This window comes from Rhamphochromis sp. 'chilingali' (assembly GCF_963969265.1).
Source record: "Rhamphochromis sp. 'chilingali' genome assembly, chromosome: 16".
In the NCBI taxonomy this organism is placed as follows: Eukaryota; Metazoa; Chordata; class Actinopteri; order Cichliformes; family Cichlidae; genus Rhamphochromis; species Rhamphochromis sp. 'chilingali'.
Window position 1 is genome coordinate 24,180,445 of NC_137943.1, and position 236,655 is coordinate 24,417,099.

General features: G+C 40.0%; 10 protein-coding genes across 20 annotated transcripts; 5 read left to right on the plus strand and 5 right to left on the minus strand.

Moving 5' to 3' along the window:
• The first annotated feature begins 27,006 nt into the window (after nucleotides 1-27,006).
• On the plus strand, nucleotides 27,007-36,218 carry LOC308383761 (uncharacterized protein). Of its 2 annotated transcripts, none has more exons than XM_080861870.1 (3): nucleotides 27,007-28,915; nucleotides 31,092-31,733; nucleotides 35,609-36,218. In XM_080861870.1, the coding sequence occupies exons 1-2, from the start codon at nucleotides 27,926-27,928 to the stop codon at nucleotides 31,629-31,631; spliced, it is 1,530 nt and encodes a 509-aa protein (XP_080717996.1). In that variant the 5' UTR covers nucleotides 27,007-27,925; the 3' UTR covers nucleotides 31,632-31,733; nucleotides 35,609-36,218. The 2 variants fall into 2 exon arrangements, with proteins under 2 accessions (XP_080717996.1, XP_080717995.1); XM_080861869.1 differs by having other exon boundaries at nucleotides 27,011-28,915; nucleotides 35,606-36,217.
• A 7,065-nt stretch (nucleotides 36,219-43,283) lies between these two features.
• On the minus strand, nucleotides 43,284-56,292 carry loxl5b (lysyl oxidase-like 5b). Of its 2 annotated transcripts, XR_013974566.1 has the most exons (8): nucleotides 55,181-56,292; nucleotides 54,196-54,304; nucleotides 53,629-53,766; nucleotides 53,272-53,428; nucleotides 50,509-50,604; nucleotides 50,286-50,401; nucleotides 48,245-49,448; nucleotides 43,284-43,513 (listed from the first exon to the last, which is right to left on the minus strand). XR_013974566.1 is itself a non-coding variant. In XM_080906670.1 (7 exons), exons 1-7 carry the CDS (start codon nucleotides 56,103-56,105, stop codon nucleotides 49,442-49,444), a joined length of 1,548 nt encoding a protein of 515 aa, XP_080762796.1. In that variant the 5' UTR covers nucleotides 56,106-56,292; the 3' UTR covers nucleotides 45,546-49,441. The 2 variants fall into 2 exon arrangements, 1 of the variants encoding a protein (XP_080762796.1); XM_080906670.1 differs by lacking the exon at nucleotides 43,284-43,513 and having other exon boundaries at nucleotides 45,546-49,448.
• Nucleotides 56,293-63,497: 7,205 nt separating this feature from the next.
• nmrk2 (nicotinamide riboside kinase 2) lies at nucleotides 63,498-68,196 on the minus strand. 5 transcript variants are annotated; one of them, XM_080906865.1, is made up of 9 exons: nucleotides 68,118-68,196; nucleotides 65,926-67,387; nucleotides 65,721-65,811; nucleotides 64,947-64,995; nucleotides 64,532-64,709; nucleotides 64,360-64,431; nucleotides 64,146-64,252; nucleotides 63,910-63,995; nucleotides 63,498-63,806 (listed from the first exon to the last, which is right to left on the minus strand). In XM_080906865.1, exons 2-8 carry the CDS (start codon nucleotides 65,949-65,951, stop codon nucleotides 63,910-63,912), a joined length of 609 nt encoding a protein of 202 aa, XP_080762991.1. In that variant the 5' UTR covers nucleotides 65,952-67,387; nucleotides 68,118-68,196; the 3' UTR covers nucleotides 63,498-63,806. The 5 variants fall into 5 exon arrangements, with proteins under 5 accessions (XP_080762991.1, XP_080762990.1, XP_080762993.1 ...); XM_080906864.1 differs by having other exon boundaries at nucleotides 63,498-63,809; nucleotides 68,118-68,192; XM_080906867.1 differs by lacking the exon at nucleotides 64,947-64,995 and having other exon boundaries at nucleotides 63,498-63,809; nucleotides 68,118-68,192.
• A 9,151-nt stretch (nucleotides 68,197-77,347) lies between these two features.
• On the minus strand, nucleotides 77,348-94,220 carry LOC308383326 (caytaxin-like). 3 transcript variants are annotated; one of them, XR_013969119.1, is made up of 14 exons: nucleotides 91,022-94,220; nucleotides 90,572-90,757; nucleotides 87,289-87,395; nucleotides 86,054-86,103; nucleotides 85,728-85,955; nucleotides 84,048-84,206; nucleotides 83,752-83,854; nucleotides 81,930-82,061; nucleotides 81,675-81,761; nucleotides 81,332-81,430; nucleotides 79,541-79,576; nucleotides 79,396-79,443; nucleotides 78,954-79,044; nucleotides 77,348-77,990 (listed from the first exon to the last, which is right to left on the minus strand). XR_013969119.1 is itself a non-coding variant. In XM_080861217.1 (14 exons), the coding sequence occupies exons 3-13, from the start codon at nucleotides 87,363-87,365 to the stop codon at nucleotides 79,005-79,007; spliced, it is 1,059 nt and encodes a 352-aa protein (XP_080717343.1). In that variant the 5' UTR covers nucleotides 87,366-87,395; nucleotides 90,572-90,757; nucleotides 91,022-94,220; the 3' UTR covers nucleotides 77,348-77,990; nucleotides 78,998-79,004. The 3 variants fall into 3 exon arrangements, 2 of the variants coding, with proteins under 2 accessions (XP_080717343.1, XP_080717344.1); XM_080861217.1 differs by having other exon boundaries at nucleotides 78,998-79,044; XM_080861218.1 differs by lacking the exon at nucleotides 91,022-94,220 and having other exon boundaries at nucleotides 78,998-79,044; nucleotides 90,576-90,607.
• A 3,931-nt stretch (nucleotides 94,221-98,151) lies between these two features.
• cplx4c (complexin 4c) lies at nucleotides 98,152-102,764 on the plus strand (the record flags this gene model as incomplete). Its single annotated transcript, XM_080907875.1, has 3 exons — nucleotides 98,152-98,318; nucleotides 101,225-101,312; nucleotides 102,209-102,764. 3 exons carry the CDS (start codon nucleotides 98,152-98,154, stop codon nucleotides 102,425-102,427), a joined length of 474 nt encoding a protein of 157 aa, XP_080764001.1. The 3' UTR covers nucleotides 102,428-102,764.
• A 3,124-nt stretch (nucleotides 102,765-105,888) lies between these two features.
• Nucleotides 105,889-113,463, plus strand: rx2 (retinal homeobox gene 2). Its single transcript, XM_080907890.1, has 4 exons — nucleotides 105,889-106,117; nucleotides 106,626-107,077; nucleotides 110,120-110,376; nucleotides 111,213-113,463. Exons 2-4 carry the CDS (start codon nucleotides 106,795-106,797, stop codon nucleotides 111,651-111,653), a joined length of 981 nt encoding a protein of 326 aa, XP_080764016.1. The 5' UTR covers nucleotides 105,889-106,117; nucleotides 106,626-106,794; the 3' UTR covers nucleotides 111,654-113,463.
• Nucleotides 113,464-114,916: 1,453 nt separating this feature from the next.
• LOC308413071 (dynein axonemal heavy chain 8-like) lies at nucleotides 114,917-159,441 on the minus strand. The gene is given in 94 exon segments (XM_080907858.1): nucleotides 114,917-115,381; nucleotides 115,507-115,628; nucleotides 115,846-116,035; nucleotides 116,433-116,585; nucleotides 116,665-116,821; nucleotides 116,925-117,085; nucleotides 117,184-117,288; nucleotides 117,382-117,498; nucleotides 118,578-118,733; nucleotides 118,846-118,998; nucleotides 119,267-119,340; nucleotides 119,442-119,644; nucleotides 119,743-119,858; nucleotides 119,940-120,061; nucleotides 120,151-120,341; nucleotides 120,515-120,767; nucleotides 120,859-120,964; nucleotides 121,139-121,321; nucleotides 121,404-121,559; nucleotides 121,646-121,801; nucleotides 121,898-122,069; nucleotides 122,218-122,345; nucleotides 122,438-122,575; nucleotides 122,821-123,036; nucleotides 123,720-123,887; nucleotides 123,979-124,155; nucleotides 124,279-124,382; nucleotides 124,482-124,600; nucleotides 124,733-124,959; nucleotides 125,125-125,289; nucleotides 125,445-125,598; nucleotides 125,888-126,018; nucleotides 126,103-126,225; nucleotides 126,328-126,520; nucleotides 126,597-126,760; nucleotides 126,845-126,954; nucleotides 127,033-127,246; nucleotides 127,523-127,645; nucleotides 127,744-127,878; nucleotides 127,969-128,111; nucleotides 128,203-128,434; nucleotides 128,522-128,662; nucleotides 128,769-129,010; nucleotides 129,102-129,291; nucleotides 129,294-129,350; nucleotides 129,432-129,593; nucleotides 129,862-129,996; nucleotides 130,074-130,181; nucleotides 130,265-130,351; nucleotides 130,434-130,621; nucleotides 130,957-131,135; nucleotides 131,223-131,395; nucleotides 131,523-131,747; nucleotides 132,174-132,335; nucleotides 132,618-132,722; nucleotides 133,052-133,154; nucleotides 133,474-133,637; nucleotides 133,731-133,884; nucleotides 134,142-134,341; nucleotides 134,455-134,695; nucleotides 134,804-134,941; nucleotides 135,077-135,177; nucleotides 135,338-135,400; nucleotides 135,492-135,605; nucleotides 135,731-135,835; nucleotides 136,105-136,340; nucleotides 136,489-136,615; nucleotides 136,712-136,878; nucleotides 137,283-137,406; nucleotides 137,541-137,619; nucleotides 137,712-137,818; nucleotides 137,898-138,004; nucleotides 138,102-138,234; nucleotides 138,388-138,504; nucleotides 138,585-138,701; nucleotides 140,046-140,126; nucleotides 140,589-140,776; nucleotides 140,868-141,003; nucleotides 141,090-141,209; nucleotides 141,293-141,392; nucleotides 141,511-141,587; nucleotides 141,815-142,012; nucleotides 142,099-142,245; nucleotides 142,346-142,447; nucleotides 142,546-142,653; nucleotides 143,264-143,377; nucleotides 144,298-144,474; nucleotides 144,714-144,877; nucleotides 144,973-145,156; nucleotides 148,450-148,601; nucleotides 148,900-148,984; nucleotides 157,703-157,837; nucleotides 157,938-158,049; nucleotides 159,346-159,441. Coding segments are annotated over 93 exon segments (13,659 nt in total). The 5' UTR covers nucleotides 157,980-158,049; nucleotides 159,346-159,441; the 3' UTR covers nucleotides 114,917-115,093.
• A 473-nt stretch (nucleotides 159,442-159,914) lies between these two features.
• Nucleotides 159,915-163,187, plus strand: calr3b (calreticulin 3b). Its single transcript, XM_080906869.1, has 9 exons — nucleotides 159,915-160,074; nucleotides 160,457-160,558; nucleotides 160,878-161,081; nucleotides 161,172-161,266; nucleotides 161,375-161,584; nucleotides 161,680-161,793; nucleotides 161,901-162,044; nucleotides 162,131-162,223; nucleotides 162,358-163,187. Exons 1-9 carry the CDS (start codon nucleotides 159,978-159,980, stop codon nucleotides 162,577-162,579), a joined length of 1,281 nt encoding a protein of 426 aa, XP_080762995.1. The 5' UTR covers nucleotides 159,915-159,977; the 3' UTR covers nucleotides 162,580-163,187.
• Nucleotides 163,188-164,414: 1,227 nt separating this feature from the next.
• eps15l1b (epidermal growth factor receptor pathway substrate 15-like 1b) lies at nucleotides 164,415-184,365 on the plus strand. 3 transcript variants are annotated; one of them, XM_080907132.1, is made up of 23 exons: nucleotides 164,416-164,674; nucleotides 165,121-165,162; nucleotides 165,313-165,402; nucleotides 165,503-165,550; nucleotides 165,662-165,757; nucleotides 165,935-166,000; nucleotides 166,112-166,237; nucleotides 166,348-166,407; nucleotides 166,489-166,773; nucleotides 167,941-168,098; nucleotides 170,575-170,740; nucleotides 172,058-172,143; nucleotides 173,588-173,660; nucleotides 173,909-174,070; nucleotides 174,562-174,759; nucleotides 175,622-175,786; nucleotides 176,054-176,165; nucleotides 176,313-176,452; nucleotides 176,713-176,773; nucleotides 178,160-178,245; nucleotides 178,524-178,590; nucleotides 180,909-180,925; nucleotides 181,359-184,365. In XM_080907132.1, exons 1-23 carry the CDS (start codon nucleotides 164,648-164,650, stop codon nucleotides 181,503-181,505), a joined length of 2,478 nt encoding a protein of 825 aa, XP_080763258.1. In that variant the 5' UTR covers nucleotides 164,416-164,647; the 3' UTR covers nucleotides 181,506-184,365. The 3 variants fall into 3 exon arrangements, with proteins under 3 accessions (XP_080763259.1, XP_080763258.1, XP_080763260.1); XM_080907133.1 differs by lacking the exons at nucleotides 180,909-180,925; nucleotides 181,359-184,365 and adding an exon at nucleotides 180,037-180,902 and having other exon boundaries at nucleotides 164,415-164,674; XM_080907134.1 differs by lacking the exon at nucleotides 180,909-180,925 and having other exon boundaries at nucleotides 164,417-164,674; nucleotides 181,359-181,501.
• Nucleotides 184,366-184,503: 138 nt separating this feature from the next.
• klf2b (Kruppel like factor 2b) lies at nucleotides 184,504-186,450 on the minus strand. The gene is made up of 3 exons (XM_080907135.1): nucleotides 186,097-186,450; nucleotides 184,977-185,889; nucleotides 184,504-184,846 (listed from the first exon to the last, which is right to left on the minus strand). Exons 1-3 carry the CDS (start codon nucleotides 186,166-186,168, stop codon nucleotides 184,671-184,673), a joined length of 1,161 nt encoding a protein of 386 aa, XP_080763261.1. The 5' UTR covers nucleotides 186,169-186,450; the 3' UTR covers nucleotides 184,504-184,670.
• Nucleotides 186,451-236,655: the final 50,205 nt, after the last annotated feature.

Genomic DNA, 236,655 nt, shown 5'->3' on the forward strand with positions numbered 1-236,655 from the left:
TCAAAGGAATAATGTCACAATATTTCATTAGAAGTAGTAACCTGTTAGAAAAAGCTAAACTTTATATGATACTTTATTTCATTTTACTGACTGAGCAGTGAGTAAGGAGTGTTTTATTGTTTGTATATATAGTACTGTGAAAAAGTCTTGAGTGACCTCTCATTTCTTCATATTTTCCTGTGAAAATGAGAAATAGGTGCGCTGATTTATTGTAACATGAGCAAACATACATGGAAACACAGTGTATATAAGGCAAAAACAGCTTTAGCTGCCACCAACAGGGTTTAGGCCACCCCAGAAATTGTTTTCTCTCCTCAAATGTGTCCATTTATTCAACCCGTATTACAAAATACTGATGATTGCATCTGTGTGGGTCTTAAAGATATTTGAACAATTTCAGAAGTACTGTCTGAGAGCTTTCAGGCGAGTTTTCTTTCATCAACTCACCACAAAACACTGCATTATGTCACAAAAATGTAAAATTATGAATTAAGAAGTAGCAAGACTATATTTTTAAATCACCTTCTTTGTTTTTTGTTCTTTTATACCGTATATAAAGTTGCTGTTTAGGATGGCAAAGATGTTGAAATCCATACATTAAAAAATGCTTGGTGGGTGCAAAAGGAGTTTCATATAAGATGATTTAAATTTACATGTCTTTTTTAAGGTCTGCTGAAGCCGTTTGTGTGCTTGTAAATAACCCTACAGTGCTTATAGTTCTCAATATGGAGACTCAACGTGTAACAAGCAATAAAAAGCAACACGTGCATTATCATGCAAATCAATACAAACCTGAAGCAGCCTTTGTTTAATCATGAAGCCCACTGTGGAGGTTTGTACCTTTGTACGAACAGTGTAATAATAAAGGGTGTGACATCCAAATGCATGCATAATAATGTCTGCACAAAGTTCTTGGGGGAAACATAAGATCTGACTTTTTACAGTTAAACAGAAGTTAATGAATCACTACTTCAAATAAACTGGAGTACGTTTTCTGTCACCTGCTCAAACAGGCTCCAGTGTATTTGACTCCCCTGCTGTTATAACCACAGTTTCATTGAAAGAGAAAGCAAAGGGCGCGCCCCCACCTTTTAAAAAAAAATTGAAAAAATGCACCGTACACCCTCTTTAATGCTCTCTTGTTGTTCACAGTAGCACTGTGCTCACCTACAGTGAATTAATGAAAATCTATATGAAATTCCATTGCATTTTTGAGTAGGCTCTTCTCATTTTTGCACATCTCTGCAGATTTTTTTAATGCATGAGTCCACAGGCTGATGGCCCAAGGTGAAAAGCAATTGTTCACACGGCACCTCAACAACTGAGGACGTCCAGAATCGATAGCATGTCTTATGATGATCAGTTTTGCTTATGCTAACGCAGGGCCTGTCCATTCAGGTATATAATGACTGCAGAGGTGTTGGAGCCGGTGTATCCCAATTTGGTGAAGACGCTTGGAGACACCCTGACAGCTTATTATCGTGTGAGGAATGAAGAGAGGCGACGCAAAGTGTTACTCAGCACAAATCAGCTGCTGTTGGTAGCGACTCCCTGCAGAGGCAGCCAGATTTACCCACACAGGGAGACAAATTAGGACACACACACACACACACACACACACACACACACACACACACACACACACACACACACACACACACACACACACACACACAACCCCATTCAGCTATCTTAGTGAGGACCCTCATTGACATAATGCCTTCCCTGGCCCTTTACCCTAACCATTACAAATGAACAGTGTTGGTCAAGTTACTTGAAAAAAGTAATCAGTAACTAATTACTGATTACTTCCCCCCAAAAGTAATCCCGTTACTTTACTGATTACTTATTTTCAAAAGTAATTAATTACTTAGTTACTTAGTTACTTTTTAAAAACACGATTTACAACCTGAATAGGTGATAAAGCGATAGATCTCTCAGCCCAATTCTACTTTTTCTACATAATCCATCATACAAAATGTAATCAAATGGAAAAGTCCCTTTTTAAAACTTGTTTTATTAGTTTTAATCTTTTAACTTTATGCATCAAGCAAAAACCTAATTATATGCAACATTCACTGACTGGAAGAAATTTGTTTAATATTTAAACCTATTTTCTGCACATTCCAGCACATAATTATTATTATTTTTTTGTGTTTACACCCACTCTTTCAAATAGATGCAAGTAAAACACAGCAGAAAATAAATAAAATCAAAGACTAGCGGTCCTTTTGCTCTATTTTCACCTGTAAAGCAGGAGTAGGGTAGGCGGAGGTTTACCCTGGTGCAGGTGTGCCGCAGCGGTCAGTGGAAGGATACGGCAGTTTCTCTGTGAATTTCCCAATTACGTGGTAGCGCACTCGGAGCTTGCTTGGGAATTTAGGGGGTTTTTTTCGCTGTAAAAAGAAGTTTTCTTCCCACGCACAATGCTAATGGACGCTAATGTTTTTGTCACTTTTTATGGAATCAAACTCAAAGTAAGGTCAGTACTTCCACACTTTAAACGCTGCACGCTCATACTCTCTCCCGTACTCGATATATGATCCACTGTTGATCTGCACACAGCTGTTGTCATGAATGTCACACTTGCTTATGCAAAAAAATCACGGTTTTAGTAACGCAGTAACGCAGCGTTCCTACGGGAAAGTAAAGGTAATCTAATTACCGTTTTTGCAATAGTAATCCCTTATGCAGTAACGCGTCATAAGTAACGCAGTAACGCGTTACTGCCCATCTCTGCAAATGAATGCCTAACCCTAACCCTTACCATAAACCTAACCATAACCTAATTGTAACCCTGACACTAAAACCCAATTTTGAGCCTCAAAAATGCCTTTAAACGCCTTCAAAAATGTGAGGATCGGGTTGTGTGTCCTCACAAGTGACTGCTGGTTCTCACAAGTATAGTAGAATGCAGATTTCGGTCCTCACAAAGATAGCTAGACAGGAACACACACACACACACACACACACACACACACACACACACACACACTGGATGGATGAATGAGGACACATAATCTCTCTATGTCATCATTTCTCCTGAAATCATGCTGCCGAGTGTGGTGATAAACATGTTTGTGGTCATTTTTTGCCACGTTGTGATCGTTTCGAGGGGATATTGATGGCATCCTTGGTTATGCTGATGGTCATTAGGTGTCACTCTTGTTCCTGCTGGACTGAGCCAGTTCTGCAAAGACACACTGAATCCAGTTCAGTAGGCACATGAGTACACACCCCGGAAAATGATTCATTATTTCACTCCCCAAAGCACCAACTTTGACAAGATGTGGTTCTATTTTTAAGCTCTGCAAAAATAATAAAAAGAAAAGCGCAAATTTGACACACCAGTATTCTTGTGACTCAAATCATGAATAATAACCCCATCAGAAAGTGAGATGTAGTGCTGAAAATCCTCTGAGAATTAGGGCTGTGCAAATTCACACTGATTCAACATGCTGTTATCTATCGTTGCCCCTTTTCTTCTTCTTCAAACCCCCCCTTAAATCAGAAGAACCTAAACTACCTTCCAATTTGTCTGGAAATGCAAAGTCTTTTACAGCATTCCTCTTTGTTTTACGGTGCAGCCGCTTTTTGTTCATCCCATGCGTCCGTTCTCTCCACTCAGCTCTCAGTTTGAGGAAAGCTTAGACTCTCAGGTATGCAGGAGTTCATTCTTTCATGTTGGACACTGAACTTAGCCACTGTGAACAATTTCCTTTTTTGTGTAATGCTCACTAATGAGCTAAGTTCTGCATCTTCAGAAAACTCTGCCCGGTGCGTGCCGCTTGCAGCAGGAAATCTGAGCTCGGTGAGGCTCATTCTGCAAGAAAAAGAACCTTTATACAACTTATTATAGTGTGGAGATTTTTTTTCTTTAATGGAGCTCACAGATTAATAGTGTCTGCTGCAGAAAACAATCAGCTGCTTTCATGCGGTGATTCATTCCAAATGAGAACTCTGGGCTTGCTATAAAAAAAACACATAATTCACTCATCAAAACAGGCTGTATCAGTCTAATCGGCCACAAACATGACATAAGATGAGGGGGTGGCCAAAGAGTTAGAGCACATTTTCACTTTCAAATACAATAAATGAGTAGCTCTTTTCATGACCTGCGTTTTTAATAACGCTTTCAATCCCTGAAGCGATGTAACAAAATACTCTTCTACACATAAAGGTATTTAGGCCTCGCTAAAGTAAGTGACAGATGACTAAAAGTAAATTGTGTTCATGATATGAAAAGTGCAAGTTATTTAATCGCTGTGCTCTGATAAGCTACAGTTTAACGTCACAGATTAAAAGCTTCATATAGTGAGTTATAGTGTCTAACACTTTCATACATACATATTTTTCGTGTGAAACACAGAAAATGTTAAAACCCAAAGCACTGAACTAAAGACTGCCTCAGTACTTGAGCATACTACTACTAATCAAATATCACCACAAAAGAAGAAAAGCTGGCCTCTCACATTCATGATCCAGCTTTGTGCAGGAAAAACTAAAAAGATTTACTGAAGAACATGTGAACATTCACGATGCCTTTGTGCCCCAGAATCTTCAAACCCAAATATCAGCTTTCTCTTATTTCTTACCTTATTCTTTCCCCTGGCGAGCGTGCTCTGTTTTCGTCGTGTGGACGCATATAGTTTGTCTGAGCCTCGGGACACGGGCTCAGTTTTCAGAATAAACTGTTAGTCCGCTCGAACGGCGGTGTCATGACATCACCGCTCAGTGGAAAACAACTTACTCTCAGGTTTGTGTGGCCTCGCTCAGGAGCCTGCACACATCAGCTCTGATGCTCTACACTTTGCTCTTTTCTGCCAGTTAAAAAGTCCGAATGTGTTGCCTCTTAACTCCTCTCAGATTTACGAGTTCAGTCCTAGTAAATGCACAGAAAAAGTACAAAACCCCTCCCAAGCTAAGCTTTTCAAATTTATAAATTATTCCTATAATAACTTGTAGACTCGGCTCTCGAAATGAGTTGGATTTCACTCTCTCACAATGGCACAAATCTCATAAACACATCCCAATAGATGGTTTAGTTTCAAGGGTATCGGTGTCCAAGTGAAGTTACCTGAGCTCGATGGCCATTATGTCATTTTCACCCAGCTTTCGGAGAAGAAAAGGCAGCTGCAGCCTTTGTCATCCCACCACATCCTCCTCCTCCTCCTCCTCCACCTCTCCTGTGGAGAAAAAGTGTGATGATCCCTCTCAGAATCAAATAAGCAGGATAAAAATAAGTCTCCGCTATCAACTTCACACATAATCGTAATCAGGTTCTCTGGATTTCTTCTACTCAGGGTAATGTTATCTCCAACAAAGGTTAGCCGAGCAATGCATTTAAAACTTGTTATTGTAGAAATGAGCAAAAGAGAAGGATACAGTGGCACAGGCAAAAGAAAAGAAAATAGTTGCAGCACCAAATTCTGCTAAAATACTCCCAGAATAAGAAAAAATGCACTTAGGATGATCATTCCATTGCACCTTGCATGCAAAGCAAAGCACCAACTGATCTCAAAAAAGCACCTGTTAAAGATGTGAATCCAAACTTACCTGTGTGCAGGGGGGGTGGAAAGCAGAATGATGAGACAGAGCGAGGCCCTCTGTGTGTTCAAACCCTTCTCTGCTTTGTTGTTGCATGTTCTTAGCAAGACAGCGCTGCTATCTGCTCCTCAAGCTGTTCGGTGTGAGGTGTGGAGTGAATGAGGGGGGGGGGGAGCATGTGTGAAAAGAGAGAAGGCACAAAAGAGGAAGGGGAGGGAAGGGGAGAGGGCCGAGGGGAGGGAGGGGGAGAGGATGATGGGACAGGTGTGGAATTTACACACCCCGCCGGTAGCGCATACTATTGGCATACGTGCTTTAGTGTGATGAGTCACCCTTGTTATGGTGAAAGTGAGGGAAAATGTGGCTTTTTGAGTGAGTAGTCTGCAGGCCAATCTGCTGAGTTTTACGCTGTCACGTTTTTTACATTTCAAGTGGCCCCGAAAACAACTCTGCAGCTTCTTTAATGAGCATTTTGCAACAGGCAGATTGTAGGAAAAGCACAGAAGACTGCTAGTTTTCATTTTGACATCGGTGGAGCACTTTGCACTGTGATTTTTGTTTTTTTGCCCCAAAAAGCATCGTTTATATAACCTCTACCTACTTGCTTACTTACTTATAAACATAACACCCTGAACATATAGTCAAGGTACTCAAACATTTAATATCAACTGCTAGGGTAACACTTAAAACAATGTAAAGGTGATTCTGATTTCTGGCTGTTTTGTTACGGCTCCATGTAAAACTTGTTAGCTACAATGACATAAAAATGTAAAGTAAAATAGTGAAAAATCATTTACAGAAGTACCATATCTCAGGGTTTGGCGGAGGATTGTGAGGACTGGGGTTGAAGCAGGGATCAGAAATCATAAGTAGAGCCCTTGTTGTTTTTAACTTTAAAGTTCAGTATTTTAACATTTATTAAAGAGTGCAACGCTGATGTGAATTATAAAACTGATTAAGGTCGAATTGCAATAGGTAGTTATGTAGGCAGTGAATAAATTACCCAAATAGCTTATTCATTCTGTTTGTTTAACTGACACACATTATAATAAGGACTTACAGTAAATGTCTATATTTTTATTATATATATTTTATTATAAAATGTGAGCCCCAAAATTAGAAACTTTCAGTCTCTTTTATGCAGAATGTTATGTAATTAAAATAAATATGTATAAAAGACGAGTTAGCAAAGCACATTTAAACCACAGCTATAACCAATGTCCCCAACACAGATACCTATTTTACTCCTCATATGATAACCTTTACCCAAATGTACCTGAACAAAGGCATTGTTTGGCCTTGTACATCCCAGCAGAATATTAGTCCCACCTTCATTAGAAACACATATGCGTGGGACTGAGCTCCAGGTAGGAAAGTTAGAAAACACCGAGATATGGATTAACAAATGGCTGATTTTGGTTTGTTGACTAAAAATGGGAGAAATTATTGATTTTGCAACATGTGATTTTTCTTCCTTTTGCATCTGAATATGAATATCTTGCATCAGCATATCGATATTAAAACACGGAGGCACTCTAAACAGTTTGATTTACCAGAGTCGCCACTCCACGAGTGTTTGTGGGTGTTTATGAGACTGAAAGTTAACTAACTTGCAGCAAAGGAGAAGAAAGACACCAGGAGACACATTTACAGTATTTACACTGAATAATGACATCACAGTGCAGTGAGACAATGCATGCCTTCTCCAATGAGATGAATAAGTAACAAAATGAAAGTTTTGTTACTTATTCATCTGGAATTGTAAAACTCTAATCCTGTGTCACACGAGGACCCTCAGTCATCAAACCTTCCTTGTACATTCCTGCCGTCACTCCATCAGGATCATTGTTTTGATTGGACAGCTGCAACCTGATATGTGGCGCTCCTCTACATGGCTGCTACATGTCACTGTCCCTCCGCAGCGAGGCTGAAAAAGCAGGGAGGCTGCTTTAAGTTGTTTTTCTCTGCTCGCCTTTTAAGAGCACTCTGCAGAGAGCTCCTCCCTGGCCCCTAATGCACCCGGTCCATTTAGCAAGGCAGAGCTGTGAAACCCAAGATCACAGGCATGGTCAAAAACAATTTCACCCTCTGATTGAGCCAATATCCACTTTACATTTTGAGGAGAAACAGGAATTTGATATGTGCTACTGTATGACTTCTTCATCTCACAATTTGCTGTGGCGAACATTTCAGAGTGCATGTTAAACTTGTGAAGCCCTTTTCGCCTGTAACAACCCTGAAAATGTGTAAATGTACCAGTTCTTAACAGCCTTGTAAGACCTTTTTATCTTCTAAAGACAGAAACTGTATTTGTATGAGGGAGAGAAAAAAGGGCATCATTCTCTGTGCCGCATCCAGCAGCAACTCTTCCATGATCTGCTCTGTCCGGTTTCTCAGAGGTCATTGTTTTGGAGCGAGAGTTGCCCCGAGCACAAAGAGATGAGGCGGCTCCTGTGTGAAACCAGATCCAGTCTGGAGTGATGGGCAGCGCATGGCGGGGAGTCCTGGACGCATTAGCCCAGGCTAATGGGCTAGCTGGCTCCGAGAGGCCTGACTGTCCATTATGTGCTGCTACGGCTAGAGGAGTTTAAAGGTAAATGGCTCTCTGACTGCTTTGATAGCCAGCAAGTCCCTGAAGTCTCATACCATTATGTGATGCTGATTTTTAAAAACCTGTCTAAAATTGTGCTGGACAACCAGTTTGTTTATTGGCATTTTACTGCACGGCAGATTTTTGCTTTTAAAAAAACATAAACTGATGATTTCTGTCTGGCTTTTCTCTCTTTCAATCACAGTAATGGATGTAGAGATGGCAATGTTGCCTGAAATATCTCAGCAATAAATACTGTGCAGTCATCCATGCTGCACCTATTGCACGTTTTTGATCCCCTCCACTATTCATCTAGCACCACCAGCAGGTCATTGTTTTCACTTCACCAGGTAAGGACATTTTAAAGGCCTGCTCAGTGGATTCATTCAGTCCTGCTGAAGTGGTCGATCCTGTGTCATTTCTGTGATTTCAGCCTCTGTTTTGATAACTATTAGATGAAATTCTGTACTGCTATCAGCTGAAATTAATGACAACGTTTCTGCAAACAAGATGATATTACCACCAGCCACAGCAGCACTGGTATTTAGTGCAAAATACCACTAAATACCAGATGATCCGATTACTTTATTTGAACCTGTGAGTAGATGTGGTTTGCAGTAGGTGAGTCATCAGTCCTCACATCCACATTTTCGAAACATAAGCATATTGAAACACAATGAAGAAGAATAACGAGTTCACACAGCAGGACATCAACAGCTACACTTTATTCATTTGAGTGATGGCTGCTTGAACAAAGCTGTTTTGCTGCTGATGTGTTCTGCACCTTTGGACTACAAGCATCTGCCCAGAAGGACGAAACTGAAACTCACTATGCAAAGAAAAGAGCAAGTCATCGGGTAAAATCTGACCGGCCAATCGCTGTAATGGGAAGACTGGGTTCAGCTGTGACTTGCAGGTGTCAGCATGGTAACGATGTTAAACATGGTAAACATACCAACGGTCGAGCTGTCCTTTTATAGTTTTGTGGTAATGTAGGCAAGAAATCTGAACGTTTGAGTCCCATAATGACAGGATCAGGTGGTTCTGATGCATCAAAGGTCATTTTGCAGACATATTTGGGGGTCCATCCATTTCAGGTTAACTGGTGATTTTAAATTGTTCGTAGGTATGAAACTGAGCATGAACTGTTGTCTGTCTCTTTGACAGACTGACGTCCTCTATGCTGTACCCCGCAATATGAGCTGGGATGGGCCTGAGCCCCCCTTGTGATACTAAAATGGTTAAGAAAATGATTTTAGCAGTACCTTTGGAAAAACAAAAAAAGGCTTACAAAAAAGGTGTTTATTTTTCTCCTTTGTTTCATTTCTATAATTTCATAAATGCACAATTGTTATTGTGATGAAAATACAAAGTTGAAGCATTGAATTATCTTAAACAGCCAAGAACAGATGGGTCACAGTGGTAAAAATTCTAAATATTTATACAGATCACTAATGTTGACAGGCTTATCTGTACTTAACAGGCTGTGTCACCTTGATCAGATTGTTTGTGGCTCCATCAATATTGGTTTGGTTTAAAGAAAAGTCTCGTTAGATTGTAAAGGTTACTGTTACAGTCCCTACATTTATGGCTCAAGGGAACCTGACATATAAAATATATAAGTCATGTTATTTTCAGTAAGATTTTAATAATAAATTTATAGTTACTTACAAAGGAGAACCAGGCAAAACAATCAGAGGAAGAAGGCCTTGAGCTAAGTCCTGGAAAATGTAACTATCAGAAACAAAACTGGAGGAAAAAAAGGCCTGCTGGTAACTCCCAACTCAATTCATACCTAATAATCTAATCTGTGAAACCAAAAGGAATATAAAGCTAGTGCTGATGGAGGTGAAGGAGGAGAAAAGAAGTGGCTGACTACCGCTCTCTGGGTTTATACTCGAGCAGTGAGCAGCTAAGAATAAATCAGAGCAGTGAGAAAGCAGGCCAACAAGGGCGACAGTAAGAACACAACAAGTTGACTGGACCAACACGCTCTGCCTCTTCCATCTTTAGGACATACTGGGTCACAGACCATAGTTTTCTATACCTAAGCACTTTGTCAAACATTCACACACACACACACACACACACACACACACACACACACACACACACACACACACACACACACACACACACACACACACACATTTTCATTTGACCTGACATTAACAAAAATGTCTGGATAAATGAGAAAAGAACTTGAGATTGTTGATGTTATTTCACTAAAGTCAAGTGGAGGACTCTGCTTTTGTCCTTGAGGTGACTTCGGGATTTTGGCACAGCCCTGAAGGAATGCGTGTGGTAGTTAAAAAGGCCACAGGGGCTGAACAGCTCTTTATGCAGAGAGAAGTAGATTGATCTGCATGCTTTGCTGCATGTGTAGCCAACGGGAAATGTGGAGGGAGTGAGTAATGTAATAGAGCAGGAGAGAGAGACGGAGAGAGAGAGCGCACTTAGGCAGCAGCCAGGTTGTTGGATGCACTGCAGGTCTTTAGAGGATGTGCCATAGAGGGTGCTGTTGCATTAATCAGCTCTGGAGGTGATAAATGCCTGAATAAGAGCTTCAGCTGCCAAGAATGAGCATTAAAATGAAAGACAGAGACAGTCTGTGTTTTGTTGGCAGAAAAGGTTGTTTCACTCGGTGGGTGTATTCAGAAAAACATAAAGCAGATGAACATAATTTTACTGCGATCAAACCTATACTGTTTGGGGATGTAACAGGCATATAAAAGACATTTTTCTTCATCAAACAGGACTAAAAATGTTAAATCTTCAGGGGAAGAAATGGATTTGTTGCCGACTCACAGTCTGAAGGAAATTTATTCCCGAAAACAGATGACCTTGCAAAACTGTCAAGGATCATGAGTGCCACCTATTGATCATGATGAGAATGTATTTCAGAGGCATAAGAGATCATTTCAATCAATTTCATGCTTGCCTGGTTAAAACTTGGATGAAAATGTGACAAATTTCACATTATACAAGTGGGATCATTTACTTAGAAGCAGCTTAGGTGATATCCTTGACTTACTGCAGGATCAGCAGAGACTCAGTTGCCTTTAAGAGCAAAAGAACACCTGTGAAAACAATTTGACAGCTGACCTTTGACCCTCTCTGTGGTTACTGGGACTTAGTAACACTTGTGCATACCGAGCTGTCAGCTCAGCTGCAGAGCTGCTCTCTGTGGTCCACGTGGTATCACATGTGGTAATTATAGTGAGTAAATTTTAAGTTGAGCTCCTAAATAAGTGTTTCAGTTTTAAGCTAAAAAACAGAGTAATGGCCCAGAAATAGCGGCGTGAACTAACAGTGCATATTTCATTGGTTGAAGGAAAGTTGGAGCTGATATGAACTCTGAATTCAGCTTCCTGTGAGTTTCACTGGATTCTCTGTAAGAGATATAAATATCTTCAGTCTGTTTTATAAACCTTTTTTGTTGCCTTGACATAAAGAGACAGTGAATTTTCATATCTGAGAAACTGGAACTTCTGCTGCTTCAAAAAAATATTAAAATTGTTAACAACATTCAATTTTCTGTCAATCAGCTTGCCATTGCCTCGTCACTTACAGTTATTGTCAAATACTTGACCTCGGTTTAGCTCAAAGGCAGTTGACTAGTATGTGAAACTCTTCATGTTACTATTTCTCAGTCTTGCAGATGTTTGAGCACATTTAGGGAAATGACTAAGCACAGTTATCTACAGTCATGCTGAGCAGTCCCTACAGGCCTCAGTGAGTTGTTAAATGTTAAAGTTCATGACCGTACAATAAAAAAAAAAAAAAGACTGAACAAGTATGGCTTGTTTGAAAGGTGTGTCTGGAAAAAGCCTCTTCTCTCTGAAAAGACCATGGCTGCACAACTAAGGTTTGGAAATTTACACCTAAACAAAACTACAACTTTTGGAACAATATCCTTTGGACACCACAACATCAAAGTGGAGATCTTTAACCATATTGCACAGCACCATGTCTGGAGAAACCCAAACACAGCAAATGGGCAAAAACATCTCATACCAACTGCCAAGCATGGTGGTTTGGTTCTACAACCACAACCTGGGCATCCTGTAGTCTCTGAGTTGACCATGAGCATCCCTTATCTACAACAGAATGAGTGAAAGGTGTTTCAAGTCAAAGTGCAGAACTCTTAATAAGCCGAATCAATCTTGTATAGAAGGGGGGGCCAAAATTTATCCACAAAGCGAGAGACTGATGACATCATACAGAAAACAATTTATAAAAGAGTTAGTGCTACCTGGGCACCGGTTTAGCTCAGTGCTTTGAGCAGGTGACTACTTGCCACATGGCTGAGAACGGCTGGCTCGGGTTCAAGCCTGACCCGCTGCCCTTTACCGCATGTCTTCTGTCCCCGCTTTCCTGTCCTTTCTTCACTGTATCTATCAAAGTTGAAAAAGGCCTCCCTCCAAAAAAGTTAATGCTACTTAAGGTGGCTCTACAGGCTATTGAAAAGGGCGTACTTAGTTCTTACAATCTGAACAGTTCCTTGATGCATGTACAGTATATTTATGATCAAAATAGACACAGACAGCTGGAGACATGAAAGCCAAGTTGTCATTCCTATTACACTTTGAAGTCCACTTGCATGTGCAGTTGCTGCATTGTAATGTAAATTCTCTGTGGACGATTCCAAGCGGTCACAAAAGCAGGCATACATGCAGACATTCACACGGACCCTCGTGCTCATCGTGTAATGATGACATTTTCATCACTCGGACTCAAAATAGGATCAAGGCTTTACTCTGTCCAACAAGTTAGAGTTTTAGTCATTAAACACACAATAGTCCATCTATACTGATCAAAAATATAAAACAAATTTTACATTTTTTTTCCTGTTCACTATATTGTACTGGGTTGCGTGACCACTGCAGGAAAAATAAAATTGCTTTTTTTAATGGAAAGAAAACAGAGACATGAGAAATGCCCTTTGAGCCCAGATCAAAACACTTTATCCACACAGAGCTACAGTGTCAAAGCAACTTGTTGTTTTGATAGCAGTAACCAATTTACAACTTTTTTAACACATGGATTAAAGGTTTTGTGCGAGTTACAACTTCTTGCAGGTTGAGAGCTAGTTTAGGAGCTTGAAAAATGTTTGGAGAAATGTGCCAAAGTAGTGAAAAAACTATGAGAGAGAGCCAGGGGCCGTGTCCTGTACACCAGTCAGCTTAGCAAACAATTCAGGCAGGAAGAGGGTGGGGAGGAAAAATCAGCTGAAAAATTATACATGATAAAAAACAAAAACACAGACGGAAATATAAAAAAAGCTAGAAATGTTTACCTTTAAGGAATCTGCCAACTGTTCAAGATAAGTGGAATGCACAAAAACAGAGGTTTTAGAAAATCAAAGTCATAAACGACAGAAACAAAATCCATGAATACTGTGTATTTGCATGCTAATCTTGATGGATTTAGCCAGTTTGTGTATAAAATACCAACAGGAACTGAACTGGAAATTCATAATTGCAGAATTCTTGTTTTCGGAGATCCTTCAGCAGCTGCCTCGACACTACTTTATTTAAATTCTTCGCAGGTGTGACCACCACTCCAGTACCCACAGTGCATAAATGGCATTCAGTGCTCTCACGCATCAAGCATTTTTAGTGTGCAGCCCCATGTTTTAAAGCACACTTAATTTTGTTGTCTTTTTCTGCAAGAGCACACTATGTGTTAGACTAGCTGTGACCTAAATGTCCACACCCAGAGTCCTCTTTTCGAAGAGGCGAACATCTGAGGAAGAAATAATTAGAAAGTGTCTCTAAAACGTTTCTGTAAATCATGCAGAAAATGCTTGCATGACTGCAAGCTGCTGTCTACCACTCAATCTGATGCCCGCCGTCCAAAAGCTCTTTCAGGGAAAACATTGTTGTGACTGAGGCCAGCTGCTGAGGGACATTTCATTTATCTGAAGTGGCGCGCTCAGACAGCTCATGAGCTCACGCTGTTGCTTTCAGCATTTCGCTTCCTTTTCTTCTGCATGAAAGCAGAAGGAGTTTCAAAGTTCTATTTTTGAAAGTTTGTGAACAGCTGCTTTACTGTCTCACTATATCCAGTGATATAATGAAGATCAAAAGAATAACACCATAAATTAAAACACATGCCTGCGTGTTCATACATGAGCGAAGCGAACAAGCGCCGCAGGCTAGTACATTTAAATAATCATGAGTATAAACTGGAATAATTCACATTTTAAATGACTGATCTTTAGTTTTAGCCAATAACTTAATCCTTCTTTAAACCTTTTAAGACTAAACTTCAAAATATGGGCCTGAATTGGACTGAACATTTCCTCATATGATCTTCCCCACAGTTCAGACAGTGAGTTACAGGACAAAGAAGCCTCGGCTCCTGTGGACAATGCTAGATGAGCGCTGCAGCACTACTGCCACTTAAGAAAATAAAAGAGGTTGCGAAGCCAAGATTGAAGATTGAACAGCACAGCGTGTTAAACCACGTTCCCAAACCTGGCTCTTCCTGGAACCGGTTCAGCCGCGGTCTTTCAGGACTGCCCGTCTCTCTTTAATGGGTGTTTATGAAGCTTAAAAGCCCTCTCAACACCTCCACTGACCATCAGTAGCTCTTCTAACTCAGACCATAGATGAAGTAATCTTTGCAAACTTTCTGTAAATGAGGTCAGCAGCCGTTTTAATGAGGCTCGATCTATGTTGGCACGCTTCTCCTCAGATTAGACATGAACCAAGTAATAGACTCACCACCAAGAGGCTATTACTCTCAAGTGGCTCAACAGTACATCAGACAGCGATTTTTATTCGCCCACCTCCTCATAATAAAAGCCCCGGACATCCATATAAAGATGTATATAAAGTTTTTTTTATATATTTTGTCACTGCAGCTTAATATGTCTCTTTTCTTCTGTGTGTTTAAAGTCATTGTTTGAAGATTATGTGAAATGGTGAGAAGCAAAGGATGTTCTGACATTACCTTGTTATCTTGGTGGATCTCATTGCATTATCGTAGCTGATGTGAATTTTAACACAATAGAAAGTGAGGGCCTGTCAAGTTGAGTACAGCTTTGATTTCTCCCTCGGTGCTCTACTTTAAGTGCATCATTTCAAAAGGGAAAATTATGAAGGCCGGCTGCTTCACCATTTGTGTTAAAAGTCTTCTCTTTCCACACTTACCTCTTTTTCGCGTCCCTCAGTTTGCTGAAATTCCTGAAAGTTTTCAGATGCAAATCTTTAAATGGCATTGAATGAAATATTCAACTTGTTTATGTGGGTAAACATGAGAGATAAGTCTGAATAAAGCGATGATGACCCAAAATTTCCCTTGGCTGTAGTGCAAAATGTCTTAAGGTGGTGGTTCTAATATGTTTGCTTGCCACTGGCGGTTGGATTTTTGCAATAAGGTTTTAAAAGCTTAGAAAATGACAGAAAACTAATTTTGGCAAAAAAATATACACGCGTTTTATGTATAGTCAGCATAATGTCAAGTGGTCAGACCATTATTTTACTTCAAAAGGAAGTATCTCAACAGTTATTGGGTCGATTTTCATAGGATGAAGAGCTTCCACTTAACTTCACCCGCATGATCGGCACAGTTGCCTCTGTTCTCAAATGTCAAAGTGTTATCCTCCCATCTTCCTAAGATCAAAACCTCTTAAAGGCTTAAAACCTAAATAGTCATGAAAACATGAAAGTGTTCAAGGCAAATTTATGATCAGAATTTCATAAATAAAGGATGCTGAAAAGCATCCAAGCTGACAAATTTAGAATTAAAATATTATTTCTCTTATAGCGAGGAAACACCTTAGGGGAGAATTGATTTCTATACTCTTTCTGCATTTATTGGATTACAGTGATCTGCTCTATATGGTTGCACATGTCTGATATTTAAGGGAGTAGGATACTTTATTCTACTATGCTTTACGTTATATTACCGGCTGCTAAGTGACCATATAAATCCCTCTTTTCTCTGTAGATACATGTGTAAAAACCAGAATGGTCTTTGCCAACACAATATTTGGAAAGTGTTTGCTTCCAGAGCTACAACAGAACTTGGCAAGAAAGCTTTTAAATAGAGTGCTCCTTTTTTATGGAACAATTGACTGCTTCAACCTGATAGGAAGGCAACAGTAACCCCATGGGGTACCACTCTGGTCAGCTAAGAACAGGAAACTGAGGCTGCAATTCACCAAAGTTGCCTGCTCTCATGACTCTATGTTCCTGCTGTGACGTTTGGATGGTAGAGCCAAAATTAGGCATGAATGCACAAAGCCATCCTGCCTTTTATTAGCAGTTCAGGCTGTTGGTGTTGTAACGATGTAGGAGATATTTTCTGGGCACACTTTGGAGCCCTTAGTACCGAGAGTTGTTTAAACACCACAGGCTACCTTACCCTAACCTCTGAAGAATGTTCACAGCATGTTTTTGTATTCATATCATGAAGAATCAGCACTCAAGGTGACCCAATTGTCAAAAAAATTATATCAGCTCTAGCAGCAATTGGTATCTAACGTCACATAAAATTTGAAGATAATATCTTGAAATCTGTGCTAACAAACAGACAAACAAACTGAACCGATTAGATACTCCCTCTCTTTGGAGCAGTTATAAAGGTAAAAAAGGGTCCAAGCCGGTACCATCAAGGTGTACCGAACAAAGTGTTCAGTCTGTGTTTATATTTCACATATATATCATAAAGTCCATTGCTCTGATATGCTAACATGCTATAAGAAAAGAACCCTTAGCATGTTAGCATGCTCGTTAGCCTTTAGCGGCTTTGTTCCAAGTTTCAGTGTGATGGCACAGAGAAATTGTTAAGACTGCTCTAAATAGATTTCAGTTTTCCTGAAACACAAAATGATAAACCACTTTGGCTGATAGCTGACAGCACTCTATGCTGCAGGTAAAGACAGACTGGGTGAGTAGATGAATTTCTTTCTTTCTTTGCTATTTCCAAGAGCCTGCTGTCAACGCAACACGGAACAAACTTCTTCCACTTACTGTACATGCAAACAAAATGTAGCATCTTCACAGAACATTTGTGCTTTGTTCCCTATTCATGATTTTTCTCTTCAGCAGTTGGATCGTTGAAAGCCAGTCTGTAACACGCTGAGCTTCTGTTGCCTCAAATATGCCTCCTCCTGCCAGTCCTACAAAATGTTTAGAGATGCACCAAATGTTTCATTCAGATTAAATTTATCCATGGGACACTGACACTAATTATTGCTTTGTCTAATTCTTAACTTCAGCTTTCACCAGTGCATTTTTCATCATGATGAATACTTTAAACACATACTTTTACCTTCCAGGACTTGTAATTAAGTATGTAAAAGCTCTGAGTACTTCTTATTCTATTGAAAAATACATACAGTGCATGTAGTCGGTAGAGTTTGGCAGTGGTCATTTCAAATTTTCAGCGCCGGCCTAATGACCAAAGGCACTTGCACTGCTTAATGAAGATAGCTGTGTGGACTTATCTGGGTCAGTATATGTTATTGCTGCAGGTCAGATCTGAGTGAAAAGCAGTCTGACTTTTTGCTCCTCTTTCAGGCGCAGAGTCAAAGCTGAGAGACGTCGAGGGGCCAGGCTTTCATGTCCGTGACTCACGTGTCACACTGTTTACTTCGCAGATGAAATACTGTACGGGTAGGAGCCAGACTCTTCAGTGAGATGTTTTTATGTTGTGCTTTAGCTTGTAGCAATGCTGTAGTTTTTGAGTCAGAAGTAACGCCTTCTTGACATACTGAACTTCTGTCTGCCAGAGACGGTCGTGACCGTTGGAGTCTTGAAATGACTTTTTTAGCATACAGCAGCTCTCTTTATGACTAGACTGAATAGATTGCAGCAAAGTCTTGATTGTGGATGTTCTTCAGGGGATAAATACATTTAATTCTTCGTCTTTAGAAGTAAAATACATGGACTGTATATACAATATGGGCATAACCTCTGTGACATTACCCATTGCTTGTTGAAGTCTCATTGTGAAACCTCTAGCTGAGCATTATTACTGTCATTATTTTGGTGTTTTGAAATGTGAAATGTTCTCAAAGTTTTAAAGTGACTGAAGAAGCCTTGGACACTGCAAATGAGTCTGTAAATTCATAAGGAGAGTGTTTGTTAAGGCCAAAATATAAAGGCACTCAGTATAGACAGAAGCAAAGACCTCCCATTGTTTTTTGAATCCACAATTTGGAGCTTTAGTCTTTGTGTTCTGGCTACACTATGTTATGAGCTTAGCCTTGAGAGACTTTGTTCTTGGGAAGTTTTATTTTCTCAAGTTATTTTTTCATTTTTAAATTATTTTCTCTGAAGTTTTGCAGTGATGGAAACAAACTTCCAGTTTTTTTCCACACATTTTCTTGTTGCAACCTGGGGGTTCGGCCCCCTGCTGACAGTTTGAAAGAATGCACGTTTGAATAAATTTTGGAGATGGGAGAAAAATTCATGTCCCTCTCAAGATAAATTTGTTCAGTTCTGTGCCCATGTTTCTTTTCCCCGAGCCTCACAATAAGATCAGCATTTTAAATTGTAAAAAAAACCTTCAGATAACAGATATTTAATGCTGATTGGCTAATACTAACGCTGATACATTAAACTGAGCAGGTAAACATGGCAAACATAAACACTCACTACACTAAAATGCAACTTCAACAATATCCTAACATTGCTTTAACAAAGCTTTAAACACTAATGACTGATCTGTATCCCACCAGATACAGATATTCACATCAGAAACAATACAAATAGAGGGTTTAATCTTGAAGAAGAAGACATAAATTGCACTCCTTTCTGTCTTGGCGTGGGCTCATGAAAAGAAAGTTCTCTTCAATATTTCACACATAGATGGCAAGTGCAATCCTATGCTAACAGGGCAAAATGAATCATTTCATTCCCATTTTCTTACTGTTAGCCATGGCAACAGCTTTCTGTGAGCCATCTCAGCTGTGCTTCTCAAGGCAACACTCTCACTCCTGTCATTATGCTGTCCATTAGTGCTTTTTGCCATTGTCATTTGGATTTCAGGCCTTTTCTTAACAGCTGGCTGCCACGTGGTGTCCTTGGTGCTGGTCATATAAAGACAAATTAACAACAGCGCCCTGAGGTCATTGGAGGTCTTTGCAGATTCACTCTCTGCATGTATTGTGAAAGGAGTCGCATGTGATGATTCACCACGTTAACTCATGTCAAGGACTTAATGCAATAAATTTGATTTGAATTCATGTAAAGTACATTTAAATGCATGAATGTTTTCTGTCTTCTGAAGAATGGTTTTTAAAAGCCTTGCACAAAGAGTTATAAAATAAACCTTAAAAAAAAAGTGCTTTTGAGACCTTTAAAACAAAAGCACAGCGTCTCTGAGCTCCCAACCAAGAATAACTTGTGAATGAAATACATGACGCAGCATTTTCTGTGGCACTATGATGCAATTGAGTTTCCTGGCTTGGAAATGGGAATTGTTTTGTAAATCCTCTTTGGAACAACCTAACCATTGTGCTCCCTTAAAGCAGGACATGCACAAGCACATTGAACCCTGATAGAAGATAAGACCTCCCTGTGCGTTTGATCTAACGCGGTCCTTTATCAGTGAGGCTTGACACAAGTCACTATCCCACACTGGAGATATTGCTTCTGTCTGCAGTTTTTTCTTTCTTTTTTTTTTTTTTTTAGCCCATCTCTCTTGTCGGAGTAAGTTAAATCCTGCTTCAAAGCCTTTCAAGCACCTTTAGTAAGCAGAAATCTGCATGATTAAGTATGAATCTTGTCAGTTTTTGATGTTTCACACACAGAGTTGTTCACGTATTATTAAAGAAATGTAATCTCATTTCAAGACTAGATGAAATTTTTTTTGCTTGCTTTTTTACCGTGATGGGGGCTTCTCATGAAATCCAATAATCTCCTCTCAACGGGAGATCAGTTTGGAGTGAAATTACATTGACCTCATCTACAGATACAGGAGCTCTTCATCCTCATTAAAGCACTCAGAGGGCTCACCCTGTTGTGTACTCGACAAATAACATGAAAACAGGTAAAGTCCTTTTTTTTGTCCCAGATTTATTAACACTGTGATGTCTGAATACCTTTAAGCCCTGTTGTATCAGAATATGTGATATTTAGGTTTTGAAAAATTGTTCTCCCATGTCAATACAATCATAGGAAATATAATAAAATAAAAATTATTTTGCCTTACGTAGGTTTAGGGCTATTTCTCGGTCATGTCAGAGTTAGAAAGCTTCTCTCTGTAAAAGGTGTAAAGAGAAGTTTGACAGAAAAAAAACAACAAACTGTGAAAATTCCCCAGAGAGATCTATATCCACATAACATCACAAAGCCAATCCTCCTGTTACGCCACATCCAAAAAATACTCACCTAGATTGAGCCCCTGTGACTGTAGAGGCCGTTTGAGTAAAGAGAACTCAGTGTTGTGAGTTTGAGAAAGCAGTTTGCAATGATGTGAACTTTATAACATGGTCCCTTCTTCTGCTGGAAGCAGCCATTAGCCAGTAGTGTTGGACATAGTCAGCAACAACAGCCCATTCTCACTCCTGAGGCGTAACGTGACAATTTGTCACGTCCCGCGGCGTTCCTGAGGGACTCGAAAGGTGCCATAACCATAACCTTACCCCTAACCTTAACCAGCACCTTAATGACGTTAAATAGTGTTTTCCAAAGCGATTTAAGTATCATGAATGAACATGTGTAGATTGATTCCACACAGTTCTCATGTTTCTCAATTTTTCCGATCTCTTCATTTAGGGACGTGTTGGGTGCCCGGTTGACGATTTGTCACCTAGCGTAAAATATTACGCTTTGGGAGTGAGAACGTGTTGGCAACAATGTTCAGGTAGGCTGTGGTGTTTAAATGATGTTCAACTGGTACTAAAGAGCCCAAAGTGTGCCAAGAAAAGACACCGTTACACCTCCACCACTACCCTGAACCAAGGCAGGATGAGCTCATACTTTCTTGTTGTTTACACCAAATTAGACCGTAACATCTGAATGTTGCAACAGAAATTGAGATTCATCAAACCAGACAGTGTTTTTCTTCTGTTGTCCAACTTTGGTGATTTGTTTGAATTGTAGCCTTGGTTTTTACTGCTCTTAGCTGACAAGAGTGGCAACAGGTGTGGATTCTTGGAGCCCATCTTCTTCAAGGTTTGACATGTTGTAACTTCAGAGTTGCTCTCCTGAATATGTTTGTTGTAATGCTGGTTATTTGAGTTACTGTTGCCATCCTACCAACTTGAAGCAGTGTGGTCATTCTCATTTGACCTTTGAACTGATAAGACTTTTTCATCCAGAGAACTCACTGGATATTTCCTCTTTGTCAGAGCATTTTCTGCAAAGCCCAGAGAGTTAAGTAGTTTTGCAAATACCCAGATCAACCTGTCTAGCTCCAACAATCATGCCACATTCATATTATTGTATTATTGTAGGGTCCTTACTTTACAATACAAAGCACCTTGAGGCAAGTGTTGTTGTGATTTGGCACAATGTAAAATAAAATTCTCCTTTCTGTTTTGATAGTCTGTTTGATTTTTAGGAGGCCATCTTCAGCATGTCTACATGCCTAAATGCACTGAGTTACTGCCACATGAATGGCTGTTTCAATATTAGTGCTAATAACCTGTTGAACAGGTGTACCTAATAAGGTTATATTATAGAAGACAAATTCTTGTGAATAACTAATCAAAATACTAGTCAGCTGTTGCTGTAGCCACTTTCACACCGTGTATGATCCATACTGTTCGGAGATCGTGTGCTCTGATCTGTGTGCCGTCAAGATACCAGCACAGTACGATGTGGGAGTCATGTTTTTACATTTTGTTGTCAAAGTCTCACAACTCTCTTCTTTTTTGAAGAGTTTTACTATTACTTTATTTTTCTTGAATTATGACAACTGCTGAACATCAGAAGCTTTAACTGAAGCTTTTTCTTACATGTAGTTTGATCACATTTCTGCTTGAAGACATAGTTTGCCCATCTTATAGTGTTTTGTTTACTATAATGCTTGCCCGACAGCATGTGTTTTGAAAACAGTTGAGAACTATGGCTTTTCTTTGCTGTATAGTAGAAAAATATTTGTTTTATCGGAGTATGAAGTGGAAAGAAGATGGTTCATTCGTGACTGTGGAACCTGGAGCCGAGAAGACAATATCACCACATGGCCCGTCGACTTGCATCTGAAGCTTGAGCAGATGGAGTTTGCCCACTTCTCGTGGAATTGAGGATGTTCGCATTTCCATTTCCCTCTGTAATCTACATTTTTGTGATAACAACAACTGGGGAAACTGCATCTGCTTGTGATGACCATGTGATGTGACCCAGAAATTCTCCTAAATAGATCTTGTGTGGTCATCATGAACAGTGAGCAATTTCAAAAAATGCCTTGACACATTGAGGATATGCATTTTTTGGTCGCTCAGTCATGCAGTCTGACATTTTCTTTGTTTTTATCCAAGTCTGGACTAATAGTATACTACATTCATGTTGTGTACTTGATTTTATATTATGTTACAGTTACAGTAGGGATAAACAGGAAATATCAGCAGAAAGCACATGGGTTGAGTTGTGAAGAAGGAATTAAACTGTGGATTTTGAATAATAAGTGACTTTTAAGGCAGAAATGCTGAATACTTACAATGAATGGCACATTTCAAAGATTGTGCAAAGGTGCAGAAACCTTAAGGACCACTGCAGATTAAAATCAGTACTTTAACTTTTGGAAAAATTTGTTTTTTTTATATGCTGGATTACAAATCACAAGGATAATCATCAGTCAGATGTTTCTTGTTGTGTTTGCATGGAGCGGTGAAACGGATACACATGCACACGGTGAAACAGGAGAGGACAACAGAAGGTCTACCAGCAATATAAATGACAGGAAAAACAATGGGACTCACACTACGCTGAAATGAAACGAGTGCACTTAAAGTATGAGAGAAGCCCTGTGATACTAATTAGACAGCATAATAAAAGGACGCAGCTACCCTGACATCCATTTGTTTCTGAAGGCTCAACATTAGCATTTTCTGAGGGTTGGGACAGACTGTGAAACCACTTGCACACCAAGGATAATCTGCAATATTTAAACATGGTATGACCAAGATAAAAAAAAAAAAGGCTTAAATGAGTGACTGAACCCATAAACTCTGCAATGGAGGTAAAGTCAAAAAAGTTGTTTCTTCAAGGACCACAAGTCTTTTAGCAACTACAGCTATCGCCGTCTTGTGGACTTCAGAGGAATGTTTTTAGGCATTTCCACATTGGCTAATTTTGTTCGACCTGAAGGCAGTGCCCATGTTTTATAGTTTCTGAGTTAGCTGACAAAAATTTATGTTACTGTAATTTAATTTACGAGGCCCAGCAAGCATTAATCTGGGTAAATGTGTTGTTTTTGATGACAGTTTTGTTTAATAGATGCAGTCACTGAATATTTTGAGCCGACCCCCCTGACATGCTAGAATAATGACCTTTCCCCCTTGGACGCCTGCTAGGGGTGACCCTTGTTTCTCTTTTCTGGACTGAGCGGGTTTTGTCATGTTTCAGGTCTGCTTCCAGATCACTGCCTTTTCTAGAGCTACTCATGGAAAAATCCAGAAGCTATTGTAATTGTCGTCAAACCACATCTTCATTGATAAACACTGAGGTGTCAAAACTCATCATTAATGATACAGGAAAGGCTGTTAAACATTGTCTTTATGGGGGAAACAGCGAAGGAATGTGTTTTCCTCCTTTTGCTGAACTAAACGCACAAGTGGGAACCTAGCAAGAGAAGCTGTGAGCAGCTGGGGCCAAGCTTGCCCACAATTGCACACTAAGAGTGGAAGACTGAAATGGAGGGAGTGCATACCAGTCTGCAGATACACACATTTGAAATATGCTGTGAAGCAGACTTACATTCACTCTATTTCAATCCATAAAGAGATTATTTCTAATGGAAACAACTTTGGTATATTTAATTGTGATGAAAAGGGATGAGTGTTTAGGGGATAAATCAATAAACATGGAGTAACAAGAACAAAGGAGGATATAGGTATTCTACAGAAGATTTCAAAATAAAAGGGCAAAACTCAGGGCCCATAAACTCAGGAATGGATTTAGAGGTCAAGTCAGAAAGCTTTTTTCTTTTTATTATAAGGCTCATGATAAAAGGACTAAGCTCTCTTCTCTTCTTTCTTTCTTTCTTTCTTTCTTTCTTTCTTTCTTTCTTTCTTTCTTTCTTTCTTTCTTTCTTTCTTTCTTTCTTTCTTTCTTTCTTTCTTTCTTTCTTAGCATGAGAACAGTTTGTAAATTTACATTCAGCAACAGAAAAGGGTCAAGCTGATTCTAATTTGTTGGACCAGATTTACAAAAGCCCTTTCTGTTTCACATTTAGGTTCAGTCACTGGGTTAGTTGGAGTATTTGATCATATTCTGATGCTTGCAGACTTATTGAGGGACAACATGGCTTGAAATATTCAGCAGTGTATTCTGAGGTAATAAAAATAAACCTATATATTTATACAAGTTAGTAGCTAGTTCAGAGAGGCTAAAACTAGCCTATATATTATGACAATAAACAGTATAATACAGACAAAACATACTCAAACACTACACATTGAATTATCCACAGTAAGTCTGTACATCTGCAGGTGGGTAAATAGGCCACATGCCATCCAGGACATTCCAGACACCATATTGAGCTCTTGTTAAGGGCTCAGTTCGAAATATCCATATGTGCTAATTAGGTCATCTTGACCATGGCGAGGACAAAAGAGTTCAGAGTGGTGAAGTGTGGCTCCTATTTTCTACTCGGTGCTTCCCCTCCAGTCGTGCAGTGAAGCGGGCCGGCTGACAAAAAACAGTGTGATGTAAGAGCTGCACAAGCTGGGAACTTTCTGAGGCAACATGCACACATATACTGCACCCATCTATATGTATGGGCACAGACAGTGTGATAATGACAACCTTTGATATTCCTTTTACCTCACAGACAAGGATCTGGCTGAGAAAACCCTCCTGAGAAGCACTGAGAACCCGATGACAGGCTGAGGTGTTGCTCTGTCTTCTCTTATCGACTTTCTCGTCTGTCTGTCTGTCTGGATTGAATGAATTTATATGTATGAGAGCGAGATGGCTGGAGCGCAGGACTTATATTCATGGGTTTAAAATGGCACCGAGAAAGTGTTCAAATGTGACTGATGACTGCTTTTTTCCCTCGCTCTCAGCTAACTGACTCTTTAGTATCGGCAGGATTGTGCTAATAAAAGCAGTCAAAATGTACTCAGTCTGGTTTGTTGTTCTCTATAGACAGATAACAATGGGGCATTTTGTCATAACATTTAAATAAGGCATCTATCCCTTTAATATCTCTGGCTGGAAATGGGGATCAATCACTCCTGTCAGGATTGCTAACAGTCATGTGACTAGAAGCAAGCCCAAAATGGCTGCTCATAGAGATTAACCCAAACAAAATTCAAACCACTTGTTGGTTCCCTTTAGGGATATAAAGTCTTATGGCTTCCTTCAGATCTTTGTTTAGCTTTCAGTGCAGCAGCTCTACCTTTTAGGTCCACCCTCACTGCTTTAAAAAAACCCAGCTGTAGCTGCTTGCATACTAAATAATGTACACAGTTATCTGCTACTGTAGCCGACAAATACCCTGACAGAAATTATTCTTTAAAGCAGCTGTAATTAATATTTTTACTTTATCAGGGTCCTATGACTCCTAGCTTGTGTAAATGGCGTTTCATGGTGATTAACCCACAGAAATTTTAAACCGTCAGTTCCCTTCAGCACTATAGAGTCTTTGACATTCTTCAGATCTTTGTTTAGCTGTCTGTTTTGCAGCTTTGCTGTCTGAGTTTAACCTCACTGCTTTCAAAAAGCTTTAAATGCCGACTGTAGCCACCTGCATACCAAATAAAAAAAGTTATCAACTAGTGAAGCTGCTAAAGCATTCAGCATCTACAGTGGCAGATATTTCCCCCCGAGATGGTGGAGACTAAAACACGGCTAGAAGGAGAGGAATTATTATTGGACTTGCAGTCATCTAGTGGCCAGACACATGTTGCTCTGTAACATCTGGATGTGTCAACAGGTCGTGTTGGTGCATGTTCAGCATTGGAGGTTTCTACTTAATTTATATACCGATGACCGATCACAGCTTGTTCCCACAGAAATCAAGTGGATGAACATTGAGTTATTGCAGATTTTAAGAATCACTACACACTCAATCTGAACAACTTTACCTTTGTATATTTAAATATGCATATCTGTGCCCACATAAATAAACTGCACACAGATATATAAATTCCTCCGGCTGTGTTACACCAGTCTTTTCCAGCGGCTGCAGCTGCACTGCTCATCCTCCTGCTGCGATGGATGAATCCCCTTCATCTTCCTCTGCTGTTATTCTCAGTAGTTCTTTTTTACAACCCATTGTTTTCAAAGCTCCAGTTATTTTCTTTGAAAATAAACGCCTTGCCGTCCTCAGCCGCTGTGGACAAAGAGCTGCAATACTGACGCACTGTGCTATTTTGGAGGGAGAGAAAGAGAGAGAGACAGAGAGAGAGAGCGATCTTGATTACTCATCATGCTTATCTAATTCTGTTTTTTCTTTTTTGCTCCATTCATCTGGAGATTATCTTATCTGAAGAGAGAAGAAACTCAATCAAACAGATGATGAAATTAACATGGCTTGCAAACATTTAACAGTGTGCTGTTTAAGTGGCATTCAAATCCCAATGTATGGATTTGAGGGAGCAAAGATATCCTGCCTGTGCTTGCCTCAGCAGAAGGAAGTTTTGCACAACTGTTGAGGTGAAGTCACTTTAACTGAGACAGTGACAGAGTGCGGATGATAGGAGAGGCAAAGGACGAGGAGGAAAAGAAATTGGTGTGGAGAGAGGTAGAGAAAAGTGAAAAATGCTCCCCTTGTACAAAGGCAGTGGCTCTGTCTCCTTGACTCAGAGAGCTGTCTACTCCCTTGTGTGTATATGTTAGAAACCCCACCTCCCCCAAGTGCTTCTCTCCACCCCTCCCCTTCTCTCTCAGTCTCTGGCCGAGGAATCCCAGGCAGCGTTTAATTGCAGAGTGCAAAGGCTTTAGTTGGTCTAATGAGCTCAGCACCGGAGCTGGGACTCTTTCACGCGCTTCTCTCAGAGACAGAGATCCATGGAGTCCTTTAACGGAGGAGCCTCACAAAGCTGCAGGATTTCAGGTGGTGGGTGAAGAAGAAATTCTCAAATTCAGGTACAGCCGACGAAGTGAGAGAATATACCAGAGGCAAGAGAAGGAGTAAGAGGTGGAGAAAGAGAAGAGAGCGGGAGAGGGGAGGGGAGGAAACGGGAAATACACTGCCAGAGTGAGAGAGAGAGAGAGAGAGAGAGAGAGAGAGAGAGAGGGACTGAAAGCCTGCAGCAGCAAATGAGACAGAACAACGAGGCGGGAGAGGTAGAACGAGAGACAGAGAGAGAGGGAGGGAGGTGGAGAGGGGCCCCGTGCAGGAGAGAGGGCTACAGGGTGAGGAAGAAGGAGTAAGAAAAAGTTACGAGAAGTAGGAGAAAGAGGGTATAGGGAAAGTACCTACGCAAAGATTACTAACTACAGAAGTGAAGACGAAAGGAAACAACAGGCAGGAAGGAAGGGGAGGGAGTCTTGGGTAGAGAGTTAAAAAAAAAGAGCTGGTGAAAAGTTTTCTTGTGGGAAGACGCAGATGAGGAAAACAGAGCGAGTGAATGACTGGGCTGGAGAGAGCTGGGAGGGGAGGAAACCAGTTGTTTTCTAAGTCGTTTTCGACGCAAGTCTTTGGACTTCTTCGGACATGTACACAGAAGGCGCACAAGCAACAGGACACCAACGATTTCTTCAGCACAGCAACAATCCTGCCCCATGCCCCTGCCAGCACTGCATCCACTATGAGCCGTACGGCCATCACGGTGGACTGGGATATCAACCAGCATCACCCAGACAGACAGACCACCCATCGCTGGACTTCAGGAGAGACACCCGGGCTCCTCGGGTTAAAGATGTAGGAGGTAGAGCTTTCGTGGTGGACAGAGTTGAGAAAAGTGGTCATCACAGCCCACAGAGGAGGTCTGTGTTTGCAGGGCAGGGCCCTTATAGCCAGTCAGATGACTTGAGCCAAGTCTTCCCCTGGGAGTTGAACGCTGCCCAGTGGAACTACCCACTGGAGCCTGGGGTGAGACACTATTCATCTGTCAGAGAACAGTGTGGCTGTGTGGTGCGCAGCAACAGCAGGGCACACCCCTTTAACGCTGGGATACCACATCCTCTCCCTCATCTTCAGGTCAAAGGTCAGGGGTACAGACACAGGAGGACTGTCAGGTACGTCTCTGTGGATGAGGAGGAAAGCGATGGATGCAACTTTGAGAACCATCATTTGGACCTATACAATCCCCAACTGGGCCATTTGCACATGCCAAATGGCCACTGTAGACCGAGGCCTGTGTTCACCGAGGGAGGGGAGGAAGGAGATAGCCATCAGGACCCAGGGAGACTGAAGGGTGGATCAGAGGAGGGTTTGAATGGATGTGGTGGCTTTTTCCCCACTGAGGTCCCACAAAAGAATTTGAACCAAAGCAGACGGAAGGGGTCCTACATCCCTCCTTCCGACATCCCCAGTCCAGAAACCTCAAAATCACCATCCGGAAACAACCACCAGCTCCAGGGTTTGGAGGTGACAAAGCAAAAGAGACGGCAGGATTTGGTGAGGGATCAAATTCGACAAGTGGTGACAGATCTGGAGGATGTGTTGGGGGGTTTGAAGCAAGTTCACGTCGAGATGAAAGAGGTAGGAGGGTCTATTATTATAACTGTATAATCCTTACGTATACATCAGGTGTCTAATATAGAAAAACCTGCATCTGGTGCAGATGACCCAGTCTTTCATCAATTCTCTCCTGGAAACTGTGACATTTAAAAGGATTAACACAAAGCTCAGATGCTGACATAACAATCCACTGTGCAGAACAGATTGACACAGGTCGTGTATCTCTGAGTGCACGTTCATGAAGAGCATGTCATTATATGTGTCCTTGTGTATACGTGTGTATGTGTATGTGTGTGTGTGTGCATGCTGACTGCATTGTTTGCAACTCAGTCATCATCTCCTACCGAAGCAGTGATTGAGAACGATTTGCTCTGACCTTTTGAAAAACGCTGCCGAAATTGGCAGCGTTCCGGGCAGCACATTAAAAAGCCTGGCTTGAGACTGTTACTAAATTATGCCCTGCTCTTACAGTATCCATTTTGCATGCAGCTGTAAAATGGCATTGATTCACAGCTGACTGCGTTGGTGCAAGGTCTGGCATTTTGCTGTTACAAATAAAAACCGCCATAATAGTGAACTGAGACAGTTGTAAACAAAAGAGATCCAGAGACAAAAAAGAGCTTTAATTTGACTAATTGGTTAAATTGTCTCAATCTGTTGTAGTTAGAAATAGAGTTTGGCAGCGGAGGAAGAAGCTTTCAGATCCATTACTTCAGTACAAATACCAAAACGTAAAAACAAATTCCTGCATTCAAAAGCCCACAAAAGTCTCCAAACTAAAGTGTTATGGCCTCGAAGAGCTACAGCTATCAACAGCATGTGCTAATACTGATGTATGTAGCATGTGACTGGTATTAAGGTGGAGCAATAGGTTAGGAAGAAATAAAAAAATGTAGATTTTTTTACATTTTTAAAGTTTTCACACGAAACATGAAGTGTAAACCATTATTCAGTCCCTTGTAGAAGCACTTTTAGCGGCAGTAACTTGAAGTGATTGTGTTCTGTGTGACTTTTCAGTCTCACTTGTTGTTGTGGAGGAATTTTGGCAAAATCTACAATGTTGCTTCAAGTCATTGAGGTTTGCGGGCATTTGTTTATGCACAGCTCTCTTAAAATACCACTTCAGCATTTTGACACAGCAGGTTGAGGTCTGGACTCTGGGCCATTGCAACACCTTGATTCTTTACTTTTTTAGCCATCCTGCTGTAGATTTGCAGCTGTGCAGTGGGGATCATCGTCATGTTGTATGACCCAGTTTCGGTCAAGCTTTATCTGTCTGACAGATGTCCTCATATTTGGCTCTAAAGTACTTTGGGATACAGAGGAGTTCGTGGTTGACTTGATGGTAAAAGGTGCCCAGGTCCTGTGGCTGTAAAACAAGTCCAACTCATCACCTCCCCACCATCGTGCTTGACGTGAGGTTGTGTTGATATGCTGTGTTTGGTTTTCTCCAACTGTGGTGCTGTGAATTATGACGTCTCAACTTTTGTGTCATCTGCCCAGAGGTGTGGAGTCTTGAACTTAAACCATGCTGAAAAGCGAAGTCTTTCTCCTAAACTCTTCCACAGAAGCCATATTGGTTCAGTCTTAGAGCAATTGTACCTTCATGAAGTTTAATAATAATAATAATGGATTGGATTTATATAGTGCTTTTCAAGGCACCCAAAGCGCTTTACAATGCCACTATTCATTCACTCTCACATTCATACACTGGTGGAGGCAGCTACAGTTGTAGCCACAGCTGCCCTGGGGCAGACTGACAGAAGCGAGGCTGCCATATCGCGCCATCGGCCCCTCTGGCCAACACCAGTAGGCGATAGGGTAAAGTGTCTTGCCCAAGGACACAACGACCAGGACAGAGAGCCTGGGGATCGAACCGGCAACCTTCCGGTTACAGATGCGCTTCCCAACCCCCCTGAGCCACGGTCGCCCCAATATTAATATTATATTCAACATGCTAACTGAGATCTGTAGGTGTAGAGATTGGGTTGTTTTAAACTTCTCTGAGCATTACACAGTTTGACCTTGTTCAGATGTCCACTCCTGGGATGATTGTGGCATTTCGTTGACACATGAATGCTACAGACCAGCAAACTGCAGCAGAAAGTCGAATAAAAATGCAAGTACACAAACAAAGTACTGTAACTGAAACTCCACTGCAGTTTGTTCATATGTATTTCTCTCTATTTTCATTCAGGTGGTTGAGCAGATTGATCGTCTCACAGCGAATATCGACCTCAGTGAGGAGCCGCCCGGCATCGCTCAGGGGTCATCCAATAACTTTCACGACTCAACGCATTCAGGAGACCTCAGGGTCACCATGCTGCCCAATCACAAGCCAGCTTCAGTTCAGGCATCACAGCACGTCGATGAAGACCGCGTCATCCTCAGATCTAACTCTCCTTCTCCTGTCCACATGGCGTCGGTAGTGAAGACCAGCCACTTCACCCCGCCCAATCTAATTAAGGACCACGAAAAGCCAGGTTTGAACGGCCACCCGCCTCACCTGTACCCCTCGAAAGACTCCAACCACACAGGCCAAGCTCGTCCCGAACCCCACCCGCAGACCCTAGACCCTAAGGTCATCATAGGGAACAGCACCTCCAATCTAAGAACTCAAAAGCCTCCGCCTTACCCCCAAAACGGCCGCTGTGGGAAGGGCCCATACCCACCTCCCAAGCCTGTGAGGACCCCTGCCTACCCTAGTAGAGGTCGCCAGAGCACCAGCATGGTGTGAAGGAGGGGGGTGGTGTCCTCCAGTGCCATGGGGGCCTGAAACATGAGACCCTGCTGTAGTGACTGGAGGTCAAAGAGGGACCAGGCAGGGGAACAATTAATGGTACGTTTAGAGGAACTTTTTTTTCCTCCCTGTCTCTCTCTCGCTCTTCTTTTACAATGTTGATGTTTCTGTCCGGGCTCACTGCTGATTACGTTGGCTCTGTTTACTGGCAGCGCAGGGTTTAAAGGCAGTAAATGAATTGCAGCGTTCCTCCCTTTTTACAAAAAAGGATGTATGTGTTTGATATATGTGTTTTTGTGTGCGCGCGCAAGTGCGCGGTGTCTGTGTGTGGGCGGCAGCGAAGGGATTGTTATGCGTCTGCTTTTGTTGATGTCACATGATTTCCCAGTCTTCACTACACTGCAAAACGTGTCTGTCTTGGCAAGTGAAATGAGAAATTAGAGTTCATTCTTGAGTCTGGTTACACATGTGGTTGCAATTAGTCAACAGGGTGAGAAAATTTCATTCGCTGAAGTAAAATTCTTCTTTTACGAGTAGATTTGAGAAATTTCTGATCTTGCGAAATGCAATTAGCTGTTGATTATTACTCATTGCTGTTATTTTGGCTTAAAAAAGCACTTTAATATATTGAATGTGACGGCCTTAAATCTTGAGACTTTTTTTTGCAGTGTACCTTAGTCATAACTTCAAGGGAACTTGGCAGGAGCTCAGCCGTTACTGGCAAAAGAAGACCCCACAGCCGCCTGACTGCAACCATGTGACAAAAAAAAAAGTCGTCATTAGATTTACAGGAAGATCATAGCTCTGCCTCAGAGCTGGCATAATTTACTGTTATGGGCTGATGAGGTGGGACTGAGCCTTTCTTCTCATGCCACAGACAGATGTATCATCACAGAGCCAGACTTAATAACAAGATGACTCTGTGAAAAAGTCCCTGTAGCAGAGGCAGAAAATTAGACAGCAGATATAGAGTTAAGCACTGGTTTTAAGAGTCCACCTTTGCAGATGCTGAAGACACGTGCGTGTTTCTGTACTTCCCTCTTGTGCAGAGTATGCGTAACTACAATCTATTTTTCTGGCTTCGAGTCGGGCAAGCACAGTCTGGTTTTAATCATAAACCCCCACCACCCCACCCCCCGGCCATGTGCCAAAACAAAATGAGGCAAACTTTGGGTTTATTTGTGATGTCCATATAAACAGAAGCACTCCACATCCACTGCTGCAGGAAGAGGCGCACATCCAAGGCTGCAGCTTCAGGTCGAATCTGACAGGCAGATGAAAAGGGTCGGCAAGGCGTGCGCCTTTGAACATTCTTTCAGTTGAATGAGATGAGGGTGTAAGTGTAACATAGCTCGTCCGCTCAACACTGTCCTTTCACAGTTTTTCAAAGCATCGTTGCTGTTGACATTTTAAAGGTCTGAGTCATTTGAATTAGTCATCTAGAGCAGGTTCAGTGTCAAAATGACAAGCACAAGACATTCTGTGCCTCCATAAGTTTTTCCTTGACTCCTTTTATTTATCGCTAAAAGATTTTCAATTAGCTTCCTTTAACGTGATCAGTTCCTATGACGTGCATGACTAACACTAAATACCTCATTTACTGCGCAAAAATTAAAGGTAAGACATTTACAGGAGGAATGTTTAAGGCTCAAAGTTGATCACTGGATTTTTTTGTAAAAGTGCCGGCAAGAAAAAATTACATCCTGGCCAGTGGGGACAGTTGCCTGGTTGTATCTTTGCGAGGACTCATAGGTGAATGTGTTATATACAGCATTATGTCTAACTTCAATTAGGGTTTACGCTTTGTTTTTTTTATTATTAATGATGTTTATTTATTAATATTTAACAAGAATGATACGTATTGATGTATTTTATTGATATCACTATTAGCTAGTTTGTCATTTATGAGAAAACCGGTTGAACTGGCTTTAAACAAACCAGAGGTCATTCAAACAGATAATGAGTGATACAGTTGTACATTTACAAATAGTGGTTTCAACTGTGGTAATTCATTATGAATAAGCTGCTCCCTTACTTGTAAGAGGTCACTACAGCAGGTTGAGCTGCATATTTGATCACTGCCTTTAAAGCAACTTCATGGCACAATTGTGTCATAAATTATTTTGTTATAGTCCAACTACTGCTGTATTTTATAGTCTCAGGTTTAAGAGTGCTCATGTTTTATATTTAGCAACACTTTTAAATTCATAACATGGAGAAAGTTGACAAGTTATTAAACCTTTTTTTTAATCTCACAGAGAAGAGTGAAGGGCAGAAAGTTTGATCATCTTAAACTTAAACAAACTGAATGAAAAAGATGAGTTGTATAAAAAGTCCCTCTCCTATCATCGGTTTGTAGGTGCTTTTTGCCAGTACTTTTCCATTTTTAAATATATTTATTTATTTATTATTAATTATCTATTTATTTATTTTTGTCTTTAATTTTATTTTTAAGCACTTTGATCAGCACATGCTTTTTTCTTTTAAAAGTACCATATAAATAAAGTTGGCTTGGCTTAGCTTGGCTATGATGCATTTTAGGAATTGAGACATCCTTCAGCACGGCGCACTGAGATTGATTGTCATAGGCGGGAATATGGAGGAGAGGAGGAGGCACAAATTAGTGAAATGAGAAAAGCCCAAAGGCTAAGCACACACCAGGGAGAAGGGCAAAAAAGCACAGGTGAACTCAATCAGCGGGAAGAAAACAAAGGCCCAAATTTATCACAGGCGTTTCTTTTCTTACTCATCATTGCATCTTGTATTAAAAAGTGAGGTGGGCCCACTGGAGAATCAAAGAGAGCAGCATTATCATGAAATATGATGTTTATTTACAAGGCCCTGCTGCAAAGACGGATTGCTTCCCTCTGCTCTTTGATTGAACTGAAACACAGTACTTACAGTGTCTGGTCATTAGCCGTACCTCTGATTCACCCTGAATTTTTAAAAACTGCTGCCTATAAGTGGGAGAAGGTTAAAAAAATTGCATAATGGGTTGTTTTTTGGTGTGTCTGTCTCAAGTTTTGTGTGTGCTTTTTGTCCACGGTTGAAAGAGAGCTCTTGATCTCAGTGAGACTTCCTTCCTTCCTAAAGGATTTAACCATTAAGAACTTGTAGAGCCACATTAGGTAACTTTCAAAATAAAACTGGGAGGAACAGAAAGGAATAAAGTCATGCAGACCAACAAGAAGGCAAAGGGAAAGTTTGGCATAAAAACCAAACAGAAATAAAAGGGTAAAGCTAGTAAAACAAAGCATCCGTGGCTGGCTTCTTTGACAATGAGATTGTGCCTATTTGTTGTTACAGTTTACTGAGGTTGGACTGTAGATTTTCTTTCCCAGTTTACATTTAAAAAAGGATGGAAATTTAAAAATGAGTATAGTCTGTGCAGGAAGTAAATAGATCTGATTAAGTCCTGAAACACTTTTTCTATTAAAAGTTTAACTTTAAAAATGTGCACCTCATGTTCTGTGTGTTTAGTGTATGCTGTTTGTATTTTATCCTTTCACTGCTGCCTTGGTTACAAATAAAAAAAGGGAGTCAGATCAGGAGCATCCTTTATAAACTCGACCGTGACCACTTCCAAAAAAAACCCCACTCCATGGCAGAAATATCGTTCCTCTGAAAGCCAGAAACCTACCGCGGCTTTCTCTGAAACAGACACAAAACTCTTCTCACAAGTTTGATAAAAGCCATGTTTGAGGTGCTTCTTTACAAGTCAGCAACATGACTCACACACACACGACACTACACGCACTGCCTCACTGTCAGTACAGCACAGACTTACGCTCTGTTTCCATGGCTCCACCAATGAGTAATGCGGCACAAAAAGCCTTGAGAAGAAGCATAGTTAATATGAATGTACTGTGTTTCACCGGGAAGGGCAGGCGGCACCAAGCCTGAGCTCACTGAGGTGCTGAGTTCTGCATTTAAATAATTTTTTCCCCTCTTCTCTGATGTGATGTTTCCAGCAGGAGCTGATGCCACTGAGACGAGCTGTCAGCTGGTGGAAACAGAGCACGGCCTGAAGGTGGGGTTATTTCCAAAGGGAAAGCTCCCCCGAGAGTCGACCTGTGACTGCACGTCACGTGAGCGCACAAGTGTGGAGGAGAGGCAGTCGAACTGTTTGAGAATTTAAATGTGTGAGAAAGTAATGAGAAGGATAAACTGCAAACTTATTCTCAACAACCATCAACCTGAAACATAAAGGTAGCTTTTCATGACAGTATTTATTTCTACTATTTTTATATTGAAAAAGATTATCTATTTTCAGGCAGCTTATACTAGTCTGGATACTACCTGTACTATATTAAGATTTATATCATATAAACTATGGTGAAGATATTTTCCATATCAACTATTTCTCTCTGTAACATGGCTTTTAAAGTACAAGAGGAAAGAAAGTGAGGATAGAGGAAGCTAAAATTAAATGGCAATACTTTTGATTTTCCTGCACCTTCCTCATGCAAATAAATCCAACATCTTAATCATCTGATTCTTGATAAGTTTCACTGACTGCTGAATGTCCCACTAAATATTAAATATGAAATAAAAGAAATGACACCAGCATTTTATTACCCCTGCCTCTGAGAAATGATTTATACACTCGCTGAGCCTGACTGAAGTGAGAGGAGCTGTTGTAGGAATACTTCTGGGCCTGATCTGGAGATGGCAGTGTGTGATCTCTCATGGCCTTATTCTGTCAGCGCGCTTGAGGCTGTATCCATGGCCAGCAATGCCAGCGTCTGTGTCTCTGTTTGTTTAAATCTTGTCTGAGAATTTCACCACTCTCCTCTCGCAAGCGCCTGCTGCTATCCAAGCGCTTGTTGCTTCCTCTGAGAGCCACTACAATCCAGCTCCCTTACAAAATATCCCAGTTTCTTGGCCTCTTTCCGTGCCCGTATCGCTGATGGAAAGCTACAGTGACAGATGGAGCATGCAAACTGTTAACTGTCCTGGGTGTTTTGTCACTCACTGTCTGCAGCCTGAAGCGGTGTAAGTAATTGTGCTGTGTGACTGGGAGGCAAGGTTGTAAAGAGTTGATAAGCTGCTGTGGATAGATGGGGAAGGTCATGTGCCAGAGGCTGTTATTAACTTGTCAACATTAAAAATTAAAAATATTTTTTGGCCCCTCAAGCAGGGCCTTGTATTGCACCATTGTCTGGTAACAATATACAATAACGCTGTAGCCAAAGATTTTTTTTAAATTATGGGTTTTATAATCTGATCTGACCTGAAGTGTTTCTCAAGTTTGCAAATAAACAAAGAAAATAATGATAAATTCCTAGCACACCTCAACAGCTCAGTGTTAAGCCAAAAGTCATTACAGTTGAATATACTAACCCAACTCTAGCTGTCTGTCAAGCTCTCCAGCTCAGCACTTTAGGCAGTGGATTTAACACTCAAACGCCACGGTAATTTTTAAACAACTGGTTCTGAATGTTGATTTACACACAGAGGAAAATGCACTCCTCAGTTCTGGCCATGTTGATTAGCTGAACGAGATCATTTTTTAAGTTCATGAGATTGATTTAAAGCACCATCTCCAGGTTTAAAGCTAATGCCTCTGAGGATATCAGCCATTAGCACTGAGAGTTAAACAGATTACTTCAGAACTTCATCAAGGTGTTACGATAAAGTTCAAAATCCAGCCATGCATGTAAATAAGGATTTACAAGGTTTAGCAGAGGAGTGAGCAGACCAGTTTACATCTAAAAATGAAAAACCACGTTCTGACTTAAGAATTTCTAAAACACAGCACCGCTATAACTTTGGATATAAACATGGAAAGCTAATTAGCAGGAATCTTTTCAGGGATAGTGAAGTTAGGCTAGCTAGAATAACTGAACCAATGACTGTAGAAAACATTTACTTACATACATGTTTCCAAAAGGCATTTTTTATTCAACAGACCCCCATTTTGGATGTGTGACAATCAGAGATGGGCAGTAACGAGTTACTGTCATCCGATTACTTTTTTCGAGTAACGAGTAAAGGGAGTACATTACTATTGCAAAAAAGGTAATTAGATTACTGTTACTTTCCCGTAAGCACACTGCGTTACTAAAACCCGGATTTTTTCTGCAAGTGTCTCATGACAATGACATAAGCGAGTGCAACGTTTGTGGCAACAGCTGTGTGCAGATCAAAAATGGATAATATATCGAGTGCAGCGTTTAAAGTGTGGAAGTACTGACCTTACTTTGAGTTTGATTCTGTAAAAAGTGACAAAAACATTAGCGTCCACTGCTCACTGAGTGGGAAGAAAACTTTTTACAGCGAAAAATCCCCTAAACGTCGAGCAAGCACCAAATACGCTGCTGCTGGAATGTGAAATTCACAGAGAAACTGCCGTATCCTTCCACTGACCGCTGCGGCACACCTGCACCAGGGCAAACCTCCGCCTGCCCCACCCCTGCTATACAGGTGAAAATAGAGCAACAGGACTGCTGGGTCTTTGATTTTATTTATTTTCTGCTGTGTTTTACGTGCATCTATTTGAAAGAGTGAGTGTAAACACAAAGAAATATTTTATGTGCTGCAATGTGCAGAAAATGGGTTTAAATGTTAAACAAATTTCTTCCAGTCAGAGAATATTGCATATAATCTAATGTTTGCTTCATGCGTAGAGTTAAAAGATTAAAACTAATAAAACAAGTTTTAAAAAGAGACTTTTTCATTTGATTACATTTTATATGATGGATTATGCAGAAAAAGTAGAATTGGGCTGAAGCTAAAGCTATTCCGCTTTATGGTTGATCTGATATCCTCGTGTTGGTGTTGTTCCCAGATCATCATACTAAATGTTGTTCCAGGATCAACATTGCAAGTGACCAATCAGAATGTTGTGACCTCATACTTTTGCGACTTCGGGAAAAACTGTAAAACAAAAAACTGTACTTAAGCTGCGTGAAACCGCCTCTGTCCGCCGATCAACGGACCCTGACCCTAACCCTAACCCTAACCCTTTAATAAACAGTAAGCAGAATTGATATTGTCCTTGCAACATTGGAATTTCATAAATGCACGAATGGCTTGGCGCGCAAAGAAATAACGTCACAACAATGTGATTGGTCACTTGCAATGTTGAACCTGGAACAACATTTTCATGATGGTCTGGGAACAACACCAACACGAGGATATCAGATCATCCTTGCTTTATCACCCATTTAGGGGATAAATCATGTCTTAAAAAGTAAACTAAGTAACTAAGTAACGAACTACTTTTGAAAATAAGTAATCAGTAAAGTAATGGGATTACTTTTTGGGGGAAGTAATCAGTAATTAGTTACTGATTACTTTTTTCAAGTAAGTTGACCAACACTGGTGACAATCGTGACGATAATTTATAATCAAGTGACACAGGCCAACAACCATCTGACAACCACCTGTTGCTAGGGACTGGTTGGCAAAAGCCTCTGAGTGATTGTTTCGGTTACTGGCAGATTGCCATGGTTGTCTGTAAAAATCCTGTTACGACCCAGACTCATGAAAGCCATGACCTGCTGTTGATTGCCTGGCATGGGAGGATTGTCAGCTAATGCAGGTAAGTGTCTTACAGCCTATAAAGCGGGCCCAGATGAAATGTTCAGTTCCTCTCTTGTACTCATCCTGACATCAACCCATTAGTGATCTTTGTGCCTTAGATTGTGTTTTCTAAATTATTTTATATTTAAGTAACCAATTTGTGTGGACTCTTTCCTTGTTACATAATTTGAGCCAGTTCGTGATAATTCTTGCTAACTACCAACACCCTTTGAAACATGTTCACTGCAGTGCTGAGGAACAACTTTAACTTTTATTTTCTTTGGTTTGCGTCACACTTTTTCAAGTAGTGTTACCACTCAGCTCGTTTTTAGTGAGCATTTGCAGACAAACTGCAGGCAAATACAGCAACATGTTAAAAAGTGTGCAGCTAGTCTGCATTTCTAATTTCCATCGCACTTCTTCAAATGTACACAGTACAGGAAGTTAGCGAATATTTACAGAGAAACATGAAGAACTCTAAGCTTTTTGGTGTAGCACCTTCTTCACAAATAACCACTGTTGCTGAGTACACGTTTCTCAAGCAACCAGTGGTTGGACAGCTCTGAGCAATGTGTGCATGATGTTGTGTTAAAAACCTGGTGGCTAGCTACAGAGCTACGGTTAGGCTAATATAAAAAATGAGCACAGTGAAGATCTAGTATGAGGGTTAAATTGTTCGTAACCAAAGTTTATGTTCAGTGCCTGAACTGCCTGAGACAAACATCATGTGGAAGGAAGAAGATGCTGAAAAGAGACCAAACTTCAGACAGGAGAGCGTCTGAGATGATCCATGCTCAGGTCTAGGTTAGTTATTAATATGTTGCTGCATGGTTTGGATTACTTGCTATGAAAAAAATCCGATCCTAATCCTATTGCCAAGTGATTCTTTCCTGAAGAGTTTAAATATATTTGGTGTGAGCCCATGGGCTGTAGTGTACACTGGGAGTTTTGAAAAACTTAGCTCGAAGATATTCTGCACATGAATTGAGAAACCAAAAATGGCTGCTGATTATTTCTGGGGGGGGGGGGGCTATTTATCTTAAATAGCACATGACAGACTTTAAAAAGACACAGCTTCAATCAAAGCAGCAAATGCCTGGTACTGGAAACAGGGTTTTTTTACACCATCGCTTCCATGCGAAAATTCAGAGACGGCATAAATATGTTTGTAGCTACTGTGAGATCACCCAATGGTTTTGGATTTCTGCATTTTGAAGCTTAGCTTTAGCTTCAAAATGCAGCTTAGAGAAAATGTAAATCATATCAAGGAGTCGAAGTGCATTAAAGGCTAAAAGGTTCTGTATCTAAATGATTTTCTCTGGAGCATGGAGCTGAACTGCCATGTCTCAAAAAAAGGTTGGGACATTTTATTACCACCAGTGTATCCAAAAAAGTGGCCAAAGTTATACTTAATAAAATGGCCAAAGTGCACTTCACAGAGTGGCCACAGGAGTACCTAATAAGTCAATCAACGTGAAAGCATGTTGGTAATCTGGTCACAGTTTGTTTCTCAGTGATGGCTATGTTTACTTCTCTCCATCAAATAGAGTGGGACACAGAAATGCACAGAAAATCCTGCTGAAGGATCCTAGAATAGCTCCTTGCTAGACAAAGACAGCAGCTCTTAGTGAAAACATTTTTTGCCATTATGAGCACAAGGATGTGTTACTGAGGTAGTCCATACACTTTCTTTTTTAGTGTTAATAACACTAAAAATGGCACAGAAATTGCTGTTTTAAAAGTGCCTCCACTTCTGTTTTTTCTAAAGAGAGAGGAAACAAGTTAACTTTGGAGTGAATTTGAGTGAATATGGAGGAAACATTATAAGTCAGTCTATCTTTTAAAGGACATTTTGTGAAAGACCACAAAGAGAGCACCAAAATGTCTACTATTTGAAGGGCAAATGTGTAGGTGGATTAAAAATGTAGGAGTAAAAAGAGCTGAAGTAGAAAAAGGTTGTAAAATGAAAGAGCTGAAAATGTTCATTGGGCAATATCATTGCTGATGTCACCCACTCTAACTGGAAATACATTAAAAACTCATACTGAAATTGACATGAAACTTAAGCTATCATCATTTAAAACCCCCCAAAGATTTGAACTTAATACAGCTTTAAGAGTTCAAGGTATTGAGGCCATATGAATGGTGTCTTTAGCTCAAAACAGGACGAACTACTTAACTACTAAAGTCAGCTGGGTTTGAAGAAGATTTAAGGTTTGTTCAATTATTTCCATTATTTAAAAAATGCTTTAAACCCAAAATAATTAAAAAGTTGCAGAAAAAGAAAAGCAATAGCACAATTCTCTCCCTAAAATTGTCTGTCCTTACATGGGGGACATCACATTTAAACTTTTCTGTGCCTTATACTTCTCTATGAGATGCTTCATACTTTGTTAAACAATAGCTCGGGTCTCTTGAGGTTAAGAGATTAACCTTAATTAACCTTAATTTTAAAATGTAATCTAACATTGTAAAGGCTGATCCATGAAATAATTCAGCGTTTTTGAACACTGAGTTTTTACTGAACCTTATGTCAAATAAAAAAAGAAGAAATTAAATATTCACAAGTTATGATTTGCATCATATTTGTTATGTCCAGATATTTTCATTGATTGCTTAAAAATAATTTGTGCAATTTATTTCGTTTTTTGGGGAGAAAAAGTACACTGAAGGCTCAAAAACTCATGTATCAAACATGATACACGTGGCGTTGCAGGGTTAACAGGAAAAAGCAGCACCTCCTTCCTGTTCAGAAACATGAAGACATTTGTTTTTCTTTAGAAAAGTTATTAGTTTCTATCTCTTGACACATTCACGGTCCACTAACTGAGTCAGCACTTTGAACTGTAAGCCATTTATTCATCATTGCATGATTTAGTCCTCTAGATTCAATAATATGCTGAAGGAGTGAATACTAACTCTTTCCAGACTGTAACTGTCGGAATATTTTCTTAATGAAGATACAGGATCACCCTGCTTTCTCAAAGGGCTGGGCAAGAAAGTAAAAGCTTATTTTGTTTTCAGCTGTTATTCTTGACTGAAATATAACTTGTAAGCCAAATATGTTAGGACAAGGAAACTACCATCAATCCTCTGGGCACTCATTTTAGTCTGTAAGGCTGGATGTTAGTTAATGTCTGCAGAACCTGAAGCCCAGTGGACTTTGACAAAGGCCACGTCTCAGCCTGCTGTCCAAGTCTTGGCCTTTCTGCACATCCTGTCTATGAATCTTGTCAGACCAAAAGTGCACTGGCTGAGCTGTTGGCTGTGCCGCTGTTGTAAATACTGGAGTGAGTTTGGAATGTCAGACACAGATTCAAACCAAGAACAACACCGTCTGCAAGTATTGCCACCTCCAGTTTGTCTAGTCCTACCAAAAATAATACATGAGTAGGATGCAGTTAATGCCAGAGGTGCTCAGTGCTTGGCTGATGGAGTATTGTTTCCTGGTCTGTTTAGGTTCTGGATGGAAAAATACAGCATGATGAACAACTGCAGTGTTTATCTCAGAGGCAGCTACAACAGCTAGGTGCTAATGGGTCTAACCAGCCCCCCGAAACACAGAGCCAAAGGGGGAAAGAGCAGAGCAGGGCTCAAATAAAGACAAGAAATGCAAGAAAACAAGAAATATAGTGAGATGAAAATGCACACAGATCAGATTTGGGCTAACAAGATACATTATCAGTGTATCAGAGTTTTTTTTAATTCAATTTAATTCAGAATCAGAATCAGAATCAATCAAGCTTTATTTGTCACAAGCAGGTTGCCCTGCAGTGAAAATGGGACCCCCCCGACCTTACACACATAACACAGACATCACATGGGGTTAATTCATTTTTCATTTTTATTTTGTTTTTTTTTTTTTAAATGAGACGAGGCTAAATAATTTACATTCACAACATAATGGCAAATATTAGCATTAAACATAGTATTTTATTTTAATTTTGCCTTCTTGTCAATATATATATCAGTGTATGCACATTCAAAAAGCACTTTTTAGGCACTGCTAAAAATCATCATCTTAAATTCTTTCTATAGCTTGATGACCATAATCACAAGTTCAGCAGTTACAGCAAAGGTCAGTAAAAGTATACAAATGACAAATGTAAGTCTGATGAATTAAAAATTAAGGTCTTTATAATCTTTTTACTGCTGTACAGCTACTCCTTTTCCAGTGATTGTGCTTTTTTGGGTGGCGTGTATCACGTTAGGACATTAGGAATTACTCGGGCTGTGCATGTCTGTCTTCCATTGGACACAAAATCTCCTGCAAAAATGAAGAGTGAGTTTCTGATGATTCTGCTTTGTGTGGTAGCTCTTGGTATGTTTCCCAGAAAGTTGAAATGGTAGACCTAGCAAAAAAAAGAAAAGAAAAGAAAAGAAGCTTTAAAAAGTATTTGAACTAGGCCAAGAAGGAGACAAAGGGAAAAAAAAGATAAACCTGAAAGTTGGTGGCTCACTGTTGCCACCTCCTACTGATGAAATCATAGGAAAGATTTGAAAACATTTATGGAAATAAATTTTTGCAAAGCTTTAATTCTGATGTCTACAAAGTCTGCAGGTGTCATACGTTGTTAGGTAATGTTGAAAACACTGACTGTATATGAAAGATGGATATAGTTTCTGGATCTGAAAAGTTTTTAATGACCAGCAGGGGGCTACTTCTCTGGTTGTATAGAAGTCTTTGGAATAGAAACCTTTCAAATCATTTATGACCTTACTAATACTTTCCTGGCAGCTTTATGATCTTAGTCACTAATTTCAATCTCACTGATTGGTTTATTGACTGACAGCATGATGTTAGTTTTCTAAATTATGGCCTATATCGAAGTCCAAAGGGAGAAAAATGCAGGGTTTGGTTTAGCATGGGTCTACCTTGAATCAAAGCTGCACTGCAACCATCATGTTCAGTTTCAAAACTCCAAGACCCCGATGGACTCAGCTTGAGGCTTTTTATTAGAGCACCTAAGCAAGGACTGGGTGAAGTCTGTGGCTACGTCCATCTTTTATATACAGTCCATTGTTCAAACAGGGTTATTTATGAATGATACGTTGTCATTATACGTGAGCTTATATACGTTAATTTCCATCGTATACCCTTTCTTGTTTCTCATACTAGAAACCAGAACTAAAAAAACATTTTCAGAGTTTAGCAGAGCAGCATGAAAGCAGGGTGTTTTTTTCCGTCAGAAGCCAAACATACCAGGAATTCATTTTCTAAAAATCCCTCTCAGCTCAAAATCAAAACACTGTTTTGTCATTTCATTCATCATTGGGAGATTCCTTTTGGTAAATGAATTTGCACTAAACAGATTGCTTCAGAGAAAAATTAATACAAGTGTTTGAAGTAAGAGATGAAGAGCTTATAGACGGTGCAGTGGATCAACAATCAGAGAACAGCAAATCCTTTGAGCCATCCCACCAAATACCACCCAAGTCAAAGTACCACCCAGCTTGAAAGAGAAACAGAATTCATCATCAGTTTGACTCCGCTGTGTTTTGTCTCCGAGCTCTGTGTAGTTTTCATTGGCCAAATTTACTACAGTGTGTCTGCTGGTTGTGTAACCGTCCCACCCCCAAGGAAGTAAGAGGAAGTAGCCCAGTGCGTCTACCCTGCACACCCTTGCTGGTCTTCAGCTGACCTCAGCTCTGTTCTCGATCTCGGCAGGATGACAGAGCTGCTGAGGAATTTCTCTGCCCTGTGCCTAAACCAACCTGCCAGGATGCTCTCTTTAGGCTCAGCACGTTCCTCAGTTACGTCCCTGCCGACTCTCACATGGCCCCGCTTTGTTGAAATATGACCTTCAAATACCAAACCCTGCCCTTAGTAACGTCTCCAAACACTGTCCACCTACGTGCAGATGCATCCGGAAAATGTCTCTCCTTGCCACAGCAGGCTGCAGGCACATGGCAGACCGGTCCCTTCCACACCTAACCTACCTGTACGCTTGATTATATTTGCTGAGCCTGAATGAAAAGTAGTGCCAAACTCCTTTTTTTTCTTTTCTTTTTTTCCTTTGGCTTCGTCAGGCTTGTGTAAGCCTAACTCAAGACTCTGTCCAGATGTTGGTGTGAAGCTACACAGCTGAGCAAACAGCCACTGTCTTCTCTGCAGCATGACATGATTAAAATGACATGCTGGGCCAAAAAGACCAGCTGAAATCTGACAGAGTTAAAGGTTAACATCTTAACTTCAGAGATGGTAAAGTTAGCCTGACCTACAAATGGGCAAAACTCAAATGTTAACTTCAGTGGTGAAATATGAAGATAAATACATACATTTGTTTACTTTAATGATAGTGTAGACTTTAACCTCATAAATCTTCCATGCTGATTATACGTCAGTTAATGTATAACAGTGTCACATATTAAACAGTGTAGACAGTTTTTTGATATCACAGGTTAACCTTTTATCATAAACCCTTAAAACAAAAATGACCCTTTCAAACATTAGTGTATTCATTAGTCAATTTTAAATATAATAAAATACTACTAGTGAAATAATTTAGTAATAATAGTAGAAAATGTGTTCAAAGGCAGAGATACTTTCATCTTGTTTGTGGATTTTTGCTTTTCCCCACCTCAGATTTCACAGTGATTTTGACATTATGTTTTTAGCAAAATACCTTGTGAAATATTAAGAAGATGAAATCTGGGTTAAGATGATTCTAATGTGTTTTTTATCCAACACCTCTAGCAACTCAGTTTCATGTCAGTTATCAGTTCAAGTGTTATCATCTATCATCCTTGACATTTCCAGTTGTAGCACAAGTTAGATGGCCTTTTTGTTATAAAAATACAGACATTACTTTAAAAAATACAATTTAAAATACATTCACTTTTAATGCAGTGCTATCACCAACACTAAAATTATGCTGTGGTAAAGAATATGCCTGAATAAATGAACAATGTAAATCAGATTGTGAGACTTTGAACCCCTGCACTTAATACAACCATGGCCACGGACTCTTAGTCTTCATTTATTTTTGTCTGTGAGCATGCTGAGACTTTTAAATCTCTGCTGCAGATATCCTCTGCTGAAATAGTCACAGTCTGTAAATATTGTCTCCAAAATGCCTGGACAGACTGAAATGGAGTCGACTTAATAGGAGCAGGGGGGATTTTTTCCAGACAGTTTCAATAACATAGACAATCTATTCTGGCAGGGAAGCACCTTGGCAACTTCCAAACCATTTCAATTGTGTCTAATCTCCCCGGTTCGCTTCTTTTTTAAGCCGAGGCTGAGCTCTGTTCCGTTGCAAATACCCAACATCTGTGCATTTAACGGCGCATACATTGTCTGGGGCCTGTTTTCCAGTGCATCACTCAAAACCACTTCATAATGTACAAAACCTGCACGAGTAAGTAAAAACATCTTTGAATCAGACAAACCATCATCCACTCAAAGCGAACGTGATTGGAGCAGGTTTGCTTTTTTTTTTCTTCCGTCACTCATTGCTGTTTGAAACCGTCTACTGCTTGCTGCAAAAACACGGTTGCCTTTAGAAAAAAAAAAATTTTCAGCAACACGCTGGACATCCTCCCTGGCGTGATGTGTCAATCCTCCCACTCAGACAAAATATCCCAGAGCTATTAAAAACACCTCATCCCGGACAAGCCCCCGCGCATGTGAGTCAAACCAAAATGTGGTGAATTCTGAGCCAAGAAGGATTTTACAACCCTTTTTTAAAATATGCATCGAAGAAGAGAATTGGAAAAGGCCTCCATTCATCATGCTCTGACTGTGTTTTAGTAGATATGGCAAGGATGCAGAAGATCTTGTGTCTTCACAGAGCGTCTGCCTGCAGGCCTGTTTGTCTCTGAGGCCGCACACTGAGGATAGAAACTGCTTTAATCCTGCAGTGTGCTTATGAGTTATCTCAGATCTTACATCACAGCTGTTGTCCAACTGTGATGTAAGATCTGAAACTGTCAAAAGTATAATTTATACTACTTTTCATATAGTAAATCAACAGACAATCTTGAAAAAAATCCAAACATATTTTGGCATTTTCTAACATGAAACTTTGATTTGTAATGTAATGCATCAACACATCAGACTATATTTTCAACACTGTTTTATCATGTGAACATTTCCATTCACTCAGTTATACACTAACACACACTTGTAGAAACATACTCATAACATACATCCTTGACAATTTAACATAAAACGAGTATTTGCAGTTTTCTAATATGTCCAAGTTAAAGGATGAGCTGGATGTGGTTGTTTGTTTCCTGTTGTCAACAGATCCCCTGAAAAGATTAAAATGAAGGATTTCTACTAGGCCTTGTCTGTGTTTATTCAAAACCTGATGCATGTTATTCATCTGCTCCCAAGAGCTCCACTGAAAAATATTCTGAGTCACACTCTTTAACCGGCTGACTTATTTCTTCTTTTATCATCAACATGGATGCTGTGGTTTATTTTTACTGGAGTCTTCATTCACTATCCGGCTGCCATAAATACTGCTGTTTGAGTAGTGTTCGCTTACTTAGTGTGCTGCAGTTTTAGAAAATTATGTTTTTTTTAAAGCCACATATATTATACATATGCAGTGTGATCCTATAGAAGGCCAGGATCACACTACACAATAGTCACCCAGTAAGAGCTCAGTCCTGGGACTAAAAATGGGCTGCTTTGACCCATGGGGTGTTTTGTAGTGACCTATTGGAGAATACAACTTCTCTTTGTCTTTGTAAAACCTTCCACCGTGTGTTGTGGATCTTCTTCTCAGTTTTGGTTTAGATGTTTTTCCATGAGAATTGTTGACAGTAGCGACGATCTAGAATATCTTTTATGTAAAAACCTCTTAACATCCACCAGATTGGATGGTGATCTGTTTGGGGTTATGTTTAGGATGTCTCTGAGCCACAGGCTAATAAGCAGGTTTCAGATTCTATCAGTAACCTTTAAGATGTGGTTTCATACATGTGTTCGGACCTTCTATTATAACTAATGTAGCTCCTGTATTATAAGAGGAGCTAACCTTTTTCTTATTTTTTCTTATATACAAGGTATGGTCAAAAAGCTCCAGGAACACTATCATAAAATAACAAAACAAACAAACACAAAAACATACCTGATTTAATTTCAAATTGAAGACCGACTTCCTTGGTGGTACTTGCTGGTAATTAGAATTGGACCTCCAGCTATGACCCAGCAGTTTTCAGTTGAAGCGTCCTAAGTTTCCAAGCCCGATGGCGACACTTCAGGTCAGGAGTGTGACGAGGAGTTTTTGGAGGGGGTTTGGAGGGTGTTCCATGAATTCACCCGTCATGACCAGACTATCAACATGGAGTTCTACAGTAACATCCTAAGTTGTCTACAGGACAACGACAGACGTTATAAAACATCACTACTTTGCCTGTTGGCTCTGAAGCGTCAACCTTAGTGTTTTGGTTGCCATGGTTTTTCAAGCCTGATTTGTAGAGCATTTGATGATATCTGATGTACAGTTTTACAGTGGTTGATATTCATATGATCAAAGTTTCAAATAATAATGTCACTGTATGTGGAAGTACTGTACTCCCTGTGATCCACAAGATCAGGCATCAGACTGCTCTAAATGCGTGGTCAGCTTTTTTCCCCTAATATGGTCACGCCTAATATATCAGGCTCTGGGTGTGAGCAGACCAACCCGATCCAACGTGATGTTTAAGGAAGGGCAGCCAATCACTGCTGAAATCCAGGGGACCTTGTTTTGAACTGGTAATCACACAAAACTCCTCTAGTAGAGAGGAAGAACAAATTATGGAGCTGACAATGAGCAACATTAAACCTTATCCCTAAAAGAGTTTCCCCAAAAGAGTGGATGTTATAAGGTTAAATAAAACTCTAGATGTTAATAATGTGCACATAATAGTAACAAAAATCAGAAAAAAACATTAACAACGACATCAAATGACAAACAATACACACATTTCAAGCGAGTAAGTAGCACTTAAAGGAAGAAACGTGTCTACGAACAGTACTTGTATTTGTTAAGAAAAACAAACCAAAACATAATTTGTAACCAATCGTAGCACATTTCTAGAAATACACAATCAAGTAATTCTGATGACATCACTAGTTCCATATACAAAGTTTGTGTAAACTAATTTTGCATTTATTCTGAATAAATGCAACCCCAAGACTTCATAGCAGGAATGCAGCTCACCATTACAATACAACATTTTACCAACTGCATAAACCTTTTTTCACTGATGTCGTTGAGCCTGTGCAGTACAGACGGGGTCTTACTGCCAAACTTCTGCATGTTTCCAGAAAAATTAATATTTCAACCCCTGAAAACAGATAAAGAGAAAATCATTAAGCATTAGGAATTAGAATAAAATATATTTGATACAGCTTTGATGCAACAACCTGATAGTTTTCACTAAAACATTTCTGGGAAATGTCCCAGATTTTTGGAACCACTAATTTAAACTAATTTGGATAACATCTATAAAGAGACATCTCGTGTTGACTAAATCTGAAATATTTACCAAATGAATCATTCATTCCAGTTCAATAAAGGGAATGTGGTGTTTAAAATGTCCAGAGTACAAAAACACAGCCTACAGTCACATGAAAAGGAAAGTGTTTGCAGTACGAGTGCAGTCCTGTGAAAACCTAAGATACAAACCTAAGATGTGCTTTCATCTTTTTTTCTTTTTGGTTTCTTCTTCTTCTTCTTTGTTTAAGAAAGAAGAGACTTTCTCCTGTTAGCCCTTCCAAATAAACCATGTTCAATCTTTTTTCAAAGTGGTGTTGTGAACTTTAATCTTTTAAATGCTGTGTGGCCTGTAGAGTCGGAGATGCAGCCGTCTGTTTTTTTGCTGTTTCTCTGAGAATTGCAGTCTGACCTTGAATTTGCTGAGATGTCAACTCCTAGGAAGATTGTGGCACTGGGTTAACACAGACCAACAAACTGACAAAGCTTCTGCTTGCTCACACTTGCTGTTGATCAGTTAATCAAATCTATTCGATTAGCAGCACTTTAGCTGCTACTTACCTTCCTAATTCTTATGAAAACAGGGTGGACTTGGTTTTTCACAGGACTGCACTGAGCCCTCTAAAAAGCATTGTTTTTCACTCGAATCTATGCTACGATCATGCTCAGAGAAACCCTCTTATAATACCTCGTTATTCGACAGTTGCGTGTCTGAACATAAACGCCTGTGTAAGTAATATCACATCTCACTACGTTGTTGTTGAAGTCTGACTCCAGGATGTGGAAATTGGGATTGACTGTAACCTGACAAAAAAAATACATAAATCATGAATAAATTCTGTAGCAGGAGGTTATAAACATTTATTTCTGTGTTGTGAAATACACATACAGAGAACGAACATGTGACACACCTTCAAGATGTAGTTTCCTGGAGGCACATCAGTGATGTCAATCCACTGACAGTCGATGTTGGCAGCGTAGATGTCATGGCAACCTGGGCTCAGACCCTACAAAACACAGTCACCTCAGTGAGGTTTTATACCTTGAACAGGCGCACGCATATCTGTCATAAGAAAGCATTAACCTTAAACATTATATAGAGTCAGAATCACAGAGCTCACACAAAAGATACGATAAATATTCCTGTGGCAACAGGATGTTTAGTTTTATTGGAATAAATGTTCTAGTTAGAAAAACATTTCTCTGAAGTGGATTTGGAGGATTTGCAAAAGACAAAAAACACAAAAGCATCTTTATTTCTAATGTGATAAACTAAACAGAAGGATCAGAAGTCTGCTGAATAGCTTATGAACTTTTTTCCATTGTTACATATTTTTCTTTTTTTCTGTGTGTGTTATTTTATTACTCAGCCTCTCATTTCAAATACCTCCTCCCGTTTCTCCTGTTTGATTGCGTGCTCCGCCCTAATGCGTCCCACTGCCTCTAACTGTCTTCCCTGTGTATTTAAGCTGCATGTCTTCCCTTTTTTCCCTTCCAGACTGTCTTAGTGTGCAATTTGCTTTCCAACATGCTCTTAATGAGCGCTGCCTTGTGTTTTCTACCCAGTTCTGTTTCCTGGTATCTGGTTTAGTCTACTCCTCGTGCTTTTGTCTGTCTGGATTCATCACCTGCACATCAGACTCACTTTTACCTCAATAAAGACTCGTATTTTCTCCTAAAGCTCTTCATAAAAGTATCTGGGCCTTCAGAATAATGCAAATGAACACTTGCAGTTGTTTTCCTATTGAACTACTTTAAAAAGTCCTACCCATTCTTACTTTTCTTGTTTAGCTCTTATTTGCTATTTAAAGTGGGTCTCCAGTGATTTTACAGCTCAAGTATATTTACTCATCATGGTGAGTGGCTGTGAACACAGCTGTTTAATGTCGTCTGTGGCTGTGAAGGAGCTTTGTGAAATAAATGGCGAGAAGCCTGCGAGCCAGTTCAGTCAACTCAAGCAGCATTGCTTCAGACACACGTGACATGTCTCACTTTCCTCACATCACCCTCCCAATTTGGTGGTTTGTTTAAGCTTCATAATTTGCAATCTCTGTCCTGCACTGCTGCTCCTTCCACTTCCTTAAAATCTGCCTGTGCATATTTAAGTATCAGTAGTGTCCCGGAAGTGTGTAAGTGCTGTGCACAGCTTTACAGATCCACATTGTCAGGGGGCAGGGTCAAAACTCTGTAGAGGAACCGGTGAGCTACTTTACATGTTTTTGCTGTTGGGCCTGATGCAGTCATAGACGGGTATACTGTAGTTTTTTAATTTGTTTTTTATTTTTATTTCGATTTGATATGGGTTTTTTTTTCAGTTTCTTTACAGAGTGAGTTTTCATATTTCATTTTAGTTAGTAAAATTTTAGTTTTAGTTTAGTTTTTATTAATTTCAGTCATAGTTCTAGTTTTGTTTTTTAATTTTCATTGCATGGAGAGAGGCAATATTTAGGAAAATCAATGCAATACAAATACTGACTCATAGTCTTGTAGACATTCAGAGCTTCAGTAAATGCCCATCAATGCCTCTTCAGGCATTAATCAAAGTAACAGATACTAAAACTAATGATGTTTTCTCTACATTTACATATTTTATTGCAGTTAGTTTTCCAAGTTCGCAAAATCATTTCAGTCTGCTATTTTTTTTTCCAAAAGTCTAGTTTTTATCTATTATTTTATTTTATTTATTTATATTTATCCATGATGGGTTTTTTTCTTGTTTCTCCTTCAGTTTATTTAGCCAGTCAGCTTTCTACGGTTAGCGACATCATCTTCGGGCTGCAAGCCGTTGGTTTTCTGGAGGACTTCGCATAAATGTGTCTGTGTAGTCTCTGTGCTGGCTGAATTGTGTGAAGTTAGAGCTTTGGATGGATGTTTCACAGATACGTGAAGCCATAATTCCTGCATTACTCATCACTTTCAGGCTTTTACATGTAACAGATTTGCAGGGAGAGTATATTTTTCTGCTGCTGTAATAAATCATTTTACACCCGGCTTGTCTGATTGAGCTGATCTCACCATGAACTTGAAGACCTCAAATATACCAGAATCCTGGAGAGTCCAATGCAAAAAATACTGCTTGAGTTTGGCACAAAGGTGGTGATAGTTGATATATAGCAAGTCTCTACTGCTGTTTTAGTCTTTACTTTACAGGGTAGTTCAGAGAGCAGAGAGTGGGGGAACAACACCCAGGAAATAGCCTGAAGCAAATTAGACTTCAGCCTCCATGCTTCACCTGAGGTGCATAGGTCAGCGATAGCAGTAGCTTTACATTTAAATTTAAGTGCATGTAAAAGTATCTCCGTCACAAATCTCTTTTTACCAGATCGGGAATGATGCATCTCATCTCAACTTTAAACCTTCACTTCACAAAGATCTTAAGACTTTGCATGTCTACTGTTGACCTATCCCACAAAGTTATGGAGGGTTCTTCCTGTTAAAAAAGACTTTATCTCCACACTGCCCTCAAATGAAGTTGGGCTATGAAATCTTGCGAGAACTGTTGTAAATCCGCAAGCATTCCGACTCAGAAAACAAATAGGTGGATGAATGTTTTAAATAAAATTAAACCTAACTGAACTGAGCGTCTTCTTTCTTTATCTTTTTCCTCAGCTCTCGTGTAAAACAGATATCAATCCGTGCGGCGTTATATCACATAACATATGATGGTGTGCTACCTGCGTATGAGCTGTACAGGCGTAGCGTCGCCTGAATCCAGGATCACAGTTCGTGTCCTCCAGACAGAAACTGGCCTTGTGTCCCTCTGCCACTTTACGTCCTGTGATAACATCCAGCAGATCGTAGTTGCTGAAGGCGTCCATGCTGTGGTAGTGTCTGTGGGTGCAAAACAGATGGAAAAGAATCAATAGCGGATATTTTGTTATGGCTCAGGAATGTCTAAAAAACCCGCAATTTTATTGTCTTAAGTGAATTTTGAGGGTTTGGTGTTCTTCCTAGTTTGTCATATCTGAATGGCTAATCCCTTTTTAAAAAATTTTTTTTAAGAAAAAGGATTTAGGAGTCATCAAACTCACTGGTGACAGCTGTGCCAGTCCCACTGATATCTGGGCTTGAAAGGGAGGAAGTCAGCGGTGCCTTGGTTCTTCACTTTCTGTGGAAACCGCAGGAGGACTCTGAAGTTGATGTCTCGCACAGTGGGTCCATAAGCCGATCTTGGATGAATCACAGGAGAAAAAAGCGTAAGCTGCATTGGAAAAGTGCTACTGGCTGAGCTCCCAGGTCTAGTTTTCTTAAAAGTAACAGAGCGCAAAGGGTTTGTTCCATTGTGCTTAATGCTTTTGGGAAAACCAAACCAGAACATTTATGTCTTGGCAGGACATGATGTTGGACAGTCATGTTGGACAATCATTGCTACGTAATAAGATCAAATGCTTTTGTAACTCGCTTAACAAAACAGTTATCCCAGCATGCTTAACAGCTTACACTGGCATAATTGAATGCAACCCTAAAACAACTAAAAGTTGTTCTTAAGCACTGAGAAAAAACAAAACAAAGGACATAAGTATGCGTGTCTGCCTCAGTGTCTACGTGCTGCTCTGTTCATACTGAAGAAGTGAATCACTTCTGGCACCTCAGATTACCTGGCCAGACAGTTCTCCTCAGCTGCACAGCGAAGCGCGTACATCTGCATGCGCTGGACATAGGTACCTGCTTGGATGGCATATGGGTCTGGCACAAGGTCTGGCAGTCCTGTTGGGAGGAGATTAAATGGACAGTCCAAGTTTTTTTTTTTCCTCCTGACATCTTAATGTTCCCAACTTATTCAGGCTGAGAATAATCCACAGAAATAGACACCCTGGAAATGTAAGCTGCTTTGTGTTTGTTGGCATAATTTAACATGTTTCACATTCCTTACAGCTCCAAAAGCCAAATAAGACTTTTTTTTCTCTCGCTCCTTGGCTTTTTGTTTAAGGTGAGACATAAAGTTATGAAAATTGTCCTTAAATAATCAAACAAGCAGATGATTTTAAATATAACAGTGTTTTTGTGTGTCCATAGAACCGTTACATGAATGTAAAGCCAGTAATATTCATGCCAAATAATGGATAACAAGCTGTTTTAAAGTAGTGGCCAAATTAACACTAAAACAGGTTTTGCTTGCTGGAATTATATTATTTTAAAATATTGATCACAGACACAGTTTCTTAATCCACTCTTAATTTTAATAATTTACATTGCAAATCTATCCATTTGGCTAACTATATGAAATATAAAATTTGAAGAACAGCTAACAAATATCAGGGATGTCAAACTCGTTTTACATCGTGGACGTTCATGTGAAGTGGGCCTGATCAGTGAAACGAAATGATTAAGGTGCAAAGGCTCTGTCTTGTTATCATAAATTTAGAATATAAAGTTTTCATTAATTCACAGAAAATGTACTTTTATGTAGTATGAATGGATCAATAGCAAAAACTGTAAAACTTAATAAATTACTTTTAAAAGTTCAAAATCTGAACTATCCTTTACACCGTCCCGTGGGCCAGACAGAGGCCTTATGTCTGACACCCCTGATCTACATAATCTGACTTCTCTAATATTATATAAATGGAACACTTGACCTACCGTTTTGGAAATATCCTGTGCCGTACCCTGTGCCAGGCGGACGGAGGGTGCGGGCCGCTGACCTCCCTCTGGTCGGATACATGTTGTAGAAAACAGAATTCCTGTGGTTTTTAAGCGGGTTTCGAGGGTCGTCATTGACCATGTCCTCTCCATTGCTGTTTTCCTCAGTAAGTGCAGGAAATACAGCCGGTGCCTCAGACTCATTTTCCAGACCTGACGGGTTTGCTGAGATGGAGCGATCAGTCTGAGCAGGTTGCCTGGAGACGGGCGTCACCTCCGGCCCCGCGCGTAACTGTTGGTTTTGCGCACCAGGTCCGGATTCACCTATTCTAGTATGTAGTGCGGTATTATCCACAGTGACAGAACCTCCATTACCGCCAGAAAAATCTGTTGAACTCCCCGGTGAAGAGGCGTTCGTGGTTCTGGTGAATTCACCATTAAAATGGCGTGCGCCTGGATGTCTTACAACTGCTGCTGTAGGGCGTTCAAGTCGCTGTCTGAACCCTGACGCATGACGATTCACGGGCGCATACGGTCTAACATCGTGTCCAGGTGTGAGAAGTCCCGACTGTGCACTGTTATCAGTCCTGAACTGTCTGGATTCATTTGGTCCGGTTCTCACAAGCGTCATTCTTCTGCGCGCTCCAGACATCTGGGTCCCGGTACCATCCCTCCGACTGCTCACGTAAACCCTCGACTGGCTGGTGGACCGATACGGAGCCTGGTACTCCAGCCCAGTGCTCATTAAACTGTAAACCTGCCCGTTGTTCTCCCATTGAATCCGGTGCCGCCAGGGGCCAACCGTGCGCTGCTGCCCAAAGCTGAGGGGGAGTAGTCCTTGGAAAATATATAAAAATAAAAGTGATCGTTTAGCCATGGCAATTAAACTTAATAAATTAAAGCCTACGTGTAAGTTAGCAAACATCACGTAAGTTTGCGGGCACAGACGTTGAAGCTTCGTGGAGAATGGATTAAAATCGGCAGTGCGCTTCCAGTTTCAGCTCTGACACAAAACAACATAGCACTTCTCAGGAGGACTGAGAGATGGAGAGGAGAGGAGGGCTGAATCCTTTTTCCCCGGCTCGTTTGTCGAATTCAGTCCAGTTACTTTCACTAAGTCAAGCTTCTAAAGAATTTAACCCATTCCTTGCTGTGGTTACGTGCGGTTAGACAAGTACGTTTGCTGAGTAAATTTCACGCAAGGGTGTAAACTTAACTCAGCCAAATGCATCACCTCGAGCTGGTAAAGCTCAGGGAACACTAAAGAACACAAAAGGATATGAGTTGTTGTGTTTAAGTAATATTTTTTGTTGAGCAGAACTTTTTTATTTCAATATCACTCCTTGTTATTTGACACGTTGATCACGGCTAAAATGCGAAAAAGCTAAAGATATCTTTATATGGAGTTAAAAAATCACGCACGACCAGTTTATCAAGCTAAAAACCCCACAAACGAACAAAAAAAACAACAACAAAACAACGATAACAGTTGACCGTTTCAAATGAAACATGAAGGCATGCAACAATCTGGAAAAACTTTACATTGCGTAAATAGTCTTATTGACCACAAGGTGGCACTTTGCATCTGTATCAGACCATCCCAGTTTGCAGTGCCCTAACAGCTATCACGGAGGGAGCCCGTTCCCATAAAATATGTCCATCTTTTCTTTTGTCATTTATGACTATAACTCTTTTTTAAGGCTAGCTGCACAGGTTTTAAACACGCTTCTGTTTGTTATGCTCAAAGGTGTTTCTTTGGGGATTTCTTTTCAAAGCCTATGGTCAGTGCCTTCATTGTTCAGCTATACCTTTTTAAAAAAAATCAATATATTACCAAATAAATAATACAAGCAAGCTATTATGTTTAATCTGATTCCAGATTTAAATCCTACATAATATAAATATATTTTGCATCTTTTCTGTTTTATTACAGATAAGACTATGATCTGTCTTTACAAATTTTTAACCCACTCTTTAAAAACAAAATACAGTTCATTTGCCCTTATCTGGAGCAGAACAGTATCATGTATATTTAGCTGTAACTGCACCACATGGTATTTGAAAGTGAGGTGGAGATTTTATCGCAAGGGGTTAAAGTTAGGTTTAAGATGGAGCGGAGTGTTGTGTAACAGTGTGAAGTTGGCTCAATGGGTCTGCAAGGCTGCAGTTGGACCTGATAGTAGCTGTGTTCGACACACAAGCTGCTTGGGTTCAAGCTTAAACACATGTTTGGTGTATACTATTATACCTTGTTTTTAAATTAAGTGTGCCAGAAATGCTGGCGTCTCCCACTGCTGCTCTGGACTTTCTGCCCCACGATGCTCTCTGCCAGCTACACAACAGCAGAGCCTGAAGGTAAGCAGGTCAAAGCTCAAGGCACAATGTTAAGATTGTTACGATGAGCTAGTATGTCCCAATCACATTGTATGAACTGCTATAACAGTATGAACCTTGTGAGAGGATCTGTAGTAAGTACTGAAAGAAAAACATCAGTCTGCTATTAGGAGCTCAACAGCTGTCTTAAACATCAGCAATTACAAGACGCAGTGACTATGCACAATAACGAAACACTGTCTTGTTCCAGACAAGTCCAATATATTAAAATGATTATATAAGTCCCGTTTCATGCTCCCTATTTTTTAAACCACAGTAAGAAAAACCACTCAGCAACACAGAAAGTGGGAAGAAATTAGAGAACCAAAAACAAGAAAAGCACAACAAAAGCAACAGACATACAAATCTTATAATGGACGTTTGTGCTGCTGTGTTAGTTCCCTTTAAGCCAGACGTTTTCTGATTGGCTGTCCCATGCAAACAGAAGGTGTGAAGTTTTTGGCTCACAAGAAGTTCCTTTATGTCTACCCAATATTAGAACTTTATTGTTTTTTGTAATATTGTGACAGAAAAAGGGAGAGCACAGTACTTTCACTCATTAAAGAAAAAACATTTTTTTTAAAAAGAACAGGGACATAAATACAGATAATATTTCATTGTGACAAACAAATATACTTTGATACTTTCTTTTACTGCGTGTCTTAAGTTTTAAATCTGAAAATTAGCTGAGAGTTTGATTAACATCAGCAGGATCTTTTTTTCAGGTAAGGTATGAGTTAGATATGGGTCACGAACAGGTTAAAAGACACTGACATATGGAGAAGTGCTGCTGAAGTGTCGCAGTATCTTTCCTCTGCCAAAAAGGGCATCGAGATGGTGAGCCTTCATGCTTTTCTATTCTTAGCTGGAGAAACCTTCTCTCTTCCAAAGTCTGGCACCGCCCCTGCATCTAGATTTATAACAGACGCAGATCCTCGGCACTGGTTTGGCACAAGACTTCCCGAGCAGGACAAGTAACCCACAAAATGTAGCCAGTAAGTATTAATGTTGAATTAAGTCTTTCTTGTGTGTCTGAACTGAAAGTAAACAAATCACGACAAATGCTGCCACAAAAACTAATCTGTGACTGTGAATTGGGAGTGCTTGGAAATAAAAATAAACAGTTTCTGGTTGTTTTCATGGTACACCTACAGCAGCAGCAGCAGATCCTTCCCCGGGTGACTAATTCTTTTACACTGAATATATCTTATCCCGTGAATCTAGGTATCCAGGGCTGCTCACAGCTTTGCTTCTTGTTAAGGAAGATGATGGTCTTAAAATGGTTTTACCACAAGAAACTTCCCCTACATGGAATATACCTGTTGCTTTCCCCTGAGGCCTCACACTGCCACTCTGAGGAGTATAATGATAGATCCAGAGGGTTTACCACAGATCATGGGGAGACAATACAGGTGAGATACTGAAAAAAAATGCTTGAAAAATGACATTTGTTAGTAAACTGTTTTGGGTTCTGCGCTCATGTGGATGTTTAATGCCTGTTAAAGCAAAAAGCTTTAAATAAAACAAGTTCCTTTTTTAGTGTAACCTGAAATAAAATGCTTCAATGTCTAGTGGAAGATTAATTATAGGCTGTCGGAGCGGCAGAGCGGCAGAGCGGCAGAGCGTCAGCTTTCTTGTGAAACGCTTCTTGCTTATCTTTGATTAACCCTTGGCACAAATCAGCCCGTCAGCGCTCCTCACATTTCATCAGTGAGACACATGCTGCTGCGTCCATCGTCACGTTTTCATTCATTCATTCACACGTGGCGATTTGTCTGGTGAACTTTTGATATGTAACCTATTAAAAACTGCCTTAATGTGACCCCGGGCCAAAAACTTTGTGTTTTCAAGGTTAAGCTTGTCAGAGTCCTTTTACTTTACTGAGTGGTTCCATTTTTACAGTTTTATTCAACTTTGTTTCATTTAAAACTTAAGATGTGAATAATTTTCCACATTTGGATCATTTGTTAAAATATTCAGTGTGATGTGTTGTAATAAATTAAACAAAACTCTATAAAAGCAGCAAAAACAAGCTGCAACATTACAGCCAATAAATAATATACATGCCTTATATCTAATACATATATATTATATATTGATTTATTATGGGCTAATCTATATGATGAGCATGTTTTTTAACTTGGTGCTGAAACTTCTGTAAGTTTAAGAAACGTTTCTGAAACCACACTGTAGTATACCAAAGTACTTAAAGGTTGAGCGCTGTTATACATTTTTATGTTCGATGATGAAATCACATTTTTAAAAAACATATTAATAAACGAATCTTGTGTTTACTTGTAAAAATAAACGATCAGCCATGTGGTGTATTGTTTCAAATAATTAACAATGAGCAAGTCAATGAAAATCCAAAACTACATTAAATCACTCTTGCGTGGTACATGTTAAGTATTAAAGACTAAACTACTGAATTTTAGCCTGTTTATGTTAACTAAACAATGTGTCTGCTCCTGAGTAGGTGGAGTGCTCTTCTGCTGGGAGGGTCAATTTGCACTAATTGTGCAGTTTCTAATAGCAACTGTCAGTCATTAATTCATGGAGTGTACAATCATGTGAAAAAAAATGTTTTCACGGGACTCAGTGCAGTCGTGTCAAAAAAAAAAAAAAAAACTAAGTACACCCTTACTTCTTCCATAGGAATTAAGAGGGTAATTAGCAGCCAGGTGCTGGTAATCAAATGCACTTGATTAATATTCCTCAGGAACTCTGAGCACCTCTATGAAAGCAAAGGTTTGGCAGTGGACATTTTTCTCAGGAGTGGACATCCCAACAAATTCATTACAAGCCAAAAAACCCCAAAGAACAAGAACCCAGACTCTACAGGCTTCAGTTAGCATGTCAAATGTTAAAGTTCACAATGGAAAAATTAGAAAAAGAGTGAACAGCTGTTGTTTGTTTGGAGGATTTTCTAGGTGAAAGCGTCTTCTCTCTAAAATGAATATGGCACAACAGTTTAGATTTCAAAGTTGCATCTGAACAAACCACAAGAATTCTGGGACGATGTCCTTTGGGCAGATGAGACAACATCGGAGATACTTGGGCAAAATGCAAAGCACCATGTTTGGCAAAAACCAAGCAGAGCAGGGGTTGATGATTTCAGCTTGTATTGCAGTCACATGACCGGGGCATCTTGCAGTAATTGAGTCGACCATGAAGTCTTCTGTATACCAAAGTATTCTAGAGTCAATGTGCAGGTGTCTGTCTCACAGCTAAAGACTGACTGAAACTCCCAAGCACAGCATAAAATCTGCAACAGGATGGATGAAAAAGAGAGGAAATAAGGGGTTACAATGGCCTGGTTAAAATCCAGACCTCAACCTGACTGACATGCTGTGATGGGACCTGTGCATAAACAAATACCTGCAAACCTCAATGAACTGAAGCAAAGAACAGTGAACCAAAATTCAGATAAACAGAAAGTCACTACTTCAAGTTAATGAAGTTTTACTTCAAGTTATTGTTGTTAAAGTTGGTTCTACGAGTGACTGAATAACAGGGTATGGTTCGTTTTTCACACAACTGCATAAAGTCCTGCGAAGCTTTCTTTTACACAACTGTTTTTCCTCCTCACTTGAGTTAATTATCTTCTGCTGCCAGGATCATTTGTTGGTATCAGGTGGGTCGAGTTTCTAATAGTTGCTGTCAATAACACACATACTGCTGGAGGACAGGACCAGAATACAGTCATGTGTGTATTTTGGCCTAAGACCAAAATACACATATGACTCTATTATGGTCAGTCATGTGTTTGACTGGCAGAAGAAGTCATGCAGATTAAGCTAACATGCACTTTCAGCACAAAAGCCTAAATCTTTATTAATTTATCATCTTTTCTTAGAGATATTTAACATTACCCTTTAATACTTGCTGTGTCTGCAGTTCTTTATGTTATCGGCTATTACAAAAATGACAAATCAGTTGAAGATCTCCAATTAAACATTTAATATTTTATAGTAACTCACAAAAATTTGTTTGTTTATCACCTACAATTCAACCTTGTGGGATCCATAAGTAAGTATGGAGGTGGGTTTATTAATTTAAAGGAGCTTAAAAGTTATTTGAAAATATTTGAAATGTTTTAATCCCCGCTTATTGTTACACGTGTAAGTCATATGATAGACCACAACTGATTCAGTTGTTCATACATGTTTGTCTCAGTGAGCCACCATAAATTTTCCTGTCATTCATTCACTGGTGAAACCACAACTGTTCACATACCTCAGGGGTCCTCGTTCTCTCATACAGAGGCTCTGCTGAGCTTGTGACAGCCAGTCATCTCCTGTGTCACTGCCTCTCCACCCTAATATGGACACCCCGGCTCTTTATTTGGGGGTTTCCATGGCGTTGGGGTGATGTGGGAGCACATGCCACGTATCGAGGTTCTCACCTTACTGGGCGGTTGCATGAAGGCAGATAGCCCCTGAGTCAGACTGGGCTGCGGAGCCTCGAGTGGGTGTGTGGCAATAAGTGATTTCTGTAGGCATGCTAAATCTATTCCCCTGACACCTCAGGCACTTAGCCTAAATATAAACTAACAGAGCAGCTACCCCCTGCTGCAGGCCAACGCTGGCATGTGAAGACTCCAAGAAACGAATCACAAGACCCTGAACTCTCCCCGACACACCCTCTGTGGATCTGCCAAGTCCAGGGACAGAGCTGGCTGGACTTTTCTCACAGTAATGTACAGTATGAGTAAACTTTTATGACCAAAACCTTTATCCAACACTGAGCTATTGAACTGAGTATTGCTATTGTTGTCACTGGCCCCTTACAGCAGAAATTGTCCATTTAATGGTTTAAAAATGATTCTGTGTCATCAGCTGGAGTAATTAAAACCCCTTATTGTAACCATATAATTCATTTTGGTGCTTGATATTAAAATATCAATAAAAGTGAAAATGCATTGCTCAGTGTCTCCCCTTGTTTCTGTCGGCTGAGGCCGGGGATTGTGCTATGTGGGTGACTCTAAAGGACTTTGAAGAAGTGCAGACATGGTTCACACTGCTGCTTGTTGAAGCTGATGCCAAAAATGAAAGATTTGCTCCTTTATTTCTGTAGGAGTGTTACAGAATAGGTGATAGAGAGGTCGTGTAATGTTGCTGGATGGGGTGTTGAACACCTCTGGGAAGCATATTGAAGTTTTCAACCAGCCTACCTCCCAGTGCTAAAGCTTTAGCATGACCTCCTGGTGGGCTGTGACCTCTAAGAGTAGATGTAAGCAAGAAAATCATTTCCCCATCAGAGCTTACAGAAATATCACGCTGTTAATTTCACAAGAGCCTTAGAGGGAGACACTGTGTCTTGTTAAGTGCTCACTGGTTGAAGCTGCCGCTTCTTCTCTCCAAGACTACATAAAGCGTTTGTTGTTATAAGCAGTAGAAGAAGATGGTGTGCAGGTTTCTCTGAATGAGGATCAGAATGACTCTGAATAAACCTGAGAATGTCTGAAGGACTTCTCTGTGTTAATTATTATTTTCTACATTAATCACCAAAATTATACACACTATGAAAAATGAGCAACGTGTGTGGGACAAATCATTCAGCTTAGTTACACAAATAGATGATTAAAAGTAAAAGACCTTTAATGAGTATGACTGAGTTTTTTATATTATATATGTTTGTTCACCATGTTCTTAAATGCATGAATGCTCCAAGTACATTTAATATATTGCTTTATCAGAAGTTTTGAGAAAAAAAGGAGGCAGGTCTAATAAATAACTTTTCCCTGAAACATTTCAATTCCTGTCTTTCAAAGGGGAATCAGCCACTCCTACTATTGTGGAGCACTAAATCTTATCTATATGATAAGAAGGCTCATTCAAGTGCAGCCAGATGTTAGGTTTGTGCCTCAAAAGAGGAACTACGCGGATGTGTGTTTGTTTCATGAGATACAGAAGGAAGAAAAACAGGAAACATGAAGTGGTTTCAGTGGGGTTTTAAATCAGGAGACAAAAATCCTTCCAAACAGTGAGACTTTATTTTTATTTTTTTTAAATACAGCAAGACCAAAGTTACTGGTGTTTAAACACTGGGCGGTCCAGAGGTGGCTTATCTTTGTTAGAAAAACAACAGTTACAGAGGATTATACAAAACGCAGCACTTCTGCCATTAGTTCTTCATATCTTACATGATTATCTATTTACAAATCAGGCTTAGAGCTACTGAATGGATGTTATACATTTACTCAGATTTCTATATTTACAAGTTTATACACAAATCCGCTGTTAGACCCGTTCTGCTGTAAAGAGAGAGAGAGAAAAGCAAAGTTAGTCACACTGAATCAAATGATTTTACTGATCTGTCAGTGAAAATGTCCAAGATTTGATTTTTTTATTTACCTATAAGCTGTTTAGAAGGGAGTTGTTAATGGTTTCATACACTTTGTTGTAAATCTCTTCCTTTGAAGTCATCCCATCAAGGTACTCTGCACAGAAATGAAAGGAGTATGAGAGCATTTCTGCTCACTGGTTGGTGGTTAAATAGGTTTTTTAGATCTGTGGCTAGGCTTATGGACGAATGCGGGGATGCAGAGTCTCATTTATATTTCAAGAGGAAAAGCACTTGCTTTACAAACCTATTCTGTCGCAGTTGTCCTCCATCTCTTTCCTGTGTTTCAAGTACATGGGCCAGACGTGGCCATCGAACAGGCCGGCTGGGTCAGGGACCGTGTATGTCCTTGTACTGCAGAGAAAAAGAGATCAGTGTGGGGTTGTTGTGTTATTAAAAGCTGTGCTGTGGTGTCCAGCTCTTAAGGGGATTCTGGTAAAGTCACTGCAGGAGCTTGTTACCTTCTCCTCCTTTTGCACTCCTCATAAGGAATGGAAATGTAGAAACATTTGTCATAGACATCAATAAGAGGCCTGCGGAGAAAGCAGAGGTCAGATTACTCAAAAGGTTTAGAGGTCAGAAGGTTTGTAGGTCACAGTTTAGAAAAAATGAGTAAGGTCCTGGGAAGCCCACTTGTAGTTGTAGATGAGGAACCCCTCCACGATGAGAATGTGGATCCCCTTCTCCTCAGAGCCGGCTTCTTCGGCTTCAGGTGACAGGCTCACGCCGTGTGAGCGGGCAAACTTGATGGGGTTCTCCTGCCAGCCTTTGACAGTGTTGATCATAGCCTCCATGTCCAGAGCGGTGATCACTGATACAGAACAAGTAGAGAAAAGAGAAGAGCACGTTTTACCACACACGAAACCAACACTCCTCACCAATGTGCTTTAACACACATTAGTCATGGTTAGTGAATGTCTCTAGCATCCACAGAATATTTGATTGAATATCACAAAGTTTAGGATTGATTGGTTACCAAACTACAGAAATGTGCAGGAAAGAAAGAGTACATTACTGCATGGTTTTCTTACGCGAAATCCATTCTTACCATCCCACTGTCTAAAGCCGTCCTCCCCGACTTCTATTTGATCGGGTTTCTGAAATAACAGTCACCAATAAAACATTGCTGCAACCTAGTAACCAGTCGGAACTGATCACACCTGGACAGGACAAGTCAAGGACTCGTCTCCACCAAAAGTGAACACACGGTGACGGCTTTCAATGCGGCTGAATTCGCTTCCCAACGTTAGGCTTAGAAAATCTGACAATTTTTTCATCAAATCTTAAAACTATTCTAAAAGGTACTAACGCTTGTTGTCGCCTCATCTTGATAGTGAAACATGCTTTGAGATGGAATATCTTGAGTCTGCGAAATAGAGATTCTGATTTGTCTTCAAAAGGCTTAAAAACATTTAAGGGGAAAGTTTAAGAAAAAGGCTTTCGACGTCAGTCATCCTTTACTGACTGTGAGTGGATCATGTAAAGATGGGTGTGGTAGATGTAAGACCTTCTGGCTTCTTTTACTCGAAGTGAGGTTTAAGTCTGACTTTAAGTGGGGACGCTCAGCCCTTTCATTAGCTGTCCAGGAGACAATCAGCCAAATGCATTACTAGACTACTGCCATGACAGGACATCTGCAGGTCAGACTGAGGGTTTATTTCTGAGCACAAAATGTCTTCAAGGACAAATTTTAAAGCAGCGAATGACATATGAAAAATAAAAATGCCTTGCACTAACTCAACTTTAATGCCATTAAATTATTACTTTAGCTTTCAAGTTTACTTCAAATGAGAAAAAAATAAAATACTTTCATGCATCTTACCTTGAAAAAGTCATCCTGATGCACCACACAACAGTTGGGTAATGTCTTTAGTAGTCTATTTGTCAGAGTGGTCTTCCCACCGTTGGTCACTCTGAAATGGGTGCCACTTAGTTTTATTTTCTCTCAATTTCCATAAATAAACATCTATACATGAATATATATATATATATATATATATATATATATATATATATAAAAGACTTACCCTCCTATGCCAATGATGAACTTCATTTTTTCTTATTTCTTTTCTGTATTGGTCACCTCTGGAATTCAGTAAATAAAAGCAGGGAACCCAGCCAAAGCAAACACTCTCTCAAAGGCTTCTACTGAAAACCTTTCCCTTCTCCTCCTCCACAAATGTCCCCTCCTTTTACTACTTCATTGATAGACAAAGTCTTTGCCGTGCATTTAAAGGATTTGGCTTCAGTGTCACAGCCTCCCAAACCAATCAGCGTGCTTTGTCTCGTAGCCAATAAGGTGCCACTTCACAGTCCACGGCACCAATGATGGGGCAGGACTCGGGAGCCTCACAGCTTCGTGAAAGCAAAGCCCATAATTTGCACCTGCTCTGAGGAGTCAGTGAACACCAGCCAATCTAATGCACGAATAATCCCACACCCAATACACGTCTTAAAAAGATAAAGAAAATAATATGAGACTAAGGTGTGTGCCACGGTCGTATGTAGTGCCTCAAACAGGAAGCTGTTTGTTTTGTTCTAAAATTTGGGATGTATTTTTGCAAAAACTGAAAAGCTTTCCCATTTAAAAGTAGACTGTGATTTACATGCAGAGGACATTTCTCATAAAGGAAGAAACTATATAGCAAGGGTGTAGACTGTAAAAATCATTAAAAATGTAATATTGTGTGCATATATGTATATATATATATATGTATATGTATATACACACATATATATATATATTCCAAACAATCTGCATCACAGCATAGTGTGGAACCTGTGATTTTAAGGGGGAATTTTCCATGCATAGACAGCTCTGGGTAAATGAAAACCAGGAGCACTATATTTAACTGGCTGTGTCTGACTGCTGCGTCACGAATATTTCCGATGCAACTAGTTGGAGTAAATGGCAGCCAGCCATGTGACCACAGTGTCTCGAGCTACAGGTGTGATAAACCACGGCTATTTCTTTGAAGTTAAGCGCCCGCTGCTTATCAACTCAGATTGCCGCACATTCCCAGATGTGTGCGGAATAAACTCGCGTTCATTTTGTTTGCACAGTATTTGAGCAATCTATGTTACTACTGCGCTTTTCTTTGTTGGTGTAGGAAGGAGTTGAACTCTGACCTGGAGATACAGGAGCACGTGGTCTTTTTGCCAGGAAAGTCTCAGTGGAAAAGGGATGCCTCACACTAAGTTACTGACAGGTCTTATGTTGTGTAGTAGTTTGGCGTTAGTAAACAGAAAATGTTACGTACACGTAAGAACCTGGAGAGTACAAATCTGTTCCATATAGGGGATCAAACCATCTGGTCTAGCACAGGGAAGCATGTGGTGCACATACGTTTTCCACCCTGGAATCAAAAGACAGACTTACCTTTGCTCTCAGTCTAAATTTGGCTTTTTAAATATATGTCCATACGCTCGTTACCAGGGCTTATACACCGGAAGACAAAAAGGCAGATTCTTGTCTGCATGTCTGTAGATCTGTAATAAATATTTTAGTTTAACTCAGCAGAGACAAGCAGCTAGTCTGGTTGCACAACATTAGTAAATAACCAGATCTGCAATGCCTGTGTAGTTTCAAGATGTACAAAAAAAAAATAAAAAATGCTATTTGGTGGTTTCAGAGGATGTTGCATAACTCCTTCTGTTATGATGATTTCTGATATGCGGTTCAGTTCTACGGTGGTGATCGCAGGGTGTGCACAGGTCAAGTGCCACTATGACCCTCCAGAAATTAACGAGGACAGGGGATGATCGTTCAGCTCTTTAATGGCAGATTTAGCGTGGGTGTGGGTATGTGTGTGTGTGTGGTTCTACAAACAGAATGGAAAATAGAACACAAATTACAATCAAATTATAGACAACAATAATCACCATATAACATATTACAGCCACATACTTGTCTTATAGGCCCTAATACTAAGCTGGCGGCTTTTACTTATAGTCTGAACCATATTTGACAACAAAGAAAATAAACATCTTCCCATCACTTAACTCTTGTGCCCCACTCACTTATGATGCCAACTAAAGAAGGCAAATACACATAACAAATCCCCAACTCAAACTGAACTCAGTTTGGCCTAGGCGAACTTAGCTTAGCTTAGCCCGCTTAGCGATAACTTAGCTTATAGAAAATGTACAAACAGAGGACGTCCAGAGCAAGAAAACATACAGGCTATCCTTCTTACACAAGAAATATCCTGTAACTCACCAGTCTTATGGACGCACACTCTCATTGAACCCACATAAACTGCTCCCGAGCATAACTTGTGATTCACACTGCCTTCATGAACACCATTTTCCATCCCAGTCAAACATTACTCACAAAACGGCCGCGCCCTCTAGTGGCGAGGCAGAAAACGGCATCACAGTCCTGCCTTCAGAACAGCCGCCCCCAAACTTGCCCTCGCAAGTTTGCAGAATGTCATTTACTGTCCATTTTGTTCTGGTACTGCAGGTAGTCGAATAAGGCGGCTCACTGGGCGTACGTAGGTACGGTCCTTTACGTCCACTTCTGCAGATCGGATCAAACCATCAGCTCCGGGGAATACCCTGTTGATCTTCCCAACAGGCCATGATGCTCTGGGAAGATGGGGATCCACTATCATCACCACAGTGCCCAGCTGGATCGGAGCAGTGTCTTTCTGCCACTTTGACCGTGTCTGCAGTGTAGGCAGGTAGTGGCGTATGAACTGTGTCCAGAAGCGATCGGATAACACCTGACAGGTCCTCCATGATCGTCGTCCAATGAGCTCTGAGTCGTGGTATATCACTTGGGGTAGGGAAGGGTCTAGCCGCCCCATCAGCAACAAATTTGGGGTAATGGGGTCTGGGTCAGCCACGTCTGATGACACGTACCCCAAAGGTTTCGAGTTGAGTATTCCCTCGATCTCGATCAACACTGTTTGGAGTATTTCCTCTTTTACAACCTGTGAGCCCAATGTGGAGGCCAGAGCTGCCTTTATGGACCTGATCTCTCGCTCCCAGGATCCTCCAAAGTGGGGAGAACTGGGAGGGTTAAATCGAAACTTGATCTGCTGCTCTGCTAACTTGCCTTGTAAAGAGGGATGCAGGGCTTTGAAAGTTTCCTGGAGCTCCCGATCCCCACCTCGGAAATTTGTTCCCTGGTCACACAGTATCTCAGCTGGTTTCCCACGACGAGAGACAAATCTTCTTAATGCCATTAGAAATGAGTCGGTGTTGATACTAGACAACACCTCAATATGAATGGCACGAGTCGTCAAGCATTTGAAGAGCAGGCCCCAGCGTTTTTCATTTCTCCGACCAACTTTCACCTGCATTGGCCCAAAGCAGTCGATGCCTGTTGAGAAGAAGGCTGGCTGATGTAATCGTAGGCGTGCAAGGGGAAGGTCAGCCATCTTTGGGTTGGCAGGTTGGGCTCTCCATTTTTGGCACTCAGGGCAGGAGCGCTGTTCGCTTCTTACGGCTTCACGGCCGCGAAGAATCCAGTATTTCCTTCTCAACTCTGCAAACAATCTCTCTGCTCCTGGGTGTTTCAAATCACTGTCAGCCTGTCGGATGAGTAGTCTGGTGACTGGATGTTTAGGGTCCAATACTACTGGATGTATCACAGCAGCTTCCAAATCATGGCATCGTCTGAGACGACCACCTACTCTTATGAGTTGAAGCGACTTATCAAATTCCGGGTCTAGGCAAAACAGACGGCTGGATGAGAGAACTGGTTTCCCAGTGGTCAGGCACTGGATCTCATCAGGGAAACTGTCTTTCTGAGCAGCTCTCAGCAGAATAAGCTCAGCCTCCTTGTAGTTCTCTGATGTGAGATTGTCACCAGCCGCCCCGTGAAGGCACCTGGCTGTTTCTTCCAAAAGCTTGCTAAAACTGGTAAACTGCTGTGCATCAGGCAGGGAGATAGAGTCAGTAGACACAGCTAAGCAAGTTATTGGTTTACGCTGCTCCTCAGCAAAGTCTGTACATGGTGTGGCTGGGTGCTCTGGCCACTGGTCTCGATGTAGCTGCAGAAACGGGGGCCCACATGCCCACCGGGACTGGACTGTGAGGTCTTGTAGCCTTTTACCCCTAGTTAGATCATCTGCCGGATTGTCATATGTTGTCACATAACGCCAAGACTGGCTGTCTGTCAGTTCCTGGATTTCAGCTATCCGAGTTCCCACGAACACCTTGAAATGACAGGACTCTGACTGGATCCATGTTAGGACAGTGGTGGAGTCTGTCCATAACACCACTCTGCATAGTGGTAGGATGAGCTCTTTCGTCAGCAGGCTAGCAAGTTGAGCTCCAGTCAAGGCTGCACATAGTTCCAGACGTGGCATGGACATCTGCCGTTTAGGGGCCACCCTAGAGCGGGCAGTCAGGAAAGCAACTTCCACCTTTCCAGCAGCATCTTCCGTCCGTAGGTAGGCAACGCTTCCATATGCTTGTTGAGATGCATCGCAGAAGATGTGCAACTCACGCCTACTGTCAGATTTGTCCAGCTCTGGGCTTACATAACAACGTTGTAGACTAATGTCGTCCAGATGTTGCAGCGCACCCTCCCATTCGTTCCATGCCGAGAGCAGGTCACTTGGTAACAGGGGGTCATCCCACTCACGCTTTTTGTCCCACAGCTGCCGGACTAGTACCTTCGCCCTCGTTGTGAAGGGGACGAGAAACCCTAGTGGGTCATACTGACTCGCCAGAACCCGGTAGATGTTTCTCATGGTAGGAGGATTCCTCTCCAACTGCATGGACTTGTAGTGCAGAGTGTCAGAGCAGCACATCCAGCGCAAACCTAGAGCAGGTTCTTGAGGGTCCATATCAGTTTGATTCAGCCACTGTACGCTGCTCTCCGATCTTATTTCCTTTGGTAGATGGCTGATGAGATCTGGGGTGCTGCTGGCCCACTGTCTGAGCTCAAATCCTCCCTCCGATAATAGTGACCGTAGTTTGTCCACAACCTCTGTGGCCACATCTGGAGAAGAGAAGCTCTGTAACCAGTTGTCAACATAAAAATACTTCTCAATGGAGTCACGCACGTCATCTCCCTGGTCACTGTGGTCATGGACGTGTCGCTGGAGTGCATAAATTGCACAGCACGGTGAGCATGTTGTCCCAAAGGGGAGCACCTGCCATTCATACACCTTGGGATGGGCGTCTCTTTGCAGATTGCGCCAGAGGAAACGTAGTAGTGGCCGGTCCTCAGGCAGTAGTCTCACCTGGTGGAACATCCCCTTGATATCACTGCTAACTGCGATGGAGCGTTCTCTGAAGCGTAGCAGCACACCAAGAAGAGAGGCCCCCAGGTTCGGGCCTGGTAAAAGCAGCTCGTTGAGGTTCTGATCCCTATAGGTGAATGAGCAATTAAACACCACACGGTTCTTTCCGTTGTGTGTCACCATGTGGTGGGGGATGAACCATGATTCTGTGGAGGCCCTCATTTCCTCCTCACTGATTTCTCTGACATAGCCTGCTGCTATCAACTTTGCCATCTCCGCTTGATAAGCTTTAGCCTTCTCTGGGTCTCGACTGAGGCGCTTCTCCGTGCCACGTAGATTGGGGAGTACTGCTTCAGGTGGCACCCGGAGTGTAGGCATATCACTGACACGCAGAAGGGGAGTTGAACATCTGTTTACTCCCTCGACATTCAGTCTTGTCGTCTTTGCCTCCAAAAGCCTCATAGCTTGCTCTTCCCTCCGAGACCGTGTCACTAGTTTCTCACTTCGATATGGGAGAGTGTCAAGTTGCCAAAGCCTCTCTACTTGACTATGAAGCTCTGATTGAGGAGAGGCAGTTGAGAGGAAGAGGCACTGTTGTGGTTGAGCAGAGTGCTTAAGGGAGGGGATTGGTCCCTGTAGTACCCAACCAAGTCTAGTCTTGACTGCAGCTGGTCCTCCAGGTAAGCCTAGGCGCACAGGTTTGATGGGCGTTACTAGGTGAGGACAGTCAGAGCCGATCAGAAGGAGTGGCTGGGCATTTGTGAAGGGCTGCAAGGGAAGCCTTCTCAAGTGTCTATATTTCTGTTGAAGTGCCTTCACAGGGTAGGAATGTTCAGCCAAGCCTAGGTCATCTGCTGTGAAGGCTCTCTCAATGGTGAATGTTCTGGATGGTTGGCTGGCAGGGGAGACTTTGACTGTCACTGATGCGCCATGCAAGGTTCTCAATCCTTGTCTCACCGTACGTAGAGTAAGACTCTCTGCCGTGCCCTGTAACTGCAGTTTTTGAGTGGCCTCAGGGAGAAGGATCGTCCTCTCAGATCCATCATCCAATATGGCGAATGTCTCCAGGGTGTGCTCACCGTTCTGCAGCAGCACTTTGGTTATCTTCAGAAGTACTTGGCTACAGCCAGCACGCCGGTCTAGATAAAGTACCTCAGTAGATGGTTTACTCCCCAGCTCAGCGACGTGTTCCATTGGTGGATTGGGTGCAGCAGGTCTGAGATTCACTTCATGCAGGGCCTCTAGGTGTTTTCCCCTGCATGTCTTACACTGCACTTTAAGTCGACACTGAGCGGCCTGGTGGTGCCGCCCACAACGCCAGCAGCGATTGTTGGACTTAATCCAAGTTGATTTCTGCTCCTTAGTCAGCATCTTGAAGTTGACACATTGATCTAGGAAGTGCAGAGTGTTATTACAATATGGACAATAAGCTGTGTGCTTGTCTTGGACCTCAGAAGTGGAAGGGGTTGTGGCTGAGGACCTTTGGGGGGCAGTGTTGTGTGTTGCACCATGCAGCACGGTGGTAGTCCTTTTGGTGGCTCGTTTATCTCTTTTCATGCTGCTCCTGTCTCTCGAGCTCTCCTCTACCTTCTCTGTGTGATCTCCGCCCTCTTGAATGACCAGCTCATACTCCAGCCACTCTGCAAAGTCTCTCAATGATGGTATTCCATCTTTCTGTGGGTAAAGGTAGCGGCGGAAAGCAGCACGTAGGTCTTGGGGTAGCTTTCGTGTCAGTCTAGCAACATGAGACCCGCATTGCAGCTCTATGTGTCCATCTTCCCCAAGTTGCTCTAACATGCCGACCAGAGCACGGACTCTCAGTGCAAACCTTCTGAATCCAGTTGTGTCACCTGGGCGGATGCTGGGCTCATCCATAAGCTCTGCTATCCTCTGCAGTGACAGCTGGTGCGGCTGACCGTCATGTTTAATGAGCGAGGCCATCGTGTCAGAGTAGGGGTGAGGTGAGTTACTGTAGGAGTCAGCAATTAAAAGAGCTTCCTCAAATTTAAGGTGGTCACATAAGACCTGATATTTGAACCTCTCCGTTGCATCAAAGGGGAGAATATTGTCTAGGGCAAGCCTTAATCTAGCAAACTGCCTGGGATCACCCTGCGTGAACTCTGGGATGGAGGGCGATGGTCCTCTGTAGGTCTTCTCCTTTACACCTATGGCTGTAGTGGGAGCCAGCACTTGTTCTGGGGGGAGCATGTTCGCGTCGAAACTAGGTCCAGCTAGTGATTGAGATAAGGGGGTGGACTGTGGCGCACGAGGCTGAAACTCAGGAGCTTCAGTGGCTGAGGGTTGCTGTAACTGTAGCTCTTGTAAGCGTTGGCTAAGCTCTTGTGCAATGGCTGGTAGCGGTGGAGGTGGAACAGACTGTACCTCTGGTAGATCAGGATGATCTCTCGGGAGAAAAACTGGAGGTGGTGGTACTGGCCATTCTTCAGCTGCATCCTGTGTGTAGGATATATTGTGCTGCTCTGGTCTCAGGGGAAAAGGCTGTGTAGTTAGAGGTGTGGAGACCCAAGTGTTATCAGCTGAAATGTAGCCCCCTGGTTGCTGGGCAGAACGTAAGCGGGTGGATTCCAACGTGCTGACATTACGATCCATCTGCCTCCTCATGTCTCCTACCATCATCTGAAGTTGCCTGTTGTCCTCCTGCAGTTGCTGCACAATGTTCATGAACTCCTGAGGGATGCTGGATGACACTGGAGTCTGTCCTGCAGCTCCAATAGAACCAGGAGTCTGGGTGAGGGGCGTCATCTTGGCGTATCCCTCTCTAGTCTGCTGTTGCTCCAATGTAGCAGTGGGTGGCAGTGTGTAGCCTTCATACTGAGTCATCCATCCTGGTGGTCGCACAGCCCTCCGTGGACGTGCACCTGCTCTCTGGGGGTCATAATCCATCTTCACTCTGTAATCACCTATCCGGCTCGAAGGACCAATTTTGTTATGATGATTTCTGATATGAGGTTCAGTTCTACGGTGGTGATCGCAGGGTGTGCACAGGTCAAGTGCCACTATGACCCTCCAGAAATTAACGAGGACAGGGGATGATTGTTCAGCTCTTTAATGGCAGATTTAGCGTGGGTGTGGGTATGTGTGTGTGTGTGTGGTTCTACAAACAGAATGGAAAATAGAACACAAATTACAATCAAATTATAGACAACAATAATCACCATATAACATATTACAGCCACATACTTGTCTTATAGGCCCTAATACTAAGCTGGCGGCTTTTACTTATAGTCTGAACCATATTTGACAACAAAGAAAATAAACATCTTCCCATCACTTAACTCTTGTGCCCCACTCACTTATGATGCCAACTAAAGAAGGCAAATACACATAACAAATCCCCAACTCAAACTGAACTCAGTTTGGCCTAGGCGAACTTAGCTTAGCTTAGCCCGCTTAGCTTAGCGATAACTTAGCTTATAGAAAATGTACAAACAGAGGACGTCCAGAGCAAGAAAACATACAGGCTATCCTTCTTACACAAGAAATATCCTGTAACTCACCAGTCTTATGGACGCACACTCTCATTGAACCCACATAAACTGCTCCCGAGCATAACTTGTGATTCACACTGCCTTCATGAACACCATTTTCCATCCCAGTCAAACATTACTCACAAAACGGCCGCGCCCTCTAGTGGCGAGGCAGAAAACTGCATCACAGTCCTGCCTTCAGAACAGCCGCCCCCAAACTTGCCCTCGCAAGTTTGCAGAATGTCATTTACTGTCCATTTTGTTCTGGTACTGCAGGTAGTCGAATAAGGCGGCTCACTGGGCGTACGTAGGTACGGTCCTTTACGTCCACTTCTGCAGATCGGATCAAACCATCAGCTCCGGGGAATACCCTGTTGATCTTCCCAACAGGCCATGATGCTCTGGGAAGATGGGGATCCACTATCATCACCACAGTGCCCAGCTGGATCGGAGCAGTGTCTTTCTGCCACTTTGACCGTGTCTGCAGTGTAGGCAGGTAGTGGCGTATGAACTGTGTCCAGAAGCGATCGGATAACACCTGACAGGTCCTCCATGATCGTCGTCCAATGAGCTCTGAGTCGTGGTATATCACTTGGGGTAGGGAAGGGTCTAGCCGCCCCATCAGCAACAAATTTGGGGTAATGGGGTCTGGGTCAGCCACGTCTGATGACACGTACCCCAAAGGTTTCGAGTTGAGTATTCCCTCGATCTCGATCAACACTGTTTGGAGTATTTCCTCTTTTACAACCTGTGAGCCCAATGTGGAGGCCAGAGCTGCCTTTATGGACCTGATCTCTCGCTCCCAGGATCCTCCAAAGTGGGGAGAACTGGGAGGGTTAAATCGAAACTTGATCTGCTGCTCTGCTAACTTGCCTTGTAAAGAGGGATGCAGGGCTTTGAAAGTTTCCTGGAGCTCCCGATCCCCACCTCGGAAATTTGTTCCCTGGTCACACAGTATCTCAGCTGGTTTCCCACGACGAGAGACAAATCTTCTTAATGCCATTAGAAATGAGTCGGTGTTGATACTAGACAACACCTCAATATGAATGGCACGAGTCGTCAAGCATTTGAAGAGCAGGCCCCAGCGTTTTTCATTTCTCCGACCAACTTTCACCTGCATTGGCCCAAAGCAGTCGATGCCTGTTGAGAAGAAGGCTGGCTGATGTAATCGTAGGCGTGCAAGGGGAAGGTCAGCCATCTTTGGGTTGGCAGGTTGGGCTCTCCATTTTTGGCACTCAGGGCAGGAGCGCTGTTCGCTTCTTACGGCTTCACGGCCGCGAAGAATCCAGTATTTCCTTCTCAACTCTGCAAACAATCTCTCTGCTCCTGGGTGTTTCAAATCACTGTCAGCCTGTCGGATGAGTAGTCTGGTGACTGGATGTTTAGGGTCCAATACTACTGGATGTATCACAGCAGCTTCCAAATCATGGCATCGTCTGAGACGACCACCTACTCTTATGAGTTGAAGCGACTTATCAAATTCCGGGTCTAGGCAAAACAGACGGCTGGATGAGAGAACTGGTTTCCCAGTGGTCAGGCACTGGATCTCATCAGGGAAACTAAGCTGGCGGCTTTTACTTATAGTCTGAACCATATTTGACAACAAAGAAAATAAACATCTTCCCATCACTTAACTCTTGTGCCCCACTCACTTATGATGCCAACTAAAGAAGGCAAATACACATAACAAATCCCCAACTCAAACTGAACTCAGTTTGGCCTAGGCGAACTTAGCTTAGCTTAGCCCGCTTAGCTTAGCGATAACTTAGCTTATAGAAAATGTACAAACAGAGGACGTCCAGAGCAAGAAAACATACAGGCTATCCTTCTTACACAAGAAATATCCTGTAACTCACCAGTCTTATGGACGCACACTCTCATTGAACCCACATAAACTGCTCCCGAGCATAACTTGTGATTCACACTGCCTTCATGAACACCATTTTCCATCCCAGTCAAACATTACTCACAAAACGGCCGCGCCCTCTAGTGGCGAGGCAGAAAACTGCATCACAGTCCTGCCTTCAGAACACCTTCTGGACAACATGGATCTGGAAAATCGTTTCATCCCAAAATCAGTGGTCAAAAACTCTTTCCAAATATAGATTTGTTTGCATACAGCAGTGTTATTCAGTCAGCTTTAGAGGTGATGGTGAACTTTGGACAGAGGCAGGCTGTTTCCTGGTGCTTCAAGTATTAATACAAAATCTAAATGTGTTATGGCTCCATGCCTTTGTGTGTCAGGCGTCTCTTTATTCCAATCTCATGGAATGAAATCCATATTTCAAAAGGCAAGATTATTCTTATAAAACTAAATAACAATTAAGAGTACATAATTAAATATAACATCATAATTTAACTCAAGCTGTTTCTCTTTCACATCTGAATGATTGAATTTACACAATAGAACATGATTAAAATATAATAAAAAATGCAGGGCAAAGTTCAGTTTCTAATTGGTTATGTATTGTGTACATAAACAGAAACGGGTTACTCCAAGGGCATTAAGACCTCCATAAAACGCAGCACAGGACGGTCAGGTGACATCCACCGAGCATCCACTGACGATTATCCCCGTTAATAACTCAACTGCCAAAAACATTCTGGACCGAAGATGAAAACACGCAGCTGCAATAAAAGGATGAAAATATCAGCTGCAACGTACATGAGCAAGCCTGTGCTTTTGTTCTCTTCTGTTTTAGGACTTAAGGCTGAATGCGGGGGACAAATAATCATGACAAAACTTTAGATCACTCATTTATTACATTTTTTTTTTTTTACAAACAGTAAATGGCACGTTTTCATAAATAACACTAAGCAATTCATTTTAACTCTCTTATTAAATAGAATTCTTTTCATTTGTAACAATGTTTCTTCCCATCTTGCAAAATTACTTTTTGAAACTTAACAAATGTAACAAAGACAGGAAGGATATAAACAAGCATGCCACCTGCATATTCAACTCCGGAAAACTTGAAAACACACTTTTTGCATCAGAAACATTTAGGAGGAGCGATATCATTGCACTTCTTTTTTCAGCAAATAGCCAATAAACCAAACAATACCAACACCGTCTGTGTGCAAACACTTTTTTCTCAAAAATATATTACAAATATGTACAAAATGCTCCCGGCAAGTCTTTTCATTCACGCATAGGCAAAGTCATGCTGTAGGTAAAGGTCAACTTGACATGCAGGACAGTTTTTGATTTAACTAAGCTACGATGCTTTGGTGTAACTGAACCTTAAGTTGTTAGAAGCAAGCGTGTCACTTGAAACAAGAGGAATATTGAGGAATGATTGTCCTCTGGCTAATAGATCCATTTAGGGGATATAATCCCAGCTGAGAAGCTTGTGGGCTTCTGTTTTTACGACCCCCCCTCGGGCTCTTCAGTTTAAAGCTCTGCAAGGCAAATACAGAAAGTTTAAGTCTCACTTTAATCCCGTCAGTCACAAAGTTTCATGTAATGCAGTTGTTAAAATTGGCAGTGTGTCAGTGAGCGGCAGTAAATCTAAACTACTTGACACATATCAGGTTTGACCATTCATTTTTTCCCCCTGCTTCCTGTGCTGGCATTTAGTTAGGAGACAGTCCCCGTGTCCATTCCCGAGATGTCAGCCAGTCCACTGGCTGGCATCTCGTTTGATATATGAGGGCCTATAGGAACAGTCAGCAGCCGGGGACAGTTTCTAAAATAATCCACTTCACCCGCCCTAACCCATCCCGGCTGGCTGTGGTGGGCATTTCACCCAGTTAATGACAGGCTCGGTGGGGCAGATCAATTTGCCCAATAAAAATAGAATTGATTGGTTGCACGCAGGCAGGCCTGAAGAGACAAGCAGCTGTGCTTTATGTAACATGGGGTGATGTTTGAGGATTGAGTAACGTTTCTTGGATCCATGCACAGTCGGAATTTAAAGAAGTTAAACATGACTTGGCAAAGATGAAAATGAGTTGGACGGGGTGAGTGACAGAAGTCAGTCAGCAGTGTATGACATGTTCCTGTTCAGCGTCCAGCACTCTCAGAGAAGAACTGGAAACCTGGAAGGAAACTGAAGCGCGATTTTTGCATTTTTAGATCAACACCTCATCAAACTCAGCATAAAGCGGATGATTGTTGTCTTTTGCACTGCACAGAGACTGCACAGTTTCAAGGAATTGGAAATCTTCGAGTGTGTCATAGTAAAATTTGGATCCCACAGCCACTGAACAGAAAGCTGATCCTTTGGGCCCAAGACAGGCCATCGTCCAGCATGTGATTTACTGTATCGTGTCTCTTTAGCACACGTAAGCAGATATGTGCAGAAAAGAACATTTCCATGTATGTCGAAGATTAATTACTGTGGGCTGACATTACAAACCAACCTGAAGAGTTGATGTAGAGGCACTCAGAAGGATGAGTCCTTTACCTTAATGTCAGATGTCACGGCCAACCTCTGCTATCATTGACTTCGGCCTGGAAATAACAGATTAAAATTGACGATAAACAAATATAAATATGTTGCCTGGTCGTCTAAACCATGTTAGGCTGTGTTGCTTAATCAAATCTATATGTCTGCAGAAGTTCAAGCATTCACAATCACATTAAAGAGAAGCAACGCACTGATCAATTTGCTGGTGAACCTCTTACATAATATGCTCTTCATGCCAATGGAGGAAGTTGTTTTATTTTTATTGCTCTAACAGATGAAATATAAAATCAGTGGCTTCTTGCAGCCACGGGATTTAAGTGCAACAATATATGAGTACTTTTCCATATTGTAGCTGCATGCGCTGTAGGACTGTATGTACTACAAAATTGGGTCACCTTTCTTTGGGGAGTGTTGAATTACTCTGCTGCTGGTCTTGCTCAAGTCTGGGGGAGAGGCACATAGTAGTAACATGCATGTTTAAATGAGCATGTGTAAACAAAGAAATTTTAATATAAAATCACTTGAAAACATGTGACTCACCTTTCCTTTTGTGCTCTGATCTTCTCATCGTCATACCTTTAAGAAAAGGGGATAGAAATGCAGAATGATGAGGAGTTCTGTAACATCCTTCTCACCAGTGCTGAAGTTAAAAGTTCATCGCTCTGTGTTGATGAAGCTCATATGCAGAGACATGTTAAAGAGAAGGCTTTTGAAGGAATCTGCAGTCCTGAGATAAAATTCAGTCACTTGTAGAAGCACTTTTAGGAGCAATAACTTAAGCGAATCATTTTCTGTATGACTTTATCATTCTCCCACATAATTGAAGCAGAATTTCAGCTCACTCTTCTTTATAGTGTTGCTTCATGTCATTGAGGTTTAAAGGCATTTGTGTATGGACAGCTCTCTTATGGTCCTTCCACAGCATTTCATCAGGTTGAGGTCTGGACTCGATCCTTTTCTTTTTCATCCATCGTGTTGAAGATTTGCTGCTGTGCTTGGGATCGCTGTCCTCCTGCATGACACAGTTTCGGCCAAGCTTTCGCAGTCAGACAGATGGCCTCACATTTGACTCTAGAATATTTTGGTATACAGAGCTGACTTAATGGCTACAAGGTGCAAAATACCCAAATCATCACACCTCCACCACCATGCTTGACAGTTGATTTGTGGTGTTTGATTTTATTGAAATGTGGTGCTGTGTATTACGGCCATTTGGTCTAATCTGTCCGAAACTTTCCCCTGGAATCCTTCCAAACAAGCAACACTTATTTAATCGTTTTCTATTTGTGTTGTCATGAAAGGTAAAATTTAACATGCTAACCAAAGCCTTGAGAGTCCGATATGTAACTCTTGGGTTTTTTGCAGTTTCTCTAAGCATTGCATGGGAAGATTGTGGGGTTGTGTTAACATTTGATTAGCAGCATGTATTAATTTCTATGGAAGCAGTAAAGGTACACTTGGTTTTCCACAGATTCCACAGAGACTTTCTTTTGCACACGACAGTGGAAAAGTTTGTCTGATGTTGGCTCTGTTTCTTCTGTTTAACTATGCACTGCAGTTCTTCCAAAGCCTCAATCATCTTTTGAATTTGTTTTAAAATCAGTCTGCCATAATTCAGTTTTGAGCACTCTTGCACAGTTTGCCATAATAAACAAAAAAAATAAAAAGTGAATGCCTACTCAGAGTTGTAAAGCTCATGTTGGATTTCTTATATGTTTTTAATTTCTTTCCGTGAGGCACGTTGTAACTTTGCTACATATATAAAGTGTTTTTTAAATATTAATATTATTTTAATCACCTGCTGTTTCGTCTGCACAAGTCCATCTAAGTAAACAGTGAGAAGCAGACATTTAAACAAATGTGAAAAACTGTATATCAGTCTTAGTTATCCATAAACACTGTTGGACTGTTTGAATTCTTTCAAGATGTCAGGATTTGGACAATGATGCATGTTTTGTAATTTTGCCTCTGGACATCATATCACAAAAAAACATTAATGATGTGACCAAAGTGCAGACTTTCAACTTTAATTCAAGGAATTAAACAAAAGTATTGCAAAAATAGATTAGGAATAAAAACTATTTTTATATATTCCCTAATTGTCAGAGAGTCAGTGGTGACTGAACAATAGACTAACAACAGTTTCGTGACCTCTTCCCTCTTTATTCCATAACAAATTAAGCAGATAACAGACCTGGAGTTGAGTCTTGCATTCAGTAGTAAATACTTATGGAGCTGACTATATTGCTGTAAGCTTGCAAAGCAGAGTATAAGCTATGAAAGACACTTGAAGCATCTCAACAGGGACCCTTGGTGGCTGAGAGTACTTACTGCAGCACACATTCAGGAATCTGCACGTGCTCCATGGGGATAATCTGACCGAGTTCCTTCAGGGTGTGAACGTAACGGATCTTATCCATGAACTTCACACTTCAAAAAATATAAACAACATTGGGTTACTGTCACAAATTAATCCTAAAATATATGTGCATTCAGCCATGTAGCACAACATACGTACTCTGATTATGAAACAGCAACACTTTTCTCTTTTTAATGTTTTCAGTGTAGCGATGTGACAACTTTAAAATGCTCCAACCTATTTTCCCCTTTCTCTCTTTTGTTTTTAGATTTGTTAAGAGACAAGCTTTCACGGCCAAATGTGTCATAAATATACCTAATGAAGGGTCTTGAGATGGCCAGGACAGTGCGGATGAACCATGTTGGGTGAGCGATGATGAGACACTTTAGATTCTTCCTCAGTCTACAGGAAACAAACAGAGTTTATTACAATCCCCATTATAACTTTTAACTGCATGAAATCCCATGTATATTGGTTATCTTCATCTCTAGCATCAAGAACATCTTCAGCTTCACTATCTTCTAATTTCCCAAATTGTTTTCCGAGTTATTTTGACATTGTTCATCTTACTTTCTGTCTATCATCTGGTAGCATCTCTTCAGCCAGCTGATGCCAGGCATCTTTCTGCGAGGAGTTGCTCCATTCAGGTAAACAATCATGTAATCCTCTGCTACCAGCAGCTCCAGGCTGCTCACAACATACCTGAGAACAGACATGAACAACCTATAATTGTACATGAAAATAGCACATAAAATCCCCTCATTTGATTTATGATGAAAAAGAGTTCTGATATTTTATTTGTGGAGATAAAATGATCTTTCATTTAAAGGGGGATCCATTAAACTCACTTCCAGCTCTAGTTCATCTCATAAACTGTACCTGCAGGATGTTACACTTTGATTAGTGAGGCCCTGTTTTGAAGCTTTAGGCTGAGTATTTTTGGCATCACCATTTCATGTTTTGAAGCCAAACATGTTGCCCACGGTCTTCCCCGATCCATATCATACTTTAACACCCCTTTTTAATGGGGGTGTTTTCTGGTGTCTGTGTGTGGCGCTGCTGGGTAGTCTGTGCTGGCAAACAAATGTTACCGGTCTGGTAGTTACTCCTGGGTGGGTCTGGGGCAGGCTTGGGGACTTGGGGTACCTCTGGGCGGGGGTTTTGGCTGGACCTGGGGGGCTTGGGTGTATTGGTGGAACGAGGAGCCTCTTTAGCTAACTCTTAACCTGGGTTTTTATTGGCTTATGTAGTCTGGTAGTTGCCTGAATGCTGGGGTGGGTATAGTTCGGGCGGAGTGAAGCACACACACTCCCGTTCTCTGTTCGCCATCCAGGGCTGGAAGAGCTGGCTGTCTGGTCAGGGTCTGGGTTAGGGTTATGAGGCTGTTGGGCTGCTCTGCTGCTGCGGAGGCCAGGGAAGTCTACTTGTCTCCATCCCAGAGTGAAGGAGACCATCTCCTGGGTCTGTGGGCTGATTGCCCTTCTACGGGTTGTTGGTTCCAGGACCTGGGAGTGTATGGGGAGTGTGAGTATGTGTACGGCGTCCATTTCTGTGTCTCCATGTTGGGTGTGTGTGTGAGTGTTTGTATACCTGTGCATGAGGGTGGGAATGCATGCTTGTGTTGTCCTGTTTGTCTTTGTGTGTCAGGTCAGGTCTCTACCTCTCTTAGAACATCTCAGGCCAATAATGCCTAGTAATGCTCCACTTGTGAAAGTAAATCTGTTTGTCATTTTATGGCCTTCAGACAACAATTCTGACTTCTACACTGCTGCAAAAAGACAGGAGGAAAAAAAAGAAGAAGAAAGGGGTGACTCAAAACTCATGCACAGTACTGGAGGGATTTACTGAGGTCATAGGAGCAGAGGATTCTTCTCTAGAATCTGAACTCAGGAGTGCCACCTGCTGGCTATTAGAAATAATGGCACAGATTTCAGGCACTTTACTGGCTCAAGTTCTCAACATGACATCTGGTTTTTTTCTTCATCAGAAACAAACTGTTTTAGCTCCCTTTAAGGTCAAGGGGCGGGGCTTCCATGCTCAAAGCCAGAGCAGCGTGACTGAGATGACCATATCAGGATATCCTCTCTTACTGACATCACACAGCGCCAAGAGTAGAACAAGCCGTTTAGAACTGACTATTTTGAGCAGTCTGAAATCAGGGATCACTATCTCAAACTTTAATATAAGCTCTCCCATTACAACAGTATGGATTTAAATAACATAAAAAAAAAACCCATAACAGGTCCACTCTAATTTTAAGAATTATTTGATTCATTATTTTACATCCTCATTGGATAGGAGACTTTTTACATTGGAAACGTTTAATGGATTGTAGAGTGAGAAAAGAAGGAAGTAAGGTTGTCGCCATGTGATAACAAAGAAAGGATCTTACAGGAAGAGATTTTCCATGATGTACGTGTAGTCGTCACAGCTGCTGTCAGGAAGGTAGCAGGCTGCAAACACGATGATGGCATTCAGACCTTCCCCGTAATATCCTGACAGAAGAGAGAGATGCAGTTGCTCCATTCGTAGTGGCAAATTATCACGTGGCAGGTAGGACATGTAAATGTGTCTGTACTCTTTTACATTTCACCTACGTTTTACATTTAATACCAGGAAGTGGGCTGATAAGATTTATAATAGCATAACCATCCTAAGGAATCCATTTGGGGAAACAGTCTAACTAACCTCCATGTGTGACCACTCTCAGGTACGGCCTGATGACCTGCATATCGATCCGTTGCTCCTGGTCGCCAATGATCACTGTTCGCCACAGACGACCTGACGAGTCTCTCTCCTCTTCGCTCTCACCTGGGAGACGCTTAGCAGTAGCCACAGGTGTGTCGTCTGAAAACAAGGTGACACCAGAAAGCAGCTGCTCACAACACATGTAGCCAACATGAGCAGAGCTGGCAAAGGGAAATGAACCTTTTCAAAGCTATAAATCACGATTTATGATGACATTTAGCATACAAACGTAAAATGTACTCTAAGCTCTTTTTACAACATGTCTAATTCATACAAGCACCTTTTTCTTCTTCTAAATGTTTCTATCTAACATTCAAATAACAACTTGGGGGTTCAGCATCTTGCCTGAGGATACTTTGGCTGACTGGAATTGCCTCAAACCACCATCCTTCCAATTAGTAGCTGACCTGCTCCACCTCAGAGGCAAAAAAGGTCCATATTTGTCAATGTAAACAACAATATTGCTGAAGTTACTGCACATAACCTGGTGCAATTCAAATTTTCCCTTCTTTGTAAAATTAAATATCATGAAATTCTGAATTTTTCCACCTCATTTACAATGCAGGCTTACTCTTCAGCTCACCTTTATACTAAATATGTGGTATTGGCTTGTTCAGACAGCTCAGAGGCCACACCAACAACAATGCACAATACAACTACTCAACATGACTGACAGAGACAACGCCTTTAAATGGAGCATAGAATAAGCGCTGATGTCACTGCATGGCTCAAGCACGCGATCAAAAATATGTTACCAGAGAGCAAAATATCTGCTCTCCTTGGATGTGACCTTCTTGCGTTGCTAAAATTTAATAAACAAACAAAAAAACCTGCTCAGCTGGGTAAAAACTCATCCCAAAAGGATACACAGACCCAGCAGCTATTTGTTTTAAACCAGCACGATCCATCAAAGCTGGAAGCACAGATTTAGAACAAGAAAATCCAGAGGAAAAAAAACTAAAAGAGATGTGAAGAATGAGAAGCAGTAAAGGATACACCAAAGGGCTCCTAACAAAAGCCCCTGCAGAGGGGAACGAAAAGCTACTACTGCTTAGAAAAAGCTGTAACATCTGGACCTGAGCTGATCACTGACTGTGCTTACATTCATGTACTGCACAGACACGAAAGCCTCCCTTATACCTGGGACCTGAAGGATCAAATGTAACCCCTCACTAGACTGTAAAACTGCTAGAGCTCCAGAGCAACACAGGAGTTAGGATTGATAATGTTAGAGCCACCAGCCTTAAATTGGTGTTAAGGCTAATTTTTAACTCTCTTCGGCTTTTCTCCTTTGTTTAAATCAACACACAGTACAATGTAATATCATGTTTTATTGTTATGCTTTGTCTTTTGTGACAGTACCCAGCATTCCCTCTTTTTTAGAGTGTGTGTCATTGTTTTCATTGTTATACTGTGTGTGTTTAATAGTTATTGTGTTGTTTTTAGCTTGCGGAAATAAATGTGCCTCTATTCTACATTTGTTCTGGTTTATTACAACTACCATATAAAACTATATCATTGCAGAAAGATTATGTACAGTTTGTTGATTTGTCCTCATTATGTGTTCTAATAATTTCCCCCATAGAAGTTTTTGGATGCTAAATTTGAACATGCATGTACCTTCCCACTCTAGCTCGTTGCCGTTGTTGATGAACTCCAGTGAGTCAGTCTCATCTGGAGTCTCGATGTCATCAACATTGATGTCCAGGTCGTCGGGCGTTTCCAGGAAGTCATCAGAGAGCACCGACCCCTCGCTCTGATCCAGAGACAGGTTCATGTCGGGGGCGACCAGCGTGCGACGCTTACGTTGGGTCATGGATTCGCCGACATTCAGAGTGGTGGGAGGATCTAAGACAAAATGTTATGAAAGTATGGATACACCTTATACGTATAAACATGAGTGTGTCTGTATAAAAAATATAATGGTGTCTATTTAGTCCACTTACTGGTCCTGCTGTCAGAGAGGCCACATGCATCTCCATCCTCTGGCAGTGGCCTGCAGGGAAACGAACGCAGCATAAATAAACAGTTAAATTGGAAATAATTGTACATACATAAGAATTATATCTGGCTTAATGTCTTCCTGCTGCCAAGTAATGATTGTTTTGGCTGTTATATAATTGTATATTATAAGCACAACTGTTAAACTAAATAATCTGCGATGATGAAAACCACTAAAAAACCATGAAGTACTAACAGTCAGTCCCAGCATTTTGCTCTTTGCCCTTTGTTTTTAGAGAGGCTGCGATGCGAAACCCGATTTAAATGTATTTCACCCTGTCGTTTGAGAAAGCAACACCAGCAATTACCAACTCCCCTCTGATTTTATAATAGGACAGCTGAAACCTCGGTGAGGGACTGAGCAGGCTAGATTAGAGTGCACACACATATGCAGACAGGCAATAACAGAGACTTGCATACACAGACAAACACACCCTGAAACACCACAAGTATGGACTGATGGAGCTGCTGGATAATTGCTGTTATTAAATTGTCAGTAGCTATGTAGAAGCAAGGTTAAGACCGCACCGACAAGTATTCAAGAGCGAATTAAGCAGTAGGGAAGAGAAAAACAATTTTCAGTGTTAAATAATTTGCTTCTAACACAGACCTCCAGGTCTGAAATCCCCCCAGATGAATCACAATATTCCACTTCTCTTACCTAATATTCCACCAACATAATTCATGTGAAGTCAACCTGAGATATTTTTAGCCTTGTTAAATGCATTAAACACACGCATTAGTGATTCTGACACAAAAGCATTTTTCAGACAGTCACAGGACTTTGCTGCATGTACTATGTGTGGATGTTTTTGGAAGATAATGAAGGTTTCTCTGATCAGCTTCTAAAAGCATATTTCCCCTGCTGTCAAAGAAAGATTTTGGCCAGCAGTAGAGCGAGTGGCTAGTCTCCCATAGCTTGGACACTGCGAGGTATTTGACTGCTCCTCTTTTTCCATCTGCTGGTTGCTATTTTGTTCGCTGACTTGCTACAGCCTCATCACATAACACCTGATGACTACATCATGGAAAGTACACACCTGCTTCCTTTCGGCCCTCCGCGCACTCACACAACATGTGACAGACTTTCCATCGAAGCTTGATCTCTTTGAAAAAGCTTCTGCACAAATCAGACAAACTGCACGCACAAACACAGACTGTTTGTTTCTCTGCCTCGTACCTGGGGAAGTCTTCATCCTGCCACTCGTCCTTAACCTCCATGCTGTCCATACGTAAAGTGGCTTCCGCTGTACCCATCCTCTGACAGCGAGGATGGGCTTCAGCTCGCTGTAATAGGCAAACAAACAAAAGAATTCATTGAGCCGTTCACCAGGAAGTTCACCGAATGGTTTAACACACTGCTGACTAACTAATTCAGTCGTTGCAGCCTTATTAAAGTAGACACTCCACCCAAATTGCACAACCTGAATGATGTCTTTTTCTGGCTTCTTATACTTGTCTTTATTACAAACTGAAAGTGGAGATAGATGAGCGTGGCTGCTTTATGATCAGGATTTAACATAAAAAAGTTTTAAGCCACTACCAAGGAGTTTGTTTATCTCTTTGTTTGCTTAGACGCTTAACCTGACCTGTCAATCATTCGGGCATTAAAAAAGACACCTAACTGAAGGGATGAACCAGTGTTGTATCTTCACTTAACAGAAAATCTGGGGAAGAACCTGTTTTAAATTATATCTTTAGGCACTTTGTTACTAGCAGCCTGTTGTGACACATTATTTGTTCCTGTTTCTTTGGTTGAATCTGTGAAAAATACCACAGATAACACCATGTGACAGACATAAAATAACATTTTTGCAGCAACAAGGTGTTTCCCCAAAGCTCTTAGCTGAAAATTCTACATAGTAGCAGACCTAAAATCTATCTACTGCAGATGAACAGCATCTGAAAGTCATGTTCTTATAAAATGGAAAAACAAAACAAAACAGAGAAGATGTGGCACAGAATATGAGAGATGCATCTGGCCTCTAAGTTGATGTATCTCTCTTCTCCTCACTGACGTCTCCTCAGAAATGACCTCAGTAGAAGGGTGGCGGCACAAAACTATTCTTAAGAAAGGGAAGCAGGGACAAAAGGCTGGTGTGTGCCAAATTACACAAGAACTAGACTGAAAACCATCCATAAACAGGTCTTATGGAGGGATGCATGTCTAAGGTCAGGGGAGCAATATAAGAGTGTTTATAGTCGTCTGTAAAACATGGTTGGGACTGAATTTCAGTCGGTGGTGTTGGGAATTATGTCGAAATTGATGGAAACATATATGCAGAAAAGAACCATCAGATTTTGATCCAGCATGCAAGACCATGTGAAAAATGTCAGATTGGAAACAATATCATTTTGTTCAGCATGACACTGATCCCAAACACACTGTAAATGCTGCAAAGTGCACTTGGATAGAACAAAACACACAATGGAGCACTACCAGAGCCTAGACTTCAACTTCACTGCAGCGGTGTGGGATCATCTTGACAGAAGATGCATTAAAAGTCACAGTATGCACAGTATTGTCTCTAGTTGCATCATGGGAAATGTGTCATGTATGAAGCTTGACCCTTGGAGGTGACACAAAAATTTGGATATGTCACCCACCTCTGATTCTGTCAGCTTCTCTCTGTTAAATTAAAATGAACTTCATTATGTAGCTGTTGCACTAAAGTAGTTGAGTATATCATAAACAGGTGAAGCAATGGACTCAGAGGAATTAGAGACTGGAATTGGACGATCAGGAAAGCAGAGTAGATGCGTTGTCTTGTTTGTGTCGGGCAGACTGTATTTAAGAACAAAATCTGAACCCAAGAACAATTTAGCCCTATGTGTTCTGTTGTTAAATCACAGAAATGATAGTTTGACATAACCAAGTCCCAGTGGGTTTCCTTCCCCATGATCCCTGGGGGAGGGTGACATAAACAGTTTCTCATACAATACAGATCCTCAGGGCACAACAAGCACCTGCTTCTGTAAAGCAGATCATGATCTAAGCTTCCATATTATATAGAATCAAAGCAGATATCTCCCTCCATGACATCATGCTCTATATTTGGTATTTGATGTAAAGGTTCACAGTGTTTTATTTATAGCAGCCTGACCATTAGGGATTAGTCATGCACAAAGTAAACATCATGTGTAAGTCTTGTGTCTCCCTATGTCACTCTCCTAGCCAGAGTTCCTCAGGCTACAGACACAGACTTTACTGTGATCCATTTGTCCACTGGGTTGGCACTGATGTGTGGAATAAAAAAACAGCAAATGTGGGCTAAAAGGTGCAGGTCCTCCAGCTACATGTTCCCAGTACAGCTGTATTGTAAATCGATTCTAAATGATGGAGAAAAGAGGTATTTGCACTGCATTGCCTGATAAGAAAGTTGCAGTGTTTGGTGCAGATCCTTAAATGCCATTTTAACTGAGACCTTTCTGCTTAAATTACATTTCAAGTTGCCTTCCTCTGATCTCACACGATGACTGCATGTGGTTTATTGTGGTGCGCATGTCTCTTTCAAAGGCTCAGCTGCATGCACAGTGAACTGCTGATTGATGGACACAAAGTAATGTTGCAGCGGCACGTGTTTGGTGGGGATTTATGTCCAGATGGCAGGCCTGTCCTCATTTCCCAAATGCTGTCTCGTGAACTATTGATGCTGTTGCGCTTGGCAAACCTGAGACCTGAAACAGGCGCAACACTTGCATAAATGTTACCACATACTTTTTTCTGACAAGTACTCTGTCTTTGATACACAACAGGTGGGATCAAGTGAAGCGGAGAGGTAGTTTTCGCTCGTCTCTGTTATGAAATCATTTACTCAAAGATAAGCATTAATAGAACAGTTGAAGATGAAAGGCGACAGAGAGGTGGTCATGTACAGCCTGAAGAGAATGATGTCCAAAGCCTAAAAACTTCTCATCTTTTCAACATCTCTTAATATCTCTGACAACACTGAAAACAAAGTAAAAAAATGATCTGTTTGAAGAGTGTGACACCTGAAATCTGCTTCATCCTGACTGTGTAGTTGCAGTTTGATCAGATCAGCTTGTGTTCACAGAAAACCAGCGGCTCCCACGACTGTTATCCCACTGTGATCTAAACATTTCCCCTTTTCCTTTTTTGAGCCCGCTCCACTTCAGAATAAACAAACTAATAATAAAAAGAATAATCTTGGGTCTTACTGTATCACTCTTATTGAGAAGCTGACAAAGAAAATTTGTGTTTGCGTGGCCTTTAAATGCGTGCAAAGAAGCTATTGTGTCACGACTGCCAGTCCTCAATTAGCAGAAAAACTAAAACCGTCTCAGTGATTAATTGCGTGCAGTCACAGAACGAAACAAAGCACTGAATGTCACGTTTGATGTTCTGCCCTCTGGGCCTCCCATCAGTAGAATCTGTTCAGAAGAAGAGCTCTTTATGAGAGCGGAAAGCGGAGAAAACCATGGTTTAAAAGCAGGATACTCACATACTGTAATTACAAAGGCTTTCTGCGTCCCTGCTTCCCTTTCAGATGGTCCCCCTTCCTTAAAGCTGCTGAGTGTGGATCATCGCTGATTACATCTGCAGGTGTGTGCTGAGGGCCTGGGCTGCTGGATAATTCTTGTTGTTTACCCCTGCTGTTAATGGAGGCTGAGGCAGTAACTGTGTCCTCCTGTAGAGAGGCGAATGAGAGGAGAGTCTGTCACCGTGCAGCAGAAACATCCCGCTCTCACCTTCCCAGCGTCCTCACTGTGCTGCTTTCTGATCTAAATAACAATAATCCTGACCGTGTACCTTTAGCATGTTTCATGATGATCACTCTCCTCCTCCTCCCTCCACCAACTCTAATGCCCCCACCCCAGGCTTTAATCCTGCTGCGATGATGTCAGCCGTATGGGAACAGTGTTATGATGGTTACGTAATAACAACTGCCTACCTTCTCTTTGATTCTGTCAGGCCACTTGGAGTCAGGATCACCTGTTTCCCTCACATTCAGTCCATTCTGGATTCTCCATCACTGACGGAGTTTGTTTCCTCCGGAGAGCAGGAAAAAAATGGATGTTTCTATTTCAGCGCTGTTCCCTGGCAACAGCATCTTCACCCATTACGCGCACAGTTTCTCGCTCTCTCGTTTTTTTCCCCACCATCTCTTATAACCTCTCTCTCCCTCGATGAAGCCCCTCCTCCACACAGATTCCCCTCCTTTTCTCCTGCTTGCTGGCTCTGACTCTAATTCACCTTCCTCCCTACTTCTCCTGCGGTCCTCACAGCTGCACACAGCTCTCCGCAGTGTCACCGCACACGGAGTGGCATCCCTCCGGCATTGCCCTCAATACCCAAAGGGAGCAAGCACAACTTCCAGCTCTTCAGCTCAGGCAGAAAAATTAAATTCAGGTGTTTTTACACTTTATATTAACAACATTTCACTGCACAGCACTGAAATATGCCTGATTTATACAATAAGCGCTTAGCAGATGCAAATTTTGCATTAAGCAACAGTTTTATCTCTGTAAGAAATCACTTATTTTGTTGATGTTTACTGGAATTAGGATTCTATTTCGTTTCTACTTTATTTCACAGAAAATCATCTGTAGCTTTTTTATGGCTTCTAATGTTGTTATTAATTCCTTTTAATAGTTAATAAGGTGACAAAATATCACATGTTGATATTTTGCATTATTTTCCTCAACAAAAAGCATGCTTTTGTAACGATTTAGTTTAGTTTTTTAGTTACTTGAACTCAGTTATTTATTTATTTTTTAACAGCACGACATAATCTATGTCGTGCTCTTCTTCTTTATTTTTTCATTTTTTTCCATTTGCCAGCAGATGGCGTGAGAGTGCTCCACAAGTCAAACTCATCAGTGTAAAATAAGAGTTGGGCTGAGCTGTATTACAGTTTGTAAGGCTAGTATATTCAGCACCCTAATTTAGAAATAAGAAATTTAATCCTGTGACATGTGCCACAAAAATGCAGCTCTGCTTCCTGGAGAAAGCAAACATCTGTTACTTTCATTCTAGCAGTCTGGAATAAGAAACCAAAGGTTTGATCAGGCTATGACAGCTGGATAGGCTCCAGCGCCCCTGAAAAGGATAAGCGGAAGTGAATGGATGGATGGATGGATGGAATAAAAATATAATGTTGAAGTAGACGGATGATCACGATGGCTAGTGTTACTTACACACTGTGTAAGTACTGTTTCACTATATTTTACATAATATTGGACAAAAACAGTTACATGCATGTCAGTGCTGTGATTTTATCTAATGAGCAGTGTTGATTGTAAAGTCTGACTGCAGCAGGAAGGAAGGACCTGTGATGTCTTCACCTGAGTCTCCTGAGCAGATGTAGTCTGTGATCTATTCTTTCTTGAATAGATCAGAGAACATTCAGGAACCTAAAGGAATTTATCATTTCAATCTCTTCTCTTCTCCGATCCAGCAGAGAAGCTTTGCACCTCTGAAGTCTAACGTCTGTTCTTTGTTTTTGTTTGTTTGTTTGATCTGGAGGATTTTGGGGTATGAACGGCCGGGTCACTACAAAGCATCTTAGTCTGATTTAAGTATGGATCATGACTAGGACCCTGCAAAATGTTCATGGACATTCTTCTTCAGGATTTTCTGGTAGAAAGCAGAACTCATCGTTCCATCAATTACAGCAAGTCATTAAGCAGCAAAGCAACACCAGACCGTCACAATACCACACTACTATATTTGACTGGGAATGTAGTAAGACACAAACCTTCTAAATATTTGAACTTTTGTCTCGTAAGTCCACAGAATATTGTCCCAAGAATCTTAGGGATGATGATCAAGATGTTTTTGGCAAATGTGAGATGAGCCTTTGTGACCTTTTTGGTTTCTCATCTCTTCTTGAGTTTCTTTAGATTCTGACATAACATGTTGCTTTTTGAGGTCTTTAAGCCTGCTTCACTTTGTCACACACGTTATATTTGGATATATTATATTTGGACATGTTATATTTCTTGATTTAACAGATCTGGCAGTGATCAGGCCTGGATGTGGCTCATAAAATTAAACTCAGCTTTACATGATACATTTTAGGGCTGCCACGATTAGTCGACTAGTCACGATTACGTCGACTATCAAAATCGTCGACGACTGATTTAATAGTCGACGCGTCATTTGAAGCTTTGTAAGATCCCAAAAGCAGGAATAAGTAGCAGGATTTAAGAGTGTAATAACGGACTGAAACAGAAGATGGCAGCACTGCATGTACAAGGATGCCAGCTGCCGTTAAACCCCGAAGAAGAAGAAACTGTGTCCCAGAATTCATAGCGCGGCCCAGCGCAGTTGTCAACAATGGCGGCAGCTAGTTAGTTTTAATATTACTCTTATTATTCTTTCTGGGTCACAAAATAAACGTTTAACATATTTTCAGGCGAGAATGTAGCTGTGTAAACCTCAAATATCTGCTCAGTTTATCAAGACACCACATATTTTCAAAAGCGCTCCGACGTTTTCGGAGGCGTCTGTTACCCGCTAGCTCGATAGCTAGCCGGGGGCCATGAGAGCACCGGACTCCCGGCAGATCGTTTTCAAACCCACCGCCCTACTCAGGTTAAACATATACAAGTCACTTAGATAACTTAAAAATGTTATTGTTTGGCTTTTTTCAGTATTTTATTTGTTCCTGAGTAAATCGGCTGAGTTTATTAAACTCCACCGAAACAATCTGCACATCTAATTAGAATTCAATTAACTATCATCTTGTCTTTATTTTTAGTTAGCACAGACCTTAAACACTTAAAGCTGTAAGCTAATGATAGTTATATAAGAGCAGATGCTGCTGGTGCAATAAGCTGTACTTTTACGTTCAATGGATGATGATCTGATTAGTCGACTAATCGCAAAAATAATCGGTGACTAGTCGACTATCAAAATAATCGTTTGTGGCAGCCCTAATACATTTAATTACTTTTTCACATAGGGTTGGATAAGTTTGATTGCATAAGAGGGGTTGGATAGCCCCCTTCTCCTAATAAATTAAATCATCATTTTAAAACTGAATTTTGTATTTACCTGAGATGTCCTTCTTAAATTTTGAAATTACTTTAATTTTAAATTACCTGAAACATTTAAGTCTGACAAATATGCAGAAAACCAAGAAATCATGAAGGGGCAAATACCTTTTTGCAGCACTGTATGTCTTAGCCTGGAGCTTTAACCATTACAAACATCCTCCAATCGAAATGTCTTCATTTTCCAAAAACTTTATCAAGATCTGAAAGAAGTACTGCTACTTACTGGTTTAAATAAAGTGATATATCTGTAGTGGGCAGTCTGGCTAACACCAACACAATCTCCATGGATACCATGCCCATCTGTGTGACACCTGCTGCATCAGAATTTGCAGCTGTGGCAGTCAGACTAAAAAGGAAATCAGTGTTTGTCTTCTAGTGTAATATTGGTTTTAAGTTACTCAAAATGATGAATGATCAAAGTCTTAAGCTTGAAAAGTCATTTTTGTGGAGGCGATTTTTTCCATATTTGCTCAGCCCAGGTCTTACATAATGCTCTTTCTGCTCTGTTAAATTTGTAGTGAACCACGAAAACCTAAAAATATTCTAACCATTATTGTACTTCACACAGAGGTCAGATTTCCCCTGAGGTAGAAATCAAGCATGGTCAAACAAGAATAAAGCCTGCACAAGTAAGTGCGAGTTTTATGCTTTAGTAGGTCAAATACACTGTCTGGGTGTCTGTACCGTAAGTCTTACATAAAAAGTAGATCACCTGGAAAATGTCCAAAACTCGTCGTGAGACCCTGGAGGATGGGATGAAGAAGAGATTCTCATGCGTCACAAATGGACTTGTTAAAGACATGGTGGATTACCAGGTCAGAGGTCAAAGTGAGAGAACACTTGACCCACTTTAATCGGTACCTAGTACAGACAGACTGTACTAGGTCTGTACTAGGACCTTAGTACTAACAGATTGGACCCCCTTATGTCTTCAGAACAGCCTTAATTCAACAAGGTGCTGAAAACATTCATCACAGGTTTTGGTCCAAAGTCACATGATAGCATCACACAAATGCTGCAGATGATGCAGATCTCCTGTTACACCACATCCTAAAGGTGCTCTGTTGGATTGACATCTAGTGACTGTGAACTCGTTGACATGTTAAGGTATGGAGCAGTAAGGTCAAACGCGCTGTTTCTGTGGCCGTACAGTCAGAATCAGAATCAGAATACTTTATTGATCCCTGGGGGAAATTATTTTTTGTTACAGTGCTCCATTTTAAACCAACATTAAGACAAGACAGACAATACACTAACTAAGAATAGTACAATATATACATATATATACATACATACATACATACATAAGTCACTCATAAATAAATAGTTGGAAAAGAAACATGTGTAGTTGTAGCAGCAAACAGTGTGTTAAGTGGATGCGTTGTACAGGGAGATGGCCACAGGCAGGAATGATTTCCTGTGTCGTTCAGTGGTGCTTTTCGGTAATCTCAGTCTCTCACTGAACGTGCTCCTGTGACTGACCAGCATGTCATGGAGTGGGTGGGAGGTGTTATCCAACATTGTCTTTATCTTGGACAGCATCCGCCTCTCCGACACCAGTGAGGAGTATTTAAACTGTAGGTTACCAAAAACAAACAAAAAAAAACAAACAAAAAAAACAAAAAAAAAACAAAAAAAAAACAAAAAAACAAACAAACAAAAACTGTAGGTTACCTGGAAAAAGTCCAGGAGTCTTGGTGAGAGTCTGAAGGATGGGATAAAGAACCTATACGTCACAATAGGCTATGGTAAAGACGACGTGGATTACCGGGGCAGAGGTCACAGTAAGCCAATTCTTGACCACTCCTCTGTCTGTATACTCGCAGCAAATAACCTGTGGTATAAAGCAGGTGAGCTGTAGTGACACAGGCTCACAGGCTAAGCTGTGGCAGGTTGTTATAGCTTGGCAGCATCTCTTTTTTGTTGTTTGAATTCACAGCAAGGACAAGTGAAGAAAGAGATCTGAAAGATGTGTTTGTGTGCATTAATGAAGCAAGGATGATTAAAACAATGGTCCTAAAGGAGTTTTCAAATTTTGTCAAAAGACCTAAGAAAGTATGACAGACAAAAGCAAAGGAGGCTAAAATAGTAAAAACAAAATTACATAATTGAATGGGACCTCAAAAGTTTTCTGTGACACTAATAATAATCTGTGAATAGACATAACAATCATCAAGCAGTAAATTAAAAGAAATCTGACGTCTTCATCAGAGAAAAAATCCCACACGAATTTCTAAAATCTCTCAAGGGATATTTTATTTAGACGTTTCCATCTCAGTATGTTCATTAAGATACACTCACAAACCACTTTATTAGGTATACCATTTCGAGATGATTTGAGTTTTGAGACATGGTGTGTTATCCTGCTGAAAGAAGCCATCAGAAGATAGGTATGCTGTTGTCATAAAGGGATGGACATGGTCAGCAACAATACTCAAGAGGCTGGTTTATTTGAACAATCAGTTGGGATCCAAAGTATCCCTCACCATTAAAAGAACACCACCACCAACAGCCTTAATAGCTGCTTGAAGGCGAAATGATTCCATTAATCCATGCTTTCATCTTCACTGTCATTTTTCCAATCTTCTTCAATTTTGGTCTGTCTATACTGTAGCCTCAGTTTCCTGTTCCCAGCTAACAGGAGTGGAACTCGGTGTTGTCCTCTGCTGCCATGGTTGTAATACGTTGGCTGCAATGAGTTAGTTGCTGTGCTTTGTATCAGTTTGAAGTATCTGCCCATTCTCCTCTGGCCTCTGACATCAACAAGGCATTTTTACACAGAGAACTGAATATTTTACAGTGTCTGTAAATCCAAGAGAAAGTTTCTGTGCAGTTTTTCAGTTCTGGGTGTTACAGAATGTTTATGTTATGAAAGTGTGACGTCCACAACATCACTAAAATACTCCTTAGCTCTAACTAGGACAATATATGGCAGTCATGGCAGACAGGAACGCTTCAGGACACCTTTGAAGTATCATTCGCCTCTTTAATTCCTGTTTTAACATGCAGATAACCTGCAAAATCATTTTTAACCAATGCAAACTGCACTTAATGTGTGATCGATACACAAACTGATACAGACATTCTCTGCTTGTATCATACGATTTGGCAAGAGAGGAAGACAGGAAAGCTGGGGACAGTGCACAGGACAAGACACGCAGTAAATGGCCTCAGGAAAGCTTCAAACCCAGGACTGTGCATCAGCCCTGTAGCTTATGGGTTGCCTGTTAAACCCAGTGAGCTAAACCATTTTTATGTAAATGTCAGTGACAAGAAAATCTTGCTTTAAAACATGAACCATTTTTATTTCTACTTAAAGGAAATCAAGACAGCTCTGTGACTGTAGAGTCCACCTTTAAAAACAGTCAATACTGTGAAGCTCAATAGGAAAAGAATAGTATTTTCCAAGTGTATAACTCATGCTAACCCTAATATCAATTAAATAACAGTTATAAATAATAATATAGTAACAAAGAGCTGTGCAAAAGAGTTTTTAGTGTTTTAACCTCAAACTCAAATAAGTTCAGTATCATTCATGATAAATAGCTGTATCTGCTGTAGCACTGCTGAATTTAACATCCACTGTGGTAACCACTGTTTATATGAAATGTACGTGCGTACGTTTGCATTATGGAAGTTATTTATGTTTTACCTACAGTTAGTTTTTATTATTCGATCACACTAGTTCCATTGCAGTGATTAGTGCTGGTTTGGCAAGTAGATAATAGTGAACTACACCCAGAGGGTCTATCCTGCTCCATCTTGTTGACAAGATAAACACTCTCCATTGTCTGCAGGCTGGCAGTTATGAGCTAAGCTCTTTATTGGTTTTACTCCAGCTACAAGTTATTGACATGGTCTAATCATCTTGACACACATCTAGGGAAGTTTGTATACAGCTCTTGTAAACAGTATCTTGTTTTAAACATACAAAATTTAATTTTAACGTTACCCTTCTCCTCTCCACCGGCCCTTAGCTTTACGCTTTCCCTGTAGGACTGAGAAAGATTACAGCTGAAATATGGCATTCCTCATGAATCAAATGTTAGGTGACAAGTTGAAGAGTTTTACCGGAGGAGGCGGTGAAGGTAACGGTAAAGCAGGAGCAGAAGGAAAGGAAACAGCAGAGTCCAAAGGCATGTCCAGAGAGGAGTTTGAGGAGTACCAGAAGCAGATGGTGGAAGAAAAGTGAGTAAACCTTTGCAGCATTGGATGAAACACTGAAAAACAGTGCCTTAAAATAATGTTAACAACAGCTAAACTGGATAGCATGTTTACAACTATTCAGCAATATGTTTTTTGCACTGAGGTCACAAACTAGTGGTTAACATTTTTAAATGACAATCTAAGTTTGATGTAAGTGTGAATACTTGTGTGTTATTGTGTGCTTGGACTGGCCGTTTGTCCACAGCATACCCCACCGCTCATCTAATGCCAGCTGGGATTAAAATATATGTAAATGTTTAAATGTTTAACAGTGTGTAATTTTTTTTTTAAAAAAAGGGAAAGATAAAACTCATGTTAAGCGCGGGCTGTATTACTCATCGGCAGGATTAGTAATACCAGGCTATCGCGTCATGTTTGTTCCAGAGCTGCAGATAAAAGCATATAGCACCGATAAAAAGTGCCTTTCTTAATCTCAAAACCCACTCATGAATTACTATTACATTGTGGACCATAGTAGCAACATTTAGAAAGAAAGAGGTTCGTTTTCATTCCCTGTCAATACAAGCTGTATTCTACATTTCAGACATTGCTGACCAGATCCCAAAAAACTAAATGCGGAGCAAAACACTGTGTTTGTGTGGGACAGTGTGGGACAGGTTAGCATTGGTGGGAGGTGGTCTGAAGTTTTCATATGCAAAAAATACCAACACAAGAATCGCTGTAGGTTACCAAATTTGCATTTAGCATGTAAAGTCCAATGTATTTCTAAGTACAAACGGCCACTTAATTTTCTTTGTACTAGCTTCCATCATATTCACCCAAATCTGCAAAACGTGTTACTTTTTGGTGATGCCTACCTTATGGGGAGAGCATTAGACAAGCTAACTTCCACTTAAATGTAATAATCCCTGCTCTCTTTACATGCACTGGGCATAAGCCAGACTTTAGGGCTACTTTGCCCTTTAGTATGAGCTGCATGATCTTAAGACTCATTTTGGAGTCAGCTTCTGCCATTATGAGAAAATACTGTCAGTCAACATTCTCAAACTGTATTGTTTTCTATAGTGTGTGGGTGTGTATGGACTCTGGAGTCTTACTTGTGTGACTACATATGTGACATCAGCGGATGTGAGACAGGCTTATAGTTTAGCTTTAGGTACGGTTTATTCCCTTGAGGCTCAAATTAGCCAGTGAAGGAGATTAAGCTCTGTGTGTAATAACACGGTTTGGTTTCAGGAAGCCACCATTAAACATGTCTGTTAAGCCAGTGCGTTTTAAAACAATAATTATTTAATCACCTTAAAATCTGAAGGGATGCTACAATGTAAGCTAATTTCAACTAAGTGAAAAAAGAAGGTCTTAGGGCAGATTGTATAACAGATTACAGTAATTTTTGATTTATTATTTACTTATTCAAGTGGAAAATGGCAGTTTAGTCTTAATCAGGCAAGTATGGTGGTCAAAAATACAGGTTACTGTTAATTTAATAAAGGTATGTTCAGCAAGAAAAAAAAAGACATTTTTGTGATTTTCTTTTTTATTATTGTTAATTTTTAAATGTTTGTTTATTTAATTATTTTTAAGTGGCAAATGATGTTTAACGGGAAAAGGAATAGTAGTTCATTTAATTAGGGTAAGTTCACTAATTTCATTTATTTTGTGGTATTTTTTTATTGTGATTTTTTTAAAGTAGATTTTTGTCTTTATTTAAATGTTCATGAATTTTTTTGAAGTTCACCAGTTTGTTTGTTTTTTGTAACTTTTTTCTTTAAAGATTATTCGAGCTATATTCTACAACAGGAAGTTGATGGACAACACTGAATAATAATGTTAGTAGAAGTGATTAAAAAATTGGTCTGCATCTTTGATTTTTTTAGAATTAGTAAAAACAAAAAAACAAAAAAACAACAATTAACCTAACTAAGCTATTCAGGATAAGCTAAAAAATTTCTTTTTTGAGTTACTGTGATTCTATTTGAGGATGAACTGCATTTAAGTAGCTAAATGCCAATATCGCCTTTGTGTATAAATGGCACAGCAATGGGAGTGAATGAGGTGAAGGAGTGCAGCCCTGGCCAAAACATCAAGTAACCCCAGATTTGGGCCAACTGCTAGCTTTCCATGTAGCTAATCTTATTATTAAGCAGGGCATTACTGCAGCTACAGTTACAGAAGTGGGCTAATAGCACAAATTACGGTTCTCTGGTCCTGTTCTGCTGCATAAATGTTGGACAAGTGGTGGTTGCCAGGCGACGATATGTCATTATAATATATTAAGTATATTGTTTTTTGTACACAAATTAGATGTTATGGTCATTAAATGAAAATTATATGTTGCATTATTTGTCCATATAATGGGTCCCATTAGCCTGTTGATAAGTGGTAGCTTGGCAAATGATTTCAGGGGGCCTGAGATGTACCTCTACTCCAAGTCTGGTCCCTCAACTTCTGATCACATAGGAAGAGTTTGTGGACAAACAGACAGTCAGACAACTATATAATCCTCACAGATCCACACAAGGTCAAACACAATAGATGAAGGCAGGAAAACAAGATCCGTGCAGTGAGACTTGCTGATCAGCTTAACAAGATAATGTTTCATACGACATTCTAATTGACGCAGCTGGCAGTCCTGGCATGTCTTCTTCTGCTAACAGTATGATGCGTGTGATAACATAATGATATGAAAGGAAATATTTACTTATATTAGATATATTTTAGGGATTCTGAGCATTTTGGAAAATATGATAAATAAATAAATAAAAGCATATGATCATACATTAAATGTATGGTAAAAATAAACACAATTACATTCCAGTGATTGATTTACTGTTTCTTTTTCCTTTAACTCACAGTCACTATGTGGCAGGGTTGGCCTTGTAACTTGTTCCATTTACTGGCTTACATAAAGTGCATGCATTTTGCAGGATTCAGCGTGACAAGGACTTTGCAACCAAGAAGGCTGAGAGGGCAAATCTCCGAGTGGCTTTAAGAGATAAATATCGACTTCCAGATGTAAGAAACTATATCTTTAGTTGCATTAACCTTTACATATATCAGTTTATTGTGCCATTTTTCCAAGTGTATCTCATTTACCAATGTTATTTTACTTTTATTATTATTTACTATATTGATTTATTAATTATATTTATTATTTTCATCACTGTATTACTGTTACTGATTTTCATTAAATCATTTGTATTACTTCTCCGAGCATTTTATGTGTGTGCAGCAGTTTAATGTCTGTACTATTGTGCTTAAATGTTCTATATAAATATGTTTACTCGAGTTGTATCAACTTAATTTTAACTTAGGTAAGTTTACTCTATGACTAGTACTGCATGATCTCTGGCACAACCCTTTTAGAATTACTTTACTTACATAATTACTTTCTTTAAATGGTAAAAATCCATTATTTTTACACATTAATGCAGTTGCTATTGAACCATACCAGTGCATTTGTATAGTTATTGTGAAACATTTCATATTTTCATCAGATTTAAGTAAATAATGTTTCCACATGAAGGTGAACACAATTTTTTTAAGGATACTTTTTAACACAGTTAATTATACTTATATTCAAAATAAAATGTGTATTTTACTTATTTATTGTGTAAGTACTGTAAAGTAAGTTATTTTAGAAAAAGCATGCAATTAACTGCATGTATTTGCTATTAATACTAAGAATAAGACTTGTTTTTGGGTTACTAGCAAAGCTGACTGAGACTCATAAACTTTTGTAGATGTTACTAGTAACACCTGATTCATTAATATGATGCATTTCTGCCCAGCCATAATCATTCAGTCTCTTAAACAGCTCTAAAGTGCATTTCCATGGTAACTTATTAAATCTTTGGGTTTTAACATCATTCTGAACTTACTGCATTACAATTTTGTGACTTTTGTCACAGAGCACTCAAGACACGGCATTAGTGGAGATGGCTGGGGATGACATTGATGTGCCAGAAGAGCTTGCAAAAATGGTGGATGAGGATGAGGAGGAAGAGGAGGCCAATGACTCTTTCCTCAATAGACTTCAAAACCTGGACATGGACACACTGAAAACCAAGGCCCAGGCAACAATGTCGGAGATGAAGCAGAATGCAGAGGAGAAATGTACCCTCATGTGATAACTACTTGTCTAAAACTCAAAGTATAAAATATACAGTGCTCGCATTGTACCCAGGCCTTCACACATTACTTTTCACCTGAACTGCAACATTTGAAATTAAGTGTCTATTTCACAGATAACTGCTTTTATTTTTCAGTCTTCATACTCAGACTACAGGTTAAAGTGCTTTGTTTATGGATCGCTTCTCTACATACAGGTGCTTCGTGAAATGATCCGGCCATCTTCACTTCACTTTTGCTACTTATACACACAGTATGACACTCAGTACGGTCATTTGTATTATATTTAATAATTAAAATATTGCTTCATCTGTCTCTGTAAAAAATTCAATAAAGATTTAAGGGTTCTTATTTCTTATGTTTGTGATATTCATTCAAAAACTGTCTTTAAAGAGGTTAAATTCCCATTAAGATTAAAGCATTAAGTTCCTAATCTGGCTGAGTGGACGAGAGAGAAACTCTGGTTATTATGACAAACTAAAAGATTAAAAGATAAAGTACCTGAACGCCCCAAATATTGTTTTCTTTCAACTAACGTCTATCTGCATCATTTTCGCAAATACATTTATCTCGGATGAGATTTACTGCATATTTGGAACTTTATTTGACAGGAATTTAGATTTGCTTTTATCTACAGAAGACATTTTAGGTCACAGAGTATAATCTAGGATTATGGGCCATAGGATTAATCTGGGACCCATATACCTTGATATCTCTTCTATTAATTGACAATCATCCCATTATGTTTTTTTGTTGCTGAATACATTAAAATGTAGTTTTTAATACCTCTGTAGACATCGGAGGTATCCTTAAGAGATATTTGAAATTTGTTTTTAAATCATTTCATTTGGACAGTGACTGGTTTCAGTTTCAAGTCTTTAGACGTAAAAAGATCACATTTTGTACAGACTTTTAATAATAAGCACAAAGTGCACATTTACAACCGAACACCATGTGACAGATTAGACTTTTCTTCACATTTGAACATGAGCTGATCACATCTCCCAGCATTTAACCCTCCCTTTCCATTATGCCTGTCATCCCCCTGCTGTTCACCATCCCCCTTTCCCCCTGTAAGCTGACACAGCGCCTTTAAACATTAGCTGCTTTCTTCCTAATGGGATCTCAGGGACTTAAACTGTCATCTGATAAAACTAAGGCGCTTGATAGCTGCGCTGCACCCTCTTAACCAATTTGTACTCAATTAGGATAATGGGGAAACAAGCAAAGAGGGACAGCTTTAATATATTAATATTAATGTGATAAAAATGATTATCAGTTTCCCTTGCTTATGACCTGGCTACTATTAGGAGCGTCCAGCAGGTGTCATATAAATACGATCTGTTATTAAAGTAGTCCAAACATTAAAGGACTTTACAAATGATTTATAATTTATAAGTAGATACCTGCCAAAAATGACAAAAACAGTATAAGAGTCTGAGTTATCAAACGAAACAATTCAGTATGGACTAAAATCCGACTTTACATACACACATTTTACATACATGCTTTAGTTTACTAAAACTGAGCCATAATTAATTCTACAAATATGCCTTCACAGATATCACATGTCAACATGATGACCTACTGTAACAGGGATTAACTGCAGCGATGGTGCAAGCTTTTCCGAAGATGACCTTTTATATTTGGAACCAAGTAAATAAAGTTTCTTTATACAACAAAAATTCATTCCAATTTCTTTAAATGGCAATTATTGTTTTTGTGGAGGCGTTTTACTTTCAACATGCAAATATGTGAGATTTTGCAAAATAAATGCCTGTCAGAGTCACAGCTAACATTGTTTAGGGGTGAATTCTAATTCTAATGAATTAGGAAAAATAATAACTTTAGCAGGTTTTTACTTGCTATTCGTTTCCCCCCCCCCCCTGACATATTGAAAGTTAGAGAAAGGTGACGCTGCACAACACCTTACAGGGTTGGCTTCCTTCATAGTAAACATATGGTGGCTACCTACTTACCAGCAAATCTCTGCCATCTTTAACTTCTTTATTTATTCACAGGCAAAAGTAATAGGCTTTTCAGTCTCTCCTTTATTGGAAAACAACTTTGACAACCCAGAAAAGGTGGTCAGCCAAAACCACTTAACCTATAGCCATTCCGCTAATAGATCGAACTGACAATGTAGCTTGGTGGCTCAAGTGAGGCCAGATGGCTTTAAACTAGCTAGATTAGCTTTAGGTTTCCATGGATTCTTAACCTTCTCACTGACTCCTAGAAGATGGTTTATTCCCTGCTGCTCCTTTATTGTGTGCCAAAGGGCTAATAATAAAAAAACCAAAAAAACCCCAAATAGGATCAACATTTACTACCCAGCAGATTGCTGGACTTATGCAGTTACATTAACTGTTATTAATTATGCAAACATGTAAAATTGAAAACTTCGCGAAAACTATCTATCTAAAAAAAAACACTTTACGTCAGAATTGACAGCAAGACTCTCAGTAAACCTCTTTGAAGGCAATTTGTATTTTTTAAAAGAAAAGTTCTGGATTTTGTTTGGCATGCCAAGAACGCCTAAATATATCTTAAGGTAGGTGGGGTGAGGTCAGTGGAAATCTCCAGTCAAGTCTTTAGGCTAATTAAGGATGGGGTTGATCTCTGCAACACCTACTGTAGCATCTACGGCTTTGGCTGTGCCAGCTGGCACGGGTGAATCTTGCAGGCTGCAGAATGAAATACCCAGTGCCACCAATCCAAATCCACTGTGTACTATCAGAAGCAGATCAGCAAGATTATGTGTCGATTATGTGTTGATTTGAGAAATGCAAACATGGTACTGAAGAAAACCTTTTAGCTAAAAAAGTTAAAGGAGTGAAATGGATTATGTTGAAAAATTGACTGCTCAAGCATGAATTACTTAATTATTTGTCAAGTGGGGTGCGACCCCTTACTTAGATCACTATTTTTTGCCTTTTTGGCTTTTAAAAAAAAAAAAAAGTATCATTAGACAGTGAAAAGTTATTGCAATGATTATAGTATACATGTATATTTGAACCCAATATATCAGTGTGTATTCCACTTTGAAAAATGTAATGTGATTAAATCCATTTTAATTTATCAAACCTGGTAAAATGAGTAGTGTGAGGATTAAAATCTTTCACTTGCTTGAATGAAACATTATTTTACGTGTTTACAGTGTGCAGCCATTTAAGTGAAGTCTATCTGTGTGTCTTTCCTCTCTTATATTGTCTATAATGAAGGGATTAGTAGGGGGGAAAACTCTCAGTACAAGCCATTATCTTTCAGACAATAGATTTTTTGAAAGAAAGTTTTGTTGAGCCTTCATTAGCAATGGCCTCCCTCTGTGGTCTGAATGCAGGACACATTTGGAGCAATTACTTGACCAGAAAACAACTGTCAGTCATTCTTAAAGGGGAAGGATTCCAATTAATAAACCTCTTAAACTCTTTGATTTTACTAGCATTCAACCTCCAGCTTTGGTGTCTTGTGCGGTTAAGGAGGAGTTTTGTTGGGGGAGACATGTTGCATGTTCTTTCTGCACAGAACTTCAGCAGTAGGTCATTTGCTCAGTTGTTTGCAGGGGATTTCAAGGACTTAACAGGGAGTAACAAATGCCTACGGTAGATATTGTTAGAGTCAGTTGTCTACTTACGGACTGCAGAGACGTCGTGTGCGCAGCCTAGCCTGTGGAAGGAGAACGAAGGAAGGTAAGATTACTTTATGTACTTTCTCGCTATGCATTCGCTCAAATATGTTGATAAACACTTTCTATAAAGCTGATTTATATTTAGGCATGAGATGAGTTAAATTCACTCTTTTGTGCCCTGAAGGCAATCACAAAATGTATCCAGCTAAATTCTTAACCATGCTGATTGCCTTCCTATTTGACAAACTTGAATCACATTACAATAGAAATGGGAATCAGTGTAAACTCAGGATCAGCTCAATTTAAAAAAAAAAAAGAAGAAAATTTTACTCACTCAAATTGTTTAATTATGTAAAATAGTTTTTACTAATTCATAATTCTTCCAACTTTTACCAGAAGCTAATATTCCCAATAGGGACTCCTACTCTCATTTTAAACTAAAGGATCACGATGAGCAAACTGGGGCTCCCGTAAAGTCCATCAAGACTAATAACAAACCGTTAAATTACCTTCAAGTGCAGAACTTTACATTTTTGTCTTTTTTTTCTTTCCTTTTATTTCTTTTGCAGACAGATATGTGAATTGGCTTTGCTCTTGTGGAAACGGCCTGCACACTCCACAAAATTCTGCTCTGCTGCTCTATGTGAAGCAGAACAACAGGTGCTCTGCCTCGTCTCACTTGGTAGCCTTTTGCTTTTCTCTGACAAGGAAAAAGAGACAGTGTCTCCGAAGGTTCGAATGCATTTGTCAATGGATACCCTGGGAATAGTGGATGATAGTTGCCTAGACAACTATGACATGGCAAAAGGTGCTGGGTCAAGTGCCGGAGGCAGGGTTCACAGTATCGATGTCATACTGGGATTCACTAAAGACCAGGACCCTTTACTCCATTCAGCAGAAAGTGATGAAAGCCAGAAAGCAAATGAAGCAAACCCTCAGGATCCTGAAAAGATGGTCCCATCGGACCACTACGCTCACCTACCAGACCTCGGAGACAGCTCCCAAAATTCTTCCTACCATGGTGAGTCTTTTAATAAAAGGCATAAAAACCAGGAAGTTTTTTCCTCTCAGTTTAAATCATTGAGGGGATTTTCTTGTTAACCGACTAAAGAGTGGAATTAAACCTGTACTAAGGTTGTTAAGATCTTGTACATCCAGTTTAAACATAGTACACACATTTCTGTATCAGTGCTCAGGCGCTTTAAGCCATCATGTTAATTGAGTTGCTTTTCTGAAACAACTTGTTTACACTAGTTTTGCACCTCATGCAAAGCTATTTAACAATAAGATGCAATTAGTTCTGGCAAGTGGTAAAGTAACTGACAAACTTACTGTACTGTAATATTTAAGTTTGTGTACATGCTAAGGACAAAAAATAAGCATTACTCCAAACTTTACAGCCCATCAAATTCAAAAGTTAGCCCAAGTGTTTAAATAACTTCAAGCACCCAAATTAAACTGCTCACTACTGAGTTTCATCAGCAAAAATTATACATAGATGAATAGATGGTGTGGTTTAATTTTATCTATATCTTTTGACTAACGCTCTTTTATACAAAATGAAGATGTGAAATACATTTAGTGTCTTTTACATAATTTTACTTTACTTTCACTTCGGCACTTAAACAAGAAAGAAAGCTATCTTACTCTCTTCATACTTGTTAGCTGCAGGTGTAGCTACTAACACAAAAACTGATTACATATTATTATGTTTTACTTGTAAAGTAACTGGTACATCTCACTGGAAAGCAGACCATCCAGTTTGCCATATTTCTTCCTTTACCTTCTGAGGATGAAAGTAGTGCCTGTCGATACAAGCAAGGCAGGTGGGACCAGTTTGAAATTAACTAAAATTGAGTGTAATAAGTATTTAAGAATAAAGTTAATTGTCCTGCATATATCATAACCAGAATTACAAAGCGCTGTAGAACAACTAGATAGAAAAACAATTAAAAACACAGTTTATGTGTATGAATAAACAGTTTACACAGACAGGAAAAATAATAAATACAACTAAAACAAAAAGACTAATATAAAACAAAGGATAAGCCCCAAAATATATTGTATTTTCTTCACTTGTATAACACTTTTTAGAACACATCGATGCAAACCAACCAATTCTAAAATTGAAAAACAATTAAGTTTAACTGGATGTTTTAACCTCTTAAGCCCCAAGCCTAACTGATCTCCTGCCTTTTGCCCCCGTATCAGGGGGCGTTGGGGCTTAAGAGGTTAAAACTTGAGATGTACATGGCTCAGATCTCCAAGAATAAGAATTATTATCGTTATAGAGCACATCGTTCATCGTGGTTTTAGCACAGAAAAGAGCTTGATGTCATTTATCGGGACCAAAGATAAAGATTTAATTAGTTGTATCTGACAGTGACTTGACTGAAGAGGATTTGTGTCTCCCTGGTCTTTCCCAGGAGACAGAGCTGTTTATTTCATTAGCAGCGAGCTGAATGACAACAAAGGAAACGGTTGATATGTAGTATGGTTCCACTGGCTTTTATTGAGGATTCCTTTATGACAACTCATTAGCTTAAAAAAACCTATGCGCTTTTATTGAGCTTACATGCTATATGCTACAGATATGTCATGCTACATTGCTATATGTTTTTAATTTTTGGGAAAACGACAAATTTCTTCTGCCTTGCACACTTTAAAGAGTTAAAACTGTGTGTGATTATAGACACCTCCATATTTACAGTGGCCATGCTTCAGTGTGACTGTTTGCTGGACAACAATACATATTTCATACACATTTTGTGGACAAGGGTTGAATTCTGGACTGTAAAAGATGACACACACAAAAATCCTGTATATGAAGGATGAAATAAAGCATGGTCGAATATACATTTCTGTGCAACTGCTATTTTATTACATATCTTTATCGTGAGTCTTTATCCCTGCAAGTTAAAAATATAATTCCAAAGCCAAACAGTAGTTCTGCACCAGCTTTGAAACTTGTACCTCAAAACTGTGTTTTAATATTTAATGTAGGGTTTACTATAATGTGCATTAAACACGAGTCCCTTTAAATAAGTTTTAAAGTTCGGCAGTTTAGGTTGATTTGACTGGACGCAACTTTAGAGAGGCAAGGCTGAGATGGTTTGGACATGTGCAGAGGAGTGATAGTGGATATACTATATATAAGGTTGTAGAGAATGAAGCTCCCAGGCAGGAGGAAAAGAGGACGACCACAGAGAAGATTCATTTATGCAGAGAAGGAGTAGGTGAAAATTGTGACAACAGAGGATGCTAGGGACAGGGTGAGGTGGAGGTGGAGGATCCCTAAAGGGAGCAGCCAAAAGAAGAAGAAAAGCAAGTTGGTTTGTTAAATTAAACATAAAAAAAGAAAACAACCTACATTGAAAGATTTGGAAGACTGTTCTTTGATTTGTATAAAAGCAGTCACTTTCTCCTCACGTGCACTTTTAGAACAAAGATACTTTTTATCCATGACCATATTGCGTGGAACGATTTGCTATGACTAATGAGCTTTGGTACATCACTCACATGACTCCCTTGCTCTACATCCATTTCTTAGAAAGCACAATCGACACTACAACTGTTTACCTGGCTCGTGCAGAAGCCAGTTGTCAGGGACTTGCAGGTTTAACTGGTAGCATCTGTCACTATGGGATTACTGCAGGGAGGAATTCAGTGAAAGACATGATGTCATTTAGACCTAGCCCTAACCCACCCTAAGGTTCATAAGCCTTTAAAGGGCTTTGAAAAGAGTTTTCAATCATTGATTTGTTTTAACATGGAAGCTAATAAAAGATTTCACTTTCTTAGTTGGTGGTAGAATAATGCATAAAACATTTCCCCCAAAGTATTCACTTCTTATTAGAAAAATCTTACATATATCAGGTTTTCTCGGTTTCTGATGACTGAAATAACAAAGGGCAATTAGACCATTTATTATTGTTTGCCATAAAGTGGAAATATATAACAAATGTTGGACATTTAAGTAGTGTGCAATTTAAGCCGAAACATCAAAGCACTTTAAAACCTTAGTTTCACTGCTCGGTTGTGTCCTTTTGTTGTTGTTTTTTAGAATCTGACATTTTCTCTGGTGACAAATGTGAGGGAGAGATGAGCAACTTGCAAAAGGAGGCAGATGATGCTGAGGGATCACCAGAGACCACTAAAGATGAAGAGCACGCTAAAAAGAAACACAGAAGAAACCGCACCACTTTCACCACCTATCAGCTTCATGAGCTGGAGCGAGCCTTTGAGAAATCTCACTATCCAGATGTCTACAGCCGTGAAGAGCTGGCAATGAAAGTCAACTTGCCTGAGGTTCGAGTTCAGGTAAAGGCAATGTATATGAAGATATAAGCACATGTCATCCAGATATTCTCACAACCTAAATAACACCACATGGACTGATGGATAGTGTTTACCAATCTTCCAACAGAAATCCATGAAAGAAATGAATATTTACCAACCGTTTGTGTTTGATGAAGGGTTAGAAAAAATCAAAAAAGTAATATGGAACCTGAGTGGGATGGTGTTGATATGGAAGATTATTTGTTCACCTTTTAACAAACATGCTTTTTCTTGGAGGATTCATTATTCAAAGCTAATGATCCGATGACCATATTGCCTGAAACTCTTTGGCATGATTAATGGGCTTTGGTACACCTGACTCCATTTCTTGGAAAGTCGAATCACTGTTTACCTGGCTCGTGCAGAACTCAGTTAAAGTCTCTGTTTAGATTAGAGAAGGCACAGACTTACAGGTTTAACTGGAAGCATCTGTTACTATGGGATTACTGCAAGGGAAAATTCAGTGAAAGGCATGATGTCATTTGCAAAAGGTGCAGCTATTGGTAGTAAAAATTTTTTTTATTTCATTCAGAATCAATTTTAAGGATTTACTTAGTTTTTTCACCATGCAATCATATGGCATTTAACTGTTAATGCCCTTTATGTTCACTATTGCCCAGAAAGCAATTGTCCACTTTTAGGTCAAATACTGTGCACACAGACACAGAAAAAAATATTGCACCAACTTGTGTTATTACTAGAAAATACATTTACAGCCTCCATAGTCTCCAAGATATATTTTATTAATATTTTAGTTCTTGCTAATGTAATTCAAGGCTTCCTTGTCCATGCATTTCATATCATTTTGTTCGGTTCAGGTGTGGTTCCAAAATCGAAGGGCAAAGTGGAGACGTCAAGAAAAGATGGACACCACAACCATGAAGCTCCAGGATTCCTCCATGCTATCCTTCAACCGTCCACCGATGACTCCAAACGTGGGGCCAGTAGCCAATCCAATGCCGCTAGATCCCTGGCTGACCTCACCTATTTCCAGTGCCACACCCATGCATACCATTCCAGGTTTCATGGGTTCACCTCAGAGCCTGCAACCCACCTATCCAAGTCAAAGCTTCCTTAACGCCCCGCCAACGATGGTCCAGTGTATGCAGCCACATATGGGGCCACCTCCTTATCAGTGTCCTCCCAGCTTCAATGACAAATACCCAACGGAGGATGACAGGAGTTCAAGCATTGCAGCACTCAGGATGAAGGCCAAAGAGCACATTCAGTCAATGGATAAAACCTGGCAGCACATGTGATGTGAAGCAGACAGATTTGATTTAGCTGGTTCTCTATCACATCAAGACTATCTCTCCACTCTGTTACATATTCCATATGTAGGGGAAATGATTCCCCTTTGTCAGGGTGTGCGGATACTTCTTTAAGACACTCCGGCTTGCCCAGTCAGGCCCCACAGCTTGACTATAAAACAGCTGTGGAGATGTGAACGGAATGTGTCTCCGAGCCTAAAGGCTGGAGATATAGTCTCTCACTCAGAGATCCGAGGTTACAATGTAACCACATGTTCCGTTAATGTTTACAAACTCCCTTTAAAGCGTTTGACTCGTGTTCCAGTGACGCGGACACGTGATACCAAAGAATTTTTTTAAAATCTATTTTATGTCTAACAAACGTCTAACCATTTAAAAAAATCACTTTAAAATGTTTACCCTTGTTTTAACCCTACAAATACAATTAAATCCCTGCCAGGTTCTTGAACAGACTCTTGTTTAACTTTTGTAATCATTCATTTTGTAAACCTTTAGTGAATCTCTATTGAACTGAGATGAGAGATGACACATAGAGTCATGTTGGCAGAAGTAGCAATGTTTTTGTATTGTACTACAACTTGATGAAAAATTCATACTTGAGATTTTATAATTGAGTTGTGTTCTGACTGTTTTGTGGTGGTAAGATATTTTACAACACACACACTGTCACCGTTTATGGATGCATTATGTACAGGTATTAATGATATATGTTATTTCGATATAAGATTTCCGAGCTCCTATGAAGTAACTATGACCAATTAGTTGCCTGTTAAAGGGCTCCAGAGCTCCTCTGTTTTATTGTAAATTTAATTAGTTTGATGTTTTTCTTTCATTTGCTGCAAAGAAAGTGAAAATGTGCATTCAAAGCCAGTTTTCCACTAATATCAATTTTATTTAGTCTTTATAGGGAATATGAGTGTTAATGGGCTTTTGAAGAGCACCGAGTTCTGATGGGGGGAGGTTATCGTAAGTCATGGAGCGTAATCTATCTTGGAGGCTAATCTAAACAGACATGCACACCTCTTAACACCTAATTACTGCTTTTAAAGCGATTAACCCTGGATTCTCAGCCATAGACAAAGTGCCCTCAAATGGCCCTGAAAACTCTTTTTCGAGCTCTGGTTTACATGGCCCCTGCTCTAAAACGGTGACAATTATAATATTAATTAATTGATACAGAAAATATATTTTTTTAATCATGATTTCATCTTCATGTTGATCCATTTTGTCTGCTCATTATTTGAATGTTGACTAAATATTCACTTAGGTCAGGTGGAGTTGGAATTAAAAGATTAATGGGTGGTGGAAGTCTCTATATCTCTTGGAATTAGAAGAGTTGAATGTAACTGTTGGACCACAAATAAACAATCTTTTACTGGCTTGGCTCAGAGACATGTATGCATTAAGTCAATGCTGAAGGGTACTGGAAAAATGTTCCCTCTCAATTTTCCTTCTGCTTCTTATGGAATTTGCAAGGACTTCTAAATATGCTTAATTCTATATGTCAAAAGTACTGTATTAGCAATACATGTATAAGGGTAATACTAATAAGTAAGGTTATGAGGGAAGTATTCACAAATATTGTCTGTATATCCCATCCTTGAGAAACGGCACCATCAACAGTCAGTTTTACAGGCTTTGCTGCTCTTAGTGATCACCCTGATCATAAAACCAAAGAGAAAAAGAAGATTTCACAAACGTTTGAAGATGTTTGTTTTCTGTTTTCAATTATATTTCGAACCCCTTTATGTTTTTAGGCACGTGACTTTTATTTTCCAAATGCAAGACCGAGAATAAAGTTACAGAGCACAACTGTTGATTGTGGACCTTGTTTTTCTCTCCACGCATCCATTAGCCACCAACATGACTTTGTACTGTTAATGAGTGCTGGTGTACAATAGGCCATGTAAGATGTGACCGAGAGAGCTGGCCTGACGGAGGCCTGTTGTGCTCGTGCAGGCCTGTGGAACCTTGCCAGGCTGTTAGGCAGATGAAGCTCCACTCCATCAGGCCCAACCGGGGGTGTCAGGGGCCCTGCCTGCCAGGACGCTAAGGCCACAAGGGCTCAAGCTGTATTGAGCCCTTGTGGCCAGTAGCCTAGGTGGCTTAATTGCCCCGTTTATTTTGGGACCAATGATTGTATAAAGGGCTATTATGCATCCAAGTACTCTGCAACAATGCCTTTTAAACCTTTATTTAATCTGGATGAAAACTCTTGAGATTAAGAACCTCTTTGGCAAGAATGTCCTGGGCCTTCTGAAGAAATCTCACGCAAGCACACCAACAACATGCAGTCCACACAGCAGCGCCCTGCATGGGCTCAAACTTACACTTGCTCCACACTGATATGTCTTGTCTGATAGACACCATGAACTCCACAACCATTATTTTTAGGATATTTGCCATCAGAGATTGTCTGATTTTAGAAAAGCCTCTTATTAGAGGTGTTCAGGCTCAGTATAAGGAGTCAAAATTCTCTCTCTGCTTTGGTTTGCAGTTAGAGTGCAAATAAACGAATACCATTTACATGCCTTAGTAGTTAAGCACAATAAAGCAGTAGAATGACTTCAGATGAAAACTGTCTATGCTATATTTAGCCTTAACCAATTCTCACCACACCTTTGTCAGAAAGACTTAAAGCAGCAAATCCCAGAATATGTCCAAGACACACTCAGAAACAGCAATTCATTACACAAATTATTGTGTTATTTTGCTTGGCCAAGCATGACCTTCTCCGAGTCTCAGGCTCTAGTTAACAAGCTGGCTAGCGGGACGTGGTTCACGGTGGAAATAATGAGAGTAAGGAGCGGAAATAATTGGGTTTGATTAAGAACGTTTTTTAAAGGGACACCCTTTTCCTCTGCAGATCCCTTAGAGGATGAGGGGGCTTGAACACTGGCGCCAGTTGTTTGTCTTTGCTCCTGTCTTCACTTTGAAAATAAGTTTCTCAAACAGTGCTCCCTGCTTTGTCTCACAGACCTGCATGGCTGTATTTACAGTTTTCAGAATGATATTTTTCTTCTGAATAACCATTTTTAATAATGACAAAGAAAAATGAAATAACACTTCACCCTTTATCGAAATAAACGTTTTAAAGTCAAAAGTAATCACTAGTTTTTTTCTTATTTTAATTCTCTAATCGTATATATAAAAAAAAAACGCATAGGAGACAAAAACATGACCAAAGTTTTGATTATTTATTTCATTTCAGAGATCAGTTTATTAAGTAAACATGTGGTTTAAGTCACCCACACTAACTACCCAGCTCAGAACACAAACATAAAATTGAAAAAGATGAAATTATTTTACACCACTAGGAGGAACTGTCAAGACTCCATCTATGTTAAAAGAGTATGCTTTTCTGAAGGAAATGTAATTATTTCTGTTTTTATCACTTTTACACGTTAGTAAAGATAAGCAACTGTTTTTTATTTGATGTCACAGAGCAGGGCAACCCCACGCAGGATCCAGTGGTCTGGTGACTGGACTGTAGGCAACATCACTGCTGTGATGTAGTTCAGGTCTGTGCGCTTTGGCTTCTTGTAGATGGGGCACACATAAAGCTCAGGATGCGGAGGGGCAGTGGAGTTGACAGCGAACATGTGAATGACAGGCAAGGGTGTAAACAACACTTTGGGTGAGGACTCGATGAGACGGGTGTTCTTTCTGTCCCAGCCAGCACCATCAACGTACAAACCATAGACATAAACTCCCTCCTATTGAAGAAAGGCAGTCAATGACAGGATAGTCCATTATTTTATTCTCTCTTTAATAAAAAAAAAATCTGTTAGTCAATTGCCTGTTATTCACAATTTTCAGAAAATACTGCATTTTAACTCACTGTTGGTGAGGCTGTGATCTCCTCCTTTGTGTGCTTGAGTACTTTGTTGTTGAGTGTGACCGTGTCCAGAGCCCAGCCTTTGTTCGCTCTGGTTACTTCTTGCCTCATGGCTGTCAGAAATCCTGCAAACATCCAAATAAAGACAGGATTAGCATCAGTGTGAAGGATTTTTATTCCCAGTTGACGGTAACATTTTTAGGTTTTCAACCGACTGACAGCTGGTTTTATTTATCTTCATTTAGCTTCAAAGTACAGTGTTAGGGATCGATATCAGCAGTCCTGCTTGTTTTCTCATTGGCTGTATATGATACCAGTAAAATGCTCAAAGGTTCAACTAACCCTGTGGGTTGAAGAAGCCTGTCATCCAAAATGTTTTTGGTCTTCCTTCAAACACCCAACTGTGGAACTGTTTGTTTCTCTCCAGGAGCTCAGTGAACCAAAAGCCTAGCGTGGAAGACTCCCAGGAGATTTTCCTCCACAGGTTTGGCACACGGGCATCAAAAATATTGTCGAGGGCATCACGCAGGTTCTAGGAGTGAAGTACAGACTTTAAAACTTCATGAGTGCAATTAATCGTATAGTTTAATCACTATGTGTAAAAAAAGAAATAAACCATTTCTGAAGTTAACAGTTAAAATGATTCCAAATATGGGGCGGGGGATCGTGGCTCAAGAGTTGGGAGTTTGCCTTGTAATCGGAAGGTTGCCGGTTCGAGCCCTAGTTTGGACAGTCTCTGTCGTTGTGTCCTTGGGCGAGACACCTTACCCGTTGCCAGTGTCCGGCAGCCTCGCCTCTGTCAGTGTGCCCCAGGGTGGCTGTGGCTACAATGTAGCTTGCCATCACCAGTGATGACTGGATGTGTAAAGCGCTTTAGGGACTATTAAACTGCTATATATGTTAATATTTGAACAGAGAAGTAAATTTACCTCGCTCATTATTATAGTGCCATCGATGGCCAACTTCAGGTCTGTCAGACTTATGCGCACCAAACTTATAATCCTTTGCATTCGATCTACTTCCTGACGTAGGAAGATGTTCATTGGGTTAAGCGCTCCCATCTTCAAGAGCCTCGCTTTGACCTTAACCAATCAAAGTGACAGCCATTAGATTTTAGTTCATGTAAACGTGACAAAAAAGCATTTGAACAGACAAACTGACCTCATGAGGTACATAGTTAGGAGGCAGCTTCTCCAACATGTCCTGTGCCATGTTATAAACAACAGACTCTCGAGTCACTCCTGATCCCCCTCCACTTTCCTTGGGCTGAATATTTGTGATTGTGTCTAGCACTTCAGCAGATGTGTTTGTCTGGTACCTGGTTAATATTCGTTACAGAGCAGAAATGCGTGGTTAGCAATTATATCAGCAATTACAAGCAAAGCATTCAATGTTTCGTGATGACCACATCCTCTCCTTACGTGATATCAGCATTAGAGTGCAGTCCTAATGCCTGGGGTGAATCCACAGTGGGCAAGCTCTGAATATATTCCATGTACTCCTCCACTGTCTCGCACACAGGAATCTTATAGCCCGTGTAAAAGCAAAATGCTGGATCAAACATCTTTTTACTGAACCACACCTGCAGAAAGAAATGCAAAATGCAGAGTAACCAGGATATAAACCTTTATTCATCAGTGAAAGGTAACTCAAAAACAAACATAAAACTGGGATTCTTACACGAGAGAAACACTTCAACAGGCGTTTGTCATAGTCATCTGTGACTCTTCCTCCATATTGCACCTCAGCTAGCATGTATTGCACAGTTACCCATGACACATCATGCTGGAAAAAAACGAACAAACCACACACTGGTAAGTGAGGGCAGACGATGCGAACTCATTTTTCTTTTTTACACTGTCCCAGATGAATCTTCACCTTCTTGTAGCGACAGTCATCCAAGTGCTTTTCAACAAATTCAACACTTGCTGTGAAATCAGCTGAGTTGAACTCATAAGGTATGTTCCAACCCAATGGTCCGAACTTGCGTCGCTCCTTAAAAACAGAGGAATAAATAAATAAATAAATAAATTTAAAAATATGAAACCAAATCAATTTACATGGCTTCTCACCAGGTCCTCTAAAAGGTCCTGCTTGACAGCATTTTTGTCTTGGTTACACTGGCTCCCCAATGAAGTTTAGGGTTTAATTTATAAATACGGCAATCACTTTCAGAGCCTTTCACAGTCAGATGCCTTCTTATATCAGTGAATTACTTCAACCAAACATGTCTAGATCTCTGGTGTCACCTTATTAATGCTTGTTGGCTGTGCCTCGGTCCAGATTAAAGACAAAAGGTGATGTGATTATGGCCGCAGAGCTTTGGAACTCGCTTTCATTGAAACTAAGATCTCTGGACACTGTTGATATCTGTGCACGTTTGCTTTTATTTAGCATTATCTTTTAAAGTTTTTATTTTTAATTTGGTTTATATCAACTTCTGAAAATGTAAAAGACTTTGAGAATTTTGTTCTTGGAAGGCGCTATATAAATAAACCGTACTAACAAACAATCAGGATCAGAGTAACTGCAATTAAACTTTGACAGACTGGTGAAGGTTTTTAAATAACTGCAGTATAATTAATAAATTCAGATAGATTGCCAAAATGTTGCAATCAGTGTGTAATCTGGCTATATTCTTATGTCAAAATAGGTTACTGAGGGTCATTTTGTAGTTAAATTGTCATGCAGCAGACACTACATTAACTTTTGTGGGGATTTCCAGATGGTAATTAATGCCAAATTAAATTAATTAATTCATGTGAATCTCTGTATAACCTGATATCACCGCATTTTTTGCATGATTGCATGAAATTTCCAACTTCACCCAATTAAATTTTAAAAAACTGATGTAAGACTGTAGATCCCAAGCTGACTGCACACAGGCTCAATAATTCTGGTGTGGTTTTCAACCACTTTTCCCCTAGTGTGCCTTTAGAATTCAGAGTGATGATTCTCACTTATCATAACACACACAATTAAGAATTCTCGAAGTCAGTGATCCTTACATTTGTATATTATTCTGGCCTGAATCATGTCAGGAGCTACACTGATTATCTTAACCTGGACAGTACCTGCACAGCAGTGTGGAGAAAGGCCACACTGTACAACAAGGGCTTCCACGTGGGCTGGTTGCATACTTCCAACTGCTCCCGTGAAATTCCTGCAAATGTTCGTTTCAAGCCAGCACGTATTCCCTGGGGTGGATCGTTAGTAAATTTGATGGAGGACTAGAGGTAAAGGGTTGAGAAATATTTGCTTTAAGCTTGTACACAGCATCGGGTCAAGATGGGAAGTAATAAATGAAGTGCTGCAGCATACAAAAGCTTTGTCAAATGTCACCTGTAAAAGTGTGATGGAGAATCGATTGTGTGGCTCTGTGGTGATCCACACTCTAAAAGTATTGTGCATGGTGTCTGCAGCTGTGATAGTTTCGAGCAGCTCATCCATAAACTCCAAGCCCAGGTGACAGTTTTGCAGTAACACCCAGCCTCCCTATACGTATCCAGGTACAGAGACCACAGATTAGGTGAAATACTCAGCCATTATTAGGGTTATAGTACAATGTGATTGGATATCGTAAAGCTCTTCTTTAATGATCTATCTGATAGAACATTACTCAACAAGCAGTATATCTGAGAGCAGACACAAACAGGTCAGCAAATTTGTGCATGAGCAGGGAGGGAGATGATTAGCAACTGGAAAACAAAAACTCATGTGCTAAAATGAAAGGATCATGCTCTTCATTGAATTGTATTCACACCTCTATCATTGATGTCTTAACAAGCTTCCTTGCATGCACCTCTTGTCCTTGTCCCATGGAAATTGCACTACATTCTGTAGGATGAAACAATGCAATGACAAATCATCTTCTAAGTTAAAACTGCAAATTAAAGGTTGTAGTGTAGTGTAGTGTTTTATGGTTTAGTCAAACTCACTAAGTTGAAGTTTCTTAGCTAGTGCTTCAATTTGCTCTGTGGGATCTGAGCCCATAGAAAGGAAGCAAATTAAAGGGGTGCGAGGGTCACTTTCCTCCCATGTGCTGTGAAGGTTCAAGATGACAGGCTCAGCAAACCTTATGCCCAAAGAATCTCCCACATATTTTACAGCCTGAGACAAGGTACGGTCAGGACACCAGGACCTGTGGGAAAAAACCCCAAACTTATATGGTTATTGTCTTGTGTATGTATGTGTGTTTAAAAACACAACCACATAAAAAGACCAGCAGGACAATCCAACCTTATCAACAAGAGTTTATGGAAAACATCAAGAGAGTTGTATCCATCTGGAATGACACCTTCTTCTGGTGCATCAAGACTGACCCAAGCTTTCCAATGTTTTCCACTTTGAGACACCTATAAAATATATCAATATTAACTCTGTAAGTACACAACAGCAGAAACCTCAAATTTATGATCTGTGGAAAGTAGCCTCACCTGCTTTACAATGTTTGTGAATTGTGGCAATTTGCTGAGCTCCACCAAGTTTAGCCATACCATATCCAAGATCCAACTGAATGGTTTTGAGGGGCAGGTCTTCAGGTCCAGAGCCGCTCCACCTATTTAGACATTTAATGAGCTCATCATGTTTTATAGCAATAACAGAAAGGTGCAAAATTACATTTCCTGGAAGTGCCGATGACCTCACCTTTAATAAGAACCTGAAATTTGTTGTGCTCTATTCTGTTATTCTGTATGTCAATCTTGAGGGCCAGCAAAAGGGTAAAGATGAACTTGTGGTTTTCATACAAGCCTCTGACGGTGTATCTGAACACCTCAAAAGTCAGATATTCAATGATGTTTTCAATTCGCTTCTGAGTTTTTGGGGACTTTTCAGACCTGCAAAAACAAATTCACAGTAAGAGTAAGTAGACTCTTACTTGCTTACTCTTACCTTACTGTTAGAGTAAGCCATACTTACTCTAATGTGAATTTTATCAAAGCCTTATGCTTCATACTTCATAAGAGACACACATTTTTCAGTATATAAACTGGTACTGGTGAAAACATACCTTTCCAGTGACAGGTCAAAGATTTTCAGGAACTGACTCAGGGACGTCTGGTACATGACATTAACCATGCTCATCTCTGTGATGAGGAAGTAAAGGATGCTGCCTCGAGAGGCAACAGGACGATATTCTGCTTGAGCTATATAGATCTTCACCTCTGCTTCTGCTGCAACGCTGAGCTTTGCACTAACTTCTGCTGCGGTTTGCTTAGTTGTAGTCAGAATGCCGATCATGGACTCGTCATCAACTAAAGAACCTTTAATCACACAGAAACAGCTTTTTTAATAGAGCAGTAAATAAAATACAAGTATGTCTTAGATGTTAACATACAGAAGAAACAGGGTTACCCTTAGTACTGCTGAGTTTGTACAGCAGGTTGTCTTCCAGCTCTTGCATTTTTCTCTTATTAGCAGTCACATCTTTAATTAGCTTTAGTCTTTCGGCTTCTAATTCCTATTAAATAAATAATTGTAAAATTTCTGTGTAACCAAATGCCCCATCAATATTACATGCGGGATACTGAAATAACTTTTCATCAAACACATTAAAAAAATGCACTGATTTTCACAATTCATTAGTACATTTTCTACCACTAACCAATGTGAGGGGAGACTGTTTTCCACTGACCTGTTTCTCTCTGAGGATAACACGGCCAAGCAGCTGGTTCTCTAGACCCTTCATGTTAACAGTGAAATCAATGATGGAAGTCTTGGCACTGACTTCTGGGGAATATGCTGGATTGGGCAGCTTGGTGGTTATATAGAGTTGGAAACCATCCATTACATTTACTTCTTTGTCTCCCACTTTGACCTAAACAAATCCGATTTATGAGACAGCATGGTTTAAAGAAGTAGACGTAAAGATTGTTGAATGTTAATGGTTTGATGTTTACCTTGAAACTTGTCCCAGATTTGACGAAGTTTTTCTCAAGGACATTGTCCAGCACAGGATCCAGATCCTCAGCTATATCTTCAATGAGCAGTGGATTTCCCAAAGAAAGAGAGTCTTCCAAATGATTACGAAAGAACTTGTGCTTCAGTGATGTGACCTGAAAAGACAAGACAGCTTGCCTCCATAAGATGCATAACTAAAACAACCAAGTTTGTTAAAAGTTTGTTGTAATCGACAAAGTACTTGGAGTGAATTGGCCATTTCTTTTTTCTTTATCCAAGCCTTTCCCTGAGTCTGAGGATCAATGAGGAGGGGATATCTTGTTGCTTTTGAGACAATGATACCATTCTGCACAGACAGGTCATCTCCAGGGAGTCCCTGAAGGTTCCACTCACTTATCTTAAACAAAAATAGGATGATAAAAGTCTTTAATAAGTCACAAATATCCTTTGAGATGCTAGTAGATATGCAGAATTAGATTTATTTTGTTCTTACAGTGGGAGGGTCCACTAGGGCAGAAATGATGTTGAGATTTTCTGTAAAAGGGATTTTATTACTCTTGAGCTCTGCCTCCCAGATGTCCTTCAGCAGGATGTCACGGAAACTCTGGTTGAACGGCCCGCAATAAGACAAGAAACCAGTGAGCTGCAGCACGTCACCCACCAGTCTGCCAAGAAGAACAGAAGCAACTTGCCTCATTATTATTCTACCCCAATCAATACACTGCAAAACTGCAAGCAAACATGCAGACATGAAAAACAATCCCTTCCTAATACAATATTTCAATATAAAATGTGATTTTCTTTGTAACCTACCTGTTTATCTGTGATTTAAATTCTTTGCTCTGCTCTGTCCAGCGAACTTTCTCTCCACTAAGTCCATCAATAAGTGCAGATGCAGCCTGCATTTTATTCTTGCATTTCTCAGCATCATCCAGCAGGTCCTAAAAAAGACAAAACCTTGAATGATCTACAATTTCAAATTCTACATAAAGGTTTATGCAATATTAATAACATTTATCAGGGTGTACTGCACCTGTTTTTCTTTCATAGCAGCATCACATTTGGCCTTGACTTTGTCAAACTCTGCTTGCTTCTCAGCAAGCTGAGCCTCTGCATTCATTAGTTCATTATTTGCAATTCTTAGTCGGTTTTCTTGAACAGCCAGGTTAGCCTGGAGAAAGATAAAAGACACTGAGATTCACAAAAAACATATGAGGCACAGAAGTTTCATTACACATACTAACTAATATAAAAAGGCTATGAGCTAGAAGCTAGGATTAAAAAATATTGACCTCTAAATTACAGACTCAAAGAGGCTGAAAGAAGAAAGCTTAACAATACAAGTACAACAGTCCCATGTCAGATCTACTTTGTAAACAAATTATGTCTCTCTGTCACATTGAGCATTAACATCACCTTAAGTGGCAGCACTTCTTTGTTGATCCCAAAGAATGTGGACATAGCCCGGGTCCATGCTAGCAGACCAGCTACATTACCACACACCTTCTTTGCATTTTCCATTGTGTAATCTTCCATATCAAAGTAAGGAAGTAGCAGTTCTACTGATTCCTCATTAATTTTGTCTTTCTGGAAATGTTGGAGGGACGTCATGAAACCAGCAGCACTCATAAGCTAAAAGAGGACACAAACATATGGCAAAGGTATCAAATAAAATAGCATTCAGTGATGTGCAACTCTCATAAACCTATATTTTATTCTCAGGAGACTACAGAAAACATCAGATGTTTAAAGTGAGAAACATACCATTTAAAAAATGAAAGATTCAGCACAAAGCCATGCTGTTGTGATAGCGGTATGAGGATGAGGATGCAGTGTCCATGTTTTCCAAAGATTTCCAAATTTTAATTCAACTGATTATAGAATAGTTTTCCACTTTTAAACAGGATTTAGCCCAGGGACGACAGCAATGTTACTGCATCATGTGCAGACTTGCAGGCATGGTGAACTGTTTTTAACTGACAGTACCTAATCCCTTGTGGTGTTTTCCATGACATAATCATGCCTGTTTTTAAACAAACTGTATCATATTGATTTTTAGACTTGCCCTCTGCACACAGATTTCTCAAGATCTTCATAATCGTGCAATAATATTATGTACTGTAGATGATGAGCTATTCAGTCTATCTATATTGAGGAACACTGCTGTCAAATCATCTAATTGATTTGTTACCAAGTAAGCTAATTAAGCTAATTGGTTGCAAAATGTTTCTCCTAATATTTAAATATTAGGCCTTAAATATTTTGCTGGAAAATAACTCCATTTAGTGAGTTTTTATAAGAAACGTTTTTGTTACCTTCAGTGCTTCTGCCCACGATGGCTTAAGACACTGTCGTTCAGGATCAATGGAGACAGAGTCTAACTTCTTTTGAAACAAGAGAAGGCAGGAGTCCATGATCCGCATAATCAGATGTGGCGGCTTGGCTAATTTTCTCACAGTGGCAATATCAGTTGGCTTTATGGTCTGTAAAACATTTAAAATATATGTACTGTGTACATACAGTATATATGAGAGAAGTACTTGTGTATGTAAAAAGTAATCACAGAGGTCTCACATTCAGTGCGGCTTTAGCCTCTTCTAAAGCTGGTTTAGCAGCCTCTAGTTTAGCTTCAGCAACAATCTTCTCCTTTCCAATCCCCTCCACAATTGTCTGGGCTTTATCCTTCACAACTTGGACCTCATTCTTTACAATTGTAGCAGCTTCAGCACTGACTGTTACCTCTGCCAACACCTATGTAAACGTAAAACAAGAGTTATAAAATGTGTAAAATATATACATAATACACATAACATTATGTCTATAAGTTGTGCATTTTGGGAGGGGGGGTCACAGGAACCACTATGTATTATTTACCTTGTCAGCTTTGAGAGATGCTACAGCAAGCTCTTTTTCCTTTACTTTCAGTTCTTCAGATAGCTGAGCCACAGACTCACTAGCCTCTTTTAGTTTCTCCAACCCTGGAAAACAATAACAATTTGAAAACCCCTTTTACCTGAATAATCTTTGCAAAGTAATCCATACATGCCATCTACAGATTTCCTATTGAACTTTCTTACCAACATTCATGCGTTCTGATAGTATGTTGATGCTGTTATACTTTTCAGTGTACAACGTTTTGTAACCATTTACAAAAGAGAGGTAGGATTTAGGGGTAACGTGAGTTCGTCTTCGGAATCTAAAAGATAATAGATACAATGCTGCATTGATGTAAAATATAAATTATATACAAATAAAAGAAAAATTTAAATTACATACATGAATATAAAATCATTTAAATGTATATAAAAATATCTTCTGTGTTTTCTACCTCTCAAAGTAGCTTTCACATGTGACAGATACTTTGTCATGGTATGTTCCCATAGCCGTCACCACAGACGCTTTGACTTCAGCAGAACAAACCATATTAAACTCAGACAAGAAATAATTGGATACAGCCACCAAAGCCTCATTTGGCCAAGGGGTGAACCAGTCCATCGTGCAGCCAGAAATCAACCCTGGAAACTTCAGAGACCGGGAGCGAAACTTCGGTCCCACCTGTCAAGGTTGTGAGACAAAATGTGCTTCACCACAGACTCATACAAATATGTCTTTGTGTGTCTTTAATGTAATATTATAAACAATACAGGTGAACAAACAATACAAAGTCCCAACATCTGAGTCACTGCTTTTGTGAAACAAGCATACAAATCTTTGACGTACCGGTGAGAAGCAAAGAACAACATGGAGATTCTTTCTTGACCGTGAAATAAAATACTCGTAAAGGTTGTCAAAAGTTGGTGGAATACGAGGAAACTCCTTTTTCATCACAGGTATTAGCTTCTGGGTGATCTCTTGGATCTCATCTTTAGCAAAAAGATTGGAAACCTGCAAACAGTCAATTCACTATGAAGTCATCTGGACCAAATATGGCCACAAACGTGGCAGTTTTTAATTACATGGTCTAAATTTTGACTTTCAGCTTGGATCAAAGTGGATTTTTGTGGATTTAAATATATCTGAATTTTTTTAAAGATCCCCACCTCTCCAGATGAAAGAACATTGTTGAGGTACTCAAGGAAGGCCTCATTCTTGATATCATTATCAGTAAAGATAAAGGTGATGCCTTTGCCTTCAGCCCCAGCTGTCCTATACAGCACTTTCAGGTCATCCAGGAAATTGGTCATGTTGTATGTTCTAAGAAGAAGACAAACACTATAAATTCTGCTAATTAGCTAAACCCCAGATGATGCACATGTGTTTACATGCCATAACATGCCAGGTGCAACCATGTGTTTTCATCATGCTTTTGACCCTCAATCTATGGCTTGTGGATGCCTGGGGCTCCAGGGGACCCAGTTTAAGAGCCACTGGTATAAGGTCCTTACCTTATAATATAAGCAGCTTGAGGTAACTGTTGTGAATTGGCACCATATTGATAATATTAAATTGAGCTGAACTGAAGTTTTAGTTTTTCTGTTCTTACCTGGTCAATGTGATCTGGAAGACGTGGTATCCAGCTATGAATGAGGCTAGCCGCGTAAGGCTCTGTTTACCTGATCCTCCGACACCCACAAGCAGGGCATTTCCTTGGTCAGTTCGAATTATTCGTGAGATCTAAAGCATTGGAAATCTTCAATAAATCAGCATTAATTGTAGCCAGATATAAAGGAAATGTATTCGTTGGGCTTGTAGTCTGACCTTGACGAGATGAGTCATTGCATCTGTGAAGAAAACCAGATCCAGAGTCGAGCCTCTTATGATCTCATTGTGTTGAGTCTGATACATCATTAGTTTCTCTGATAAGAACTTGAAATTTGGCACCTGAAAAAGTGAGCGTTTTCTTTCTGATTAGTATGACAGCTTTCTATATCAATGTTCAACTGTATCAATATTGTACTGTGGCTATAAATACAAATCTTTTACCAGTTCATAAATTTTAGGGGCATCAAAACACGCATCCTCCCCTTCTTCTCCAGTTGGCTCAGGTGCATCGCGGAGAAAGTCCACAAAGTATGGCTCAGGATGAAGTTTTGGGACAAGGCTAGGCTCAACATGCTCTTGGATCACCCGGGATACACCCTTCTCAAACCACTCTCTGTCCTCTGAGCAAATAAACCTACAGCAAAATGATGTTTCAATTTTAGCATCTTTGTTCTGCCTATAAAGTGATTTGATGGATGTGAGAACTTTACCTGTCAGCAATCACCCTTGCACATTCACTCTTGAAAAGAGCCAAGAGGGTAGGTATATCATGACACTCCTCTGCCTTGATGTTTAACATCCCTTGCCAGATCCGAGACAAATCTCTCAAATTGAAAATGTAGTGGAACTTGGATGGTGTGGGAAGCATTTTTACCTTCAATGTGAAATCATCGAATAAGATGTCTTTATTAATACATCCACTTTTATAATCTGTTCACATCATCTTTTAAGTAGTTACCTTTGTCCACTGCCATAAAATCCTCCCAGCAGATACAAGATGCTTAACCATATCTGAAATGCTCTGCTTGAATTTTCTGCATTCATGGAAGTAACCACCACTAATTATACCTGCAAAAAAATTGCATCAAAATAATCTATTTGTTGATACAACTAGTAATGAGGGGAAACAAATTTTGAGGTACTTACCAAAGATCTTATCAATTGAAGTATTTGATGGCAGAGTACAGTTAAAGACAGTAAACTGCCTCTTGAGTCTTTGAGGGATGTCATTTCTCCCACCACCAGGGTGAATCATGGCAGCAAGTATCTGCACATCTTCAATAGTGGAGAAGTCTCCTGGTTTGTCCAGACTGTACATGCCACTCATTTCCATCATCTGTCGAACTATCTCATTGGTGATCTGGTTTGGAAAGTTATATAAAGGAGTTATGCCTGAATTACTGTTCAGTGGAAAATCTACACCGTAACCTTCCACATAACCTGACATGCACCTTCTAAAAATGCATTTATGCATTTACGTGTTTTTGGTTATGTCCTAAGTTATGATGTAGATTTCCCAGAGAAGTCTAAATCAAACTTTACTAAGACTGGAAGCAACATGAAATAGTAAACAGTATATTTGCTGTTTTGTGTATTTTGTAAAATAAATATATTATATACATATATATATAAATACCTGATCTCCCCATTCATTGACAACTGGCATGTTTATATCATCAATAAAGACTGTCATCCTGCGTCCTCCTGGGGGTCCATAGGTGCTGCCAATTCTTTTCTCAATGTAACTTTCCACTGTTCGCTGTATATGTATGTATATAAAAAAGCTTTTACTAACAAAAAGCCATATAGAATTTGATAAAGATAAATATAAAGAACATTTTATAGGTTACATTTTACCTGAAACATTAGGGGTTCTGTTGCAGATGAGAAGTTCAGCGTCTTTGATAGGTCTGTCTCAGGATCATATTTTTTTGTGTAGCTTTTTATCATCACAGTTTTAGCAGTTCCTTGTTCTCCAATGAGCAGCACAGCCTATTTATACACAAAATTTAACTGTAACAGAAGTACATACCAAGGATAAACATATGCTCTTTTATTTAATATTCATATTTTAAAGGAGACCTTGTGTTGTTTAGCAATGGTATCCAGCAAGAAAGAAGTTCTTGTGTTATCCACATTGGGAACAAGAATAGAAGTGTAGTCAGGCAAATGGTCAGTTGGATAGATATAATCACCCACATGGTTGTTCCAATGACACCAATCACCTGAAATAAAAGATGAAGCTCTTATAGTAATTACATTTCAAAATGCAAAAGACAGCATAGGGGGTTTATGTATTGTATAAAATGTTTTTACCATTTGTGCCAATCATGTACTCAAACATAGTTTCCCCTGGCCGTGTTGGAGGAACATCAATATTGCTTTCATGACCTCTGATGTAAGTCTCTAGTTTGTCTCTATCATCTAACTCCAAAATGGCTCCAAGGCTCCACATCAGACAGAAGGCAAAGAGACGCTCAAGGTGTTTGCTACCAGCAAAGCCTCCTGTCTCCTTGGTTGGGAGGAGGCCTTCCAGCAGATTCACAGACTGAAGGTGGAACATAATGAGACAATTCAATATTTCTAATTAATTTAGAAGCATCATCAATTTCTTCTCATTTGTCAGAATACATACCTGCATTACATAGTTACACTCCAAAAGCTCCATTTTGGGTTTAAGGTTCTGCTTCATATACAAGTAAGCATCCTCAAATATCTTGTCATATAAACTTAAAATACTTTCTGCCTCCTTTGCATTGCGCTTGTTAGCCCATCCCTAAAACATAAAGGCCACATTCCATCTGAATACAGTATTGTAACAGCAGCACTGATTCTTTTCTCCAAACAGTTTTTGAATGGAAAATTTCAAAAAACAAGCCTACCCTGAGTATGGGTTTCCAACTGAGAGCTGATGAGCTCATGAAGACCATACCCACCCGGGACACTGTAGCAGGGGAGGCATTATCCATGTTGTGCACCTCAAACACCAACTTGCAACATGGTGACATTGTGATGCGGTCACCATTAGCCAAGGTCAGTGTTTTGTTATCATCCAACACAGAATTAAGATTCTCAATCCATATGGCGTCGACAGGACCATCAAGCACAATCCATATGAACTCCCCTGAAGTGTTCACATTTTAAAGAAATGAAAAATTATATATATATATATCTGTGTGTGTGTGCGAATATTCATTAAATATTGTATCATAAACCTTTCTTAGCTTTGAGTGTCCTCCTCCATAGTGTGGAAAATATCCCATCTGTCCAATCATTGGTGGCTGCATCAAGACGGCCAAACATCTGCGCAGCAGTGATTGCTTTGGGGTTCATGCGCATCTCCCTATGCAGGTATCCACATTCAGTCATAGCTCGCATGAGAATGTTGATGACTGTGGTCTTCCCCCAGCTCCACTTGGTCCTAAAGTCATCAGCCCATGGCGCACTCGTGAAGTCTCATAAAGCTGATAGTGATGTATCAGTAAGAAAGAGTTATTTCCAAACAAAATCCAAATAACAACAGCAGATGAACATGCAGATGGTACCTGAACAAGCTTGAGATTCCAGGGAGGATGGTTGATTATACCGGCTGACTGCACTTGATGGGCAACAGCTGCCTGAAGTTCAGCATATGTGCTACTATCCAGCTGGATACCAGGGAACAGGTCATTGATGAGACTGAGGAAAAGTGACTCATCCTCATCCACCTGAAACACATGCACATTACATATATATATATATATATATATATATATATATATATATATATATATATATATATACATATATATATATATATATATATATACATATATATATATATATATATATATATATATATATATATATATATATATATATATATATATATATATATATATATATATATATATATATATATATATATACATACACACACACACATTACTGTCAAATATTTGACTGCTGTCCTTTAGCACTAGGTTTGTGTCATACCAGTTTAGACAGATTCATGTCACGCAGCACTCTCATGACAATGCTGGACTCTGTGTCATCAGGCCGTGCTCTTTTAGCAGCCCCAAGTGTTCGTAACACGGACAGGATGTTCCTCAGGCCAAAGTCATAGTGGACCTAACAAAGCAAGAGCTTAGCTTTAGAGGGTTAATAATTGCTTATTATAGGAACTAAACTGGCCACAGGATTATTACCTGTTTTGTAAGTTGTTCTTCACACAGTTTATAAAGAACAAAAAACTTCTGGGCTAAGATGATGTTTTCATTGAATCCACAACTGGCTAGCTTAACTCTCATGATGATCTGTCAAAGGCAATAGTGAAAACGAATTAGAACTTAAACAAAACAGACAATATTTCTCCCTAGAAAAACTAATCTTTACCCACCTGTCTGTCTGGCACCATCATAGAAACCGTCCTGAATTGCACTTTTAAATTTTCAGGAAGTTCCTGACGACCGGCATATCCGGGATTCTATGTATTGAGTGACAACATGTTTTATTATATTCATACTAAACATCTGCTGCCTAGTAAACATATAAATCCTGTATCTTACCATAGTGATAAACAGGCCAAACTCTGGATTCAGATCCACAGTGTCTCCATCAGTAAAAATAAATGTGCTCTTCTGGTTCTTGCGTGCCGTCAGAACTATGTAGATCTGCTGAGCAGCAACAGAGAGCACTGGCAGGTCGATTCTGTTGAACTCATCAAAACAACCCCAGGACCCTGACTGCGCGAGGCCTGAAAAAGAATGAACAATTTACCAAATGTGCATATTTTTGGAATGTGAAAAGCAGCTGGGAAATCTGAGTAACAGAACATGCAAACACAACTGAAGACCCTCGTAGATTTGAACCTAGAACCAAAATCTTTCTATGAGCAGCATAAGATAAAATGAAATCTGAGTGTTTTGCTCATTAATCCAGGTAAGGAAATCCCAGAAAGTTGATTCGGCTCACCTGGATGTCAAGACTGAAGAAGTCACTTGGGTGAGAGATGAAATGTTTCTCCCACTGAAAATGCTACACAATACATTTTCTAAGATATCTGATAATTTGATTAATTACTTAGGATACCTTTATAAATCCTTCCAAGTCCTCTGAAGTCCATCTGGTCAGAGCAGTTGAACACTACAACATACTTGCCAAGACAGCGACCCATGTCTTTGGTAGTTTCAGTTTTCCCAGTTCCAGCCGGTCCTGCAGGGGCTCCTCCCATACTCATACCTAGAGCTTGGGCTAGTGTGATGTAGCACCTAGGTAAACAAGAAGGGGTTAATGAATGTACCTTAGTACTTAAATCTATATAAAAAGTAATTAACAAAATCTCATTATTTACTTGCCTGTCTGTCAGTGGAGTGATGACCAGACGATCAGTACAGCCTAGAAACTCATTCTGATAAATGAAGTCAACATTAGTAATAGACACAATGACCTTATCCAGGTAGCCCCTGAAGTAAAACCTGCTCTGCTTCAGCCATTCGAAGTCGCCTACAGATTTTATACGCTTTTTCACCTGAGGAAAAAGCAGGACATGAAGAGGAATGGTTGACCATAACAGTTTAATAATAAAAAGTTATCTGTGATAGTAGATATGGACAAGTAGCATTTATCCAAAAATAAAAAAATAACAAAAAACTCACTAGGTCATTAAATATATCAGTCTGGTGCACATGAATTGTGACAAGTGTCTCATATTTGACTCTGTCAAATTTGCTGAGGTCATAGGTTGTTTGCTTGATGAGTGTAGTGAGCAGACTCAGTAATTTCTTTTGGGTAAGAGACATGATGTGCTTGTCATCTTCTGTATGGTGCAGGGCCTTCTCTGCATCTCTTGTCCAAATCATTTGGATTCCCAGCAAGCCCACCTAAAAAGTACGAATCAAACAATACACGAAAAGATGCGTCATGTATAGTACATACAGGTAAAGTGGTAGAAATATGATGCTACATGAAAGGTACTACTGTCAAAGATATCCATACTTGTTATTTTACAAACGTTGGAAAAAGAATGAAAAAGAACCATGAGATCTGTTAAGCTGCCTCTGCCACTGATAAAGGCAAGAAGGAAATGTGACATGAAAACAAACAGTCATGTTGCTGGATAGTTTAATCTTAGTAACGAGAGAGTAACGTCTCAAATCTTTAAAATCTTGAATCCCTTTAAACACTACTAAATGGCGGTTGGTATTACAGATGGAAGAAAAAAAAATCTCTGTTACACTTAAATGAACAAAATATTTTAAAAACTCATGAAAAAGATTTTACTAACAGCCACAATTCAGTCTTCCTACCTGTGCTTGAAATCTGTTGAGAAAAGCAAGAAGATCAAACTCCTCATCGTCTATCTCTAGATCTGCAGCTCTGATAACAGAGTGCAGTGAAGCCTGTTGTTGCACCAAAAGCTTCCTAAGCCAGATCTCAACTTCTCCCTGAGCCATTACAGGACTCTCTAGCTGAAAACACAGAAACACATTTGCTACGTTGTACCACACCTGTGATAAAAATTGGAAAAATATTTGCTGACAGCCTCAATTGAACCTTATTCTTTTTGAATATCTATTTATTGTACCCTACACTTGTCTGTAGAAAATAGCAATCTGATATAAATTTAACTTTAATTTGAATTTGACTCTGTTGACCGCTTGCAAAAGTTATTTGCACTAAACGTAACAAATGCAATTCAACATATAGTTGTATTATAGCTCTAAACTGAAAATGCAAATAGCATTAAATACCGGCAGTTTTTCCCCTTCTTGTGAAATAACAGCTATGATCTTGTCATATTCTGTTGTGTGAAACTCAGCTTCTTTTACGTTGTCAAACACTCCAAGAAGATGTGCCTGAAAAACAAATGCATCTACAATTATTTTTGCTATTTTACCCAAAATCAAAAACCCAAAAGAAAAAAAAGAGAGAGAAAAAAATAAACAAAACCCAAGAAATCAGATTTCAATACACAAACCATTTTCTTAATATTTCTATCCTGATCGTCTCATTCTTTGCCCATGAAAACTCCAAATTTAAATTGTATTTCTTATTTGCTAAGATGAGTTTTTAACATATCTACGCAGACAAACAAATTAGGCCTTTTGCAGTAGCAGTATAATTACATTGTTTTATACTTTTTATTTAAATTTAAGTTTCTTACAGTGGCAGTGAATGTTCTGACCTGAATTGTGTGAGAATCACTGGCTTGTCCAAGGATTTCCAAAAGGGCAGGATCAGACACAAAGAAGAACCGTGGAAACAAGAGTCTCTTTTTCTCAAGATACCTGTGAAACAAGATCATATCATCTGCAGTGTACACATTGAACACAGAAGTATTGTTATAATTATGGGGCCCATTTATTCAATGCTTTTCTTTTTGTTGCAAAGCATCTGTGGGTGACAAAAGGACAAAAAGGGGTAGAAAAGGAGTAATTATACTGCATAAAAAGTGCTTGAGTAAAAAGCTAATTAACTAAATAGTTAAATAATGTCATGTAAATTTTTTTAAAGACTGAACTACTTTTCTGCTTTTCTTTTTACCCTCCACTGTTGCAACCAACAGAAAGACGCAAACTAAAACAAGGATGGTGCCAAAAAAATTACCCTGCAAGAGATTTCTGACAGAGCTCTAGTTGTTTCTGAAGATCTGGAAGCTTTTCTCGCAGAGAGGGATCACCTACACAGCACTCCACAGCATTTGGGACCTTTTGTGCTCGCCGCATGATTTCAGTCCAAGACTTGTCAATATTCTGAAATTGATTTGCTTCCTGCAAATGGAAACATTTTTATGTTAGCATTTACTTAAGGATGCTTTCAAAATTGTTATTTTCAGGCCACAGGGCAGAATTAATGAACTGTACCTGTGGCAGATCTTTGGCAATATCGCCCCCAACAAACACAGCCTCCAAATAGACCCACAAGTTTTGCACTATAACCCACTGTTCAATGACCTCAGATGATGTTGAAAGCTTGAAGACCCAATCTTGGATCTCTGCTTTGTGGAAGGTACTGTACCTGTACAAAGCAGACAAAGCTTGTTAAGTTCTTTAAGACATTGCAGAAATGGGAATATGTGTGGATATTTCACATCTTGAATGATTACACCCAAACTAATCTTTGTCACTACTAATGTTTCTGGGCTGAATGATTTGTTACAGTTAGGTAGGTCTTGCAGTCTTGCCCTTTTATTACTCCAAAGTATTAAAGTTTCTTGGAGATCAAGTTTATAAAATCTGTTACAAAATTATAAGCCGGGGTTTATTCTTTTCTACCTGTTGCTCAGCAGTGAACCTAGCACCATCAAACTGTCCTCCAAGTTGGTGAGAATCTCGGATGTTTCTGCTCCTTTCAGCATCAGTTCTCCTCTACTCTTAAATGTCATCAAGCTCAGGGTCTGAGCAGACCACAGCTCTTTTACTTGTGATAATTTGGCCTCAATATCCTTCTCCTTTACAGCTGATATGCAAATGTCCTACAAATACAAAAAGCCAAACTTGGGATGGTGCATACACATGAGCAAATCAAATCTATAAAAAAAAATCTTGAAATCGAAGTATATTATAAATGTCAAATCTGCCAGCACACCTCAATGTCGTCCTTGTACGTCAACAAAGGCGCCTCCATGATGTTCTCAAGTGTAAACGTACTGGACTCCACCTCAAAATGGTGTCCAGTCACTTGTGCAATACGGTCCCAGTGTCTCCGTTTCATAGACTTGTTTGCCATCATTTCAAGAAGAGGACACGAATCATTAAAATCATCAATGGTCTTTTTTAGATCAAGAAAGGCTTGCCAGTCCTTTAGTGCTTTGGGTAGCTTCCGACACCTATAAAAATTGGATAATAAACTTTTGTTAAAATGACTACTCTTAAAAAAACATTCACTACACAACAAATTTTTAGGTCTGTAAGTTATAATAACAGATATACTCAACCTGTTCTGAAAATCCAGAAGTTCGCCATTGATCTTTTCAATATCCACTTGTATCCATAGTATCTTATAGTACCCACTAATCTTGTTCATCACTGCATCATACAGGCCATAGAGTTTTTGAAGCAGATCAAGCTCTTTTCTAAAGGAAGCATTAGGAAGCATAATATTTGAATATATTTTATAATGTGATAGATGTTAACACTTAGCATAGTATTAATAGAGATGCAAAAGTTATTCTAGCACAGAACAAGGTTTGATTTTTTTGCTGATGTACTTTTTCTTGTGTAGACAGTTGTATTCTGTAACTGGTAAGCCAAGAAGCTGCTGTCCAGAAGTATATGTGGTGAAGTTTCTCCAAAGCTCTTCAAATCTAGCCTGCAAACAAAACATACAATTAAATCTCGCAAGACTGTTTGTTAAATATGATTTTGATGTTTTCTTGCCCTATCAGCTCTCTCTTATCTAGTAATCATTTACCTCTAACTTATGTGAATGATTATAGATTTTCACACACTGAAAGAATTGAAACTGTCACCTGATAGATCTGAAGCCTGCGGCTGGCTTCTTGTGGAGCTAATCCTACAACCAAAGGGCCTTCCTGAAAAACAAGACATAAAATGAAGAATAGGTTAATATGAATACATTGATTTATTGAAAACCACCCGCACACAGTTTTTAAGATTACTCACAGAATCAAACTGTTCCATATAAGTGTCAACATCTTTTTGGAAGATAGCCACGCTCACGAGAAGGTCTTGTTTGAACTTGGGTTGCATACGAACAAGCTCATATTGCACCGATCTCTGCACAAGTCAATATCAAAAATAAAATCAAGATCACAGCTTATCACATTTACAACACACAAGATCACATTTATTAAAAAAAAGTCATCAAACAAAATAGGCATTAATGTCATGATAATACTTACAGCTTTAGACTGCAGCATTGTGAATGAGTCTCTCAGACTGTACACTTCTTCTACTTCTCTTTTGGTCTCTTCTGCTTCATATTTTGTCAAAATTTCATATGCTTCCTGTAAATACATTCTTATATTTAAATGTTCAACATTTAGCTCACTCTGAACACGCAGGCCTCTCATTTATAACTAACAGTAGTAACAGTAGATAGTTAGGTACAATTAAAATTACATCCTCAAAATGTCTTTCACTAAAAATTTCTGGGCTTTATTTAATGTTGTTACTGGTACTCTGCAGCAGTTCATATCACTTTGTTTATTGTGTAGTGCTATTGCCAGTCCTTTGAAATATCTGCAGTTACACAATACACTTAAGAAACTGATACCTCAATGGAAATCAGTGTCATGTCAGTCTGTATTTCAGCTTCTCGAAGCGTAGACAGGGCCCCCATAGTACAGCGTACATCTTCCAGATTAGCCACAGGATGTGATAGCTGTATAAGGTAGTTGTTCAAATGTATGTGTGTGTCAGTCATTTTCTTCTTGTACCTCTCCTTCAGGTATTTGCAAATTAGTTTCTTCCAGGCTTTTGTCTCATCTGTTAGGGCCTTTTTCAGTGAACCTGTATATAAAGGAACTTAGCATTAGTCCTCCAGTTCTCAAACTAATAACCACCTACATGTGACATGTGTAATAAAACACACTAAATATCCAATTATCCAGTGGTAGCAGAATGGAATTCAATCCTGGTCCTCACAAATAAAAATTACCTGTTGTTAAATGAACAGATTCAAAAGCAATAACAGGCTTGATAGCTTGAATTTCTTGCTCAACTGAGTCATAGTGTTCGATTTCAGATGTAATGTGGATCAAGGATGGTTTGCTTGCCATGAATTCCTTTGTAGAAATTAAGAGAAGGGATATGATAATGATATAACTATATGAAAGCAACAAGGAACATGTCATGGTGAAAGAAAATCAAAGACAACTAACTTTGACTTTAGCGTTTTTGTCCTCTTCCCAGATCGCTCTGAAAGTATTGAACTGTTTCAGAACATTGGCTGCTCGTCCCTTCTGAGAGTTGATTGCTGTTTTCAGAATGCCCACGAGTTTTTTGATGTCCTTGTGTTCCACAACAAAGTTAAATAAATGATCTCTTTCTGCAGAAACACAAATAAACAGTCAAAAGTACAACCAACGATTGTGCTAACAGCTAGCAGCTGACAGTTTCATTCAAAGTTTAACATTTACTTTTGTAAATGTTATTTTATGGGTGAGTGAGCCCATAAATTCAGCAGGAAAGTATAAAGGGAAACAGACTTCTACTGGACCAGAAGTCCATTTGCAACCACAACTATCACCATCTAGTGGCCTTCAGATAGAATGCAAGTTAGAGGCACCTCTGAAAGGTACTACCTTCATGTCTTACACAGTCCCCACAATAAGCTTAATATTTACAATCTTCATTCATAATAAAGGATGTCTTTAATTTAGGAGCTGTCATTCTTTGAACTTGTGCATCAAGTGTGTTTGCTCCTGTATGTGTATACTGATGGTGAGTTACCTGCTTTCTTCCTTTCATTAGGAGTGTACTCCCACTGCCAGGCAATGCTCTTGCTAACTTCCAACACAGAGTCAGTTAGTTGATTTATGGCCTGCTGGATTTCATCTAAAGTGGGAATCATTACCTGATAATGACAAATATCAGATATCAAAACTAGATTTTCTGTTCAACAAAACTTGCAAAGAATTCCAGATCTCTCTGTCCTACAATGCAAATACTGCCCCCTGAACATGTACTGAAAGAAAAGTAGAAACTCACCACGTTGGGTATATCCAGGTGGACTTCAGATTTTATTAGCGGAACTATCATAGGTTGAGGCTTGGATTTCTTGTAACTTCTGTAGTATATTGATGAAAATATGAAAGAGTTCTTTCTCTTTAACTTATGATACTGCACTGAGCACATACCAACTAACACAAATATACTTACATAGCACAACTAATCCTCTTTTTCAAGGTGTTCAGAGATGACTTTGTTGTTTTGAGAACTGCATCAAGTACCCTTGCAGTGAAGGATTCATAAAGCTTCTTAAACTCCTGAAATTAAAATTTGTATGCAAATCAGTGGGTCAGCTGCACATAGCAGAAGTGTTTTACAGTTGTTAGACAAATATACCTTTTCAAATTTAGTATTTTTGTCTTTCAATGAACTTTCTGCAGTCCCTCTCTCATCCTCATGAGCAATCGTGTGTCTCTCTCCAGGGAAGGTCATGGTCCTCCCGACTACAGTGTTGAAAGTGTGAAATACAAAAAATACATTTAAATACTTAATTGCTGCGTTCACTTGTATGCAACACTTAAAACTCTGCCTTGACATCACCTGACACAGGTTCCTCTGTCTTGTAGCCTTTTGGTTCATAAACAGCACTTAAAACAGTGTCCAGCTCTTTGATTGCTGTTTTGACATGACTACATTTGTAATTCAATGTTTTCGCCCACTTTTTACAAAGATTCTAAAAAGAGGTTGAGATATGTATTTGGTGAATAAGGCACAACTTATTTGTAAAGGCAAATTAAAAATGAGGAGAAGACTTTAGCAGAATTAAATTCATTTCGGTTGATAAACATCTAAAATTTGTGTTTTGATTTGGTACGAGTGGCCATACCTTATTATGGTCAATCAGATGCTGAACTGAAGTTGGATCATCTGAGAGCTCAATCAGCACCGTCTCTGAGATGTCTTTAAGGACATCATCAATGTGTAACTTGCTAATATTTAGCACCTGAAAAAGAAGGAAATGTGGTTCTTGCTTATTATAAATGCACAATAAGGAAAATTTTAATGAATGACACAGAAACAGACCTTATTCACAAGATGCTGGAGCTCATACAAAGCCGTGTCAACTCTTTGGAAGAACTCGTCCAGGAGTAAGGATGACCAGGTGATCAGCACTGCCCCATGTTGAAGAGCAGATTCAACCTTGCGAGTTACCAAAGACATTAAAGCTTATTATGATGCAACAGCCATAAAAAAAAAATTTTTTAAAAAGCATGGCAACAGCAGGGTTGAGACCTAATTAGATATTCCTGTAGGCTTACGTGTATGTACATTTGAAAGTGCAGGCTGATAGAGAGAGGTGAGTAGCCTAGGCCTGATAGAAATGGATTGAGTTGTGGGTAATGAGAAAAGATGAAAAGAACAATTGACAACTTTTTCGTTAAGTTAAGGCCTGATCTGTCTGAAATTCATAGCCAGTGCTCTGACATAGAGCCATCAACCTCTCAGGTAATGGGTAATGTCTAACACTGGTCATGAGACGGCATCAGATAATGAGCCACATACAATCGACTCCGAGCCAGAGCCCACTGAAAGTAAAAGGGGGAAAGTGTATACATTTCAAAGAGAGTGGCTTGACCAGTTTCCCTGGCTAAGATACAGTAAATCTGACAACATGATGCACTGCATTTACTGTCATGAGTGCGGAAAGAAGCTCCCTGGCAATACTGCATTTGTGGTGCTAACACGTTTTGAATTGAAATGCTGAAAAAGCACAGTGTATCCAGAAAACACATTATATGCTGCAATAAATGCATTCCCCAAGTCTCCCCTCTCCCCACTGCCAGCAGCAAACAGGTCGTCAGAGGAGGCCGAGATGATGATTAAGTTTAACATTGTCTACAATATTGCCAAAAATGAAGTTCCGTTCATTTCCAAAGTTCAAGTCCAAAATAATTCTTCACAACACCCCACGTACAGTAATAATGCCGCCCAGTATATGGGTGTCATCAGAGACATATTGAAAAAAAAAAGGGGGAAAAAAGGCCAAATTACAGGAGTTGGCCATCTCAAGGGCCTGTTACTGCAATAGTCCATGCGATAGTCCATAAGATATCAAGTTGTTCAGATGTTAATTTAGATTTTCTTTTTATTTAATATATCTTGAGATGTTTTAAGTTTAAATTTCAGTTCAGTGAAGCACTTTAAGCACCAGCACTTTTTAAGTAACTCATCTTTCTTGTAGAACTGTGCTCAAATAAAGAACTTTGTGTTGACAAGCTTGTTAGCTAATTATTTACAAAAATCAATATTGTCTGTATGGACAGCAATTAAAAAAAAAGTGAACTTGCAAAACTGCGGTGTTAAGCAATGCGGTTGAAAAATTTGGGTGCACCTAAGAAAAAAGTTAGGTGCTCCAGTGAAACCGTGGCAGTTAGTCTAGAGCCCTGAACAGTGGAAAACATATTCACACTGCCATTAACTAACAATGTTTAACAGCTGAGACATTTCTTCCACAAAATGCTCCATCTACTGTAATGTACTTACATTTTTGATTTTTGAAGCCATCCAGCTGGAAAAGTCTTCAGGTATTTTCTCACAAGTGGACTCATAATCTTCCAAAATTGTCTATAAAAAAAGGACAACAAGTTGTTTTATCCATCCACTCGCTTCCGCTTAACCTTTTCAGGGTCGCGGGGTGCGCTGGAGCCTATCCCAGCTATAGGACGAGAGGCTGGGTACACCCTGGACAGGTTGCCAGTCTGTCAGGGTTAACACACAGAGACAGACCACCATTTGCGCTCACATTCACTCCCACGGGCAATTTGGATTGATCAATTAACCTATCCCCACAAACTGCATGTCTTTGGACGGTGGGAGGAAGCCGGAGTACCCAGAGGGAACCCACGCAAACATGGGAAGAACATGCAAACTCCACACAGAAAGACCCCGGCCTTATGGTGGAATTGAACTCAGGACCTTCTTGCTGTGCGGAAACAGTGCTAACCACCGTGCCACTGTGCTATAATATAAAGTTATTTTATATTAAGTTAAATAATCATTTTGTGAAAAAAAATAGTTATTACTTGCCTGTAATCGATGGTGATCAGCACTGAGTTTTGTTTCGATGTTGAGAAGATGTAAGGCTTGCTTTGGAACCAGGAGACCCATCTTCACCAAACACTTTGCCTCCCGTATGACCTCAGTTACTTTAGGATCAAAGTTGACAACTAGCTTTTCTGTCTTTGGGTGACGAACCAGCAGTGCGACATTTAAGACTGTTGTGAACAACACAGAGAGTAAAGTCATACTAACAGAATCAGATACGGTGTGCCATCAAGGTTATCAATATATTTAATTTAAGCCAACCATGATTCATCTGCGATACTTCCTCGAGCCATGCTTGGTGGTAAATACACTCAAACTTTACTAACGAAGCTGCAGTCTGATTGTACATTTTGACTGCATTTCGTCCCTGAGGACTGAGCAGGATGTCCGAGTTTTCCTGTTTAGGATGACAGAGTGAGGCAACATTAAAATCTTTCAGTGCTAGTAGCTTTAAAATGTTTGCTGACAGAAATCTAGCCTTACTTTTATGTGTAACATGGGTTCCTCTATTTTTTTGAAGAGGTGCCTGGCCCAACCAATTCGTCCAGCCACAGGAGGCATGTCCCTAGCAAGTGGAGGGTTGTCTTTGTGGTTGCCATAGTGCTGCAAAGGAAGTTTGTAAAACAAAATCTGTGCATTTATATTTTATTTTAAATGGCATTAGCGAATAACAATAAAATAGGTACCTTTCTCACAAACTCTACTTCTGAGACATAACGCTGAAGAATATGACTCAAAAGATGGGGAACGTGTGCGTTAATGCAGGGAATGTTCAGCCTCTGGAAACTACAAATTTAAAAAAACAAAGTAATAACAAATCATTACAGTATTTAATGTTATATTTCTAATATAATATTTCCAGTGATATATTAAATTGCTTAAAATATCATATATAGACACTTACCGCTGTATCAGGTGAATGGCACGCTCAGATGTCTTCACATGTGAGAAGCATGAATTCATAAAAGTCTGCAGCTGGTTCTGTAGAAAAGGTAACAAATGTAACCTTCATTAGTACTTTATCATGTTTCAGTTGTGACCATGTCTTAATGAGTGATGTCTGTGATTAGTGGTTTTGTGTATATGTAAATTCTTTGCAGGTCTCTGAGAAAACATCATCAACCCTTATGATGCTTCCTGATTTAAACAATGCACAGGAAAACAGCAGCTACATGTTTTAGGCATAATGAGTACACAACTATACATACCTCAATGTAACAGATTTGCTCTGTAAACTTGACAAAATCTGCTTCAAATTCAGCACTCCTTGGAGCCAACATATCATACTGCTTTCTTTTCAGATTCATGGCTATAGTGTTGAACTGTCTGGCTAGACTCTCAATGCCCTCAATGTTGGACTTGTTAAGTGATTCAAATGTCTTGAACACTGTGATTATTTGTGTGATCTAGAAAAAAATAATGCTTACTGTTATATGGCAAAGCATTATGACAAGACTGACATACATATTTTAGGAATTAAAATAGACCGTACCTTTTCAAGCTGCTTGCAGAAGTTGGAAAACTTCAAAAAAATTTCCATCTCTGAAACCTCAAAAGGCCTCTTTCCAGGTGCAGCCATTGTTTCCATCTTTGTTGTCTGGAAACAAGACTTATATTCCTGGTACAAGGAGGTACAGTGCTGCAAAAGACAAAAGATTAACAACAGCAGAAACTGTGTACTGCTGCAGTCATGCCTCTGTAATAACACTGATGTGTACTAATCACAGTGTAACAGTCACCTGCACTTTTGTGATGATGCTATCAGCATCTTGGTCCCATATGAGACGTTTGCCATTGTCAGTAATGTACGATCTGCACATTGTAACCATCTGATTTGTGACCTAGAAGAGTTTTCAGTATCACATGTTGTACAAAGGGAATTGGATCTTAAATGTTTGTTCTTTGAATGAAATGAAAAAACCCAACAAAGTAAACTTACTTTGATGAACAGTGAAGATATAGTTTCACTCGTGTTGTAGTACAGTGAAACTCTGAAAATCATGTGAATAGTACTGATGACATTTTGCACATTTTTCATCATGGCAACCTGAAATGACACCAAGTATAGTCACATTATTTATAATATATTGTTTGCTCTGATATAATTTGTATTTCTTAAGTTTGTAATGAACAACTTTACTGTACAAAAATTGAACTATTAACAGGCTATTATCCATATTTATTTAAAAGAAAAAAACAGTATGTAAGATGGTCACTAATGTATAGTACATGGACTATGAATTGAATACTAGCGTTGTTTCTAAGTGAATAGTAAATAGGCAATTTTTGATCATTTTGTTGTGATGTAGTCTGGGGCAAATAAAAGACTATTTTAAAACCTGTCAAAGACCTCCTGTATTCAGTGCATAGCAATAGCTACTCAGAATTTTGCATTTGTTTGTTATTGCCTTCATTTGGTAAAAAAGACCATACTTTTCCCCCCAACACTGTTGGTTTACAGCCTGAATGCTTTACAATTTATATACATGTCTTTAAATAGCTGTGTATGCGATATAGGTGCTTTCATACTTGGCTTGTGCTTTAACATCAGTTCATCAACAAAAACACTGTTTGGCTCAGAGGTAAAACTTTATTTAATACTAAAAATTCTAACAATTGCAAGTTCTTAATGGAAAGGAATTGTTGACTGTACATACCGGGTCACTGATGTAGAGAGGTTGAAGAACTTTCTCCAGTGTGCTCAGGAATTTCACATTGTCTTTTGCCTCATTGGCACACCTTGTTATCCTAGTATCCAGCTTCCGCCACATCTACAGAGGTACATGTTTATGACAGTGATGAAGGTAACAATATATGTTGTTTATTGTAAATGTTTGTTTATTGTTAAATGTTTCAAGGAGTAATTTAAATTTCTGATTTTATCATAATTATTATTATTGTTAAATTTTTTAACATATTTTTTGTACATAAAATGGAGGCAATATCCCCTGAATTATATGGTCACGATGCAAAATACACAAATCACATTTATGGATCCATGATACATCATAGAACAGCGAAAATTAGTAATTACTGATCATTCAGGAATAATCTTACTATTATATAATTTGCATGTAATTTTTATTATATATATCAAATAGATTCAGTTTTTCATATTGCATCTATGCACACAGTGTTATAGATGCAATATGTCTGAAGGTATTCATTTTTAGATTTCGATATTGTTATTGTTATACCAAAGTTATTATTGTATAAGTGGGCCTAATGGCATCATAAAAACAGAATAATAACTAAATACTAAAATACTAAAAACTGTGTAGCACAAATTATTTTTTAGTGAGGAAAAACGCCTATTAGTGTTTGCCTCACTTTCATTGTTCATTGTTGTTTCATTGTTATGTGTGGAGGAGCTGTCTGACACCAACCTACAATAAAATGTTTCCCTTTGCTGATTTTAGAACATGAGATTTTTATTGAAAGAGTTTTATTCATTGAGCATATGTTTGAAGTGACCTACTGACTTTGCATTTTTGGACACATGTGAACAAGATTAGAAATAGGTATATCAGAGGTATATCAGAGGTGTGGTAATTAAAAAAATTATATCGTGCAACAAATAATGTTGTTACAGTATACCAGTATATACATTATACTGCCAAGTATTATCTTACATTAAACAGTGGACATAAAAAAATACTATAATAGTGTGACTGACACTGAGAATGAGTACCTTTACAGTTTTGGATCTGCTAATATGGAGCACCATCACCGCTGTCTTGCACTTTTGGCTTTTGATGTGAGTGATGATAGAGTTGAACCTTATAGACATTCCTTTCCAGTGCTCTAAGTCACTCAGTGGCCCTTCTGAATCAGCTCCTTTTCTCAGCTGATCACTCTCTATGAGGACCTGATGTACACCGAAAAGGTTACATTAATTCAGTCAGTACTCTACAGCAAGCCACTACAGCAAGTTTTTCTTTTCCTTTTTTTCCTTTTCAGTCTCTTCTTTCATTTCCTTTCTCTCATACTAACAAAATATATACCATTCATTTATGAAGTCATCATCTCTGGCCAGTAAACTGTATTCCTTGAAGCCACGGGTTCATAGGCTGCACTTCACTTGTGCGTTTGAATGATTTAACAAACCTGCTCAATTTCCTTGCACCACTGCAAAAGATTTTTTTCCAGTTGATGGACCATCTCACAGTTGGCAGCTGCAGTTTTCATATCATTTAGGCTGGCCAGTTTAGAGAAGTCAATATGTGTGAATGTAGTCAGATGAACAATGTACTTGTTGCTTATATGGATTTCTGCAGGACAAACATAACAAAGTACAAAATTATTAAATTATTAAAACCAGCCATTTAGCTACAGTATGTTGTTCTGAAGAAGCATTTTTTTTTACCTTCTAAGGAGTCAAGACAGCGTTTTATTGTGTACATTAAGTTCTCTTTACATTTTACTCCATGTCTGGACTCTATAGTGCCCCAGTTTTGTGGTGCATCGAGAGCAGGCAGTAGAAAGTTGTAAGTGTTCCTTATTCCTTTCAGGAGGCCGTCTCTGGCATCAACTACTGCAAAAAAGATCTCCTACAAAGTATGGAGACAAGTCACCCATAACGTCATAAAAACCAAAGCCAAAACATCTGTGATATAAATCAAAGTATTTTAAACAGATTTATTTTCTACAGTACAGTTACATTGTAAATAGGTGTGGACGTCAGATTGTTTTATAATGTTAGTGAAACGGTTGGATGTCAAATGTGACCTCAAGATTTAAAAATATGTTAAGGAAGGAGGGTTAGATCATATTAGCTTTTTCCTAAACTAATACAGGGAATGCTGAAAAGTGACAAGTTTATTATGTGATGTTTATTATGTGAACACAAGAATTATTATGTGAACACAAGAATTATTATGTGGATGCAAGAATTTCTCCGCCATGGGATCAATAAAGCCTTATCTTATCTTACATAAACTGCTCAAAAAATAAAAGGAACACAAGAATAAGACATCCCAGATCTGAATGAATTAAATATTCTTATTAAATACTTTGTTTTTTAGTAGTTGAATGTGCTCAAAAATCACACAAAAATTATCAATGGAAATCAGATCACGCTCAACATTAAAGTGGAAAAACACACAACAAGCTGATCCAACTTTGATGTACTGTCCTTAAAACAAGTCAAAATGAGGCTCAGTAGTGTGTGTGTGGCCTCCACGTGCATGTATGATCTCCTTACAACGCCTGCGCATGCTCCTGATGAGGTGGCGGATGGTCTCCTCAGAAAGTTCTTCCTAGACCTGGACTAAAGAACCCGCCAACTCCTGGACATTCTGGGGTAGATGGAACGAGACATGATGTCCCAGATGTGCTCAATTGGATTCAGGTCTGGGGAACGGGCGGGCCAGTCCATAGCATCAGTGCCTTCATCTTGCAGGAACTGCTGACATCCACATGAGGTCTAGCATTGTCTTGCATTAGGAGAAACCGGCATATGGTCTCACAAGGGGTCTGAGGTTCTCATCTCGCTACCTAATGGCAGTCAGGCTACCACTGGCGAGCGCATGGAGGGCTGTACGGCCCCCCCAAAGAAATGCCACCCCACACCATTAGTGGCCCACTGCCAATGGAGTCTGTTTCTGACTGTTTGAGCAGACACATGCACATTTGTGGCTTGCTGGAGGTCATTTTTTAGGGCTCTAGCAGTGCTCCTCATGCTCCTCCATGCACAAAGGTGGAGATAGCGGTCCTGCTGTTGGGTCTGTGGTCATCACCTGCAGAACCACTCCTTTATTGGGGATGTCTTGCTAATTGCCTATAATTTCCACCTGTTGTCTATTCCATTTCTACAACAGCATGTGAAATTGATCGTCAGTAAATGTTGCTTCCTAAGTGGACAGTTTGATTTCACAGAAGTGTGATCGACTTGGAATTACAATGTTTTGTAAAAGTGTTCCCTTTATTTTTCTGAGCAGTGAACACAAAGACATATAAAATGCACACTTAGGTTTTTAAAAATAATTTCCAACCCAGATCCTAAATCATGTCTGTATGTCCAATGAAAACTACCATATTGCTGTCCTGTGAATTTAAAACACTTTATTGTGTGTTTAAATTGGATTTTTTTCACAGATAAACCATTTTCTTTCAGCATATAAAGAAAATTCTGACATCCGCTTGGAAGTAAGTGGGACTTTTATTTGATATGTTTTATATGTTCTATTGTGAATAAAGTATGGGCTTATGAAACTAATGAGATTATGATTTCTGTTTAATTTACATTTTACACACTGTCCCAACCTTTTTAGAACTGGAATGGTTATAAAATCACATATCTATATTATATATATGGTTGTTAGGTTGTTAGATATGATTTTATAACGATTTATATGGAAAAAATTGTACATTTTGTTTAAATTTATATTAAAAAAATATTAGTTTTTTTTATACCATTCCAATTCTAAAATGGTTTGGACAAATGTAAATAAAAACACAAATCATAATATTATTAGACAGTATCTCACAAAAGTGAGCACACCGCTCACATTTTTAAAAAATATTTTGTCATATCTTTTCATGGGACAGCATTGAAGATATGACACTTTGATACAACGTAAAGTAGTCAGTGTACAACTTGTACAACAGTGTAAATTTCCTGTCCCTTTTAAATCAACACACAGTCATTATTGTCTAAACCTCTGGCAACAAAAGTGAATACACCGCTAAGTGAAAATGTCCAAATTGTGCCCAATTTGCCATTTTCCCTTCCTAGTGTCTCAGGTGCAAATCGGAAGGTGTGTTGAATTTGGTGTTCAATCCAACTTTATTGATAAAGTACTTTAAAAACAACATGATTGACCAAAGTGCTTCCCAGTAAAAAACAGTAATAAAAGTTAAAAACCATACATTAAACAGACAAAGAAAATTAATTAAGTGTAAAATAAATGAATGAATGAAAAAAAGATCAAATAAATCGGTAAATATTGAAACGTGAATAAAACAGACAATATAATAGACAATAAAGAAAACTAACAAAGTAAAGAAGATTAAAAGCAACCCAAAACTGATTAAAACTGACTACAAGCTGACTCTGGTACTACAACAAGAAAGCCCGCAAACAGTTTGCTGAAAACAAGCAGACTAAGGACATGGATTAATTGTGATCTGATGAGACCAAGACAAACTTATTTTGTTCACATGGTGTCAAGGATGTGTGGCGGCAACCAGGTGAGGAGTACAAACACAAGTGTGTCTTGCCTACAGTCAAGCATGGTGGTGGGATGTCACTGTTTGGAGCTGCATGAGTGCTGCTTGCACGGAGGAGCTACAGCTAATTGAAGGAACCATGAATGCCAGCATGTACTGCGACATACTGAAGCAGAACATGATCCCCTCCCTTCAGAAACTGAGCCACAGGACAGCATTCTAACATGATAACATCCACCCATCTCCATGATGTCATCATGGAGGGGTGGAAGAGGATTTCAGTGGCACCCTGTGAAGCTCTAGTGATCTCCATTCCCAACAGAGTTAAAGCAGTGTTGGGATGGCCACACAAAATATTGACACTTTGGGCACAATTTGGACATTTTCACCGAGGGGTGTACTCACTTTAGTTGCCAGCGGTTTAGACATTAATGGTTGTATGTTGAGTTATTTTGAGGTGGCAGCAAATGTATACTCTTATACAAGCTGTACACCGAGTACTTTACATTGTATCAAAGTGTCATATCTTTAATGTTGTCCCATGAAAAGATACAATAAAATATTTACAAAAATGTGAGGGGTGTACTCACTTTTGTGAGATACTGTATATGGATATTTTAATTATATAATAGTTATAGAAACAAACCACCATACAAATTCAGTACCCTCTTACCTCATGTACGTTTTCAGAATTCACAGCTATGTCCTCTCTTGTCCGTATAAAGTAGCAGCAAATACCTGTCAGGGATATTTGGGACAAATCGGGCATAAACAGCCTCAGTGTTTTTTCTCCTTTTACAGCACCAGGATATGAGCGACCACACTCTGCAATAAAATATAAATAATTTTGGAAGAAAATTAAAAAATGAAAATGACACATAAAACAGATCTTATTTTTTTCTGCTAAAACTAGGATATTTCACCAGCACAGGGATAAAATCATTAATGATCACATGAACTTGGTAAAAACTCCAATTATGACTGGCCTTGAAAATCAGAAAAGTAAAATACTCTAATCTTAGTTTGTTTTAAATTAGTGGTCAGTATTACTTAGTATGAAATAAAAAAAAATAAGCAGGATAACATGTGACAGTCAAATACTGGAGTCGAGATTTATTCCAACCTGGTCCTGGCGCTGCAGATTCTTGATACACAAAGGAAATGGTTTTGCAACCTCCTTCAGCAAAAAACTGATCAAAAGCAGCCAGCTATTCATGATAAAGAAGGAAAAAGAAAGACAAAAAATTGTGAAATGAAAAATGTGTAACTGTATAATATCAGATGTGTTTAAACCATAATTGCCATATCAACATAGACAATATAACATGTGAAATGAATGAGATGTTTTGACTTTTGCGTGTTCCAGTTGTACTTGCAGCAGCCAAAATATACACTTCTGATTATGATATTTTTTGCTTTTGATATTTTGCTTCCAAGGAGCCAAATGCTTATGTATTTTTTTAAGGTTGCCTTGAGCAATAGTTCTCCAGACTTTCTGAAAGTCTTTTCAAAGCTTTTCTGTTGACATTGACTGTCTTCTCTAGTCAAGTCCTTGCATCAGACCATTTTCCGAGAAACGATTTCTTTGTTTGTTGATCCCTGACCTATGAATCACTAAAGGGTAAAAGACTTAACTCAGTGGATGAACCAGGACTGTGTCTATACATAATAGACGACTTAGACGATGTTACAGGAAAAATGATTCTATGTTTCTTTACCTTCTTTTAAATGTGCAAGCATGCCCTTTTGTCTATGGTTAGATTAGTTTAGAATTATCTTTTTAGACTTTCTCAGCAAAGACATACTGTTTTGGGACATATTGTTTTAGATTGTTTTATCTCTCACAGCTTTCTCCCAGCTCTCTGCTGACGAGACTAGCGCCACATATGGAGTTGTTTATTTTATCTGTTTTGTATTTTTCTTATCCTGTTCTCACTGTCTTTCCTATAAAAAGTGCCCAGCCTCTGTACACGTTGTGAGTTGTTCTTAGCAGCTCACCCGTGTACACGTTTGATAAAGAAAGTAACTTTGTCTCATTGTGTCTTTATTTCTCCTGGGTTTTTTACAGTTTTCCCCCAACATTTCTTGGTCCTTCGACAGCCGGAGCGCCTCCATCGTGTCCCATCTCCGTGACCAGTCCACGTTGTTCGTCTGTCGACAGCTCACACACCAGGTGTGTGATAAAAGTCCAAGAGCGTTTAAATTCGGGTCTTGGCCAACGTCTTAGAAAGCGACCCACGGTGGTGGGACCCGATCGAGGTGGACCAGACCCGGCGACACTGACCAGGTAGATACAGACACACTGACACAATCTTGCGTAAAAGCGCATTTTGAATTCAGGGAATTTAAAATAGCGGAAGTAGCTCGTCGACTGGTAGCTCTGGGAGCTCGTCGACTGGTAGCGTAGCTCGTCGACTGGTAGCTCTGGGAGCTCGTCGACTGGTAGCTTTGGAGCTCTGGGTAGCTCCCCCAGCTGGGTCTAGACTGGGTCTAGGGAGTAAGTAGCTCTGGGAGCTCCCCTTATCATAAGGGTTCTGGTCGCGCGCGCGTCGAAGCTGTGAATGTGAATGTGTGTGTGTATTGTTTTAATTAATGGAGCAAGCTGAATTTTCACGGTCCAATAAGAGACTGAGCTGCTCCTACTGTGTTTTTCTTTTACTGCTATTCACTGACGTGCTGGTGAGTTGAGAGAACGGTCGAGTTCCGTCTCGTAAAGTTCACACCGCTTTTGGAAATAGTCCGAAAGTAGAAGGGCGTGTGAGCAACCACTCTCGTCTCTAATACCAGCGAAGGTGATAGCAGCTGTATTGTGTATATATTACTTAAACAAAAATAAGTAAATACATAAATAAGATGGGTAATCAAGCAAGTGAAATTAAAACTCACTCCTGCTGACGAGCAGTGGTGAGAAAAGAAAAGTCCAGACGCCGGACAAAAACAGTGTCTGTAAACTGAGAGATTTAAGAAAACAAAATATAAACAGTCAGAAGAACAGAACTCAACTGCCAGTTTAGTAAAACCAGAAGACGAGACACTGTGCAGTTCCCACAATCCTTTTAGTAAACCATCACTCACTCCTGCAGCCGCATCTGCAGCAACACCCATATCAGGAAGAACATAATAATCCCTTATTAAGTGAAAACTAGAGATCACAGTAGTTTTGTAGTAGTTTAAAAGGGTTGAAAACAGACCCCACTGAGTAGATATAAATATAAAAAGTACGAAATAAAGATGAACAAAGGGAAAGTTACAGTAGAAATTATCTTTAGAGTATTTGAAATTAATAATAGCAAGGATAACAACCTGTAAAGTGATATTAACAATGAAACACAGTTGGCATGATGACCATGCCCAGAATGTATAAAATGAATATAAAGCAAATAATTCACACGAAAATATTTTAATAAGATAAATAAGGTATATTAAGGCTGTGTCATTGTTCAGCCAAGGACAGTGTGTGAAAAGGTAACTGTCTCCACCCTGGGAAAAGGATGATTCTGCAGGTCATCTGAAGCCCTTGATGGATACAAAATAAAATATAAATAATATATTGTAATAGAACTGCCTGGTCCGCCATGCAACAGAGAGAACAAATGTGACCGCAGATTGGATGAATTCTAAATTATCTGTTTGCTGAATAAGATGATCCTAACTAACAAATTGGCTCAGGAGTAGTATAGTGGTACACACTGATAAAATATTGTGCTATTGCTGTTATATAAGACAAAGAGGATAATATTAACAATGACATAATATTAATATGAAGAGGCACCTTAATCGGTTATGATGTGAGGTGGATAATTGTTAAGCAGTAGTCTGCATCAAGCTTAAGGTTTGCTGAAACTCAGTGTAATGACATGTGAGATGAAGACAATACAGAGAATAACTAAACTAATGAAGTGCATAGAGGCACTTGACCAGCTTGAAACCTATCATCCTAGAATGACACATTGCTGAGATATAGAGCACACCTATAATAACAACCAATAAGCAAAACCCTGTAGACAACAGCTAAAACTACAGGATTGAGAAGCTGAATTAAATATGTAGACACTGCTAAGCTGATGAGCATGTTACACATTTTCTTTTCTTTTTATTTATTTGTTTCTTTTAGAGCAGAAGCTGCTGTAACACACCCAAAGAAAGACTCTAGGTCTGACCAACCGTTTCAGTCATGGGCAAAAAGATGTCAGTCAATAAAATTCTAAAAGATAATTTATTGACAAAAAATATATCAAGAGATAAAAGATAAAACAGTCCAGTGTCCCACTTATGAATTGTATAAAAACACACAGTCCCAAGGCCAGAGCCAGCTATGCCACACAGCCAAGTTGCACTCCACATGTTGCCTTTAACAGGGTTAGAAGTTGTCCTTGGAGACCCACCACCCTGCAAGCATATAGTCAGTGGTCACTCAAGCCTCTGCAACTCTGCTGCCTTTAGGCTGTGGCATATAATAGGCCCTGGCCTGCACAGAGAGACAAAACGACACACTTAATATAAAATTCATAGGGCAAAACCCATCCATCCCAAACATATCTGATTTCATCACATTACATACCTGCACAGAGAGACAAAACAACACAGCAGTGTTTGTAGTGTGGGCTATAAGTAGACCAGTGTATCAGTGCAATCAAGTACACTTGCCTCTAATTAGTCCAACCCCATTCCAGCCATTGGCTCACCAAAAATGTGACACACACAAAACCACTCCCAACCCAGTGCAACTTCACACAATAATATGGAGCTGAATTAACACAGGCACATTAGTCTACCATGTTACAAGCTGCATGCTATTACAAGCCAACATATGCAGACTTCTGCCTTGTTCGGGTGGCAGCATTTTTCTTTTTTCTTTTGTGTCCTGACACGTTTATGTTTTTTGTTTTTGTTTGATTATTTTGTTGGTTTTGGAAACGAATTTAAACGAACTTGTGACAATACTTGAGAATCACAGTGACACATAGTGATTAGGCATATGATTGAAAAATGCCTAGGTTTAGAGCTGTGAGCTATGAGCTGTGAGCAATGCAAAGTTAAATATATATATATATTTGTATAAATGGGAAACAACCCTAACTTGAAAGTTTGAAATGTGTGAGATCCATGAATTGTTTGAAGAACTAGAAATTATCTAAAAATGCCTTAAGTGAAAATGTAGAGTTGCATCTATTCTCCCAAACCAAAAAAAAAAAAAAAAAGGAGAAGAAGCATTCTGTAACTTAGAAATAAGGCTGACGTGTTGACAACAGACTAAAACACTAATTCGCAGGTGGCTATCAGGAACAGAGAGGCGAGCAAAGTCACAAACACCAAGGCTGCAGACAGCCACGCACAAACAGCAGATAACATAGAGACAACGCCTGCTAGAACCGTGGAGAGGAAGGTCACTTCACACGAGATTGTAGGAGTAGGCCACAGAGAAATAATGCAAAACAGTTTTGAGGCAGCCACTTAAACTGACAGTTTTCAAAGGACAAATTAGTTGTAAAGTCAGCTTCAGGCCACACAACTGTACAACAATTAACTGCCCCTTTAGAACTAGTACATACAGCAAGTGGCCGCAGGTGCTTTATTAAATGCATATATGACCCGTCGTGTCCAGTAAATTTGCTAGGTAGAGACGCTCTGACAAAACTTAAGATAGCAGTCATGCCATTCTTTTCTGGTATTACACCTGAGTGCATGCTAAATGACACCCGCCACATCCACTTTCCAGAAACCGACCGAGTATCACAACATTCTGAGATTTAAACAAACTCCAGGCCCAGATCCACCTTATGATCAGCAAGTGTGGAAGCTAGGAGAACAGCATTTGACCTTACAGCACAGGCCGAAATTGTGTAGGTTACGCAGTAACCACAGATAGTAAAATAATAGAAGCAAAACCACTTTCTTCTTCATATTCTGCACAGAGCGCTGAGCTGTCAGCTGTGATTTGCGCATGTGAAATACACAAAGATAAACAAATAACCATTTATATAGACAAGCCAGTATGTTTTCTCTGCTGTGCATCATTTTGCAAAAAATCTGGAAAACCAGAGGAATGATTACACCAACCGGAAAACCAGTTCAGCATGCCAACCTCTTACAACGCCTCTTTCATTGCTACAGGCAATAACTTTGCTGACAGAGCAGCAAAACTGGCGGCACAAAAGACAAACATCACATTGATGGCAGTAAACACACATCAGATTCCACTGGATGTGTTGAAAAATGAACAAAAAGCAGCAAGCACAGCAGAGCAGGCAAAATGGCTAAAACACGGTGCAGTTCTGACAAACGACTTAATGATGTGTTATGGCAAGCCAGTGCTGCCAAAATCTCTCCACAAGATGGCGGCATTAGTGACTCATGGCTATACGCATTTGTCATCGGGGGGAATGACCTGTATTGTCAACTCTCATTTCTACACTGTAAATTTTGAAACTTCAGCAAAACAATTTGTCAGAACGTGCATGACGTGTCAAAAATATAATGCTCAGGGAAATCTGCGACCAAAAAGAGGCCGTTTTCCCACTCCACCTTATCCTTTTCACACAATTCATATGGATTTTATTGAACTAAGCGAATGTCAAGGGTCGAAATACGCCCTAGTGGTTATAGACGTGTTCTCAAAATGGCCGGAAATCTATCCAGTGAAAAAGGCAGATGCAATTTCAGTAGCAAAGTGTCTGTGCAATCACTTCATACCCACATATGGCATCCCAGCTTTGATACGATCAGACAACGGCACTCATTTTGTAAATGATGTCATCACTAAGGTCTCTGAAGCACTCGGTTTCAGCATAAAACACCACTGTGCTTATCACCCTCAGAGCGCAGGCCTTGTAGAGAGAACTAACAGCATTATAAAACAAAGGCTCAGGAAATGCATGGCAGAAACAGGAAGGCCGTGGCCTGAATGTTTGGGTTTAGTGAAAATGTGGATGCGCTTAACGCAAGGCTCCCATAAACTAACTCCATTTGAAATCATTCATGGCAGGCCGTTCCCACTGCCGATCACCAGTCAACCAATAGACAAAGCAATCAGAGAAAACACATTAGCAGAATGGATGTCTAAGCTATTGGAAAACAAAGAGATCATTGTACATAATCAACAACCTGATGATGTTTCTCCAGTGTCTTGCAGACTAAAGCCCGGTGACTGGGTTCTGATCAAGGTGCTCCAAAGGAAAAACTGGAGCACACCCAGGTGGGAGGGGCCATACCAAGTCCTCCTCACTACACCGACCGCTTGCAAAATTGCGGAACGACCATCCTGGATCCATCAGAGTCACTGCAGGCGAGTAAGTGAAGCCATCTAAACACAGCTGACAGCAGGCTTGCCCACTTGTTGTGATCTCGCCCGGTGGAGGGGTCAGCTTTCCTGGCCGGGGGGTCTACTCGCGACAGGAGGGTGTGTCCCGTCGTCATGAGGTGGTGGCTCTTAATAACTGCAGTGGCCCTGACCATGGCCGGGCTCCTCATCTTTGCTTCCGTGAGGGACAACAAGTCACGCAATATGAAGAAAAGGCAGACACTGTATGACAAAGGACAGTACACCAAGTTTCCCCATGGCTACGCCACTAACTTTTGGTGGCAGTTTATGAACACTACAGCTCACTGGAATAATAAAACTGACTGCTATGCATGTACCCATATGCCCCTATCCTCGCAGACGTCTGGCCTGTGGCCGTACAGCATACCTGAAGATCGCAGTTGGTGTCTGTTGGGCCTGGCAACACATCCAGGCTACGGTACTCTTTGGTCCAAGGCCAACTACAGCATCCCAGCAAAAGCAACCTGGAGGTCATCATCACCCACAAATGTGAACTGTTCCGGACAGACCTACCTACTGACCTGGCCCCAAGTCTCAGACCCACTGCCTGATGTAATTCTACTGAACAAGCTGAACGCAGCGCAACTGCCAGTATGTGTGATGAACAATGGATCGCGGGCAGTGGGGGAGCTGCCTACTCACCTATCTACCGGATGCCACTACAAACAAAGACTCAGTACCAGACAGGATGTGCACGGACGGCACCAAGCAGTAAAGGAACCAGAGTTTCGCATCTGAGGAGGAGTGAAATTCTTACAGAGCTTGATCCCCGGCATTGGAGCTGCCGAGGTGCGGGATCATGTGGAGATCAACCGATATGCTCTGCTACGACGCATCAACTTTGACAAAGACCCTGGGACCGGCTTTAGCAGGAGAACAGAAGGCCATCAGAACGATGGTGCTGCAGAACAGACTGACTCTAGACCTGCTAACAGCATCACAAGGAGGAGTTTGTAAGCGGAGACATTTATGAAGCTTTGCAGAATTTGACCATTCTGCAGAAATATGTCACTGACCACACATCTGGAGCAGCTACACCGCCATGTCTAAGAGTAATGATTTCAAAGAAGATAACAACTACAATGACTGCTTATGTTGCCGTGCCTCAAGAAGAACAGCATCCCGTTGCAATTCTGTTAGAGGAGAACTTGTAATAACTGCTAATGAATGACGTGGTGATTAAAAATGACTTGTCAAGTGATCATGCACTGATTAACACATTAGTAGTTTATGCAGGTACAATATAAGGTTTTCATCATTTTAAACATAAGGTTTTCATCCTTTTATTTTTTGTAGTTTAGTTTTATTATTTTTTCTTGTTTATTCCACTTGTTATTTCATTTACTATGATTTTCATTTACTATGATTTTCATTTACTATGATTTTCTTTGTTCTTTTTATTATTTTATTTTGTTTTATTCTTTAGACCAAATGATTTCCATTTCTGCTATGCTGACATTTTGAAAATTAAAAAATTGCTTAAGATACTTAATAAATAACCTTCACAGACAATTGTTGTATACATTTAAAATAAGTTAAAACAGGAGGGAATGTTACAGGAAAAATGATTCTATGTTTCTTTACCTTCTTTTAAATGTGCAAGCATGCCCTTTTGTCTATGGTTAGATTAGTTTAGAATTATCTTTTTAGACTTTCTCAGCAAAGACATACTGTTTTGGGACATATTGTTTTAGATTGTTTTATCTCTCACAGCTTTCTCCCAGCTCTCTGCTGACGAGACTAGCGCCACATATGGAGTTGTTTATTTTATCTGTTTTGTATTTTTCTTATCCTGTTCTCACTGTCTTTCCTATAAAAAGTGCCCAGCCTCTGTACACGTTGTGAGTTGTTCTTAGCAGCTCACCCGTGTACACGTTTGATAAAGAAAGTAACTTTGTCTCATTGTGTCTTTATTTCTCCTGGGTTTTTTACAGAGTTTTCCCCCAACAGACGACATAAAGAACCGATTTAAAATTGTATGTTTTGTTATTATCAGCCTGTCCAAAAACACATAATTATTGGACAAGGTTTGACAAGGATACAATATTTTTTTGCACCACCTATTTGATTCTCAGTGAACTATTAACTGAAAACTTGGTCCTTCAGTTAATCTATCTATTTTTCACTGAAGCCTCAACAGAAATGGGATCAGTAGAAGGATGGCTGTCAAGAAGCTATTCTTAATTAAAGGAAACAGGGAAGAAAAGGCTAAGGTACGCAAAATTACACAAAAACTGCTCTGAAAATCAGTGGCAATAGGTTTTACAGAGTGATGAATGATAAATATGAAATGATTAAAACTGTTGTTAGTATCTACGGCAATCAGGAGAGCGGTACAACGGTGAGTGTCCACAACCTGTAAAACACGGTGCAGGCTTTGCTATTATTTGGGCATACAGTCAGTGGTGTCGGGATCAAAATTGATGGAATTATAAACACAGAAAAGTAATCTCTGATTGCTGCCATGCAATATCATCAGAAAAGTGATTGACAGTGGCTTCTTTTTTCAGTATATCAATCATCCTAAATACACTGCCAGTGCAATAAAAGTATATCCGGATAGAATTTTGAACATACTTTGTCAAAGTATATGGGAAAAACTCACAGAAGACGAATCTAAAATAAACTCCTCTACATCTGTTGGCGATAGGGCCAGTCTCTCAGCCAAGATGTCAATGATATACTTGTGTGCAGGGGTGAGGAGCTTTTTTCGCTCTTCTCTTGCCTCCTTATATTTGGCCTGAGAAATACAATAGATGTTAATTGTAGTAATTGTAACTGCTCTGACAACAAAAGTGGTTGATGTCAGTAAGGTTTCATTAAACCCATTATCAATTTACCTGACATCCAGCCTCGTTTGTATTTTGGCTAACTTCTTCCATCGTATTGTTTGGCAGGAGGACTCGCCTCCTTGATGTTTGAAAAACTCAGTGACTCTTCAACTTATTCTGCCTGGAGAAAAAAAAATTAATGAAATGTTATGAAAATCAATAACTAACTAACTCCAAAGTAGAACACAGTGAAAAAGTATTTGCCTCTTCCTCTTTTTTTTTTTGCATATTTGTCACATTTTCATGTTTCAGGCCATCAAAGATTTTTAATATTAGACAAAGATAACCCGTGTAAATATACAAAGCAGTTTTTAAATTATTTTATAATTTATTAATAGAAAAAGCTATCCAAACTTCATTTTGTGGAAAGCTTAGATCAATTTCACTAGTTCCTCCCAGGCCTGCTTACTGTCAGACCATTTGAATCATTTCCATTTAAGAATCTGTCTGACAAAGATGAGATAAGATAAGATAAGATAAGATAAGATAAGATAAGATAAACCATTTTTAGTCCCACACGTGGGAAACTTTTTGGTTACAACAGAGAGTACGTTTAAGTTTAAGAGCAGTATAAGTTAAGAAAAACACAACAGAATAGGATAAGATAACCTAGAATAACATACTATACAACAACAGTAAAGTACTATATACAATAGAATAAAGTGAATTTGGCTAAAAGATATCAAAAAAAGCAAGATATCACTGACATCTGTCAGTCTGAAATGGGTTACAAAGCCATTTTTAAGGTTGTTTTTTCTTCTTCTTAACTTTAGTGAGATTCATTATCCACAAATGGAGAAAACTTAGAACAGTGGGGAACCTTTCAAGGAGTGGCGGGCACAGCAAATTAGTTCAAGACCTCACTTGCTTCAGGCAGGGTCAGGGTCAATAATAACAAAGAGACTGAACAAAAATGGCACCTATGGAAGAGTTTCAATGAAAAAAAAACCACCGCTGACCACAAGAACACAAAGGCTTGTCTCACATTTACCAAACAAAAAAAACAAACAAACGACACAAACATTTAAAAAAAAAAACATCCTGAAGAGCCACAAGACTCTTGTAAAATACATAGTACATTTTTTTTGAAGGTTTGTGTCTCATTACATCTGACATAAAACTAATGTAGCACCATTAAAGGAAAATCACACACACTTGGTGGTGGTAGTGTGATGGTCTAGGGCTGAGCAAAGTATTAATTAAAATTGTATCAGTAAAACAGAACTGTTTTTCAATCAAAGTGGCACTGAAGATAATATAATTAATAAAACGTTCTTCTTTCTTTAGTCTTTTAGCTTTACTGCCATCTGAACGAGCTAACTGGATTATTTATTACAAGTTGGAGACTTGTTATCGAGGTCATATCTTACTTATATAATTCTAACCTTTGATATATATATATATATTCTGCCCTTACCAAAGCATGGTCATTCGAGAAATGGTAGCTTTCTGTTGGGCACATGTTTGTGCCAGTTTTGTTTTAAGTAAAAAATAGTATTTTGTTTCCCGTTTTACAATCGTGGAAATCACTTCCAAGTCCTGCAGTCGTTATGAGCCGTTACTGATACCTGCTGTTAACGCAACAGTTGAAACGAGGTGTCACGAGCCCAACCGTTACCACACGTTATAAATGTTAATATTCACAGTAAACGTAAAACACATTCTCAAAGCGTTTTTCATAGTTTGGGGGGACTTCTTGTAGTCGTATTGCTGACCGTCCTCTTGAAACACATCAGATAAATAAACATTCACAAGACAGTCATTACTTTACACTCTTTATTTGTTATTACCACCCTCTACAGGGTGGTTCCCGCACCAACACGACCGACATAACTCAAACAACAACTGATCTTGGACCAGGCTACGGACAGGACATATGTTTCGTGGTCTACTGTGATTGGTCCAGCCACACCGTCTGTTTGTCCAATAGCGGGTAGACATCTGTTCGCTGGAGCAACTCTAAAATATTCCCCTCTCTTCCTCCTGCACAGTCTTTTTGCTGTCCTGCCCGGCGACGCTCCTGCAGAGCTGCTGAAAGTTGAGCTGAAAATGGGGAAAATGCAAGTCTTAGGAGTAATTGCAGTAATATTAGCAGTGTACTGTGTACATGCGAAGATTTACTTTCGGGAAGAGTTTCTGGATGGTGGTAAGTTGTGCAGAGAATTTTTATAACTTTGCAAGGTTAGCACTTCACTGCCTGTTAGCTTGACTTTCAGACATCGTTGTGTCACAAAAATTGTTGTCTAGACTGTGAGTCCTCTCAAAAATATCACCTTTCCCCGTTAAATAATCAAAAGTCCATTGATAATTGGCAACATTCATTAAGGTCGAAGGGAGCAGACGTAATATCGATATCAGTTAATAATCGTCGTCCAAGTTGCAGTTAGTGAAACTAAATTTCGACATTGACAATTTGTCGTCGCATCTACAATTACTGGGAAATTGTGAGACGATTTTCATGACGTACCATGCTCTATTGGCCCGGTAGTGTTAATCCTCAGCAAACTTACTGGTTGTTTTCTGAACAGATGAATGGAGAAGTCGCTGGGTGAACTCCAAGCACAAGTCAGACTACGGAGAGTGGAAGCTCACGGCTGGCGACTTCTATGGCGATGCAGAGAAAGACAAAGGTACATGTTCGGACTTTCTAATGTAAATCTTCATTACAAAGTTTTCTTTTGATCAAAATAGCGTTTACTGTTGTCCAAGTGGCAGCAAGGCACTTGACATTTAATGTGTTCCTGTTTTAAAAAAAAAAAAAAAAAAAAAAAAAAATTATTTCTATTCTAGAAGTGAAAATGAGTCATTTGATCATAATAAGCAGTAGTAATGTCTCGAATAGCTCCTACAAAGTGCCCTCATGTCTGATTTCCATTATGGTTCCTACTTTATGTTTGTTTAAAGCTGAACAAAATATATTTAGTTTTGGTTTGATACTTTCATTTTCAGGTCTGCAGACAAGCCAGGATGCACGTTTCTATGCGGCCTCTGCCCGTTTTGATTCTTTCAGCAATGAGGGTAAGCCTTTGGTCATCCAGTTTACAGTCAAGCATGAGCAGAAAATCGACTGTGGTGGTGGCTACGTGAAGGTCTTTCCTGCGGACTTGGAGCAGACTGAAATGCATGGAGAATCCTCTTACTACATTATGTTTGGTAAGTAATAATGACCTGTGTGATTTACAGTGCTTCCAGCTGTCACTGGATTTGATACGTGTAATAATTAATTTTATTCCTTTCCCCTAGGCCCTGACATTTGTGGCTACAGCACCAAGAAAGTTCATGTAATTTTTAATTACAAAGGCAAGAATAATCTCATTAAGAAAGAGATTAAATGCAAGGTAATTCTTGTGTTTTGAAGTCCATATTTTTAAATGGAAACCTGCTTCTGCACCAAAGGCTTTAGTCTAAACCCTGCTTCTTTTTTTTGTTTTGCTTTTTCTTTCTAGGATGATGAGCTGACCCACCTGTACACACTAATCCTGAATCCAGATCAAACCTATGAAGTAAAAATCGATAATGAGAAGGTGGAATCTGGGAGTCTGGAGGATGATTGGGACTTTCTGCCTCCTAAGAAAATTAAGGACCCTGAAGCCAAGAAGCCAGAGGATTGGGATGACCGTGCCAAGATTGATGATCCTAGTGACGCAAAGCCTGAGGTGAGTAAACTCAGTACAGTCATTCTACCACCTCTTACTTTGCTCTGTGCAAATAGTTGTGTATTTTAACCTCAGTATTTTGTGTTTTTCTCTAGGACTGGGACAAGCCCGAGAATATTCCAGATCCTGATGCTAAAAAGCCTGAAGACTGGGATGAGGATATGGACGGAGAGTGGGAGCCACCCATGATCCCCAACCCAGAGTACAAAGTAGGCTAGAAATTGATCACCAAAATACTTTAATATTAATATATAAAATACTTAAAATGCTTTTAAATTGCATTACTGATAACCCTTTTTAACTTCCTGTATTTCAGGGAGAATGGAAGCCCAAGCAGATTGATAACCCCAACTACAAAGGAGCCTGGGTGCATCCTGAAATTGACAATCCTGAATACAGCCCAGACTCGAACATCTACAAGTTTGACAACATTGGTGTTTTGGGTCTTGATCTTTGGCAGGTGAGACACGGTTCATCTTTAAGGTATGTGGTAGCGGCAGTTGAGCTACAGTCTAACAGTTTTGGTTTTTCCCCCTTCCTCCTCAGGTGAAATCTGGTACAATCTTTGACAACTTCCTGATTACAGATGACGTGAAAGAGGCAGAAGAGATTGGAAAGGAGACATGGGGTGTGACAAAGGTCTGGCCTTATTCTTTTTAACTCATAACTTGTTGTTCATGCAAAGCACAAAGTCTGCCCCTATGAACTACTGCTGTGATTAAAAGACTTGATTTTTTGTTGTTGTTGTTGTTGTTGTTTGTGATTCCTTACAGGAGCCAGAGAGAAAAATGAAACAGGAGCAAGATGACCTGAAACGAAAAGAGGAGGAGGAGAAGAACAAAGAGCAGGACACTGAAGCTGCTGATGATGAAGATGAAGAAGAAGAAGAAGAGGAGGAGGAGGAGGAAGAAGAAGAAGAAGAAACGAAAGAAGACACAGACGAGGCACTTTCAGAAACAGATGAAGAAGAAGGAAAGCTTAAAGATGAGCTTTGAAGGGTTGTTGGCATAGAATTTCTTTGTTTTTTTTTTTTATTTTATTTTTTTCCCTTTTTTGGGGGTGGGTGTGCTCCCTCAGGAACTGTCCTATATTTCCCAGGGGTATTGTGGCTGCTGTGCATCCTTTCCCTGAGATTTGGACACAACCCAGCTAAAGGGTGATTTGCAGTAGATTGGAAGGGGGTGGGGGGCAAATGGTTTGTAACATACTTGGGGTCTTTCATTTTGATCTTAACCCTGAACTGCTGGATTAATTCTAAGGTTTTCCACTCAAAGTACATTCTTTATTTTGTAATAACAGATAATAACTATAAACCGTCACCTGCTGTTTGCTAGATTTTTTTTTTTTAAGATTCTCTTAAACTAGACCACAGACTGTATATAAGATTAATCTATGCAGTCTGTGGTCTGCATGTCTACTTTTTTGCAAATACCCTCTTTTTTTTTCTCTCTCTTTTTTTCTTTTAGGGTGTTTGAAAGAGCTGAAAATGTAGTAATTATATTAAATTAAGAACATCAGCCGCTCAGATTTCAACGTTAACTCTGAAACAGAACATACAAAGCATAAACCAAAAGTTGTGACCATAAAAAAAAAAAAAAGAAAATATGTGAAGAGACAAATCAATACTATGATGACTTCTTTTGGTTATGTATGCAGCACTGTCTTTTTCTTTTGTCCCCACACTCTGAATTGAATTAATTGATTAGGAATGAATTGATGGGACCTGCATCATATTTTGAAAGTCTGGACAAACCGGTGGTGAGCCCCTGTGTGTGTCTTATTTTTATGGGACAGAATGTTATTGATACCAAAGTTTTTATTAAAAGATTATAACCTTATTGTCCACTGATATTTTGTGTGAGAGTTCACAATTTAGAAGCACTGCTTGTGGTTTAGATGTAAATTAGTGGACTCCATGCCAACTGTTTCAAAAAGGAATGTCAAATGAAGTTTCATTTCCTCTATCTGTGAATAAAACTCTCCTAAAGATTCAATTCAATCAATTAAGAAGTTTCTGTTTATATCCAAGCTTGGTATGAATAAATATACTTTTTTTTTTTTTACAGAAAAAGCTGGAAATTTTAAAAAAACACTGTCAAATGCATACTATTTTTTTCCTTATTGTTTCACCCAAGAGCAATAGATAAAATATTCATACTGTGAAAGTCACTTCATGTCAAGGAGACCATACATGTTAATGATATCTAGTGCCTGCTTCATTATATCTTCCCCAGAAAAAATTCTGGACAAGTATAGAAAACGCTAGTATTTGGGGGCCTGTAATCCATGTGTCTTTGGGTTAACTACAATTACACTTCACCTAAGAAAAAATATATATATATATATATATGTGTGTGTGTGTGTGTGGGTTCTGAAATGTAGTTCACAAATAGCCATGGAAATTATCTGGTGTGAACTTAAAAACTGAAAACAAAATGTGTTTGTAAAAACAACAGAAACATAAGTCTTCATAAAATTTGCCTGTTTGTATGATTTTTTGGTGTACCACATCTCGGAAAAATGAATGTGGGACTAAGGGACATCTGAAAAATTAAAACATAATTGAAACTATTTAGCGTCAATCCAGTGACTGCATTAAACTGAATGTTTTTCTAATTCATTAGAGACCTTAAAGGACACTAAAGCTTGGATTTATGGGCTTTATCCACTCGTGTATGTCTTAAATTTCTGTAAAACAGTTATTTGGGGTTTTAATAGAGACGCAGCAGCGACGTCATCCCTGTAAGACCCACGTGTTGTCTGCAGCCAATGAAAATGTAAGACGTTGTAGGACCGGTGTTCTGACAAAACCCCGGCACTAGGGGTTAAAAAATGCCGTGCAGTCCCAAGTAAAGTTGGACACCTGCTGACCACACATGCAAACCATCCCAGGCATGAAAACCTCATTTCATTTTAATAGGATTCAAATTTGCGCAGTTGCTCTGCAGCTCTGACAAGGGCGCGGTGTCCACACCCACCGGAACCGCGGTCCCCGCCGGTCCCCAGGCGCTCGCGCCCGCTCCCTTTAAGGACTCTGTGCGCACTCCCGAGACACCAGGAGATATGGCGGCGTTCATGACTCTGAGTCAGGTAACAACTCCAAACAGCTCAAGAAAAGTAATAAAATTTATTAGAAAGCGTTAACATCTGACAGCGACAGCGGTTATGTGATCTGACTGCTTTAGGTCTTCATAAGATAGGATGAATATAAACTACTGTGAACGCTTTATTAAGCTTTCGCTGTCAACTAAGTTGACAGGGTTAGCTAGGTTAGGATAGCAAAGTTAGTGTACGCTTTAAAGGATAAGGAAAGCGACTGCTGGCGAAGACAGTAATGAAGCTAGTGTAGAGTGTGGTGTTGTTGAAAACAAAACACGACTAAGTGGCAACTAAAAAAAAAAAAAAGATGGCCTTTACTTTATGAACTAACTATGTTGGAAGTTTGTTGCCATTGAAATTAGCCATTCGTTTTCTAGCAACTTAATTTAGTATATTTGATGCTTAATACACATTCATTTGTAATTTGTTTCCTTTAGTTATCAAGTGGAAACCCAGTTTATGAAAACTACTACAGACTGGTAAGGTCTACGTTGTTTGCTGTTGCTCCCCACCTCACTTCAGATCATTTACTGTGCATTCATCTCTGTATGATCTTTTATGTAACCCCATTCTTAAAGACACTTCTATCCTCTGTATCCTCCTGGTAATTTCCTCATGATTCTTTATAGCTCGACCCAGGAAACACAGGCAAAATATCAGCTGGCGATGCAGCTCAGTTTCTTAAGAAGTCTGGCCTGTCAGACAGCACACTGGGAAAGGTGGGTAACAGTGTCACCTACATGTACACACAACACACAGTCATGTATTTGACCTAACTAAAATCTTGTACCTTTGCATTTATTTATGTACGTATTTTAGATTTGGGATTTGGCAGATTCAGAAAGAAAAGGCTATTTGGACAAGCGGGTAACGCAGAATTTCTTTGTAAATTTGATGGTATTGTCGTGCTGATACATGCAGAAAAAACAGGATTTGTTCTGCTTTCTTCCTCTTTTTTTTTTTCTTTTTTTTTTTTAGGGTTTCTTCATAGCTTTGAGGCTGGTGGCATCTGCGCAGGGTGGAAATGACATAAGTCTTCACAATCTCAACCAAAACTTAGCTGCACCCAAATTTGTAAGTTATAATTACAATTAATAATGATAATTATAAATAACTCCAAAGAACTGAATTAATCAATAATGTTATGGGAATTATTTCTGTGGATCATATGAAAACTTCATTATTTAGTGTCTTAGAAAATGATAAGTTGATGCATTTCATTTCACTCTATTTCTTCTTTTTTTCTTATAGAAAGATACAAGCAGCCCATTACTAACTGTTTCAACAACAGCATCTGATTCACAGTGGGCCATTAAGGTAAAATGTTATAAGGTTTCAAGAACTGTCATGAGGATATCACAGAAAAATGGGCTTGTCACTTAAACTTGAGTTGTTGTTGTTGTTGTTGTTTTTTTCTTTATTTCCCAGCCTGATGAAAAGGGAAAGTTTGAGGGAATTTTTGAGAGTCTGTTACCTGTGAATGGCCTCCTCTCTGGTGATAAAGTCAGGCCAGTTTTGATAAACTCCAAGCTACCTCTGGATGTGTTAGGAAAGGTGATGTTACATGTCAAGTACTACTATGCAGCCTTTTTTTTTTTTTTTTTTTTTTTTTTTGTAATTTTAACAGTTTGTTAAAATTGAGCACTTACTCATTGTTTGTGCAGATTTGGGACCTAAGTGATGTGGACAAAGATGGACACTTGGACAAAGAAGAATTCACCGTGGTAAACTGTGATTCCGTACTGACATATTATCTGGGTTCCCTTCTTTATTTGTAATAATTGGTTATACTTTCCATTTTACAGGCTTTGCATCTTGTGTATCGCACCATGGAGAAGGAGCCGCTCCCCACTAGTTTACCCGCTTCCCTTATCCCCCCTTCTAAGAGGAAGAAGACTGGGGTTGGACTTCCAGGTGCTGTTCCTGTGCTGCCTGCTCTGTCTGGCCTTGGAACTGGTCCAGCTCTTCTCAAAGAAACTTTACGCAGCACTTCTCCTCTGGTCAACACTACTCCCCTCGGCACTGCTGCTCTTTTTGGCTCCGGTGCTGCCAACCTTTCTCCAAAACAGTCATTTAAGTCCAGTTCTCCGGTATGTTGCCTCACATTGCTTGTGTGGACAGTATTATTAGTCGAAGATGCGCAAATGCCTCTTTATGGCCGTTGAGTCATGTGATTAAACCTAATATATAATATCAATGTAATGGACAGCACAGTGATGTTGCTTCAAAAAGTTTCTGGGTTTGGACCTCCTAGGGTTGGTCTTTGCGGAGGTTGCATGTTGTACCTTTACCTGCATAAGTGTTTGAGTCCTCCAGTTTCCTCCCACAGTCCAAAGAGAAACATATTGTGTCAATTGATGATTTTAAATTGGATATGTGCATACAATTGAAGCACATAATAAAGTGCTCTCTGAAGCTGATGTTGGTGGAAAGCACTTTAAATGATCATATCACATATGACCATGCATTTCAAACGAATGGTCACATGACTATTCGTTTGATGTAATGAGGGAAAATCACTACATTTGTTTATTTTCTTTTTTTTCTTGGTTCTCTCTACGTGTCACAAGGGCAGATTCTTAACTCTTAAACAAGCTAGGTTGCCATGTATTAACTGTCTTTTGTTGCAAATGGGTAGACTTGTTTTGCCACATTGTTCTGAGCATTGTTCAAAGGCCAACCTCTCTCTACCAGGATACAGCTTCAGGGATTTCAGTTTTGGAGAAACAGGTTTTCTTGAAAGTAACGAGTAGCAATACTTGTACTACCTTTGTACCTTGACCACTTGATCAGTTGTTATGTTGTTCTGTCTTTTTTTTTTTTAATTCATGGCCCTTTCTGCTTCTTTAAACGCTTTATTTTATATTTTGTTTTTTAATAGTTTGTTTTTTTGACAGAAATAAAATGCAAGGTATGCATTTCATCTTGCATTTTTTTGCATATATTTTTTGTATTTTTTATTAGCTTGATTAGTTACAGTTTTAATGTATTGTGTATGTTATACAGTTGTGTGAATGTTTGTGATAGGGCAGTGAGAAAGCATCCTACAAATGCAGTTCCATCTAGCTGAGGACTGTTTTTTTTGGGGGGGGTTTTGTTTTTACTGATCTGTTTTAACCATTTCATTGTGCAGATTCACAAATTCCTCTTGTTGCGTGAAGTACACCTGTCTGCACCGAAGAAGAACTGTGTGTTTGTTGTATACTGAATGCTGTGTTCATCATTTCATATCACACAATGTCTTCTGTTGTCTCTAGCCGGCGGTGAACTGGGTTGTACCAGTGGCTGACAGAGAGAAATATAAAGAAATTTTCAAGAACACGGACACTGACAATGACGGCCTCGTCAACGGCGGCGATGTCATCGAGCTCTTCATGAATTGTACGCTCTCCCAGACGATGCTCGCACAGATATGGTAAGACCACAGCTCAGACATATTTAGAGATTTTGTTTGTTGGGGCTTTTCTTTTTTTTTGTATGTTGTGAATAACATGTTCCCAAAGCACTACAGTGTAAGAAAACACAAGCAAATTACATTTTCTTCATTACACTTTCACAGTGGCTTTTAAAATACAATAATTCATATATGGTTGAAGTGCAGACTTTCAGTTTTCATTCATAAGGGAATCAATAAAAGTATTACATTAATCATTATTAGGATAAAAATCCTTTACAGTTAATGACTGCCTGAAGTCTAGAACACATGGGCATTGCCATATACTGTCTCTCCTACATTGAAAACCTCCGCCAGGCCTTTACTGCAGCCACCCTTAGTTGCTGCTTGTTTGTGGCTCTCTATGCCTTAAGTTTCGTCTTCAGTTACTGAAAAGCATACTCTGTTGGGTTGAGATCAGGTGACTCACGTGGCCATCAAAGAATATCCAATTTCTTGCCCTTGAGAAACTATTCGGGCTCTTTTGCAGTTTGTGTTGCGTTATTATCCATTTGCACTGGGCACTGTGTTGCTTACACATTCATAAAGGTGTTTGATTGTATGTGTACCTCCTGGAGAGTGTTCTTGATTTGGTTATATGAAAAATGATGGGTCATTTCTCATAACCATAGAAATAATTCTGTCATCATGAACTTCGGGTGTTCCTGAGCTTTCATTAGCATTTCTTCTTATTAGGAGAGAACAAGTTTGTGGATTTGACCAGTCCTAAAATTGTTGCTATCTCTCTGATAGGTTTATCTGGGTTTTTATCTTAACGTGTACATTTAAAATCCACTGTGTTGGTGTCACAAAAACTGTTTCATTGTTCAAAAAGTTATAGACTTAACTCTTTTTGTTGCCATTGTGTTAAATTGGTGAAGATGTCAACATTTTCATACATTTTTACACTTCGTCCTGTTTTGATTCGATTCAGTTTTGACTCGGTCAGAAATATTATAATTCTGATAATTCCTCTTGGATGTATACTGTTGAATGAACTCTCTAAACATTGTAAGTTAAAAATGCATCATTCCAAATTATTTGACTATTTCTGTGCAATTACGAAGGAGGTAAAAAAACAAACAAACAAACAAACAAACAAACAAAAAACCCCAGAACTGACACGTGTGAGACATTATCAGAGGTGTAAGCATCACAGCAGATGCCTTTGTGTCAAAGTAACTGAGGATAAAACAGAGAAAAATGTGAAGGAGATTTTCCAGGCCTGATCTTTTATAGCATATAACCCCCCTGAAAATATGCTGCAGTAGATCAAAAACTAAAGAAAACCACGAATCAACATGTGGACATTACCTGTACAAAGACTGATGCTGCTGAAGCGGAACAGAGCAAAGTTACAGCGGTTTTATCGCTGTCGGAGGTTATTTTGGGGAGAGAAAAAATCAGAAGCTGACAACAATGTATACAACAGACTGGTGCATAATAGGCAAGTGAGTAATGCAGAAAATAGTTTTTTTAATGGGAAACTGGTCTTGAAGTATAGAAGTATATTGGGCAGAGAGTGACGAAGCCTGCAGTTCAGAATCTGTCAGATGTCGGCTTTCAGCACCCGACATGTCCATGTACGAGCTGTCGGGTTAACGACGCTTTGTTTACATCTTTTTGCAAAATCCGTTTACCTGCTCTTTAATCATTTGCTGTTTTAGCTGTTTGGCAATTGTTGAAATGTTTTTGTGAGCTTTTAGCGGAGGTTCTGGCTTTTATGGCAAAATACATTTATATTTAAAAATTAATTTTAAATGAATCAATACCAGATTATTCAAATTAAAGTCGATTTGAACGGGAAGTCGATTTTTTTTCTTCTCTTTTTTAAAAATGCAAACATAGTCAGGAGGATTCTCCCAGATAAAGCTATATAGCACCATCTTGTGGCCACTTAAAATTAGATTCAAGAAGTTTATTGTCATATACACTGCAAAACACAAATGGTTACAATGAGCAATGAAATTCTTACTTTGCAAGTTCCCTTCACACATCTAAATACACAACTAACTAAAAAATAAAATAAACCTAAGAATAGAAAATAATAAAGTAAATTGAATGCTGTGTACGCAAGAGTAGGGTGTAGTTACAATTTTAAAAGGCAGTGCAAATATTAAAATTGTTTATATTGTATGAAGTTGTATTATAGTGTATATAAATGTTCAAAATTGCAAATTTACAGGTCAGGTTATTGAAGGCATTGACAAATCATCTGAGTTCAACCAAATTACTACATTTGGTCTAGAGAAGTGGAACAGAAGTGTTTTTTTTGGTTTTTTTTTTTTTTTGGTTTTTTTTTTTTTAAATGATTTAAAGGATGCTCACTTAACCAGCATAAAATGGACCATTTGTCCGTGGTAACCACTCAGTGGGGATTTATATTTGTAAAAATTGCTGATATTATTGCTCAGAAGTATGTAATAGGGTGAGAAAAATGTCTCCTCTTCCTCCATAGGGGACTTGCTGACACAAAACAAACAGGCAAGCTGAACGAGGAGCAGTTTGCTCTAGCCATGCATTTGATCCAAAAAAAGGTCAATAAAGGCATCGACCCTCCCTCTGCTCTCACTCCTGACATGATCCCTCCATCAGAACGATCTGCATCATCAGCTATGGGCTTTGTGAGTTCTGCCTATACCATATTCCAACCACTTCTTCATCTGTCGGTTTGCCAGTTTATTACAATTTCTTTCTTTTTTTTTTCCTTTTTCTTTTTTTTAACAAAGTGCTTATTAAAAATTGCCTTCTGTGAGACCAGAACTTGGTTTCTTTTTTTAAGGTGCACATTGTGAGTAGTTGGGCCTTTGCCACAAGGTGGCGCTCTTGTTCTATTATATTCTCTCTCTCTGTTCCAAAGAGAAGGTGAACAATAATATGGGAACATTTAAAGTGCTGCCACCTGCTGTCATCATCACTGGCTTGACATTTTTTGATCTTCAAGGAAACGCAGCATAAGAGAATACAAATTCTATTATATTAAAGAGGATATAATAGAACAAATAATTTTTAATATGAGTAGTGAAATGGGGCCACTGTTAAGTGGGCAATCAAGTAAACCAGCATGTAACCTTTTATTTAAATTTATCTGGGGGGAAAAAACATGAATTACCATTACCAAGAAGTTAGCTTTTTATTTTTCAATGAGTGTAAAAGTAAAATTTAATCTGTCTGAACTAAGTGGGTTTAAGCTTGACTGCCAAGGTGAGGAAAACAAATCAGTTACTCCAGTTGAGCTTTTCAGACCAATCATGCTTTTATTATTAATATTATCAGATTAATGTCATCATGACAGTAAATTCTAAGAAACACAATTTAATTTAAATGCACTGAAATTCTGGGCCAATAACAACTTTATAAATAGGAAGTGAACCAATAGCTGATGGTGTTGGCATCAGCTATCAGTTATATATCTGTATCAGTTATATATCATGGATAGTCTCCTATTTCAGGTGAAACACGAAGCTTAAATAGATTATGTGTTGTCTTGGTCTGCTTCAGCAATTTTGCGAATTGCCCAATATTTTTGTTTAGGCTTCTTGATATGGCATGGGTCTGTTTAACAATGAACAGTCTTCCAAAATTTACTGTTGCATTGAATTCTTTTAAATAGCCTTGTGTGCAATTTATGTATCGTCTGGCTGGCTTGCTCCTACGCTAACTGTGTGAGCTGTTTGTATTTCCTTCCTCTGACTTTTGTTTCTTTAGACACAACAGTGGGGAGCACCTCTTTCCCACTGCATATCACTCACATCTTCCCTGACCTCTTTTTCCCTCCTTGTACTCCTTCGCCTATTAGAACAGATTCTTTGTCGTTCGCCTGTCCATTTCCCAGTCCTAATCAACTGTTTCTGTGCTCCCCTCCAGTCACCCTCATCATATCTTCTCTCCTACCTTTTTTCTCCTGTCTAACTCGTCTGTCTCAATGTCTCTCACCTCAGGACGGTATCGGCTACACAGGGTCGACAGAGCCGACAGGTATCAAAGAGCTGGATGACCTCAGTAAGGAAATATCTCATCTGCAGAGGTGAGCCCACTAAACCGTAACTAGCAGTAGGGACAGTTTTGTTTCGCTTCCTGTGAGGAAAAAGTAGACAAGCTTTTAGTAAGGTGATGTTCTAGATCAAAGTTTTTTTTCATACTATTGTACTGTTTGTATACAGGATGCATTGTACTCAACAGCTGTCAACATACTTCTCACTGTGTAACTCTATACGGATTGCTGACAAACATGAAAATGAATTGCAGTAAATGGTTACAGTTGACTACACCTTTGTCTGTTTTTGGACTGTTAAATATATTTGTATTATCACGAGACATTTTTCTAATGTAATTTGGCACCAGGGTTTAATATAATCATTACCCCAAATGGCCCAGAATATGTTTAATTTTAAAAAACAAAACGAACAAAGACCCCACACAAACAACCTGTTGGGCAACTTGATTAACTGGCTGCTGGCCTTTTCTGGCTATTGACAGCAGTCCAGGAAGTCATGGTCATGAGTTAACATTTGATGTAAATAGTTTTTTCTTGCAGTCAGTATTTTCACCCTATGGCCAAACACTTGTGGTGTAAGAAGGAAGCAACTAAGAGAATGTGTCAAAGAATAGTGTATAAAGACTGCAGCGCATGGAAGGTGCAATCGTTCCATTAGCATTTACAATTCAAAATAGATTTGTGCATACTGTAAAATACATTTATAAGCCAATAAAAAGTATTAAAAATTCATCTCAAGTAACCTTTTTTTTTTTTTTTTTTTTAACAGGGCACTTGATAACGCACCAACAGTGACATAGTCATAATGAATGTGCTGCAGAAGGACTATGAGCGAGTTTAGCCTCTTTTTGTTTAGTCTCGTTGCATTAGGGTGGCTTGACAAAACTAGAAAACCACAGTCAGAGATAACAGATATCGCATCACGTTAGCGGTTTCAGCATTCTTTGTTAAACCAGATATTTGGCTGCAGGCTCTGTGCACGTTCAAGTAAAATGGGGCAGTTGATGAGTCGCTGGAGATCTGTAGTGTCCGTATAAATAAAATAAAATAAATACCAGTAAAAAGTAACACCGTAGCTGGAAATAACAGATGAAAGTAATTGTTGTGAATTGATTTCCATTTCAAGCACACAGAGTGCATCAGTTCACATTAATACATTTATTTTACTGCTCGGTGCTGATGCCCATTAGACCTCTAAAACGTTGAACTTTTTACATTTAAAACATTAAAGGTTACTAGGTGTGTTAATTTCTGTGACTTTTCCATAGCCTTGTAAAAAAGAAATCAATGTTGGCAGATCATTTTGATTGAATATTTTAATTCTGATTTCTCTTATCCATTATGTTGCCTGCAAATCTAGACAGAAAAATGAAACACTGGGTATAATTTTTGTCATTTGCCTGTCGTTTGTTGGTGAGTGATGTCCATTTTATAACCTCTCTGCCATTGTTTGGCTCGTGTTTTTCATCTGTAGAGACAAATTCATCCTGGAGCATGAGATCAGAGAAAAGGAGGAGGCCCTCAGACAAAAAAACAGTGATGTGCAGGTAAGACTGAATAAAATAAAATAATTTAGTTTGCCTGGTTAAAGTTAAGTTAGTTAATGGTATTCATGAGTAAATTCCAGTCCGTTTTATTCTACAATTTAAAAAGTTGTCAGAAATACTTCAAATCCAGCACAAATTGCATAATTTTGAGGGGAACTGAAGGCTTAATAACTCAGAAAAGATCATGCCTAATAGCTATACTTTCTGCAAACACATGTGCCTCTGTGCGGGTTTTCCTTGACCCTCAGGGCTTGCAGAATAATTTGGAAAGGGAGAGCAGCAGCTTGCAAGACCTGGAGTCCCAGAAGCAGGATGCCCAGGTACGCCTGGAGGAAATGGACCAACAGCGCTCCAGGCTTGAGGGAATGCTCAACGACATCAAGCAGAAGTGCCAGGATGAAACCCAGAAGGTTAGAGATGTGACACACTGAAGTGATGCGCATGTATTTCAGTTGAGAAATGTTATTGGGTTTTGTGTTTGGCTACTGGTGACAGTGGTACACATGCATTTGTGGTTTTACTGTAGTGTAATCTTTTTGGTCTAAGCTGATAATGGTTTGGTGTCAGTGCGATCTCGGATATCAGGCCAGATGTCAAAACATTGGTCATCTGAGGTTAAGATTTGTTTACATGAAAGTGGTGAGAGTTAGTATTTTTAAACACATTCACCACATATACAATAAGGTCTTTGTTTAGAAAGTCAGTGTAACTGCTTTAGAGGCAGCTGTGCATATTTGGCTTTTAGTTTGTTGGTGCAAGATGGATGTGGAAAAAAAAATATGTAAGAAGTGAAGCACTAATTGCATTTAAAAAATTTATAATTGAAATCTACAATTTCTAAATGAACAGCAAGCAGGATGTTGATCCTGCAGATATAAACTCCTTTCTTTTTGTTTGGAAGATTTCATCCCTGCATAGCCAGATCCGCTCACAGGAGACTGACCTCCGCAGTCAGGAAGATGAACTGAGTCGCACCAAAACGGACCTGAATAGAGTCCAAGAGGAGGAGGCACAGCTAGAGCAGAGATTGCTCTCCGGTCGGACTCAGCTGGACAGCATCATTAAGTCACTCAAAACCACCCAGGATGAGATCAGTCAGGTCAGTTCAGAGGGAAAGGCAACAGGTTACTTTAGGTTGTTGTGCCACTTCAGACCACCAAGCTCCATAGTAGCATTGTTGGGATTAAAGATCAGGTTGGAAAGTGGGATAAAGGTCTAGATATCCAGTAGTACTAATAATAACACTTATACTAATTTATGCTTATCTACTAGTGAAGTTTCAACTAGTACGTGAAGTTAAATTCAAGTTTGAATTTAACTTGTTTTTATTTTCTTTTGTTTTTTTAAATAATCATTTTGAAGCAGACGTTTACTCTCTTACCGGTACTCCTACCTTTAAAGGTACAAAACACCTAAACTGCTTACAGGCAGTTCAGTTTAGTGACTTTAATGTCTGGTGCATTCATCAGATTTGAGCACCATGTTTGTTTCTGTTAGCTGAAATAAATCCAGATTACAATCCTGCCTAAAAACGACAGCCAGCATTTCTACCCAAAAATTTGTTAGCCCCAGTTGATACAGATTTGTTATGCTCCCTTTAAGTTGTGGAATTATTGTATTATTTTTTTGTATTTTTCTTTTGAAGTCTGTTTATTTCAGTTGGTGTCTGGAAACCGTTTTCTTATTTCAGTTTAGTTTTTAATATTTAAAAATGTTTCCTTTTACTTTTGATTTTCTTTAGTTTCATTTTCAGTTTTGGCTTTTTCTTTTGTCATGATACGGGGAACGTTTGTCAGGGCCAGAGGAGGTCACAGTATTTATATTGTCATAGTGGAAATTATTGGTTCATAGACAGTGAATGATTTAACCTACCTACCTTTGGACATAAGTGGATAGATATCAGTGTGGTTCTTTAGAAGCATGTTGGTATACTGTAGATTGACATTCTTTGTGCTTTTTAGGCTCGTGGTAAGTTGTCACTGATTCAAGAGAGCCAGAAAGAGTTGACCAAGACCATTGAGCAGTACAACAATGCTTTGAAAGAAATCAACGCAGGAAACTTGAGCAACCTGCCGGACCTAAATGAAGGCTTTGCTGAAAGGGAGGATGGAAGCTTCAGAAGTACGGTGAGGAGACCACAACTACCTATGAAGGATGATTCATTCACAATACAATTTTAGTCTAAATCCAAGAAACTCATTTTTTCTGTTCTCTAATAATCTGGATTCAGATTTTGTTTCCTTTGTCGTTTTGCTCTGGAGATGCTAGAGAAGTGCAAATGTACCCAGACTTGTAACGTGGAAGTTAATTTCTGGATATTTTCCGGGTACATTGGTAAAGGGCTTTACTGATAAGATTGTTGATGATTTGTTGTTTTCTGGATGGTTAATCAGGAGGGCTCTTTAAAGTCAAGGATAGCCATGTTCAACAACAACAGTGCTGCCAAGGAGACTCGAGCAGACCCCTTCAAGATGGAGGATCCCTTCAAATCTGACCTCTTCAAAGGTGTGAATACTTCCTCAAGTCTCCTTATTTACTCCTTTTTCTGTAACGACTGTGGCTCTGTCAGCTGCTGCTTGCATTCAGTTTGTATCCCTTCTAATGAGCTTTTCTTGTTAGAGGATGTAAATGATGGTGGTGTCCTTTTTCTAGATCCATTTGGAAGTGATCCTTTCAAAGAAAGCGACCCTTTCAAAGGCACCTCATCTGAAGACTTTTTTAAGACAACTGACAGGCCAGACTTGTTTGGATCTGGAGACCCCTTTAGCAGAAAACCTGTACCTCCAGTCAAGGTATTGACTCCCCCCCCCCCCCCCCCCCCCCCCCCTCAAGTGATACTACTTTGGAGTGTTAATATGGCTCTTTTAGATGCAGTGCGATTATTAGTTCCAAGAAGATTTTCTTTTTTTTTGTGCTTGTTGCAGATAAATGGAAAAGCAAACCAGAAAGAGATTTGTGGCGTGGTCATAGTGTGTACATTTTAAATGTGTTTGACTGAATTAAATCTCACTCTGTTTGTTTTTGTTTTTTCCCCTTCTTTTGCATTTGTCAGCCAAGTCCTTTTGGCAGCAGTGACTCCTTCAGATCAAACAGCCCAAAAACAAAGGACTCAGGTACAGAAGCAACATGGGAAGTCAAAGCACACTGAAAGAGACTTTAAATCTTAAATTATTAAAACCCAGAATAATTTGTTTGCACATAGCCCCAGAGTTCTTCAGTTTAACATTTTTTCAATTTCACTTTTATTAAAATAGCAACCAGCTCATACCAGCAGTCATCTCAAGAACTGTAACAATCTGATGATCCCCTTTAATTAAGTACTTTGAGAGGCAAAAAAAAACATCTTTTAACTTTAACAGGAAGAGGCCTCATGTAGCTAGTTTGTCGTACATAAGTTGGACAGGTCATATTTAAATATGTTACTCATCCTTCTCCATTCGCTGTTATTGAGACGATGATGTATGATCGTGTTTTCATGCACGAATCCATGCCGATTTCCACGTATAGTCATCCCTGTACTAATAAGAGCAGATTTTCCAAGCCTTTTACTGAAAATATGACTCTAAAAACAGACATCTAAACATGAGAACTCTCTTTAGTTGTGAAACCCATCTTAAAAGAGTCTTTTTGCCCATTCTGGGTGACGTGTTAGATTTAGATTTTATTTTGGGGGGAGCACCAGGGGCAAACAATTTTTACTCACTGTGGCTTCAATTTTTCCTGTGGTTTTGGGCTATTTTTAGTCGAGTACCTACACATTTAACTACTGACCAACTAAAAATACCCCCCACCCCCTGGAAAAACAGGAGGCTAACCGGAGCCAAGCATAACAGAAACTCTGTGACTGCTGGTCCTTCTCTACTAGAATACACTGCCACTCCTTTAACCAGTTCCCTTCTGCCTCTGTCCTGTCTTTATACTTGCTGCTGTTGAACTGCTGTGCCTCTTTTGGTGCGGAAGTTGTTTTAAGTTGGTGGCTGCTGCTGGTTGATGCTCTGCCGTGCTACACGTGTTTAAGATGAACACAGAGTCGACTGTAGACCTGAGCTGAGTTACTGTGCGCAAAAGAAAAACACCGATCCTGCACATGAACGGGCCTTTTGTGGTCGAACACTCACAACAAACATATTCTCTTACGATGTTTTGTTTTTTCACGGTGAAAAAATGCAGGTTTTTTTTTTTTCATTAAGTGGCATACTGCTGAGCTTCAAAACAAGCCAGGCATGGTTATAGTTAACAGGACGCCAAATGACGCCCGATGCATACGTCAGGTTAAACAAAACCTCTGCTTTACAGTTTTTTTGTAAAATGTCATGGAAAATTAAACGGTCATGCCACATTGCCTCTTCTGAAAATAGAAAACAGGCCCTTTCAGAATAAGCAAGATGCAGAGAGGATTTTGAATGTGTGGTTTGGGGCTGAACTTCATTATAGTTTCTGGCTCTTTCCATAAATGTATTCAAATGTTCCAAATGCATTTCAATGTACTCTTGTCACAGATTTGTTTGGGAAAGCAGACCCCTTTGGAAGCAACTCTTTTGGAAGCAAGGGGGGTGGATTTGCTGACTTTAGTCAGATGTCAAAGGTAAGCTCTGGAGACTTGAAGTTATGAATCAGTTGCACCATAAAGCATAGTTTTCCACTAAAGCTGAAGAAAGCCGTGCTGTTAATTTAACTTTCATCGTGACTGAGGTCTTGTTTTTTTTTTTTTTTTTTTTTTTCCTTCCAATTTATCACATTTCTGAAAAGGGTCTACCTTGTATAAGTCCAGAGGCTTTACATCTTAGCTGACATTTCTGTTGGGGTCATCGTTTTGTATACAGCTAATGGTTTTTCTTTTCTTTTTGTCTTGTGTCTGAGAAGAAGTCGGACAATCCTGTACTCCCAATCCCAAAGAAAAGTGTGCCTAAGAGGCCTGCACCTCCCTATGGTAAGCATAGAGTTTATTCATATGTATATCTATATAAAATACCATAAAACGTGTTTTTGATGAACTTGACTGCGCATGTGCAGGCATGGTGTTCATAACTAGGAAATAGAAATGGGTCAGATCTGCTAAACAGATCACACTTTTTTTTTTTTTTTTAATATGCCAGTGATGATGGTACATTCTCTTTACTCATATGTAACTCAAAATAAAAGCATAAGAACTTTTGGGGGTTTTCACGGCGAGTAACCGTCCTGTGAAATAAGGATTTGATGCTTAATGGTGGTGGAAAAAGAAAAAAAAAAAAAAAAAAAGAAGAAAAAAAAACAACTTCCCTACTGAGGTGCTAGGGTGCTGAGAACATAATTTCTTCTTTTGATTTGGTAAACAGGAAAGCTGCTGGCAGAGATACGAGTCCTTTAAATGATAATGCTGTTATTAAGACTCTGCCGCAGTGATGTGTTAAGATATTCTTGTGTACAGGATGAGGAGCCTTGAGAACAACTTTCTCATCCTTTTTTTTTTTTTTAGTGGTTTTGTTCGTGTTGTTTTTTTTATGCACATGTGAATTCACACATTACCTAGAAGCCATGCCCAGTACATGCCCTTCCGCTGTGACCTTGCACTTATTCTTGTAGCAGAAGCATCAGCCTGGGAAAGTTAGTGTTCCCCTTTACCGCACAGAAAAGGGTAGAGATGAGTAGCCATGGTTTGTCTTGAACTAGAGACGTGCTTCAAGGGTGATGGGGAAGTGAGAAGTCCACTCTCACAAACCGTGGGCACTGTTGACTTTCTGTATTACAAGGACAGTTGCTCAACAGTTAGAACTTTTAATATATTTTTTTATTTGATTGGATTTATTCTTTTGCAGCTGTGTTGCAGCAGCATTTGTAAACAACTCTAATAATACTTTTCTTTTTGTTTTGTTTTTTCTTAATCAATTCTTTTTAATTTGACAAATCAAAGAATTAGTTTTTCGGAAAATTGAGCCCTTGAATTTGCAGGAGCAGCCTGTGCTGCATTGGTGCACAAAGTCCGTGAGATAAACAACATTCTCACTTATTAATAGTACCATCATTATAAGAAATGTGTGCTTACTGTACACAAGGGTGTGTCCATCTTTTACAATTGCAAGTTCCAAAAAAGCAACCGTGTGCATGTTTAAGCTTCACTGCATCAGTGAGCTGTACTGAAAAAGGTGTTAACCACATTTTTTGAATCAATGTGGCTTTCCCCTGGGTAACTACTCTGCTTGCATGAAGCTGTTGGCTTCCTGTGAATATTTAGTGGCAAAGTATTATGCGTTAGCCTTTAAAGTGTGAGTTCAATTTCCCAAGGGGGGTATCGGTGAGAAATATCTCTAATGAAGATGCTAACAGCAGCATTTTCTGTCATGTTGGGTTTTTTTATATATATTATCTTATTTAAATGTCCTTCCTTCTCTGATAGGTTTGAGTCCATCAGAGCTGCTCCAGAGCGTTGGCTCCACAGCAGACGGTGCAGACTCTTTCTTTACGACACAGTCGAGTAAAACATCCAAAGATTATCCTATGGGTTTTGCAAATTTTGCATCTGTAAGTGTAGTGTACTTGCTGTAGAGTATATTTGCCTGCACAAGCTGCTGATCTCATCTCGATCTTTAGATTGCTGTGTTCAAGCCACAGAGGTGTCAGCTCTGTGTCATTGGGCCTCATTCTGTTAACGCCCCAAAAGCAGTGTGTTCAGAAGGCACTCAAAGAACTTTTGTGTTTACTGGCTGTTAACTAACAACTGACAGAACATGTGAGAGCTTTTCAACTGCTTGGTTTAGAAGGAAAGTAAATGATTGCATGACTGAGTTGGACAGTCCCTCTGCTAGTCTCTGTCGAGTTATAGATTGGCTCTGTGCACCTGGTAAAGGGGCTTGCATGCTTGCTGTCATCTTTGCCTTTTCCTTTGAGAGGAAGCGAGGATTTATAAACTCATAGTTGGCGAGTTCATGAACTTGCCTGGTCAGGTATCACTTGAGGAGCATTTTTCAAGTCTCGAAGTGCAAGCTAAAGGCTTATTCGCTGTCAAAGCATGATATGCCTCAAAGCAGAGAACAACAGAGTAAATCTCCCTCTTTATGTCCCACCTTCCGCTTATTTGCCATCTTGTATAGCCTAACGGCTGACTGTGCTCTCATGTGGAGAGGTGATGCATGGCAGCTTTTTGTGTCTGGTTTGTATCACTTGACATGATATGTATTTATTTTATCCCTCATCCTAGCATGACTGTTGTGAAAGGGATTTGTGGTTTTTATATCGAGCTCTGTGTTGTAATTTTTGTTTTTCTGCCAGGATCTGAACATGTTAAGGTAAGACTGTATAAAGGTGTGCTTTTCGATTCTTTGCATGTGAAAAACCTGTCGGCAATGCATAATCTAAGTAAAGTGATTCTCGAGCATAATTATTTTCCTGCATTCCTGCATCCAAACACAGAATTTGGGAAATGTGACCATTGATTTGTTGTAGTGGAGCAGCACCTTCTTTGCTGTCTTGTGTGACGTAAAAGTGAAATCTAATTGTCTTTAATTTGCATTCAGTTTTTGATCAGTATTTTTCTATGTATCAGATCATTTAGCTAAATAATGCATTTTTTTGAGAATCAGCCCAACTAGAAACGCTTGATTTTTATTTATTTATTTTTAATTTTTTGCATATTTCTTCCTGTGTTTTGTCTGTTGTGTCTTATACGACTACATTCCTGCTTTTTATTGCGCACATCTAATGTTTGTGTCTCTGCTCCAGTTTGGAAGTGAGAGCGAGCAGCTGGAGTGGGCCAAGCGTGAGAGCGAGCATGAGGAACGGGAGAGGTTGAGGAGGCTGCAGCTCCAGGAGCAGAAGGACCTGGAGCTGGCCATCGCTCTCAGCAAGACCACCATGCCGAACACCTGAGCAGGCGTGCTCCAGCACAACTTTCTGTCCCCTTCACTTTTCCTTACAGCCCGCCATCTACAGGCTCGTGACAACAGTACCATCATTGGCCCGACATGACTAGCACCCCCTGTTACCAACTTGTGCAAGAGCCCAGTGTTTCTGCAGCTATGACTGTACTTGTGTTCAAATGACTCCACATTTAGCTACTAGTTAAGGTTCATTGCTCCCAAACTATGTGGAAACTATAATCAGGGACAATATGGAGGCACTTGATTTAAGCCTTGCTTCATCCTCCAAGAACATGGATTTAACGCAAGCCAAACCGGCAGGGTACTCGACTACTACAACCTATATCTAACTCCATATCTGGTTATGGCTAATCAGCCTTACCTTATCCAAATTTGTGGGGGCTTTTTTGAAGGTAAAATAACATTTTAAAAATATTTTTGTTTTATTTAGAAATGAAAGCAGCTAATTTGTCATGTATGAAGTGAGATACATCCTAAAACTGTTTTTATATCGCTCAGAAAAATCACAATGAAAGTCGAAACATTTGCTCTGCTGACATTCAATTGACTTTTTTCAAATTTATTTTGTTTTGTTTTTATTTTGTTTTATTTCATTTTTTAGGAAACCTCTTCTTTTAGTGTATATAGTTATACGGTTTTATTTTGAGCTCAACCAAATAAAAGACAGGGGGGAAAAAACTCCATTCCTGTCTTAAACAAGTTATGAGATCATCAGTAGCATGATTTAATTCTCATTTTAAATGCTACTGGTGTTTCTGGGCATTTATGCTTTCATAGCTAATATTTATATAAGTAAAGTGCATGAATTAAAAGAGTACTGGAATATATTGGAAATCCTAAAGATGCTAATGATACTCATTACGGTCTTCCTTTCCTGTGAACCCAGCTCTGTCCACTTGGAGCGCTCTTCCTCTGCGAACAGCTTGTTTGTCAGATAGATCATCATTGGTTGCATTGTTGTAACACCCAAATAGCTCCCTGCAACTAATGCCTCTATTAAATGGAGGAAGTGTAAACCTCTCTTGTTTATACTGGTGCTGTTACACCTTTTTACTATTTCTGCTATTCAGCCAAATCGACCTTTTGGATATTTATTATTTTTCATATGGATTTGTGTTATCACTGTCTAGTAATCTAGTGGGAGGACTTTTCTGCAAATGGCCTGAATTATTGCATCCTTGTAATCATACAAAACACTAATCAGGTTTATGTGGCACATAATGTATGCACTGTTATGTGGACATGCACAGAGTGACGGCGCCTTATTTTTCAACACGTTAACACTGTAATGTGTTATTGCTGCACATTATGTATATCATTTTGAGGTAAAGGTTTGAGTTGCTCAAAACTGTAAGGACTTTTAATTGAATAAAAGTGATTTTTAACACCAAGCACAGAGAGAGGTAGGTCTGATTTCTTAAATATTTCCACAACAGCATAAAAAGAAGTGAGTCAGGTGTAATTGCAAAATTAATGTTTCAGTGGTAAACAGAGAATGAATATACAGCAAGTGGCCTTGAGAAACCGGTGCTGAGCATTGCATAGACTTGTTATCTTGTTATGAAGGGGGGGGGGGGGTAGTTGTTCTTGTGATGCTTCTTTCTAAATCTAGTTCTTGAAGTAAAACTAGAGTGACTCGAACATTGATTGTTTTTATGTCTTAGAAGTCTGGTTTGATATTGGAACACAAAAAAGTGAAATGAGAACGACATATTTGCATGTACTGGGTAGATATTTTTGGCCCAGTGTGTGCTTCCTCTTTTTTCGTTTTAAAATATGATAAATTTCAGTGTGTTGATAAACGCATTTGAACTCTCTTTGCATTTGCGTTTTATTGCTGCAGGTGAATTTACTATACAAAGTAACTGAGTTACACTGATTCAATTAAAACTGTTTTATTAAGTTTTTTAAAAGACTACGCTTTTTAGAAAATGCCATCTGGCTTTTATATATGCACTCAATGCACTCTTTGATGCGGGCAAAACAACTGCTCACTGACACTATGCAGCCATAATGTGCACGGACTTGGATACTTTGAAACTGTAGTGCAGAGTGACTGTGTGTAATTGTAGTATTAAGGCTCTTTGATGTCCTACTATAATTTCTACCCATCAGAAAGGGAGTCTAAGGGCTCCCTGATGAGGGTTTGCTGTGCCCCTCTGTCCAGACGGCTCCTGGCTCACTCTGTAATTATGGAAATGGAGTGTTTGTATTTATAGGCTAAGCCCACAAGCGGCTGCCCTTCTCTGTCTTGCAGCTGCAAAACATCACAGTGGAAATCAAGTGCTTGTGTTTTAAAATTCGATGTACAATTTAGAAGAACTGATGTGACAGTCCGCAGGTCTACTGCACCTTTTTACAAGCAGTTATGAGTTATGTTGAGTGGCTGGATGTATCCAATAAAAAAGAAATGTGTGAACAAGTGTAAGGAATGAGTAAGCACGCAAGCGAAGTAAAGACTTCTCAAGCCAAACAATTCAGTTCCATTTTTTTTAATATTTACAATAAATACATGATTTACAGTATAAAATCCAGGTACTTTTTTTTTTAATATAAATTTAAGTAAAAAATAAAGCACAGGACATCAAGCCCTGATAGTGTACAGAGGGGCTGGAACCAAGAGTTTCACACTGAGATGGACAAAAAGCATTTAAAAAAACAAAAAACAGTATAGGCCATTCAGACATTGAGGCAGTTTAAATAAAACATTGTCTTTTGTCTTTGCACATATTAGGCAACTGTATGTGCATTGCATTCCTATCAGCGAGAACATGTACTGCTTTTTTGGCCATGTCTTCTTTCACAAAGAGGTTTTTTTTTTTTTTTTTTTTTTTTATACAGTAGCACAACACAGAAAGGCACTTTTGTGTCAAACACAGCATTCCAGTTCTGTCAAAGGAGAGTAGTATATACAGGGCCAGCCCCTTCTTGGTCTGCCTGCTCTAAAGCAAACAAAGCTTTTCTAAAGCTTAAACAACCAAAGTAGTACCAGCTACGTTATTAAACAATAACACTAAACATTTTTTGAATTCAATATCATAATATGCGTCTTTGGTCATGTGAGGAATATTTTAAATAAAAAATACAGTTGAAATCGTAATAATAATAACCCCCCCCCCCCCCCCAATCGCCCCGAGTCCTTATGTGGGTTACTTCACATGTGTCTCTTCATATGAAGGGCCAGGTGGTCAGACCTTGAAAAGGCGCGCTCACACAGGTGGCACTGGAAGGGTCTGTGTCCGGTGTGTTTGCGGAAATGACGGGTAAGCTCGTCGGAGCGGGCGAATTTCCATCCACAGCCTTCCCAGCTGCAGTGGTACGGCTTCTCACCTGCGTGAACAAAATTTGAAAAAAAGTTTATTAGGCTGTGCTGAAACGGCATTTTGTTTTAATCAATGCGCTGCTCTGTGCGTAACTGCGCACTTAAAAAAGATCATAGCATACTTCAGCTCAAACTTACCGGTGTGAGTGCGGAGATGTGCCTTCAGGTGCGAGCTCTTTGTGTAGGTTTTTCCGCAGCCTGCAAACGTGCAGGTATGCGTGGCTGTGCGCTTCCGTGGCCACGTGCGCCTGCCTCTTTTGGGTTTGGACTCCAGCAGTTCGAGGGGAGATGAGGGTGGAGTAAGCATCACCCTCTGTGCGCCCGGCTGCAGGCTGAGAGCTTCATCATACATGCCAAAACCAGCATGTGGAGCGTGGTAGGCCATCTGCATCTGTGGAGCCTGAGGGTGGTGCTGGAAAGCCACAGTTGTGTGATATTTCTGCTGAAAGTTCATGGGCTGGCATAACTGTCCCTGACAGTCCGAAACTCCCTGGTCATTGGGACTCAGCGGCGGGGTCATGTTGCTGGCCGCTCGGGGAGAGATGGCCACTCTTGGCTGCTCAAAGGACATCATGCACGAAACGTTGCCTTCTTGCTTGATTTTGCTGCAGCTCTGGGGCACCATGCCCATTACGGGACCATAACTGTCCATTGGTGGCTCTACTTTGATGTTCTCCGGGCGGGGGAAATGCGCCGTGCTGGCATAAAATCTTCCCTGAATGCTGGGGTTGCGCGTAATGCCATAGCTGTCTGTTCCTTCGGAGCGGAGTTGTTCTGTCATGAGGCTGGCGCCGTACGGGGGCGGTGGGGAGCGATGGTCGTCTGCTGGGAACGATGGCATAGAGTTTCCAGTCGTGTACATGTTGGGGTCGGCGGTGCCCAGATAGTCCATCGCGCTGTCTGAGCCAGTTGTATTGGCGAGAATAAAATCCAGATCCAAATAGTTACTCAGATCCTCGTCTTCCTTTTTGTTTTGATTGTCCAGGTTTTGTACCATTTCAAGCATGGACCAGCTCGAAGAGACCAGTTTGTCCATCTCTCCCTTCCATCTCTGTAGGAATGAGGAGAAAAAAGCAGATGAGAAACAAGCGACTGCAAAGTTTTTTTTAGAACCAAAATATATATTTTTTCGAAGCAAATAAATTATTCTTACATGATATTTATATTATTACAAGCAGAATCAAAATCACGGATATTTAAAAAAACAAACACACACAAAACACATACACACAATTGCGTAACATTGTTTCAAACTTACATTTTCCCAGGGTTTTTCTCTTTGGTTTGAGAAAGTCGAAAATGACGGTAGCATCACTCCGGATAAGGCCATCGTTGGGTAAAGTAATATAAGTTTCTCTTGTCAAAATCGTGCTGTGTTGAGCGGCAGCCGCGCAGGGGTCTGTGCGCCTATTTCACTGTCGCTTCTCCACAGTTTCACATCAAATACATGAACAAGTTTAAAAGTGGTAGGAGGTCCTCCGAACCTTATAACCCTATTCCGAGCGCGCCTGGCCAATTGTGAGAGCTCAGGAAACAACGTAAAGTTTGGTAAATTTAGCGCTTTATAAAGCAGCTCGTGCAGACTCAGAGCTCACTTGTGTGTGACAGGCAGAGCGGCTCGCACCAAGCCTCTTTGAAAAGGGCGGGCCCTAGCTCGGCCCCTCCCACATTGTGACGCAAGATATTTGAAGTTTGTTTTTTTAAATGATAAACACACTGTATAGCAACCATATATACTTACGTAATAATCTAAAAAGAACAAGTACAGTGACAGAAACTGCTGGAGGCAAAGCCGCACCAGCAACTTAAAAATAAAGGCTGTCAGTACTCGAGTTAATCACCAGGACACAAAGGAGATGTGGCTTTTCTGATGAACAGTAATAAAAATATCATTAGATTGGGATTAGCGGGTTCAGCTCTGGAAAGAAACTGAAAGATTTGCCACGAAATAAAAAATATATGTATATATGTGGCATACATTATTAATTATTATATATTTATTATTTTCTGATCTCGATGCCTCTCTAAGCCTCTTTTTCTTTCACACTTCCTCACGCACTGGTCCAAGAGCCTCCATTAAAGGGGTTTCTATTTAAATAAACACGTTTTTGTTAAACTTATAAGAGCTCAGTAAAGATACGCGCAGTGTAGGTGTCTGTGCCGGCTCATTATCATTAATGGTAGATGCTTTTTGTTCTCTCACAACGGGCCTGTCTAAACAGGCGCCAGGGTCGTCTGAAACTCCCCCCCCCCCCTTTTTTTTTTTTGAGGGGGGTATTATTACGCTTTAACCATTCCTGATATAAACGTAATTTAAGCTAACGTCCCGTTCACATGTAAATGACATAATTGGGGCTACTGGTTTCGATTGGGTTCACATTTGCATCACAAATCAGCGTTAGTGTTTGTTGCTACTTCGACCGAGAGATTTGAGGAAAGGGGGATTGTTTTCTGGAGGAATCCGAGGAAGTCGCCTGGCTCCAGAGGTCATGAAGACAGGCTTTCTGCAGGGTACGACTCCGCACTTTTTTGTGCCACTTTTTCCCAAAGTGTGATGGAATTAGAAAGATTGGTGCCTAAACTTTATTCCTTGGATCCAATTCAACATAGAATAGTGCAATGAAAGAAGAGATTGTTTTAAGAAGCACGTGTTTTATTAAATGTCACACTGAAGCACGATTAGTGGAGGCAATTGGGGATGAGTAATGATTTAGATTACCTGTAAGCAGCCATTTATCTGCACGTGAAGCTGATGTTAAGCTAGTTTTTTTGTAAGTTTAATGTAGACTTGTTATTTCAGAAGGAATGCTTCCCTCTAAAATGCAGCACAGAATAAGTCAAAAGAAACCTATGCAACTCCAAGATAGGAACCTGAAGTACACACTATATTTTAGGTACTCTCCAACTGTACTTTATGTAGGATTTAACCTGAAACCCCAAGAGAGACACACACCTTATCCTCAACCTCAGCAGGTTAAAAAAGCGCAAAAGTACTCAGTGTGCCAATGACCTGATCCAAGTCAGCTTCTAATGACAGATACACCACCTCTCATCAAGCTGTCATGTCCACCACCTTCACCAGTAAACTTTCAGCTGTGAGGTTTCCACATCCTGAGCCCTGTCAGCTCTGTGTGTTCAGTGGAAAGTGCGTCACACAGAAGAAGTCCAGTAAGGCCAGAGAGGAAATGTGTTTTTAGAGGCAGCGCAGCAGCCGGCCTGATGTCTGAACCCATGACCGCTGTTGTTGACCCTTGCTCTGCTCCGCGAGCCTTTTTTTGCTTTGCTACTAGTGAGAGTGAGAGCAATCTCACTTCCTCTCTTACTCAGCTACCTTTACTGCCCTGTAATGCCTGATAGATTACATTTAGGCAATTACCAAAGAACTCAAGGTTTTTTAGAGACATTGCTTAAAATCTTCTTGCACCACTATGTTTAAATTCAGAAACCTTATGCAAGATTTGTCGCTCTGCGAAAGCCCACATATGAAAAAAACCCCAACAGGCTGTCTCAACAGTATATTACACCAGTGCCATTTGAACTTTAGCATTTTACTACATGCTTTTGTCTCACTTAAAGGGAGCACTATTAATATTTGCCTTCTTTCTAAGAGAAAGATTGGATCTCACTTGTTTAACTTGTAAAAACAAAGAGGCTAAATATTTGTGTTTTTATGGCATTTTTGTGGCTTATTATTTACTGGTCTGTTGCAGTGACTTCGACATACTTTATATATGTCTCATAAATGTCAACAGATTCCTTTCAGGACACTTGAACAGGGGGAGTCTGGGATGAAACATCAGGTTTTTCTACCCACTGAGCCACAGCTGCTGATTTTATGTTTATACAAGCTCTTGCTCAAGGTTTGTATTTATAAAAAAAAAAAGGTGAAAACGACAAGAAGGTTAATTTGGCTCGTTTAATTATCTGTAAATAGCCCTGAATTTGTACTGTATCTATTAAATAACCTCTACCTGAAGCCTTTTACAGACTTACTGATTCTCACAGTGCACATTTTAGATACTTTGTTTCAACTAACACCGCTTAATAGGAAATCTTTGACTCAACGATGCTGCACCTGGCGGATTCAAAACCAAGCCAAACATGACCGAAACGTTTATACGCGAGCAGCCCATACCCACGTTAAACTTCACTCAGCGTGCACTGGTCTGTGAAGCAGAGCAAATTGATGTGAAAGGCAACAAAAGTAGTTGGCATGTCTTGTGGGAATACTTGGTACAACATTTAGGAGACGGGTTTGTATTTCGTTCTGAGCTGTCACTTCCTGTGGAGAAGTGTGCATACCCGAGGAGAGAATTTCATTTGAGCGCACCGGGCATATACTCATGCTGGACATACGATGGGCGGGACACTCTTATGACTGCAGCAGCCCACGTAAAAACATCTCTCAGGTTGCACTCAAAGATTTGTAACAAGTTCATAAAGAACTGGTACTCAGTTGATCCCTGTGGGGAAAATTGCCCCCACGTGCTTTCCACTCTACAGAGGTCAGAAGTAAAAAAGGAAAAACAGGACAAATATCTTGGTTTCAGTGCACTTGTCAGTAAAAGCGCCGTCTCTCTTGGAGTCAAAGACTGCACTTTCAGCTCTTACTGCAGAAGAGGAACCACTAAAGTCATCATATGGCAGGATTAAGTATAGATTAGTACAATTTCCAGCGAAGCCTCTTTCCCTGAACTGAAATTTACACAATCGTTTTACAATTGGGCAACAATGTAATTTCACAATTGTTCGAACTATTACTGTTGCTGTCTTATCTGTGCTGTGAGGTGATCAACTTATCAACAGGCTGTCATGTTGCTCAGGAGTAATGAAGCTGCTGACATGTTGTTGCATTAACAGCAGCAGTCGTTCTGTAAAATCTATTCTTTTCTCTTAAGAAAAACTTTCCCACGTAGGACTGTGACAATACTGTTGAGAATTTTAAGCATCCTCTTTTGTTTTTGTCCAACATGCTTTTCAGGACTTGGTGTAAAATAAAGACGAGCTATTTCTAAAGAGAACCTCCCATCCCCGTGCAGCCAAAAATGGAGAGATCAAACAAACTACAAAGTGCAGTTTCACAGAGAGAAAGCACAAAAGAAGAACGAGACAATGCTGTTCTGCGAGAACATGCTCGACCTCAGCAGAATAATACTGTACACATCATGTCCGCGTCCAGTATTTCTTTGAGTGTGGAAAGGCAGATAACTTTACGGGTTTCCCAAAATGCCAAGTTTCTGACAGAATACAAATGGGAATGTTAAAAACACCAAGCATGAGGTTTATTAGCTCATCACGCTGATGTATGCTTCATGTTCTCCATGATGAAGCTTCATGTTGTCACTGCCGAAATTGTTTTGGGCTGTTTAACTTAGTGACATGAGCACAGCCGTGCATAGTGTTTATGTCACGTCTGCAAGTGCTTCATCACCCGCACTGAGGATTTGCCTTACTGCATTAACTTTCATGGAAAAACAGTGTGTAAGTGTGAGAGAGCGGACTTGGCGGGCCCGCTCCGACATCCCGACTGGGCGAGAGGCAGCGAGAGTTTGAGAGTGAGTTGGATCCTGCTCTGTGCTTATATACCTCGGTTATTTTTAACCACCCACCCCCTTGCTTATTACAGCGTTTCCCCCCTCCGAACACTCAGGAAGCACGTTTGGCTCCTTTTCCTGCTCACATGCGGCCAGATTCAAACAGAATCAAAGAATGATAGCATTGAGGCTCGCTGTCCCCTCTGCTGGAAAAAAAATGTAGGGGGATGTGGACAAGGTGGGGGGATGGGGGTTTCGGGGGGGGGGGGGGGGGGAATGTTAAGCAGAAAAGGTTGGCACACGCCAGTGGCATGACATTCTCAGAGCTGGCTCCGATCCTACACTAATTTCAGACACCGTCAAACATTTGTTAGAAAAGTCAGCCCAGAGACAGTCCTGGAGACTTTCTGTAGCTGCTGGGGGCCTTCAACAAGGTTGCTTTGTTGAATTAGCTTAACTAAAGTGCAGCTGAATTTCACAGCGACACTTGACTGTCACCATTCAGAGCTGTCTGTACCTTTGTAGATCATTTTCATTTCTTCCTTTTAACAATGTGTTGCATGACATTGCCTAAGTGTTATATTGTTAAGTAACTGAGTTGATACTAAAGATGAAAGATTATTGAGAGACCAGTTCAACTCTTGACCTTTACCACATGCTCTTTTGTTGTTTTGTTTTTTAAAGTGGTTCACTAGTGAAGACTTTTAAAAAAAAAAACCTTAATGAATATTAATTGCATTCAGTTGTACACCTACAAACAGAGAAAACCGGTTAAACCAACCAAAGCCGATCAAGACAGCCTGAATGAATAATGGGATCCAGAGCAGGATTAGTCGCATTCGACCGCATTAGCGCGATGTCGGTTCATTTAATAAACTGCCGTGTCAGTTACAATGTTGAAAACTTGTAGACAAAGGTGCAATAAGCTCCTCTTTTTGTTCTCGGCTCTATCTGGCTAATAAACCTGTTTGTCGTCTCTGCTCACAGAGAAACAAAGACCACATGCTGGCCCCTGCTGCGCTCCACAGCACCTCTGCATTAAAACAGCCAGCGTTTGGCTTCCACAGAGCCCAAACATGTGTCCCAACAACCAGTGCAGCTTTCAGCAAGTGTTATGGAAACCCACCTTTTAAAAATATGCAGCACACTCAGGCTAACATGGCAGGAATACTGGCTACATGTGGATATAATTGAGCCAGTAGAGCACAGAGGGGATGGGCCCCAATTTATTAGCTGTTAACACCAGGAATCATACTGGTCCAACTCGTCACACCACACACACATGGCTCCACAGACAGTAAAAATGTTGCTTTTTTAATTCGTTCTCTCTCAAAAGGTGCAAAGAGAGGTGCTTTTTATTTGATAAATGAGAATAGGGGAGTTCTCCGGGGCTTGAAGTGGGCCACTCCAAAAGGCACTGAAACACTTTCAGATACCCTGTGGACACATAACAATTCAAAGTGCTGCTTATTGTATTACACAAGCACTAAAAGGCATAATCCACCTTTGAAAAAAATACACTTATTAGTTCTCTTGCTTAGAGTTAGATGAGATTCATAGCACTCTAATCAGAACTTGGCACTTTTTCAATGTGCTGGACAACCGCAAATGCTTTGTGATGGATAAAACTCCAGAGCCATGCTAGCAGTACCCCACTGTCCTCCCTAAAGCAAAAAAAACCCTGCAGTTTCTCAACTGCACGACTGGTGTTGGCGCCAAATGAGAGTTAATCACCATAAAACAGGGCTGGCAATTAATTTTCTCAAGCGGCCACATGAAAACTGGGACTGTTGTGGAGGGACACATGAATAATAAATTCACTTCTCCTTCATATTAATGTAATCTCCTCATACTGTGGTACTGGTAAGAGCAAATATTACAATTAAGTCCTAATTGTGGACTGCCCACCCTTGCCCTCTTCTTCTTCCATCCTTTCTTTACAGCAGAAATAAAGGCGTTTATTTCCTGATACGGTCTTTAAGGTTAATTTCCCTGTTTGTGGCCATTGTAAGGATTGTGAATTTTTATACAACTACCACATTACAATTGTATTGAGGGTTAAAGTTATGAATGATTAAGCCACTTTCATTGGTGACAAAGGTGGCTACAGATGCTAGCTGCCTGCTAATTGTAGTCTGTGTTTGTGCGTTGAAGTCTGTGTTTTTTAGACAAGTTATGGTTTGATATGCGGTTTTAATGTCCATCCATCCATCCACTTATCCTTTTCAGGGTCGCGGGGGGCGCTGGAGCCTATCCCAGCTGTCATAGGGCGAGAGGCGGGATACACCCTGGACAGGTCGCCAGTCTGTCGCAGGTCTAACACACAGGGACAGACAACCATTCGCACTCACATTCACTTGCACATTTACACCTAGTGGCAATTTGGATTAATCAATTAACCTATCCCCACAAGCTGCATGTCTTTGGACGGTGGGAGGAAGCCGGAGTACCCGGAGGGAACCCACGCAAACACGGGGAGAACATGCAAACTCCACACAGAAAGACCCCGGCCTGATGTTGGAATTGAACTCAGGACCTTCTTGCTGTGCGGCAACAGTGCTAACCACCGTGCCACTGTGCTGCCGGTTTTAATGTCATTATATGTTAATTCATTCATTCAAAAAGGTCATTTAGGGCTTGAAAATACAAAGATAAAACAAACATAGGAGTGGCGTCAATTTTTACATTTTTCCACTCTGCAAAAAGCAAATAAACATAATTCCTGAAAGGTCACACATCTCTTTTAAAGTCACGTACTGACTTTGTATGATGTGCGAATGGTATTCATTAATAATCCACTGTGCCGGTATAAAAGGCATTGTGCTTTTTCTGTTGTTTGCACTAATTTGTAACCTGACTACTGTCAGCAGGTTAACTCAACTGCTCGATCAAGCCTTTGGTTGTGATGACACTGCAAGTCCCGCTGAAAACTGGAGTAGGCCTGTGCTTTCCCCCCGCTGCAGTTCCACAACTTCAGACCTGTGTGCATTTGAACATGCCGCACTAAACTGTGCCAGCTGTTTAAATAACATATCCATGGCCTCGACACAGGTTCCCCATTGAAGGCACGCTCGGCTTGATTGAGTGATCGAGCCTGCAGTGTGCTTTATAGTGTGCACACTTCAAAATGGCGACATTTGTGGAAAGCCTAATAAAAACATTCCAGGAATAAGGTATGCGCCAGGTATTTCCTCTCCTACACCTTACCATTCCTTAAGTGCACTCGTCTGTTTTTACAGAACCGCACTGTTTCAGTGAGTGGACACAGATCCTGTACTTGTGAATGGAGTTGTGTTTTTGCTCAATGGATGACACTAAAAATGCGGCTCCCTTAAAAAGCAAAAGATTTGTGCTCTTTGAGCCAAATTTTTGGGAGCTGATTCCTCAGTCGTTTGAGAAATGGGGTGAGGTTGTAAAACGAATGAAATGCTGTGAGTGGGCGTTATAATGTATGAAATCCAGAATGACAAGAGTACATTACCTATCATTCGCACAAGTGTCATGGAAAATCGTGACAAACTCACATCGGAGGGCGTTAAAAAGGTCAGGCTGAGTGTCAGTAGAATACGGCAAGATTGCATCAGGGTTACATGACAAAATGTACTGTATATGAAAATTTCAACATTTCAGGGTTACGCAATACTTAAAATGAATTTTGAATTTCCTACCTTACTCATCATCTACAATTCAGTGTGTAAAATCAGGTGTCCATGTGTAGAGTCATCACTAAAAGCAGTTTTTATTTAATTTTTTGTTATGCACATATATATATATACGTGTGTGTGAGTAAAAAGTAAGTGGATGTGAAAGTACTTCTTGTGATTCAACAGTCCAGGCTTTAAACTGCTCTGAATGCTGAGATCTTTTTCTGCCTACTCTTGCTTTCAGTTGTTTGAGCCTTACACTCCTACAGCTCAAACTTTCTGTTTGCGACGGGCAGCCAACCAACGAGGCAGGTGCTCACGAAGCTTGATTTCAGACAACGAATGAACTAAAGGTCTGCTCCGAGGCCAAGTTAAACATAAACAAGAATAATTATGAACATTTTCTTTTTAAATTGTACATGAGTTATATACTCTAACTATTTAACAGCAACAGAGATATGGCAGGAAAGGAAGAAAATTCAGATTTCAAAATTATGACTGAGCAACAAGTGGAAGCCATTGCCACACTGTTTAGCAGCACAGAGAGGAGAGGAGATGTCGGTTAAATCCTAGTCATTTTTTACAGACAATGTGATGAAAATGTGATTAACATGAGTACAACTCCTCCACTGCAGTCTCATCTGATGACATTAACCAATATACGTTTGATCTTGAGAGCTTCTGCTACAGCCTATGTGCACGCAGCAACAATTGTAACAGAAAGTCACACTTACTGACCCAAATGAACAAACCAGAGATGTGGGGTGGGTGATGATAAGTATAAAATCTGGGGGTTGGAGCTTCGCTACATTTTAGGATATACACAGGAGAGTTGTTTTACAGTACTATATTGCACACTTTTTTTTCAAACACAGCAGGAGTTTGATTATTTCCCCCAATTTCATTGTAATATCTACTGTGGCAGCTGTTTGGGTGAGGGTTATTTTAGTTGGACAGCACTTTGGTTACCATTGCTGCCTCACTGAGTTTGAATCCAGTACTTGGGCTTTTTGGAGTTTGGATGTTTTCCACATGTCTGCGTGGGTTAACTGGTGCTCTGTCTCTATGAGTTAGCCCTGCAACAGACTCACGATCTGTCCAGGATGTATCCCACCTCTCGATCTATGGCAGCTGGAAGAGCCTCCAGCTCGTTTGTGAACCTGAACTGGAAAGAAATTGAAATCAACCCAGGTGAAGTCTGATCTCTTCTGTGTTTCAAAGGCAAGAGGCTTCATGTTTTCCTGCAAGGTGTTCAGCAGTCAGTCAGTAACTCATCCAGGTGTGGCACCGTTGTGGGGGGATCCTCTGCACATTGCAGATGCTATCTCAAAGACGCACCGGGACATTAACCCCCAGTCAAACCGCAATAAAACACCATTAGTCTTACAGTGGGTGGTGGGTAAGAAAGATGCTGATATATGGAGTTTAGTGTAGTATACTTAGTATCACTTCTTCTTTTCTTTCACAGTGTAATTTGGAAACTGGCTACATGTTTGATTGAAAGATAGCTTCATGCGATTGCTGGAATGTCGGGTGTTCAAAATAACAGATGATTGAGTCAACTCTGAGTGGAAAAACAGCTAAATCAGCCTCTTCTATACGTTTTACAGTTGGAAACAGTTAGAGGGAGTGTTCAGGTGTTCAGGGTGGATCTACAACTGAGTAATTTAGATTTTTGGGTTTGGCTACTAAAACGAGGAGAAGATAACAACCTGTGGTTGTCAAACAAACGAGATCCGGTGTGTACCGACATTTTGGCACGCGCTGAATTCATATTTTGATGTGTCCTTCTTTCACTCTTAGCCTGCTGACAGGAACTGGTATTTGTAGTGTGGTTTTGTGAACTAACCAGGTGGGTCCAAGACGCACTGAGTGAATCCACACCAATGCAAAATATTCACTTCATGATGTGTGAAGTGTGCTACCTCAACGGAGAGAGTGGTTTGCTGAGCCGCATGTCGGTTTCCTCTCAACTTTCAGCAGTTTCTTTTGTGGCTATGTGCAATCCACTGATGGAACCTGATTTAAAATCAGTTCGAAGCCGTTTACAGTTGGAACATTTTCATCTGTTTTAAATATGGCAGTGTTTTACTACTCCAGTAGAACTGAAAATACCCACGCAGTTACCAACACAAAGTCAAAGATAGCTTTGAAAACGCCCAAAAGGAGTGAAGTGAGTCAAATGACTTCAGACACTGCATAGCTAATTGATTTATTTACTACACCTGGCTTCAATAAATGGACCCAAAGTGCAGGTTACTGGCCTATTCAATGCTGCAACTAAGGTATAATTACACTGTAATAGCTCAGGGGCCTCACTGGACTGGTTACCTTCAAACTCGCCCTCTTCCTTGCAGCGCTTCAATAACTTATAACTATTGTTTAATCTGTACCTCCTCTCTTGCTTCCTGAATGAGGCCCACTATTGATCAGGTTGTAATTTATTTGCTTTTCATGACGGGGGTGAATACTGACGGAGGTTGGTTCTTATCATAGCCGAGGGAATGATGATTAACCAAAGTCAAATTCTGGCATCAGAATAAGGGTGACTACAGAAATGTATAATTAACATGTATCGGTATCGTCAGAGCCGTCAGAGCCGTCAGAGCATTTTTTTCGTCATAAGTCAGCTCACGGTCAGGTCTGTTGTGAATGACAGGGGTTATTACTACAGGGAAGGACTGCTGACATAACTGCTCCGTGGTGTTTTATGACTGGGTCTCTTATTCATCAACCAACTGTGCCGAAAATATGTGATCATTTTGTCCTCTTACTGTACGAGTATGTGCATACGCAAACACCCACGCACGTGCCAAGTGCTTAGCAACCGTGTGTGTTGTGACAGAGCGAGGATAGCTAAATCGGAGGAACTCTCACTGCTCGACATCTGAGCCTCTCACCACTCCTCGGAGGCATCTTTTAGGGTCACAGGTCAAAGCTGGCTGCTACCCCGAGGTGTCCTTGAGCCCATGACCTTTGAAGGGCTTGGGGTCTCCACCCTCTCGACCTTGACTGACCGCTTAAAACTCACCTGAGCTCTGCCCCAGGCGCTTATCAGGCCCATCTTGTTTGCAGCTCAGATGAACTGTCAGAACCTGTTCTTGCACCAGCTCATCACGAGACCTTTTGACTGCGCTGTCCTTTGACTAAGCGCACAGATAATGACTCTTGGCTCGATTAATTCCTTCTTGCTTTTGTTCCCATTTGAACACTTACAACTGTCAGCATGCCTGAGCAACTCTCTCCAGCGGGACAGGTCATGTACTTCAACCTGTTGCAGGCTGAGGGGATAAACACACTTGATCCATAAATGCATGTGCACTCATGGAGCGAGAGCTCTGCAGCTCTGGGTCACATTCTCAAATGCAGCTGTTGCGTTTAACCTGAGGCTCAGACACAGTGCAGGAGAAAAGCCTTTGCTAATCTACCTGCCTGGCATGATTTGCAGTGGAGACATTCTTATGTTAAAGGTACAGAGATATTGTTTTTTTGCTCTCGTGACAAAGCATGCATGTGAAAGTACGTCTTTCTTATGCTATGGGTGTGGTCCTTCTTTCTTCTGTTCAAGAATGTCACCCCAGCATAATGAGAATCCCTGGATAATGTACTTGTGTATACATACATCTGTCTATCATGCAAATGAAGCAAATAAAAATTTATTTTAAGGAGGTGGTGGAACATTATTCTCAGTTCTGCTTTAGACTTTTTAAGTAGTCATATATTGGAGGTTGTCAGTGTATTTTGAGTTGTATTACCGAGGTGTACTCTGGTTTAATGCAGCTGGTAACCACTTCCTGTTTTTCGAACAGTGAATCTTCTCACAGTTTGGCCATAATTTCCTGAAGTGTGTGTTTCGTGTGTGTAAGCACAAGCATTTGTGTGTTGTGGCTTAACGCAAGCTGAGGTGGCTTGCATGTTTGCAGTGAACAATCACAGTTCCTCTCTACTCAAGGTGGTGCACCTTTTCGAGCTGCAAACGGCAAGGCTGGTAAACATTTTGCAGCTTATATGAGTGTGTGTGCTTTTTTTGTATGCATGTGCAGCCATCCAAATGTATCTGAACGTAGCTTATTAAGTGTATGTAATGGCGATGGTTTAATGGAATAAAAATGAAGCTGAAGACTCGTTGTTTATTAATGCAATCAGGAATCGCCATTCTGGCATCATGCTGTACGATTCCCGCTCAGCTTAAATGTTAACATGTGAGATTTGTGTTAACACTGTGTCCTGATCTGTGCATCTCTCTCTTTTTAAAGCTTTGTCTGTGATCAGCTCAACAGTCTGGACCTCACACAGCTTCATGACAGAGATTCACATTCCTGTCTGTGCAGAGGCCCATGTCTGATGTTGTCTTTCAAATCAGAGATTAACAGGAACACATGTACGCCAGTTGTGTATATATGTGTGTTTCTGAGTGAGCCAAGGAGACTCATACGCGGACCCTAATTTGTTTTTGCAGACTCTGAGGTCAGCAGTGCCAAGATTTATACTCAACTGGCTTTTATCCCCTCACCCCCATTGAACTGTGAAAGCCTGACAGATACGCTGTTGGCTTTAAAAACGTAGACAAAGGCGCACATCACATTTTTACATTCTCTGTGTCAGATGCATTGGTGATTTCATGATTAGTCATGTGAAAATGCTTATGCGTTACTGATCCTCTCTATCAAGATTGCATATCTGAATTTAAATTGCGATCACCTAGATACTGTTCATGATTTTGTAAGTTGTTGACTTCCTACCGAAAGCCATGCAGCAACAAAGAGCGCACAGATAATCTAGCAGCTGCATCACATAGGTAGCCACACATGCCACAAGTTGGAGAAGTGGGCCTGCCTTGTGGGGGAAGAGGCTCCCCACTGGTTTTACACACAGAGATAAACAGCACATTTAACTGAAAATAGATCTCCTTCATCTCCCTTTGACCTAGAATTTGTGCACCCACACTGAGGGTTTTCGAACTCAAACCAGTTGTTACCTGCTGAGGAGAACAGCTGAGGAGAAATATCTAACATTTAGCAGCTCATATGTGAAGGCCTCAGCCCAAACTAGCCCCCAAAAAACAGAGGGTCCGTGACCAAAACCTGAATAAACTGTCATCCTTCATCCTGAAATATCCTCATCAGAAGACAAACTGGGGTTATAATAGAAATGTATGGCAGGGTGTGTCGTGTTATGAAAATGCCACAAATTATGGGCTGGTGGGGAATTGTTCTAATCCAGCAAACCAGTGCTGCGGAAACAAAGCTGCCATTTTGGAGAAAGGGAAAGAGCCCGTTATTTCCTGAGTCCACGCTGAGATCTAATGGATCGCGAAGAAGTTGTGTGGGCCTGATGGAGGTTTTTGTTTCTTTTTTTTTTGAGGTGGGAGACCCCACAGTTTGGAGGGTTTGGGGGTTTTGCGGCTGTGAGTGCATGAAAATATCTTTCACTGAGACTGCAAGACAGATTTTTATAATTAGGGTCAGTTCTAATCTAAATAAGGTTCAGTTTCATGTCTTTTTTTCACATTTCCCCATCTCTCAGCAGGCATATGTGAACAAAAGATATCGGCGAAAGCGCCTTATGTATTCGCTTGAGTAATTTAAGTCATTTCTCTTTGTCTTCTGAGTCATTCTTTACTAATAATTCACGGCACTTGCTCGAACTAAAGCTTTCATCAGATGTTCAGACGCAGCTATGTCCTGGATCATGTTGTGTTTCTGTGGCTCGCTGCTTTTCTTGGAATGTGCGCTGGCTCTTTGATTGTTCTGTTTCCTGTGATTTCAGAGGCCCTTTGTCTCGACATGGTAACTCACTAATCAGGGAACTCCGTCATAGCTCCCCGTCGCTAGGCCGCGCTCCCCTGATGTCACCCTCTATGTAATGATATTTTTGGCTCTGCTCTCATGTCTCTTGCAGTCCACTGAAGCAGAAAAAAAAGCTACATTTGGGAAGAACAATCACCTTTCGGAATGTGCCGAGTGAAAAAGAGAAACTGTGGCATGAGCTAAAGAGGTGACAGCTCTGTCACAAGGCACGGCTCCAAAAGTGAATACCTATGAAAAAAGAGAGATTATCTATCAATCTTTTTTCAACTGAAATTCCTCTCACTTTCATGCCTGTGTATGATTTATGCCTTGATATACTTTAGGCTACTGGTTACATTCATTCATTTTTCTCTATTCATAAACTGTGTGAAAAGAACTGGTTTTGCCAGGACTGAAGAATCATAATGAGGTTAGTTTTTTTTCTTTTCGTACTCTGGGTTTCCCCCATCTTTTTTTGCTTAGACTGTGGTTTTGTGATGTGTTATGGGATCCATGAAACAACAACGAAACCAGATGTGCTTAGTAATGCATCTATATACAGTTTTAACACATTTGCAGAAGTTGAACTGAGAGAACGCCGTGTAGTCGGTGTTAAAACTCTAAGCTTTCTGGTAAAGCTTCTGCTCTTATATAGCAGCTCTCAAAATAACCCCCCTCCCATTGGCTGAGCGCGGCCGGGTCGGTGAATCACATCAGGCCAATTAGAGAGTAACACTTCCTTTACTGCGAAAGATGTTTCCTGTTGATAGTAAATGTATGGCCTGCCGAGGAGCAGAGAAGGGAGGGTGGGCTGACATGCTGCCAGTGTTTCCCTGACCTTTGTGGCCTTCGTGGAGGAAAAACTGATGGTGTTGTTGGAGCGAGGTGTGTGTTTTGACTGTGTGTATGTGTCCGTGCGGTGGAAATTAACTAAGCACAGTAACTCAAGCACTGTTTTGAGATTCCTTGACAGAGTATTTTCACTTTATGCTCCTTTGTCTTGATGCATGCTCAATCATCCCAAAAAGTTGACTCTGTTCAACTGGACGTCCAGAGTCAACTTTTGAGATTTATTATTTGTAATTGTAATTGTTTCCCATCACAGTTTCTCTTTTGAATATATTTATCTAACATCTGCTTGCTTTTTAATCTTATAACAAAAACTATTTTATGGTAGTTTTAGACAGAAGTTTTTGTTTTCCTTTGTATTCCCTCTATTCCTTGATTGCTTAGGCATTCCTTTTCAGGACAATGTCCCCAGGACGTTGTCCCCCTCCACACTGCAAAAGCTGTTCAGGAATGGCTCTAAGAGCACCACAGAGAGGCCAAGGTGTTGGAGATTGTCCAGATCTCAATGTGATCAAGCATCTGCTGGATGTGTCAGGCTCCTCGGAGGCCCTGCTCAGGAACCCCACAGGATCTGAGGGATCCAGTGCCAGACACCTGGAGGATGACCAGCAGAGGTCCCCTGCTCATGCCCAGTCGGGTCAGAGTTGCTTTGAGGGCATGAGGTGAACCTACAAAATGCAAGGAGGCTTATTTCAATGTTTAATGTGTAATCCACTTTGTCAGTAGCTTAAATACTGACCTATGAACTAAATCTAAACATTTACACTTAATCTTCTTCATTTTACTAATAATACTGTGTGTTTTACTTCAGCTTGTTTTATTTAATTATGAATACTCGATCTATTTTATCAGTTGCTCTTTTACTCTGCATCTGGATCTTTTCTCACCACTGCTGTGCAGTGGTGAGAAAACGGAGAGGAAACGCTTAAACATACACACACTGACACATGCAGAGGAATAGATTTACTCTGAAACTGACTCATATCTGCCATGTCACATCTTCGCCCGTGTCACTGGTCAGGGGAGACGGCTGTTTCACAAGCCTGTGACAACCTAACGGTGTGAAGTGGTTTACTCTCTGCCGGAATTATAGCTTTGCTCTGATCAGCTCATTCAGATGACATTCAGAGGCTTTAATTACAGAAGCGAATAGATGTGATGTTTAACTTTTTGAGGGGCAGATGTCGTGCGTTTTTCACAGCCATCAAAACAAAAAGGAAACCGCAAGGGGATCGTTTTTCCCTTTTTGATGTTTGTGAGAAAAAAATCAGGGTCAAATCTGAATTCTTGAGTCTCTAAACTGTTGCTGAAGAGTTTCAGCCTTTCAGTGACAAGTCTCACCCCTCACGCCCACCTGTTTCTGTGGCCTGCATAGACCGAGGATTGTTTATCTCTGATGGTGCTCTGCTGCGGAGTTAAAACTGTGGGGCCCAATGGCTGTGGCCACAGGTTGGAGGAATGTCTACCGTCTGGACGGGAAAATGTAATCAGCTGAGATCAGCAAATTAGAGGCCAGTTTCTCTTTCTCCCTTCTCGCTCTCACTTTCCCTCCATGTGTTTCTCATGCATGCAGGCCCTCTTACTTTTTCCCACTCTGCGTAGCAGAGTCGTACATGCACACCCTCACACACATACAGACACGAGTTCCTTCAGATGAAGAAAAATGACACCTTTTCTTTCAGCTATTTCCTCTGTTTTTACATACTTGGGCCCAAGGTACAAGAGGCAACGTTGTGTTTTCATGTGACAAAACACACAGAGGTCTGTGTGGATTCAGGAGAGGTGAATAGTCTAATTCATCATTTGGGCTTAGGCATGTCTAAGCCTCATCTGGGAATATCTCTATCTACAGTTAAAAAGTGCAACTGTTGGCATTGTCTCTTGAGCTTAAAGGAGCTACAGCTTAGTCCTGTCCTCCGTTTGACTGATGACTTCTCTGGAGAATCAAAATTCCACAGTTAAAATGTGGTTTAACCTGAGAGCCTGAGTTTCTCTGTAAAAGTTCTGCTGTTACACTGAGGAAACAGCGTTTTGCTTGAATCTTTAGTGATTTTGACGTGTAAATGTGTTGTGTCTTTCCACTCACTCCACTTGATTATAACTGATTTATTTATAACATTTTATATAAAAGAAAAACGAGAAGCACATTAATTCATAAATGTGATCTAACAAAGGTAAAGGGAAAAAATTAACCATGTTTGCTGTTCATATGTCTTGTAATTGGGATGAAGTAAACATCTGTTGAGTAATTTAACATAAAATTGTTTGATAGTGTTAATTTGGAAAGCCAAAACTCTAGCGGGTCCACCAGACCCATGAACACTGGCTGAGTAACAAAAATACGAACACCACACAAGGGTTAAGAACTTGTCATTACCACAAGCAACCTTATGTGTCACTAAACACTTACTTCCTTTATAATATAATTTTCTAATGTGTACAAACCCAATTCCTCCAGATCTGATAGAACCATCGACCCATTGATAAGTTTTCCTCTGCTTATCCAGTTTACTTTTGCAGTGGGAAGGAACCTGAGTCATCAGTCTAATGGTCAGTGTGCTACAATGTGAAATACTTTGCTTCCAAAGTTGCCTTGTATCCAGTACGGGTTTTTTTTAAAAAAGTTACAAAGTGCTTCGATTCCACATCAGTTAACTGGTAACAATAACAACACAAACTGTGGAAGAGTCATGAGTTTCACTCGGTTGCCGGTAGCAATGACTGCAGACACACTCGCAAAAATATGGGATGAGTTTTTGACTATAGTATGGACTTATGTCGTGTGTCCATGTGTTTATTCATAAATAAAATGATTTTTATTCATAAAGTGCCTCAAGACCTTTTAACTACAGTGCTATTAATATACTTTGAAAAGAGTACATTAGTAGAGCCTGAGTAAATGGGTTACTTTCCCTACACTAAAAAACACACCTGTCATCACTCACATATCACACAGTATATAATAAGTCTCACCACAGGCATTATTTGTGACAATTAAGCCTCCTCAGTGGACATTAAGAGTAACAGGTCAACCACAGGCACGCTCGGGCTGCACTATATTCCTGTATGCCTGTCACGTACACTCACTCTCACACATTCTCACTCACTCTCATACACATGTCGATAACCACACTTGTAATGTGAACCTCGCTGCTGAGAAGAGCAGTCTATAATTACAGAGCAATGGTGGGGAAGCCATAATCACAAAGACTCAAATAGAAATCTGAATCAACAGATGATTCCAGATTGTTTCATTCCCTCTGTTTACACAAGGTCATTGTGATTTACATTTGCAAATGGAAAACCTATTGTCCCTCACACAAATGTTAACATTTCTCTGATTGAGCGTTTAGGAAGCTTGCAAGTGGTGATATACAATTGTGCTTTTTTTTTTTTTGCTTTCGCTCACAGCCCACATCAAAAGTGTTCTTTTCAGCTTGGCAACAGCTTAAACAAAGTCAGTGTCATTCTGATCATAACCCCTGAAAGAAAAAAAACAGATTGATTTCAATCAGTGACCAACTGTGAATCACACTTGCGTTTTTAACCGCTTACAACAGATGGCTCTTTGTGTTTCAGTTACACAAACAAACACAACATTTCCACTATTTCAGTCCAGCTGGTGGAAACCGTTAAAAGAGCAGAAACTATAACACCTCTGAGGCATGAAAATTAGATGTAATGCACATTTTCTTTCAATATAAAAGAAAATAATTTAAATAGAGGTTTAGGTCACATTGTTTATAGACAGCTTGAGCATGTATGAGTTACCCTATCTATCTATCTATCTATCTATCTATCTATCTATCTATCTGTCTGTCTGTCTGTCTGTCTGTCTGTCTGTCTGTCTGTCTGTCTGTCTATCTATCTGTCTGTCTGTCTATCTGTCTGTCTATCTATCTGTCTGTCTGTCTGTCTGTCTGTCTGTCTGTCTGTCTGTCTGTCTGTCTGTCTGTCTATCTATCTGTCTGTCTGTCTGTCTGTCTGTCTGTCTGTCTGTCTGTCTGTCTGTCTGTCTGTCTATCTATCTATCTATCTATCTATCTATCTATCTATCTGTCTGTCTGTCTGTCTGTCTGTCTGTCTGTCTGTCTGTCTGTCTATCTATCTATCTATCTATCTATCTATCTATCTATCTATCTATCTATCTATCTATCTAACTTTGTCGTTTGCTGTAGCTTTAAAACGCTGCTGTTTAAAACACTGTCGTTGCTCAATGGCAATTGCCTAAGACACCCCATTCCTGGGAAATGAATGCGTGCCCTTGTTCCAAATTTAGTTTTTACCCGCCACCATGGTTTGCTATTTGGTCTGCCATTTCTCAGGGTTGTGGGCTTCTTTAATGAGCACTTTGATCCCACTCAGGTCTGGCGTTGATGTTTACGTGACCCTGGAGGGAAAAAAAGGGAAAAAAGAGCAAACGTATCCTATTCTTTGAGAGAGACCAGCACTGTGGTATCAGGACCCGGGGACCTCGTACTCATCCTCGGCACCCTGTGAGCGTCCGTAACAGAGGTCATACCTACACTTTCCAGCCAGACCACGCTGAGTTTTCTGTGGAAAGAACAGCAGCAGATGAGAAATGTACACTGAGGAGAGTTTTGTAAAGAACAAAATATGAAAATGATTTTGAAACATCCACTCGTCCTGTCAGATTCATCTGGATAACCAGTTCATGTTGCAGATGTTAGGGGCAGATGTTTTATAGCTTCATTTGTGCACTTGATCAGGATTTCTCTTTATCAGCCCCATAACTTTCATAACTACACTACAACAGTTTCTTGGCTCTACGTACCACATATTTTATTTCCAGCACGGCTTTGACATGGACCAGCTGTGTTGTGAGCGCAGCGGGGCAAGTTCCTCCTAATTGGCTACATCTGTATACTTTCACTGTAAAAATCCATAACTTTCCAAGCTGTTTTTCCTCCATTTTTGTTACACCTTAAAGTATCTCAGATTTACCATTGCATTTACTGTAGAAAGAAGGCTTCACAGGGGTGGAACGCATAAAATAATTACTCTCAGTTGATACTTTATCCTAATTTTGCTTGATTTCATTTGAAAAAGACATTTAAAGTCATTTCTGTGGAATTTGATTCTATTTTGTTAACTTGTGCTGCTCCACTAACAGCTAGTAAATTTCTGCCAAGCAGCTGAAACTCTAAAGCTCAGAAATTGCTGGGTATTTGCACCGAGCGCACTGAGTATATGCTAAGCTTTAGTCTGAGATGAGCCCCCTCACTGCAGTCTGCTGTTGTCTGCTGCAGGAACAGTTACAGCGATTCCTCTTACCTTAGCATTTTTACATGTTTGTGTTAGTAAGTCTTAGCATTGCTGGGCACATTTTCAGTCCTGCTAGAGACTGACAGAGCCCACAGACCTGTTCTACCTGCTTCCAGCACACACTGTTGTAAGCAATTAGAACTCAGTCAGTTCCTTGTGTGAGAATTTTCAGACGTGATTCTCTCTTTATAAACTAAAGCAGACAGCCTGCTCTGCTTTAGTTAAAAAATCTTCCATCTATCCACAGTCTCCCTCTCTGCCCAGGTGCAGACACCCTACAGCAAGAGCCCCCGAGCACAGAATAAAGCCAGCAGCAGCACCAACACATGTGACAAAGCATAAAATGGAATACTTGGGCTGGAGGTGGGTTGCAAAGCAGCTTGACTCAGCCCTTTATGAGAGCTGCCAGTTGGATCGAGTGAATTAAAATGGTGTCAGAGGAGACATCCGCCAATACAGGTTGCCAACAAAATGACCATATGTGCTTCGATTGCTGGCTGACCTTGACTTCATGGCCTGCCTGGCCTAGTGCTACTCTCAATTTAAGTACAAAACAAGTAGCTTGGTGACAGGATCGATAAAATGGGTTATAAATTGTGCGTTTGTTAACTGGGAGAACTTTGCTGGCTACAGTTTAGTTGTGATTTAAACGTTGGCCAGGCATTTTTATCAACTGAAGTACACTTAAATAAAAGTTAAATTATTTAAATGGGATCCAAGAACACATTGGTTCACTTAAGTAAATATACTAAATAACTTATGAGTAAGCAGTCTCAGGAATATTGTGGAAGCACGTCAAATCAAATAAAAGCCCTTCACACCAACTTATTCTTGCTGTTGCTGAAAGAAAGAGATTTTAAAAGCTTTTACATTATCCCACAAGAATAAAAGTGTACGGCAAGTTTTGTTCTTTTTATCGCCCTGAAGGCATCAGCAGGCAATACCACATTCCACTAAACGATTTAACAGCTTTATGGGCACACATTATACAACAAAAAGCTTCAACCGGGAGCACTGAATGTTCTAGAGTCAATCAGCATTTGGCATGGAGTCTCACCTAATGTCATGATGAAGAAAGCTTGCCCTGTTTCACTCTGTGGGAGCAGCCTAAACCGAACAATCCAGCCCAACAGTAACCATACAAATAGTTCAGCAAAAATGCACATGACAGCACCTGGAAAACAACCCATGAAAATACAACACTGGGTTATATCAACTTGGAGAAGATGTTGCCTTTGTACAAAAGTTTAATCTCTTATCCTGTTCGAAAAGGAAGTCAGGATATGCAAAGCTACCATAACTGTCTGGGTGACAGGTGTGTTTGCTTTTCCAAACCTGGAACTGGAAGAAAGAGACAACCAGCCATAGAAGCAGAAATTAAGTTAGAAAGTTGCACATATTTCTTTGAACTTTTTAAAATGTACCCAAGGGACGTTTTCCCATCCTTTGTTAGGAAAGTCTTGAAAAGTGTGATGGGAAGTTTTGAGAGCCAAAAGACAGAAGACAGCTTGCATGCTGATGCAATGAGTCAGAGGTTGCTGTTTGCACTGGGCTGTTAATCACAAGTGTGTATGACCATGTGAGCAGGTGGAGGAGCAGGAGCTGCAGAACTAATCCAGATACACAACAAAGAATTTAAAAAAAAAGGGCATGAAACAAAAGCCTGGTATGCATTCACATGCATATTCACGTGTTTACACACTTGAGGATGGTTTGGTGTGAGGTAGATTTAGGGATTAATTCAGGTGTAAATGGCTGCAACCCTATGCCTGGGCTTGTCTGCTGTGCACCCATCCACGTGTTCTGGATACCCATGTGTCAGTGGTTATGAGTCACGCCAGACAACGATGTTTGCCCAAGTTGCTGTGACTCACTCATGCTTGCTCGATGGGACCCGAAGTGTTGTTCCTTTCTCATGCAGTACAGTAAAAATGTGCAACTTTTTGCTACGCTAATTAATCCGTAGTTTTCTTCCCTTGCACCTTGCCTGGCAGTTGAAGCTGCCTTTAAAGATGGATTTGACTCCAGATTCAAAAGCCTGCTCGTGAAGATTATGCCAGTGATATTTTGAACAACATACTTCTACATAAGCCCATGCAGAGTTCTTGGCTTTGGAAACATGCGTGGGCGATGTCAGTGGCGTGTGTTGGTGCCTGACCAAGGGTTACAGCCCAGCAGAGACAGGCTTAGCCTCAGTGCTGATACAGAGGCATTATATGTATCTTATCTCTTCCCGGGCTCCTTAAGTCTGATATACACCACTTCAGCGGAGTTTTACAGCAACACAAAAAATGGTCATAAACATAAAATGACTGACTGATAGCTGCACTCAGCTAAAGGATGCCCTCTAATTAGCGTGTTTTATGAGCCCAGGATCCACAGTGAAAACATGCTCATGCTGTGCCAGAAAGCAAACACTGCCTGGGAGGTCACGGTGGCCAGAGGGAGCTTTGGAGTGTCCTCAGACCAAGTTCAGGGCAATTCATAGAAAGTCTCCCAGTAGACCTTTAGCCTCCATATGTTTTTTGCTGATTGCACAGTTAATTATTGTGTGACTAATGCGATAATTTCATGTGTAACTGCCCAGAAACGATAAGATGTTGTAAAAAAATTCACCATCATCAGTACTGTTTGGCAGCGGAAATAGCTATAAACTTGTCGCTTTAAAAACGATTACACAGTAATAAATTAGAAACCAAATGTAATATTAGAATTCACTTGAGCTTTTCTATTTGCTTCCATTGCCACACTTTCAGAACAAAAAAAAACCTGATGGAAAAAAAAAATTGATGATCCTTTACCCATGATTCAAAACAAGCCTTTTTGTTTTGACGTACATTTTAATCAAGCACAGTGTTTTCTGCCTAAGCTGATTTTCTGCTGTTTGCAGTAATCTGAAGGGCCGTGTGGGTTTGCAGTCAGTGCAAGCTATCGTTACCCCTCTCCTGTGCATGTGACAGTTTTAGTGAGCAACACATGTGCTCCAAATGTTAAGTGGCGTCACTTTTTTGAACATACAGATGTGTCGGTGTTGGTCCTGCATCAGCATATTAATGTTGGCCCAAATGACCAATCAGGTTATTGTGACGTCACAGTTCCGCTATATGGAGAAAAAAGAAAATAAAATGCCTTTGTTTATATAAAACTCTCTTCCTGAACAAATAATAAGCATTTAATGTGTCATATTTGTTCATTCGTTAATATAAAAAGTATATTATGAAGTTACACCCGATTTCCTGTAAGCCAAGTTTACGTTATTTAAGTTGGTTTGCTAGTGATAGTTTTTAATAGCATTAGCTTACCTTTTAGCTATTTGTGAATGGTAACTGGACTGATTTGAATGACATGCTACATTCACACAATTCAAACAAGCACAAGCATGTTATTTCTACTTAATATTCAGACTCCAATAGAACTTCGAGTTTAGTATCTTTCCCAGGGATACTTTGGCACGATGACTGGAGCAGTCAGGGATCGAACTATCAACCTTCTGATTAGCTCTACCTCCTGAGCTACAATTAGCATCAGCTATCTGAATTAGCATTAGCAATTCAGGTGGCTAAAGTTTCATACATGTATATCATTGGTCGCAATGTTGATCCTAGGCAAACGTTATAATGATGTAGGAAAAAGACCGACACAGGGATCTCAGAGAGTGCTTAAAGAAAAGAAATTCTAATCTTAACTCCTTGGAGTGAATTTATGGAGACACCCGGTGTCTCCTAAATCGGAGAACCGGTGAGGTCTCATCCACACCGACAGCAGGGAACCTCTCGACAAACGCTATTTAAATGGTTGAAATATTTTACAGGTTCCTCAAGACAAAAGAAGTAAAAACAAGAGAGCTGAGTGAGATGCTGGAGAGCTCCCCATCACCCCCTGGTCAACCAGAAAGAGGGAAGGGTTAATCCCCGGTTAACACTGACCTCCTCAATCAGCAGCTCCTCAGCACCGCAGTGATAAACATGAGTAAGAACAGGATTCTCCTCATGCATGGAGACGGCTCAGCGCCCCAAGCCTGACCCCAGAGGTAATGAAAGATGTGACACTTGATTCTAAAGATACAGCTGTATTAAAGGAGAGAGAGAAATGAGGCGAAGGTACTGAAGATACAAACACAACTTTCTTGACGTTGCTTATTTTGTAAAGTAATTGCTCATTTGTCAGTGAAAAATTTCCACCTTTCCTGACAAACGACAGAGCAACGCAAACACTAGTAGGGTAACAGAAAAGGGTCAGTTTTTGGAAGCAGCACATTCTCTATGAGCCTGTATAAACGGGTTTCAATTGTTAAATCCATCTCTGCTTCACTTTTCCCTTTGAAGTAAATGTGAAATGTCTCCAGCTATCAGTCAGCTTAGCAGTTATGCCTTCTCTCCATTGTTGCTTCTCATGTTGCGTCTTGCTAACACTGGCTCAGCGGGTAATAATGATGCCAAATTCTCAGAAGACGGGCTAAGGAAATGCTGACACTTTCCAGGTGGTAGGCTTGGCACAAGTTTGAATGTCAGATTATATAAGTAGTCCAAATGGGAATGGTTAAGAAAATCAATTTATGATTGAAGAAAAAATAAGAAAAGGATATGAGAAATCTACAGAAATTCAACCTATTATTTATTAACCCCCCTCACCGCCCCCATTTCTTCTGCCCTAGTACATTTCGGAGAAATCAGCATGCTTTTTGTCACTCTCACAGATGATAATATGCCTGCTATCATCCAAGGTAAATGCAAAGTTCAGAGAATGTCACAACTGTTTGCAAAGCATTGGGCGTTGACATGAGCTTTTCAGTAATTTGCTTTTTTTTTCTCATTTGTAACTTATCTGTATTTCCATTGATAAGGTGAAGCTGATTCATCAGTGTCAAGGGGTTTTTGTGAGCCTCGAGTTTTAATTTTTCAGCTTGATTAATGTCACGACTATACGTTGAGCACACGGCAGTTGGATGATAGCGAGGTTTCTATCAGACGCTTGTGTGTAAGTTATGCCTATAAATCAACCGTGGACGTGTTTTTGTAGACGTGTAAGACAACGTGTAGGTGTGTTGAACAGGCTTATAAAACTATTACTACATTCCGTGTGTGTTTACCTGTCTGTTCAGGTCTCATCTTTAACCGCACCCTCAAAGTGTTTTTATAGTAACAGGCACAGATTCATGTCGCCTTTGAAGCAGACATATAAAAGTCTTTGGGTGAGCTGCATGCTGGGATATTTTTACTGTGGTTGTTAACATTTTTTATTACATTTCTTTTTTGAAAATTATTATTATCCAAACCGATCCAGTGAAGCACTTATTACGTTACAAATCTGCTTGTTTCCTTTTATATCTACAGGTTTGCTTCCTGGAGACACACAACACAGTAAAATGTCCATTTAAGTGAAAAAAAACCTTGGAAACTGTTCAGCTTTGTTTACATCTTAAGACACTAAAACGGTTATAGAAACGACCGCAAGGCTACTTGTACAGAACATCCCAGAAAAAAAAAATGTTAAACTCGCAAGTATTTTTGTGAGCATCATAAATGAAATATGCACTTCTGTTGACAGACACAGAAAAATAAACCAAAGACGCACTAGGTACATTGCGTCTGCCTTTTAAAGTAGAACAATCTGTGCCGCTCAGGCCTGTTATTTTGTAATTATTTACCCATCGTGAGAAACATTAAGTCACACAGGTAAGGCAAGTTAAAGGAATGATATTCTCAGAGACAACTGCGTAAAATTCCCTGCAGCTCAGTGGGTCTTTGGCTGCAAGTGATCTTTCTGTTCCATTTCTTGCAACTCCTGACTGAACCTGTTTGAGAAGGGAACATAGGGAACCTTAACTTGTTTGCTCGCTTTGCAGAAAGAAACAGTTCGTTCGACTAATCTGCCACTTTGAAGTGGCTCTGGGACTCAGAATACATGTCCCGGTGTCTGAGACCGAAACAACAAATGTTGGTGAGATTTAGCCAAATTTTATCTCTGGAGGCAAAAGTAGAGTAACATGTGTTAGGAGGAGGCTACATTGAGTCAAACAGTATAACCACACTCACTTTAACACGAACGCACTATGCACCTGTGCAGGATTGTGCTTAGAAGAGTTGATAGCAGACTGAAAGGACTTGACATTTGTTTTCCTAATCACCTGCGACACCTCCTTTCTGTTTGTGCAGAGCGAGAAGTATCAGGGAGCTCAACAAAAGCCCCATTTACTCGCCGTCCTCATTTGTCCAAGCTTGTTTCCCTCCAGCTCCCTGAAACCACAAGCTCATTATTTCATCCTCTGTAATGTTAGCTTTTAAATCCACATCAGCACACTCATTTGGTTAGAGATGGCAAATATTTATGCAGTGTCAGAAAAACACATGCACACGTGCGCACACACAACCGAAAAACACATGCACACGTGCGCACACACAACCGAAAAACACATGCATATGTGCGTGCACATTTTTTTTAACTCTTTCATTTGCTCTTTCATTTCATTTCTTTAAGGCTGGAAAAAGTTGTACTGTATCGCCAGATGACTGAGGTTTGATTCTAAATTTGCTAATGCTTGTTAACCTCTTAGTAGAAAAAGAGTCAGAGTTAGCAAGTGAATTTCAAAATAAAAGTAACAAATGGTAATAAAATGATGAAAAAAATCGGATTATGCTGCAGTATCGAGATCGTGATAAGGAGAGACTAAACATTCCTGATGACCGTTCTTGACACAACGCGTTAAAAACAACAAATTCAACCTGCTCGAGCCCTTTGGTCTGTGCCAGTATCATTAATCATAATGTCTAAGTGTTATCTGACACTAGGAGTCTCTACTACTCCGGTCCATACTATCCCACTGTGCCTCGAATAAGAGAAGCTTCAAAGTCTTGTGCTTCCCTGTGTGGCTGCTGAATGTTTATCCCAAAATTTGCAGAATAATTAAACAACAAAAGCGGAGATGCGATGGAAATCACCAACAGCTGTTTTTAATAGTTTAGATTATTTTGTTCCCAAAAGATTAGACAACAATGCATTCAACCCTCCAAATGTCTCTGCAGCTCCCTCTCCTTCCCCCGTCTGTGTCTCAGGTTGCCTACAGTCAGGTATGATGGCCTTAGGCCTCCGGTTAAATCCCCAGCCCAGACGTCTGCAGTCCTGGTCTGTCTCTTTGGGAGTCCTGAATTGATTGCTGCTTTAGTCCCCTGTCTATGTTAATGGGAGCCCTGCATTGTCAGGGGCCACTTGCATTGTCAGGGGGTCCTTGTATTATTGTATTACTGAGGGGTATGAGGGGACTCGGCTGCCAGCAGCTTGTTGGTTGTGTTGACCTTCTGAAATGGGGACCACCTTAAAATCTGTGGAAAATACCCCAATAATGTGGAAACAGTGCAGCTGTTTCGATTGACAACATGCGGCCCAATGCCAGTGAAAGTGAATGATGTACGCAGTCATGTGAAAAAGAAAGGCTTCACAGGGGTCCTGTAAAAAGTTCGCCCCTAATAATTTGATAGGAGCAGCCAGGTGCCGCTAATCAACTGCACTTGATTTTAATTGATCATCGGCAAGTGTGAGCATTTCTATAAAAGCAGAGGTTTTGGCAGTTAGGTTGAGGGTGTGTGCCACGATTCCACAATCTTCCCAGGAAATCTACAACAGGATGGGTGCAAAAGAAAAGAATAAAGATCTTGCACTGACCCAGGACCTTAAGAGAGCTGCGCATCAACAAAAGGTTTGCAAACCTTAATAAAACAAAGTGGTGAAGAATACCTCCACAATGATGTTAGAGACAGATAAAGTTAAACAGAAAACATTTACTTCAAGTTATTCCTGCTAAAAATGGTTCTCCAAGGTACTGAATGGGGCGTGATTGGTTCTTTCACTGGAAAGCATAGAGTCATGTGAAAACTTTCTTTGTCACACGGCTCATGTATGAAATCAGGGACTGCATTCAGGTCACGTAACACGTGACAATAATAAAAGTGTTTATCTATCTATTAGCTTTGTTTTTGCTGCTGTGGCTGAAAACACTACAGAAACTTAGTAGCGTGTCTCTGCTGTCACAGTGACGCGTTGGATGAAACACAGACAATGAACTGAAATAAAAAAAAAGCCCATCATATAATGTATTTTGGTATTATATTTGGTAGTGAGTTCCTAAAACTTTAACCATAACAAGTGAAAAAAAAAATCTGCCAGTTCAGCAAACACGCATTTTGTCTTTGTTAGATCTTCCAGAGGATGGCCTCTCCACTGTATTATTTTGTCAACCCAAAGCAAAGTCATATAATTCCAAAGCTGAATACCCAAAGGTTAAAAAAAGGGTAGCACAGACACAAAGTCGGAACAAGTTTACAACAAATGTTTTGCGGACATGACCAGAATAAATGGGTGAAACCGAGATCTGCCAACATTTCATGTCTGTGTTATCTTTTGTGTGTTTGGATGTTGGAATACATGTTTTACTCTTTTCCCAGCAGAAATCAGCTCACTCCAAGAACATGTAAAATTGAATAGTGAGTCTTTATGCTTACGTTTTAAGTTTCAGATATATACTAGGACTTGGCTTTTTCAATGACTTTACATTAGCACTGAAATCCTCGACACTGTCGTTTGCACACTGCCTGCGTACTGCCACGCTACACCGAAACAAACCTGTGTTTAAACGCACTTATCTCCCCCACCTCAGCTGTGCCACGCTTATGTTTGGACTCCAGGTTGTTCCTGCAGGATGCTGTAATTAACTGTTCCAATCAATATCTGGCTCAGCGCTCTCTTTCTCGCTGCGTATCGGTGTTTTGAATTCTTTCTTGTGTTCCTTTTAAAGCCATTGTTTCCTCCCAACTAATCATAGACCGTTCTGCTATCAGATCAGGGAGTGCTTTAATGTTCGTCAGCAGGCTCAGAAACCAGGCGAGCCTCACTTTTAGAGAACTTTGAAGCAGAAGAGAGACAAGTGCGAGGCTAATTTTGGACATTTATTTCTCTCTGAGGTGAAACTTTAGAGTGATACTTTCGATTTCGGTCACTGAATAATTACATATCGAGACCGCTAAACAGGCTGGACCCAGCACTAATGCTACAAGCTTTGGAGAAGCTTGGTCATGGCTGAAAAATGAGCATGGGTCATGTTAGGTGTTGGATAATCAGCATGAAAGTGATCTGGGGAGGGGGGGTGTTGAAATATTGATTTTATCTATTCTCATATGTAAACCAAAATAAAAACAAACTATATATAGTAGCATTTGGAAACACAACACTTAAACAAAACCCTATACTGATGGTCATACAGATAGCCGAGAGGTTAACTCATCAGTGGAGTCAGGGATGTGTGTGTGGGGCTCATGTTTCACAAGCTCACAGTAAATCTCGGTGGATAATGACGGTGGCTGAATCTGCTTCTATTGTTCACCTGCATTGTGTTACATGGGAATGAGGACAGCAGGAAACCTACCTTTTGTTGAACTCAAATATTTCGTATTATCACACCAGTCCTGGTACATTCAGATGTACAAAAAACCCCCCAGAGCACACGCACACATACGTCTGCATCATTGGAGAGCTTCACCACTTCAAAGGCTTCAATCTGCGCGCAAAGCAAACAGCAGGAGGAGGCAAATTAGAAGGGGCGCATGGGCACTTCATCAGAGGAAGAGGAAGCACACTGGAAGAACCTTTAATCTCTCGCAGGCCTTCCAAACCGAACACCCAAAAGGAGACGAGATGACACTGATGGCTGTAGTCACATCACAGAAACAGAACACCGACTGCTGTCCCAGATGTTTTTGTCCCTGGTGTAACAGAGGTTAGGTTTCGTCATTCTACAAAGTTCTCAGTGAGCAGCATCTTTCTGGTATTATGTTGCTTAGCCACGTTGATAATGGATGATGTACCTAAATCAAGTACACTTTTTTAAAATTTATTTTTGGCCTGTTTTCATGACAGGACAGTAGAGAAGGGCCAGATAGTGATGGGTGAAATGACGTGCAGGAAATGGCCTGGGGCAGAATCAAACCTGGGCCCCCGCAGGAGTCCTTTTGGCGTATGGCTCGCCAGCTCAACCCACGGACTTAAAGTTAAAGTTTAGCTCTCTGGCGCCCTAAATACAAAGTAAGTAGACTCCTTGCAGAGTTTTCTAGTGAAATTAAATTCTATTAAATGTTTGATTTTCATGTCATGCGCATGCTATGTTTAATTCCACGTTAGCCCCATTCAAACACAACAATCCCTTCTCTTGTAACAACAACCAAGTTCTTTTTATTCATTTTCAGACCCAAAGCAAAACGGACACCTCCTTGTTTTCAGTCAGGTAGTTTTCGTTCTAGTGTCTCGCACTTGTAAAATGAAACCAAACAAATGCTGTGAAATCATTAATTGAAGGGATGAAGATTTAGAACAATGTTTGATGTAAATTGTAACCTTTGCAGTAAGCCTGTGCGTTCCAGCAGCCCGGCTTAACTCATCATCCTTCTCCTTTTGTGACAACCCTCAATTGCAGACTTTTTAAGCGGCACTGGAGATGTGTCGTAGATAAGCTTCCAGCTTAACGCAGACAAGACTTCTCAGTGGTTTCCTTAAGGCACTGTGTTCCCGTAGGCTCCGGATTTTGTCCTGCAGTGTCATATTTCAGAGATGTTACTCAAATGCATTAGAGTTACTCTTTCAATTAGCTGTAAGGAAATGATCTGAAATGAGTGATGTTCTTCCTAATTATGATTTGGACGTGTATGGACAAGACCAGGAAAGGCCACGAGAGGAGGTGATTAGTGGCCATGGCTTTTTAGGCACACTCTTTAATTACAGAAAAAACCAGTGGAGGTAAAGCTCTGTCATCTGATAGCATCTTGGGCAAAGCAAGCCCCCCCACCCCCCGTCCCGTCTCTCATCAACACCAAACACTATGTGCCAGTAATGAACCTGTAAGCCCTGAGGTCTCTCTCTGTCCCCAAACTAACAAAGAATGACAATAGAAGCAAATCTCATTTATACTGCTAGAAAAAAGGATTTCAGCTACAAGAAACAGAGGTGTTTTCCAGCATCTGCATGCATCTGTGCCCTGTGATTACTGAATTCATTTGTATGTGCGTTCTTCCTCGAACAAAGCAATGCACGACTTTCCTGTGGTGGTAAAAAAGTTCCACAGTGAATTTCTTGGCACATGCAAGTGATTTCTTGTGTGCAGCTGATTAACATCCTGCCGATCTCATAATGATGCACCTTAGTCATCCAGCGGCGGCTTCCTTTGATCAGTCGAGATTCAGTTTAACACTCGCTCTGCTTTACCCGGCATGCACCGCCGTGTGTGTATAAAAACTCCAACTATAAAACAGATAAAGAAAGTCAAAGGCAAAATTTTATGAAACTACATGAGCGATACTTGTGAGTTATTTGTCCAGGTGGGGCTCCTCAGGCAGGTCTTTCCAAACCCAGGAGGCAGGTCAATTCTGGTCTTTAACCTTGACAGAAGAATAATTAGGACACTTTTGCGTGAAAATTTAGGGTTGTTTGAGGTATTAACAACACTGAAACAAAACCTGCAGCAAATGTAGCAGCTAGGACACATTAGTCAGTAACTTGCGGATCAACCAAGGAGTAAAGGATTATTCATTTTGCACAAATAGGTGCAAAAGTAGGTAAAAAGTTCTTGATAAATAGGTACCTATAGACTGCAGTAAATAAGATAAACCACATAAGGAGGGGTACACTCAGTCTTTGCTGTAGATTAGATTAAAAATAGGCACATCACCAGATTAAACAACACCTATGGCAAATATTTAATTTATTTTGAACCCGAGATAAGGCCTTGACCTTTGCAAGATATTCGTAATAGGAGAACGTGCGACTGGGAAGGTGTACACTCACTGCAGTCCTCCTGCAGGTCGCACGAACTTCACAGATAAAATGTGCTAATTACCCAGCGTTAACACTGCAGTCATCATGCCCGAGCACACCTCGAACAATGAGATGTGATGTAAAGACCTGTAAATAGTCTGCCATAAGAAAAACGTGATCGGGTTAGGCGTTTGGAAAGCAAGTCACGGCCTATACCAGCAGCAATTATCCCTTCTCATTCTTTGTTCTGTTTAACATTAAAATGCCTCTTTGATGAACTTAGGATGAGTAATAATAGATGAAACCATGTGCGGTCTTGTCCTTTTACTACCAGCACGACAGATGAGACGAATGACTGTTACCTGTGATGCACAGTTCATAGGGTACATACAGGACAGAGTGTTCTGGAGCATGTGAGGAATAAAAAAGGTACTTTGTATTTAATACCTGAAGAAATCTCTCTCACCGTCACCAGTTAAAATTACATGTACAAGTAACTTCTAAATACTTAACCCTTTATTGTCAGTGCGCCCCAGGGTGGCTGTGGCTACAATGTAGCTTGCCATCACCAGTGTGTGAATGTGTGCGTGAATGGGTGGATGACTGGATATGTAAAGCGCTTTGGGGTCCTTAGGGACTAGTAAAGCGCTATATAAATACAGGCCATTTATTGTGAACATTTTTTTCAGGGAAAATCTGAAAAAAAAAAGAAAAAAGGAAGCTATTTTGGTAAGAGTCGTAATCCATAGCTCTGCTTTTCGGTAAGTCTTTACAGTTCAAAAGTTCAACACGTTAGAATTAGCCATCTTTACAGCTGTTGATTTGGAGCTGTTACAGTTAAATGCGTACAGTTTTGAGGTGTTTCTATATGCTTTATCAACTATGTAAAACAAAATAAACGGTTGTTGAATTGGTTGGTTACACAAACAGCTGTAGCTGTTGAAAAAAAAAAAAAAATCACAGGAAGATGGTTTTACTTGGGGTTTCCTCACTGCAAAAGAGAGAAAAACAGTGCACCAATCAGCACTCGTACAGCTGTTATTACACAGAACCTCAGAAACTTTCATATCATACACACAAATTCATGTCCAAAAAATATGTGTTACTCATACGGGGGTTAAAGATCGTATGACTAAGATTTTCGTTTCCATCTACACGGCCTTAATACATTACATATTTAAGGCTTCGATAGGGCTGTCAACCAATCCCAGTGACTCACAGATTTATTTGCACGCCATAGACCGTCCTGGCTTTCAAGCCAGACTTTCTGTCCAGTGCTTCATTAAAATGGAAGGAAAGCGAATCTTTAATTTCTTTGAAACAGACTGATTTTATGACACAATCAGCCTCTTAACTACATGGGTTTCCTTAGCTTTGTTCAGCTGAGGAAGAAAGCTGAGTGCAAGTCACTGATATTGCAACACAAAAAAGACATAAAAGCTGACAATATCTGACTTGGCATCATGATATATTATTGCTTCACTTTGTGTTTGTCCAAGGCACAGATGCGTTATTGAAATTCCTCATCATATCAGTAAACTTTAAAATGGTATTTATATTCTCTGAATCACTAACTTATGCACAGAATTCCAACCTTTACTCTGAAAATCCACCCATTATAAGGTAATCAAAGTAGCTTTAACCAGTTACACCTGTTACTGAGAAAGCTGGGCTCGGTTTCTTTTCTTGGACGAAGTTGGAACTGGTTTCAACTCAAGTGAACGCCTACCGATCATAAAATCACCAAACTGGACAATGAAGCTGGAGTTGTTAAAAATTTATAGTGAAATACCCCTGCCTTTTTCGCTCAACCTCGCACTCTCGAGCAGAACTCAAACATTTACTGACCCTAAAAATAAATGTTTTCTGCAGATTGTATAATTACATGGTGCGGGGAGCGGGGATGTTAGCGTGTAATGTGATGCCTTTTTGTGTGTGTTTGTGAAGGGAAGGGGTTGCGGAAAAGGGAGGGAGATGGGGCTGGGGAGCTTTGGTACAATATAATTAAAATAGGATGGCCTTCGCGGAGCTCGGCTTGTTATTGTCTTTTCAACCTCAAAAAGACAACACGTAAAAATAGACATGTTTTCTTTCTCTTCTTCTGTATAGTTTACAGCAATTCGATGAATGAAGTGGTGGCGCTGATCAGCACCTCGGGCAACGACGGCCTCTGCTTGCTCTCAATCACGTTTTTGTACCTGTACATACCAGTTGCATGTATGTCTGGTGTAAAACTGCCTACACAATAAATCCTCTTTCATTAAAAGAAAACAAATAGCCTTACAAACTTCAGGTAAAATTTCAACCAGCCCCGCTCCCTGAGTCTCACCCCGGCCTGGCTGGAGCTGCTTTTTTGACTTATGCAATTCCATCCGAGAGGTATTTTATTGAAGTGGTTGCCTATTTGCCCTCACATTAAACGCCTGAGGAATGTGTCCCTGGGTTTGCTGAGGTTGTTTTGATGTGCATTTAAAAAGCCTGTGTGTACAGAAGGAGCTCATTCACAGCTCGCAGCGACTCAATGGCTTCATTTGTCCTTGAAAGTAAACACTCACAGAGGAGGCCCACAAATATGGCCTTTTCAAATGCCAAAGCCCCCTCGGCTCTCCATCTTATGTGACAATGAACAAATTCCTATTCAAAAGCACTTACTGTGCGATAGCGTACCATTGTGGTGCCTTCGACACACCTGAGCAAATGACTGAACCGCATCACTGCTGAACAAAGCTCGCCTTGAACTGTAAAAGTGACAACCAGCTATGATGCACTCACGCTGGACGGATGCCACATTTCATTACTTAAAAACCTGTTTGACATATTGAAATGGATCCAAAATAAAGATGCTTCAGTGGGGATTAAAATGCTTCTCTGAGGCAGAGCTGCCTGGGTCTCTGACTTCCAACGGTTTTCATCTGTCTTTCACCCACAGGGCAGATCAGAGATGAGAACGTAACCTTCCTGCATTGTGACCACCCCTATTAATACAGCTGGATTATAAACTGAGTGTTACTGCCAGTGTAAGCGCTTCATATGAAAAAAGTCAATAATGGGTGACATTTATGAAATCTCATCATTAACAAATGCAACCTTTAACAAGCCTTTTGCAATATTTAATTATCACTTTTGACACTACGTGTTTGAAATGTGCCAGGTTGAGAGCAGGAGGAGACCCGTATCTCTGGCAGCGTCGTGTCAGGAGGGGTATCAGAGTAAAAATCTATGCCAAATCAAACATGTGGACCCCAGCCAGTGTGGTTTGCCATTGGGAGTACAGGAGCAGCCAAAGATGAAGAAGACTATTCCTTTATACAGTTACCGTCCCAGCAAACATGATTTAAACTCATGACCCTGATCCAAACTGATCGCAGTGTGACTGCAAATACTGAACCGTACAAGGGCAGATGATTGTGTTGATTTTTTGAGAAATATCAAATTAGATTATTGCATATATTGATTAATATGTTTTTATTTGTATTTTCTTAAATGGCAGCTGATCTGTTCATTACATGATTGCAAACAGATGGTCAGACACCATTTTCTCCCTGCACACAAACTAGGATTAGTGTCACCTGTTTTGTTTTTATGGGCTTTTTTTTTTTTGTTTTTTTGGTACCTTTTTTTAAAGAAGTGAAGGCAACACTTTCAAATCAGTTGTATTCATGTGCATCTAAATTCTGTCTGATTTGTTTACAACTACCACGTCTTTGTTCCTGATGTCAACGTCACAAAACCATGTCATTCTTGAAATGTGAAGTCAGTTAGCTCAGCAGGACAGGAAGTGGGCATGGAAACTTAAAATTGTCTGAGTGGGTTGCTTTTCATTCTTTCTATCAAGAACTTTTTGGTTTTATTCTTATCAATTAGGAGATAGTAAGTAAAAAAAAAGTTGAAATGGGACAGGTGTCCGGGCAAGAAGTGCCTCTAACCCATACTGAGGTAATGTATGCAAGTGTTAGCTAACTTTAGGAACCTCTTCAGCGATTTATTGTTTTTGTGCAATTTCAAACATTACCACAGACTTTGAACCAAAATGCACAGGTACGATAAACATTTTGATGAAAGGCACCTTGCTTGCATGCTCATTCACAGCCCAATCTCACCGCAGTTTGTTGTAGTTAATGAGAGTTTTACACCAGAGAACCAAATTTAAGTCATACAGGTCGTAGCTTTTTTCACATTTGTATGATTTTTAGGATTAGTGTCAGCTTGGGTTTAAAAATACAGGGATGCCCTGTCTTTTAAAACGTTGTTTTCTTGGTTACCATGGTGACGGCTCTGATTTCACAAAGTGCTCTGAGAGTGGAGCGTCATACAAAAATAGCTTGTCAATCACAAGGTACACCCACCCTGAAATATCCTCCATTTTGACTCTAATGGGGAAATGATTCACAAAGGGAGTATCATGTTGTGTTTAATAAATCATGAACCTGGCGACTATGGGAAAAGTGTAGAGAGATCCGCGGAGCTGAAGGATCATTTTAGATGTCTTGAAATATGGTCGTGTTGTAAACAGAGAAGTCACTCTCTGCTATTTCTAGGAAAGAATCCAGTTTTAACACACTTATGCACTGGCTTCATTTTTCAGACCTGTCTGGGTTGGAGTAGTAGACTAGTTATGAAACTTTGTCCGGAAGAAGATTCTTTTCATTTGACTATATCAGCCGTCCCCAACCCCGGGCCTCAGACTGGTACCGGTCCGTGAGTCGTTTGGAGCGGGCCGCGAGAGTTGAGGCTCGGGTGTGAAATGTATGGTTTTCAGGGGTTTTATCAGTTTTCAGCGTTATTTTGTTATCGTTTTTATCGTTAACTCTTTTCATGTGTGTTATGAATAAATCTCCTTTTTTTCGGTACCGGTACTAGTTTTATTTTGTTGTATTTATCCGTGACACCTTAAGGCCGGTCCGTGAAAATAATGTCGGGCATAAACCGGTCCGTGGCGTAAAAAAGGTTGGGGACCGCTGGACTATATTATATGTCTTCACGTCACTGGTGACAACAAGGAAGCTGTCATGGTCCTGGGCCATGTTGGCCCAGTGTTCTTAGTTTTCTTGTATGTTTGTATTTTGTTCCTTGCTTAGGCCATGTTTTCTGAGTTGCCCTGTTGTGTTGTTCCCTAAGTGTTTTCCCTTCATGGCTTTTACCCCCTGTGTGCCCTCTATGTATTTATGAGCCCTCGTCTCCCTTTGTGGTTGTTTCATGTTTCCCCAGCCCGTTATGTCTGTGTTTTCCCCGTGCTCTCTCTCCTCCTGTCTGAACCTCTGTGCACTTCCTGTTTACTTTGTGACTCTCACGCCCGTACATGTCATGTTCAGTTCACCCCGCCCTGTCTCGTTATGATTATCAGTGTCACCTGTGTTCCCCGTGTGTTCCCACTTTCCTCGTTAACCCTCTGTGTATTTCTGTCTGCGTCTCCCTCTGTTCAGCGTGACGTCGTCCCTCATGTTGTGTGGATCTTCCTGTGCCTTCCTGCGAATGTTAGTTTACTTTTTCCCAGTTAGTTCTGTATTTCCTGTATTCTGCCGTGCCAGCATTAAAGCTGTGTTCTTTAAGTTTATCCCCGTGTCTGTGAGTCTGCATCCTGGGTCCTTCTCCTGCCTGCCGCACAGCGATTCATGACAGAAGCATTCTTGCATCAAGCAATGTTCGCTTGCTCTTTTTGTTGGCATATTTGTTTTCGTGTTTCTTACGTCAAAGGCAAAAATAAAAACATGTGGATTATACGAATCATGTGTACGCAGTCACGCAATCTCTTCATCAGATTCAAATCCTTAAAAACAACAAAAAAAAAAATACCGCAGCAACCAAGCCTTCTAAAAATAAAGTCAAATATTTGTAACCATGTCTGATCTGATTATCTGATAGTCAGAATACCGAGACACCGCAACACATTTCACTCCGCAGGTTCCCACTGACTCATCCAGAGATGCACCACGCCATGCAGCAGTGTGCGTTTCTCAAGGCATTCCCAAGTGAGGTGTGTGCGTTAGCGCGTCTGTTATGTCTTTCGTTGCACTTATTGCACACGCAGTCTTGTGAGAGTTTGACAGCGCTCACTGTTAGCATCTCAGGAAAATGTGAAGAATTACTTCCGGTCCGGCAACAGCTAAAGATGTTTAAGACGGTGTTGTTGTATGTGTTGTTTTGTTCACAGGAGCCTGACATTCCCCGAACACCTGTAAAATTCCACTCTGGATTTAAATAGCTAATGCAGCCAAGGGGCATCCACACAAACCAAGACGCATATTTTAGCTAGAGGAAGTGTTTTTGTGCATGCCCAAAAACAAAACCCTTATGATTGACATTTGGTTCCCATGCCAAATATCTAGACACTGTGTTGTGTGTTTTTTTTCTCTTTCAGAAGACAGTTTCTCCATTGGCCACAAGTACCATTGTGTGAATAGTCTTAAATATTCTTAAAACCTTAACTGCCTGTATTCACTTTCAGTTTGTTATATTTCTATTCAACCATACATTTATTTCAACTTACAAAATTCAGGTTTACAGGGTGGCTGGAGCCTAGGCTGTCACCAGGTAAAAGACAGCCAGCCAGCACACCTACAGCCATTTACTTTCACCAGTTAAGCCTGTTTAATTAGTCAGCCGTTTTCACTTATGCACTGCAGACCTGGATGTTTCTAGAAATCATCCCCACATGCTGGATGGTACATTAACCGTTTTTTTCTTCTGCCAATTCTGTAGTAAAAAGTCAGATTGTGCCAATGTGAGAATAGCCAGCTAGCAATTGGACGTCGTGTGCGCTACCTCATGCCAGCGTTTGGACTTGTGTGAACACGTTTTGCCGTTTCCTCCTTTGCACTACATGTGAGTAAGGAAAACTGTGGAAAATCTCTAAATCCTCCAAAATTGCCCAAAGTTCATGTGGGGAAAACACACACACACACACACACACACACACACACACACACACACACACACACACACACACACACACACACACAGAAATGCAACATCTACAAACAAAAAGAAATTAAAGCAGAGCAGTATATAAATGTACACTGACATATTATTGCCTAATAAGCTACGGTAAATGTAGTTACTGATAAAGAGTAAAGTATAGGATGTAAAAAATATTATATTTTTAATTCAGTTCAATTCAATTTTATTTATATAGCACCAAATCACAAGAACATTCACCTTTACTTTATACTATAAAGTAAAACCCCAACAATAATAAAGACAAAACCCCAACAATCAAACTACCCCCTTACAGTGGGAACGACAAACCCCTTTTTAAAAGGAAAAAACCTCCGGCAGAACCAGGCTCAGGGAAGGACAGCCATCTGCTGCGATCGGTTGGAGGTGATTGGAGGAAGACGGGATAAAAGACACGCTGCGGAAGAGAGTGCGAGATAAATAATAACTCTGCATCAGGGGAAGCCCCCAACAGCCTAGGCCTTCTCCCGTTAACAAAGGGGGGATTCAGGTTCACTTCTATTAGGACATGTTTTCTTTTATCTCTGCTTTGGCCTCCACCAGTGAGCCATTCGGTTAATATAGAATGAATACAAACAGCAACACAGCTAGAAGAAGGAAGATTGGCAGAAACGTCACATACTAGGTCAGTTCGATGATTAAAAATAATAGGATTTGTTTTAGTAACAACTACAAAATTTGTTTTGCTTTCATGTTTTTTTTAACGATATCCAACAGACACTTATGGGATCAGCACACTTAAAACACTCAGTCTTGTATAACCTCATTAGTTTTGTTTTTGTTGGCTATCTGAATGGAATAATCAACATTCGTTTTCACAAACATTTTTTCTCAATTGTTTTAAAAGCTGTTAGACAGGTGATCTTTCACGGGGTCTGATTTAAGTAAATCAATTCAGTGAAAGAGAGGCGTTTCCTGCTCAGTGATCCATTTCTGAGTGATAGAAATGTCGTTTATCGCTGAATGAATCAAACTCCCTTTGTCTGCTTGTTTTATCAGATAGCTTTCCGTAACACCAATAACCTGCTCTGAACAAAAGAAAGAAACGTTCTGTATGTAGTGTATCAGCATTGTCCGAGCTCACCCCATCAGCGTGCGAATCATGTAAATTGCAGGGAAGGGTGGGTATGCACGCTGTAATTTCAACGGAATATGTGCGCTTAAATTTAGAACGCGGCGTGGTTTGGGGGGGCAAGCTCACAGAGGAGCTGGGGCCTCTGGCTAGTGATTGGCTGCGTGTTGTGCTAACAGACGGGGCCTTTCCACTGCTTGTGACGGGCGGCTCTGATGTGGGCGACCACGCGGCCCTGATGATGGGGTTGCATGTGTTCCTTGACCCTGACCATAATGGACAACTTTTACCCGCCGGAAGAAAATTACAGCCCCTCAGGAATGTTGCTGTTATTATTTTTCCTTCTTCCTTTAAAATTGGAGAGGACATTTCAACGTGTAAGCAATTACAAAACCATTGCAGTTAACCATCCATGGAGGGAAATGGGCTTTTGTGTTGTTGTTGTCCATGTAGGAGGGTAATAGATGATTAGCAGGGAGTGCAGATGAATTTATGGGGGATGTTCAGCTAAATTAGACAGAGGACAATCAACACATTTGACTAATTTCTTCCTCTATAATCCGCCTACTACTCCACTAATTCTCTGCCGTAGCCGAAACGCATCAGTCACTCAGTTTCAGTCAGATGCAGATGCTGCACATTGTGCTTCAGTGTGAGTCAACAAGCGGCATGCACAGTTTTCATTCTGAGGGAACGCATGTTTCCCACACAAGTTTCTAACAATATAACTCAAACACTTTAACACATCTCCTGTGGGACCGGAGCAAGTTAAACTCCTCTGACTTTTAAATCATCCTCGAAATATATATCCTCAAGGATTCCTTCAAACCGACCCGTGTATGCTGGTAAAACTAAAAGTGACTCACTAAAAGTCGACTCCATATAAACTGAAATTGCTTGATATATTTGGCTTGAGTCATTTGGGTAAATTTAATGGGGTCTGCAAGGAGCTAAATAGAATTACCACATGGGTCAACACTAAAAGTGAGGCTGGTTTGGCTACAGTGGGACAAGCATCTGTTTAAAAGCTATGAGCTTGACACAAACGGGGAAACTCTGGCTCACCCTCCTCTTTTTGGAAAGCAGACTCCAAACAGCATACAAACAGGTGGCAGAGCCGAGTTGTTTCATCCCCCCGTGCAGTGAAACTCCTCATTAGGATTTAGGTCAAGAGATTCTGCTGAACTTTGAGACACAAACAGATTTCTTTAGGGAGGGGGCGGGGGGGTCCTTTGGTCGTTTTTTTGAAGTGTTGAGATAAAGATCACTGAGATTAGTGCAGCTTGAATTCAGGGAGATGACTCCAAAGGTCTTCTGGTGGGTATTGAGGTTCCGTCAATGATTATATCTGCTGTGGAGGATCAAAGGAGAAGAGCTTCAGCCCTCAGGGATGCTGCTGCTTGTTGCTGTTCACCTAACCTGGGCTTACCCTGCCTCACCTCACCTCACCTCACCTGTCCTGGCTGGTGCGCCTGGGAGAGAGAACACAAAAGACGTAGACACATTTGAGCTATTACGCAAACGCCATTCCTTAACTTGCATTTCTGTTAGCACCATGAATTTTAGCTGTCATTTATAGAGTCTGATTCACCACTTACACCCACACATGGATACCTGTGGCTCGTTTAGCACCATAGAAAGCACTCTAAGAAAGACATCTCTTGTTAGAGGTTTCTTAGCTGCTGTTGCACCTTTTTATGGTCAATACGCCGGTATTGTGCAAAAGTCTTGAGCCACCCTTTGTTTCTTTATAGTTTGCTTCCAAAACATCACTCATACTTTTTACACTGATCTACAACACAGCAATAGTTCCCCAGGCTTTCTGAAGGTCTTTGAAAGCTATTTCTGTGGACACTGGCTGCTTTTTCACCCATTTTCATTCCAGTCCTTGTACCTGACTGCTTTCCAAGCAGTGGTTTTTGTTTGTTATTGTGTCTTTAGGCACTTTGTTGCTAACAGCCTGTCACTAAAAGCGCATAATTTCCCAGTTTCTTCAGATTAACATATGAATAATGCCAAAGATAACATAGTTTAACGGGCGTGAAATAGTTTTTTGAAGAACGTGACTGAAAATGTGGCGTATCTCAGCATGGCGTGCAGCGTGTCCTTAAAATATTTGAAGAAACCGGACAAGCGGAGGCTAAAAAAAGTGCCAGGGTAAAAACTGTCTATAGTAGATGACTATTGTCTTCAAGAAAGAAAAAGTCCAGCAAATGCCTGAGACAGGACCCGAGAGATGCATCTGGCCCTACTGTTCACTGACATCAGACCAGAAATGGTCTCAGTGGCTCTCAAGAAGCCATTCTTATGGACGGGAAACAGGGAGAAAAGGCTGAGGTAATGATTACACAAGAACTCGACTGAAAATCAGAAGCAATGGTTTCAAATTTGATGAAGCCAAATGTTGGATCAAATCATCGTCAGTTTGTACAGAGGAAGTCAGGAGGAAGTCATGGTTTGGGGCTCTATTTCCCATTTTCCTAGCAAACTACAAAAAACAAACAAACAAAAAAAATTGAGTGGCTCAAGACTTTTGCACACTATTGCATATTATCATTGCGCAGCATGCATTTTCTCTCACTAACTGATTTTAGTCTTGATTTTAGGCAGTTGCACAACTAATGAAATCTTATTTAGCCTGTAGTGTGATATCCATAGGTGTCTTTTTCAGTGTCAACACCAAAAAAACAACTTCAACTTCCTGTCACATCTTTCACTAACTACAGTCTAAGAAAATTAACAAAATTACCTAAAAAAAACAAATAAATTCCTTCATTACTGTGCTGAAATGTATCATAAGAAGGTCAGTTTGTAGTACCAAGTTTTTGTTTTTTAGACTTTTAAGGTTTCAGCTGAAAATCTATTCATACTCAACAGTAAACCAACTTTGTCGTCTCAATTTCCTTTCAGGTCTCTTATTTTCTGCACAATAAAGTATAAAAAAAAGTCACAGTGTAAATTTTTTGTAAGGCAGCTGTATGCAAGCACTAGTTCAGATGCTGTGTAAAGTGTGTGCTGAAACCTTTCTATGCAAGAAAGGGCATAATTCACACAATCCTTTTCACAATATTCATTTTTACCTATAGTTGTCAGAGGGGTTTGTAACCATGTTAGTGCCCTCAGATATACTCCCACAATGACAAAGAAGCTTTTCAGGAAAAAATAACAATGGATGGTATTTTAATTGTGATGGATGACCTCAGTTTCCACGTATTATATTTTTCGTACCCTGCTGAGACAAGTAGCTAGTGGCTCAAAGTTAGAAAATCTACCTAAAAACAAACATCGGGACTTGGAGAATGGTTGTCAACAGTGTAAATGGTGCAACAGAGCTGCCACAGCCTTATTCACACTTAAACCTCCTTTCAGCAGTGAGCAGCTACACGCACAGTAGATGTAAAGACGGAGCTCTTGTAGTATGGTGAAAGCAAAGTAGGATATCCTGTGTAGTTAACAGAAGACAATGTCATGCTGTTCTGTGTAACTCAAACACGTGTCCTTTACAGTGCAGGTGATTTGCATACCTTTTAAAAGAATTATTTCCTGCGTGTTTACTTGGGACAATAGTGATGCCAGCGCAGATTAAAAGGAAATATCCCTTGTGCATTCCTGTTAAACAATGTGCATGAATCAACTAGGAAGCATATTATATGGAGATAATTACACGGAAAACAAGAATAGCAGTAAAACATTTCCACACTGTTAACATGTTAGCTGGGAAATGTGATTTTGAAATTTTGCTTCCTGTTCAGAGATTGGAAACTGCAGCCACTGATTCAGCCCTGTTATTTATTGCTTGAGCGCCTGAAGATCTCCTGTGGGCACGAGAGTAAATTGCCCCCTCGGTGTAGATGCTGAGATAGAGATCACAGTAGTGCACCCTCTGCTTTGGTGTGAACCCCTTCAGACACCTGTGACTGCCGAGAGTCAAGCCTGGGTTGAAAAGGTCAATTTAAGAGGACTTGCTACAATAGTGTCTTCTTGTTCTTTTTGTAAAGTCATTATCAAAAGTGCATTTTCATATGTTGTGTTAAAAAATTGCAGTGTTCCTCTTTTTGAAATCAAGGACTGCAGATGTTCCTCATTGTGATGAAAAAAAGCTAACAATTGCTAGCCATTGGCATCCACCAGGAATGGGAGAAGCATGAACATTTGTTAACACTAAGTTTAACTTTAGCTCTTTGTATGTTTTAACTTTGCTCTTCCCTGTGGCAGCTGATGGACCAGCAACAGCATAAGCAAGAGTAGCCCGCAGGCTGGTTGTACCACAGAGACTACTGTGGACACTGACTCCATCTGACAGCAGACGCTCTCTTCAGGTAGACGGGCTGTCTGACACTGCCCACGGGCTGCCCACGCTTCCATCGCTGAACCATAATTTCCTTATTAGAGGGTACTCGCAAGAGCCTCAGTGAATTGGAGGCTGTGGAGCTAATCGACTATAACTATTTGCAGGTTCTACATGAAAAAAGAAAGCCCATCTTTTATTTTAGCTTTTGCCCACAAAGGATTGATTATAGGCCTCTACCATTAGAGAAAAGTCAAATACTCGTGCCATTTTTTTTCTTAGAGGGAAGGTGATGTTTGCCCTACACTAGCCTTTCTGTTTGTGGAACCATCTTAAAACAATTAATATAAAAATAACTGTTTAAAACAAAAAGTCACAATATCAAATATTAATCCATCCATGTTCATGGGCACCACAGTGTAGTAGTTTATACATTCAGTTAGTATGTGAAGGTTCGATTCCAGTCGGAGACACAAAGACGCTTTCAGCTTGTATCAAGAAGGGTGCAGAACTGCCCAATCAAACATGTGGCGCTACTTGCTGTAGCAGCCCCCATGCTGAAAGTAACTTATCTGATTCAGGGTCACAGTCTGTCTCACCTGGCAGTGTATCCCAGACAGGTTGCCAGCCTATCACAGGGCTAACACAGAGAGTGACAGCCATTCATATTCCCACCTACAGCCAACCTAACCCATGCATGTTTTTGGTCATGGAAGGAAGGCACACAGAAAGGCTCCGGCCTGGATTCGAACCTGGGACCTTCTTTATGTGACATAAAGATAAGATGTATTTTGTTATTACGTTCTTTATTATTTGTTAATAATTTATTTATTCACTACAGTTTAAAAGGTGTGGTTTATTTTAAAATAGCTAAATTAAAATAGCTGTTGTGTGGAAGATGCTGGTACCAGATATCCGTGAAATCAAAAAAGAGCAAATGTCATAAAATTCCACTAATATTTAACAGAAACTCATTTTACTACAGTTAAAAGGCTGTTATTCAGAAATTCTCTGGTAAGTTCTCCATGTTTGGTGCTTTAGTGTTTCACTTTTCCTAAACAAGCACCAAACGCACTGTGACAATGGGATTGTCTGTAGTTTTGCAATATTTCCTTGCATATTACTGGAGAAGCTAAAACACTGATATGATAATGACGAAAAAAAAGTGCCTGAACAAAAAATACAGAGCAATGCTCTGCACCAATGAACCAACTGACCCACCATTATTGCCTGCTTATAAACACCCTGCTATCATGGCTAAAAATCTACAGAGACTTAATGCAATCACTCAAAAGCTTAAGACTGAACAAAGCACGTGACGCAGCAGTGAACATATGTACCAACCTTTCCTTTCCATTGTGAAATACCAAAGACTACAATCCACAAAATGCCATAAATAAGACACAATAATTATATAGACAGAAATCTCCTTAATTGCTCTCAGGTGGGTGAAGGTTGTGTGTCTCTGTCTGCACACATCATACCACATTTACAGGTTAATCTACGTGGGAGGCAGCAGACGGCGGCCGCACCTTCGAGTTACTACACAGCATGTCTTCACAGTGTGTGAAGACATGCTGTGTTTGCTGAAAGACTGAAGAAAGAGCATCAGTTAATCTCATTAATTAAGTCTGGGATTTACTATAAGTGGCATTCTCAACACGTGTGTTTATTTTGGGAGCGCAATTTGTGTAATTTACATTTCAGGACGTTTGTTTTCAAAAGCTGCGGGACGTTTGAATTCTTAAACTTTCTGCGTCGTATGCAGAAGCACACAGTGAGCTAACCACGTGCGCAACCACGCTACCCCAAATCATAAATGGGGGAGCTTTTAAAGCTCCTTGAAGAGACCCCATCATTGCGCCACTGAAATATATACCCATGAAAAGAGCTATTTCTGGACCGAGCTTCTTCATGTGGTTGAATTTCTATTTTTGCCTCACCCTTGAATTTAAACTGAATGATACAGTATACCCTGACCGTATTCCCATCCCAAATTATACGAGGAGAATCATCTCCAGACAGGGTGAATCACATTAGGTTATCATGACCAGCACAAAGTCAAGCAAAAGTTGTAGTGAATATGTCTTCAAACCCCTGTCCCAAGGATGCATCCAAAGGGTTTATTTTTACTCAGCTGTGAATGGTTATGGCAGCAAACCGCCATATGGTTGTAAGATTGAGTGGTCTTGGTGGAAAATGGGGACGGAAATTATAGAGGGAGAGAGCTGGTGTCACACAGGCCTCTCATTGCTCCTCTTCTCCACATTTAATTGGGTAAATACACAATTTTTCTGTGGGACTGGGACACGGTGACTGGTCGGGTTCATGAGGATACTAATCACAAGCATCACCTGTCTTTACAGCAGGAGAATTTGATCTTTGAACGTTTTATTGGATTGATGTAAAATTTATCTTTTTCTCAACAGCATTTCACTCAACACCAGCCAGTGGAAAATGTTATTTATTAAGGATACATACTCACTGGGCACTTTGCTAGCTGCAGCTGTTCAACTGATTGTGCTTGTGAATATCTACAACACAGTGCATTTAAGCATGTGGACATGATCAAAATGACCTCCTGAAGTTCAAACTGAGCATCAGAATGAGGAAGAAAGGTGATTTAAGTCACTTTGAATGTGGTATGATTGTTGGAGCCAGACCGGCTGGTCAGAGTATTTCTGAAACTGCTGATCTGTTAGGATTTGGTTGTGTCTGATGGTTTTGTGGTCTGAGAAAGAGAAAATATCCAGTGTGCGAAAATGCCTTATTGTTGTCAGAGGTCAGAGTAGAATGACCAGATTTCTTTGAGCTGATAGAAAGGAAACAGTAACTCATGTAACCACTTGTTACATCCAAGGTATGCAGAAGAGCATCTCTGAATGCACAATCTGTCAAACCTTGAAGCAAATGGGTTACAGCTGCGAAGGATGGCAGTGGGTACAGAGCAGGAAACTGAGGCTCGTCAAACTTGGACGGTACCAGACTGGAGAAATGTTGCCTGGTGTTATAAGTCCTGATTTCTGCTGCAGCGTTCAGATTGCAGGGTGACAGTTTGGTGAAAACAACATGAAAGCATAGATTAATCTTGCCTTATATCAACAAGCTGATGGCTGTGGAATGATACTGTATGGGGTTATATTGTTTAGCATATAGAAATAGATATAGATACAAACCAGCCAAACAAGTGACAGTAAAATAATTTTCACTCTATTTTGTTGGCAGAAAAAAGGGTTTGCCAAAAGTATTGTTGTGTAGATGTACACTGTAAAATAACAGTTTAACACAGCCAGATCCAACTGACAGTAAATAAGGGTAATCTAACATGCAAACTTCAAACAGACTCCCATCCCAAGGATGCATCCAAGTGTCAGCTCTTCAGATAGTTGCACTGAAATTAGTGTTAGCTAAAAGGTTTAGTATTTTACAACAAAGCAACAATCGAAGAAAAAAATCATAGAAAGGTAATGTAATAAAAAGTGTGGGAATCACTAAGTAAATTATCAGTATGCTAAAACTATTTCTTATTCAACAGGAAAATACCTTCATGAAAATCAGTGCATAGGTAAACGACTTTACATTTCCATTTTGATACAGAACAAGTGGTTTTTTTAAAAAGCATTTTGTAATGTTTTCTTTATTTCCACGTTCCACAAGCTGTTTTACCAACAGGAAATGAGCTGAATAGTTCTTTGCGCCACTGAATTAAATTCAGGGTTAAATTCCAAAGTATCAGCTGTAATATCGTGATCCTGAATAATATAAAAATCTTGCTCTATGAATGACTGAAAACATGTTTCTATTTACAGTCAAACTAATACAAATCTGGTTTTATACATGTAACAAAAAGAAGAAAAATATGATGTATGAATAGGGTTTATCCTCCACTCTGGGGCTGAAAACGTGATGAACTGAAAACTTGGCTTGGATTAAAACTCAATCGGACAGATTTTAGGGCAAATCCTCCTGAACTCTGCTGTTTTGATGTGTCTCTTTTGTCTCCTTTGGTAATCCCCTTGTTTTCTTCTCCTGCGCAGACTGAATTTTAATGTCGTACTAGTTTCAAAATGTTTCATAAGACAAAGTTTTATGTGATCTAATATGATTCATAGGATAATATATAATAAATGTTACATTCCCACACCCCAAATGTTGTTTTATTTCCATGATATCGTCAGCGGCACAGCTGGAGCACTGGAATGGTTGGGTGTTTTGATTATGAGCTCTTAACAGCAGTTGTTATGAAAGCTTGCTCATTCACTTTCCCTGCCCAGACTGTCACATCGCTTCACGTTTCTGAGTAATATAGTGATTTAAAGTTGTATATGACTGTGCCTTTTGATGCTGAGCATGTTGTACATGGTATCATAGTCTTGAAAAGTTTGTTGTGGCGCAGGACAAGCTGTATTTTGTGCGTGTGTTTACTTTGCTGTTGGCTATCCAGAGCCCTTTTCAAAGCGCTAGTATAAACAGATTCAAAACTAGACACAATGATGGATCCAAAAACCATTTAACCTCTTTAGGCAGGGCTTTCCTCAAATGTGAGCTCATTGATCGGACTGTAATTACCAGCACTGTTTGAATGCAGCTATTGTAAACCGTTAATCTGAGCAGAGCTGCTGTAAGAGGACAATGAAGCCCCGCTGCAAAACGTCTAGCGAGTGACACTGATGTCAAACACATGTTTCCCCCCGCAGCCCAACAGAAATAGACAAGCCTATTTAGAGGGCTGGTTTGCATGCAGGCTCCAAGGACTGATGTTTGCAATCTGGGAGCCACAGCGGGTTTTTACATGATCAGTAATTCAAAAAGTGGTCGGCCAAAGAATTCATCTTGTGCCTCTTTGTTTTGCTGTTGCCATGCACTTGTGCTAAAATATCATTTGGTGCAATAGGCCAGCATTAAGACAGCAGAAAGTATGTCGGACAACGTCCAAGGCCTATCAAATGTCCAGAAGAGCAAGAGAAGGGAAAACACAAATATTTTCAGTAGCAGGGAGTGAAACCAAAAGGCGCCCTGGTGGACAATCAAAGTGAATTAGGGGGTTTCTGATGAGTGCGTCAGTGTTTATTACAGCTGTTACAGTCCAGATAATATCCAGATGTAGATCTGGTAGACATGTAGCTGGTTAAAATAGCAATTTGAAGGTTGGAAAGTAGAGGTTTGTCCACTGTGGCGCTGCTGAAGATCTGCAATTGCCATTACCCAGAGTGCAAGGTGTCTTTGCTCTCCCTTTGCACTTGTCTTTCTTTATGCGGATATGAAGCAAGAACTGAAGGTTAGTGAAGCCTCCTACAAGCCTTTGAACTTAGATCTAACAGCCAGGTGTCCTCTGCCTTCTCAAAGAGGATTTTACCCTCTATTGTGCTAAAAGAAAAGACTTCTCGATTACCAAGAGGCCTCGAGCAGCATTTATTTTAGTGGTTTTGTTCAGTGATAGAAAAGAATAAAAGCAAGACTTCCGTCTTTGTTAATAAGCATAAATTATTCCCAGAGAAATGTCAACATACACGTATTCCAATGTTCAAGAGTTTTGGGTTTGTTTGGTTTTTTTTTTTTTACAAGACAACTTCCTTCTCACACAAGCTGGACAGATCTCTGTTTGTTCAGTGGGGGGTTGTTTACTTTTCAAGCTTTCCGGTACCATCACAGAGTTGTGAAAGGAAAACATTATTCAACCTGCCCCGTGGGCTTTTGCTTCTGGTTTTTACAGAACCGTCATTAAAGATATGTCATTTTCTCGTAATCCTCCTGCAGTGTGGGGCATGTCGTGGCACTCTAAACACCTCACAATAGAGAAAAACTTACGAATACAGAGAGCCAGTGTTCGACCAGGAGGCATATTTAGAAAGTATGCCTCTTGTCTTGACTTTCAGTTTTGGTTAAGAGTAAAAAGAGACCATGTTTGCTAACTGACAAAACAAACAGAGCTACACTGATGGTAAGTGGTTTGTGTCTTTTTTTCCTTTGGATGCTATGACTGTCTCCAGGGTAGCTTTCTGTGAATAAAAGCAACAAAGCTCTGAAACAAAGGCTGGGAAAAAGAGAATAAATAATAAAGACACACTTCCAGTGAAAACATACTACATATTAATAATGCCCGAAGTTACAGTCGCTATTTCCAAACATGTCTCTGAGTAATTCATGAAACAGCTGGAGCTGTGGTTAAGGTGGTTAAGGTGGTTAAGGAAGACATATCAAACATAGATATTACAGTAGCTCCCAGCCATTTGGCATGTGGCTCCTGAAGTTAGAATGACAACAGGTTACTGCATTAGTGTAGTTATTAAAATTAATTTTATAATCATCTTCTTGAATTTAGATATTGTTTTTAGACATGATAGTGGTCCATCAACCCTTAGACCACCACTTTGTTTTAGAATGGTTTGATTTATATCTATCTAATAGATTCATTCTGTTCATTTAAATGGGGAGTCCTCCTCACACACAAAACGTACTCGTGGGGATCCACAGGGTTTTATGCTCGGGCCACTACTTTTTACATATATATGCATGTTTATACACGTTTCCCTTAGAAAACATTATTAGAAAACATTGTGTTCATTTTCTCCGCTATTCAGATGACATTCAACTAAAGGAATGTCTTT

What these genes read in the sequence shown, in the direction of transcription:
- loxl5b (XM_080906670.1), bottom strand. Translation starts at nt 56,105, where the DNA reads ATGTTTGCTAACTTACACGTAGGCTTTAATTTATTAAGTTTAATTGCC. An exon ending in CACAGGATATTTCCAAAACG is followed by an intron (nt 54,305 to 55,180) that starts GTAGGTCAAGTG and finishes TCCTCCCAACAG; the next exon opens with GACTGCCAGACCTTGTGCCA. An exon ending in CAGGAAACTACATCTTGAAG is followed by an intron (nt 50,402 to 50,508) that starts GTGTGTCACATG and finishes TTTTTTTGTCAG; the next exon opens with GTTACAGTCAATCCCAATTT.
- LOC308383761 (XM_080861870.1), top strand. Translation starts at nt 27,926, where the DNA reads ATGTACACAGAAGGCGCACAAGCAACAGGACACCAACGATTTCTTCAG. An exon ending in TTCACGTCGAGATGAAAGAG is followed by an intron (nt 28,916 to 31,091) that starts GTAGGAGGGTCT and finishes ATTTTCATTCAG; the next exon opens with GTGGTTGAGCAGATTGATCG.
- LOC308383326 (XM_080861217.1), bottom strand. Translation starts at nt 87,365, where the DNA reads ATGGGTACAGCGGAAGCCACTTTACGTATGGACAGCATGGAGGTTAAG. An exon ending in CAGGATGAAGACTTCCCCAG is followed by an intron (nt 86,104 to 87,288) that starts GTACGAGGCAGA and finishes GTTTCCCTGCAG; the next exon opens with GCCACTGCCAGAGGATGGAG. An exon ending in GAGAGTGGTCACACATGGAG is followed by an intron (nt 83,855 to 84,047) that starts GTTAGTTAGACT and finishes CTCTTCTGTCAG; the next exon opens with GATATTACGGGGAAGGTCTG.
- eps15l1b (XM_080907132.1), top strand. Translation starts at nt 164,648, where the DNA reads ATGGCGGCGTTCATGACTCTGAGTCAG. An exon ending in CGTTCATGACTCTGAGTCAG is followed by an intron (nt 164,675 to 165,120) that starts GTAACAACTCCA and finishes TGTTTCCTTTAG; the next exon opens with TTATCAAGTGGAAACCCAGT. An exon ending in CATCATCAGCTATGGGCTTT is followed by an intron (nt 170,741 to 172,057) that starts GTGAGTTCTGCC and finishes CTCTCACCTCAG; the next exon opens with GACGGTATCGGCTACACAGG.
- calr3b (XM_080906869.1), top strand. Translation starts at nt 159,978, where the DNA reads ATGGGGAAAATGCAAGTCTTAGGAGTAATTGCAGTAATATTAGCAGTG. An exon ending in CGATGCAGAGAAAGACAAAG is followed by an intron (nt 160,559 to 160,877) that starts GTACATGTTCGG and finishes TTTCATTTTCAG; the next exon opens with GTCTGCAGACAAGCCAGGAT. An exon ending in TGGGTCTTGATCTTTGGCAG is followed by an intron (nt 162,045 to 162,130) that starts GTGAGACACGGT and finishes CTTCCTCCTCAG; the next exon opens with GTGAAATCTGGTACAATCTT.
- nmrk2 (XM_080906865.1), bottom strand. Translation starts at nt 65,951, where the DNA reads ATGAAGTTCATCATTGGCATAGGAGG. An exon ending in ATCAGGATGACTTTTTCAAG is followed by an intron (nt 64,996 to 65,720) that starts GTAAGATGCATG and finishes CTGTTATTTCAG; the next exon opens with AAACCCGATCAAATAGAAGT. An exon ending in GGACAACTGCGACAGAATAG is followed by an intron (nt 63,996 to 64,145) that starts GTTTGTAAAGCA and finishes ATTTCTGTGCAG; the next exon opens with AGTACCTTGATGGGATGACT.
- rx2 (XM_080907890.1), top strand. Translation starts at nt 106,795, where the DNA reads ATGCATTTGTCAATGGATACCCTGGGAATAGTGGATGATAGTTGCCTA. An exon ending in CCAAAATTCTTCCTACCATG is followed by an intron (nt 107,078 to 110,119) that starts GTGAGTCTTTTA and finishes GTTGTTTTTTAG; the next exon opens with AATCTGACATTTTCTCTGGT. An exon ending in TGCCTGAGGTTCGAGTTCAG is followed by an intron (nt 110,377 to 111,212) that starts GTAAAGGCAATG and finishes TGTTCGGTTCAG; the next exon opens with GTGTGGTTCCAAAATCGAAG.
- klf2b (XM_080907135.1), bottom strand. Translation starts at nt 186,168, where the DNA reads ATGGCCTTATCCGGAGTGATGCTACCGTCATTTTCGACTTTCTCAAAC. An exon ending in GAGAAAAACCCTGGGAAAAT is followed by an intron (nt 185,890 to 186,096) that starts GTAAGTTTGAAA and finishes TCATTCCTACAG; the next exon opens with AGATGGAAGGGAGAGATGGA. An exon ending in ACATCTCCGCACTCACACCG is followed by an intron (nt 184,847 to 184,976) that starts GTAAGTTTGAGC and finishes TTGTTCACGCAG; the next exon opens with GTGAGAAGCCGTACCACTGC.